The sequence below is a fragment of the Parus major genome, chromosome 2 (assembly GCF_001522545.3).
Source record: "Parus major isolate Abel chromosome 2, Parus_major1.1, whole genome shotgun sequence".
In the NCBI taxonomy this organism is placed as follows: Eukaryota; Metazoa; Chordata; class Aves; order Passeriformes; family Paridae; genus Parus; species Parus major.
Genome location: NC_031769.1, coordinates 22707435 through 22954769, shown reverse-complemented (window position 1 = coordinate 22954769; position 247335 = coordinate 22707435). Strand labels below are relative to the sequence as shown.

Genomic DNA, 247335 nt, shown 5'->3' with positions numbered 1-247335 from the left:
CCAAAGGGGCCCCGGAGCCAAAGGGGCCCCGGAGCCAAAGGGGCCCCGGAGCCAAAGGGGCCCCGGAGCCAAAGGGGCCCCGGAGCCAAAGGGGCTGCTGTCGCCTCGGCTGGAGCCATGGCGCAGAGAGCGGTGTCCCGTCAGTGCCGGCGAGGGACGGAACCGGGCAAGGGGAAGGCCCGGTGGGTGTAATTATGGCTGGTCAGCCTGGAGAAGGTCGTGGGGAGACTTCGCAGCACCTTCCAGTATCTGAAGGGGCCTACAGGGAACCCAGAGAGGGACTCTTCATCAGGAACTGCAGTGAGAGAACTGGGGGGAATGGGTACAAATTGAAAGATGGAGTATTTAGATTAGATATTGGGAAGAAATTCTCTACTGTTAATGTGGTGAGATACTGAAACAGGTTGCCCAGGGAGGCCGTTGATGCCCCAGCCCTGGCAGTGTTCAAAACCGTGCTGGATAAGGCCTTGAGCAGCCTGGTCTAGTGGGAGGTGTCCCTGCTCATGGCAGGGGGTTGGGACTAATGATCTTTAAGGCAGCTTCCAACCCTTAACATTCTGTGATTCTGTGAAGCAGAAACCATCTCTGGTTCCATTCCTATTTGCAGGGTGTGCCAGATGCTGTCATTCAAGGGTTTATGGCTGTCACTCCTGCAGCTCAACAGAGAATCAGGGGACAGGAGATGGACTGCAGTGATTGTCCTGATTCAGGATAAAGTGTTGCTGGATCTTGGCCTCAACATATGCCATTTTTTGACTTCATTTAGATTAAATATTTGGAAAAAATCCTCTGCTTTGAAGGTGGCGAGGCACTGGAACAGGCTGTCCAGAGAAACTGTGGATGCCCCATCCCTGGAAGTGTTCAAGGTCAGGTTGTGTGGCACTCTGAACAACCTGGTCTAATGGAAGGTGATCCTGCTTGTGGCATGGGTGGTTAGAACTAGATGATCTTCAAGGTCCCCTGCAAACACAAACCACTCTATGATTCTGTGCCACTCTTGCGTGGAACCTCAGTCATGTATCACGGCCAGGGAATGAACATGTGCCTTTGTGAAGCTTTGAGAACCAAATGTAGGAACCAGCCTAACAGTGGTTCCTCACCTGCTGCCACTCACATGGTCCCTGGCCATCCCACATAGATGTTTTTCTAGTCAGATGTTACGGAAGAAATGCCCCATCATGCATGAAGTTTTGCAGTCTCTTAGTTCTCATATTCAGTTTCCGTCCTTAGGGTTTATTTAAAGCTTCTTTGGTGCAAATGAAATTGATTTTTTTCTTGTCCTCAGTGGACACAAATAGCCATAATTTGCAGGGATCTGTTAACAGATGCTCCTCTCATGCAGCGTGCAGTGGATGCAGGGTCTGCCTGGGTTGGTACCGGCTCATGGACAGTTATATTTAACCTCTTGCATGCCTCTTTCACACCAACTTTGACTTCCTTGTCTCAGGTGCCAAATTTATTTCTCAATTTTGATTTAAATCCTGATTTACCTTCTTTTCAAGCTGTTTATACTTATCAAGTGCAGATTTTTTGTTTTCTGTTTCTTTAATGCATCTCTCTGTAGTTGTATTTTGCAGATCAGTGATCTCTCAGAGCCCTTAAGCTCTTCCCGCCAGTTTTTTTTTTTTGGTAGCTTCTGCCTGCTTTTGTTCCCAACCACCCACCTCAGCAATCCTCCACTGCTGGGCCCCTCACTGCCATCGCGTTGGCATAGCTTCACTAGTCTGTGTGACATGAATGACAATGTCCATTTCTGTCCAGATAAGTATCTAATACTTTGTGAAGGTTTTTAGCTAGTGAATTTTTATAACATTTATTGCTAATGGATAGCAAATAAAAATGGCAATAGTTGTTTTTTTTTCAACTCCAGTTCTGCAGTCTTCCTGGCTTCTAATCCCTTGGTCTTTCTGAAACCATGTACAGGGTCTTTTTTGTCACAAATGCAGGAAGTGTGTGGTTTACATATATATGTATACTCTTAATTAAATATTCTGCTGCATATTTTTAATAACTTCATTCACCGTGATTATTCTTTCTGTTTTTAAGTAATAACTTGAATTTAAAAAACCCCAAATCAATAAAGCTCAAGCTTTAAGAAACCTAATCTGAGGTGATAGTTTAAGATAATTCAAAAATGGTTTAAAGAACCGTTTATTTGTTGTTAAAAAGTTTTAAATCAGTATTTCTTGAAAAATGTGGTTGTCATTTCAATGGAACCACAGTAAAACAACATTTTGAGATTTCAGTGCTCTTGGTAATATTATTCTGTTGCCCTTGTGTCAGACCAGAGAGGCAGGGATTGCTGTAAGTGGTGTCTGATCATCCCTGCCTCACCTGGAAGGTGACAAAATAACAGTGGTTATGATGTTTTGTCAGAAATTACACCCAGCATGTCTTTTATCTTAGGCAATAGCTGAAATGTTCTGAGAGTTGCTGACTAGCTGGTAGTTAGGGGTAGAAGGAGAGGTGGGGCTCCGGACTTCCTAAAATACCCCTCTCTCCTGAGGATTCCAAGCCTTAAAATGATCCCAAATTTTGAGCATCCTCTTCACTTTCCTGATTCTCTTTAACTAGCTTCTCTTTGGGGCTAGAGTGGGTTGCCTCAGTCTAAGGCCTGGCTGGAAGTGGCTGATGCAGCTGAGGCATTTTGCACTGTGTAAGCTCAGCTAAAGTTGCAGAGTAAATGTTTTCTTCCAATTAAAGTGTATTTTCAGATTATTTTTACCGCAATAAAGAAAGGGCTGCCCTTTGAAGTCATCAGAGCCCATCCATTATAGATTCCAATGCAGTCTCCACAAAGAAGTGGAGGAAATGAAATGTTGGCTCCACCTGTGGAGGGGAACTGTGTCAGAGACACACTGGCTGTCAGTACAGAACTGTTTCTTCTTGGGAGCTCTTGGTGAGAGTGGTTTTTATTAAAAGTGATGCACATCCCCACACACTGCTCATTTCCTGCTTCAGTAGATGAATTGTTCTGCAATGGATTTAATTGCATTGCTTCCTCCTAGCTTCTTGCTGCTATCCTACAGTCAGCTGGCTCACAGCTGAAGAATCCTTTATTCTTATTATGTGTGTGTCACTGTTCCACAGTCAGCTGCAGAGGATGCACACAGAGTGCTTCTCCAGAAATATTTGTATTGTAAATGCATGAAATTTGGTATAAAGCTCATAGACTGGTGCACTCTGCATTTCCACATGGTTCTCTTCTAAGGTTCTGTACTTAATAGCTCTCTTGTGAGAAAAGCTGCTTGTATTCCCTTAATTCCCAGAGCCACAACTGATGTTGTTTTTGAGATGTGTTGCAGTTATTACTTGCGTAAGTAATACGCATCTGTCTTTGCAGCTTTTGGCTCTTATTCTTAATCATTCAAGCTTGTAGTAGAGCCAAGAATTCACCCTGGATTTTGTGAGGCCTTTGGGTTTTGGCCTTCTTGAGGGACATGGGTAGGTAAAGTAATGGCACAGATGACATAAACTGACCATGAGTACTTGGTTCTTTCAAGGCATGTTAAAGCTGTCTCTTGAGCCAGACAGTTGCTTGTAAAGAAACTGGCTATCATTGTGTCCATGTTTTGGCTTCCATTCTCACCAGCCTCCCTGAGGATTACAGTAGCATGCCTTCTGTGAGGGTGCCCAGGCACTGGAACAGATTGCCCAGAGAAGCTGGAAATGCTCCATCACTGGAAGTGTTCAAGGCTGGGTTGGATGGAGCTCTGAGCATCTTGGTCTAGTGAAAAAGGTGTCCCTGTGCATGGAAGGGGGATTGAAGAACATGGTCTTTAAGTCCCTTCCAACCCAAACCAGTCTGTGATTCCATGATCTTGGCATGCTTGGTGGTGGAAGTTGATATTACTGTAACAATGAACAAAATAGTTTAATGCTATTAATGTAACAGAGACACTCTGGAATTTCCTGGTAACAATGAAGAGTGGATATTAAGTGGCACTTAAGTAACACTAATTAACAGAATTGTTCACAAAAATTAGTCCCTCCTCTTTAGCACCACTATTTGTAGTGATAAGGCATTACTCTACAAAGAACCCGTGCTCAATATGGCTGTAGCAATTAAGACAAATTCTATTTTAGATTTTTTTCAAAGCTTAATGATGGTACCTTATAATTTACAAATCAAAACATTCAGCTTACTACATGGTGTCCAACTAATCTGGCACAGTACTGAACATACCCTAAAAATGTCCATCAGCAGTCTCAAGGATCTGCTACAGAAACCCTAAGATGTAATGAGACAGAACGGAATTAGTTTAAGTAATAAATGTTTAATCAAAGAATTTTACATATTATTAACAGCATTCATTTGGCCAAACATCTACATGGTTGTAGTATCCTACTTGTATATAAAGTGGGAATGTATCAAGTATAGACTATGAAAGTGCAAATAACAATTCAAGGTTAGAGTAATTTTTTTACATTATAAAATTAACAGGTTTACAAAATAGTCTTGCCAAACTTTTATTTTTGAATTGTAAAGTCAATGACTATGGTGTTAAAATAAGTACCAAGAAAATACAAATTTAATAGTCTAATTTCATGCTCATAAGAGTAACACGGAAACAATGGATATACTGCACAACCTAACCAAATTACATAAAACCAGAACCCACAAACTTCACTATCTTCACAGAGAGCACTCTTACATATCTTACTGCAACTTTGCAAGACATCTCAATGCAATACACAATCTTTTTGTGAGAATCTTTCTATTCAGAAATTACCATTCAAGGAAGCTATGTGAGTTAAACAACTTTCAGACCAGTTCATGATGACAGTTCATGAAGGACCATTTTAGTTGAAGGACTTTATACCTATAGGTATTTTTCAAAGGCTCAATATTTTGTCAGGAGTAGGGTGGCTAGAGGAAAAGTTGGAAAATTATTTAGACTATTCTAATTTAGTCTCTCTAAAGATGCTTGAAAATGGACAAGGTTTTTATGGGGTGAGGGTAAAATATTCTTATTTCATTTTTTACTAATATGAACCTTGTAACTGCAAGGTTCCAAAGCTGGATTTGCATGAATTAGTTACCAAAACATTCACTTAAACTCACAGTAATCAATACATAAACTTTGCTATCATGACACTTGCCTATACACACTCAGTAGTAATAAACTTTTATATCATATCAACAAATCTCTGGTAACAGTTAAGCAAAACTTAAAATGGAGTGTATGTAATTTGCTCATGTTATGAAAAGTTTTGATTATATGTAATTAAAACAGCCATTTGAACAACTTATTCTAGTTGTAATTACATACTGTACCATTGTATCTCACTAACTGTAGATCAATGCTTTTAAGCAAATCTAAAACCAGTATTTTTGTTTTTCACGGTACAACAACTAGGAAAAGGTTTTTTTGTGGTTTGTTTTTTTTTCTTTTTTAATTTTTTTTTTCTTACACTAAACAGTAATCACACAGCAAATGAATATTGTGCAATTGAACAAATACCTAGTAGTGTTTTGTATATGCAAAAACACTGACTGAATGTTTAGTTATTTACTGTAAAGGCAAGGCCATGGGTGGTTTTATGGAGGTCTTTGCAATTAATAGCATAGTTACTCCAGAACAAACACTGAATTTGAATTACTTGTTTAACTGTGGCAACTATCCAGTTGGGTTAGGCAAAGGCACCGTAACATGTTGAGCAGGATGTGTTATCTGAACTTTTAAGTGTGGGACTGGCTAATATATGAAAATTCTGTATTCCTATATTTTTATAAAATGTTATCATTAAAAGTAATTGCACTATTAGTGCATAAAATGCTTCGTAGAATTATGAAAACAAAGAACTATGATTGCACTTCCATTAAAGTGTCTCAAAATACAGCATAGCTGTTGCTAACTCACTGTATTTTAATATTTAAAATAACTGTTTAACAGCAGCATTAGGTTTTATTAACTTAAGATACAGGCTACATTTAATTAAATGCAGTCACCATGGCAACATACGCCAGATAAATTTAGAGAAGCAATGCTACCCAGTGGTTTCTTTCACTGCTAAGAATTGTGGGATTAGTTGGATAGAGTAACACTGCACTGTTTCATTAGGCTACTGCCAGTTAACTTTTCACAGTTTGGCACATTTGGACTGTAAATAGACATGAAAAAATCTTTGATTTTAAAGGGAAAGAATATCCCCTAAAACTTGTTCCTGGAGCAGTACTACAGAGAAGCATTAAATACCTCCGTTCACACTGCTAACAAAAATGAAACGAGTAAGGAAAAGTTGTGGAAAACAAAACCAAAATGCAAATGAGCTGCTAGATGTTATTTTGGTGAAATTATGAGTTCTAAAAAATGGAATAAACTATTTCTTAGGAAAACCAACCAAAATAATCAGTGTAAGCCTTTAATCCGTACTTTCAAGTTAAGGATCATCAACCTAAGGCTAAACAGATGCTGCATTGTATTAGGAATGTGGAATACAACCTACTTATTCCTTTCTCTTGAGAGCAAAAAGGCAAATACTAGCTAATTAAATGCAAAGGATATTCCTTGAAAGGTTCACATTATTATGAAGAACTACAATTCAAGAGAACTCCTAAATATCCGTTGGTATGTCAGTGGTTACAACTGAGTTGCAATTATGTGGATCAAAGCCTCCATAATGCTTACTCCACATACTGTACCATCTGTCACCACCATTCTTTTACTCCAGATTTACTTTGTATTCATACCAAATGCACATGTTCAGTCCATTCACTTGTGGTTTGAGGAGTCTGACTTGAACTATCTCCTGAAGCATCTAGGGTGCTTGTTACCTCCCTGTTATTATCACCAATTTGTGATACTGTTTCACTTGGAATAATGTTTTCTTCAGAAGTGCTTTCCTCTGTTTGGGTTCCTCTGCCTTCATTTTTGAGTGCATCCTCAAACAGTGCATGCTCTTCCTGAGGCTCCAGCCCTGTGTCTGTAAGATTTGGTTGCCCTGCTGACCCATCTTCAGTACTGGGATGCTGTGACTCCTCATCTGTTTCTGTACTTGTTGAGGGGATCAGAGCAATACTCTGTGGGTTCATGTCATGAAACCAGGCCATAATATTTCCAAGCAGATTTTCATTGGTATTGGGATCTTGACTGCTGGATTCAGCATCGCTAGATGTTGAGTATAATCCACTTCTTGTCTCGCTGCAGGGGTGGGAATGAAGACGATCAGCTGAGAAGGGATCATTGCCCGTACCCAGTCTCATCAGACTGTCACCAAGTTCTAGCAGCTCAGAGCTGCTCAAAGCACCCCTTGGGTTGTCTATACTTATGGGAGCAGAGTCCAGTCTTGTAGGCAAAGAGGTACCTATTGCTCCTAAAGATGCCTCATTACTTAGAAAGTCTCTAGTTTCTTCATCTATGGCCAAGCCAGATTCTTGTAATGACAGCTGAATAGCTAGCAGGATGTTTGGGTCATCTTCATCCAGAGAACTCAGAGCCTGTGGAAATACATAAGGTTGCTCTCAGAATAAAACTTGCATCTTGTTACACATTTTGGATGAAAAGTTATTTTGGCTGAAATCTGAAATTCATTCATTATTCCTACATGTCATTTATCAGAATCAATTTTTACCAACAGAGCTAACAACGCGATTGAAAAAGTAACTCTTGTAATGTCAGTGATTGTTTAGCAATTCTTACCATTGCGAATGTGTAATTTGTTGTCCTAGATTCTCCCTTTCTCCTTGAAGAATTAAGAAAATTTGCAGAGACAAAATGACACAGAAAGGCAGAGCAGAGAGCAAGCAAAGTAGAGAGAATGGAAAAGAGATTAGGGGAGATACCTGAAGAGAATCCTGGTTTTCAGAGCGACTGACAGGGGTATAGTCATGAAGCGAAGAGCTGTGCAGAATACCCATAGAAGCTGAACTCACCATGGAGGTGCCATGTCTTCTACTGCTGCCACCTTCCTGAGTGTCTGTTTGGGCAATCAAAACAAAAGTGGTTGAAGAACCAGCAAGAAAGCCTCCTCCACTGTGATTTACTGACAGAATCTCTTCCTTCCTTTTGGATTCTAGTTGTGTAATTTTACTCCTATATTCACTCTGAATGAAAGAATCCAAACCACTCCTTCCACATCAGCTCTCACAGAGTGGTGAAACATCAGTCCCACTGTTTTAGGAATGACTGCCCGGCTCATTTGTCTGTCCTGCCCTCAATACCCTTCTCTGTGGAAGCATGGGCTATGCCATTGGGAGCACGGGCAGAGGGGGCAAAGTGATTCTAAGGCACATACATGATTTATGGAAAGCCCTGAAAATGACTGCATGTGGACACAAATACAGGATGCATTTACGGGTGGATTACAAATCACATTTGCCCATTTCTCTGTTCTTTCAAAGACAAAACCTCTGCTGTAATGTTAACATTATAATAGCTTTTACTGTAACATTGCAGCACAATTAAGAGTACAGTTGTTAGTGAATACTTCAGCAATTACTGACATTGCTGTTTTCTTAAAAACAACAAAAAATAGAAGTAAGATGCGGTTTCCAGAAAAAACTGCTCTGCAATAAAAATAAATGTAAATCTTTTGACTTTGGAAAATGGAATTTTCCGCTCCAAAACTCAAAATGTGAGACTGAAATAAAATAATATTCACTTGCATGCTTTAACAGTGTGCACTTGGCCATTGCTACTATATCCAAGCATTCAGTCAAAATCTAGTCCTTGAACTAACACTCAGGTTTTGCATTTTATTTAATTAAAATTAATTTTAAAATTAAAATTAATTAATAGGGAAGAACCAAAGTTCACCAAAATTTTGATTACTTTTTCTAAAATAAAAGATGCACATGACCCTTTCTCCTCAATAAAAGATCCCTCCTTTTGGTTTTAAAGAACAAACTATATATTAAGTTCCTGAGACACAGCAATGAGAGTTTGTGCAGCGTGGCTAAGAGACTGAGCACACAGACTGGCAGCTCTGCAGAAACAGTATCACAGTATGATTTGGATTCAAGCTATTTCTGTACCTTTGCTAAAGTTCTGGCAGAACTGAGCCAGCCCAGACAGCCAAGCCACAGAGAGACCTTCAGGGACTGTACTACCAGCCCTCAGAAGAGAAGCTGGAAGTCACAGCTCAGGCCAAATTCTTTCCTGGCTGCCTTTGCTAATACAGTTTCTGAGGAGAGTTTTGGAACACAGCCTTAGGATGCTCTTCCACAGGCCTGTAGCCTCTACATTCTATGCACAACTGGTTCTTTTCATTGGTGTAGAAGACCTGGTGTATGCACGAGTGATCTTCAAAATTTCTTCAGAAAAGCAAACCTGTGCTGGACAACTGAGGAGATTTTAGTGGGAAGATCAATGCATTTCTCTTTCAGAACAGCAGCAGCTACAGTGAAGTCAACAACACTTCCAAAATCACATTAAAAAACCTGCAGAAACAAGCCTTTATTTGTATCCTGGAAAATACAGCAATGTATCTGAAACTTCCTTAAAGTGTATGCACAGAAGAACAAACACTGTGGTCTCTACTAGCGACTTGTGAAGCAGGAAGGGAAAGAACCAGCCCCAGAGAGGTCCGTACCTAATGTACTCTCACTGGGGTCATCAGGGTCTGGAGTATTACTCAGCAGACTGTGCATGTCTCCACGTCGACGCTGTCTGTGCCTCCTCCGATACTGAAATTCAGCATATTCCTGCATAAACCAAAGGTTACAAAACACAGGGCAGCATGCAATACTATTTTTCTGAGTAACAAGCACCACATTTTTATAAAAAATGTGTGATTTTATATGCTTATTATAAAATCATCTGCTTTCAGAAAAATGAATTGCAAATTGTATCATGCGACGCTTAACATAAATAACAAAAAAAATCCAAGGTAATCCTAAATCTATAAAACAATGAATTAGCAAAAAAAAAAAAAAAATTAACTAGATGTACTACCAACATTTTAATACTTGCAATCTCCTTCATTAACAATTCCAAGAACACATTCCTTGTTTAAAATCTTTGACGCCAAACTTTATGTATGCACACATCGACACACTTTTTAATAAATGCATACCCAGTGATTTTAGAACATAAAAATAATTGATGTGAATTAGACCAATAGATTATCTCAGAATCTCTGGTGCCAGCAATTGGCAGTAGAAAATAACCTCGAAAAGACTACAGAAAGCTGGTACCCATACAGTGGGACTTGATAAACTTTTCCCAGACTCCAGGACACTATGGCTCCAGAACTTCTTAAGCTGTATCTGAGACTCTTCTACTGGACAGTCTATGACAGATTTGTATTCCATGAATTACAAATCTCCTCTACTTTTGCTGAACTTGAGCTGCTAGTGAGCCATACCATATTGATTTGAACTCCTTCTAGATGTGTATAAGAGAAAATCTCCTCTACTTTTGCTGAACTTGAGCTGCTAGTGAGCCATACCATATTGATTTGAACTCCTGCAGCCTGTATTTTCTCATATTGTGTGTGCTTGGATAGTTTTTATACATAAGGAAAAGACTCTTGACCACATCAAGCTAATATTCCAATGGTTAATTATCTTTATACTTGGATCAATTTGGATATCTTTCCTAATATGAAGAAACTAGTTTTATGCTTGAAGGGAAGTTACCAGTATCTTTTCTGGTACGTCCAGCTGACACTGAACCTCTCTAGGTAGCACCTTGTGTAATTTCAGTTATTCATACACACAAGGCACTAAAACTATGCACAATGGTGCTCGCTCTTCTCTTCAGAAAAGAATACTGTTTTTATTTCTGTGAGCTCCAAGTTGGAAATCTGTAATCCAAAGGATTCATTTGGCCAAATGAATTGGGAAAGGTACACAGTACCATTAGTTTTCCTTTCCTATATTAACTCTTCATTATCAACATCTAAAGGACCTAAAACTTAAATCCAGAAGTGTTATTTCACTTACACAATGACCTTATTAATGTAAATGGTATTATGAGAGTATGTTTTTTTCCATGAACTTTCTCAGACCAAGTTCTTACTCATAATGACATATGCAAGACAAAAGGAATAGTCACAAAACCATCTGTGTGGGCAGATTTTTTTCCATGGAAATGGTAAGAATATCAAAAAGTAGCTTTATTGGACCAGACAAAAGGTCCATTTAGCCAAATATTCTGTCTTCAACAGCAGTTAGTAGTATATGCTTGTTAGTCTCTGGAACACCATAAAGAAATAAGGCAAACATGAAGTGATTCTTCTCTAAAATATTCTTCCAGCTTTTAGGGATCTCATGGATTTTCTAAATGCAAGGTAGAGCCTTAAACAACAAAAAATTAAACCTCGATATAGAACAATACAGCTGAATTATTAAAAAAATATATAATTATATCACTGAATCAGAAAAGGAATCATGGGAAGTGGCCACTGAACACTAAGATTTATTCATCATACCAGATCTTAGCTCTCATTTGTTTTCAATAAAATAATAGATTTTACTAACAGCCACTTAATTTTTGGTTGGTTATTAACCTTTAGAAAGAGATCTTAATTACTACTTATGAAACCTTATTTCTTATTACATAGAACAATTTTCTACATGTGAGCAAAAGAAATTTTAATTTTGTTGGGCAGAAACATCTTGGCTTCACACAGTGTTCTACAACAACCAGCATTCCTTGCCAAAACCAGTAAGATTTTGTTTTCTATAATAATCTGCTATACACAGTCACATTCTACTACCTGTCAGTAAAAGTACAGCTCTATGTAAAATACTTTGCAGTGAAATTCACTAAAATAAACAAAGATGACCATTACTAATTCTACAAAATTCCTTTAGCATAGGTGGTTGCAAGTATTCGTGATAGCTACATAGCAAAGAAACCAACTTGCATCACACAGTGCTACATTTAGGCAAATCATAAAACTCATAAGCAGATCATCTAAGCACAGCTGCAATTGCACCTCCTGCTAAACAGCTTTTCAACACATTTCTTATCAGCTTCTTCTCATAGCCACTTCCACTGATAATATAGTAATATCACAATGAGTTTGATGTTGGCAGATGTGGGATTATTTCACAAAAGGACTAAAGGAACTGGACAGGAGAAGCAGCTGATTTTTTGTAGAGAAGCGAGCCATGTTCTCACCAGCATGATGCTCACCAACAATAGCAAAGGAAATATATGGAAAAAGTACATGGAGTTTTCTAGGATGTTTAAAAATGACTAGCTAGAAAGAAAACAGCAAACAAGGAAATGTTGAAATGAAGTTTCCTTCCTGACTGAATGCTTTAATCTAATGTTCTTAAAACATTAAATAAAAATTAAGATGATAAAGAAAAGCTTTAGAGAAAGCTTCTCATTTTTCAGAGCAGAGTCTCAAAAACTACTTCACACTCTTTCCCATATACAGATCATAAAAGATTTATTTAACAATGATGATTTTTGTTCTTGGTAGAGTGTCAAAAATTAATGTCATTTGAGTTTGCAATTTCCATCCTGCTTCAGTACATAACAATAAAAATAAATATTTGAAATATTTAACAATATTTAGGAGTATGCTTGCATGTTTTTGTTGGGATGGAAATTTTTTAGACTTTTTTGTGAAATTCTGCTGAACTGATACTGCATTCAAAAGTAATCTGCAGAATTTCATACATTTATTACTTTAAGTTCTCCAGCACACAGACAACAGTTTCTATTAAATTTTAAAACTGGTTATGTACTTGGAAAATGAATGTGCAATAGCTTGTCTAATGCTACCTTACATAACTTCATCCATGTTAGAGGCATTGTTTAGTCATTGCATAATTAGCCATGAATATATTTCCTTCTATTGTGAAATAAATGAAATGGAAAGCTTAACCAACTTGAAATGCTTTGACTCAAGATAAGGAAGCTCTTCATGCAAATTGTGATCATACCTGTGTTTCTAGCATATGCAGAACTAAGTTAAAAAAATTAAAAAGAAATAGTTTACCTCAGGAGACGCAAATCCTAAATATTCCCAATCCCATGTTCCACCAGCAAAGCTATAAAATGGAAAGATACACCATCAAATTTAGAAGTAGGACAAATATGAACAACATCTAGAGCTTCAAAACTTATTGAAATCTGAAAAGTAGTGCAAAAATTGTAGCTCTTAACAAGCCTTCCCCTTTAATTCTTGACTCAAAATTTATTTTGAAAACCCTACAGTTAACTTGTTAACTATTCCAGAGATGGCTGATATGTTTAGCAAATACGTAAGAGGTTTTTGAAGTGTACCAGGTATTTAGTGACAATCTTGATGGAAAAAAGTGAAATGGAAGCCATGACATTCAATCATTAATATCTCACAAATGGGGAAGCAATTTAGGTTACGACGCACAGAGCAGTGATCCTCCTAAAGAAAAATATGTTTCTCCCCAAAGGCTGCAATTCCACAAGGATGAAATGTTCAGGAAAATGTAACTTTTGCACTGATTTACAACCACCACACTTAGCATCCTCCTCATAGTCAGAGAACAGCAACGGACTCACCCACTTGGGCAGCTATCAAAAGAACAATTTCTGACTTGTGCAGTGTTTTGGGTGGATTACCTGCGCCTGGGTGCTTCTGGAGAGTCTGCAGGAGCAACTCCACGGGCCACAGAGGCCAGGAACTCCTGTCGCTTCTGCTGCACAAGACAAGCTGCTCGGATGATTTTATGGCGAGGTGTCCGAAGGTAAGGCCTGTTCACTTTCTGTGCAAGGTCTTCAGTGACCATTTCTAGGTCTGTCTGCAAGAGTTAATAATACAGAAAAAACAGTTTTACAGGGAAATGCAAATCAGGAAGAGTTCTCCATAAATACTGAGTGGAATGATATCCATTTTCCTGAAAATACCTTTGAAATACCAAAATACCCCAAAATAACTGCCCTATAGCCTACTCTTTTACTGACCTACATTCTGTCCTCCAGCTCGGAGCAGGATTTCCCTTCACTCTGAAATATTGAACATTTTCAGGGTACCTAAGAGACAGGAAAGGAGGCAACAGTCCCAAGTACTCCCCCAGTTTTGCCTCCTCCCAGATGTCAAACACATCAGAAGGGAAAGAAAGAAAAGAGAAGCTAGAGAAGGAGATGAAGACTGAAGCTAAAATGTTACCCTCAGAAAGCAGATTAACAGGAAATTTTCTTACTTTCCCCTTCCATCTGTCCTTATCCTTTTCCTTTGCAAAGTGATATAAAAAATGTGCTACTTTTTCAAACTTGGTTACAAATACAAAACAGGTATGTCAGTTTTATACTGCAAAACTGGCAGAAAGACACTGCTAATGAATATAAAAAAAAATAAAGTGCCATTAGGAAAGTAAAATATATCCATGTATTACCTGCATAAGTTCAAATATTTCTTTCTTTGTGCTTTTAGGCTCCAAAAAGAATCCATATGGATAAGAACACTTAAGAATGCGGCGAGTTTTTAGAAGCTCTTGCACTGCATCTTCAATGAACGTGGTATCAGGACAGCCTCCCTCAGCTGCAATATGAAACAAACATCGGGAAAGTACTTTCCTACTGATGTCAGCATTATGTCTGTGCATATCAGTTAAATATTTTGCAAGTAAAGAGCAGCAAGTTCTCAATGACTGCACAGTGTTCTTACTAAAAGATAAGCACAGAACATTAGCTTCTACCTTACTAATGCTACTTCCTCCTTGAAGCTTTGGAATAGGTAAGATTTACTGTACTTTACTGTACATTTAACTTCCATCCAATATTTACAAATTCTAGTACTGGAGGGATGACATCACACAGCAGGCTTGATGTGAGCACTGTTCAAAAAAGAACAGTTTAGCCACAACTGTGTTGATCTGATTTCAAATCAAAGGCAGATCACAGCAAATACTTACTTCCACTCAGAGCTCTACTCAACTGCTCCATCTTTTCTTTGGCTGTTTTTAGAAGGCGCTGTTCTAACTAGAAAAAGAAAGTAAGTAAAATACAATAATATAATTATTTTTGGATTAATAAAACAGAAACAAACATCAGTAAAAAATGGCTTGACCCACACCTGGTAGCTAAGTTCATGGTTCTTAAATCTTGTATAATAGTGCATAAACCTATCAAGCTCTTGGAATCTTCTATGCTTCTTTTCAGCCTGGAAAATAATGAAGAAGCAAAAGAAACCAAAATAAGTCTTATCATTTGATACAACAATCACCATTAGATATAATTAAATAATGAACTGTTTCTATTCAGACTATATTTAAAGTATTGTACACAGTGCTGAGTGCCATGTAAGTAGAGACAAAATTAATTTTTGAAATTCACAAAGCTGCAAATACTGCAGCCAAAGAATTGCTACACTGTCATGCCTGCTATATAAAGCAGCTTTCCAAAAGCCAAAATTAAGGCATGTCTTCTGTAGTGCACAGCAGCTAATTACAGGACCAGCATGCTCATTTCACAAAAGGAAACCATGTCACAGAGCAGTAAAATGACTTAAGTCACCAGTGGTTGTTAACAAAGTCAAAAGCAGAAATCTTATGCATCCACAAGTAGGTAATACTTGCTTTTTCTCTGATACATTTAATGTTGTATTTTTCTGTTTGGAACTGTGGTTTGGAAGAATTTTGATTAAACTTTTCCTGAATGGAGAATTGCAACCTTGCTGCTATTTTTCAAATACACACATTCATTTGTTACCTCTACTGTCATCTCCTTGGACTGTTCCTCTACATGCTGAATAACTTCATAGCGAGTGCATCTGTAGTAGCCTCCAGTGGAAGAGCTGTGCTTCTTCCACTCTTCTAAGCATATCCAGCAAAAGTCATATTTGCACTTCAGAAAAAAACAGGAAAAAAAAAATTGAAATGTCTTAGGTTTGGCATCATTATTCCTTTATGGACAACATAATTAACAGCATTCTGAGTGTAAAAATTTTTTGAGGATCCTCCTTCCTAGTTTACTTACTCAGGAGATCTGTTTATGAAACTATATCAAACCATGTCAGTCATCATTTTTGTGCCTTGGATCATTAGACTGTGTTGGATCTACTGTTAAGTTTTAAGTGAAGAAAATAAACCAAATGGTAAATACAGCTGATCAGGCCTGTTTTTTTTGTTATTGTTAAAAAAGTCCCATTTATTTAAATAACAAACTATTTATTAATGAATATTTATTAACAAAATAATAAAGTATTCATGAGAAAGACTGAATTTTTTTTCCTAATATTACTTAAAAAACCATGATTATTGGTGCTTTTGTCATGTGGTGTTCCTGATACAAAATATTGATAACATCTACTAAAGCAAGAGAGAAGTCTGACCATAAACTCTGATGAGTGACTGCTTCCAGGTGAGCCTTTTCTGCACTAAGTGCTTTCAAAATGGGTAAAACCTTACAAGGAGGTGTAAGGTGACTTATTCAGGCTTCTCTGCATCAGGGAAGATCAAACTGTGTTAAATATTCTCAATTCAGCAGTGAGTTCTCAGCTAGTTAATTTCAAAATAACTGGAAGCTATTTACGGACAGATAAGCAAAAGACTTCACAATTTGGTGAATCATGTTTATCTGTCTTATAGATGAGGAAAGAAAATTTACATTAATCAATATTATGCCTGGTGTATTATAAGTGGCATTTGACAAATTAAATTGCATTTCTTCTCTCTTTGATAAGTTTAACCTTTCCAGGAATACCTACTCCATACCAGATGTGTTTGTCTGTAGTTACTTTATAGTATCACTTAGATGTATTACAGGAAGGAATGAAATCTAATTCTTGCATTGTACATTTGCTAATTTTGTCTCAAAATTCAGTAGTGCTGATTTTCTTCTAAAAAAACAATGAAGACTAGAATATTTCTTCTTCTTGCGCTGTTCCTTCTTGTTTTCAAACATTTTTTAAAGCTGCTGGTTTATAAAAAAGGATGACAAGTGCTGGGAATAAAGTACAAGAACAACTGTGTAAGTGTTGAGTATCATTGCATCATTTTCCTACCATTCAAACCCATTCATATTCATTATAAGAGAAAGAAATCATTACAAAATATTCAAAAGATCGTATGAAGCAAGGTGTTTCACAGGTAACTGAACTAATAAAGCTCGTCTTCCTATTAATTTATGCATATATGCTCCTACTGCAACAATCTCAACTCTCCTAATGAATCTGACCACTTCATTATATTTATCTTTCCATCTCTCATATCTCCAAAAGCCTCCTCAAATCCAAGATTCACACAGTGTTCACAGACCCTCCTCCCAGTATCTCAGTCTCATTAGACATACAAAACCACATCAGCTGTTTCTACACACTTTCAAAACCCAAAATCATTTTCAAGAAGGGCAAGAAGGACAGCCCTGGACACTACAGCCTGTCAGTGTCAGTGCATGGTAAAATTATGGAAAAGATTACTCTGGGAGGTACTGAAAAATACCTGGAGGACAATGCAGTCATTTGTCACAGCCAGCACAGCTTTATGAGGAGAGGTCCTGCCTGTCAAACCCAATTCCTTTCTGTGACAGGGTAACCCACCCAGCTGAACAAGAGAAGCCAGGTGATGTAACCTTTTTGGACTCCAGCAGAGCATATGATGATCTCTCACAGCCTCCTTCTGGACAAAACATCCAGCACAGTGCTGGATAACCGTGTTATGAATGGCTTCACTTGGACACAGGACTTGAAAGAATACTGGGTTTGCCAATTACACTAAATGGGGAGGAGTGGTCCACTCTCTTGAGGGCAGGAAAAGGCTCTTCACCAGAGGGTGGCTGGGCACTGGAACAGGGAAGTGTTCACAGCACCAAGCCTGACAGAGTTTAAGAAGCGTCTGGACAAAGCTCTCAGGCACATGGTGTGACTCGGGGTGTCCTGCACAGGGCCAGGAGCTGGACTTGTAATCCTGGTGGATCCTCTCCAACTCAGCATATTCTATGATTAACTCCTGAGCTCTGTTTTATGTGTCTTTATGATCACTGAGCCTTGTATCATCACCACATGAGCTTAACAAATCCCATCTGCTGCCTTGCCATGGTCTAAGCCAAGCATGATAGGTAATTGCTGATCCCATAACAACTGGGTAGGTATTTCAGCCTCTCCCTTGGTGGCAGTACACATGAAGTCTCTGCATCATACAGCTGCCAAGTTTCATGAAACTTGCAGCAATTTGTTCTCTATGAACAACCTCCTCTTCCTTGAAATCAAAGTACCCATAAGGCTAAAAAACAACTATAGATGGTGGAGTGAGAAAACAGGACTGAGTAACCCTTGCCTTGTTAGAAGCTGCACTCATAAAACAGCGAGAAAATGCCTGCTTAAGTACAGAAAACAGGGTTTTGTGAGTAAGGAGTATCCCCCTCTACACCAAGGTACATGCTAGATGCTAAGAAGCAGCCACAGCCCATCATGTAGTAGGCCTGAACAGACCTCCCTGCAAAAAAAGGCAGAACCTCCATCAGGGATTGTTACTTCAGCAGAGGAAGAGACAAGGGAGATGACCACTATTCCTTGTGTCCGAACTCTGCAATTACCTTCCTCACCAGGCTGAGGGGAGGCAGCTTCTGCCTGCTGAGATTTCTCCGTGACAAAAAGAATCTGACTGTTTTAAGGACACTTCAAGCTGCCTATAAGTATCAAAAAAGAGGAGACACCTCTGGTTGTCAGTTATTGCCTTAGAAAGGTAAATTATCTACATTCATCAGTGTTTAATGGCCAAAGTCTTCTCCAGCCTGAAGCTGCTTTGCTCAGCTGAGCTCCCTAGCAACAGCTGCAACAAACATACGTTAATAGAGTTTTAGAAGTATGGAACTTAAGAGCTCTTTTTAAAATCATTTAGGACAAAAATCTCCAAACCAGCAAACTTGGCATAAATCAAAGTGTAGGAGAATGTTCTCTGCTGCCAATGATACCAAAAAAAGCCCTGATCTTCAATTTGTATCACAGAGAGAATATGTAACAATATAAAGAAAATGGGATCTGCATAGCAATAGAGACCTTCACATTTTCAGAAAAATAAAGAGAATTACTTTCTAAATCTGTTAGCCTTTTATTGCAGGCCAACTATGTCAAGTGTTCACTACGTTCTTATTTTTAATGATGCTCCTCAAAGAGGTAATAGTTGTAGTTATGTCAGATATTTCTGACATAAATAAACAGTTTTCTAAATATGCTGCTTTTAACTAACCTGAGCGAAAAAGCATTTTCAAATCATACTGAACTCATGGCAAAAATATTCCTTCTATTTTGGTAGCACAGTGCAAACTTGTGACTAATTTTCTGGCTGCTGTCATCAATAAATTTCCTTTGGAATCACTCTTTGCTGTCTTTTCATTCCTACTGATTAATTTCTGTTTACAGTTTTCCACCTAAATTTCTCTAGCTTTGTTGCTATATTAGAGAAATAATGAGAAAGAAAAATATGGTAAGGCAAAACTTTCATTAGAGCTAAGCCTTCCTTAAAATTTTACATCTGCCAATTAAAACTGTTCTTCTACATTATTAATGACTATTAAACCATAAATTATTTCTGCTTCATACTATATTGGTAATTATTCTTAGGTGTTTATGAAATTTCAATCATTATAATGTACACTTGTCAACCAAACAGATTTCAGTAAATATTAAACATTTTCTAAATACACGTAACCAGCTCATTATCTAATTCTTGCAACAGGTTCCACTGGCTATCAGGCATGACCCTTCAGAGGTTTTGGACCTCTGTGATCCTAAAATAGATACAGGACATACAAAGCTGAATTCCTCAAGAAATCCCATGATGGGTCCTTCTTACCTTAGCACACTGCATATGGTTGCAGCCCTCATTCTTCTGGATTGGAGACTTGCAGTTGGCGCAGGGTTTGGAGTTGGTCAGTAACCACAGGCAGTTGGCAGCGTCCTCATAGGCCTCACTCACTCCCACAACTTTTTGAGGGTGACAGGAGGATGTGGAGCATGCAAAAATAGAGAGGTTGAAATTGTGCTTGTGTAATCTTGTGTGAGAATCAGATTAAGAATGATGCAAGTTTCCCTATTTCTTGACAAAATATTGAATTTTTTTCTGTTATATATTTCTCACATATATTTTATTATTACATTTCCTAATTTATACATGTATAATATTAATACACTTATTATTTCAATGTATTTCCACACATCTATTTTAATATAAATTTATATACAGTATATGTGACAATTACAATATATTAAAGGAGCAAATACATGTATGAAAAAAGCAGGTAGTTATTTTGCCTCTTTGTAAAATTTTCTATGCTTTCCAAAATATTTATAACATATTATGGAAAGGCTCTGAACTGTGGTAACCAAGTTAGTATATATTCAAATTGCTGTCATCTTTTCTTTTTTTGTTAACATCAACTAAGAAAATATCTGTCCTGTATAAACCCAACCTTTATTATTTTTATTTTTTTTTTTTTCAGTAAATATTACATATCGTTAAGCCATTTCCTACAACTCCCTTGCAGTTCACCCTCAACTTTACCATTATTGTCACCTATTGGCTTGAATTAGTTTTAAAGCAATAAAAATCTTCATGGAACACTACTCAATCATGGGAGTAGACTGAGCTAAAAATCAAAATTGGGCAGGGTAAATGAAGTTATATGCAGGAATAAATTGACTAATTAATGAAAAAAAGCTTTAAAATGAAGGAGCTTTGCATACCCTGACTGAACAACACGTGCATTTTCTGGGGAGGAATGTTCTACCAAGAACAGTTTACCACAGTGCTGCAGTTAAAGTGTAAGCAAAGCAGCTCCTCATTCAGGAGTATCATTTTCTTCCCCTTTTACCCTATTTTTCAATCAATGTTGAAACCAGTTTTTACTTAATGCAACTAAAAAAAAAATCTGTCTAAAACCAAAAGATCAAAACGGCAGCAAAACAGCCGTGCCCTCCCTGTCAGCCCTGCATGGCTCTTACGTTCTTCTGGTTTCATTTCAGATATTTTCTGTAGCCAGTCCTTCCAGGTCTGGCAGTCACAGGGTTCGTGTGCTTCACCAAGACATTCCCTAAAAAAGAAGGTGTATACACAATTACTTACAACTCAGAGATTTAGAATTAAAGTTGAAACTGGTTCAAGCAAAAAAAAACAAAAAAAAACAACGACATGCTCAGAATTTAATTGTCAGGAAAAAAAAAGCCAGCTAAATAACATTGTTTTAAAATACACTTAGACTACGTGCTCAAAAGCATGGATGACCATTATTAATAAAGAATTTAAATGAGACAGGAAAGGAAAGAAGCTTCTTAAAGTTACAATCTGAAATAAATCAGCTGGCTTGCAGTTTATTCTTATACCTGCATATTATTTTAGTGCCACAAAAGTGCTCATATAGTTTCTGTGATAAAAGTAAACCAGACTAGAGAGTTTATCCAAAAGCAAGTAGTTTGCTATAGCAGAAATATATTTTTGTAGAATTACTTGCATCTGTTCAGTTGCAATAATCAACCTTTAACTAGATTCAAGCTTTTAATCTAGAACAAGATTGAAGCCCTTCAACATCAGCACCAAGTATTTATGGATATTTACTCCTACCACCAGGGTGTCTTAAATGTGGGCTTGAACTTATTTACATGGACACAGTGGAGTGATGAGTCTCTTGAGCTTCTCCTGAAGTTCCTACTAGGATTAAGGATGGCAATCACTACTACACAGTGGCAGCAGATATATGGCTTCCAGATGGTGCTTCAGTGTGGATGTGTCAATATGCACTCCGGATTTGTAATAGCTCCTTTTTTTCTACTAGGATGGCAGCAAATAGCCTCAGACATCTGCCATATCAAAGTAAATAATCTCAGATGGGCAGCAGCTGAATCAGAGCATACACAAGTTTGCTGCAGATCCAGTGGTGAACCGCTCTCTTGCAGCACAGGTTCAGAAGCTACATCAATACTCTTCTGACTGCCTTTGTCCACATTTTAACCAGAAATTCAGAAACAAAGAAAAGGTTATGGGAACAGTTTTGAACTTTTTTCCCCTTAGCTAGTCTGCTAGCAAAAAAGCTTAAATTCAGTACATATGCATCTCTAGTTTAGACTTAAGATCTTAGCTGGGAAAGATTGTACTAGAATGAATAACTGGTCTGTAATAAGGTGATTTCAGCCTTGGTTGAAAGTTAACACCTTTCACATCTGTGGGACAGTAGGACACTTAAATCATTGACTTCAAGAGTGCCAACTCAGTATTTTTTGCCAAAAAGGACTGAAACTAGCAAAGATTTAACATTGACCAGCTCAGTTTTAAGTTAAAAGCTGATTGATTAGTCAATCTTTTATGGGGGAGTGGGAGGAGGGTCATGTGTCTTTGATACTTTCAAATTTGTAAATCTGTGGATTTTTAATGAAGTTCAGTCATATCTGTTTCTAAACCTTTATATCTATATCTATCTATATATGACAGTTACAATGGTTGTTCAAAAACAACTTCTCATGGAAGAAGCTCTTTCTTCAGCCCACCCCAAAACAAGCATTTTTTATGCTGGGATGTCATTTTACTAGAGTAAGAGCATTGAGCCTACTGTTTGTGAAAGTTTTTATGAAAGTTGTATTTTGGATAGACTTCCTGACAGCAGTGAATGAAAGGAACTAAGACTGAGCAGCTGTGCCAATTAACAGCATCAGCCTCCCCAGACGCCTTGCTCAATACTCAGCAGGATGATTTATTTGAAGGCGCAGCACATACTTATTAAAATTGTAGCAAGTTTCAACACAACAAGTTAAAATTCATGGAAGGCCTAAAAACATCACCAAAGAAGAATGTAGTTCTGTCTTTTTTTTCCCTCTCATGATAATATATTTTGAACCAAAACCGGAAAACACTGTTGCAACTTAAAACTGGCATCCCAAGTGCACCTGGGGAGTTGTCGCTCCTGCAGAATGAGACTCTGCCCCTTGCCCATATCTAGGATGAAAGGAGTGAGGACTGACGGTACAAAAGTGTGCACTGCCTGCTAAGACTGTTTTCCACAAGTGTCTGCTTGTTACAATTCCTTGTGCTTCTGAAACTGGATGAAAGAGGTTCTAACATGTTGAATGGCTCTGAGAATAAACTGATGTAGGATTTGTGCACAGTTTTAATGTATACTGCATTTAAATAACTCACAATGCTTTTTCTGAAAGGGAATAGGATTTTGTATTTGCCACAACTGATTTTGTTGAAGATGCTGTTATTGGTGTGTAATAAAAACTCAGTAAATTCTAGGGAACTCTCCATTGAAGAGGAACATTCCTACTCTGACATTAAAAAGAAAAAAAAAAGAAATTGCTCAATGGAATCAGAGAATTTTCCTGCTTTTATGAGCAGGAAGGCTATAGATATAAAAAAAAGTAAATTATTATCTAGGGGTTGGTTTTCTAATACATAAATTCTGAAGAATCTCTTATTGAATGCAGCATCAATTGCTATTACAGTGTCTAAGCTGCAGATTACCAGGATAAAACTTGCAGAATTGAAAGAAATATGGAATTGTGGGATGTGCTGATGGAAATTTAAAGAGACAAAGCAAGCTCCCTTTAAACACACAGTGATGATGAAACTCTTGAACTGAGAATGCACTTTTTCTTCAGAGGAATTTATTCATACATAGAGATTTTGTACAGTAAGACTAGTGGGGTGTCCTCAGCAAATGGTTTTAATTTGAGGTACTGCAGGATGCTTTCATTGCTAACAGAACTTTCTTGCCATTGCTGAAACTCTCCATTCACTTTTGTAGGAATGAAAAAAGAGGCTTTGGAAAGGTCTTCTTGGACATTTTCTTGCTAACATGAGATATTTTTCAAGACCTTAACTGTGCAGTATTTCAAAGCATTAATTAAAAACAAAATATACAGAAATATTATCAGGAAACATAAAACACCCATTTCTCTTAAAAATTAGTCACTCAGAGAACATTTTCAGCCTCAGAGAACATTCTGGGGAACTACTACATTCATTTAATGTAAAGGAAGCACAAGCTACCATTGTCTGAAGGCTCATGTCAATATGACACTGAAGTGATCTCAGGTTCCTTCAGGTTAATGTAAAAATTGTTTGTCATCAGAAGCAAGGATGAGAGCATGGTACCTTCTGGTGGAATAGTACTAAGTTTTATTGTATGTTCATTGGTAAAAAACATTTTCTGGTTTGTTTCCATGGGATTTGTTTCTTTTTGAGTTCTCCATCCATTGTAAATAACTTCTTTCGAAGTTCTGTTATCTGGCTTCTGTCGTTGTTTCATTAGGTCTTTTTTTTTTTTCTCCTCTTTCTCCTTTCATTCATATGGGGAAAGAACTAAAATCAGAAGCATCTTTCATTAAGAATTATGATATTTGGAATCAAGCAGATGATTTAGGATGTCCTTGTATCATGGTTTCAATTGAAGAATTGCTGAGCCTGTCTAAATGTCTGTACTTTGGTTGACCCTTTTTCATTTCCCAAGAACATAAAGAAGTCCTGCTACAATAGTCATAAATTGTCAGTCTGATAATGTCAAGGAAAAATATGCCAATTTTTTTTTACTTTTGTTGATGCTGTTATGTCCTTTTCTAGGAAGTGCTGAAGATTGGCAGTCTGAGAGTTGTTTTACAAAATATCTGGCTTTTTACTCCTTCTTGAGCTTGTACCAATCTTAAAACTCAGTAGAAGGTAACAGAAAGAAAAAGTGCTGAACCTGAAGTGAAACAAAGATTGGAGCGATCCTGCAAACAGAATAGCTATGTGTGAAGTAAATGGTTCTTCGTGGCCCTATTTAAACTCCAGCTTCTTTGATGTGATTCTAGCAAAATTCAGAAAAATCTAAACATTGCTGGTTTTTTTACACTACAATTGAGAATGTGCCATGTTTCGATTATACAACTAGACAGACACAAATTATTTCTCCTCTGTCCCCTCAGAACAGAACATCACAACATTCCATGCTGTTGTTCTGCACCTAACAGAGCCAATAATGACTGTTGGATTATAAATTTTTGCAGTGCCCCAAAATGCTACAATATTTGTGCACATGAGGTTATTTAGTGCATGGATAGAGGATAGTACAGTCATACAACATTCCATACTAATTCCTGTTACACTCTTGGTGCCACATGGGACTCTTGAATTAGTCCCTGGAATAGCAGTGTCTGTGAGGTTATGTAGATTATGTAGATGCAGGTAAGTTTCCAGTACTAACCAGCAGAAAAGATGTCCTTTTCCACAATCTACTGCAGGGGCTTTTAGCATAGGGAAGCTAAGTGTATCTGATCCTGTTGAATTTGACCCTTGTCTTGTTAACCTTACTGCTCTTTCACAGCCAGGTATAGGACACCATTTAATAGCAGGATTATTTTCAACAAAGGCCTGTAGGGAAAAAAAGAAAAAAAGCAAAATATTGTACCACGTAAGATCAGATTTCATTCTTGATTTAAAACAATCTGTATTCATAATCTTCCTTTGAAGGAACAAAGCCAAAAACTGTAACACCAGTCTTGATTTAAAACAATCTGTATTCATAATCTTCCTTTGAAGGAACAAAGCCAAAAACTGTAGCATCAGTCTTGTAGCTACAAGGACGGACTTTTAAATGTAGTTCTAGAAAGGAAATTATTGAATTTCCACTTTTTTTTTTTTAGTAACAACAGTACTTCAAACTTTCACTAAGAATGAAATTACTTACATTCTAAAGAAAATGTTCAACCACTGTGTGTTAAATCCTTTATGATGTGGCTTACAGTAAACTTCTGCTATATACACACTGACAATACCTTTATTAACAGAACTGATTCTTTCAGTTGAAAGAATGAAAACTTTCTGATTAAACAAAAATCCCACAATAAACCAGAAATCAGAACTAGAGTGACTCAGTAATTTATTTCCCATATTTTTTGGCTAATGTATCAGGCCTTCTTTTGTAAAAAGTGTATATAATAAATGAGGAGAAAAAAGAAACTTCCACTACTTTGCTTCAAACCTATTCTGATCATCAGTCAGTTGAAATAAAATATGCAAAAGATGAGTCAGATCTGGTAATTCAATTTGCATCTTACTGTGTATTAAAGAGACTTGTTGCAGAGAAAGTACTGTACTGTAAATGAAAAAATATTTCTGTACCTCTGCCCTGCCACTACTGATAAAGCAGCACATTTCTCAAGACCAGTTCATTACTTCACTAGTATAAAAGAAGAAAGTTGAATTAAAAGATTACTTTTAAAAACAAATTGCAATGATGAAAACAGATACATTAAAAAACCCAGGAAAACCAAATGAAGCTTTTCCTACTCCACCCACATACAGCAAGCATGTCAAGCATTGTACTAGGAAGTTTTTTAAAAGGAAACAGGTACTATTTCTGAATGCAGTAAAAATAATCTGAAAGCTTTTAAAATTCCAGATTGCAAACACAAAGAGCTCTGACTGATTAAAACCTTCATATCACCTGTTACAAAAATGAGTTTGACCAAATTATTTTATTAATACTGCATTAGGCAACATAATATGGAAATGGCATTTCTACTTAAGGAATATATGAAGCGTTTCTTTTTTTCTCCATGGTACAGCAACATTGATATTATGCTATATAAGAGCCAATACATATTTGTACATATTTGTTTATGAATTTCTACTTGGAAAGTTACAGATACATTGGAGCATTTCATACAGAAGCTTTAAGTCACTTTTTATAAAATGGAATAGAGCTCAAGAGTACAAGAACAGTTTGATAATTTACCTTAATGTCAAATTGAAGGTATCTCTTGTCCATCTCCTTGGAAACCACACTTTCTATGATGTCTACAGGCACAAGCTGGAAACAATCATATGCTGGGCAAAAAATGTTGTGAGCTTCACCTTCCTGAATTTTCAGATTCAGAAATCTGCAAGAATTTTTCCAGTCATTATTTGTGAATAAAAGTAAAAGTTAAAAGGCTGTTGAGTACTTTACAGTATGTTCACATGTATTTACAATGATTACTTTTTAAACAGAGAGTAAGAACTGTCCCTTTCTGCTCAAAAGAGCTACAAATTTGATGAACAACATAATTAAAAAAAATAACACTGCAGAGGTTCAAATATGAGCATCATCAACAATATTTAGCCCTATGTTTGTGGTTTCCACCCTTGCCATTTATAAGACAGCTCTGCAGTGTTTAATTAAACTGAGCATTACTTCTACTTTAAATCAGAAACAGAATATCTAAGTGTAATTAATCTAGGAAATAATTAATTGAATATGCAATTAATTCCTACAACTCTGCTAATAAAAAAAACTAGGTCTGTTTTTGGACATGAATGTCTAAATGGCAACCTTATTAATCCCTGACCACCAGAACACAAGACAGAACAAGCTCAAAAATCTGCTGAATGCTGGACTTCAACAGTTGTTTAGTTTCAAAGCTGTAACAGGCTTATTAATCTGACATCAAGGATGATACCATTCTAACTTTAATCATTTAAAGGACAGGCAGTTATTCTAAGGTGGTCACCTGAGATCCTTTAATAGTTAAGGTAAAGATACCTCTTTACCTTCAATTCATCCCATCTTAGATCTGTATCTTAGAATTGGGTAACTCAGTCCTGGCTATGCTCCAAGTGACTTAGGAATGACTGGCTCAGAAAGATGAATTCCACCCTTGATGTGCCACCACAAACACTTGCCACTGAGCTGTGGCTCTGAGCCTGTGGCTCTGAGCTGGACCCTGCGTCCTGTACAAAGGACACACAGTTCAGCAGCCAAATTAGAAGCTCCACATCAAACCAGCGATCTCTTGGTAACTCCTACATCCTGCCCAGGGATTTGCTAGGCAAGAGAAGCACAACTAACAATTTTCTTGCCACTGAAAAGAACTGCCTTTGGAAAGCTCATATGGAAAAGAAAGTGCTCTTCCTTAGCACCAGGCCAACGGGTTCATAGAAATGGAGCTGATCTGCAGTAGGAGTAGCTGTGCTGAAATGGTGCTGCAACAAGACACTACAGGGGTAGAGATCAAGTAGTACAATCTCCTGAATGGGGACACAGATGAATACAAAGCACTGCATAGAGATATAATTATTCCTGGGAATATGATTAATATTTATACTACCATCTGAGTTCTTCACTAGCATGACTACTCTGACCTATGCAGTAACAAGAGCATTAGATTAATAGAATTTCTAAGTAAAATCTACCCCTCAGTTATTAACCCTCAACATAAAGAAAGAATTTTAATAGCTTTTCTGATTGGAAATGGATTCACAATGCCTACGTTTAGTGTGCTAAACTCAGAGATGGAATTAAGCATGTGCTTAATTTAGAAACTCTAAACCCCAGTGCTGCACCACCACACACACACACTGAACAAATCAAGAGTAGGCTTATCTATTTACACACAAGATTAAAACATTTGATTAAGAATTTTGCTTAGTCAGTACCAAAACAAACATTACATAAGCCTAAACCAGTTGGTAACAGATGTTTGAGTGACAACTAAAATATCTGTTAGGTTCAAACCAGCAACTCTTTGAAACCCAAACAGTACTTTCACATTAGCTGTTTATGGTCTGTTTTTCCTGCTCAACATAGCCAGTATCAAAGTTTCCCAAATGACAGAGAAGTACATATACTCACGCCTCCCAGCAAGCTCTGCAGAAGTCATGTCCACAAGGCATATCCACTGGGTCTTCAAACACAGAAATATTACACATGCAAATGTCACACTGTAAATGACAAAAATGCTTCTGATTAAGAAATACCCTAAAGCTTTTTGTATTGTTAGCAGAATGAGTTATGTTGGAAAATCTCAGGAAAAATTTAAAGAAGTGCTCGGTAAGGGAAATAAATCTAACTATTCAGACAAAAAAAAAAGTTATTTAAACTATAGGAATGTGAAGGATTTAGTATCTCTGTTTCCATAACTCCCTATCCAGAGAACATATTTTGGGCTGCTTTTTGCTGCGTCCTTGAGCTCAGGAAGTGCTTCACCCTGGAGAGTGCTGGAATCTCAGAGTTAGAGTTCTAGCTGCAAATGGGAGCTGTGTTTTTCATCAGCTTCCCAGACAGCCAGAAATGAGTTTGGAGATGATAGAAGCCACAGGAAATGTTTAGTATCTCACACAGTCAGGTCTCAATCAAGGTTTAATCAAGGAGCAGTTTGAGTGTGCAGCAGCAGCAAATACTTTAAGTAATAACTTAAAGTATTGCTTTAAGTAAATTTTTTACTTTAAGAAATAACCTACATATATATTATTTTTTAAAAAGACTTTGAGATTTTTGATCAAAATGAAGAGTAAGTTACACTACAAATACTCCAACAGAAGAAATAATTGCTGATTTTTTCAGAAGTAGCTAGTAAATTAAAAATAACACTGAATAAATAACACTGAGACCCTTACTCTGAAATAGTTAAAGAGTAAGGATGAAAACACTCATTGCTTATGCTTATACGTGAAAATAAATATTAATGTTTTTAATGAAATACAAAAGGATTTTTCTTTTCATTGAAAGAAAGACACCATGAAAATGTATTTCAACTTTCAATGCATAAGGTATTATATACACATAGAACATTTTCAGAAAGTTAGCCTGTGGTATGCTACTTTAAAAGCACTGACGTTACAGCCAAAACAAAAACAAACAAAAAAAAATTGTCTTTAGAGTGTAAAACTCAGTGAACATATGTATTGTTCCTTCAGTCATTTAGCCTTATTGTCTTGCCAAAATTAAATATTTTAAAAGTTGACAATGCATTACAAATAATTTTGTTTTAAATGTATCTTTAAAGTAAGGAATTAAATGAAGTCCTGAGCTCAAAAGATCAAAAAAACCCCATTCACTATAACTATTTATAAAATAGGATACAAAGGACATTTACACCTTGTGGCTTTATTTAATTCCTTCCTTTTAGTGTTCATTTTGCTGGCAAAATGGGATTTGATGGTTCAGAAAAGATTCTTAAACAACCAGGAACACTAAATGTGTATCTCTGGACTTGGACTGAGACACACTAGAGCTATAATGGCAATCATTGTCCAAACCTGCATTCCTGGCTTATGGACCATCAATGAAAAACAGAACATAAAATGTAAAACTGAAGACATATAATCTGTTCAACATTTTAATTGGGAATTATTCACAGACAATATTTAACTGCAAATAAATAAAGAAATAAATGTACAATAACAAGATACATTCTATATAGCTTCTTTTACAGTATTTTACAATTAAAGTAAAATATTTCTCTGTAGGAATGCAAGATCTTAATTTTAATATGAGATTTAGGAATGATCCATTTGAAAGACTGAATGTAATATTCTAAAAAAAATGCTTAGATCATGGAGCAATAGTTTTATAATGCTGCAGCTGTGGACTATTAAAAAGAGAACTCTGTCTTCCAAAAGAGCCACACAGATTTTAATGAAAGGCGCTTTCATATTTCAAATTTGCAATAGCTTTGTAAACTGCTTGAAGCAGCCCACACATAGTAAAAGTAATTATAAGCTTACAGTACACTAGTGGGCTGACATTTCAAAATGCAGACAAAGACAATTTTGTTTTCTAAAGAAAAAATTTTCAAAAGGCAGGGTTCACAGAACTGCATACATTCAGGGAAATGGATACAATGGAAGTGAACATCTTGATAGGGATGAGATGAGAAGTTCAAAAGAGCCAAATGCACTGATGTGACTGTAGCTGTCTAAAATGAGAGTTTGTGAGTGACAGCCAAGGTAAAAACACAATGGTTTGTATTTGCCAGATGCTCAACTGCTTGATCATATAGAATGTTTAAGGTGTTAACTTCTCTGATCACCACTTTTGGAAAGAGAAACACTTTATACTTTCACAAAGGTATTTTTGTATAAGCTCCCCTGTCTACACAGGTGCACTGTGTTTAGAAGTCAGCTGTTTTGCCCTGCTGGTTTGAGATATGTCTATAAATTTACCACAGCTGTGTCCATGTCTCCTGGTGAGGGGCTGATTTCATCAGGGGAAGTGACAGAGGAGCGAGTAGTGCGTGGAGTCCGCGGGGAAGGGAGCGTGTCCCACGCGTTGTATCCGCTCGGAGGGGGAGTGGGCATCTGAACCCCTGAACGCTGGCAGCAATTCTCCGGGTTACACATCCAGGCTTCAAGTAACTTCTCCCTGTCCCAGTCTTCCAGAAATATAGAGATACAGGAAATTATGCACCTGACAAAGTTTAAAACATATTTTGCACTCTCAAAAGAATATATAAACATTAAACAAAACCAAAATAAAATTAACTATAATAAAGTGTGATAGAATGGAACTTCAGACATTATATTTCAGAGAACACATTACAAGGTAATATGTAATGCATTACATTTTTGTAAATAACTGCATCACAAGCATCGTCTTTCACTGTAATATGTCTTAACATTATTTTTGTTATTTATTTACAGCAAATGTAGTAGCTAGAAGACTCAATTTAAAACCAGAACTGTACTGACTTTCACAGACAGATGAAAACATACCAGCCCTCACACCACTGAATTTTCTTTTTTTTTTTAATGAGAAAAAAGTAATTGTTTAATATGGATTCAACTTTATCTGTTGTTTGTTTTTTTTTTTTAATGGAGCAGGAAATACAGGAAGAAGACTAACATCTAACTGGATTACAAGGTTTGTGACTTAATGAGTTTCCAGTCTTTATATATATGCACATAAATTATGTGTTTCTGGGTGGGAAAAAAATCCACATAAGTGAAAAGAAAATTTTATATATTCTCACTACATTTTATTCTATAATTTTGTTAGTGAATGTTATACTTTTATTCATAATTAACACTGCCCATTTATATACAAAGAGCAACTAGTGAAACAAACACTTATCTTAACACTAAATCAGATCTTTCCTCACAATTGTTTGAAATGTATTCTGTTTCTGATTCCTATGATTAACACTAAAGGTATCTTCAGAACAGCAGTTTTTTCTACCAAAAATACTTAGAAGTTCTCATTTAAATATTAATCTATCAAATTCCTATACAGATTTGAATATAAATTCATCAATACTACATGCAGATCAGACAAACTTGAATTTCATAAATTATAAGAAATTTCCCAATTTTTCCTACCACTTTAAATAAATATGTTAAAGTTTGGGGATTTTTTTAAGTGCTGGGTACTCCCAAAGAAACACCAATGTTATGAACTAAAAGATGTTTCATTTTTATAAGGAAAAGATAGTTTTCCCATACTGTATTAGTGCTGGGGAAAAAAGATATGTGTTCTAAGCACTGAACTTAGTAAAGGTAGTGCCCCTGTTAAAAAAAAATTCTTTGAGCTGCAGATGATTTATTGATAAGGTCCTTACTTATCTAAGCTAAAACATCACAGGTTGAATGTTTAAAGATATGGATCCTGAACACATTTGCACTTCAAAATTTATAAATTTTATCAGCATTTTTCATACTACCCTGAATTTATAACCTTTCAGAGAGAGGCTGACTGATGTTAAGATACAGATAAAATTTGCTAGAAATTTTCTTGAGCTTCTTTGTTGCACCGTATCTTTAAAATTAGCAAGGGTTAAGACACTAAATGGATCCACTGTGTTCTCTTTACTAACTTATGAATTTTAGTAAAACACAAGGTTATATTTGTTGAACTGCATATTTTTTATCCTGAAATCCATTGCTGTATAATGAACTAGAAGAGAAATAATGTTGAAAAAACACTTGCAGAAAAACTGTAAAGTTATCTGCTTTTGTGACTGCTACAAAAAACATTTTTTTCATCTTGGCTTTAATTCTACATGTGTCTCTCAATTAAAAGGAAAAAAAGGAAAATACACTCTTAACGTCTGTGTCAATAAATTGATATATTTGTACAATTAAAGAAAGCAAAGGCTGGTGAATTAAATATTATATGCCTGTAAACTATTAAACTTGGTATATAAGCATGATCTCTCCAAGAATTTAAAACATGCTTTTCATACCTTGTGTGAATTAAACCAAGATTTCATATTATTTTTTTGTGAATTTCAAGATTTAATGGCAAAAATTACAATTTGTCATTTGATGTCAATTCTCTAAACTTCTGCAAATACCTGAGTTATTTCCTAAGTTGAATCAATACAGCTAAAGGCAAAACAGTTGACTTTCTCATGACTTGCTAATTGTCCGTGCTTCTTTCTGTGCACTGGCCAATTGCATTAAGTTACCAGAACATCACTAAGGCAACATCAGTAGAATGACCTTTCCAACACAGACTGATTTCTTCTCAATTTTCAATTCCTGTTTGCTAGATGCTGGCAGACATTTCTCCACAATTTACATCAACCTCACTGATTTTCAACTAATTGCAGACCGAGCTGAGAGTTTTAACAGTATCACCACAATTTTCCTCTTCAAAATATCTGCACAAGTTGTGGAGGCTACTCAGTCAAGTATTTATAATTTTTAGCCTTACTGAGAATATTCTGAGAATACAATACACCATTCAAATATTGCACATATTATAAATACAATATAAGAATTAAAGAATCAACATAAAATATATATGTAAGGACTGTGCCTTAAATATCATACTACTGGCACAAGTTCATATTTACTTAATCCAATGTTAAAAGGAACACAAATACCAGCTATGGAAAAGAATGTAAAAGAGATCAGTTTCAGGTACCACAACTCCTCATGAAAGTGTACCAAAAGCTGTGGGTTTAAAATAATGTCTATTTCACTTTTCCCTCTCCCGCTGACTTTAACAAGGAGCCCACAAAAATAAAAGGGTATGAAAGCTTAATCCAGCAACACAGTAATGAGCATGCAAACCATTAACTGCCTGAGTAGTTCCTTTGGCATAAAGTAACAATGCAGATGCTTCAGTAAGCGTAAGTTTTGAATCATTGAATCAAAGCCTACAGCTTACACAGAGTTTCAGAGATACTTTTGTCTGGAGAAAACACACTGAATTCAATATATCCCCTTTCTGACAACCCCAGTTTAACTTGAACAAGAGCACAGTGTTATTTTACTTCAGTGAAAATAAACTAGTTAGATATGCACATGGAAAAGCATACCCTGGATTAAAAGTGTAGCTATAAAAAATCCTCCAAAGGACATACACTCATATAATTTGAACCCCAAGACAATTTCCAACCACTCATTACAGTGGTCAGACTGCTTTTATTGCAAGAAAAAATAAATTCAAAAAATGTTGATTCAGTTTTATACCCAAATACATAGTGGCAGAAAACCAGTGGTCTGACAAAAATAGGTTTGATGAATTTGACTTTTTTGACATATAAGACCACGTAAGTTTTACTCCCATGTCTCTCACCAAAATAGGGCAGTTCTGTTTTTCCACACTGCTTAAGGTAAACTCTCTTCCATTATAATTCCTAGTTTGAATCACTTTTCTGTTGGCTTCCCTGTCTGCCGGAATGTTTTCTGACATATTGCAGCTGTACTTCTTTCTGAAGTACTGTGTGGTCTGTTTCCTGCTATTAACCATTACTTCTCTTTTACTTGGAAATAAAGTGCAAACATAAAACTGTGGTTTTTAATTTGCTGAAAGCAGTTTGTTTAGACTTAAAGGTTTGGGATTACCGTGTGCCCGAAGTAGAGCTTCTGCAGTAAAGAGAGGGGCTTGAAGCATGTCAGCAGATTCCACAATCAGCATATCCTTAAGCCTTCGCAGATCTTGAAGTCTTAGCCCTTCATATGGCTTTAAGAAGAAGAAGAAAGATAATTTATGTATAATACTTTCAAGATAGTCTCTAATAGAATATTAGAAAGAAAGCATTCAAAGCTCTGTTACTGATCACCATCTCAACTGTGAGGCAGTACGGGACAAAATCTATCCATTGTGCACACCAATGACCATGCAAAGTTATATGGAAACACTCCATATGGAAGAACTCTCTAAAGTTCATGATAACAGGAAGCCATCAATGATAAGCTAGCCTAACACTGGCTCTCTCTCCCCAAAAAAGCTAGATTTTAATCTAGATGAACTTTGATTCAGTGATTAGGCCTCAGGTATTGCCGAATAGGTATGAGAATGCATGACAAGATTTGAACTAAGGATTTAGAGAAGAGTCAGATAAGGGACAGGTCATCATACACTGCATATAGATTCTCTGACACTATACATTAATAGAGACCCCATTAACTCTGAATTGGTCTGGAGGAGGATACACTGAAACATTAGACAGTGAGAAGTTTGTGAGCAGAATCCAGTATCTGGATCTTCTGAGGCAATATCACCCTTTCAGGAGCAAATTCAGTCCTGCATAGGACAGATGAGACATGCAATTAGATGTTCATAGAAACACTATGAGGGTTAAGGTTGGAAGGGACCTTCATATGCCATGTGTTTCAACTTTCTTCCTCAATCAGGGTCACTTAGAGCCAGCTGCCCAGGACCATGTTCAGCTGGCTTTTGGGTATCTCCAAGGCTGGGGATATATTGTACGTGGAGATACCAAAACTCTTTTTGAGAAACAATGGCCAACTCTCATAGTCCTACAGAGAGCAGATCATCCAGCTGCCTTCCCAGTTTGGAGATCCATTCCCTTATTACAGCATTAAAAAAGGTCAAATCAGAAAGACAAAATGAAATAATTTTAGGATTCTGAATTTAGCTCCAACCAAGTGAGCAGAGATACACACATATGTTTGCAGACTGCTTTTTAAAACTAAGGAAGACTGTGACAGCAAATAATGTATTTGTTAGTGTTGCAGTAGTGTTGCCCTATAGGTAGGAAAAGAAAAAAAAAAGTGGGAGGGTCTATAAAGGGAATGGATACTGAAAGGATGTGTAAAAACCACTATTCTTACATGCACTGATTTTATTTATTTATTTAAAGGGTAAGCTAACAGTAAGTTAACAATATATTTAAAGCATTTGATATAAAGTGTTACATGCTCAGAACTAATCAGGAACATGGCCACCAAATGACAGTTGTCTCCAGCAATTTGGAGACGGAAGGACACAGCAGCATTGGTGACAGATAATGACAGCCATGGCTATGTGTCATTATTTACTATCTATATTTTGGTTTTATGTAGACCACAGTCCAGTGGACTCTCCAGTGCTAGATTACAAGGACACAAATGTATGCATAAATATGTAGACAGAAAGCAAAAGGCTGGTTGTATCCTTGAGAGGTTACAATCTAAATAAAAGTCTGCTCTCTAAGGATAACAAGCAAAAGGCAGAAGTGATGGGGAGAATGGACACCCTGGATTTCCAAATGATTTTGTTCTTTTGATTTTGTTCTTAGATACCTACTCTAAAAATGTAACTTGCTTCCTGCATTCTAGACATCATAATTAACTCCACAATACATCTAAAACCATAGCTGACTCACACAAGGACATCTCCTGTTAGCTAATCAGTGAAAAAAACAGGTGCTTCTCCATACTAGAAACTTGTTATCAACAAGAGTAATGCTCCACAGATCTGCACTGGGTCTTTGTTCTTTTTGAGAAAGCAAGCAAAGCAGAAGAGAAGTGACCTGTGAGTGTCCTGACCTGTATCACGATTGCTCAAGTTCAGGCAGTTTCTTTATGTCCTTCCAGTGCTGATCATGCATGACTCAATAAAGGACAATCTGAACGTTAATGGCTTGCACTGAAATAAATCTGGGCCACTTGGATTAATAGCAGTCTGTAATTTAACTGACCTTCTTAACTTATTACAGAAGAGATAATTTTTAAAAAACATTTCAGAGAGACAGGGATAGAAACAACTGTGTGCCAGAATGGTTATCATTGTGCTGTATATACAGCAAAACAATAGAAGCAAAATGGTCATGACTGAATCTAAACTCCATTTTGAATTGCAATTGTAAAGCATTCAGCTGTGTCAGCATAACATTACTCAATTCTTTAAGACCATACACATCATAAGAAAAAATATCTTTTCTGTTAAACTTGCAACATATAAGCATATTTTAGGACCTGGTATTTTATCCTGAAGTGCAGATATGTTCAGAATTATATTTAACTGATTGGTTCTAGGTCAAACACTGGCAAGTATCTCCCCTTGAGTAACAGACTATTATATTATCTATGCTGGAGCACGCCACACAACCCAGCAGGGAGTTTTGGATCATCAGTTTTTAAGAATCCTAATTTTATCTTTTTAAGTAATGAGGGAAATGTTCCCTAAGAATGTGTTTGAAACATCAGACATTTGTTTCATAAAATAACATATGAGCTCACAAAAGAAGCTGAAAGAAAAGAAATTTTAGACCGGCACTATTAAGGAGGCTAATCTGGAAATTCCAGAGTGAAGACTTTATACAGTGGGAACCTTAAAAATGTTAATGTGTACAATGCAATCTTGTAGAGATTTGTGAAGATACAGTCTTTAGCTATGAGGATGTAACATTCATCTAATATGTAATATCACAGAGGTTTGTTTTTAACTGCTTCAAACACTGATGACTTATCTCTGCAATGCCACGTGCTGTAAAGGATTTTGATTACAGTTTACGATGCTTGAAAACCTCCTTTAAAGGTCATTTATGGAGGAACTCTTTATTGATATTTGCTGTGAAAAAGACATTGTACAATATTGGCATCATTTAACTATATAATGATTTCAAAATGTACTATTAGAGTTACTACTTTAATGCATTACTGAGCTTCTTACTACAGATTCCAACACTTCTGTATTCTCAAGAGCCCCTCTTTGAAACTTTCTTCTCCAGTTTTTACTACCAACATTTAGATATAATAAATTATACTATTTTTTTTCTCCTGAAAGTATTTCAGTAAGTTTTAGTAAGTTCATTACTTTAACAGTTAATTTCAAGCTATTATTACTTTCTTCTCTTTTAAAGCACCATTAAAATAGACGGGGAAAAGTAACTCTTTGCTAAAGTGATGATTATATAATTAAATGGTGCCAAAACACTTCATGTAAACATCCTTCTTTATGGGTGGATGGAGTTCTACAGTTAATGGAATAATATATTAAAAAATTATTTAGACTCCACTTAACTCATTCAAGTAAAATTATATGCACTATATATATATATAGAGAGAGAGAGAGACTACATATATCTTAACCAAATGTAGTCCCCTTCTCTCCTTTCACTTCATAAACCATCCTCTACCTGTAAAATAAATTTGAATAATTTAAGATAAGTCTTTGCACTTATGGTATTTATATTACTTATATATTTATATGACATTAATTCAGGAACTGAAAAAAATAATTCCAGTTATTATACACTCAGTAAATCTGATACAAATCTGTGATACACTCACTAGCAACATATTTCTACAGTATTCCGTGGCACATATGTAAAAGGAATAAGGAAATTATATATTTTGCTATTGCATAAGGTATTTCACTGTGTCTGGCTGACAACCAAAATGGTTCTGGATGATCTGCTCTGAGGTACTGCTCATTCCCAGGTGTTATGTAAATTTAAAATATTACCTGAAAGGAAGGACCCTTTCAGTCTGAGGACTCCCAGGGATACATTACCAAGACAAATATGCTCGCATGCTACAACAAACAGCAATGTAAAAGACTGTGCAAAAGAACAACCAAAATCTGTAAAAGCAGCTTAAGAACAGTCACTTACTGTCCTATTACTTAGCATATCTTCAATTAGATTTAAAAGATAGATTTAGATTTTATGTAACAAAGGTTTTTCTTTTTGAGATTATTCATCAAAGTAAGAGCAAAGAATCAAGAAAATAAGGATTGTGTCCTCCTGTAAACATAGCAGGCTTGGAAGGGGAAGTATTGGGTTCTATCATCCCAGATACTACTGTGCAGATCTTAAACACTGGAGTTAAGCCCATTTGGCTGTTTTGTCTGGGAAGAAACTCTATTCATGGCTCTCAAATGTTTTATCTTTTCCTGTAACCTTCATTCAAAAGATGCAGTTCCTTTGAAAATGCATTTCTTAGTGTTCAAAGTTTTTTAATTATTCATGAATGAATATTTTCTGTTTTGGAAGAATATTGAATGGCAACAATTACAAGCTGAATACTATGCTAAACAAGCATTTTGTACGCTCTGTCCCTCAGTGTTTAATAATATATAAAAATGAAACTGAGAGAAAAAAAGCAGAGGATCATCCTTGAGAGGAATTTCTGGTGAAGCATCTGTGCTCTGGGGTTTTTGACAGAGGCATCACCATAGCCAGTGAGTGGTAAGTGCAGCTGTCACTGCCCATCCCAGACATTTGTATACCAACCTGGAGGATGAGGACATGCAGTCATTTGGAGCACAGCTCAGTGCAACTCTTTCTAAGGCTGTTTTTTCAACTGCTTTTGGCACTCTGGGGGCTAAGATTGAAAGATTAACTTCTCCTGGCTACATGCTCTTGGCATCTCCCTTGTGCCAGCATTTGTTCTCTTAGAGATAAACAAGATGTTCGAGATATTATCCCACTGGAAAGTCATAAAGAAAGGGGGGAAAAACCAGCAGGGAGCACATGAAGACAGAATTGTTCTGTGTAAATCCCTAAGGTCATCAATTGATGTACCAAATTCCAAGCTCACATTTTTTGGCTTGTGAACACTTAGAACACATGGGAAAGCTGCCCTGGTATGTGAGATGGACAACTGTACAGTCCCTTGTAACTATCAAGTCTTTAAGCTGGTTTTGCTCAGCATCTACCTTAAAGAGGCATGAGACAACATCTTCTCTTGCAGAAAAGCCTATTCAAATGGCTCTTGATTTGTTCCACCCATATCTGTAAGTTCCTTGTCTTCTCAACTGTGCTGGTCCATATGCCAGCAAACCCCTGGTTTATGATGGTAACAACTATTCAACTTAAATAATACAGTTACAATATTACCACTCTTTAAAACTTTTTCTTCTTTTAAGCCAAAACATTGCTATGATCCAGCTGAAAACATAACCTTCTGAATAGCTATACTTGCATAACCAAAGGAGTGGTAAACTGCAACTGTGGCTAGAAATGGCTGCAGCCTTTTAAAGTGTTTCTGCCAAGAGAGGAAATACAATTTCAAACTATCTTCCTACAATATGGATGCCTCTACATGGAAATATTCAAAGAAATTAAAGTGAGTTAATTTGCTATTTCAACATGCTAAATATATTAAACTTCATCTCTAAATGTCTTATCTAGGAATAAACTATCTAATTAAGGCTGTTTATATTTGAATTTATCAGAGAAAAATGGTCAAAAAATTAAATGGACTTTCTTACTTGCAAATGAAAGTGATCATGAGTTGCATTTTTGAGGGGAACAGTTAATGTGATCTAAGCCTACTTACGTATTTTCTTTCAAATATCATTAGGTCATAAGTGGGCCCAGCTAGTAAAAGGCTAAGCCATGCTATTTCTGAAGGGAGTAACCATACAGAAATCTATTGTCCTTTAATTTAAACAGAATTAATTTGTAATATTTACTGAATCATATAATTTATCTAGGTATTCTTATTTAGAATTTTAGTTAACTAAAATCTGATCATGAAAGGGGAGGGAACTTGTACTCAGAATCTTTTTGGTCAAATTATCTTTGTGGAATCACAGTAAGGAATAACAGAATTCAAGCCAATTTTTTGTCAGTGAACTGTCCCCCTCTTTCAAAAATTTACTTGGAAGTAACACCACTTGTTAATATCTGTTTTTCATACAAATTCTGGTATGCAGTACCTTCAGGCATCATGTTATAAAACAAGGAAGTAAATCATTATGTTGAAGTCCTGCACTAGTCAGTTTTGAGTGTTTTTTGTAACATTCAACCCAGACTCAGTCCAGGAAGGTCCACTGGAAATGTTTCCCTGCTCTATTCCACAGATTTTCTCATTTTCATAATTTCTTTTGTCCTAATTTTTGAGATAAAGAGGCATCTAAAGAAATAAAAAAATAAATAAAAAAATGTTTGGTTTAAAGAAACTGTTTCTGAGCTTACTGGCCTTACTGTATCTCCTCCAGCCTCGCAGCCTGCAAGACAGTCCACATAATTAAGATATGAATAAAATTTCTGTTTACTTTTGACAATGTATTTGCTATGTTCTCAGAGCTTAACTTGAAAATTACAAAGAGCTTCGCTAAAACTGTTTACACATACAAAGTACAAAGTACAGTACCTACTGAAATACTTGCAGATTTGTGTCACAATGTAACTGCTACAAATATAAATGTGTAAAATACTTCAAATTTAAAGTATCCTCTGACCTCTTTTTTGTCTAAAGCAGCATACTCAGCTTCAATGCTTTCAGCTTCAGGATCACGTGAAAATACCATTCGAGATTCCAGGTTAAGAGCCAGCTCTTTGTGGTGCTGTTTCTCTGCACAGTCACATGGGGTATCTTTATTTTCATTTTCTGCAAACAAATCTCCACCATGTTTTACTAGAAGCTGAAAAGTAAAATGGCAAAGTAAGCAGTTATTAATTAGCAATTATAATAATATCCTAAAGAAAAGGCATGTGAGCTAAGAAGAAAACAACAAAAAAAAAACAAGAAAAACAGAACAATTACTACAATAATAGTAATAATAATAATGATGATGATGATAAGTCTTTAGAAACAAGGATTATTATTGTTATTAAATAAATTACTGCTTGTTTTCATGCATAATTATACCTATACCCACAGTAATTCCACAGAACCACAAAATCTAAGAAATACATTACAAGGTAATGCTACACAATGCTAGTTAGGTTTTAAAGACTAAAATTCTGCTTTACACATATGGTCAGTGCCCCATAGAAAAGGAGGAATCTGAAGCCCTCAAGCATGTGTCAAGATGGAGCTAAAAACACCTTTAAATATCCTTTCTACACAGGTACAACTTCACCATTTGTTCACTTGTGCTGACAGAAAATAGGAGATTTTATGGGTAGGGGAGATGAGAGGATACTGATTCACAGGGAGCACAAAATACTGCTGGCAGCTCTACTTTGTTTTTGCAGACATGAAAAAAGTGAAATGAAATAATGTGAATTCTAGAAATTCTAATATGGTCCAGTATTGTGCCATTTCACCAACCTTGTCTCTTGCCAGTAACCCTCCCAAAATGCAGTCTCTAATTATTAAAACCCTTGTGCTGCTCTCCTTAACTTGCTAACTTGGTCTCCTGCTATAAACTGACCCAATATAAGCAAGGACAGCAATATGCCACAGATTTTAAAGGCCCAGATGAACCATTCTGCTGATTTATCATGACACCTTTATAGCATTACTAAAATGATTCATCTTGTTTCTAAATAAAGTTGATAAACATTATCTTGCCTTCAGATCATGATGTCTGTAACAACACTATCAAGAGTATTTCAAAACTCAGGTTCTAATTTTTATACTTCTAAAAAACTCCAAATTTCCCTAAAATTATCTGTTCTTCATATAAGCCTTTTAGATCATGATCAATCACTCCTTAATTTTTTCTTCAGTAGAAAATTTCCCTTATCTGTCACTGCAAAATACAGAATGTCTTTTACCATCCTGGATTCATTCTTGTAGACTGGGAAACCTTTCCCACATTCTCCAAAATAAATAAAAAAAGCAAACCCAAAAATACCACAAACCAGTGGAATGCCAAGATTTGGTTGAGACGATATTAATGTCATTGAGTATTTGATCTTCATAGCAGAGTATCAGGCAGAAATACAGATGAAACTGGGACAATTACCAAGATACATAGCCAACCTTAGTTCTGTCTAAACTTCTTAACATTCCCAAAACTTTGTTAACCTGAATATCATATTCTGTCTGTTCATTTTAACCTCTAAGAGAAATGTAACTGAGGCAACTAAGACACCTTCTGAGGAAAAAGAATAATAAATATATTTGAAAGAACATTCCATAGACTTATGCAGCTCAAAATCTAATCTGCAAGATGAGGAATATGCAAAGCAACAAGTTTTTAATGATGTACCATATTTCCCTAGAAGCACTGTTAAAAAGCCTCTTTTGCTTGATTAATTGAGATTAATAATCTGAACAACCATATTAGCAATTTAAACAATTGTAAAAGTACCATTTAATATGCCAAATATACTGTGATAGTGTGGAATGTATCTGCATAAAATCAAATCTGTTCAGCATGAAAGTTATTATTATCTATCCAGTAGTAAACATGTAATTTTACCCAGACTACCTTTAGCAATGGGCTCCAGACAGTTTTTCTGCTGGGAGGAAAAATCTAACAGATATGAAGGGAGCAGTATCAAGACTGCACATTTGACTATCAACTCTGAACAAGTCAACTAGTAGGTACTTCACCCAAAAGGATCTACATTTGGGGTTTCCTTTTCTTATTTGGGTGTGGTGGGGATCAGCAAAGGTACAGAACTGGGGTTTTCCTGAAACGTGGGGGAAAGTGAGGGAGACAATAAAGAGGAATGCTGCTCTGAAGTGAGAGTAACCACTGCAAAAAAAGGACAAAAGGCACTCCTGGGATTCTAAGAGACCTTCAGTTTTCTGGAGAGAGGGAGGACAATCTGAGGATTAAGATCAGGTTTTTTATCTCCTTTTTGCTAAAAATTTTAATCCTCAAATACTTCTAGGACCAAAGAGATAATTGTTAAATTCCTTCACCAATCTCTGTTTCAAGCTCGCTGAAGGCACATAGTTCTCCCGTTCATGAACCTGTTCCTGTTGAAGTAGTTAGAAGGACTACAGACCACAGACTGGAGGATTTAGGATATCTCGGATCCAAGGTCCTGTGTCCCATGGTAGCGCATATAAATAAGTTTCAACTTGGGTGTACACTATGTTTTTAATGCAGAAATCATGACTAGTTAGGACTACATAACTCTGGCAAATTGCAATCCATGTGAATCAGACTAAATTCTTCTTCAAAGGCAAACTGAAAGCAAATGAGAGTCAGAAATGGTTTCCACAATTACAATATCTATTGGCAAGATAATATAACCCAGTTTATATAATTAAATGGGGAACTAGCAGTCTAGTAACTGGATTTGTCTAATGAATCACATTACAGACACTGAGAAATAGAACAATCATTTGTAAAGAAGTACAAACCGTGATCTTTTATGATGAGCTTTAAACAAATTGACTTTAGTCTGCAGTTAAAAGCTGCAGCTCAGCTCCAGAACCACAATTCACTCTGCAGCAGCTGTGATTCTTTCTGACAATACAGCCTGCTTGGATCCTACTGCATGAGCCCATTTGCTTCATGCTCTTGATACTTTTTAAACTGTTGTGTCTGTCTCTAATATCACTGTATAGCCACATGTAGGGACATGAAGGCAGAAACAGGCAGAAGACTCCTTGCTCAAATTCCTTGTAAATCTGAAGTCTAAGTTTGTAAATACCAGACACTGAAATATGTTGGAAACTTGCTACTGAAGTTTTCTTCTGTTTACTATTTCTCTACCAGAAACAACCTTTCTTATATCAAATCATTTTATGTGCATGGTTTTCACCAACTTTTTTCAGAGGTCATTCATTGTGAATTGCTATATTCCATTTTCTCATATGACATGCACATTTGTCCTCTATTTTATAATAATGTAAATAAAAAAATGTTTAAAAGCAGATGTCTCATCTTGAAGGTGGATAGACAGAACAACTGTGAGTGAAATGCCTGTAGGCCTAATTTATCAGGAAAAGTTGGATCAAATAAGTGGCACTAAAATGAGAGAACAAGAGCAACCTTTCTATAGTTCTTTGCAATTAGTTTCTTTATCAAATCCGAAAGAATAAAAACTTGACAATCAAAATAAAAGCAGTAGTAACACAGACTTGGAGACAGCCTGATATTTATTTACAAATAAATCACATCACAAGAGGCTCTAACTCAATCTTATAACCATCATTTTGGATGAATGAAAGAGCCAGACAACACCTATATGTCATTCAGTAACCAGGTATATAGTTAGCTGGGTCTGAGTATACTTCAGCTAGCAAAGACTGCATGGTCACTTGCATCCCTGGTGAAAATCAGTAAGTATGTAAATAATTTCTAAGCACATGTTGCAGACAAACTGCTGGTATGCAGCTTGAGAAGATGCAACAATATGGGGGAGAGGGAAGAAAAGGTGAGATTCAGGCTGTGTTACTGGAGGTTAAGTACCAGCAACATTTTCTTAACTCCTCTCACTACTGAGCAGGGAACCAGAGAGACAGAAACTCAAATAATAGCATAGCAAATGGCATCAGGAAGATGAGTTTTCATTCATTAGAAGCTCAAAAAACTAAGGATGATATATATAACTACCAGAATGAAAGAGGGGTTGGATACTGGAAATAAAAAGACACTGTCTCAACTTTTATAGAAAGGACTAATGAAAAACCACAAGGTAAAGAAGAATATTCAGTTCAAGAGGCTGCACAGCTGAGGCTGGGAAATTGAAATTACAAACTTTAAATGAGAATTCTCAGACAATATCTGGAAACTTGGTGGAATACAACCAGCAAACATAATGTGAGAATCATAGAGAAGGTGATACTATGTACCCTTTTAAAAATAAACCCCAAAAAACCCTGATAAATAAATAAACAAACTATCAAGAAATACCACTGGAATACAATTCTGTAATTTAGTAAAAAAAAAAAAAGCTTTGGTGAATGACCTAACTGAAACTAAAACAATAAATGGAACATGGCTACTAAGAATAAAAGTGCTGCAAGGAAGAAAACACAAAAATAAAGGGAACTTTTGTCACTGCATCTCCCAAGTATATTTAGAAAATATGTAAGCTAATAAATGACTCTTAAATTAAAATGTCAGACTACATAGGTGGGTGACTGGATAATAGACAAAACAGTCAGCAAACACATGAGAGGAGAAGCAACTCCTAACATGGTCCAGAGTAGTCTGCAAGACCTAATTCAAAATGTTACTATCAAAGAACCACTCATTAACAATTCTCATGGACTCATTAAACTTGCAGAAGCAGTAAAAAGACAAGAAATCCACTGCCCACTTTCAAAAAGCGGTACTAAGTAAGTGTGGAAAAAATTCCAGGAACATCAGAAGAATCTGTGAAGAGAGACAAACAGGACAGAAACATATGTAAAAAAGAAGCTGAAGTTATCTCCAGATGAAGCATATGAAAAGAACAAAGTCTGGGAAAGGTAAATGCAGAATGACAATAAAGAAGACTGACAATTTTTGGAGCTGTATACCATGTGCATAAAACTCAGAATAAATAATTTTAAAACATTACACAGTTAATCTTTCAATGTTTTTGTAAAGTTGGTTGCTGGACAAAGTGCAAAAGGAATCTCATATAACATATAGCAGAAAAGTGGTATGAACTGTTGGATTATCTGTGGGTGTACCACACATGCTTTATGAAGAACACAAAAAAAGTCTTTCAAATTGAGATCTCAGAACAAGAGGTTCTAGAAAAATCAATAAAACAAATACTAATATAAATACCCAGAATCAGATACTATTTATATTCATGAGTCCTAATGAAACTCAAATATGAAACTTTGGCATTATTTATTATAATATGCAGCTTACTGCATCTGTCAAGGTACAAAATTCACAAGATAGTAAAAGTAACACCAATACTAAAAACAGCTCCACAGAACATCAGGAAAAGATCATCATGTTGTTACTGCAGAGGGAGATCACCAGTGAAGTCCCAGAGGTTCTGGGACCCAACTGTTTAAGATATGAAGTTGTTATCTAGAAGAGAAGGTGAAAAAAGAGGTGATAAACTTTGTGGATGACTAACTAAGTAACCAAGCATAGTTTGAATAAACATGAAATTATGAACAGAAGGAAAAAAAAAGTAAATTTCACATACAAATGCTGAACTGTGAAGTAATTGTTGCCATTGAAAATACAAGTCTTGGTGTTAAAATAGACAGACTTATGAAGATGTTAGCTGTTTTTGAAAATGTAAGATGCCTGCAAGATGTTCTTTATATTAAATTACCAGCACAATTAACTACTACTTCTCATTACTAGAGCTGTTTTGAAAATAAATCTGTGGCAAGAATTTCAAAAGTCATTCTGAATTACTCATTACTATCCACTACTTTCACAAACATTAAAAAAGCTAGACACTGTAAATTAAAGACATCAAATCTGCTCTTGAAACATGGACACCATTTCCAGTCGCAGCTGCACTGCAAAATAAAGAGCTTTAATTTTCTCTCGGGTTGTTATTTAATGTCTCTTTACACATATAGGATGTCTTTCCATACCTTTACAGCTTTTTCTCTACTGTTACAGTCTTGTAATTAATTCCTATTTTTATACGTCTACATGAGTCTTCTTCATGGATAACTTCAAATAACTTGAGGAGTTATTTTCATGAAGTTAATGTATTGTAATCCTTTTCTTTCATTTTTCTCTACAGTGTATGTTTTGGGCTGTTTATCTTTCCAATTTTTCCAATTAATGAAAAATAGAATTAAAAAGTCAATTTAATATAACATATCAGATTCCCTCACCAATGAAAAAAAGCTTTGTGAAACACTGTGCATGTCAGTTACTCATAACATAAATATTTATATTTACATTTACCTCAACACAGGTTTTCATCCCTGAGGCAGCAGCATAGTGCAAAGGTGTATTTTTTTTGTTATCAACAGCATCAATGGCTGCTCGTTCATATTGTCCTTCATCCAGCTTTGCTCCCTTCCACTTCAGGATCATTTGCAGACAATCAGCTCTTCTGCAGTCGTCTTCTGAGGGTCGTGTCAGGCGGGGATGAAGAGCTCCCTCTGAGATCATGATCTGAGGTCCCATACACAGTAAGTGCATAGATGTCTCATTGTGCACATTCCTTTTATTTGGGTTACCATCTCGAACAAAAAGGAAAGTCCTGCAACAGGGGAAAAAAACAGAAGAAAGCTAATTAGCACACAATTCCATTCATTTCCTTGAAGTGGGAATGGTGGATTGTGACACCTCTCCTTCTTGCAAAGATTTTGATTACCCATGTTAATGAGAAATGTTCTTCAACAGAGAATTACTACTGGACAGCTCTCCTCTATTTCTCTTAGGAGTCGAGAGCTGAGATCTGGATGAATTATTGAAATATCACTAAATACCATACACAATTACTTTGTCAGTGTATGAGAAAGTTCATTCTACAATTCTGTATTGCATTGTGATAAATGTTATTAAGGCACAAGATAGATGAAACAGGTACTTTATTTCTTCTGCTCTATCCTGAATAGTAGTGCACTTGGTAGTTTGCAATTAGATAATGACAGAGCAATTTGTTAAAAATTCATTTTCCTTTGCCATATCTTTAGTCAGATGTAGATGCAGCACTTACTACTTCTTAAAATATTATAAATACTATTCCTGCCAGCACTGCATGCATTGAGGAATGACTATTGACTTTTTCAGTATGGAAGTGCAACATAATGCAAACTCTCCCCTATCTAGGAGACAGAAGCTGGCAAGAATTTAAGTGTTGAATGCTTTAGAGGCAGCTCAAAATGGACAATATTACCAGCAAAAAGAATCACCTTAGGAATGAAAGGGGAACAACAGGCTTATTCTTAGAATCACAGCTCTGAATCCTAACAATGCCTGAGACAACACAGCTCCCTTGCTGCTTCTTGCCAGCAAGGATTATAGAAGTTACAATCCAGATGTGAAATGGAAGAACTGAGAGAAATCATACAAGCCCCACGCATCTGAACATGCTTTAGCCTTTTGAGGTATACTAAAACATCTTTTTCTTAAGGGAGTCTAAATGGTAGGCAATGGCAGAGAAGAAAGATTACCTCTTTGAAGGACTGGGGTCAGAGAGACAGCAATGGTAAAAGAACTCCATGTGAAAGGAGGATGAGCAGGTATTGTTCCCTCAGGTTCCCAAAAAGGCTGAATCTGAAGCATGGCACATGTGTTCAAGAAGTCACTGCAAAATGCCTGCACTGCTCCAATAAACCCTCTCACACATAAAGCCTGCACATGCCACTGTCTCCTCTCCAGACTGTTCCCTGACTCCAAACAGTTTGCAAATATGAAAAAAACCCCAGTTATTCTGGAACCCCATTAGGTTAGTGCAGGGGACCCGACCCTTAAGAATAATGAGAAACAGTTTCGATCACTTTGAGGTAGCTCAGCCAAATGAAAGCAGGTGCTGCCTGTGTACAGAACCAGACAATATTGCTCTTGGTGAACAGTGGTGAGAATTATTTACCTCAGTTATTGCCTTATGCTGTAGTTACAAGTCTAGATGCCATCTCCTCTTTCTGTTGTCCCTGAATACATACCACCTTTCTCTCTCTCAGAGTTCACTCATGCTTTGTTCAGGGCAAAGGATAATCCTGAAACTATTTTATTAATAAAGGAAGAGGCTGTACAGGGTAGATGGGAATTTCCTTTCACATATTATTGAAAATAGTCTGGACAAGTATTTCAGAAAAAAACCACGAGGCACAGATGATCTGGTCCTGCAATGGAAGAATGCCTTGACAGCTGTTGGATTTTTGTCCTTTTGTCCTCCTGAAAATCTCTGAGTGGTTTGGATTTAAAATAAAACTTATTATTAAAATACCACTCTTTTAAATATGTAGTAACAAAGTATTCAGAGGAAACACAAAACAATCTCCTCTATGTTGCCCTATTTTGGCAGCAAAAATGTTCCTTAGAGAAATCTCTCCTTCATTCCATGATAGCTGACATGATAGATGCTTTTGTTAGGAAATAGGAATATGCCAAACTTGAGATTAAAGACCTTGTCAAAAAAAGTAACAGCATATTTTGTTTGCTCAAGGTTTTTTGTTTGTTTTCAGAGGGAAGGGATTTAGCTACACAGGCAAAATGCTTCAGAGCCAATTACACGAAATGGTAAGACTAACCAGCATGCAACACTATCCAAAGTGAATTTGCTTGTTTGAATTAGCTTTACATAGTACGAAAGTAGAGACAGAAAGAAAGGTGGGGGAGGAAGGTGGAAAGTTAGAGACAGAAAGAGAAAAATGGGCAGGAGACAGAAAAGATGGTGAAAAGAAGATAGATTCTATAAAGGCACTTGGATATGATCAGCTCTTCAGCATAAATCAAGCCAATCCTGAAAAGTCCAGCCAAACCCATGACTTAAACTTCAGACATGACAAGCATTCAAAAATGGGAAAATTAATACATTTTACATCCAGAAATTCATTACTCAACAAGGCTCCGTTTTTAACAGTGGTATTTGGTGCATAAGACTTTCACAGAGCAGTGCTGTAGATCCCTGCAATTTGAATCACAACTTCATAAGAAGCTAAATTTTGCCTGGAAATGTACTGATAGAGTGAAAATATGCATTGCCTATGGGAAATATCACTTAACCACAAGGCAGACAGACTTTACTCTAGTTGCAGTTTCCAGATTTTGCTTCAATCTGTAGCACTTTGCAGAATCCAAACTTGAGGTGACAAAAGCATCATAAAAGTGTGAAAAAGTGACAAAAAGGAAAGGGCTGTAACATTCACACCTACTACTAACTGTATTTGCAAGAAAGCAGCAAGAAACTCAAGATCACAAGGCTGGGTGACTTGAATAATAAACAACTGGGACATGTCCTCACTTTGGAAAACTAACACCACAGCTATATCTTGAGGTTTTAATAAAATCTTTAATGTTTTGGGAATGAAAACCACCATATTTACAGTTTCTTTCTCTCTCTAAATAAATGCTATATATATCTTAGCTATATATAGACACACATTGGTGGAACTAGATGATCTTTAAGGTCTCTTCCAGTCCAGCCATTCTGTGATTCTGTGCTCTATTTGTATGCATTAAAAAAAAACCCAAAAAAACATACAAAAATGTACCCATGTGTGGAAAAATAAAACAAAAATTTAAAACTGGCGTGTAATAAAATGATAAAACTAGTTTTGACAGCTGGAGGCTAGAGCATGTCTGAATATGCTCAAAGACAGTGAAAACAACAATTTTTGAAAGCAAATCCATTACATATACTGTATAAAGTACACACAAAATTGCACTGTTGCTTTAAACTAGACAAATAAGGCACTAGAAAAAGATGAGCTGCAGCAACAGGGGAAACTGCACAGGATTCCCTGTCACAACATCCCATCTACTCTTGGCTTAGACAGCCCTTGTAAGTGCAGCTTGCTAAAGAAAGTTACACTGCAAACTCCAGTGCAGGCATGAACCTAAAGCTCAGAGCTTTATGAGAAGTATGAGTATTAATAGAAGAATTTTGAGAGCATTCAGAGAAGTATGGGAAAGCCATGAGTTACAACAACATACAGAGAAGCCAAGTCATGTTACCCAGTAATTTAAAACTCATTTGCAATGAATTAATTCATACAATTACTGAATCATTCAGCTTGCAACACAGCAGGCCAATACTGATGCATTCAACCTTGAATAACAATGAAAAGTACTTTTCACTGAAAGTACTTTTCTCCCAAATATACTATAAGAAAACAATCACAGCATTAATAGTGACCACTTGAAGAAATCTTTTTTTTGCTACTGCTTTAAATAATTTTGTGAAGACTATTGTTTATTACCTGATGTTGAAAGCCACATCTAGTAAATATAATTATTGGTATATTTATTCATTATACAGTGCTAGAAAGCTATTTATTAGTACTTAAAAGCTTCTTCTCTGTTTCACTAAGATTCTTAAGCATTTATTTTTATATTACATTAATTTTCTTACATTAATTACATTAAATATTAGAAGTATTAATTAATCCTTACATTTGTTATACCATGGGCCAAAGAAAAATTATGTTTTATTTATGGTTCCTACAAATGTTAGGAGGAACAGCAGCACCAAAACAGAGATGAAACTATTCCTAATACAAAAATGTATCAATTACATCTATAAGTTTCTTGTAACCAAAACACTATTACTTTTATTTATGATTTTCTTAAGTCTGGCATTCCATTGGACAGTCAGGAATACTGTTTCCAAGATCCCATGCCTCTTCTGGCTTTTATTTCAATATTCTGAGTGGGATTTTAAAAGAAATAGAGCTGAATACCAAATCAGAAGTGGCTTCCACTGAAGCTGGCTGCTTGCCAGCAGCTTTTGTGAGTCTTCTGTAAAGCAAAATCTGTGTGATTTGCATCTCTGTCTCTGGCCCTTTCTTATATACATCTTTTGATGGCTAGAACCAATTCTCAAACATAGATGCCACCCTTCCAGCCTTGTCCCAAATCCTTCCTTTGAACACAGATTTTTTCTGAGACCATCCATGCTGAATTCTCTTCTCACATAACTGCTGACTATTATTTCCAGATTGATCTCAAACAAATGTGAGATGAAATAATAAACATGAAACTACCAACAAGTGAGTTCATTGTCACCTTTTAAACACATAGATTTGTATTTCTGCATCTTTGTATCACTTTGTAAATGACCTGGCAGTGTATGATATCTAGTGTTGATATTATTTATATAGCAATAATGACAAAATTACACAGTGAATACTATCAAGCTTTGCATAATTTCTATTTCTTAAAAACCATAAATGTATTACAGAAATTGTCTCATCTTTATCTCTCCTTCCATAAAAATGTTTTCAATTTGTATGTTGCTTTATCTTTAATGATTTTTAATCATAAAAATTTTCAATGATGTAACTTTTGAAAGTTACATTGAATTGGAAAAAAAAAAAGTGTGACTTTAAAAAAAATCAGACCATTCACCCCTTGGCCAAAAGGAAAACTGGGTGTATATACAATGTCACTGAATATTTTGCTTGGATTTCGCATTTAGGTATAAAAATTAATGAGTTATTTCTGAAAAATCTGAGTGAACAGATTTCTCTGGTAAGGAAGCCACCTGTGCCTCTAACCCCAGGGAGAAGTGAGGCCATTTGACACAATGATTCAGTATTTACCAATCAACTCCACACAGTTACAAACTCTACCTGGCAACAAAATTAGCTGAAATAAAGATAATGGTCATTCTGGCTGGCAAGGACCAAAGCTGCACTCCTCTATAACTTAAATAAAATTTTACTTTGCCTGTGGTAAAATGTTCACGGCGGCTCTACTAAGGAGAACAGACAACACAGAATAAGAAACCTTTCATAGTGTACTGCATTAATAGATCTCATTTCACCAATCACTAACAAAGCAGTCTTACTCTGCAATGTGTGATTTCCACCAAGGAAAGTAAAATTAGAGCAATTTTCTCTGGGTGCAAAAAAACCTAGTAGCAAGAAGAAGCAATAACACACTCAAGGATGGCAGCTGTAACTGGAGAGCAAAGGCTGTGCTGTGAGCAACAAACTCATAATCATCATGTATCTTTAACCCACTGAGGTTAAAAAAATCAGAAGTCAGATAGAAAAAAAGTCAGCTTTAAGACCTGAAAACACAACAGCTGACTGGCTTTTGATCTTTGCTTGTAGGTCAGACTATAATTAGGATAAAGTCTACATCTTGTTTTGCATTTTGTGAGGAAGTCATGAGGAGCACCAGGGAAGATACCTTGGGAGGCCACACATACTCTGTTCAGTGAGAACTGCTTTTAACTGAGATTTTGAGATTTAGGGAAAGAAATGCAAGGAAATCAGCCAGATAAAGTTTTTCAGCCTGACTTATTGTACTTTTAGGAGACAGTGCCCAACTGGGTGGCAGCCTTTGAGGAACACAGCAAATGCTACTGCTGCAACTTGACTGTGTCTCCTCTGTTTTCTTCTGTCTTTGGCAGTTTTCTCCAGGATTTAGTCACAGTAAAAACTTGATCACTTTTAAAGGCTTCCTATTTTCACTGTTTGTCCATCATCTTGACTGCTTTTTAGACTGACTATAACAAAAATGACCTTATAAATTACTAGTTTCTACCACCCAGTCAGATGCTCTGCTACTGAAATCAGGGGCACTTCAGTCTACTCAGTCCTCTTGCGTCTTTATAAACATGGCAACAAAGCCCTGTGAGATCATATTCCTCATTTATTATTCTCCTTCATCTAATCAAGAGCTCCCTTCAGTATTTCATATTCCAAGGAATTTGAAAGGTGACCAAGACTCACAACCACACAAAATAACTAATCTAAAAAGGACCTTACAGAACCAATTCATCAGCTGAGTGCAATGACAACAAAGCATTTGGATAAACACCAATGCTCCCACTTGGAGTATCCAATCACTGCACAGTTCATTCACCACACACCATGAAAGGCAAACATTTAACACTATACCACAAGCAGTGTTTCCCACAAGCAGCATTCATGTCTCATATTGTAAAACTGTTGAAGTGTTCCATTTACAAGTTTGCAGGTGCTTACTATTCAATTTTACATATAGTATAATGTAGGATGAGATTCATCTTCTCAGCTCTGGTGACCTACAGTGCAGACAACTACAGCTGATCCAGTTCTCTTAGATTCCTTTTAAATCATTGGGAAGGAACAGGCACTTCTGGCACATATTTAATTTAAAATACTTTACGGTCACCTTCACAATACATGAATTGTGCTTCTCCCTTCACTAATTATTCTGACTAGATTTGAATAGATGTTCAGAAATTTAATAAAGAAAAAATACGATTTTTAGCACCTTTCCAAAGATTTCAGCATGAATCATTTAGGTCTACTTGGATCTCAAATTTTAAGTATTTACAGAACTTCTGTCTGACAAAACTGTGAAGTAGCCTCTTTTTGATTTTCATCTCCAGAAAAAACAATATCAAAAATTCAGAGCATCTTCAACCTTACCAGAAAACAACCAACTACAGCACTTGTCTAAATCCAGATGACCCGCAAAGAACAGGGTTTTTGTCAATACTTTTCCTTAACATATACTTTGGTAGCATAAAAATCCTATAATCTTGTTCTGAAAAGCAGTCTACACACGTGTCCCTCAAAATAATCCAAAATTAATTTTCAACATGACTGCAAGTGGATGAAAAGCCAACAAAACCTGGCATGGGAAGAGACATTCCTGAATGTGCTGTGATGAATGCAACATTCCCTCTGGGGTCAACAAGTTTTCTGGCAAATTCACCCTCTGTAACATACTGGAAATGTCAACATACTTTTTTTTGATTGCATTACAATTGCTTGGACCAGTCCTTACTGAAGCCTCTTAAACAGCCAGAAGAGAACGGGACTATAGCTGAAATTCCAAGAGATGCATATTTAGGAATGGAATGGTGCGTATTTAGGTTGGAGGAAACCACCACTGTTCTGATGTTCTGTCATTCTTCTGAAGTGAAATATACTTCCCAAATTACAGCACTGAAACAAGATATTTCCTATGAACAAATCCCAGGGACCAATGTTTCTCTCTGACTGGCTTAGCTATGCCTTCATTGCCAGAGCTGCTTTACCACTATCACTGAATGGCAGACATCAAGAATGTTAAAAGTGAGTTGGGGTTTGATTTTCTTTTTCTGTAGTTTCGGCAATCACCTCAACTTCCAGAATCTCTGTAACAAGAAAGTCTTGTTTTTCTTGTTCTAGGAAAAAATCAGCTTCATAAACCTTTCCTGTCTCCCCACAGTTCCATGTTTCTGTCATCTCCTCCTCCCCCCTCTTCAGGCCAGGACCAGCAGCAACTGCTACAACAATCCACTTTTGGCTTGAATACTCACAAAGTGCTCAGATATAGCAGTATGAAACACACAATGAGGAAAATCTGTCACTGATCCAAAAAGCTTCCCAGCAAAGCTGCAAAACTGAAAGTCACACCACATATATTGCAAAATGACAGTTTATCTAAGGGTTTTTTTTCCTTTCAACGTCAAGCAAGTCCTCGTGATTTCCAGTCACTCCATCTCAACCAGCCTCTGGAAAGTCTGTTCTCTTGTCATAGCTCAAGAGTGGTTCACCAACAGCCAGACTCTAGTGAGTAACTTTCCACATTGATAGCAATTCTTTAGCAACTCTTTCACACTAGGCAGTCAGATGGTCTAAAATGTACCTTAGGCAAAAAAAAAAAACCAAACCAAAAACAAAAAAAAACCCCAAACCTGAGGGCATTGGATATGCTTGATCATCTGAAGGCTGCATTTTCTAAAGAAAACATGTTTCCAGCGTGCTTTGTCTGTAATATTTTTATACACATTTGGGGAGTGAAATTCAAGTGATCTTCTTGAATATGAATCTTCCATCAAGATCTTAATTCATAGGGAAACATAAGAAATGTCTGTAATGCATGTAATGCAATGAAACCAGTGTGGATGTTGTATCAAGCTCTCAAAATCCTTATGTGGGGTGCTTCATGAACTGCTCCAGTTCATCCTGAGGGTACAGTCCTCCAGAAACACAGAGCTGCAGTGTGGGTTCCCCATGGGGTCACAGCTCCTGCTAGAAATCCTGCTTCTGTGCGGGCTCCTCTCCACAGGCTGTGCAGCTCCTGCCAGGAGCCTGATCCGGCATGGCTCTCCATGGGCTGCAGGCTCCTTCAGGGCACTTCCACCTGCTCCACTCTGGGGTCCTCCAGGGGCTGTGGGTGAATCTGTGCTCCATGTGGCTGTCCAGGGGCCGTGGGAGGACATCCTGCCTCACCACAGCCTGCACCACGGGCTGCAGGGCAATCTCTGCTCCAGCGCCTGGAGCACCTCTTCCCCCTCCTTCTCTGGCCTGGTGTCTCTGCAGGGCTGTTTCCCTCACACATTTTTTCACTCCCTTCTCACAGATGCTGTGCAGCATTTTTTATCCTTTCCTACGTATGTAATCACAGAGCTGCCACGAGCATCACCAGTAGTCTCAGGCCAGTGGTTGGGCTGGTTTGGAGCTGACAGAAGCCAGTTGTGCCTGGTGTGGGGCACACTGATCTCTTCTCACATATTCCACCCCTGCTACCAAAACCCTGTCCCATGAACCCAGTACAATGCCCTTCTGTCAACTTCTGCTGACAGGTGTCACAGCTGGGGGCTGAGGGTTATCCTGTGACAGCCTTGGAGCAGGGGCTCCTCTCTCCTAATGAGCTTAACTGGCGTGAGATCAAGTATTCAAAAATTCTTGTTTGAGCTAATTAGCTGTGGTCAGCAACTTTTGGTTTTTAAACATTAAATGCTACGTTAAAAGAAACTGGTGTGTCAGGTAAACATTGTTCAGGGCTGCAGACCAAGTTATACATTAATGGAATGTCAGCTATGTTCTGTTTTTAATTTCAACATTCCTAGTATACTTAAGTTTCCTATGATACTCATTAAAATGATCAAGAAACAATCCTAGCATTTTAACAAATTCTTGCTGAATCTTGTGAAGAGAAATTAACAGCAAATTTTCAAATTTTTACATCTTGATCCTGTTTCTGGGCTTTAAATGTTGGGTGAAAAGTGCAGCAGCCAGATGACTCAGATTCTTGCTGCATAATAACTGTGCAGCTCAAAATCATTGAGAAATTTTTGTTGGCTTAAGTTTCTGCCAGTAGACTTCATACAGGATTAAACCAAGTTCATCCAGGTTGGGAGTTCTGCTTTGTGACCCTTTCACCTCTTCTCCAGTTTTGTTTCTTTCTTCTTGAGATCACTGCAGCAGGATGTCCACAACTCCCTCTCACTGCAAACTCGGTGCCTGTGCTTTCACCATCCAGTGGTGGCCAGTGTGTGTGACAGTGGCCACTCACACCACCCATACATGTGCCAACAGGGAACTTGTCCCTTTGCCTCAGCATTGCCAGATAGGATATTTCTAAACATCCCAGAATATCTCTCTCAATGCATTCTGTAATGCAAAAGGTGTACCAACAACAGCATCACACTATTTTGAGAAAATCTCACACAGTAAACTGTAAACACGTCAGTTCATATCCACCTACAATACAAATCTCAGCTTATAAAGAAAAACTGAGTTATATGGTATGCATGGAAGTAAATGCCAGAGCTTGTACTTAGTGTTGCTACAGATTCCCCAATATTTAAAATGTTCTATGAAGAGATAAACATAAAATCTTAAACTACTAGGGACATCTCTTAATTGTAAATTTATCTCAAAATACAAAGACATTAAAATTAAAAAAAAAAAATAAATTGAATTTTAGGTACTGTACTTTATCAGTAAATCAAAGCATACCTTTTAATAATCAGCTCATTTAACCCTTGCTATATCCAGGACTTTCTGCATCGAAAAGAAGCGGCTTAACCCCAAAGTACTTGTGTCCTTTCTGCTATCAACTTAAAAAACAGACACTCTGTAAGCCTTGTATTTATTCACTTTTACTACTTTGTTTAGATACAAAAGCTACATTTATGTGCAGCACATCCTAAAAAGAAGCCCTTAGAAAGACACCAGAAAAGTTAATAGTAAAAAAACTTCAGTAGATTACTCCTCACAAGTGCTACAATTCTAACAGTCTGGGTTTTCAGAATCAGACCGCAGCAGATAAAAGCACTTACCCTATGTTTAGGGATAAAAAATATTTTACAAACCCTTGACTCAAACAAGGCAAAAGAATGATTCTTTTGATCATTAGTTTGCAATGTGTTGAAAAAAAAAGTTGTCCTGATAGACTTAGATGTTGAAGGTCCTACGTAGCTAGTAGCAAAATAGCATATTTAAATGACTTTTGTTTAAAAAATACAAAGCAGTTATTTGAGATCCCATCATAATGATGCAATATGAATTAACTAGTACACTGCTTAAGAGTTAGTAATTATGACCATTTCTTTTAATATGTGCCATTTCATGTGTCCTTGTCTCAATGAGGTTATAATTTCTAAAGTACAAGAGAAATAACCTGAAAATCTCAGAGGAAAAAAAAAAATATATGAAAAGTGCAAGTAAAAACTGGACACTATTTTAAATTCATTTTAATTAACTCTTCTCTATAATTCTAGAATAAGAAATGGAGGCAAAATAAACAAAAAGTGTCAGTGATGAAATGAAAACATGAAATTAGAAATACAGAATACATAGGGAAGAAGAGAAAAATATTTAGTCAAAATTGAGGTAAATGAAAAACTATAAAGTAAAAAAAGTTAGATGAATCTAAAACACTGAGAAAAAATTAATGGTGAGAGTACAAAAGCTAGTAAAGTTACAGCATATGAGTTACAAAACAAACCTTATGAATACTACAGGCCAATTTAGACATAAACACAAAGATGAAAATAATATTAGAAATAACACAGTTTAGTGTTTATTTCTGCTCTGTTTTCTAATATGAAAAAGAGGATATTTATGAAATTCTCTCTAACAGTGCTTATTGAAGAAGAGGTTTAGCAATGTCTGCCCAGTACTACCTTCACAAAATACTAGATGAGAACAGCTTTTGTCTGCAATGTCTGGACACGGATGAGATGTTAATCTTTAATTGATCTTAGAGCACTGACAAAAATACGAAAGAATGGAAATAGCTGATATTAAAGATTGCTGTTCATGTTGACTGCAGCAATAATAAACTTACTTATTATCAAGATATCAATGTTCACTGTTATTATCCAATACAAAAAAACAAAAGCTGCCTGAATAACACAAGAATAAATATATATTGTACTATCTAGAAGTAGTTACTATCAGTGTAGTATCCACACAGCTTTGCAAACAGATTATTTAAAGACAGGAAAACACATCAAGAATGGTGAAAGTCACTATTTTCAAAGAACCACAATATAGGAGTCTTCAGGAAGCAAGCTAAAACTGCCCAAGATTAAAGTTACAAGAAAAGAACAGATACTGAAATAAAATTAAAGACTGTTCTATCAGCCTGTGATTACAGACTAATTTGTATGTTTTCTATTACTACTTGAACTTGTTACAAATTCTGTCTGTGCAACATACACGTGCAAATGTATGTGTACATCTATGCACACACACATCCGTGTTTATAACCCAGCTGACACTCTTGCATTTGCTAGGTGCCGAATTTCAAATGCTGCTTACCCCAGGATACGATTCATTCCATGCCTAGCAGCATAATGGAGCGGAGTATTGTGCTGGTACGTTTCTCCATAAGAAGTATTTGGGTCAAGAGTTTCTTTTAGTTGAGGGTTGCTCTCATAGATTTGGCAGGCCAAGTTTTCATCTCCATTTATAAGAGCTTTGCGGAATTTGGTGGTTGTATTTCCCATGTTGCTATCCTAGCTATCAATGGCACTTCTTCCTTTCCCCTTCATCCACTTGTATGGTTCTGTAACATGCTTCACAGCCTAAAAAAGACAAACAATATTCCAGTTATTCTGTAAAATACTTTTCCCTAGATGAAAAGAAAAAATGCAGAGCTACAGCACTGTAAATAGACAGGTGAAGAAGTACATAGGGCCTATAAACTCTCCTCATGAATTGCTGAAATCTTGCTAGAAAAATGCACACAAATTCCCAATGATATTCAAAGATCATTTCCCTGACAAATTGTGGATCTCCCTCCTTCTGCAAATATCTTCACTACCTTTATTATTTAAACATATGGAAAATAAAAGGCTAATATTGACCTGGATTAGAAGGTTGCCATGAACACTGAATTTTCATGAATGAGAAATGGATTTAAAATTAAATGTTACCTCAAAAACAGAATAGACCTATAGCAAAATTCTTACACAAGGAAGAAAAATTCTTCAAAAATATGCAATAAATCAGACATTATTTTAACTTTTAATTAAAGAAAATCATTTTAAAATAAGCACCTGACCTTGTGTAGGTGGGTGTACACAGCACCCTTCTGTGCCAGTAAGATGAATGCCCACGAACACAGGAATTACCATGGCCCCATCTTAACAGCTCTGCTAAGCAGACTCTTTTAAAAACACCTAACCCCTTACACTCAGGTCTACAATGAATGGGTCCATACAACTCCTGGCATTTGTACTGGCACAAACCAACTGCACTTTAGAGTACTTCAAAGTACTTTCCAGCTGCTGTGCTCCCCAGCATCTCACCTTTACCTGATGGAGGCAACCAGCAGATTGAGCTGCACTGTGACAGGGCAGACAGAGCACCTCTGCTCATGACATGGGACAGCAGGAGTTTATCCAGATGTGCAGATGGAAAGAGCACATGTTGGTTTGTGTCAGGGGACAGGCAGGGGAGTCAGCACCGGCTGTGCCTGGTAGCACAGTGAACCTTCTAGGTGATCTCTTTTGTGCATGAATCATCCCATCCTCACTGCTCCATGCCAGACCTTTCACCCCACAAAGCACACACAGGGATCCAAATATGCCAGGCACAGCATATTGATTGAGACTATGTTGTGCATATAAAATCAGACAGGGCAGAAGCTGCCCAGTACATTATATTCAACTTGTTGGGACTATCTCAAAGCTATTTCTACACTGGCTTTCCAACACAGTTACTGATGTCCCTCCAGCCTTGCAGACAGATGAAACAAAGGAATCCAAGGGGTCTAGAGCTGTAGAGAATCCAAGGGAATCAGGGTGTGGATAAAATTCACACTAGAAGCAGTTGGGGAAACCTGCTGAACAGCTGCAGTGACACACTTTTGTTTCCCCAGAGCTGTTGTCACCAGTTGTCTCACCAGCTAATCTCATCAGTGTGGTCAGGTCTGCTCAAGAAGGAGGGAGGTGGCTTTGGTGGTCTTAATTTTAATCCTTTTTCCTACAAAAGTGTGGTAAGACAACTCTTATTTTGAGCTTTTGTGAGGTGACAATGACAGTGCTGTATCAGCTGCCTTCATGTACTAAACATGTTGTCTGAGACCAGTTACCTAAAGAAGAACCAAGCAGGCACTCATCCAAAATCAAATGGACATCCCTCATATATGTAGTTATATACACAAACCAAAACTTAGATTATTCAATCACACTACAGATCATGCAGCATTTTGTATCTTTCAGTCATTGATATATTTTAAAATATAAACATGCAGATATATTTATATTCTTCAAGAAAGTCACTACATGTTCACATTACTACCTCTCAGCTCTCAGTGCCATAAATTAATGTGTTTTCAGATGCAAAACTAGTTGCATTACTCTAAACACTGGGTGGTTTCAGGCTTTAGTCTACGAATCCTTTAGTGTACAAAGAAAAGTTCTACACTCTTTTCAGTCAACCAGCAGCTCATATTATGTTCAGCAGACAGGATCTCAAAAATAACTTGAAAGAATGATTTTCACTTAAGTTTAACAAGATTAGTTTGTGGTATTGTATTATCTGTCAATCCCTATCTACCACCAGTAGCTCTCAAGACTATAAACTAAATTAAATGAGAACAAATGCCTAAAAGATATCAGAATCATCAAGAAATCAATAATGAAGATCTCACTAAAGCCTATAATACTAAGAAAAGCACAAATCATTTGAAATTAGAACATAACAGCACCAATTTCCATGCATTTATTTCTGGAAATTAGCACACAGATAACTTGTATCAGCTGCAGAACATGCTGCTTCTTGCCCAAACTGGAACATTAAACAAACCTGGGTAGGGATGAATGAGAACACTGAGAGTGGAAGGAGATAATATGGTGCCCCCAGGCACCTGAGAGAAATCTGGGACGGGGTGGTTCTGTTGAGATGTTGAAGATGAGATCTGAATGGATTTAGGCAGGGGAATGGAAATGCATGGGAGAAGTGAGGGTCTCTGTGGGCTGAGCTAAAAAGCTCAAGTAATTTTTGTGCAGAAAAGGCAAAAATCTTTAGTTCTTTTGTACAACAAATAACCTTTATTTACTTTTGATGCAGTATGGATATACTAGAATGTTGTACTATCATCAGCAATTACTAGTGTAAAAGATTTAGGCACATTGCTTGAACTATTATGTACATTATCATATAATCTGGAATATTTAGGGATATGCAGATTGCACCATGTAAGCCACTGAAAAAAAGCACTGACATCTGCTTTCTTTAAAAAAGCTTACAGCCTATGTCCAATAAAGTGCTAAATATGACACAGACATGATACAGAAAGGTGAGTGAAATAAAAAGAGTAAAAAAGTTGTTTGTAAAAGGACAAGACTCCAAAGGAAATGAATCTCAGTCAAAGGAAAGGGAGAATTTTAAGAAGGATTATGAGACAGCTATGATATGGCTTTGAAAAGACACAACTGAACTCCACACAAAACCATGAATGAATGCAGAGGTATTGAAAATTTAGTAAAGGCTAATGTAAATATAGCCATCACATTATCAAAATAAAATGAAAGATGATAGAATGGGGATAGTCAATGAAGGCCCTTCAGGTGATGGCGAACAGCTTATATTTGATGTGATAGCAAGAAACTGATCACTGGAAGAATGCAGGGAGAGAAGTGACAGGGTCAAAATTAACCCAGAAAACAATTCTCTACTTAAAACACATGCCATGATAAACTATATTAATGTCTGTCACTTTCATGCAGTAGCCACAAGGTCTTTCATCTTTAACACTACAACAGCCTTTTGTGCTTTGGAAATTTGGTGGGCCACACTGTTGTATTTTTTTTCTGAATTTCAATTAAACAGATCAGCAGAAACACAGAGAGACAAGGGAGAAGCTGTCTCTGTACTCTGGCTCTAACAGTTGGCTCTCAGCATGTTTGGAAGTCCAGAAGAAACAAAGATGTGACAGCTGCTGCCTCTCTCAAGCTGCTGTAGTTGATGAGTGCCCTTCTGAAAAATATTCAAGATCTGCCCATTTGCAGTCATCAGTTCACCTTTCAGCAAACAGCCCCAGTGCATCTGCCACCAAAGCAGCCTCTACCTCAACTGATGGAGGAAAAGGACAAAATATCAGCTGATGCAACTAAATTCTGACCTGAGAACGGCTGAAAGGGGCCCAGTCTGATGTCTTTTAGCGTAGTTATCTTTCCATGAAGAGCTTTCAACCTGTTACATTCTCAGAGAACAGAAAGTTAACGAGCAAAGCTGGAATCAGGCATTCAGGGAAAGGAAACTTAGTTCACTCCTTCATCCTGCCATTTTGTGTTTGTAGAGGTGAAGGGCATATAATACATACACTTCCTCTGACATAGGTGGCAGGGAAGTGGTCTGGAAGGTTATCAGCCAGTCAGCCTCAGAGACCTGGGCAGCTCCTGTGAGCTGAACTCAGGTGTTACTAAAGCAGTTTCAGCAGCTCTTGGGCTCTCATGGGTAGTGCGAGGTGTCAGTGTCACTGCTCTTGATTCCCTCTTTGTATAAACCCAGCATATAAAATCCTTAGGCTATTTTTTAATGCTCACATCACAGTGGGGGAAAAAAAAAAAGACCACACAAACATGACAATATTCAAGTATTTTATCTAAATAAAATGAGATGTGAATAGAATTTCACAGGACTTTTTTTTTTTTTTTGGTAGGCATACCTATTCACTGAATCTTTGAGCTCTGTGTTAACAGAAAGACTGTATCATAGCCTTTAGCATAACCTTATAACATTTACCATAATCACAAATATGATTTTACACCAAAGAACACAGGAAAAACGAAATGTAATGTTTGCCCAATATGTCTCATATTATTTCTGAATTCCGAACATCAGCCATCTAATTCAAATTTTGAGAGTATATTTATTACTGTACTGCCAAATAGAAGTTCCAGCCTAACAAAACCCAAAACCACCCTACAGTTTAAGGAAAGACTCTTATAAACTCCACCAGGACCATCACACTTCTCTGCTTTAGCAACAAACATTAATTTCTATGGTTTATTAGGAATACTTTGGTATTACAGCTCTACAAAAAAATGAACAAAGAGACAGCCACTCTCATGGAGCTTGAAGATGAAAAAAGAATGGATAAAGAAAGACATGGGTAGAGCAAGGAAGCAAGGAGATTCTGAGAGCAGTTGCACCAGCTGCCCAATTACTACTGATTTTTCCATGGCCATCATCATAGAAGTGAGTCTGAAGAAAAACAGCAATGACTTCTTAGGATTTTAGGAGTTCCTCCTTTCTAGGTGCTTGCTATAAATTTGTAAAAAATGGTAAAATACTGTACAATGGGGATTAGGTAAGTATTTTGGAAACATCATACGTCACTCACTCATTTAGGAACCACATATTGAGCACACAAGTTTTTCAGGAGATTGCATACCTTTCTCAATTTACATTTTATTGTTTTAATACTGAAGCAGAATTTCTTACTGAATGTAAGACTAGTATGTGTTGATACAGCAGCTGTTATAAACCTTGGGGAATGAAAAAAAGAGAGACAGACTGTACTACATCACATTGCTTAGAAAATCTATCAAAATCAGCAACAAAATACTCAGGTTTAACTATGAGAAGAAAATGCTATATATTTCTTGCACAAAAAACTGCTACTACTTATATAACGAGCAAAGATCAGGATTGAGCAAATTATAATTTGCAACCTTTTTTTTACAATATAACATTTCGTAATTAGAATTTAACCTTAAAAGTTTAAGTAAAATTGCAGTTTAAAAACCTTAAAAACTATTTTCTTAAGTAGCTTGTCATGTAAACCATAAAAACATTCTTGTGGAAAAGCAAGTGAGCCAAGATCAAAGATATACATAGCTCCTCATACTTAAATCTTAATCTTATTAAAATAAAATACATTAAATAAAATTAGTGTACATTACATGGCTTCTAAACCCTTCAAAAGACAAGTGATAAAAAATTAGTCACACAGAAAGGATAAAAAGATATCAAAAATACTTGTTTTTCAAAATCTTCTGGCTTTTGATGAACGTATGAAATATTTGGAAATTGCATTCTGAAAGCATCTTCTGTTTTCAAGCACAGTTAGCTCAAAAGGTAGCTATTTTGTTTGCTTTGGATACTGCAGTTAAACAGCTCATTTTTAAAAGCTGAGTTTCTAAAATGTTTACTGCAGAGTCTGTCCTACATTATAAATCATACTTTTTGCAGAAGGGAAACACGAACAACTTCATGGTTTAGGGAGAAAGCTCTCGTGACCTGTATGCTTAGGATGAGCGTCATATTGTGATGTTGGCAATTTTAATTTTCACTTCTGAGACAGACTAACAAAAATGAAGCAAGTCAAAATATGTTCAAGAACTCCCATAATACCAGGCTGTCTTCCAGAAACAGCAGAAAAAGTCCTGGTTAGTGCTCTTCTTCCTCCCTTTCCCCTCCCCTCTACACAAAGTATAAAAAAAAGCTCACTTTACCAAGAGGACAAAATTAAGAATGAAGCATGTACATGCCTATTTTATGTATGGACGGCACAGATGTCTGTAATTAAGATGCAGCAGAAAAAGTTAGGCAAAATCTAATTTTTACATGTTTATAGTAAATATTTAAGATTTGTCAAATTTTAATTAATTGAAACTTGTTCCCTCTGGATCCATATATCTGGGAGAACATTTCTGCAAAGTTTCAAGTAACAAATGCACTTGTAAAGCCTGAGAATTAGTTATAGAAAAGAGTGGTGGTATTTAGGGCTTTTTTCACACACTGAAATATGCTAAGGCTTGTGCCAAAAGTTCTAAGTCATCAACAGGAAATAATGAAAGTGTCTCTGCCAGTTTAAAACTCTGTGAATAGGACTTAACATTATCAAACTCTTGTTACATTTTACACATCAAAATACAGAACAACAAAAAAAATTGCTATGCCAACATCTTACCCTTCATACAATGATCACCAAAATAACATTCTCTGTGCTTTAAATACCAAGGTTGAAAAGTGGCAATAATGTTGAGAGTTGACTTGAATAAAACATAGCGTGGGCTAGTGAGAGAATTAATTATTTCCTCATTTATATGCTTGTGGGATAGAGAGTCTAGCAACTTAGGTTACAATCTCTTTATGCTGGCATATGTACCCACAAGTTGAAGGTTAAAGTTATTGCTCAGTTTAGTAATTCGAGACTTTGGCTTACTGATTTAGCCAAAAAGACTTTTATCCAGGTGGAATATTTTCTTTCAGACACATTTCTTTGACAATTGTAGTTTGTGGAGAAAAAAGGATTTTAAGAATGGCTTTGGCTTTCTTTGCACTGTTGCATTTCAAGGGATGCAACTGGGGCAGCTGCAGCATAGTCTAGAAGCAGTTTAAGAAAAAATTCTGCACAGATGTAGCTAAAGTAATTACTACATTAATTTTAATTGTGTTGTCTACTATACTTGCATTCATCATTTAAATGAAATGTGATAAATCCACTGTGAGGTAAATACAAACACACGTGGCAGGAGAGACAAGATACTGTGCAGCCAAATCAAAGTTAAACTGTGATACCTGGACAAAGACTGCATTCCTGCAGGTAGTCAGGGGGAAAAATATCCAGCAGCACAAGTTAAAAGGAGCAATCTGTTGTGGTGTGTCCTTTTTTTTTTAATTTTTTTTTTTTCCCTTTAGTGAACAGGAATTTAGTAGGCTGGAACAAAAGAATCATCATTCTATAATTATGCTCTGGAATATCCATTAGTCTCAACTGTAATTGCAAATTCATTTCAAAATGCATTCCAGGGCCTCATGTCTGTAGAAATTTTTTTTTTAAAATAACAACAAAACCCTCAAAGTTCTGTGAAATTCAGATAACACTTTGGAATTGTTCCCAATGCAACTGTCTGTCAAGGCCTAAATAATCTTAGTAACGTAATTTGCTGTACTTTAGTTAGTGATACAAGAGAAATCACAGAATCATAGAACATCTTGAGTTGGAAAGGACCCACAAGGATCATCAAAGTCCAACTCTCAGCCCTGCACAGGACAACCTCAAGAATCACACCATGTACCTGAGAGTGTTGTCCAAAAGTTTCTTAGACTCTGTCAGGCTATGTGACAATTCCCTAGGGAGTGTGGTCTAGTGCCCAAGCACCCTCCAGGTGAAGATATTCTTCTTAATGGTATTTTCAGGTTCCTAGCATAAAATACAGCAGAACTTTTTTAGGGCTAGCTCTTCAATCTGCAGGTTATGTAGACTACTCAAATCTAAAATCTAAAAGATTTGTACCTAGTCTACCAACACTAGCACTGTAAGACCTTCTCTATCTAGGTCAGAAGGGGAAGAAGCACAAAAATAAATCTTTGACGTTTTATTAGGTTAAACCAAGCTACAGACAGACATAGTTCTGGCATTTTAATCCCAAGCACACTGTTTTAGTATAAAAAGCTCACTATAGGCTGTTCCACTGACTAAAGTAACAGTACACTTTAGGTACAGTGCATAAAACATTGTCAGTTTATTAAAGATCTGTAAGAGTCACTTCTGTCTCACAGGCCAAAGCTGAGAGCATCACCTTTTTCATCATGAAGAAGTGAACAAGTGTCACCCAGCACCTGTATAAAGAGGTAGCAGCAGCTGATGACTCACAGGACGCTAAGCATCAGTGACAAACTAGAGAATATGAACCACAGATTGGTAATGTTCTTAATTAGTGCAACACCTCCCATGCTGGCAATGTGAACACAGTTCAGTCACAGTTCAGTGTTGCTCCTCTGGTTTCTCCCTACCCTCACCACACATTGTGCCCAGAGGATGGGAGTCTCTCTGCAAAAAGCATCCAAACACACTTTGCTTAGCTGTGAGATTAACTGGACTGAGCTGGGTTGTTACTTAAGACAAATGAGTGTCCTATCTGAAATAAGATTCAATAGACAAAAAACTACAGAGAAACCACCACCAAGAGCTACAAGGCAACAGCTCAGAGAGTAAGGGACAGACGGGACTCACAGACTGATGATGTATGGGGCAGAAAGTCTGAAGAAATTTGTGTATTTCTGTCAACTGACCTGCCTTGAAAAAGTAAGAGTAAAGACAACCAGTACTGGTACAGAGCACTGCTAGAACATGAAAAGAGGAATGAAGATGGCAACGTAAAGAACCACAGAAAACCTCATGGGGATCTTGTCTTACCAATCTCTATAGGGTGTAATGTGCCTGGACCCTGGCCTTGACTGAGTCCAGGATGTATTTTTCAAGTTTGTTTGCTCAGCTCAACACAGGTAAACAAGTTTGAAACTGCATGAGTGCCCACAGCCAACCTGCTGGAGAACCACCGGTAGAATCTGGCCAGGAAAATGCTTTAACGCCAACTTCATTTTCAGTAGTGTTAAACCTCCAGAATAGGAAATAAAACTTACTGTCTGCTAAGGGACATCCACAGAAGGTGAAACAACAGGATGGCAACATAGGGATGCTCACAAGGACACTCCACAGTAAAATCTGAAAAACCCTTATATATTTAGAAACCTTAGTATCTTCCTGAAGCAGAAGTTTCTCATTTTGAGGAAGCTTTTTCATATGCAAGTGTATCAATTCATAGGGTCTCTTACTAGATCTTGTAAATGTGAAAGAGGCCTATAAAGTAAATCTTCAAATGTAAGGATAGCTACACAAGGTCAGGCACCTGCAATAAGATGGCACACTTTCCTTTCTAAAAGCATACAGTCTCATTTGGAAATAACAAATATCTAAAGTCAGTACATTTCAACATAGAACATACTGGTTTTATAATAAACAATGTATTTCAAATAAAGTAAAAAGGTGAGGAAAACAAATAAATCTAGATTTTTCAATGTCCAATCTCACAAAATATGCTGTATCTGAGAATGTCAGAGGAAAGCAACAATCACAGTATACTACCCCTGACTCTTGGCTCATAAGAACACTACTGGGAGGGACCAGTGCTCTATCTGTAGACTGGTGATGGTTCCGCAGGTTGCATGTTCTGAATAAAATAACCAACACTTACTGCAATTTCTCTTTTATTACCCAAATAACTTAAAGTGCTGAAAAGAACACCGCACACCATTTCAAGGAATATGCAATTTTTTCAGAGTTCCCTACTTACACTTAAGCAAGCTACACTTTGAAGACTAGACTGAATCTCTACTTTGTGCAGTATATCAATAGCATAAATATCTATGGATTCAATTTTGTAAAATATACCTTGATTACATGAAAAGACTATCTGTTTCCATGTTTTCTAGTGGGAGGTGAAGAAAGCACATTCAGCTGTCTGAGACAGTTGACGAGCATTGTTCACAAATGTAACGGACCAGAAAGAAACACGCACATACTTTTATTGTTTCCTGGAGGCATTCTTACGTGCTGGTTTTGTTCCGTGTAAAGCTAAAAGACAATGTGACCCCGCTGATCTTTCAAAGAGATCTTGATTTTTTTCAGATGAATGAACAAATCAATTTCCTTTTAACAAAGAGGTAATTTAACTAGTCAGCATTCCTTCAAAGCAACACATTCATTTAAGGTCTAAACAGAGAATCTGGGAGATCATTGTGTATCTAAAATGAGATGATTCCTGTAACAAAGTATGTTTTTTTCTCCACAGTATTTAAGAAGCATTTTACAACATTTCTGAGAGATATCTTCTGAAACTATATAGCTCTTTTCAGTCCAAGCACCCTGCTTATCATGGTGCTGACTCCCCACAATCTCAAGAGTCATCATTGCTAACTAAGAATGAGCCATTCAGGTAACTGCAGTGACAAGGATCATCACCTGCATCTTATGTACACCAGAAAACTAGGAGAACTGCAACTGCTGAACTTCTGATAAAATGTTTAATATACCCACCAGCAAAATTCTGACTTTGGCAGGGAAATGGTGAAAGATATAATGGATCTAATCTAAAATGAATTTAAATAAACACAAAACTTGAAGAAGTATTTTTAACTTTTGCCAGAACACCTCTGCTGAAATATTTGGCTGTTTTTTTCACTGCATACAAACAGTTTAACAATTTACGTAAAGGCCATGGATAACAAAATTTAATTATAGTATGTCATATACAGTCTGTATTTAGGAAGACTATTCTTGACACTGGTGTAATTACAATGAAACACAACCTTGTTGTATAACGATTTTTGGCTTCAAGATGAGTATCAAGCCAAATAAACCAGAAAGAGAATACAGATTTTAAAGAAATCCAGTATTACCTGAGCTTGAATCACAGAAGGGTTTGTACTGGAAAGGATCTTTAAAGATCAAAATAACCTTTCGGTCATACACAGGGACATCTTTCAGTAGAGAAGGCTGCTCAAAGTCCTGTCCAGCCTGAGCTCGAACACTTCCAATCATGGGGCATCCTCAACTTTGGAGAACCTGTTTCAGTGCCTTGCCACCCTCATCATAAAATATTTCTTCCTTATATCCAATCCACATCTATTTCTTTCTGTTTAAAGTCAATGCCTCTTGCCTTACCAAAACCGGCCTTGGTAAAAAGCCTCTACATTTTTCACAGAACCCCCATTAATGACTGAAATGCTGCAACAAGGTGTCCCCAAGTCTCCCCAGAGCCTTCTCTACTCTGGGCTGAACAATTCCAACCCTTTTAACATAGGAGAAGTATTTCAGGCCTCTTTTTGTGAAAGTCCTCTGGACTCACTCCAACCGGGTAATTCTTGTACTGGGGACCTCAGAATGGGACACAGTGCTCCAAGAGACAACTCACAAGAGCAGAGTTGAGAAGAATGACCTGCTGGTCATGCAGTTCTATTACTTCTTTTATCAGTTCTCCTACTAACATAACCAGCATACCTAGGGACTGATGCAGACACTATTACAATACAAATGACTGCTGTTCTTTGTAAAACTGACTGTTACTGACCTTTCCCATTTAAGGCAAGGAAAGGAAGAAGGAGAAATGCAAGGTACCAGAGACACTAATTCTGCAAAATCTGACCCATTTGGCATAAGAATTACATGAAACATAACATTACACAGGCTTAATATTAGAAAAATTTTCAAGAATCAGTTTGAAAAAAAGTATCTAGTTTTACCCAAGTAGTAAAATCTTTATCATTTTAGTAGAGTTCTTCAACTATTTCCACAAAGCTTTCACCAGAAGTAACAGTACAGATGCTGGGATCATAAATAACTGTACAGACACGGTGTCTGATGGTGAGTCGAACTTCCCCTGTGATCATATCCAGGGGTCATGTTGAAGCCAGACAGAGAAGACAGCAACAGCACTCATGCCATTTCTCCTATGCTCTCACTATTCCTGCTGGCAACCAGATAAGACAGTGGAAAAAGAGCAGCAGAAGTAAAAAGCCTGGTTGAACTGCCAGGAGCAAGAAAAATGCAGGAAACAAGGGAAAACAGCAGTAGGTTGAAAGGAGAAAGGACTCCACACAGCTTTCCCCATCCATGGGCCATTATCATGAGAGACAAATAAGGCAAAAACTAGTAGGTTTTTATTTTAACTAAAGGACATATTAATAATGGGCCTACACAAGTAGGTGAATTGTGATTATCCTGGCCAAACATTCCTTATTCTGGCATTTTTTTATTTCTAGGAAATGGCTGAGGCTGCATAAGTCTCTTATGATTATTTTTTTCCTGTTGAATCTTTCTAAATTAGTATATACCTAAGCGGCTTATCAATAAAATGCTCCCTCTAGTCAGGACAATCAAGTTTCCTTCAGAAACAAAAAGAAATATAAACTAACAATTAATATTACTACCCATCCTGACATCCATGCTTAAGGAAAAACAAATGTTATAATGTGCTTTAAAATAAACATTTTTAAAAAAAATCTAAGCCATAAGTGAAGAAAGCATATGTTCTATGACAGAAATAAAAGAATTTTAAATTTTACTTTTTCTCTGTTCTTTTCACATGTAATATTGTTGTGAAGTTTGGGAGCATCAACTGGGGAATTTTCTGCTCACTTCTGCCTGGCATAAACTTCAGGTCACATGCCCAAAGAATATTGCAAAACCACAGACATATATATATATATATATTTTAATCATTCTTTTAAAAATCTTGTTACATTTGTCTCTTACAGTCTTTCTTAAATAGCAAAACTTTGATATAAACCCCAATCTTTATATTCTGAACCATGACATCCAGGTCACCAATTCTTACATCTTGTGTCTGCTGGAACATTTCACTATTGCATCCACTGTTTCAATTTCTTATTATGCCTGAAAACAAAAAACTCTCTGTTCATGCAGAAATGTGTCATAACAATAAAAGAGCATCTGTGCTCCAACAAATCCAGTGGCATTTGTACTGACTAAGACTAACCAGTTTGCATCTTAAATTATTGCAATACAGTTGTAGAAACCTAGGAATAGTTTTGTTTGCTGGTTTAGCACACAAACTACATCATGCTTCACCTGATCAGCCTATATAATCAAATTATTTATCTTTCAAAGTATTTTAGCAATTTTCAACTTTAACAGCAATTTTCATAAGAGTGGATTAATCTCTTTGGACATCGTTCTGTGGTTATGCTAAAAGCTAAAGGCAGGCAGACAAGAAGGCTGTTCAAAGGTATCTGAGGCAAGATATAATCTCTGCCACACTTGATGATCCAAAACTATTATGTCAAAGCAATGTTTGACCTAGGTAAATGGCTACTTGATACAGCAAAAGATAAAGACGTTATCCGGCACATTCTAGATAAAAACTAGTGCCCAGACTTGTGAAATAGTCCATGATTTTTCAGAGAAGAAACTGAGCAAGTTTTTAGGTACAGAGAAATAAAGAATCCTTAGTGGCAGTAAGGACTCCTATCCCTGCACTTAAGAAAACGAAGATTTAATTAATTTGAAAGGATCAGGATGGTGCTAAATTTCTGGCAGAATCTCAGATATCCTCTCCAGAGGAATTCTGTGGAAACAACAAAATGAGTTTAAAATATGTTAAAAGACCTGCAGGAGTTGCATTTGTGTTTTATTTAGCTTCTTCTGCATGCCACAAAATGTTTTCCTTGACTGCAAACTTAGAAATTGACAGAATCCATTATTTTCCCAACAGCAGAAAGTCCTACTTACTTACTACAAAAAGAGCTGTAAAAAGCTTAACCAGACAATGAATAATCTGCTAAGGGAAGAAATTTCTTTAGTCCAGCAACTTAGTGATTGATCTTGTCCTGAAATCAGAATTCTTCATTCAACACTTATATTTACTCACGAGTCTTCTTCTTTGCACCCACATGTCCAATACTTAAAAAGTTGTAATAGATTCTTGGAGCCAATGTGTTCTTGAGACTCTGGGTTCAATTGATTTTCAGTCTGGGAATCTGAAAAATTACCTGGCTTCTAAAACAGTCTATGAAAGTAAAACTTTTAACCTTTTATAGCTCCATCACACAACTTAAAAGAGAGAAATTACAAAAATATGAAACAAGCCTTTACAAAATGAAAAAGAGCAAAACCTACAGGTTTTTTTCAGCTCTGTAGATTTGGAAGGGTTGTAGCATAAATTAAAAATTAGGTCTGACAAAGACTGGTAAGAATCCTCTGCTGTTTTGGAAGTTATTTCAGACTGACTTGTAAAAAAAAAGTGTTAATCCTCAAAAATAAATCTGAATTTTGCTTAGGAATAAATATCTAAGACACCAAATTGGGAAAAAACTAGTTTATTCCTACTTTGAAAGAATTTGATCCCTAACAGCAATTCTGTTTCAAGACATTAGCTAAGGCAAGCTGAAAATTATTTTCATTATATATATACTTAAATGTTATTAATGATCACCAGATAATCTAATTATGTCATTTATCACTAATACTGTTTATATGTCAACATTGCAGGCTTTCATGAAACAATTTCATATCTGGTTTGCAGCCAAATTTCTATTTGTTTTAGACTTCACATATAAAAAATCAGACAATATATAACTCCAGTTCTTTTAAAAGTTCTTTGCTACCAATATATGCATTTTTATTTCCCATTTTGTTTTAAACATAATAATGGCTATATTGGATCAGATAATTCTTTGTCTTCTCATCTCATTCCTTGTCGAGAGTTAATAGCAAAGTGTACCATGATGAAATGGTACATGTAATGAAAAGTACAAAAACTGGGCAAGAACAGATGGATACTTTTACACAACACTCTCCCAGTCTCCAGCAATTTGCCACTTGATGAATTTTTGAGGTAGATATGCTAATTTTATATTAATAAACTGTACTGCATTTTTCTTCCACTATGTTGTTCAAAACCTCCCCAAATCTATGGGAAGTTTTAACAGACAGAGCATCCTGAAATCTCACAGCTTAATTATTCATTGTGAAGAAATATCTGGTTTTAACTGGCAATTTGTTAAATTTCATTTTAACTGTCTACAAGAACTGAGAGGCAGACAGCAAAGAAACTTTTCATATTTGCTCTCTCCATTCCACTTGTGATTTTAGAGATTTCTATCTCATCACCTTCTATAAGTGATCACCCTTATGTCATACCAATCTTCTGCTCTTTTACAGATAGACTAGCCCTAATTCTGAAGAAGTGCTGTTTTTAGGATTATTTCTGCTTTTTCTGATCTATTTCCAATGCCACTAACACCTTTTTAATTTAGAACATGCAAAATGAACGGATCCACGTCATGGCCTCTATTTTGACACTTCATTTACTTTTTGGAGTGGTGCTAAGGACTAAGCTAATTTTCTTCAGAGTTTTTAATGTAACTTTGAGATCTTGTTTATTAACTGCAATATAAATATATATATATATAATATATATTATATATATATATATATATTCTATATAAATATAGGACACTTTTTTCCCTCCAACCATGCCAATCTTTCAGCTTTAGCTATATTGAATTCTATATCCACCACTGTGTCTCGTAAAATCCTTTTGCGGTGGGCACTGTTTGTGATATCACTAATTACCATCTATCTGAGTCTATCAGTAACCTTCAACCACTGTGGAAACTCTTTATTTCCATCCATATCCATAATCATCTTTAAACCAGTGACTTCTGCATGCAATGGACCCTCACTCTTTCCCAAAGCTCTTTGGATTCTTTAGGACTTCTAAGTAAGGGACCATGGGATACGCCATTTGAAAATTCAACCAGATTATAACAAATGTATTTTGCCAACTTCTGCAAGGAATTTGAGTAAGTTTGTGATTCCATTATGGTATTCCATTGACTGATCCTCAGGACATCACATTTATTGACGTCTGCTAATTATTACATCATATTACATAATTTATACTAATATTCCAGGAACAGCATCTTGCTTAAGGCATCTACTCTTCAACAACCCTGTCTTGGAATGTTTTAAAAATTGCATCATCTTAACTCACCTCCAGTAATCAGTCAAAAAGTTAGTTCTTAAGAGAGAGGTTAAATCTGACAAAATGCAGGGGGGTTGCACAGTTTTAATTAACAGAGTTCTAAAGAAAATCATATTTGTACCGAAAAAATAACCCGAAACAGAATTTTCACAGCTTCTCCACAAGACTGAACACAGATTGTCAGTTCTGAGATTAGACCTACAAAATCAGACCCTGGCTTTCATCACCAGTACTTTGGCAAACTATACTTCATAAAGGGATGGTGCCTGCTAATCTCCTTTTAACATGGTAGATTCAGCCAGAATGCAGGAAACCTATAAAGGACATCCAAAATATTTTGTACATTGAGATAGAATAGTGATATTCTGTCATTTAAGAATGTTGAACTATTTTAGACTTCCCTCCCCATTTTCTTATGAAAAACCTCTTTCTCTGAGAAATGCTGAATTAATTATCAAGGAAAGACTACAGATAGGTGCTATTAAGGAGAGAGGAGAGTATAAGCAGTCTTATGAGCCTTTTCTCTTACTCTGGCAATGTTCAAAGTATCACATATGCACACCTTGCTTCTTTTTACTCCTCTACTTCGTTGCAACAACAAATGAAAGGAAACTTCCTCCCAGAATTGCCTCTCTTCCACCAATTTTCTCGTTCCCATGTTCTCCTGTAGTCTGTAAAGCTTGTCACTCTCTTTACTGCTCTTCATGTTTCCTGGGAAAGAACAAGGAGATACCTCACAGAAAACCCTTGCATAGTTGAAGCATACCTGAAAAATTTTACCAGCCTTCCCAATATGGAGAAAATTTCTCTATTCAGAAACAGATTTAAGCATTCAACACAGTCAGAAAATATTTTACTTTTTATACTTTGAACCAGAACACTGCAGTCTAAAAAAAGGGAATCATTATAAAAAGATTTAGATTGCAATTGACAGTTGTGCTGGACTGTAACAGAACCAGATCACCTGTGGTACCAGATTGAAGCCTGTTCAATCTCAGATTGCTAATAATCATATGGTAATGCTCCCCTCCTGAGCACAAGTCTTTGGCTTGGTACCCAGTACACAAGATCCTCTGATGCCTTGTCCATGCACTGACCCTTGTGTATTGCCCAGATTTCAGTAGGATGTTTCTGTTGAGGTTTTTTTTATGGAAAACTGCTGCCTTCCTTTTTTCTACAGATGGTTACTGTGCCAGCAAGCAAGCATCTGAAAAGCAGCATTTATTGGACTTACATTCCTTTTGTTTCTAATGCTGCTTGCTCACACCACCATCTACTATCAACATACATAATGTTGAGTCCACACGGTTTATGCTCATCACTGCCTCTGTTCCTTCCACATCTGCTTCATTGTTCCCAGTTGTAAGAAAAGAACGACCGACAGTGCTGAAGCACAGCTACCTCACCCATGGATCTGGTACTTCTGGCTAGGTAAGGTGACTTTTAGGACCTCTGTGTCCCTTATTTGCTGCTACATGAGACAGGGAGGTCCTGCAGAACAGAAAGATCCAGGTCACCTCCTGACGCGGGAGGTGTCAATGACACTGCACAGGAGGTTCTCAGCCAGTGCTATTTCCGAATGCCGCTCACAAAGTCACAGAGGACATCTGCACATGGGCTTCCCCTGCTGTGGTGGTGCTGCTGGGACTGGGACATGCATTCCCTTCCTGCTGCCTCCACAGCTAGGCATGCCTCCTCACATAAGGAAACTTTGAAGTTTATCAAACCTGGCTGCAAGGCAGTGACAGCAGATATCCAGCCCAAGATGGTGCATGGCCACTTGAGACTATGGAATCCAGCCAGCTGATGTAGAAGAGCGGGTTCATTGCTGTCTGTCACCATGTCTCTCTTTCAGCTTGACAAGCCCATTCAGCCTCCTCTACCATGACTCATAAAGCAGTTCTTGTGCAGCCTGTCCTATGCCTAGGAAAGTTCAATCATCAATCCAACATTTACTAGGTACTAACAAACTTATATTTGGCTGTCTCAAAATGAGACAGAAATCCACTGGGGTAAGGCCCAAGGATACAGTTTGTTAAAAGAAAAATCCCACTGCCAGTTGTAGAGATTTGCGGGACCAAAGACAAGCAGCGCCAGACGAGATGAAAGCTGGGGGAACCGGCTGTATCAGCCTCAGCAGCTTGCACAGTTGTGATGCTCAGGAATCCCTTGGTGACCACCTTATGAAAAACCTGCTCCAGTGCCAATGTAACATGCAGGCATTTATTTAAGAATAGTTCTTCCTGCTTGTAAAGTAGAAGGCACAAGAGAACATTCCCTACCCCCATTCTCTGCCAGAAAAAAGCCCCAAAAACACGCATTTACTTTCCCGCTATACTTCTTATTCTTTTCTTGGGTTATTCTCCTCCCCAGGGCCCACTTCCCTGAGCAGATGAGTGTGAGATCTCTATCAGACTTCCCTGAAAGCTTCAGAATTTATAAAGTAATTTTTATAGTTACTATGAAGCATGCACTTAGCAAGCTGGAAATCTGCCTCCAGTATCCTTTTATGAAACTAATGTTGCTTGAAAAACTTACACTGTAGTTTCTAAAGTGGTTTTAATTGACACCAGAGCTGATACGGCCCTTTTTGCTTCTGATACACCCCTTCTCTTTATCCATATTTCCACAATTTCCCTTCTTGGTTTATTTTGGTGACTGTACAGAGAAGCAGAATAGATCTAACTCAGATCAATTCCCTCTTCTGAGTTTTCTTCCTGGATGCTGATGATCCAAACAGCCAGAGCATGGCAGCAGTGATAGGGAGGCAGGAGTATCTGTACCAGAGCATACTGTATGGAGTGGAAATACTTACAAAACAGTGTTTATTCACACTGAAGTGCAGACAGACACAGAAACATCACTAATGTATGTGCAAACTGTGCAAAGCTCACGGTTGCGTGCTAGACACAAGGCAGTACCACTGTATTAGCTAAAGTCAAAACAGTTTTCATTAATTTTCTTTTGTAGTCCAGCATTATTTTAGCAGCCATTACTGTGACAGTGGCCATATACTCAGAAAGGGACAGTGGATGGAGCACAAACTAGAAGATGTTACTGGGTGGAATGGGAGACTGCAGACACAGAGCAGTTACCACAGTATCAAAGGTAGCACTGGCTGCTGCAAACTGCATCTAAGCTTGCAATAACCCACACTGCACAGTGTAAAAAGGAGTACCAAAGCGTATCAGGATGCAAACTAACTGATATAGCGGCTTCACCTCAACCCTTTACAAAAATGTCAACAAAACAGGTACCCCTGTCTGAGTCCAGTTTTAATTTCACTAAGTAACACCCTACATGATTGTTAATAGCAGCAGCTGATGCTATTCAGGTGTCTGACACTAGGCAAGTAAGATTTGTGTGGAAATACAAAATCCCTCTCAAACGAGCAGTAAAAGGACAAAGGTGAGCTTGCATTTACTAGAGGGAAAAATCCAAGCTCTCCTACCCTGACAGTCAAAAAGCAAGTATTGGTGAAAAAGAGTTAGTGTAGCTGCAGGGGCCCAGCAGGACTCCAGTGAGAACACCTACTAAACTGGCACAAAGCTTTTTGAACAAACACAGTCCTGAAGTGGGTGAGAAATATATCTGATGTAGTCCTCTCCACCTGCACTTTGAACATCTAAACGGAGATGTTTAACAATAACACGTTCCTTCCCCTCTATAACACTAAACCTGCTGCACCATATTTCATAATAGACTTAAAACTTAATGGAGAACAATCTGTGGACCTGATTTTCAATTGATATGAAGAAACAATACTTTATCAGTAGGGCTGAGATACTTGCTAGAGGATTTCAGTTTTAAGGTCTTCTGAAAATTTCAACAGGCATGAACAGCTTTAAAAATCTACTCTGGTATCACTCATACAACATCCTGCACAGCAAGAAGGATGTTCCAATTGCACTAAACTACTCTCTAGAAAATATAGAAGGCAAAAAAGCAATTGACAAGAAGTGAGAGAAATGGAAGAGTATTTGTTATAAAGTAAGAAGTATCTCTGAAGCAAACATCTAATAGCTTAAAAACCAGCCATGACTAACAATATACAGTAATCAAAATATACCTCTATAAAGAGAGAAAATAAATACAAGAGACTCCCTTTTCAAACCGTGGTGTGTGTGAAAACCTATTGTGTTGCAACAGAAGGGCATGAGGCTGGAATGTTCCAGGAAACAGGGATGATGGAACCACCTACTCTAAAAGGCATATAATCCACCTATGCAAAAGCTTGCTCATTTTTTCAGGATGTAATCAAGTGCCTGAGTGACATGGAAATCTTATTTCTTAATCAATTAGAATGGCAAACTGTATTTTAAAAAGCCCAAAACTTTGCATTTTGCAGCCTCATATCTCATTGAATTCATTTTGAAAACTGAATACTGCTCTCATATCTTCAACTCTGCATGGAGAGATTTTAAAGCCACTTTCATTTCATAGAATGTAGCACATTTAAATAAAAATGATTTGTTATCCCTCAGCTGTAGGGAATTTGGGCCACAACATACAATTATTGCATCAGAACATTTCTTGTGTGCCCTCAGCTGTTTGGATACAGCAGCTGGGTGGGCAGTTTAGAAAGAGAACAGGAATCATCAGTTACAGTAATCAGGCTCAGGCAGTACTGGGGAAAATAAAAGTATACAATAACTAAAGGCATGATTAGGATGAACTGTCTGGCTTTGAGGAATGTGAAAGGATTTAGTTTCACAGTAAGCCACGGGTAGACTGTTTCAAGAATATTTTTCTGTTCAAAGTTCATACTGAGGTTTTATGTTTCAAAAACACTTTTTTGAACACCACCATTTAGCACTAACCCAGTCTGCTTTGATCTGGATGTCATCATTCCTTTGAAGAAGCTACAACATGCTGAAGACTCTCAGAAAATACTGTTTTGTTTTCTTAGAAATTGTATTATATATACAGAAGTTATTCCCAAAAAACATATGGTTTTGGGTTTAGGATTTCTTCCCTTGCGCTCATGAGTAGATTCTAAATGTGAGAACCTTTCTATATTTCCAAAATAACAAGGGACATAATTATCAGTAGCTCTTCATGGCTACCTTAATACCACGACCTAACAAAACCGAAATTAATTCAGTATACCTTTCAGGCTTGTGAGTAATTAAAGAGAAATGTGACTCATTATCTTCATCATCTATTCGTATAGTAGAAAACTATACAGACAGCTAAAAGAAAAGGGGTAGGGATAAAAAAATTACCAATCATCTTCTTGACGACTTATTTTAAAACTCTGTTTCTCCATACTGATTTCCTATTCATATATACATGAAGCAAAATACATACAGCAAAAAAATCAACAAGATTTCTGAATGAACTTAAGAGGTATTTCCATGAAATAAAGACCAAATGAGGCAACTTACATCACATTTACAGTAAAATTATGTGACTGTTTTATTAGGTTTGCACACTTTACATTGCAAATACATCCAGAGTAACAAAGACTAAACCCTCCAAATTATGTTTTTAATTAAAGATTACAACAAAGTATTTTATACTAGAACATGCTGCCTAACTCCAATTCCAAACAAGTGAAATTAACTTTTTATTCTTTATTAAGTAAGTAATTATAAACTTCAGGCAGCTTGCTTATTGAGAAAGTCTGAATTTATGAATTGTAGAGTGAAAAAATCCCAAACAAACCAACCACACAAAAAATACCCAACCTCAAAAACAAATAAAAACTAGAATAAGCCAGTATTCAAATTACAATTATTAATTATTTCATTGCCTGAAAGAATGCACAAGCAATTGGTCTACTTCTTCTAACAGTAAGCCATATTACAGAAAAAAAACCCTTAACATGCAACATTCTGGAAAAAAAAATCATTAAAGATTAATCTATTTCATGACAGATGTGAAAATTCAAAGCATTAAACTGATCACTTATAAACTTTGACTATGCAGAAGTCGTTAAAAAACAGGATTTGAGCCATATAATACAGTTTATTTAAGATATTTTTCTGTTCTCTCCAGAACTCCAGAGCCCTCTGAACCAAACACATCAGCTGGGTCAGAACCAGTTGTATGCAGAGGAGAGAGAAAACAGTTGTGCAACCATATCATGAGATATGGAGCAAGCACTTATTTACATTAGAAGGAAGCTCTGGAGGTCAACAGCTTCTATCCTTTACTCAAGGCAGTCTTCAGAGCTTTAAAGGCTGCTCAATGCCATTCTCAACTAAGATCAGATTATCTCCAAGTATGGAGATCCCACAGCCTCTTCAGACTACTTATCCCAATATCTGACCATCCTAATGATGACAATTATTCCTAATGTCTAATTGAAATATCCCTTGCTTGAACTTTTTCTGTTGTCTCTAGCCCTGTCACCCAGCTCCTCCAAGAAGAGTCTGGTTCTGTCTTTTCTGTACGCTCCTATTAACTGCAAACAAGATCCACCGCCCTAGTCTTCTTTGTACAGAGGACACCCAGCTCTTCCAGTTTCTCTTTTTACATTATGTGCTTCTGTACCCTAATTATCCTGACAGTCTTCCTCTAGGCCTGCTTCAGAACATCAGCTCCTCTCCTACACCAAGAAGCACAAAACTAGACACTGTTTTAGATGCCATCACACAAACATCAAGCTGACAGAAATACTCACTTCTCTCAGCGACTGGCTTCAGACTTGCTCAAAGGTACCTTGCTGACTCACATTCAACTCAGTGTCCACCAGCGAAGTGACATTGTTTGCTGTGATGTTGCTCTCCAGCCATCGGTTCCCAGCCTACACTACTGTGCAGTTATTCTGTTCCTACGTTCAGATTCTGCTGAACACCAACCATGAGGTTCTTGTCAGCCAATTTCACCAGACTGTTGAGGTCTCTCAGAGGAGCAGCCCTGCCCTCCAACCCACACAACCTGGTGTCATCAACAAGCTTGCTGACGGTGCATTCCATCACCTCATCCAGGTACTTAATTAAGATTATAAATGCAAAGCTGCACCATTTAATTTTACTGAATACTAATTATCATGTCCTGAAAAGGATAAAGGACTTCCATGCAGTTTAATTTTAACTAATTAACAGGTTGGTAAATGGGATGTTACAAAGAACTTGTACTTCAACACACAAGTAAGTCACCAAATAAAGCCTCTTCGGTATTTTTTTTAATGGGCAGTTTGCACTTGGTGACTCACTGAAATAGCTCCAATGAAAGATTTCTCTCCAACACATCCTTCTAAATATGGAGAACTAAATACACAAACTATCTGTGTCAGTGACTCCCAAGAAGTCTGGAAAAAGGGCCTAAATTAAGAGTCATTGTATACTTATATTGCAATAAGCTACAGAGCTATTAGTAATGTCTCAGTACTGCAGGCTGTGTACTTGCATACACAAACCTTCAGAGAATGCAAGTACCAGGAATTCTTTCATAAAGAACAAATGCTTTGTCTTAGAGTATTTAACTCACAATGCTTCATAGACCTGAGTCTCTAGACTATTTGCTAGTACAATTTTGCATTAGATCTACTTCTACAGAATAAATGTGCCAAATCATTGCTGAAGAATTGTGTTCTGCTATCATAAAGTTTGCCATACAGCTGGGTCTCAAGATTTAAGGTTTAAAATATCAAGATCTCCAACCTACGGGTATACAAATAACTTTATCAGTCAGTGAAGTTCTTACAATGCTAAAAAGTATAACCTGCATTATTAGTACAGCTGGAACTTTGGTCTTCATAGTTTAGTAGGTACACATTTCTGCAGTTTCTTCACATTGATGAAATTCACCATTTTTCATTCAAGAAATTAACAGGAGATTTTCTGGGATCTACTCTGCCACAACATTTCTACACGTCTGTCTGTAGACTTACAACATAGCAGAGACAAACGGAGATGAATATATTTGCTTGTCCCTCAGCTGCTTAAGAGATCTAAAACACAACAGAGTCACCTGGATTAAAAAATAAAAAATGTTATAAAAATGACAATTCTGCGAGTAATTTACAGAGGCAAGAAATAAAAAATTAATTTTTTTTTTCCTTAATAAGGAAAAAAATACTTATGGGGAAAATTCTATTGCAACAGCATTTACAGAATGCTACTGTCAAAAATTAGTCCTGATGTGTGTATCCAGCCTTGCACATCTTGCACACATAGTAATTGATAGAAATACAAAGAAAAACACACAGCTGCATATCACAGCAGAACCGTAACAGTCAGAGACGAGTTCATTAATGAACTACAACTGTCCTAAAATTCCTCTTCTTAAGCCCACAATAAATTTTAATAGAACCAGTATTTGATGTATTTTATTTGCAAAAATATTGACAAGTATGTATCGTGACCTTTTCTCATAATTTGTCAGATATTTCTCCAAAGGCTGTTTCGTAACAGGGCTTTATCTGAGCATCCTAAAGAATTGATTTTTTAATACAGTCAGTTTTGAGTTTCTACACAACATTTTTGATACAAATATATCATTTGTAACTTTGTCATCAAAAATTCCTCTTAGAAATCCATTTAAAATAAAAAGGCAGGGGACATTGTTTATTGCAACTAACATCTATGGAACTTCCCTGAAGCGGAAATCTTAAGTGGACTCAAACTAATAAATATATCAAATAGAATTTCCTCCTCTAAGTTATTTCATTTGTAGCAATTTAGAGTCAGGGTCAAAACCAGAACACAAACAGGACACAATGTTCCTACCATCTCTTAAAATACCTGCTATAAGAACAAGCAGGGCTTGTTTAAAAAGCAGAATTATAAACTAGAAAAATCTAATTATTTTCTATGATAAATTCCAAGAAAAGTGATCATCAGGTGAAGTACTTGTGGCAGAGAATCAGTTTCCAACTTATTTAATCACAATTGATCAGAGAGTCTATAAATAAGTCAACAAGTATGCCATTAGGACATATATAATTAACATTATACATGTTAAGTTCATTTTCCCTGAAAAAGCTTTGAAACCGCCAGAACTATATCTTTCCTCAAGGAAGGTGGGGATGGGAGAGGGGAAGTGAGAGATTACTAACATCCCTATAGGACATTTTACAAAAGTAATTATTTTAATTAAGACAATTACCACAAAATTAAACTGTGTAAGAATTTTCACAATTAGGCACAACCATTTTTATCACTTTTCCACTAAGTTATATCACAGGCTACCCCTAGCTGACATCACGTTGACCAAAACGCCAGGTTCTTTTCCAGCAGGCAGCTTTCCAGCCACTCACCCCAAGCCTGTAGTGCTCCATAGGGCTGTTGTAACCCAGGGGCAGGATCCAGCACTTGGCCTTGTTGCATCTCGTACCACTGGCCTCAGCCCATCAATCCAGCCTGTCCAGATCCTGCTGCAGAGCCTTCTGACCCTCCAGTAGACCAACACTCCCACACAGCTTGGTGTCATCAGAGGGTGCACTGGATGCCCCCTTCCCGACCATCAATGAACATATTCAGTAGGACAGAGTGCGATACTGAGCCTTAGGGAAGTGGCCAGCCACCAACTGCCTGTAACTCTATTCACCATCGCTCTGTGAGCCTGGACATCCAACACTTTTTTCCGCCCAGAGAAGAGTATGCCAGTGGAAATAGTTTCTCCAAGAGAATGCTGTGGGAAATGGTGTCAAAGGCTGACATCTTTTACCTTTACTGACGTCTAGGTAGAGAACTTCCGCAACCTTTTGGTCATTCACTAAGCAGGTCACTCTGTCCTAGAAGATCAGCTTGGTCTAGCAGGACCTGGCTTTCACAAACCCATGCTGGCTGGGCCAAATCCCCCGGCTGTCCTGTATGTGCCATGTGATAGCTCTCAAGATGATCTGCTCCATGACACTACCTGGCCCTGAGGTCAGACTGACAGGCCTGTATTTCCTCAGATCCTCCTTCCAACCCTTCATGTACATGAGTGTCACATTTGCTAACCTCTAGTCACCTGGGACTGCCACCATTAACCAGGATTGCTGGGAAATGACAGAAAGTGCTTCTGTGAGAACTTCTGCTAGTGCCATCAGTACCCTCAGGTGGATCCCACCCAGCCTCATAGACTTACAAGTGTGTCAGTGGCATAGAAGGTCTCTGACCCTCTCCCTTTAGATTACAGGGCCTTCATTCTGCTCTTTGTCTCTTTATTCCAGCTCAGGGGGCTGGGTCCCCAAAGAACAGCTGGTCATATTATTAAAAGCTAAGGAAAAGAAGGCATTAAGTACCTCAGCCTTTTTCCTCATCTTTTGTCACTTTGTCACCCTCTCATCCAATAAAGGATAAGGATACTCCTAGGCCTTATTTTTGTTACTGGTATATTAATAGAAACACTTTTTATCAACTTTTACAGCAGTAGCCAGATTAAGTTCTAATTGGCCCTTCTAATTTTCTCCCTGGATAATCTCCTTGCAGTGCTCCTGAGTTACTGGCTCCTTCTTCCAGAGGCCACAGACTCTCCTATTTTTCCTAATTTCAAACCAGAGCACTGTTCAGTGAGGCTGCTCTTCTCCCTCAACAGCTCTTCTCTAGGCACATGGGGACAGCCCGCTTCTGCACTTCTAGAATTTCCTTCTTCAAAAATGTCTATCCTTCCTGGACTTCTCCCCTTTTTAGGAATGCCTCCCAAAAGTTTTTCAACCAGTGTCCTCAATATGCTGGTCTGGCCTCCCAAAGTTCAAGGTAACAGCTCTGATGACTCCCTCCTTACTTCTCCAAGAACTGAAAACTCTATAATTTCTCAATTACTGTGTCCAAGACAGCCTCCAGACATCGCATCACCCACAAGTGCTTCTCTGTTTGTGAATGCTAAGTCCACCAGGGCACCTTTTCTAGCTGTGCCAGGAAGCTCTCTTCCAGACACTCCGAGAACTGTTTCCTCTAGACGTTTCCCCTCCACTGCATTGTATTTCCAGCAGACATCTGGTGAGCTGAAGTTCCCCAGGAGAACAAAAGGCTAGTGATTGTAAAATTTCTCACAAGTGCTCAGAGAATATTTTGTCTGCCTCTGCAAGCTGGCTAGATGTAAGAGACTCACAACCAGGATATCTGCACTGTTGGCCTTTACCCCTGACTCTCACCCATAAACAACCCTATTGGCCATAATTAAGCTCTAGACAATCCAAGCACTCCCTAAAACACAGCGCTACTCCACTGCCTCTTCTTCCTTGCCTATCCCTTCTGAAGATTTTACAGCCATCCGCTGCAGCCCTCCAGTTGTGAGTCATCACACAATGACCATGTTCCCGTAATGGCAATTATATCATAATTTTCCTGCTGCACAATGGCTTCCAGCTCCTCCTGCTGCCTGTGCTGCATGCACTGGAGCAGAAGCACTTCAGTCAGGCTATTTATACCTCCACCTCTTTTGGGGAAGAAGTCCTAATTCCTGTATGCCCAATCTTAGATGCTCCTGTTGTTTCTAACACATGGATAACCACCTGTCTTTGCTGCCAGATAGATCTTCATCCCCTATCTTCACTGAAACAGAAGATCAAAGGACATCACTAGCACACCATCCCTCACACAGGGTGTGCTGCCCCCAGGCTTATCTCTAGTGAGCCTGGTTTTATCAGTTTCCCTCTTCAAGTCTAGTTTAAAGCTTTTCTAATGAGCTCTTCTAAGTCCTGTGCAAAGATCTTTCTCTCCCTTTGAGATAGGTGTACACTGTCTGTCGCCAGAAGGCTGGTGTCATGTAAACCAACCCATTATTTTACCCCCCAAAATTCTGCCAGTCACACTAGGCTTGGAGCCAGGAATTGATTATTCCCTCATCATTCCCTGAAACTGGAAGGATAGTGAAGCAAACTACTTATGCTCCTGAATCTTACCCAAAGCCCTGAAATTTCTTTTCATTGCCCTCATACTTCTTGTTGCAACTTCACTGCTGCCTACCTGAAAACAAAAAAAAAAAGAAAGAAATAATGGATATTAATTTGAGGGCTATACCAGGATAGGAAACTTTCCACATCTTTAACCCAGGCCTCAGGGAAGCAAGAATTTCCCCAAGAAGGAGGTCCTTCTCTTTGAGCCTTCTGTTCCCATCAGAAGGGAGTCTCCTGCGACAATGGTCCATCTTTTTGGCTTTATGGGAACAGATTTGATGCAGGGTATAGATCAACTTAACCTTGGCAGCACCAAGCTAGATGAACCATCATCCTTGTTACTATTTGGTTTCATGTGCAGAGGCTCCTAAGTATTATGTAAGGGCATTTGGGAAGGTAAGGCAGCCACAGAAGAGATACCCCGCTGCTGCACTGGGCAGGGACTTATCATCGTCCCTTATCCCTTAAAGTCACTGCACTCAGCCAGGCAGAGAAAGCATGGGGAGTCTTCCATATCATGTCTACTGCAAGTTCTTCAGGTGTGTCAAAATGGTAATCACAAGCCACTGGGTAACTCCTTTAAGTAGGAAAATTCCCCAAGAAATTTAAATTTTTTGCCAACACAGAAGCCTGCACAGAAAAACTACTTTATACAGAATTTATAGTGCCTCAGTTGTCACTATGTACTATACACTAAACTACATTAAGTTATTGTCAGAGAATAATGTTACTATACTGAAGGTTGCGCACAAACACTGATTTCCAGATGTAAGTTTACGCACAATTATAAACCTTGCTTTTAGAGGATTAATTTTGTCTCTTTGTCTTCCTTGTCAGTATGGAACAGAAAAGTTACAAGAGTAACTTTTCTTTGCAACACTGTAACACAATGCTTCATAAAGCCACCTGGGCTAGGAAGGATCCCAAACATTCAGCAAAGAGACCCTCCTATTTCTCTCCAGTAATCCATTTACAGTGTCTTCCCATATTTTAGCTGCAATTATCCTACAACAGAGCTCAGAATTTACCTAGTTTAAAATACAAATCTAAGGAAACCACTAAATGAAAATATCTCTTGAGGAACTTCAACAAAACCCCTTAAATTAAATTCAAGAATATTAGCAGTACCACAAATAAGCTTTAGCTCAAAAGAAGTGTTTGCCTTATCTGAAACAGTTACAAACTCTTGTTCCTTATCCTACAAAAACAGGCTCCAGTAAAAAGTCTTTCTTGTGGGCTTCCTTTATATACCCACATGTTGCAACAGCATCTCCTTGGAGCCTTCTCTTCTCCAGATGGAGCAACCCCAACTCTTTTGGCCTTTTTCCTGTTTTAGGGCAAATCTGGGAAGAAATCTCTGAATGCAGTCCCTCTAGAAAGCATCTACTTTCAAGTGGCCCCTCCCCCAGCTGGTTTGGGAAAATATTTCCTTGGAGAAAAGTGGGAAAAACTGTTTATTTAACAAGCAAAGCATTCACAAGAATTAAAAAAAAAAAAAGTAATATCAAACAATTAAACCTCTCGCAGCTCTGAAGAGATGGCAAGTTCAGAAAGTCCTTGTTGTGGGGTGTAGCTTGGCTCACTCAGTCTCTTATCAGTCCCTCCAGCGCAAGAACACAGCATCCCAGGCCCTCGTGGGCTACAGGTGAGAGCTCCCAGTGTTTTTCTGGGTTTTCAGTCCACAACAGTTCGAAGAAAAACAAAATCACACAGGAGGTTCCAGGGAACTTCTCTGCTTCAGCTAGCTAACAACTAACTAAAAAACAAAGGAAAGCTCTCTCCCACTGTCTGTCCATGCTGCAGACAACACAGTCCAGGAGAAGGATGCAGGGGAGCAAGTGCAGTTTCTGATAACAAACTCTGTGCTTCTTTTCTCCCCCTTTACTCTTGGAACCAGTCTTAAGGCAGCAAAACTCAATTTCCAGCATAAACAGAACAGATGATTTGGGATACAAGCATCACAAAGTCACCTCAGGACACCTTTCTTCACAGAACAGCTGCTCCATTGTGTCTCTCCTCCAGACCCTGTCCAACAGGTTCATGTTTTGCTGTCTGAGGGGTCCCAGAGCTGGATGCAGCATGCCAGGTGGGGTCTCTCTCACCAGGGCAGAGCAGAGGGGCAGAATCCTCTCCCTCACCCTGCTGGCCATGCTGCTTTTGATACAGCCCAGGAAATAATTTGCTTTCTGGGCTGCAAATGCAGACTGCCAGCTTATGTCCAGTTTTTAATCCAAAAGTACTCTCAAGTCCTCCTCGGCAGGGCTGCTCTCAATCCCTCCACCCCCCAGCCTGGTATCAGTACCAGGAGTTGCCCTGACCCAGGTGGGGACCTTGCACTTGACCTTCTATTGTCACAAAGACTAACTTGTCAGCTTCCAATAATACTGGAAGACATTTAGCAGTTATGAAGAAAAACAGCAATTGTTAAACATTAGGTAGACATCTCTGGCTTGAACTTTCAATGTAAAATGTAATATAATCTTGCATGAAATAATCTTTCCCCCTAAAATTTACACCTAAGTATGATTTCTATAATGCTCCATGGAAAACTATGTGGTATGTATTTTGGGAGGAGGAAGCAAAAGCAGTAAAAGTCTTGCCTGATGATAATGATGTTGAAAACAATTTTCCATGTCATTTTGAACATTTCAGAATTTCCACAGGGCTGCTCCTCAAGCAAAACAGATCTCTCTTTGCTATGTGTCATTACCAATTATGCAAACACAGTAATATGATTAGAAACGTAACTGGTTCAGCACACGTATCGGTAACCTCCACCTTCTCAATTTTCCTTCTTACTGGCATGAGTCACCTTAGCAAAGCTGACAAAACTTCAACAGTGACAACTGCAGACAGCAAAGTCTAGTTATCAGATTCCAAGGAGAAGTTACTGAACTGCTCAGGTAACGGTACCTACATAACATCTGAACCGCAAAAATAAATCCAGCAAACAAAACCCCTCAAAAACAACCACCCATCCCAAAAGAAACAAAAAGAATTCACACAACAAAAAAAAATCCCTCCAATACACAAAACAAAAAAAAATCTTAAAAAAACCAAAACAAACAAAAATCCAAAACATCACAAAACTTGCTAGCCAAACTAGTTAATGATTAATAAACAAAGCTCTACTACTGCAACAAAAAGAAACATAGTGATAAGCAATCACAGCAGAGATATCACAGACCAGAAGTGATAAACTGCTCAGGACAGAAAAAAAATCAACCATAGCATTAACAAGGTTTTATATAGTGAACAAAGACATAATGGCATTTTCTAAAACTATTTTTATAGTTGTTCCATTAAATAAAAGCTGACAGCTTTAGAAAGCATTCTTTTCAAATTTACATAGTTTTCTTTAATTTTCTGAAGTTTGTAGGCCAGGTAGGAATACATAAGAGATACATGTAAACTCACATGCAGTATGTAACTACATCCAGGAAACTCCATGGTTTGTGCAATAAGCCCAATCATGTACTTACATATGTACATACCTAGTACTATCTAGATGTGAACGGTACAAGTGAAAATAAAAGAGACTGCATGAAACTTACTTAACTTTTGGGTTTTGGCTATTGATATTATTATTATAGTGCTACTGTTGCAATTTTTTGTCTTTCTTTTAAAATTAATTTTTATTCGTAATACTCTGCTGATGCATATACACATAAACACAGGGCACACCAACATTGTTTAGCTTTTTAATAGATTCATAGTAATACTGTAAGTCAGGAATAATAGATTGCATTATTAAAATATATTATTCTTTTGATTAAGGACTGAAGTAAAGTTTTGTTGAACAAGGAATTAACTGAGTACAGGAACACAGAAAAGCCTGGAAGTTTGCAGAAGCCTCTTATGCAATTTGTAAATATAACCATATACTCTTTCCACATCCACAAAAAAGAAAAATAAGTTGCTATAAATTCTACCAATTTACTTCTGTGTAGACATCTTAATGAGACAAGTCACATGTTCTAAGTAGTTGAAAAATGCTGTTGCTTTCCTTATGACTAAAGCCTTTTTTTCCCCCTGCCAAGGAAGAAGAGTAGTACTCCTCTGTATGCAGAAAGAGATTAAAGATTAATTTATCTACCACACTTCATATTGAAAAATCAAAAAGATGAAAGTAAGGATAAAACAGCCATATATATCAGGAAGACACAGTCTCTCCTCATTGTGAACCTCTACAGTCAAAATCCTCTCAAAAGCCATCTCTCTCTTTAATGAATGTACTTAAATCACAGCACATTATTGATGTTATGTCTACAACTAAAATTCCATTTCTGGAACTGGTAAGTACAAAAATGCACTCAAAGAAGGTACAGTCAAGGACGGTTAGTCATAATGGACTGATCCATGCAAACAATTTAGTCTGTAGTATTAGTGCTTTACTCTGCCGAGAATGTTTTCGTGACTCTTTATATCCTCCGCATACTATTTGAACTGTAAATAAGAGGTAGACTGACTAGTCATGAATTATTAACATTAACTTTTAAAAGTTGCCCAATTTCCAGTACGTGCTTAGACATGCCTGGGAGAGGGATACTGCTACTTACATAAAACTGCTACGGTATCAAGACTAATTTTTTTCCATTGAGGTAAAAAAAAAATAAATAAAAAAAAATAAACCCGGAAAATAAAAAGGAAAAAAAAAAATAAAAATACCCACACCCCCGAGATCGCGAGCGTTTAAATTCATTCAAAGGCTGCTCTGACGGCATTACCGAGCCAGGAAGCCAGGTCACTCTGTCACAGCTCGCCCCGCAGCACATGCTCCGGCCGCTCACACTTTTTCCCTTCTGCCTCCCAGGCAGGATTTCCCGGCTACGAACAAGACGAGCATGAGCCCGGCGGCGGGACCTGGCTGAAGCCAGGCCATCGGGCAGCTCCAAACTTTACGTCGGTCCCGGGCGCCCCGGGGCAGCTGCCACCGATCCCCTCGCAGCCGGCCAGTTGCCGGGCAAGCCCCCCGCCCTCCGAGAGCCCGGGCCGGAGGCGGCCTCTTTCCCCCCTTATCCCCCGGCCCGGGATGGCGGTCCCCGGCTCCCGCCATCCCCTTTCGCCACAGCCCCCTGCCGCACTAACCTCCCGTAACCTGCCGCTTGTTCACCTCCGCACTCCGGCTGCTCCCGCTTCCCCCTCTCCGCTCTCCTCGCCTGCCGACGGCACCGAGGCGCCCCCGGAGCCGCCTCCCGGCCCGGCCCCCTCGCGATGCGCGGCGCTGCCGACGCCCCGATGTGCGGAGCATGCAGGCTTCACCCGCGGCCGAGCTCCGCTCGTCGTGCCCTCCCGCAGCCCCCGCTCGGACCTCGCCCAGCGCCCCGGGCACTCACCGGCTCCTCACAGGAGCTCTCCCCGGCCCTTCCCGGAGCCTCCGCGCCCGCCACTGAGAGCTTCCATGTGCCCAGCGGCCGCTCCTCTCTCCCGCTCCACTCCGGGTACGGCGCCCTCTGGAGTGCCCGCTCTAGTGGGAGCCTCGCGGGCAGCCGGGGCTGTCACTCAGCCCGCCGAGGCCCCCGGCGCGGGCACGGCGCTGCGGCTGCCGCCGGCTCGCTCCCCCTTTGTTCGGCGGCGGCGCTGACAGCTGCTGCCGGCGACGCTCCGCGGGCCCGGGGGGCCGCTCCGCCTCGGCGCCTCCCCACCCACCAGCCGCGCCTCCTGTTCCCGGCCCGCAGCCCCGGCTCACTCCCTCTTTCTCCGCCCGCGGTCAACAACCGGCGGTAGCAGCACAAGTTCAGGCCGCCGACCCGGAAACTCATCGGCAGCCGAGGCCCGCGGGGCTCCGACGGGAAGCGGATCCACCGCGCCGGGGGAGGGAGCGGGGCGGGGACGGGGCGGAGCAGGCCGGGACGCGGGGCCTGGGCGGCAGGCGCGGCGGGAGGATGCGGCGGGCAGGCGGCGGCAGGCGCCACCGAGGAAGGCAAGGCAGGCGGGGAGGGAGCGGGGCCAGGGCGACCTCCCTCACCCCGGCTCCGGGCGCGGTCCTGAGGGCGGAGGAGCCGCTCCCGCCCCGCGGGGATTCAGCTGGAGCACCCCTCGGCGATCGGTGCCTGGCGGCTCCCGGGCGCGGCCGGGGAAGTTCGGGGCGTTTCCCGGCCGGGCGGTGCGGGGCGGGAGGTGCTGGGGTGCGGGGCCGCCCGTCGCCCTCCGGCCGTGTCGAGGCGAGGCAGCGCTGCGGGGCTCCCGATGCCCCCGGCCTCACCGCCTCCCAGGAGGGGGTGGTGCGGCCGGGAGTCCCGGCAGGAGCCGCCCTCCACCTCGTCCCGGCGTGTCCTGCGGGAGGCGGGAAGGGTTGGCGGCGCTGGGAGAAGCCTGTACGAGGCGTGTGCCTTAGACCGGCAGCCTTTGGAATGGGGCCGCGTTGTTAGCACCTGGGTTTGGTCAGAATCGGTTCGTGGTGATATCTTCTGAAGCTGGTTGTGTTTATTGTCACATCCTTCAGCTTCACCCGTCTTCATTCTCACTTTTTGTTTTCTGGAGTTATTTTGCAAGTCTCAGCGCTGTCAGTTTCACAGATATGCTCGTTCTGCACTGGATTTAGTGCAGAGCAGTGGCAGGGGGAGTTCACCCGCTGCTTATTCACCTCGCCCAGCACCTGTCATCCAGGTGACCCGGCCGTACCAGTGCAGGCTCCCTCCACACAAGCCTACGACCCAAACCTTGTGTATCCAAGCACGTGTAAAACCCAAGGACTAGGTCTTTCCTAGCTGTGCATAAGGGATGGTTGTTTCTTTTTCCTCTTCAAATTCTTAATACCCTTAAGTATGAGTTCTTGTGAGTCAGCATGTTGCTTATTTAATGTTTTTAGATGTTACTGTAATGCAAATCATTGGCTGTTTCTGTTCAGATATTATACTGTTCATGTACCATCATTAAATCCTTGAACTAATGTATTTATCTTAACTGATGGTGAAAATGTTGTTATTTATGTTGAGGTTTTTTCAATATCTTTTCAGGTAGTCTTGCTCCCAGGAAACATACTGGACAAAGGCCATAGGAATCTGAAGACCTCTGTTTCTCCTAGAAGAGGTGGAGAAGCTAGAAACACTAACATTGAAAATATGTAGAGGAGTTAATCTGCAAAAAGCATGAGCGTACTGATGCTATGGAATGAAAGTGTGTTCATTTGCAGATGAAGAAAATGATCAGCTGGAAGGTGGAAATGGTCAGACATAACCTTCTTAATGGAAGCTGATATGTGATTTAGCTTTAGGAGGTTTTCCATATAATTTCCATACAATTTTGTGATTTTAGGAATTGTCACCTTGGTTTAACAGAAGGGTAAGCAAAGCTTTTTCTTAAATCTAAATGCTTCTATTCACTTTTTTCAGAAACTAAAAATATCTTCTTTTCAGAAGCTCTATTTGAATGAATTGTGCGCCACTTTGCAGCTCCACTGAAATAAAACTAAGTAAATTAATCCATATTATAGTTTATTTTTATCAGCTTTGTTACTTGGCTGTAGGCAAGACTGTGTTCTACTTTGTGGGGGGGAGATGAAAACCAGGTATTTTCTTGAAATCCATGTGGAACTCAGAGAAGTGGAGTACTTGTTACACCACAATTTATAAATTACAGTGCTTGTCACTTAAAAATGGCTTTCTTCTTAAAATTCATATCTTTTCCAGAGCTCAAAATTTCTTTGGCCTTTTGTCTGGTTTGCAAAATGAGGAAGATAGCTACAAAGTGGGAAAAAGAAATACATTGTTTTTATTTTAAAGATGGTTTAGAGAACAAGCTTATTTATATCAAATCTACCTGACATCCTATTTTCCCCTTTCATGAAAAGGAAGCAGAATTCTATCAGCCATTGGCATTTCTCCAGCTAAAGAACAATAAATGAATAACGCAAAGCATCAGTGGTTATGAGTACTGCATCCTGAAGTTTAGTGTGCTGTTGGATGTTTTTTTCAGCTGAATCTTCTTGTTTATTCATTATTTCCAGTGATAAAGTAAGAAGGAGAGATGGGAAACCCAGAAAACATTGGAGATGCATATGTTGCTGTGATTCGTCCAAAAAATACTGCTAGCCTCAATTCTCGGGAGTATCGAGCTAAATCCTATGAAGTAAAATTATTTCTTTTCTTTATGTTTTAGTTGTTTGGCTTTTTAAATAGTATCGTAAATATGTAATAATAGAAGAGAATGTAGTCTTTTACTCAGTAGTCTGATGCAGAGGTCATTCTGACTTCACCATTCTGCTCCTCAACATTTTCTACTTCTTGAATTTTGTTGCTACTTTTACTGTGGCATAATAAATAATAGTAATAATAGTAATAGTAATAATAATAATAATATTTTTTAAAGTTCTGTGCTTCTTTCAGCTGTGCTTAAACTTCTTTGGTTTCATTATTGTTTGAAAGATTTTGCTACTTGAAGTTCCCATTGAAGGCCAAAAGAAAAAAAGAAAGAAAGTTTTGCTGGAAACTAAACTTCAAGGAGGCACTGAGATAACCCAGAGCATCTTGGATTACGTATTAGAAGCCACCAAACCAATTTCACCAGCCAATCAGGGTATTAAAGGTAAAGCCATTTTAATCTACTATACTATTGATAACACCATAAAAATGTTTTTTAAATTGTCATGGCAAGGTTGTACAAAAGCATGAAATTAGTATAAAGAAGGAAGATACATTTTGAGGTTCATCAAAAAAAACTAAGCCAACAGTACAGCTAAAACCTTTTGTTTAGCTTTGTTTCTCTTTACCTTCCCATTCTATAAAATGCTTACTAAAAGATTGTTAATAAATTAATCTTTCTCTATGTTGCTTCTTCACCTCAAGTTTAGATTTATAGCTAAACTTCCAGTAAACCAGATCAAAGTGGCTTTTTTATCCATAACTTCAGCTAAAACTTTACTTGGGACTAGGGAACTGATAGATTATAAAGTCAGTTGTTCAGAAGACAGTATCTATATGAAAATACTTCTAGCATAACTGTATCGCTCACAGATGGAATTTGATGAGTACTTTTTTTTTCCTTGTTACACAGCTGACCTAGCAAAGAACCTTACACTTGTGCTGACAAATTTTTTTTTAACCAGCTTATTGCATTTCCAGGTTGGTATCAAGTATAATGACTAAAAGACTTCTGGTCTTTGCTGTGGACTTCATCTTTGTTGTTTACGTGGTAAAAAGTTGCAGGTGGCAATAACTGTAGCTAAGTGGATGTAACAGAGCTTGTTCTGCAGCAAACACAGAATAACAGAATTAATACACATAGAGGAATGTCCTCTAAAAACAAAAGCTCCATTCCTTGTCTAGTTTGGAGAGTTTTAATTTGACTCACTCAGATGGCCCAAGCATTAATTATGCCCAGCTTAGTTTGTACACTGCTAAAATATGCAGTTGAGGTTGGAAAAGTTGAAAAGGGCTACAGTCATATAATTTTTTAATGTTAATGGTTATATACATATTTATGTTCTTTAGTTTTTCATATGTATTTAGATTTTCTTTGCTTTTGTTAGATTATAGCTCATAGTCTTAATTTTTTCTTCCTAGAAATTAGGATGATTGAGTCTGGTAAGCTTTCAGATAGCCAACTCTAGATTTTTTTTCTTTGTTTTGATGATTACTTGTTTTATGTATTGTCTTTCTTCTGTTTTTAAATAATGTGCTAGGAAAGCGTGTGGTGTTAATGAAGAAATTTCCTCTAGATGGAGAGAAGGCAGGCCAGGAGGCATCTCTCTACATTGTTCCAACTGTTGTGAAAGGTAACATTGAGCATGATTTGTGAAGCTGCACCCATTTTAGCAGAAATTCACTTGAGAGTTTATTTTTTGATATTATATATTTAAGTTGTATATATCTATCTCATTGTTATATGATTGTCTGTATAGTTATATATATAATATATGGCATATTTATATAATATATTTTAATATGATATATGGCTTTTTCTGTATTTAAACGTTAAAAGTTGCAGGCAGGTGCAAAACTCCCTGAATGTTTTAAACTTTGAAGAAATTACTTAAAATCAAGGAAGAAACCTTTGGTTTAATGTATTGCCTTTGTAACAATTGTTACTGTTAAAAAAAGTGCAGTATTTGTGCACTTGGTTATGTTTCAAAACACAGGCCTTAACTTATGTGGAATTTGCTGAATGCAACTCTAAGACATCCTACTCAGTTCAGTGTCCTCTAGTCAGAGAAGAATGCTTAGTAAGTCTAAACAGTAAATAAATTCTATAGAAAGCCAAGTAAATTACTTGTCAAGAAAGTACTTTTAAAAACATTGAAGTAAAATGTGTGTGCTTTTGGGCAAACTTCTTCATTTTTGCCATACTTATAAGACTTGATAAAACCTATCAAATAGGTACCATTATGGCATTACCAGTACCAATACATACCTCTCCTAGTCCTGAGTCATCTTCCTTTTTTTTTTTTTTCTGGTAACAGGATGCATTTAACATTTATTCCTCAAATGAACCTAATCACAGTGATGGAATAGTGACAGAATATGTAGGGGTTTTAAGGGTAAGCTGTTGGGTTCTGAATTGCTGTATGTAATTGTTATCAATTATTATTTGGAGAAAATGAAGTCACTCTAGTCTAAAGTTAGGATATAGTCTTACTTAGGGATGTGTGACTACAAAAGATGCTGAAGGGAAAATAAGATTGTTCTCACTGATCAGAGTATGTTTCTTTCTTAGATAATACAAAATATACATACAGTCCTGGATGCCCTGTGTTCTACTGTTTACAAGACATCATGAGAGTCTGCAGCGAATCCAGCACACACTTTGCTACACTAACAGCAAAAATGTTAATTGCCCTGGATAAGTAAGAGACACAATCAGTAAAAATACATTAAAATTAAAAGTTTGATATTTTATATCAAAATATAAATATATATGAAAAAGATAATTTTTCGATGTAACACATAGTTTTTATAGCATATATAGGTTAAGAAGGAAATCATCATGGTATTTTCTTCATGTTTATCAGAAATGGAAACTTTGACAAGATATTTCTAAAAGTCTTTTTGCAAACTCAAAATGGTGTGTTTATCTAGATCAAGTAGCTTTTTGGAAGTTCATGCTCACAGTGAATGTTTTCTAAAATTATAATGTTTAATCTTCTGTAAATGCCATAATTGTCATATGAGTAAGAGCTCTTGCCAGATTGTAGTAAAAATATCCTGTAATTGTATACCATTAAGATTTGCATTTAAATTAAATCTCCCTGTACAAAAGGGAGTGCATCTTCCCCAGACACACTCATTTATTTGCAGTAGGGAATTGACTTTCAGAAAGGTGATTAGTTGTTTAGCTAGATTTGTAGTAGTTTGAAATTTGAGTACATTAACAGGTTTGGGTTTTTTTGTTTGTTTGTTTGTTTTTTAATGTACCCTTAACCAAGAAATACCAGACACACTTGCATATGAACTTACTTGCAGTAGTAAAGTTAGCTAAAACCTCTGGCTAATGTAAAAAAATCATGCTACAGGCTACTACCTAAAAGGTTCTGTGTAGGGTTTTTACAATTTATTAGTAGAGTTGTAGCATTTCCATGTATACCATCGTACCAGTTAAATTTATTTGCTGCTTGCTTGAATGCCTTCAGGCTCTAAGTTCTGCTTAGAAGCCTCACAAGAAGCCCTGGAAATACAATAGAAAATAGTTTAAATTTTTTAATCTCTATGTACATAACCTGAAACAATACTTCTCAAAGATTCAAACGGCCATAACTAATTTATCTACCAAATATTTAGAGAAAATGTCTGAAAATACCTTAGAGGGTGTTTGTAGCACAATGATTACAATTTTAATGTTCTTTCTGCCACGACCATGAGTAAGTGAAGGGAATGCTGCTTTTGCAGGACATTATAGCTTGGATCTAGGACTTAAACATAGGCCTGAGCATATGCACTGAACTGCAGGTTACCTTCTGCCATCCTTACATATGATTCTGGGACAGACAAGATCCAAGTGGTTGGTCAGTGGATGTCCAAAGCATGTACTTCTATTTCTTCTATATTTCCAGGCTCAATCACTAAACAGAATTTATTGTATTCCAGCAAGGCACATTTTTACCTCAAGCTTGTGAGAAAGCATGTGCAGAAGCCTAAATACAAACCTGGCTTTAGACCTTTAATGCAGTACTTAATATAACAATTTAACAATTTTAACAATTTAAGAGTTCTGTAAAAAGTATATTTATCCAAAACTTGAGATGAGTAACTTGTCCTGAGCCCTGTGTTATACTGCATATGTGGCAGGAAAAATGCAGCAGGTCTACAGTATCACAGAATAAGAGAGCTCTAAAGGTCTTCAATGCTGTCAATAGGAGTGCACTCACAGCACAGCTTTAGAGAAAGGCAGGTGGTAGCCTGTGTGAAAGAGACTTAGCAATTTGGAAACTGACCCTTTTGGTTTATTGCCTTTTCCTGTCTTTTCCTAATTTCCTGCTGTTTCTTCTTTCCCTAATTAAACACATGAGTTGAAAAGCTTAAGTCAGTACAGATATTGAAACTCACCCTTTAAAAAACTCAACAAAATTTGTTCAGAGTAGTAATGTTACTAAACTGAAAGTAAATGAAATGGTGAAATGTTGATGTGGTTAAGTTTTGTAGTTCTAACCAGTGTTAGTGCATAATTTCCTTCTCTTTGAGAGTTTGCATCCACAAAAATTGAGCAAATACAGCCGTTTAACTGAGTGTAGTTAACAAATTTCACATTCAGGGAGTAATTTAGCCTTAGAAAATTGGCTGTGCACATTATAATTATTTTTTTTTTAATTCAAATGTGTGATTACCATATATACAGTCCTTAATCAAACAGAATAATGGACAGCATGACCAAAATTGTCCTTTTCTACCTGAAAATTAATTACTTGCCCATTCTCTCCTGCAGGTGGTTGGATGAACGGCACACCCAGTCTCACTCCATCCCAGCTTTATTCCGACCATCTCCTCTTGAGAGAATTAAAACAAATGTAATAAACCCTGCCTATGCTATAGAACCTGGTCAAACAGAGAGCTCATTGCACATGGGTTATACTGCACTGGAAATAAAGAGTAAAATGCTGGCATTGGAGAAAGCAGATATATGTATCTATAATCCTTTATTTGGGTCTGACCTTCAGTATACCAATAGGGTAAGAACTATATTATCATTTTGCATTTGTGAAACATACATACATTTTCATTTTAGAGTTCATTCATTTATTTGATATGAGTGTATGCTCACATCAGAGTTGTTTATTTAGCAGTAAGTGTGCACTAGTTTTTCAAATCCTTATATTTGATCATAATTCTCTTTCATTATAAAATGTTACTGTTATAACTTTATAACATAAATTCAAGAGAATACCTGACCAGAATGCAGGATTGTGTAGCCAAATCTCAGTAAGTTTTTTTTCAGTTGTGTTTAAATTATGTCTTCACAGGTTGACAAGGTGGTAATAAATCCATACTTCGGCCTTGGTGCCCCAGACTATTCAAAGATTCAGATTCCTAAAAGAGAAAAGTGGCAACGCAGCATGAGCAGTGTCACAGAGGACAAGTATTATGTTACATTTCTTTTTGATTAATGGATAATTTTGGTTTTTTTATTACAGTAGTACTTGGTAGACTTAGAATGAGATTCCTAGTACTTTAGGCTTCACTGTATAAATACATATTTTAAATGAAATTCTATTTGAAATCTCTAAGTATTGAAACACGTCAGTTGAGGGATGAATGAAGACAGGTGTAAATTATAAACTTTAGAGAAGCATTTCTTACTTTAAAAAATACAGCTGTGGCTTGATTTCTGCATGACCAAAAACCTGTTTGCATGAATACTGGCACATTTTAGTTACATGAACTTCTCTTTTATTCTTCAGGTGGATCTGTGGTTAGTGCTATGCTAGTGATTTTGAAAAAGTTGATGTTCTCCACAATTGTAGTATTTCTGAACTGTCTTTTTCCTGTTTCCCCTCTTAATTCAGGGAACACCAGTGGGTAGATGATTTCCCTCTTCACCGCAGTGCTTGTGAAGGCGACTCTGATTTACTAAGCCACCTTCTGGATAAAAAGTTTTCTGTTAATCAGCTGGACAGTGACCACTGGGCACCAATCCATTATGCATGCTGGTGAGTCAAGGATAGTTTTACCATTCAAGTGCATTCTAGCTGTCATGATTCTTTAGCACTATCATTTATGTAATTTATCAGCCTCCGTATGAAGAAATAAAAAAAAAAAACCCTCTAGACTTTTTTGCTTTGATTATAATATATGTTAGTGTTAACCTTCTGAAGAAAAACATTGTTTCAGCTTTTGAGATCATTTTCATTTGAATGAATTTTCGGGAGACCAGTTGTGGAGATCACGTCATCACTTACTTATTGCCTCTAGTGTCTCTCCTGACTATCTATTCTAATTTCTGCTGGAGGCACTGGGTCTGTTTTAGCATGGTAACTTTCACAGTCTGTGTTGGCTTAAGCTTATGAGCAGTTTTACAGCACAGCAGTAGCTGAGCTGAACATGTTTTGGTGCTGGTCATGCTTTGAGTGGGAAGCTGGACTAGGTGATTTACAGAGGTCAGCATGTCTGGCTGTAACTCTGTGATTTAATCTGTAAGTGCTTGAAAGCTTTCCTCAGTCATAAAAATGTTTTTGTTTTATCTTTATGGAAGGTAGTCATTCGTGTATATAGTGGTCAGTATGTCTGATGATAGGAATAATGTGAAAATCAAACTTGGTTATAAAAAACCCACAATTTTACTTGCTTTTTAAGTTTGTCAGGAAGTTTGTAAATACTTTGTACATCAAGTACACATTAGAGTTACCAGTAATAAGCATGGGGGTTAAGAATCCTCAGGATCCATCTGCATGACAATCAGAAGCTGAACTCTTATTCTCACACTGATTATTTTTTTCCAGAAAAAGCTGAATTCTGTTCTGCCATGACTGAATTGCTGCAACTACCCAAACGTAGCTGGCTTAAAGCAAGGTTCATTTTGTCTGTAATGAATCCAATCAATGGTTACTAGACCAGTGATTACCAAAGAAGTGTAGAACTGATATTAATTTCTACAAACTTAATTATGTTCCATTTTATCTGGTGTAATTTGAAAGCTAAAAACTCTTCAGTGTGGAAAAAAACACTTTTTCAACATTAGGACAATCTGAAAAAAATTATTATATGTTTGCTCTGTCTGTTCTGATTTAAACATGTCTACAGGTATGGAAAAGTTGAAGCCACTCGAATGCTGCTGGAGAAAGGGAAATGCAATCCAAATCTTTTGAATGGTCAACTTAGCTCTCCTCTTCATTTTGCTGCTGGAGGTGGGCATGCTGAAATAGTACAAATTCTGCTAAATCATCCAGAAATTGACAGAGTAAGTTCTGTTTGTGTATAGAAATAGCAGTTTTAGCAACAGTTTCTAGATTGTGTATGAGAAATATTTTAGTGTCCAGATCACAGTGTATAAACACAATGATCTTAAGTGATTACTAAAAAATTGTTAAATATTTTTCATTACCTCAGCTTTTCTCATTATGTGTCAATAAAATGGTTGAACTCTAGTATCAAGGTTTTAATTATCTCAAAATGTGTAAATGTAGAAATCAATGTAGAATCTGTGTTTCTGTTTGTTTGTAGCACATTACTGATCAACAAGGAAGATCTCCGCTGAATGTCTGTGAAGAGAACAAACAAAATGAGTGGGAAGAAGCTGCAAAACTACTGAAGGAAGCCATAAATAAACCTGTATGAGTTTATTTCCTAAATAGCTTAAAGTTTATATTTAATTTACATTTGTAGAAGAGCTAGAATCACTTCTGGCTGTTACTGGAAATGTGCAGCACAGTGAAATTGTTAGTGTAAATACTGGCAAACTGACATTCTGTCTCTTTAAATATTTCTGTTCTGTTTCATGGCTCAAGAAATACAGGTAAGACATGTAAACATGATGCTCCAATTTATTTGTAGGAGCATCAAATCAGCTACTGGTTTTATGTCTATTTTTGATCATGCAACCATCAGCTTTCTTTATGCATTCTTATATGTTGATAAACAGGACCATTCAGCTGGCTAAATGTAGGCTTCTATGATATAGGCTTTTTGTCAGTTAGTCAGTTTAGGCTTCCTTGGCAGCCAGTGGGGATTTAGCCTTTAGGATGGGAAACAAAATTTACAATGCAATTCCTCTTATCCTGAAGTAGATTTAAAATTAGACAAATTATATAAACCCACTTGTTTCTTTTCTTTGACTTGAGATGCAACCTATATCCCTGTAAGTAGGTGGTACTAAACCTGTCAGTTTTTCAAGATGTTTTAAATTATCTTCATTTCACTCTGCATGAATGATCTTCCAAAACAGTTGAGGAAGGAAATGACCTTTATTTTACTTTGACCTTTATTATTAGGCAGTAGATCATGTGAATGTGTGTGTGTGTCTAATGACTCTAAAGGCTAATGGACACATTTTAAGTAGACTTCAGAGTATAATTCAAGATGTTATGTTGTCACTTATTACTATTTCATTAATACAATATATAAACTCCCCTTATAAACTACTACCGTAGGAATGACAGTGACTACTGCAGCAAAAACAGACTGATGCTTTCCATTCCAACCTTGTTTTCAGTAAATTGTCATTTTCCAAGCCATCCATTGTTTTTTTTCCAGAAGTTCTAAGGAACTCAGTTCTTGATGACTTAGATTTGAGGAAGGGAAATAACAAGTTCCTGAAAAGATTTTATTCAAGCAGCTGAAACATTTAACCTGTTACAGAAATGAAAACAAGACATTTCATTGATTTAAGACTTTTGTATATATGCTTTAAGCACCTGATTTATGTTTATGTATGTCTTTCAGGAGACATGATATGGGCTCACATGCAATTCAGTGAAAACTATGGGAGTTCTGAAGGGGAAAATGACTTCTTTTTTATTAGATTTATTTAGATTATATTATAGGAGCACTATAAGATTTACTGAGATTGTGTTCTTGTAGCAGGTTCTGAGAAAGGGTGGTGCTTCCCTCTAAAAATAAGTCTTTATAGTGTAGGGGGGAAAAATTCATAACATGCCAGTAATAGCAAAGTGAACGTTTTAGGATTTGCATAGGCAGCTGAACCTAGATCCCTGAGGGAACTTTTAAATACCTACTTGCCTTTGAATTCAACAGAAGTCTTCAAAATACCAGCAAGATCTTTCTTGGAGTTACTGTTTTAAAAAGCACAGTATAAGAACTTGCCCAGGCCATGAAACAAGCAATTTGGGTAAATAATAAATGTGTAGGAGTTGTGCAGTGTTCTTTTTCCCAACATTATAGATGTTGTTGATATATGGTAAAACTACTTTCCTCTCCAGAAACACCAACAGAAAGGATTTTAACAAATTGTCTGTTTAATGTGTTCCCATTTTTATGTAGTATGAAAAGGCTCGAATTTATCGTATGGATGGGTCGTATCGCTCTGTCGAGCTGAAACATGGAAACAACACAACTGTCCAGCAAATAATGGAGGGCATGCGCCTGTCTCAAGAAACTCAGCAGTACTTCACTATCTGGATCTGTTCTGAGAACCTCAGTAAGTAAAAAAGACAATGATTATACTTGAGGATTTATCATTGTTTATTTCTGCTAGCCTTTAGGAAAAACTCATGCTGTCTTAGGAGAGTAGGAGACATGCTCTCTGACAGGCTTTAAGCCTGATGTCTCCAAACTGCTTTCAGACCTGTGGAGAGCTTCTCTGTGTTAGCTTTTACTTTGGGTACCCTCAGTAGGTCTGACTGTATCACTCTGGCAGCTAGCATGTATTTCATCCAGGAAGATGAGGCTGTTCCAGGGTGCATTTCTGTTACAGGGCACCTTGGCTGTCATAGGCCTTACTCATAGCTTACTCTGTTTTTATCCATATTTTTCTTCCCAGAGTATCTGAATTTGAATGCATGTAATTCTTTTTGCCAAAGTTTAGTCTTTTTAAAACCACTAGTTAAAGTAAGATGATTAATGTTTTTTCATTAGTTCCTTTAATCATATGAATTTTCCTGTGTTTTGCACCAAAATAATTTTTGATAAACAAGCTTTCAAATATATTTGATGGGATAGAATTCTGATGTAAAATGCCATGTTTATAGTTGCAGTATTTTCTGGTATTTCTGATCTAAATAAAAAAGATGTTATAGTTTTTGAGATATATATAACAAAAGATAATCAGAAGCCCAAGAGAGTCAATGAGTGTGATTGGGTATTTTCAGATAATGTGGTCAACAGTACTGCTGCAACATGATAGCTGTGGGACACCTTGTGGATTACAAAGCTCAGTTCAGGTCTGGTAGGATGCTGTGTTGACAGTATCATTAACACAGAAGCCTTGCATTTAAAATTTTATTTTTAAATTTCTCCACTACAGTGGTATTGTTACTTTTTTTTTTTTTTTAAAGTAGTTCTCATTATTGCAGAAAATATTTTCTTTATTTTTCTTTAGTCTTTTTCTTCCAGTATCATTCCATTGGGCTTTTTACTTTGCTGTATGCCACATGACCACTGTAATCCTCAGCTAAACATAGATGTTAATGTGAAGAAAAGGAAGTGTTTGACAGTTAAAGTGTTGCTGCTTTTACCTTTTCTAAATATCTATGTAATGTTTTCATAGAATCATTGAGGTGTTACCCTTGTGCTGGGGTGGGGGAGCTCACTGACACATTGTGTAAAAGCAAGTAATTCTCTAGATATTTAGCCTAGATTTGAAAATGAGCTCCTGATTTATGGCTTTAAACAACTAATAGATAAGCTCCATTATAAAGCATGTTACAGTTTGTGTACAACTGCAAAACACTGTAGGTTTCTTGCTTGTAGGACAGATGATGCTTTTCTGTGTTTGAATGTAAGATGGATAAAGTAAATGAACAGATTGATCTCAGTGAAAGATGTGCTTTAAGTTTTCTATATAATGTGAAATGCCACAATGTGAAAGCCGGAGCAGTGAGGATAAGGCAGATACAGCCTCCTAGAACCTCACTCCTAGAAAAAACAAAGAGATATTCCAAGGACAGGCAGGGTGAGAAAGCCAAAGGTACAGACTCTACTACATAGTAGGGCTGTAGTTCAAAGCTCTGTATTAATTTCTCAGCTTTCATATACACAGGAGAACATGAAACATTGATTGTCTTTAGCCTGTTAAGAATCAGTACATCTTACAGATTAAAAAGAAGAATGTCTGTTCTGAAAAGTTTATGATTTTTATATATATACAAAAAGGGCAAATATATTTATAAGATAAATTATATCTGTATTTTTCTGTCAGAAATAAGATTATTGGACTTTGTATTTCTGCCATAATAATAGAGACAACAGTCTCTCATGTTTTATTATTGTGTTTTTAAGGTCAGTCTTGGTACTCCATTAAATTTTTAAATAGCCCTTCACTGCTGAGAAACTGAAAATAATGAAGTTTCAAGACCATTGCATTTAGTGAATTGATGCCAAGAGTTTCATCAATAAATCCATATTTTCAAAACCTTTTCTATATAGCAGATTAGAAAACATAGGTAAAATATTGGTTAATGTATCGTCAATTTCAGATGCTCTGGGTGTGGTGCAGCATTTAATCATATGTGTGTATGTGCTGGGTTATTCTGTTTGTTTATTTACAAACAAACCTGTTATTTTTCAGGTCTCCAGTTGAAGCCATATCACAAGCCTTTGCAACATATTCGAGACTGGCCTGAAATATTCACTGAGCTGACAAACTTGGATCCTCAAAGGGAAACCTCACAGCTTTTCCTGAGAAGGGATGTGAGACTTCCACTGGAAATAGAAAAAAAGGTCAGCACTTGGAAGTGAATGAAGTTATGGTCAGACTCAGAACACTTTGACAGTCAGCACTCAGTGTGTATAGTGACTAGTAATTTCTAAACTTACTTAAACCTGACATAGCCTTTTCTGTAATGGTTTGAGTCTTCACATTCTTCCCTCCCTCTCTTTTGCCTTCCTGCCATCTCATTGTTCTCTTACTTTTTCTCACCCTCTCACTTGAGTTAATCCAGTGTCTCCATGTGTCAGTCTCTGTCTGTCATACAGCTAAAAACAACCTGCCTAATTTTCTTCCTTGTGCTCTTGTTTTTCAGTTATTTAATTGGTCTATTTCAATGGGATTATTCAAGCATATTACCAAAAATGAATTAATGGGGGAAAAAAATCCACAGATACCAGTATTTCTGTGAATTTTTTGATTGGGCATGGTGTGCTAGTTGCCTTTATTGGTGTGTTAGATGAGTGAAGTGTTGAAGTAAGTCAATGAAAAGCAATGCTTCTATTACAAAGCAGCACTAAAATGTACACTTCAGTCAGGATCACACCTTTGTCTTCTGTCTCTGAGTCAGTGAGAAATGGTATTTATAGTTTCTAAGCTTGTTTTCCTTTTAAAAAAGAAATCATATTATTTAAATCTTTTTAACAGATTGAGGATCCATTGGCTATTCTTATACTTTTTGATGAGGCCAGATATAATTTACTGAAAGGTTTTTATACATCACCCGATGCAAAGCTGATTACACTGGCAAGTCTTCTTCTACAAATAGTCTATGGAAATTATGAGAGCAAGAAACATAAACAGGGGTTTCTAAAGTAAGTATGTGTTTAAAACTTAAAATTATGTGTTAGATTAAGTATTTTTAGATAGCATTTACTATGGAACCCTCAAATTTTAGGTATGATACATTTGTTGGTTTTCTTCATCACTCTGCTAGAGTTCAGAGTAATCACATAACCCTTGTAGCATTAATAGAAGTTGGACATTGTGTGTGAAAATGTATTAATCTTAATTATTGCAGTCCTAGACAGAGGGGTGGAGGTTCTATAGTGTGTAAAATCTGTCCTGAGATACAGTATTAATATCAAAATAAACAACAATATTCATTTGAAGGGTTCTGACAGGACTGAGGCTTTGAGCAATGTTGAAGAAACATCTTACTATGGCAGTTAGACCAATATCTGGGATTGACTTTCCCTCTTTAGACAGACCATGCAGTGATATTGTTTCTCTTCCGTCATTTGTAGGAGAAATGCTGTACTAAATTCTTCAAACACATAGCACCAGTAGGGCTCAGCCAGATGGTATTTTTCTCTCCCCTTCCCTCTGCATGCCAGCACAACAGTAGCTGAGCTATTTCGGGATGGCTTGTTCTTCCCACATACATTTCTATAGCAGTATCTTGAGTCCATGAAGATTCCAGTTCTCTACTGTGTGCACCTTTACCCCTGCCATCTCCACCTCACTTCATTCATGGAACAGCAGCTGTGCTGCTCTGGAATGCTGCTATGCTTATCTTCTCTTATTCACAGCATCAGCTGAGCTGCCTTGGCCTGCTGGGTTTTTGCATGTGTTGTTCTGCAGTTGCACAGCCGGTCGATGGAATGTAAGGAGAATGGTGTTTAAGTGGGACTGCCCTCCTGTATGAGTGTGCAGTTCAGTGCAGCTGAGTTTTCTATGAAATTACTCCCTGCTGACTCCCAGCAGCTGCAGGGATATATATATATATATATATATATATATATATATATATAATTCTCTTCACAGAAGTGTATCAGTATTGTGGTTCCAAGTTCATCCTGCCCAGTGGAAATGTTGGGCTCTACAGGCAGAACTACCTGCAAAGATAGTTTGGGCTAGATAAAAAGCCATTTGGACATGCTTTCCATCCATATTCACCTAGCTTTTCTTCATATAGGAGTTTCATAATCTGTTTTTCTTTTTGTTGTTGTCATAGATATTCATTAAAAGACATGGTAATTCCAAAAATATATCCAGGCTGTTGTTTGTATGACAGTATCCTTGACCTTAAAGATCTGATTGCACTGTCCTGTGAAGGGTTTTTACTTGGCAGATCATATATACTGCCAAATACAGTTTAAATAGGTTACATCTAAACAGATTACATCACTAGGTCTTGATACTATCTTAACTGTACATAAAAGCAAACTGGTAAAGACTTTCATTCTTTTACTGTTTTTTGTTTTCTGCATTTTGGGTTTTTTAAAAAAGGCTGTTGATCTAAGTAGCTTCTCTTTCATGTCATGTAATATATAACTTTAATATGGAAATTAACTGGGCTGAGTCCTTGGTAGTCCTGACTACAGGAGTGGAAGGAAGAATATCTACAATCTGTCATATTTTCTGAGTATGTGATATGCTGTTGTAAATGGCATTTTGTATATAATTTTGGCTTCCAACCTGGAATTCACCAAACAGCTCCCTAACCTAACCAAGTATGAGTCCTGTGTTCTGCTGGCATTTACTCTCCATGCCACGTCCATGATGTGTGACATAGAGTGTATATATATATATATATAAATATACACTCTATATAATGCTGGATCTTCATTAACTAAGAATTGCACTGTATCTTAGGAAACAATCCCATCTGATGAGACAAGATAGAGTAGGATCTGACTGTCTAGCTCAGTGTGTGACTTGAAGGTACATTGTGGCAGATGTTCTTCTTTCTTGCTTTGTTTAGTGAAGAAAAACTTTGTTCCTCTTTGTTTCTCTCCTAGTGAAGAAAATCTTAAATCTATCGTACCAATAACTAAACTGAAAAGTAAAGCTCCTCATTGGACAAACAGGATACTTCATGAATACAAGGTAAAATAAATAAGCAGGTAGTAGAAAATCCTGTTCTTAAACGTTTGTGACTGTTTGGTTGGCTATTAATGAACTGAAATACTCGTATAAAAAGCTAAAAATGTTCTGAATTTTTGGGATGGGTTGTTGGAATATATTTCTTGTACAGTTACAGATCTCTTTGTTAGAAGTAAATACGTTTGTTATCTGTTCATTTTCCTTGTTCATACCCCTTGTGTATTTGGCACACTTCCAATTCAGGCATAGGTGTGAAAAAATCTACTCTGAATTAAATTTCTAAGTCTGCTTGTAGCAATAGATCCCCAAAGTCCTTTTTGTCAGTGTAGGTTGTGTCTTAGGGATCTGGTAGTGCTGTTGACGTGCATGTGCGCACACACACAAACACACATAAACACCTTTGATTAGAGCACTTAATTGAGCAAAAATTTAAAATTTTTTGGACTTGGGCTGTTTATGTAAAAATGCATTTAACTGAGGACTGTGGTTCCCAAATGAGGTCACATTAAATTTTTGGTCTTCACAAGTAATTGTGGATAAAGTGAGGTGTGTCAGAAAAAGAACTGTACCACCTGATGCGCATCACTAAAGGTAGCTGCCAGGAAATGCTGCAGAGGCACTTAGGGAATGTTTTCAAACCTTTCCCCTCTTTCTGAATGAGATTACTTAGTCATAAAATTTCTTTTGGTGCCCACACCTTTTTTGTCAGAAATTAGCAGATCATTCCTATTCTTTCTAATAGAGATGAAGGAGGGAGTGATGGTGGTCTGAGACTATAGTGTAGCAAAGTTGTCTCTATTCTGTCATCAAATTATATGTAAGAATGAGCACAGCTTTCTTGACTTCTGCTTTTGGGACATTATTTTGGGGTGTAGGGCATGGAGGGAAATGGAAAGCAGTTGTAATCTTCTGTTCTGAAGATTTTACATTTTAGAAATAGCTGTGTAGAATTCAGGTAAGCTGTAAGGCAGGGTGTGGATCCAGAGAGACCAATCCTGTCTACCACACCCACAGTCAAGGCCCCCTAACTGTTGAAGATTTGTGTTCTCCCTCATGTCTGTGCCTTCTGATCTTGTCCATGGCCCAACCAATTTTTTATTTGTTAGAGTGGTTGTTATCATTCTGGTTTGAGGAGCACTCCAGCGATAGTTTGTTTGTTCTGACTGCTGCACTCTACTGAAGAGGAAGGAACAGAAGCCTGTCTCATTCTGAATGAAGGCTCCACTAAAGAAAAGAGATCTGCACCTCTCTTTTGCTTAGAAAAGAAAAAACAGTCCATGTTTTTGGAAGGAGGTACTTGCTCATCTTGATTGGACCCCTTAAAGGAGGAAGAATACTTAGTTTAAGGATTGTGATGCATTTTGTATCAGATGGGTGCATATCTGCTTATCCCAAGTTCCAGTTATTGCTGAGAGAGGCAAAGCTGTGGGGCCCTTCAGAGGCTGCATCTGTGCTCAGATTTCCAAGGCTCATATCGATATTGAGGTTTTGCCTCAGTCTCTTCCAGCACTTGAGCCTTTCCATGGCTCTAAGGTTTAATTTAGCTTAGATTTAGGAAGATGGTTGATGGGAAGGCACTTTGGAAATACACATTTAGTTGGGATTGCACTGAACAGCAGATTTTCTTCAAACAATCACAACTGTTTGGAAGGACTTGTTGATTGCTATTGTTTCTTTATTTTTAGAATCTCAGCACCAGTGAAGGTGTCAGTAAGGAGATGCATCACCTTCAGCGCATGTTCTTGCAGAATTGCTGGGAAATCCCTACTTATGGAGCAGCTTTTTTCACAGGACAGATATTCACCAAAGCAAGTTCAAGTAGCCATAAAGTCATCAAAGTGTATGTAGGAGTAAATGTAAAAGGGCTACACCTCCTCAACATGGAAACAAAGGTCAGCTTAAGTGAACTGCCAGTGATAACTATAAAACTTAATTATCTTCTCTTAAAATCTTTGTACTGGAAATAATTTTACATCCAACTATTTATATTAAGGTCTTTATAAGTCACTAACAAAGCCTTGTATTTTTTCACTATACTACTTTATGAACTACAACTGCATTGTGGAATGTAGTAGTTTAAGTCTGAATCCTGTCTTTGTGAATGAAAGGAAGTTCAGTTTGCAAGTATGGAGGATGTTTTGAGTGACAGTTTCCTACATTTGATCATAGGCTTTACTCCTCAGCCTAAAGTACGGTTGCTTTATGTGGCAGTTGGGAGATGGAGATACGTGTTTTCAAATCCACAGTCTGGAAAACAAAATGAGCTTTATTGTGCATACCAAACAGGTAAGCACTATCATTTTGCATCCTTTATGTTCTTTTTCCTAAATTAGATACACAAGCCTCATTTCTCTTGAGATTGACCACCCTTGCACAGTATAAAAGAAGCCTAAGCCAAACTCCCACAAAAGTTATTTTAAAAGTTTATTATTAATATTTCAGAATATTTCCTTGTTATCTTAGCATGTGAAGCCTTCAGAATTCAAAATACATAAAATGCATCTACAATCATTAGGATAAACCTTTTGTTTAATTCTGTTAAAGTAAATTCTGAAACTGTTTCTTGCATATGCCCAATCCTTCATTCTCTTAGATTAATTCTAAATATAATGAGATTCAGAGAGCTGGAGCCAGTAACTTTGTGACCGAAAGTAATGGAGTCTGAGATTGGATAAAGCTGAAAATTGCTTTTGTTATGTACTTGATTGTCATAGTTCTGAAATGCTGATAGAATTTAATTGCATCCCTTTACATAGGCAGGACTCGTTGTAAAACTCCTGATGAAATTAAATGGCCAGCTAATGCCAACTGAAAGAAATGAGTGATGGAAATGAACAATAGTTACAAGATGGCATCTGATGGCTGAGCAAAAAACAACTTTTTCCTCCTCGTAACAGGACTTCCATGTACATTAATTTTACACAATAGAAAAGTCAATTTGTACAGTTTTTTAACTTTGTACAGAAGCTGCATGGTTTATTTTTTTAAAAAAACTATACAACATATCTATTATTTTTATAAATATTTTTGTGTTTCATATATTAACTATTGTAGGGCTGAGCTTAACCAATAAAGCTGATGAAATCTGAATGGTTTACCTAGTTCGATGAGCATGAATCCAGTAAAGCTGTTGTTCCCAGAGAAATATGGGACTACCAGTGCCATTAAGCAAGTCTCAGTTAACCTATTTACCATTCATGTCATTGTGTGGAACACCAAGGAGGTGGTATATGTTGCAGTATTATGTAGACACCCTGTATTTTTAAGATACTATTGATAAATATGCCTAAAAGACCAGTTAGACCAGTTAGACCTTTGAGCAACTACTTTTGATAAACTGTTGTTGTTTATTTGGGTCAAATGGGCAAACATTTTAGCTTGCTTTATTTTTACTCTTACCTTTCTCATACTTTGTATTCATATTTATTCTAAAATACTGCATGAGGATGCCAAAAGGGAAATACTTTAAATCATTCAGAAGCCATATTGAATGTTTAGCATGCTTGTTTTGTAAAATGGATTTTTACTTTTTGCTGTGCAATATAAAATATATGTATGGAGGAGAGGGAGATAGGGATTTACAGATGAACCTTACTCAGAGGACTTCAGAAAGTTTTATAAATCCTACCCTGGATTGCAACACATATGCAGTAACAAAAGCTCATACGGGAGGTACTAACTTATTTCTCTTAAATTAATTTTCCTACTGATTAATTCAGTTTCTTCAGGCTAAAAGCAGTGCAGGATGCAAGAATGAAGATAACGAGGAAGTCAGAGATTGTAAGCATTCTGCCTGGTCTTTGTAGAGTCAGGGTTGGGGCTCAACAAGTTGGGTCCCAAGTGTAGGGTGGGATCCTATGCAGTCTGAAACATATTCTTGTACATTAAAATAGTATCTGTAACACAAATCTTTGAAGTTTCTGGTTGTATTTCAGGGTTTTAAGTGCACTTGACTATTTCTTCCGTGTAAACTGCATGCTAAAACAGTGTGCAATATTTTGTAAAAGAAAAGCTTTTATAAAAAAATAAAAATTAGCACTTGCCTCTAAGTTTTCAAATAAAAGCTAAAATGAATGTGAAGCACTGTGCTATTGAATAGTAACTTTACTCATACCTTACTAGTAACTGCAGTTTAAGAAATTAAAGTAGTAAGCCGTTAAAAACGTGAACGGGAGAATATTTTGTATTCTTCTTAGCAAGCTGTACTTTTCTACTTAAACTTCACAGGCCTAAATAAAAGTCAATTTTCATGGATTGCTATGCTTTATTTAAGGTAAATACTGCAAGTCAGGTCCTTCGTCATGCATCCCTGCTATCACTTGGCACTGCTATCAGAAATACATTTCTTTACATAGCACTTTCTTAGAAAACTAGAGCAAAATGTTAGGAAGGTGTGTCAGTTGCCTATATAACTATACTATCAATATGCCTTACTGCTGTATAGTCCTTTCTGCTAAATTCTTATTTATTACTTCCTAATAAATTGTTTGCAACAAGTCATATTTGGTGTTTCTATTTTTTTAGCCAGCATGAAGGTGCCATCAAATGTTACACCAAGCAGGTGTTTTTACCAAAGAGCAGTAGTTTGTAACAGGCTTATCTTTGTAAGGTATGTAAGAAGAGGATCAGAGGGAGGGTCCCATGTACTCTAAATTATGGCAATGTACCTAGGATACTACTCAGGAATTTACCAGGTAAACAGGAAGCTGTTCCTTGTGGCAAGCCAGAAGTTTGCAGGTGTTGCACATCAGTGCAGCCACAGAGCAGCAAGAGCCCAACTCTACAGTCCCAGAGGTTTCTGGCACCTGGGTATGTAGGAGCTCATGCTGCCCTGCTGGGGCAAGGCAAGTGTGTGCTCTCCTTTCATCTGAAAGCACGGAAATGAAAACTGGAACAGAGAGAAATCCAGTACAGCTGAGACAGACCACTAGTAGTAACTCTCATATCAGTACCAAACAAAAAACCAATGAAAATGAGCTGCAAGATGGGAAAAGCTGACACTTGTGCCTTTGTAAATATGAGATGCCCAGCTTACCACCTATAGTCCATCTAACAAGCACTTTCTTAAAAAGCAAGAACCTGTACAGCTGCAAAAGCAAAGATTTGAGTAGAACACTCAACCAGGCCCTGTAAGGCAAAAGAGTAACTGAGAACTTTACTGAAAAACAGGCGTGATTTTACCAAGTGGAATAACTGACCCCAGTGAGCGGCTTGTTCAAGAGCTCGGTCCTGGCACAATGTTCTGCTGCTGCTGCTTGATGCAGGGAACAATTGATGCAGGGAGGTGGGGGCTTCCCAACCACTGTCAGCTTACAGCTGGATGCAGTTTAAAGCTGGGCTGTTGACTGGAAAAAGAAATACAGGTTCAACAGAAACAACATACATGGTTTGCAAAAGCTCTTCTTAATTGTTATTACTATAGGGTAAAGATATAAAAATAATGTACTAAATTACTATTCTATATAAATTTAAATATAATTAGTAATTACATAAAAATGAAATAAAACCATTCATGTATAGGTAATTAATCTGGAAATCCTCTCCCTTGGAAGAAATAAACCGATGCTATTCTTCCAAAAGTGTCCTTACTTCATAAATTGACAGAGCAGAACGTCAGTAACATCCAGTGATAGCTTTCATGTCTCAAAGCAGATTGTCAAGGCTTGTACAAAGGAACCCTTTCTCAATCACTATATATATATATATATATATAAATATATATATATAAATATATATATATGTATATATAAAGCACTTATTTATCACTGATGAATTTCCTTTGGCACTGGAAAGTGTTGAAACTTCAGAGCTTGCAGGCAACAATTGAAAACTTTACTAGACCCCATTGCTGACATGAAGAGTTTGAAGGTATTCAACATTGATTCCTTGCATGTTTCAGCATTCACAAGCTACTATCTCATCCACTTATCCAGGAATCTAGCACATGTGAGACCTTGATACAGGGGTAACCAGAGGATGTTACACATTTTAAAAAAATACAAGGATATTCATTCACTAACAAGCTTATTCTTTTGCCTGTGCACCTTTTCCAGTTGACAAAACTGAAAGTACTCAGAACTGATAAGAACAATAGTTTATTTCGGATGAAGCAGGGAATTTATGAGAATTTAGGTTTCTGAACTTTGCAAAAAATTATTTAAAAGCATTACAAATAATCTTTGCAACTGTACCCTGTTGAAATGTCTCACTGTATGTAATGATCAACCTGGCTTCCTCCTTGTATTCCCAGATTTACACATTTAAACTTTAGAAGCTGACTGGACTCACTGGATGAACAAATACTGCTTTTAAAAGGTCTACCCAAACCAGAATTTTCCGGAGATCCATTAAGATCCATTCCTGTTGAATTAAAAAATTGTATGTGGACAACAAGCCGACCTGGGCTGTGATGAGCTTTCCGTTTCCAAATTCAGCTTTGTGCATTATTTGACCTTAAACCCTTAGATATTAGTGGAAACTCATTCAAAAAACAGTACCCTGATTTTCTGACATTAAATATTTAGAACAACTGGAATTAAACACAAATAAGCTGTCCTCGCTCTCCGCGTGCTGTGCAGCCTTACAAACCGGCGCCCCGGGCTGTCAGCGGGTGCGCCCGCAGCGATGCCCGAGAGCCGGCTCTCGGTCGTAAGCCTCCTTTCCCGGCGAACCGCGTTGTCCGGCTGCTCGAGCACACCCAGCCTTTCAAACAGGCAGGGGCCGAGCGCCGCGGGGCCGCCGCCACGGCCGAGGCCGAGCCCTGAGGCGGCCGGGCCCGGCCCCCGCGCGGCGCGGGCCAATGGCGCGGGCCGCAGCCCGGCCGATGCCGTCACCCCGCGCAGCGCGGCCGCGGGTTGGCTCCGGCGGCGGCAATCGTCACATGGGCAGAGATCAGCCCAGCGCCGGCACCCGTCCCACGGGCTCGGATCAGCCGGGCCCAGCCTCTCCGCCCCGCCCTGCCCCGCGGAGCCACGGCGGATGGTGGCGGGCGCCGAGAAGATGCTGAATCTCATGGAGGTCGGCGGGTCCCTGCTGGAGCGGGTGGCCGTCGGCAACCCCCTCTCCCTTGTGCTGGCCGCCTCCGCCTTCGCGCTCAGCCTCGGCTACCTGTTCCAGCTGGGGTACCGGCGACACCTCGGCTCCGACCAGAAGGTGAGCGCTGCGGGCGGGCAGGGGCCGGGCGGACAGGGGCCGGGCGGGCACCGCCGCTGTGCCGTGTGGGGACGGGCGGGTCGGCGGCGGGGCGCGGGCCCGGAGAGCGGCTCGGACAGCCCTCGGGGGAGCCGCGCTGGAACCCGGCCGTGGGGAGCGGGCTCCGGCGGGCGAGCGGCGTTTCCAGCAGCCTCCGTGGGCAGCTTCTGGGGCAGGTGGCCGGGTTCGCCCTCAGCCGGCTGGTTGGTACCGCGGGGGACAGAGGCGCTCGGGGCTTGCGGAGCCCAAGGGCGTTCCCGATGCTGTTTCGTCGATGGAGCTTGAGAGAAGGTGCCCGCTAATGTCAAGCACAGTGCTAACCTGAAGTTGCTTTTGAGGGGCTGTTTAACAAATCCTCCAGCACTGTTTCTGACTGCTGTCTTTTCAGTTGCAGTATCTTTGTGCTCCACATTCAGGAAGACTCTTAATCGTATTCACTTTATTTTAACCTTTGCTGCTTTTAAATGTAGCTCTACCTGAGCAACTGAATGTTTTTCAAGTTGACCTTTTCACAAAAGAGTTAAAACATATTTAAAACTTCCACTGTGGTTGGTTTTTACGTAAATGGACATGATTTTATTACTTTTGGGCACTGGTGAATGTCAGGAAAGTGGTCAGAGCACCATGCCTGGCAGAGTTCAAGAAGCATGTGGACAACTCAGTCAGGCACATGGTGTCACCTTTGGGGATGGGCCTGTGCTGGGCCAGGAGTTGGACTTCGATCCTTGTGGGTCCCGTCCAGCTCAGGGTATTCTGTTAGTTCACGATTCTGTGATAATCTCTGAAGAAAATTCAGTAGTTATCTTTCTCTTTCTTCTACAGAACTACCCACCTTTTATTTCGTCAGGCATCCCTTTTCTTGGTCATGCAATTGCATTTGGAAAAAGTCCCATTGAATTTTTGGAAAATGCTTATGACAAGGTATGTTTTCCCACATGACTGGCTGAGCATATAAAAATATTTTTGTCTATTTATTAAGTTATTTGTCTGGGACCTGTTTAAAATCAGTTCATTCTCACCACCTTGAGTATGGACTGGAGGTGTATGCAGTAGGCTCTGTGATCTTCAGATCTCTTCATCTAGCAGTAGTGTTTTCTGAGCTCTCGTGATTCACATCAGCAAATATGCTTGTACATTTGGGTAATAGTCATAGCTGAATCACAAGTTAATTAGAAAGCCATTTTCATGAATTTTTTTCTTTCTGTAATTGGTAACTTTTGATCACATTCTTCACCAAACTATGACCAGGTTGGAATGTAGCTGATCACCTCTGTGGGCAACTTGATGAATTTTAAGGCTTCTCTGATGTTAAGAGAGCTGGTGTATAAAACCTCAGTAGTTTTTATACAGTAACAGCCTAGAAGAAATTGACTAAATCACTAGAGCCTTAATTAAAATTAAATTAGATTTATCAAGCTGTTTCACATTGTCTAAAACTAGATTTACAAGCTTAAATCCTAGCATGGTTAGCTTAGAGAAAGCTAAATCTGGTGCATGAAGGTCTGCTGGAGATGACTTTTAAACTTTAAAATCTTATTTGCTTCTAATTATCTATGCATAACTCCAAATCCAGAATTTTTCAAGACAGTATTTGTAGATTACTGGGGTCAATATGTGCCACAATCTCTCTGCTAGTTTTTTAGTGTGACTGATCTTTTATTTATGTTATCTAAAATAAATGGTTTTAAAATGTTCACATGTGTTCATTATAACATTAGATAACACTAGTATGTACATTGAGAACAAATTTAAACGTGATTTAAAATATATTTGTCTTTATTAAATGTCTGGATACTTCGTAGGAGAAAAAGTAATTTGTGAAAGGCTGTACAGAGAGATAGGGATGTAATGGTTTTTGTTCTTCTTTCAAACAAATTTGTTTTCTGTTTATTCTTTCTCTTAGTATGGACCTGTGTTCAGTTTCACTATGGTTGGCAAGACATTCACATACTTACTGGGTAGTGATGCTGCTGCTCTACTCTTCAATAGTAAAAACGAAGATTTGAATGCAGAGGATGTGTACTCTCGGTTAACTACGCCGGTCTTTGGCAGGGGAGTTGCCTATGACGTCCCCAATGCGGTTTGTATTTTAAATATCAGATGAGTAGAAAAGCAGTGCAGTTTGAATGCTGAGTAGGCAGCCCTGAGCTCTCGGCTCTGTGTGATGGGGTTGTGTTCAAAGGAACAGTGGCATACTGCAGTGGGTAAATAGTCTCACTGGATACTCAAGACTGAGCATGTTCAGGTTCCTTTCTTTACCACCTGGCCATTTGTTACTCTGGATGTTATCTTTTGTTCTTGAAACCATCTAATCTCACCATAGAGGAAAAACTAGTGTGCCACTTTTTTCTTCCCTTGAAGCGTGCCACAGACTGCAGCTCGCTTTTCCCTTCCAAGCAACTTCAGGTCTTTCTTCTGAGAAAGCCCTAAGAGTGGTAACCATATTTATGCCATGCCAAATCTAGATATGGGAGTAATAATTTAACAGTTTGAACCACAAGGTTTGTTTTCCTCAGACAGAAGTCATTCTGTGTATGTTTGCAGGATACAGTCTGCATGGGAGCACAGGGGTTGTGTCATGTAGCATTGTATCTGAACTAAACATTGGCTGCTTTCTTGTTTGTGAGGGTGGCCTGTCATGTCAGACTCTTAAACTGCAAAAGCCAATTTTTCTGTGGCCATACTTGCTCCACTGGCACTCTGTGCTCAGTACATGTTGTGTAGCAGAGTAGTTGGGTGGAAGAAACAGCACTGTGTTATACTCGATTTTTGGATTTTCAATTTTGGCCTTGTTTTGTTTGTATAAATGCCAGTCATTTGACTAGTTTCTGTGACCATCAATTTATTTTCCTCCTTAGCATGCCTCTTCATTCATCCCTGCCTACATGCTCTGATTGTTGCCCTGTTGTTTGATTGTGGCTTAGGGGCAGTAATCACTCCTGTCTTTGCCTCTATGCGGGCATTTTGCCATGATCCACAGAGTAAGGATGTTGTTCTTACAACATGTTCTTACATTTCTGTTGGAAATCTCATAGACAACTAACTACCTACAATTTTTGACTTTCTAAGTAGGTAAAGGAGAATTTGTTTGTCTCTTCCTTTGTCAGGTAGTACTAAATTGTGGATAGTAGTTTGGGGGAAGGATTGGTTGGTTGGGTGGTAGGTTCTTCACCACTTGATGGGTTTGCATAGCTCCTCATCCCTGTGAGAACCAGCAGGACTTCAGCCTGGATAACAAGTAGATCATTTCTTGTGTCCTAGGAGATCTTTCCCATGAGTAGGGCCATTCTAACAGACTGGTTGCTATTAGTTTGAATAGTCAGAGGTCTTTCTCAAAAAGTCAGGGATGGAGTTGTGAATCACTTTTGCAGCTGCTGGAGTGTGGAGGATGCATGCTTCTCTGCAATGCATCTCACGATGTTCTTCTCTGGTATATACTTGTTTCAGAAAAGTGTCTGTGAATCAGATTGCTAAGCTGGCCAGATTTTCACTGTGTTGTGCTTGTTTTGTGGATTCTGATTGTCATGCGATGTCTGCTTGAAACTTAAAGGTCATGGTTTGTCCTTAATTCTGTGAAAGTTTGCCCCCTTGTTACAGATGGTTTGACTTCTGCTTTCATGCTCTTCAGTTTGTGGGTGGATTTGAATGTCTGTCTTCATGCAAGAGCTAGCTCTTTGATGTGGTCTAATCTCATCCATCTGTATTGTATAATTTTCTGTAAGCTCCTTGGAAATGGGCATGTCTTAGTACATGGCTTACCTCATTGGCCCACCATATACAGCTTTTTTTAATTTTTTTTTAAATGAGGTCTTTTTCTAGAGTTACACTAGGTTTTCTTTTTCCCTAGAGTGCAGTTGAGTTCGGCTTTAGTCAAGAGATGAATTGTATTACTCAGTAAGCCTTGGGTGTCTGTGGATATATCTACTTAATTCATATCCTTGATACCAGAAGGATTTGTTTCTTATTATGTCTGCAGATTTAGGTTCCTCAGAAAATTCCTTTTTTTCCACAAAAATTACTCTTTTTCCACAGTGAGGAGATGCAGGGAGTTTGCTATTGACATTTACATTATCTCTACACTGATTATCTCTAGTTTCCCTTTGAAGCTAGAGAGGCAGCATAGCCATTTGTGGCCAGAATGCATTCTGCTAGAGGTAAGCTGGTTCTTTTGCATAGTGTCACCACTACAATTTCATTTCAGACATCTAATGGGAAACCATTTAGAGAGCCGTGGAAAATTTTGTTGCCATTCTACAATGGATGGGTCATCCTGAAGTTTCTTTCCAGGCTCCCTTTTCTCTGCTTAAGCTGCTAAGTATCTATTCATTCTGTGACTTTCAGTCATGTGTTTGGAACCCCTTATTCTTCAAAATGAGTAACTTGCTTATTTACCAGTGATTCTGGTAATAGTTAATATCCATAGTCAATATATAAATTAATATTCACTCTCCTCCCTCCAAGCCTCTTGCAAGATTGTTTTTTGTTGGGAGGAGCTGAAATTGCAGAGGATGTGTTCACTCCTATGTTCCACTCCTGTCTCCATCAAGCTGGAGACTGGCTAACATGCTGCAAGGGAAAATGTGCTTCTCTCTTTGCTCTGTGTCATGTGTGCCCTCTGACAGACTGCTGGGGTCCTCACTGCATTCTCAAAACAGAAACTTCTAGGAAGCAGGTTTTCTTTTAATGCCTTCTGTTCTATATTGTACATGCAGAGCCCTTGGTGGGAAGACAGTTTCTGGTTTATTACTCATGGTACAGTGCAGAACTAGAGGGCCTCATTCATAATTAGGGCTTAAAAAACAAATAATTTATTTACTGAGTCAATGTCCTGTCAATGCATTGAATGGTTCTCATCTAACGAAGGGCTTTTCACCAGTAGGTTTGTTAGCTATGAATTTATACATAGAAAAAGAGGAAGAGGTGAGAAGGGTGTGAAACTCACCATTTTCCTAGGAAGCAGCTTGCCTCCTGCTTCTCTGTCTGACTTCTGTGCAGTGAGATCAGAGGGCTGTGTAATAGAAAAGGTCATCTCTAGTCCAGGGTCCTTCTGCCTGAGAGAACACAGGAGAGGGAGAGAAAGTGAGGAGGCTGCATATCAGGGGACACAGGCTAAATCCAGACTTTGCAAAGATGGGGCTGGTTATGTTTGTGATTATATATCTAAAGAGTATTCCATAGTTCAATTTTTATATGCATCTTGTATCTTCAGGAATAAAGCTTAACAAAGATATGAAAAAAACTTTTTTGTTTGGCGCTACATGGGAGAGAACTTCAGCTCCTTTGAGTTATTATTTTACTTCAATATCTCTGAACTATTGCTTGAAAGAAGGGGAAAAACAGAGTATCACCTATTAGTTAAAACTTAGTATCTGCTGTCCTAATCATAATCCCCATTTACTTCTGGTTATTCTTATAGTACAAATTCGAATAAGTTTTAATCACATTAATATGGTGATCCTTGTACTGATTGCTTTTTCTGTCTTGGTTCTTTTAGATATTTTTGGAACAGAAGAAGATGCTCAAAACTGGGCTAAACATTGCCCAGTTTAGACAGCATGTAGCTGTGATTGAAGAAGAAACAAAGGAGTATTTCAAAGCATGGGGAGAACATGGAGAGAAAAGTAAGAAGGATCGTATGCATTTTCCCTCCAGTTTTCTGGGAAGTACTTAAGGCCAATGCAGTATATTTTGTAAAAGATGTACTGCAATGTAAAAGAAATTAAAAAATTTCAAGAATCAAATATAAGGCTATTGGAGAATAAAGCTGCTCAGAAAATCATGGAAAGGAAGGAAGAATTATCTTAGTTTTGCTTTCTCTGTCAGCTCATAGTGCATGTGCTGTTTGTTTTGGATGGTATCAATCAGTTCAGTGTAACCAGTTCCTAGCTCCTGGGAAAAGCTGCTGCTCTGACTTCCTAGAGAGTCTGTGCTGAAGATCTTGGCTCTGGGATTTTCTACAGTGAAAAACTGCATCTTTGAACCAATATGGTTACATTCATGATCAAAGTGAAATTGTTATTTTCCCTCATTCCCAACTTACCCATCATCATTGTTGCAATCTCACAGTTGCATATTATTTAAACATACATACTTATATTTAAATGCATAAAAATGATATAATACATGTCACATTTTAATATATTGAATTATTTTGAATGTTTATTATTTATATGTAAAATAGTTAATAATATGGTAATATATAATCTGATAATTGTCTAAGTACTACTATATAAAAATAATTCAGTGAGCAGCAAAACTAACTGGTTTCCCATGGGTTTGGATTTCAGGGTTAAATCTTTGTATGACTTCACTTACCTTTATTAAGGATTGAGGTTGTGATGGATGGCTTGCTTTAGAAGAATTACTAACTCTGCTAGAAAAATTTCTAGAAAGAAATACCTTAGAAAAAAGGTCTCAGTGATCTAATTAAGAAGTTATTCAAAGACATCTGATAAGACACATTTCAGTCATGTTTTTCCCATCTTTCCTCAGACCTGTTCGAAGCCCTTTCAGAACTGATCATTTTGACAGCAAGTCATTGCTTACATGGGAAGGAAATCCGAGGCTTGCTGGATGAGAAGGTGGCTCAGCTGTACGCAGACCTGGATGGGGGTTTCACTCACGCTGCCTGGCTGCTGCCAGGCTGGCTGCCTCTGCCGAGCTTCAGGTACCAGCAGTAACAGAGGAAGCAACTTAAGCGTTTTATCTAAACATCATTGTTGTTTGGATTGTCTCCCCATCCCCACCACTTCTTCTTTGTAAGCTGTTCTAGACATCCCAATAAATCCTCATAAGCATTTTGTGTTATGTTGTATAGAATTGCTAATGGAAGTGTTTTGAATTGCAGACGACGAGATAGAGCACACAGAGAAATAAAGAATATTTTCTACAAGGTTATCCAGAAACGTCGAAAGTCTGAGGAGAAGGAGGATGACATGCTCCAAACTCTACTTGATGCTTCATACAAGTAAGCCAAGAGTTTAAGGACTTGTTTGAAGATTTACTTTAGCTTTGAGCTCTTTAATTAGAACTATCTACGAAAACCCAAGAAACACTCCCTCATGTTCTGAATTGGTTTTGTTGCATGCAATTTGTCCTAGTTGTATTCTTAAAAACAGGTATAAAACTTCACTTATCAACGGTTATTCAGATTTCTCAGATTTTCATTGGTGGTCATGAGGTGGCTGAGGTTGCCTCCTTTCTCTTTGCTGGCTGTTGAGGAATGATTTTCTTTACGGCTCCTAAAGAGTCTTTCTCCTTCTGTTCTCCCTTCTCCCTACCGTTAGATCTTTTGCCTCTTTATTTAGGGTAGGCAGTAAAAGAGTAGGAGTAAGGAGTACATTATTAGATATTGTAAATGTTATTGTATAAATAACAATGAAACAATGAAACGTGACCAAATGAAGCTCCAGCTTTGTTCCCTTGGATGCAGGGACGGCCGCGCGCTGACGGACGATGAAATTGCGGGAATGCTGATCGGGCTGCTGCTGGCAGGGCAGCACACGTCCTCCACCACCAGCGCCTGGCTCGGCTTCTTCCTCGCCAGGGACAAAGCCATACAGGAACAGTGCTATGCAGAACAGAAAGCAGTGTGTGGGGATGACTTGCCACCCTTAACTTATGACCAGGTTTGTACATTACAGTAGTCCTGGGGGGTATTTTTATTCTTTTAGATGCTTACTTAAAAAAAAAAAATAAAAGCTCATTGAACATGAAATACAGTCACATGCTTTTGTGTTGAAATAATAATTGGCACAGTCATTTTGTGATAATGCTGTTTGCCAGTACATTTCCTCTTCTCTTCCTGTCCAAGTAAATTTTCAGTTTGATACTGTTTTTTTTAATCAGTGTTCATTAGGGAAATTGCAGTTCCTATGTTTATTCAATAAATGATAGTTCTGTAGCAGAGGAAGATCCTCTATTTCCACTGGGGAAGGCAATGCAGTGTGACCTCGTTCTTTAATTAGGCAACAGAAAATACTTAAAAGACACATCAGTAAGACACTAGTTGTATTTGATTGTACTGGTCAGTGATGTTTTCCTTCTTAATTGAATCAAATTGAAAAGAAATAATCAGTGTAGCTAATAAAGTACATGTAAATATAAGCTGCTTACTCTTTGATTTTTTTTCATTTGTTTTTAAATGGTATAAAATACCATTTTGTTTGTGTTGAATAAACTTGGCTATATTTTGATACATCATTTTCTCTGTATTTTCAGCTCAAGGATCTCAGTTTGCTGGACCGCTGTCTAAAAGAAACTTTAAGGCTTAGACCTCCTATAATGACCATGATGAGAATGGCCAGAACTCCTCAGGTGAGGACACTTTTTGGAGCTAATTTCACTGCAGCAGCACAGGCCAGGTCAGAGTATCTTGGCTGGCAGAAGGAAACACAAGCGAGCCATGTTTGCTGTCAGGGAGGAAAGCTGATGGCAGTCTGGGGTTCTGTCTGTGGTAGCATGGCCAGCTGTTGAGTTAGGAAAGCAGTTACCTTCATGTGGAATTGTGTCCAGTTTCAAACCCCTGCAACCCCCAGGAAGCAAGAGACTGATGAAATGAAACAAGCAGAGGGCCACCTGGATGGGAGGGGGCTGCAGTACTGGTGGTGAGACACTGAGGGAACAGGGATTGTTCCACCTGGAGAAGAGCAGCTCTGGGGCCTAGGAATAGCCATGCACAGTTTTCTTCAGCAAAACTGACCCTTTCTTGTAGCTACCAGTATTATTTGAGCTTAGTTTGGTGCCACCATTTTTTGTTTGCCAGGAATTTTTAATTGCCGTCATAGAAAAATTTGGCATTGTATTTAATACAAGCTAGGTAGAAAGAAAACTTGCTATTTGTACAAATACAGTACCATGTCAAAAAATGCAATTTTTTTAACTATGTCCCTGCAATGTCAAAGGCTTTTAATAAATTTTAAAATCATTCTTTCTTTTTTTTTAAAACCTCCTTCTGTAGAATTGCCAGCTTTACTAAAACAGCTGGAAGGTTCCTGCAACTACTTGAGCAGTGTCCTGTACAAGTAAGAGAGGAAGTGTAAGGTTGCATTAATTTTAAATGCACTTGGCCAAAATCTCTTGAAATTTAAGCCTCATGACACAACACTTCAGGTAACACTTTTAAAATAAAAAAGGGGACATTTTGTCACGTGTGGGGTTTTGTCTCTTTTGTAGACTGTTGCTGGATATAGTATTCCCCCTGGCCATCAAGTGTGTGTGTCTCCCACTGTCAACCACAGACTCAGAGACTCCTGGAATGATGCTCTGGACTTCAAGCCTGACAGATACCTCCAAGATAACCCAGCAGCTGGAGAGAAGTTTGCATACATTCCATTTGGTGCTGGTGAGTAAGAGAATGCAGCACCTTGTGTGAGGTTGTGCTGAGGTGGCTCACACCAGCCATTTCCTACAGCACCTCTCCACACTGCCACATCTGAGAATAGATGTGGTTTTTTTTTTCTGTTACTGACTGAAAGTTTTCTTACTGTGAATGTGCTGTTAAAATAATTAAGTTAATACTTCTGCATTAGTCATAGCTATATATATCTCTCACAGCAGTTATCAAAACACCTTTAGGTTAGTGTGAGTGATGCTTGACTCGCATCTTCTTAAGGAGTTCAGTTGAAGGCAGAGCAAAAGTCCCATCAGACTGCAGAGTCCCATCTTCCAGAACAGTTTACAAATATTGCCATAATGGAGTTAGAGCTGATCTCATTTCTCAGTGTTGTAAATGCTTTTTTCCTGATACATAAATTAATGCTTTCTAGTGGGGACAAAACAGCACAATCTCATTTCAATTACTCATATGTTTTATGCAGTGACAACTTGGAAAAATAAGACTTGGATGGAATTATAGAATGGGATATGTGAAACATCAGAGCCTCTGATTGTTGAGAAAGGGGCAACTACAGTCTGCATAAAACTTCTAAAATTAGCTGATTGTCAAAGGGGATCCAGTAAAATATTCTAACCGCATTTTATGGCTTTCCTTCTAGGCCGTCATCGCTGCATTGGAGAAAACTTTGCTTATGTTCAAATTAAGACTATTTGGTCTACTTTGCTTCGTTTGTATGAATTTGATCTCATCAATGACTATTTTCCAACTATAAATTATACAACAATGATACACACACCTAACAACCCTGTTATCAGATACAAGAGGCGGGCACTGTAAAGTTTGGCACTAAAACCTTGTGTAAACTAACAGACTTGAATAAAATTGTGACAGAGTAAGTGGCAGATGGAAGCTGATGCATCTACTGTTAGGCTGCAACAGTAGTCTACCAAATACAAAAGTTTTGCATCCATTTTTTTTGCCCACACTATTTGATGCTGCTGTGTATAATTGCTTGTTCTACAGTTTTCTCACTGCATTTTTAAAGCAAAAGTGTCTTTTCTATTGATGTAACTTTTAAGGTGCATGCCCCATCTTTGATGAAGAAAGAAGTGATTTCTACAAGTGGAACTCCTTCCTTTTGAAAAATAATTGAAGATTACTTTCTCCAGAGAACCAAGGGGCAAGGCTGCCTACCATGCCTCTGTACCCAATTTCAGCAAACCAATCTGGGAACAGGCACCACAGGGGACTGTACTTGATGGTGCCCTTCCTTTGGCATTTATGATTCTGTTCCAAGTGAATGATGATCTTCTTCAGGTCTTGGCTGATTTAAGAAAATGTTACTGTACAGCTAAGTGGTAGGCACAGTTCAAAATATTCACAGGTAAGTCATTTCAAGAATGAGCCATTTAACTGTCTAACTTGAAGTAGATGTAAAATGCTTATGTTCAGAAAGCAACAAGTAATTCTCTAAAAAAAATTTGAAAATGGTGATCTCTGGAAGCTTGATGTAAGGTGTAAGAGTAACAGTATGATGTTACCAACAACATGAATTTTGTAAATAACATGTTTGTGTGTAAGGAGGTGAAATAGCTGAATGTTGTCTGGGTTTGTACTGACTCATGTGGGATTGTTAAATGGTGTTTGGTTCAAGAGTGCTGATGATAAATGGTAATGAGCTCTGGCTCACATGAATTTTGAATTAAATTTGTAAACAAACCTCTTGGGGAAGTTTTTAATGCTAAACCCTGTCACTTCTTTCTGAAAACATTTAATCAGAAAACTCTTTTCTTGGAGTGGGCTGTATCCCCTTCAGCAGTGCTCCGTGTAACCAAGGTTTTGTGTTGTCGTTCCTGGTCTAAATTCAGTGTAACTGTTCTAAAACCTTGTGTTTGTATCAGTCATGGCAGGTGAGGGAACCCAGGCTCTTCCCTCCCAGCCCTGTCAGATGTGACCAGGCTCTGCAGAATCCAGGCTTGTCCCTGGCTCTCGAACTGATAGCAGTGCTTTGGAATCTGTAAAAAGTCAAGTTGCAGTCACTACAAGTAGGAGGAACGCAGGCAGGAGCAACCTGTTTCATGTGAATAAGGGAGCAGTTCTTGAACACAGTTAGAAGCATGAAGTCATGTTTATTTCAGTACTTTGACAAAATACCCATAAAATTCAAAACTTCTACCATTACAAAAATAGGTCTCTACAAGTGATATTCTGTCTGCACTGCCAGTAGCAAATATTACGAGAGTCAATGTAACTTCAGTAGCCTTGCCAGAAAAAGTGCAAGTAAACGTTGCTGAATGTAGCTCAATTTAATTAATACACAAGTTTCATCTTCGCACCCTTTTGATAAATACACACTTCATAAGTTAATCATTTAAATTAGCATTCCACAAATATACATGTACTTTAAGGGTGGGGGAGTTTGTTTTGGGTGTCGGAGGATTTTTTGGGGGGGGTTGGTGGGGATTTTTTTGTTCAGATTTTGTTTTGCTTTTTTTCATAAACACAAAGTGCCTATGTCCATAAATCCCAGTCTCTGTGGGTGTGCCAGGATGGAACTGTATACAATCGTATAGCTGTGTTCATATTGGTCCCACAAGATACACATTATACAAAAGCACAGAAAGAGCACAGATTTACAGAAGGCAATCTGTTAGCATCACTGCCAGTGATGGAGATGTTGAAGGATATTATTATCTTCTTATACCCATGTGCAACTGAGTGTATGAAGTTGAACCTGTAAGATGGAGAAAAAATGTCACCAGAATTACCCAGAACAAGTACATGCACCTGAGCAAGCATGAAAAATTTTACATGGGAAAACATAGAATAGGGACTTTTAAACAATAAATCTTTTAAGAACAAGACTTTCTCAAATGACGGGGAAGAGAAACACAATAACTTCAAAACTCAAGTTTGATACATTTCATCCCATTGTTCTGACAGTTTTCTTGACGTATTCCTCTTTCAGCACAAAAATTGTCATAATCTACGGGACAAATTGACTGTAACTTCTGTATTCGAAGTGGTAGAAGAAAAAATTCCTCTTCCATGTCTCAATCTTCTGGGTACATTTTTCTCTATATAACTTAAACTCTTAACAAGATGCCAACTGATTCCTTGCTGTGCATTTATTAGAGATCAGGGAAGCAAATATTATATTGCTAACGTTACCAATCTCAAAATCTATAATGGAAGTGTGCTTGTATCTCTTCAAAGATTTCAACAATCTTCTTTTATGTGAGCTTTTTGCTATTGCTCAGAAAGAGCAGTAAGAAGAGTTTCAAGAGGAAACTCTTGTTTAAGGCTGAGAACTGATCAAATGGAAGTTGTTTGCTATGTATCTCAGAGAAGCAGCAGCCGCGTGGCAGTGGGCCCTGTGCTGCCCAGAGGTGCTGGGGAGGGTGCCTGAGCCCTACCTGACTGCACGCTGCCCAGCCGCTTCTGCAGCGCCTCCAGACGATTGATGTAATCTGTCAGAGCCCTTTCGGGATCGTAGTTCTGCAGCTGAGGACAGGTGAAGGAGACTGGGTTTAAATCAGCAGGCAACCCCTGGAGCCTAGGGGCAGAACAACACACACCATTCAAAAAGGGGAATTATGAGTAAAAATATCAGCAAAATACTGTAGGCAGGGATACCTTATAGCTATCATACCATAAGCATCACCCTTAGCTTATGCATGTGGTAGCCAGCACATCAAGCCCACTTAGCCTCCCTGCCACTTACTGCCCAAGGCAGAGAAACCACTCTTTCCCCATTGCCTTTCATTTCTACTGCACAGGATTTGTTACTGCATTTTTTTGAGACTAAGACTGACCAGCAAATTCCTAGTGAGATTGCAGCAGAATCCATGGTAGATTGAAATTTGGTTTTCTATTAAGAAGCTTGTGTCAACAAGGACACTGCCATCTTTACAGGATTCTGCTTCTTGCCATTACTCTCTGTAAGTGAAAGTCAATAGTGGCTAAAATAGATTAAAGGTTTTTACCGTGTAAAATATGGTCATATGGTCATGACAAACAAAGACAGTACAAATATGGAAGTGGTTTACATGAAAATGAAATCCAAAAATGGCTAGAATTTGATATTCAGTGAAGACCTGAAGTCACAACTTCATATATGCTCATCAAAGTATGATGGCACTCATAAAAATACTGCCCTTGATGAAAAATAACCGGTGTCACTGGCAGGGGTGTGCAAGCTTTGGCCTCAATCATGTGATGAGTAATCACACACTGAATGCCTGAGACATAATTTTTTACATATTCTTACAAAAAAGTTGAATCTCACAGCATCAAAGGTTACAAACCTTAGCAGTAAACACTGAGGCTTTCAGTTATTTAAAAACTGCCTGAAAGAGAATAGTAATAAAAAAACTCCAAACGTACTTATGTTGAAAGTTTATAGGTGATCTAGGAGACTCCATGCCTGACCTGGATCTATGGGAATGCCTCTGTTCTCCATAAAGATCCATGCCACCAGAGAATGAATCAGGCCGCAATTCATTACCTAGAAATACAAAATATACAGAATATTAGAAATACTAAAAGCAGTGTCTTGAAAACTAAAAAAAGTAAGGCCTTTTGCACTTTTCTGGGAATCTCAGATACGAGTTTTCTGTTTGCATTTCACAAAAATGGCATTTAACAAGTGTAGACCACTTTAAGACTCAGGGAAAAGCAGAGGTGAAATCCTGGCCTCACTGACGTCAATGAGGAAACTCTCACAGACTGATCAAATGTTTTAGTGCAGACCTAAATAGCCAGTAAATAATAATAAGGCTTCTGATTCTCCTTAGACTCCTACAAAACAGCAAACAGAAAACTTATTTCCCAGACTTCAAGCTGTAACAAAAGAATGACAAGCTTTTGTTCTAAGAAAAAGACCTCGATTGAGATCACCTACAGAAACTCCAATGACACAGCTAAAAGTGCTTTCATGAACAAGCTTCATAGGGAAACCTTCCATATGTTTTTTAATCCCACCTACAATAGAGCAAAAAAGCCCTGAAAACAAATAGGTTAGTGTCTGTGCTGAGCAAGAAAACTGAGGTTAATCCAAACAATGATAGCAAAAGCAAGAGAGAACAGCCCCCATTCATTCCAAATGAGGATAATACAAATTAAAACCCATCTCCATTAAGCAGTGATGTGTCCTGTGGACACCATTTTTTCAGTCATTACTGGACTATGACTTACCTGTGTTCTGGCTAAAGATATCCCTATTGATAGTCAGAATACCAGAACCTGTAACTCTGTGCCATCGACGAACCAGGAACTTCATTCTGCATTTCAAATTAAAAACAAAAACAAAAAACAAACAGCTTCAGGATAAATGAAATAGTCTGATAAAAGTAATCTGCTTCTTATATTCTAGAAAGTAAAAATTTCTTGACCAGCAAGCAAAATTAACAGATGGACATCTAAAACCTGAGTATCAAATACAAAACACCCTTTTACATACCCCTAAGGAAGATCATCTTCTGTCCAAACCTGCATTTAGCTTCACCTGTGCAATTCCAGAGGTGCTGTATAGGTCCAAGTGGACAGTAAATGGCTCAAGCACCAAAGCTACAGTACACCAGCATTTTAAAATCAAACTAAATATATTTTTTTTTTGGTCTGTTGCAACCCCAAAACTGCAACTGCAGAGCACTATGACTAAAATTCTCACAACAGGTACTGAATATTTCCTTGAATTTATATGACACACAAGGCTCAGAATAAGCAAGCAGAAGTGCTTGGGGGTTCAAACCTTTGTGAAGGAGGTTTGTTAGCAACATGGCAGTACTATGCAGTAACAAACTTTACTTTTTTCTTTCTCACCAATTCCTGCTCATCCTTAGTCTTGTGAAATTCTAAGGATTACCTAGATAAAGAAAATTCCTAAATCTATATTATACTTACATATAAGATTTTAATCTTTGAAGGAAATTAAGTTGCAGAAAAAACCCTTTGTAAATAAGTGCAATACTTAGAATTGCTCATAATGTTTTTTAATAATATGACTTTACCCAGTGCACTCTATCTGTGATTATCAGATAATGAGCCCTTTTCAACTACCATCAGACTGCTTATTCCTATTACAGAATTTACCTACACTATGCTCACCTTGTCACCCTACAAGTATCTAATATATTCATGACTACCAAAAATATACCATTTAAACAGGATGGAATATGACAATGTCTAGATTTCACTAGAGAGCTAGAAAAGTATATATTAAACAGCACGGTCTATTTGAAATGTAACTTCCTCCGGGTTACCTTGAAATTGCAATGGACACTCTGACTGCAGAGCGAAATCGTGTAAAACCCTTTGAATGATGTGTGATGATTTCAAGGTCTGTGTAGGAAGGCTGTCCCCCCATCCGTGCAATGAGGGCCAGCGTGGCTTCCTCACACTCCTGGAATCCTCCTAGTAACAGCAGCAAATATTTTTTCTGATATATGAGAGCCTTCCGAAAGCTCTCTGCTCGAAGGTATTTGCCATAAACTCTCTGCAACAAGAGAAAAAGACAAAAAGCCCTATAAGCTCCAAGAATCACAACAGACTTTTGACATCGTTACTTCTATAGCATTTCTGTGATTATTCATTTCTCAGTACCATGAAGAAGACTGTGCTGCTGCTCACACTTGTTGAGTACAATTTAATATATTGAGGATCACCTAAACAGCAAAAAATAGGGCACACACAAAAGGACAACATAGGTGTTTACAATGTCATTCTTCAAGAGCAAAAAAATAGTCAGGTACCTGAGGATGAAAATTTTAAAACTGAATTAATCTCTTTTTACTCAGAATAAAGCAGAGTGAACACAATGAAAAATAAGCCCAAATCAAAATTTTAAAAACAGCTGTAGTTAGCATGTGGGGGAAAAAAAATCTTCTTACCCTTAAAACAGCATTTTCAGTATCTGATCCCAGTTCTCTGAGGAAAGCCTCGCTCCTGAGCTCTGCTCTCAGCTTGGAGAGTTCTGCATTGGCTTGTTTCAAAGATTTCTGCAGCGACAGCCTTTCTCTGTTCCAAATTTCCTTCTCAGATGCAACAAGAGTATCAATATTAACTCCATCTGATGAGTGCCTAGAAGACTGAAGACAAAGGAAACTGAATTTGAATGACATAATTTGGAAAAGCTTAGGCCATGTCATTCTAGTCACTGGTTTGGTGGAGAGCTCATAAAATTAATGAGAAAAACTATTCCGTGGTTGGATCTGACTCTGCCCTTGTGCTCTGACACCTCAAAACCAGTCATTTTAGGAGCCCAATCAATGTTCCAGAAAAATAAAAAAATTAGCATCATGATCTTGAAGGCTATCTGGATCTGCTTATCATGGTGATGAGATAGAGGTAAAATGAAAGGCACAAAGCATTTAAAAGGAAAGAGCAGTTAACAAAAAGAAGCTGGGTAAAATCATGAAGTTTTACACTTAATAGGATGAGCTGAGACATACTGACCACTGAACAAGAATAACTCACACCCAGTTACCCTGTAGAGGGAAGCCAAGAAAGATAGACAGCTTCATCACTCTCAACTGGGTGACTAAGACAAGAAAAATTATGCTTTTATGTCTTTGTTTATAACTCGTTAGATCAGCACCAAGGACATACATAGTCTGCAGAAGGTTGTCTGTGCTGGTATCTTCTCAGCTCTTCCTCCAGTTTCATAACAGCATTCCTCAAATTATTCTTCTCTTCACTCAGTCTGCTGACAAAGCCTGTCAGCTCAGCATTTTGCCTCAGCAGCCTCTCAGTGAGTGAGCTGGACGGAGTCCCTGGAGGCAGCACCAGCTTCAGCTACGAGGAAGAAAGAAAACCAAACTCATCTTCTATTAGATCCAAGCAGCCAATTTGAAAATAACTGGTTTACAGTAAAAAACTTTCATAATGACAATAGCTCTGTATCAGCTTGTACAAAAAAAACCAACTTCAGCCTATATGTAAAATACAGATTATTGTGACTTTCTTGTCTATACTGACCCTCTACATTACAACAAAGTATTTTCATACAAGCTCAATTGTACCAGCTGTAACAATTTTCAGTTTTCTACTATGTTTATGTTTATCTAACTTAGAGGAAAAGAAAAGCCTCAAAGTTTTTTTGAACCTACATTGAAAGCCCTTTCTTAAAATACAGGTAAGGACTAAATCAAGCTCACTTAAACAAATCAAATATTGCAGAATTTTTTGCAACCTCAGATTACCTCACTTCATCTTTTTTTTTTAAACAAGTGCACACTACTCAATCTTCAGTGGCCTTTCCTTTGGTAAATACAGGGCAGTTTAAGCAAATGTGTTGTGCCAACAGAATACAGTAAAAACTAAATGTTGATTTTAATATCAGGTAGTACTCAGAAAAGTTTCCTCAGTTACAGGATTACTGCTGAAAGGAAAATATATTTTCTTAAAGAAAAAGCCACAAGACGCAGAAATTTAAAATGAAACTGGAAAAGTTTCCATTTGAAAGTTGAAAAATCACTTTTAAAGTATTAAAAATTGAAAAAAAAATAAAATGAAAGGGGTTTTTACACTTTACAAACTCCAGTCAGAACGTTCATTGGAATTTTCCTCTATGAAGACCTGAGCAAGTACAGGCTTACAAACTCCTTCCAGTTTCTGCTCACATCTCTTCTTCCTAAGTCTCCCATCAAAGTTACAGCATTGACTCTCACCTCTTCCAGACTGGAAAATCCAGGCAGTATTTTCAGTTCTGAGATAACTTCTTCAATAGCATTTTGTACTGCAATGAAGTCTTGATCATCTGCTGTTTCAAACTGCAGTCTGAAACAAAAGGGACCCTTTCATCATCTCTGACACCATGAGCCAGATGAACAGGACTTTCCATGGATAACTATGCACTGCATCTACAGCAAGTCACTTCAGCAGTTACTGGAGACAGGACATTTTCAAGACTGCTAACTGACTCTAAACAAAATTGTCTTAATTAAAAAAAAAGTGTACAGAACAGTTTCCACTCATTTGTAGACAGGTATATTCTACATGAAGCACATTTAAAATAGTGGTTCTGCTTCCCATAAATCTGTAGAATCTGTGTGATCAAAATCCTAGGGTATTTCCCAGAAACACTGCATTCTGCTTTGCCCAAATGTTTAAGAAAGAATGTTTAATATTAAATGACCATCACAGAAAAATAAAAAGATTCAAACCTCCCACCATGATACTTTTTAATCTTATGGAGATAATAACTTTCCAAAAATAAGAATCAAGATCAGTTTCACTTGACCATAATTTTTTCCCCCAAGGAGGATGATTCAGAACAATAATCCCTATATTCATCCCCTTATACATGAAACATAATTTTTAATTACTACTTAAAATTCATCTACCTATACCATACCCAGATAAACCTTATCACTTTTCAGAGAAAAAAAATTACAATTTTGCTCTTCCTTAAAAAGGAGCCTATTAAAATATATAGGATTTACAGCAGCACTTGATACTCTGTGATCCTGTCTTCCATTAGTATATTTCAAGTAACAGCATACACAATAAAACTAACAATCCCAAACTCAATTAAATCCTGCAGTCTGTGAATTATGATTCAAATCAAGTAATATATTAGCTTGCTGGCTTCTATTTACAAAGCCATATGGCTGAAGACTGGTCTAACCTGCTAGCAGCTTTGCGAGCCAACTGCTTCAGCTTTGGAGATGCACTTTGCAGCTTTTGTCTGACTTTTTCCAGGATTTCAGTAGCAGCAGAGAGATCTCCTGTCAGTGTGCGGTAAGTCAACTCACTTGTCTCAGCTCCCTCCATTTTTTGCTGGAGAACCCAATTTCTTGTCCTGTCATTGGGTGTATCCCAAGTAGTCTGGAAAGAAATATTTATTTTTTATACATATATATCTACAGAATGTATGTGATCCAATGCTGTAAAATGAAAACATAAGATTCTGAAACATACTCAGAAACTGAAGACCATTATTCTGACAGAGAAAGAAGTTTAGCGTGACTACAACAGTGCTGTAATGTAGCATTAAACTACCATTCATGAAAGGTCTAGTGTCTTTCTGGACTAGAGATCTAGCAATCATGGAGCTACAGTGTGAATCCAGTTTAAAAAAAATCAGCAGGATGTCACCAAGCCTTTTTGTTTCTTCCATAAGCAGCTTTTTTACCAGTTGTGCCAGGAATTTGGGCAACTGGGCCTGTGTGTTTTGGTAACCAATTTATAGTCAAGAGAACAGGGGCTGAAAGAGACCACCATGGTCATGGAGATCAGTCCAGACACAGTCAATCACACCACTGATGCTACCACAAGCAAAACAATGCACTGAAGAGGTGTTCCTAGGTAACACCTCCCAACACTGCCATGGAAGAACTGCTATCCCTCACAAAGAACATGAGCCCATGGCTCTGCCTTTGGCTGTTTGCCTACAGTGTGGTACCAAAGAAAAAAGTCAGAGTGTTGCAAATGTCACAGGAGACAGCAGGAGATTCATTATTTGAATTTCCAGGTAGATCCTGGAAGCACATCAAGACTATCTGCTGATGAGGAAGGGAAAAAACCCCAACAGCTGCTGCCAACCTGATCCAAGGGAAGACTCTTTGCTGACCACAGTGCTGGCAGTTCCCTCTGTGCAGAAGAACAAGGTGCACAAACTGAGCGTGGCAGGAACGCTGCTGCTGTCACAGTATCAATACACTCAACATCCTGCCTCTGGCTGGGGGTAGTTTCAATGCTTCAGAAGATAAAAACCAGTAGCCAAATTAGATGAAAAGAAAATTTCCTTCCTGGCTCCACATAAAAATAACTGGTAAAAAGAATGATGTCAGGATGGGCAAAAACGAGGTCAGCAAAGAGGCAAGCAAGTCTGCCGTCAATCCTCTATGTGACTATCCACAAATCACTCACCCAGCAACACTTACCTTTTACAGACAAGTTTCTAAAAAAGTTCTAAAAGCAATTAAAAAAAATAACTTAAAAACTTTCCTGAACTTTTCTGACAGTGAAAAACTTAGAGGCAACACTTTCTTTCATCTAAGAATTAGGATAATCCTTAAACTGATTTGATTTCATTCTTCTATTTTGTTTGCTAACATATACATATTCATGCATATGCTTGTTTGATTGCTTACTCATTTATTTACTGAAGCTGTTGGAAGATCACTTATAATGTTTCGAAGACCCCTTGCAGTTTACGAACTAAAGATTAAGGGCTGTGACCTGGGGTATTCCTGAGTAGGAATATCTCATCCCTGAAACTGGTTGCAAGGAATGATCTTCTCCTATACTGAGATGCCAAGTGTGTGTATATACGCAGATGCATTTCTCCTGCTTGTGCTCCTCCTTATACACTTCTGTGCTCCTCCTTACATACTTCTATAACTTCACTCTCAGGAGGAAGCATGTGAATAGCTTTAGGAAGCAGACTGGAATGCTTTCCCTTTTCCATTCTCTGTTGTTCATGTTCTGTAATCTACAGGCTATTTTATAGATTGAGTCAAGGCACGGTGAAAAATAATTGAGCAAAAGAATTAAATGACATATTTCAATATTACACATTACTTTCAGTGCTACTGTACCTCATTTGGATTGTGGCTTGGTGTCCTTTCAGCTTCCTTTTTTCCTTCATCCTCCTGCTCTTTTTTCTGTAGATCTTGGATTATTTCCTGCAACTTCTTTGTTTCATTCCCTAATTTATGAACTTCTTGCTTCTTTTCTCCAAGTTGCCACTGAAGGTCTTCTACTTTGGACTCCAGTTCATGGAGTTTCTTCTGTACTATTATGTTAGCATCTTGTTCTACTTGTAATGCTTGCCTCTGGATCTGCCTTTCTTTTTCCATTTGCTGTCTCACTTGCACAGATTCCAGTTTATACTTCTCCATCTCACTTACTAACTCCACTATACGGTCATGCTTTTCATCCATTTGCTTCTGTAGCTCTTTAAGCAATTCCTCAGATGGATTATGTGCTCCAGCTTGCCCCTTATCTTCAGCACTTTGAAGCTGAGCACATAGCTCTTTTTCCCTTTCTAGGGCACTGCTTATTTCGAGAGCTCGAACCTTCTCTGATTCAAGAAGCACCTGCAACTCAGAATTACGGCCTCGCTCACGTGACAGCTGGGCAGCACTGAGTGCTTCCTGGGATTCAATTTTCTGTTGCAGATCACTTGACAGCTGCTTCTCTTGTTCCAGAAGTTTACTTAACTCTAAGTTCTTTAGTTTTTGATCTTCAAGAGAAAATTTTAAGTCCTTTCAAAAGAAAACATAAGAGTTGATCAAAGCCATTTGTGCATACTTTCCATTATCTTCTGCAAATTGCAAATATGCTACCTCTACACATGCTGCTTTTAACAGGTTTTGCTATTCACAAGTAATGTCACAATACTATGAATGCTGCAGTTATATCTGATACTAAAATACATTATAGATGTCTTTATTTTAAAATCAGATTATTTCATAAAATAATCTTTTTAACACATTCTTTATAGTGAGATACAAACAACTGTAGTTCTGAAGTTGAAGACAGCCAGCTGCTTTTACTTTCTAATACTGTGGAAATGATTTTTCAACTTTGGATTTCAAGATATAAATAAATCTATGCTGTTGAAGTTACTGCTTTTTTGTCTTTTGTCTTGTACCAGGATACACGCTCTCACCTTCACTATAGCAAATACTGCAGAGGTACCAGGGAACGTATTAATGAAACATTTTCTCCTAAAGTAAACTCCCTAATTTGATTTTCCAGAGGTGAAACTGCAGACTTTTTAAATGGTGACAAACAATACTTCTCCTTAAATCATATTCTTAAATACTGTATTTTATGAGTTAGGCTGTGGTGGGGGCGGGGTGTAGCTGTATCAGCAGTGTCCAGTCCCCTTGAATAACTGAGAGCCATTACAGAATCTTTTAATCTTGGGTGTGAAAAACACAGTAAAATTCCTATTGATTTAAATGGAATGTGCACCAGGCCTTTTTCATACTTTGCCACACAGTTTCTATACATTTTTCTTCAGCTCTAGATGATATAATACTACAGCTGAAAACAGAACATGAAGCATTTACTGGACAAAAATGTAAGCTGAAATGAAATGTTAATCAAAAGAATATTTTCATGCCCCTTGATGTTCCAGGCTATTTGGGATTATGGAATACCTCAAGCTCTTCTCTTCCTCTTTCTTCACTGCGTTCCATTTTAGCTTTTTCTTTTTCCAAAGCCCATTGTAGCTCTCTTGATTTTTTCTGTTCATTGGCCATTGTATCCTTAAGAATATCTAGCTCAGCTGCTTTTTCTTTAACTTCAGTCCTAAAAGAGAAATGGGCAAACTTCACATTAGGCAATGGGTCTAATTCTATCATGATACAATCAGTTACTTGGTATTTATTCCATCCTGTGCACTGAAAACACTGCTAGTCTAGTAGAGTAACAGCGGCAAGCATATTTAGAAAGACAAGACTAACTCAAACCCGTAAGAATTGCATAGTTCAAGAACTACAAAAAGTGTGTACTGCACATGGGTAACACCCTGCTACCTTTGTAGCTGCCACTTGTGGGGGCTCAGAGGCAGTTAGTGTTCAACCTAATCCAGTCATGGGCCAAAATCTTAAAGAATGCCATGGAAGTGCATCTTGCTGCCATGTTTGTCAAGGGAAAAAACTATACTGGAGGAAAAGGAAAATTCTATGACCTGAATTTTCATTTTTTTGCAAATCAATTTTGCATGTTTGCAAAAGAAACTTGCTTCTGATGGTCTGTAAAGGGTATAAAGTAATCTTTAAAATAATCCCTATTTAAACAGCAGTTTAATTTGTTATCTCTGAACAGAACATTAAGATACTGCTCTTATGGGTGCATCCCTCTGGTTTAGGCATAAATAATAATGGCTTTCCTAAGTGCCAAATCTGTGGCTTTCTACTACCAACCATGTCAAAGCAACATTTAAGAATATTTCATATGGATGTACTTGCAAAGTCATCTTAACTTTGCAATATTTTTCTCCATGCTCCTGGAAATTAAAAACCTTTAATTAATTTTGTCTATTTATTAGCTTGTATATAGTAGTCTAATGTGACAAAGTTTAAAAGGAACTTGATAATTAATAAAGTATTAAATCAAATTATGACTTGAAACCTATTTTTTGCCAAATGTAAAAGTCTATTTTTGTCATAAATACGGAGAAGCAATTACACTACATGAGATCAAGTCTCTTAATAAAATCAGTATTATGATTTGAGATTAGGAAAGATAATCTTCACAGTCAACACAGCTTGGAACTGAAAGCCACACCTGATGGTTTCTAGGTCCTTGAAGTGCTTGTGCTGTGCTTTAAGGGTTGCTTCAAGCTCTAGTTTGGCTTGTGCAAGTTCATTCTTCAACTCTGCACCCATCATCCTCTCTGAATTCAGCTGCTCCTGAAGCTCCGCCGCTCGGTCCTTCACACTCCGAAGCTCCACTTGCATCTCCAAAATTTGCAACTGCTTCTGCTGCATGTTATACTCCAGCATTTCTAATGAGAGCACCATCAATATGGAAATTACTTCGTAAGAAAATATTGTGTTTGGTTAAAGCTCCTCCTAGCCAGAGCATGACCACAAGGCTATTATTAAGAGTGATATTTTAAAATTATATATTCTTTCAGTAGCACAATAAAAGCAAACTCATGACTTCTATACTTTCACACTTTCAAGAAATCAACTTCTTTATTTCTTAAAGGCTGTAAGACGTGCTATAGTATAACTATATCAGTATACATCATCTGGATAATTATTAACTCAAGTTAGTTATTTTACATATGCATACTTGTGACCTAATTTTTGCAACTAAACACTGACAGTGAGCTTGACTTAATTTTAAAGTATACCTGTTCTCTGAACCTTTTGTTCTTCATTCTAATTGCTTCTTAGCTTCTGCATTATGACTGACTATCCAACTTAGATAATTTCAAAGCTGCTGAACCTAAACAGTGAAGCATATACATGGAAAACAGCCTTAAAATTCAAGCTCGATTTTTATAGAAATTGAACATAACTTTGCATCACTCTCAGTCTGACGCAAGTCATAAGCACAGAGATTATATCTTAATTTTTGCAGAAGCAGTCAAATAAGATTGAAGAAGATGAAATATATGCAAGTTTAGAACACACATATCAAAATCAGAGGCCCAAGAAAGTCACCATTTTTGTCACTTACAACATTATAAGCACTGCCTTGAAAGCATTTGGAAACAGACATATATTACCACAGAAGTCACCTTGGTTTTTTGAATCAGTCTCTTGTTCCCTCTTTGGGTTACTTTTCTTACTGTTCATCTGAGCACGTAATACTTGAATCTCCATCAGCAAACTTCTTCTGTCTGCATTCTGAAGACAGTCCATTGCTGTTCTCTGGTTAGTAGCCTATTGGCATTAAAAACATTTCAAAGTAAAATTCCAGATTTTATGAGACTATCTGTGGTGCTGACATCCCATTTATCTATGTATTCATAGTGCATATATAGTCAAAACGTTTTCAATTAAGTCAGTATTACAATATTTGGCAGAAATGCTTGCTATATTTTTATTTCTCTATTAGGTATCAAAATTACAGACTGAAAAGAGCTATCACTTTTCTGGCAAACTGCAATTTTCTCACTAAACCTTCCATGTTCCAGAGGAGATAACTGACTTCTGTCTGTCCTATAGCAACCTTATCACTTCCTCTTCCTGCAAATTATTTTGTATAAACAAGCTACCTTTTTTCTTAAACAGTGTACCATAATTCTAATTAAGTTAATGACATCAAGCTCAGGACAATTGTGTTTAATTCAAATTGATCTCTGAAGGCCGTATATATATTCTAAAACTTGTGCAGCCAAAAGTTTCTTTCCCATGCCACATAATTTTGTCTTTTAAAAGACACCAGTTCTTTCTGCAAGTCTGACTTTATTTTCATCCTTAGACTGTCAAAAGAACTATTAATACATATACTTGTAATGGATTTATAATTTTAAAATTGAAATCCAATGTAGACAAACACTTTGACTACAATATGGTTTATATTACCTGCTCTTGTAGTCTGCGCTCTAACTGATTCATCAACATCACTGCATCTCTTGTGCCCATTTCTGCAAGTTCAGTTTGAAATGCAGCAAGGAGAACATTTTGTTCCCTCACAAAAAGCTGTTGAATGGCATGCAGAAGTTCTCCTCGCCAGTCTGAGACACGTTCAGCAGATTCAGAACTTGCACAGATCTGCAGTGGTAGAAAAACAATTTAAAGAGCCATATTGAAAGATTACATCATTATAATTCTATGTAGAGTGTGTCTTCAGTGGAATATTTAGCTTTTCTTAATAACTGTGTGAATTTCATCTATCCAAACAGATGCATTTACTGTACACATTACAAATTACTGTACACATTACAAATTTTTCTGCATCCGCAAATGCTAAACTTTTAGCTTTGTTTTAGATGGAGGCAATTTAGATTTTTGTAACTGAAAACTCACCACTGTGTAGTTACTAGTCAGGTTATTATATCACACTATTCTTTTAATTTTTCATATATTACATGTCTCTCCCTAAGCTCTCACAGAGCTATATGGTAGTGGACAGATACTGTGTATGAAAAAGATTTAATTTTAAATGACATTAAGTTCATGTGCACACTTTGCATGCTAAAGGAAATGCTGAAGGAATAGAAACTACCTGCATATATATTAGACCAAGAGTCTAACTGGGGTAATTTGACAAGCAAAAGCTTTAAAAGGATTACTGATAAATAAGCCAATAAATAACAGCATTAAAAATTCCATTTAAACTGCTACTGGAACATGATTCAAAATAGAATTCTTCTTAAAAGGTGGACCTATACAGTCAGAAGTTATCAATGCACAGAACAAATATAAGCTGTAATAACATGAAGTGCAATATGGAGTTTTATAGCAGGTTTTGAAATATTTTGCCTTGTAACAGAATATTTAAGCACTTAAACCTGAACAGTGAATGTGTTTTAGAAGGTTATAATAAATTATTTTTTATTCAGATAGAATCTTACAATATTATTTATACCTCAGCCTCTCTATGAACTTGCATTTTTGCAATTAGGTCTTTCAAAGATGAGATGGTGCTTAGGAAAGCTTTTCTTTCTTCTAGCCAAGATTCTGGCTCTTGCTTATGCAGTGACAGATCTTTTTCACTATATGGAAATTCAGTGAGAGACAGCACCTGTATGCCTTCATGATGCACTGCTCTCAGCAAACCCTACAATAAAAGTGAAAAGAAATCAGTAATGCCAGCAATAACAACATATAATAATAACAACAATAATAATTGCAATCTTATTTCATATTTATTGGAAAACTGGAACTTCGAATTTGATCAGGATAAGGAAACTATGCTTCCTCATATCAAGGACAGAAGTGTCACCCTTTATAAGTGTCAGACAGAAACTTATTAAATAGTTGTATATTTCCTCAGTTTCAAATAAAATTTTCCAGTGTACATCTGTCAAATAATTTTTTTATTTTTAAAACAGCTACTAATAGAAACTGACATTTTAAAAATGGTCCTGGGAAGCTTCCAGGTGAGCTTTGCCATTCACTTTCTGAAATTATTATGAAGCTAAGGCTTTGTCACAAAATAGTTTTTTAAAAATGTAATTAAAGCATGATACTCTTACTGCTTATAATAAACACATTTGCTTTCATAACATAGCTATAAAAACAGAATATATAAAATTGTGTAATATATGATCATGACATTATTGTTAATACAACAAAATTGCAATAAATTATAACAGTAGTTTTATTTATCATAATCATAACTGAGAACAAGCCTACAGATATAAAACTCATAGTTACCCTAATTTAAAATGCAAAAATGCACATTGCTGTTAGAAAATGTATTCAAATAGTCAACACTAAAACTTATCGAAATGGCTCTGCTATCAACGATCAAGCAGAAGCTAATCTCAATTTTTGGTAGTACCACTCTTGCTACTTAAAAAAAAAAACATTGAGTCTATTTTACCTTAATTTTTTTTGGAAGTAAATCTGTTGAAGTTTCACCTTCATCTATTCCTTCAGATACCGTGTCAGATCCCTGGGTCTGAGCAAGATATGTTCCTTGACTCCAGTCTGAACCAGAGTCTAAAATAAAAGGAGAGAAAAACATGAAAGCTGGATTACTGTGAAGCTTTGAAGAACAGGCATCAAAAAAGTATTTTTTATCTGTTGTTTTAACAGGTAGTTGCATGTCACTAAGGGTTCATTTTAAGCCTGGAGACTGTTTCATAGTTTTTCAGTTTCAAAGAAGTGACAGCAAAACAAAACTGAAAAATAAAACAACCAAACTTAAAAAAATCCTAGTTTAGTTTTACAAGACAAACAACTACTTGCATAAACCCTTCTGCCAAATGACCCACTCTTAATATGCTTAGCCTTGCCTATGAAAAGGATCACCCTAATAATTTTATTACATTTGGTTGAGTCAATACCTGTCATCATCTCCCACTGCTATGCAGCTGTAGTTTTAAATACTATCAGGAGATGATGAAGCTATGGTGAAGAGATAATGTAATAGCTAAGAAGGATATAGAAACTCTAATGAAAAGGAAAATACTTAGCAGCTGATGCCTCAACTAAAATCCATCTCTGCTACAGACATTTTCCTTTTGTACCAAATTAAGAGACATGGCATGCCCAGAACCTTTTGCTGGTGCAACAGGCTTCTGCATCAATCTGGGCAGTAGCTGTCTTGACTTTTTAGAACACAAACTATTTAATGGTAAACTTAGTATCAAAAAAGCAGATTTAATTTACAACTGTTTGAAATCTGTAAAAACAAATTTCTTACCACTAGAACCTCCATCTCTAGCTTGACATGGTGGAGAACGTGCTATTCCAGAAACTGGGATTCTCTATATTTAGAAAAGAAAACAATCAAGTCTTTAACCCCTCACCTACCCAGTAAGGGAGAAACTTTTAAGGAGCAGGAAATAATGTGAATCTCTTTGTTCCACCTCCCCTGCAACCCAAGTAATAAAACTGAATATGAGAGAGATGTCATTCCACAGGATGACCTACACTTCACAGAACAGGGCAGGTTCAAGGCAGAAGCACAAGGAGATACCTGACAGTTGAGCATACTGGCCAACTTAAATGCTGAGAAAGGGGTTCACAGTCTCTCCCAGGGCCATAGAAACATTAGAACACTTAAAGGTTTTTTAATGAGCTTGTGCTGGTCCACACTTTACAGATTTTAAATGGGAATTTCTGTAGCAAGAGCAAAAGCTTTAACCAAAGTATTTCAGTAATTATAAAATAAAATACATACTTCTTTGGTTTGTAGAGTTTCTATGACTTCCTTTAAAGCATTACATTCTTCAGTCAATACTTGTACTGCAACAAACTTCTCTCTCTTTAATGCTTCAGATTCAGAGATATGCCTTGTCTCCATGTCCATGATTTCAGCAGCATGGAGTTCCTGCATTTGGTCAATTTTTTCAGTAAATTCTCTTACAATCTCTGCAATCTCTTCTGAAGAGCATCCATTTTGCAAATCAGTTTGAATTTCTGCATTTTTAACAAGGACTGGTGAGATTTCCACAGTCTTGTCTGTTTGCGATGAGATGTTTCCAGTTAGAGTAGACTCACTGGCTGACAAATCACATGATACTTCTACATCCTTCTTGCTTTCAGTTTTCACCATTTCTTTGTCCTTTCTCAGGTAACTTGCAAGCCTCTCTTCTGCTTGAACCAGGTTCTCTTTGACTTTGCACATGTCTTCCTGAAGATGTACAAGACTTGCCTCTTTTACCTGTAAATATGGAGAATCTCAACTGCAATCCTTCCAAATACTTAAAATAGCTAAAATTCAAGCAGCCCTCTAAACCATTACAGATCAGTTTAGTTCTATTTTAAAGCAGTTATGACACATGGTAGCAAATATTACCTCCTAAGAAATTCAGCTCTAGATCCACTGTTGCACTGCAGTAAAACTATGTACTTTGGCAATTTTATCTAAAGCATCAGCTCTGTTCCACTCACAGTAGGCAACGAATGGCTGTTTGTCTTGGTAGCATTCTCAGTAAAAGATTAAAAAATCCCAAACTATATTCAAACTATAATAATCCAAACTATGGCATGCATATTTGAACAGTAAGTCCTGAACAACTATTTGATTTAAATACAATATGGAACACTCTGGTTCTTACTGCTAGTTCTTGCTTAAGTTTTTCTGCCTTTTCTCTGTAACTGTTCAGTTCTTCCTTAGCAGCAGCTGCCTCTTCTTTGACTTGTTCAAGTTCAGTAATAAGCACTTTTTCTTTTTGACTTCCCATGAGCAGTGCTTCTACCTATATGGCAACAGAAAAAATGGGAAAATGGTAAAGAATCAAGTCTTAACAGCACTGATCACTTTCACACCAACTTAAAAAGTGAAAAGACCAAAGAGGAAAACAAATGTACTTCAATTTGGGTTAACACAGCTTCAAAGGAAAAAAACTAAGACCATGGAAGAAAAGACTATCTTACAGTTTACTGAACTGCAAGCATAAATTGGATACACCACACAGAAAGCACAGGGAGGAAGGTCAACAGAGAGTAGGAAATGAGGTATTTAACTTATATGACATTTATGACACTCATCAAATTTCTATTTGGATGGAAGATCTTAGAACCTTTTCTTGTCCAGTACTGGGTTCTGTGATTGCCAAAATTCTCACATTCAGAGACATCAAGTCCATTTTTGGACTATCAAACATAGTCAATTTTGACTGACGGTTCTAAATTAGAGGCAATAAACCACTAGTGCATGGAAATCTGGACAAATGAATACTAGAAAAGCTACTGAAGGGAAATAGCTTTGGAATTGAGATGGACAAACAAGAAAACATAAATTAAGATCAAACCATATATAAATAAACAACCTCCATCCCAAAAACACCTGTATAGACAAACTGGTATCACTTCCCTTACCATTCTGAATCCTCTCTTAGACAATTTTTATAATTTTAATTTTTATACCTCCACCTCTACATCCACACCACGCAAAAGTGTACTACATTCCATTCTGTGTCAAGTCAAATTAAGACTAAGAAATTATATGTTCAAAATTCAAAACCACCTTACAACCATGAAAAGGTTTTCAATGTATAATGGAAACTGAGAGTGGGGCTTCCCTAAAATAATATCCTTCTGCTCTTTGTAATTGTAGGAATAATATAGAAATGAAAGTGCTACATAAAGCAGAACATTCCTATAGTTATTCTCATTAAGAACTATTTTATTCATTATACTTTACATAATATAACAGGTTTTAGCGAAAACAAGACAAAAGAAAATTGTGTCTATTTACCTGATATGTCTGCATTTCTTCTTGCTTAATGTACTTCTGAATCTCTCCTTTATGTTTCTCTTTAAGCTCTTCTAGCAATTGCTGAAGCTCTAAGAACCTCTCTTCTTTCACTGTAGCTTCCTTTTGTGCAACTTTCACATTTTCTTTTTCTAGCTCCAAGCTACGATTTACCATTGCCAGTTGGGTTTCCACCTCATTAAGCCTCTGTGTTAAGAGTGATAATTTTGATTCTGCCTCATTTTCAGTCCTATCACTCAAACCCTCTGTTTGGGTGTTCTTGCTTGCTTCATCCACACACTTTGAAGCTTCCTGAATTTCCTGCATGAATCTTCTCTGCTCTTGAACTGCATTTAGCTGAACCTGACTCACAAGAGCAGCAGCAACTTTCTCCATTAGTGTTTTTTCCAGTTCTAATATCCTCTTTTTAAGTGTTTCTTTTTCAACTTTGCTTTCCTCTTTCATGTCTTTTATTTCATTGTAGCACTGGCACAGTTCTGAATCTTTCTGCTCAATGCATGCCTGAAGTTGCTGCAGTTCTATCTCCATCTTGCTAATGGTGACTCTTGCATTCTCATCCAAAGTCCTGAGCTGGGACTGATCTGGCAAGTCTACCTCCTGACATAAGCCTCCTTCCATTTGTTCAGTTTTTCCATTGCTCCTGTCTTCTGGTTTTGACTTATCACCTTGGACCAGTGCATACTTATATTTCTCTGTTATTTTTTCATGCTCTTTTTTTAACATACTTATTTCTTGCTTTAACTGGCTCATTTTTAACTTTGTTTCCTCAAGCTCATTCTTTGTTTGAGACGCCTCTGCATTTATGTTTTCTACTTGCTTTTCCAAAGCTGCTTTTTCTGCCAGAACTGCTTCAAGTATGTGTTTTGGACTGTCAGCATCTTCTTGAAAACCAGCAACATCTGTCGGTATCTTTTGTTCAATAATTGCCAGCTCCTGCTGAAGCTTATCAATTACATCATTCAACTGCTCTATTTCCTCATCATTTTTTTTCTTCACACATTCTTGATCACTTTTCAGACATTCTATCTGGGCTTCAAGCTCCCGTATATGTTCATTTTGCTCTTCAATAACCTGGAGAAAAAAAGCCAAACAAAACCACCAAGGTCATATTTGTCCTGAACTTCACAGAAATAGTTTAATTGAACATTGAAAGATCTTATAAAAGAAGTGCTCAATGAATTTCTTAATGTGATGTCTCTTCTATGGCTTTAATGAGAATTTAGACATCTTCAAACAGGACTGAGAAAGTTGCCCATAACTTTAAAGAGCTGAAAAATAGGTATTAGAACATCAGATGAAATAAAAGCATTTGTAACATCCACAGATCTAGGGAACACTGAACTCAAAGTTCTCATGATACTTGCTTATATAAGACACACTCAATTTAGATGAATATGTATTTTAAATACAAATAGGCCTTTTAATAATTGTGTTGAAAAACACAAATATAACATGCATTTTAATCTGAGACCATAGAAAACACCTATCAGTTGACTGTGACATTTTCTGTCACAATTTGAAATATGTGTTGTTTATGTGTGCATGAACACATGTATGCAGATGTGCACACAAACATGCAGGGCAAGTAGTACACACAGAGCACAATTGTTTCTTATTCAAAGTAAAAAGAGACAAAGTTATAGAAGTATTTATTTTATAATGCATATGACTATCCAAACAAAAATCAGAGACTCATGATAACGTGAGGAGAGTAAAAATAATATTTTCCTAGATTACTTCTACAGACACTTTAGATTAGAGCTGTGTAAGGGGATTAAAGTTCCAAGAAATTTACAAAATTATGTAACTGATCAAATATGAAGGTCATGACTTTATGATGTAGAAAAGAGAAGACAACTTATATTGGCTTCTAATAAATGTGTAGAAACAAAAAATGGAATGACTGGTGTTGATGAACTCTAAATTCAATAAATAAAAAAGTTTCAGCAAAAGGAATAAAAATTTGTAAAAAAACTTGTTAAATTGCAGTGGAAGCAAATTTCAATTGAGTATAGAAGAACGACAAACAATTTGTCTTTGCAAAGACAAAATAAGACAAAGACAAGATTATAAGCAGTAAGGCTAAGAAACAAAATGGATTTTTTTTTAAGTGAACAGTGCTTCTATGGTGGAAATGCAGAAGGCAGAAGAATATATGTCAAAAATATTCAGAAAAAACATATAATAAAGCAAAATCAGTTATGATATCTGAAATAGGTAAGAACTCTAATAAGTTTTCTTGAATATGAAAAAAACATGCAGGAAAGATGGAAGATGACTAAATTCATTACACAAATAGCCATGTTTTTTCCTTTATCACTTAATACTTCACAATGCTTAGTTAAGTAGAATAGTAAGATGACTTTGTAGTAAGTATAATATGTGCAGAAATAAATGTGACTGTATAAATTAGCAAGGCTGGTTTGCTAACCAAGAACTTAATCTTAAAAATCCACAGACTAGAGGAAGCTCAAAAATACTAAATAAAATCTAAACAAGTCATAAAACCATAAAATGATTTGGGTTGGAAGGGACCTTGAAGATCATATAGTTTCAACCTCACTGCCACAGGCAGAAGAAAGCACAGTGATCCTGGTGATTGCTACCAGCTCAGCATAAGAGTTTCTGTAATAAAGGCTCACAAAATGCAAATACAGTAATTAAAAGAAAAGTACTTAGTGGGATGAAGATGTCTAAGGGACTCAGAAAAAGGATTAACCTAAGATTAATCTATTAAGATATAATAATGCTCTATAATGAAGCAGAGTAATTATTTAATGTTATGGAAAATAAAACCAGATAAGTCAGAGGATGAAATTAAGAAAATTAACCTTCATGTAACAGGAGAAGAACCAATTCATTAAAATGAATTATAACTGAATCCTTAGTATTTTTCTCAAGACAAGAACTCTATTTCTGGTGTCATTGTATAGAGCAAAAATGTTCTGGATTCTTGAAGTATGTTATTTCCTAAATCCAGTTTCCTAAATCAAATTCTAAGTTTCATCATTATTCACTGAGTTTCCCTATAACTGAATTTTGAACACAAAGACTTAGTGAAATTATCCAGCTCAGTCAGTTTTTTAGTGGATTCAATATGTCCTAATAGAATGTTAGCCTAAATGTTCAGTCAACTACCAAGGCATAACAGAAATCCTGTTCTTAATTTGTTTTTGAGTGAAAGCTTATGACTAATAAATGACATTTAAAATAGTCAGAATGCAAAATTCAGCTGCTGAAAATATCAGTGTCTTTTATCTGTATAAAATGAAAGCAAGCCAAAAGAAGATGAAGCTGATAATCAAAAAAAACCACGTAACTGAAAAATAACAGAAATCTACAGGTGTTAAACCTCAGTAAATAAAAGATAAATCTGCTTCTTTCTTCCTCTTTACTTCTAATAAAACACAGCATTTTGTTTGCACCTCCATGCTTGAAACTGGATAAAAGATGTTGCCAACACTGGTAGGAGAACAAAGCATTCACACAAACTTAGGGAGTTCAAAAGTTCAACTGCTAAAAATGCATTAAAACCTAACATGATCCAGCAGATGTCGCTGGAGTGCAACACTGCATGTAAGTCATGCGAGGGAAGATGCTAAAATGAATGTGGAGACTGAATCCAGCCACCTAAATACTATTAAACATTCAGAAGCATTAGAAGAGCAAGGAACAAAGAAGAATTTAAGACAAAAACTCAAGCAGAAGTAAGGGAGAATAATTAAAAAGAAAAGCAAGCAAAAAAGCATCTGTCATAAACAAGACTAAAAAGGAAAAAAAAAGGTTAGGTTTAAAGCATTGCTTGAAACAGAAGCATTTGCATTTTTAAATTAAGGCAACAATAGAAGACAAGGCAACTGGTGGGGGACAGAGGGTTTTTTTCCTTCAAACTAGCAGCAGAAAGTAGGACTCTGAGAAGGATTTAAGAAGTATGTACCTTGTTGTCAGTCGTGACTTCAAGTTGCTGTTGCAGTTTTGCTATTTGTTCATGAAGATGATATATTTCCTGATCCTTTTCTTGCATGATGTGAGCGAGCCTCCCAGCCACTAAATGATGGTCCTTTATGGCAGCATCTTCAGACTTCTGGAGAGCTAGTCCTAGTATTTCCATTTCATCCTGCCAAAAAATCCCAAAAAAGCATGTTACAGTTGTACTTAGCATTTTCTGCATATTCTCGTGTGAGTATTTCAAGTGTAGGAATTAAAGTGCACAAATTTCATGGAATGACAAGTAATCGTGAGCTTTTTAATATTTTGGCAAGTTGAACGGTGGACTGCCTGAGAAAGAGAAAGAATTTGGTGTCTTGGCATTTTCAAATAACTTATTTCTGTGGAGGGAGGAGACTAAATCTTTGGGCTTCTCTGTTACACAGTTACCTTAAATAATTTGTTCTCTTGCTCAAGTTCCTGCAGGTGCGTAGTGGACTCCTTCCGCTGAATTTCTAGCTGCATGTGCAATTGCTGAACTTCTTCATTTTTATTTTCTAGCTCCTCTCGAAACTGCTCCAATTGTTCCTCAAGATTTGTGACCTATGTTTCCAATAAAAGAAGCAGGAAAAAGAATGGTAGGAAGCCATACTAAAAATTAAATGTTACAAAATTTCCAGTGCAATGCCTACCGTAAACGGGTTTGCTGTACACAAACAAAAGAATGCGTATTTGGTGACATTCAGAGTCCTTAAACTGAATGGAATTTTAAACACCACTAAAAAAATCAGTTTTTCTTAATTGTTTCTGAATTTTTATTTCAGAAACGCTCTTGCAAATCATAAATGTTAACATAGAACAACAACTCTCTTAGATCATGGGAGAATTTCAAAAGGATTTCGACTGCTGTCTAACTGCAAAAAATTAATCTGTATAGTTCACTAAGCTCAACAAAAAGCAAAAACTAACAAACCAAAATATAAGTGGAAAGATGGAAATTTTCACAGGCATTTTACCTCCTTTTCCTTTCTGTCCACAGCTTCTCGCTCAGCTTGTAGTTGTACTTCAAGAGGTAACTCTCCCTTTACTATGATGGTACCAAACTGTTTCCTTTCCTCCACCTATAAGCAGAAATAATACTAATAGTTATCAGATTAAAAGAACACACTGTTTTGGTCTCAAGAAAAAAAGAAAACAGCAAATCCTCGATAAATTTCAACTAAGCAGTACCTTTTGCAAGTGGTCTGCACTGATGATTAAGGCTTGTTCCAGTTCTCTTATCCTGCATTCTAGCTTCTCAATTTCCTCATTTCGTTCTTGTATATCTCTCTGAAGCTGCTCCTTAGAGAGCAAAAGCTCACTGCATTTGTCTGTTTTTTCTTTGAGATGATTTGTTAACTGTTCAACCTGATGACAATATGGCAAGATTATTATATTGTACTGCAGTGGAAGGGTTCGCTAGCAACAGCAACACCATGCATTTTTGACAGGAAGAAAATATTCCTCTTTTTCTCCCATAACGAAACTCCTACTCCTTAGGTGAAACAGAATGTACAGTCAGAATACTGTGGTACTACATCCAACAAATACAAACAGCATTATTCCAGAAGTGCTATGTTCTGTGCCATATCGCCTACTCTCTAGATGTGATCTTGTCCTTCTGAAGCCTTCAGACTCTGTAGTCAGTTAAAAGGAAGCAGCATAGTATCCCTATGCAGCTCACTAAAATGATGCTTGTAACACCTACGGATGGAATGTCTTGACTGTATGGTCAAGATGCTATTTGCCTCAGAGGAAAATCACAGTTCTAAAAATCTGTGACAAAATTATTCAAAAGAAGGAGCTGATTAGTGACATACAGGAATATCTTAAGACTCACTGAATCTTTAACATTGAAGAGAATAGCTATACTTAAATCACAAAGGTCAGGAAGCTTTGTTTTCTTTCTGTGTTCCTTAAATGGGACTAAACAGATGTCATGGATGCAACAAATTCACTTTCTATGGGGGACAAACCATCCAAAACAAACAGTCTGAATCTCAATAGGTCAGATGAATGTATCTCAGAAACAACATTTTTAAAGATTAATTAAAGTAGCAGAGATAGTAATATCTATCCATTTCTAGCTGTAATTCAGAAATTATTATTTGAAATTACAGATAAGAAAGATGCGTAACAAATCCATATTATGATATACAGAGATAAGACCTGAGTAACTGAGCAAGAGACAGGGAAAGTAATCTTTGTCCCACTCAAGAAACTGATTTCAGTATTTACAATTAGGAAGTTACGATGTAGCCAAAAGGTAGAAGACTCAAAGCATTTCAAGAGACAGGAGAGAAGAGGACCAGAACATAAAGTTGACAGGATGGTATTACTGACGTTATCCATCCATGAGTTACATCACAGTCTGAAGTGACCTCAAAAAAGTCCTGAGAGAGAAATGGAAAAATAAAAATCAAGTCTAGAGCAGACTTTATGACAACCCTCCCTGGAACAGGTAAGTTGACAAAGCTGAAACAACAGTAAGAAACAAATTTAGTCATCAACCAAAAATGCTCATGGCATTCACTCAAAGCAGAAGAGGATTTTAAAAAATGAAAAATGTCCAACTACAAAAAATAGAACTACTGTCTCAAAAGCATGATAAATAATGAAAATATATATATTTACAAAATATTTCAAGGAACACTGTGACATCAAAATATACTATATAGTAAGAATATGTAATGCATTGGATAAGATAAATGTAAATCTTTACTGAAAATCCTGTCTATAATTTCTAGCATATCACATTTAACATCACCTATATTTAAACCATCTCCTACATCTGTGGTGCTTGCAGATGTTATCTTACTGTCTACCTACTAAAAAATTCTAATTTAAAAACATCAAGTTCACATCTCAAAACTTTAATCACAGTTAAAGCTGTCTTTCATTTTACAGCATGCTTTAAATTTCCATTGCAGCATGTCTGCCAGCTTAAGAGTGTACACATATATGTACATATAAATCAGAATGATTTTTACATAGAGGTTCTGAACAAACAGGATAATTTTTGTTATGCTATCAAACTTTTCTTGGGAGAATTTTTTTTTTTAATGTGAGAATTTTAACCAGGAATTCATATGCTATCCATACCACAAATAATAAGCAGACATGTAACAAAACAAACAGAAAATGAACATCCTGGATTCAGGAAAATTATTGTGCTAGAGCCTTCCTCCATCTGTGCAAAATATTAGCAGGAGAGGAATGTGCACACTCTTGGCAACAGATGTAGAAGGAAATAGATGTAGAACTGCTCTGTAATGTTATAACACGTATCTAGCTAATTCTAGACAATTCATTGTCCACAGAGGCTGATGACAACCAGTCCCATAGTACTGATTGAACAATGTCATATTTCATTCAAACCTTTATACTAAAATCTATTTAGAAACCCAATAAAGCACAGTTCTAAGCCTGTAAATTCCAAATAAATAAGTACTTTGACATGCTCATCTCACATATAGCAATTTATGTCCTATTACTGTCTGTGGTCCTAAAATATATCCTAGAATCATAAAATGGTTTAGGTTAGAAGGGATCCTAAAGGTCACCTAGTTCAAACACACCTTCCACTATTTCATATAATAAAGAATACTAAATATTGCTCATATTTAAGAATTGAATTACAGCAACTGAACTACTCCAGTAAGACCTTTGATTTGAAAATGACAGTTGAACGCAATAGAGGGCATTTTAATACTGAAAATCAAGCAAGAAAATCATGCAAAAGTATCAGCCTTGATCAAAAAGTAAAACATAATTTAATTGACTAACAGTTCATCAAACAAAATCTGCAAAAGCATTGTAATAGACAGTATTTGCACTGCTGCCACTTTTTGATTTTACTGAGTCTAAGTGTTTTCTGTGATTCCCTTCAGCTACAGTCACTACATTTGTTTCAGTGCCAACAGACTTTCACTGGGGAAGTTCAGGTGCACACACAGAGTGCTACAACATCTCAGGTGTTAAACCTCAGTAACTTGATTCCCTCAGTGCTGTACCTGTGCTATAAAAATGATGTCAAAAAACAACGTAAGAACATGTAAGACTGCTAAAATAGTCTTGAATGTTTCCAGGAACTTTTGAGAACAGTGGATTTTCTATGACAAATTATAGGACAGAGCCTTACTGAAAGGCAAGAAGTTTATGTATGTCTGCTACCAAAACCAAACAGCCTAACAAAACCCCCAAAACTCAGTTCCACCACTTTCCTGCCAAACATTCAATCTCAGGGCATTTACTTTCCTGGCTTGCATATGGATGCAGAGTAGGTACACCATAAAATAGTTTTATTATAATATCTTAACAGCGGTCAACCTGTCATTTATATTCAGTGAGTACAAGTAATAAAATGTGTTACCTCTCTGGTTTGATGTTCATTGACAGGCTGACTCCTTTGTGGAACCTTAAGCTGTTGTTCCAGCTTCTGTATCTCTTGCTGGAATACATCTCTCTCATGCTCTCGGTCAATTGCTTGCTCCTGAAAGTTAAGAAATTATCTGGATGCACCATTTGATTTAAAAACTATCCAAGTTAAGTGCCACCACTTCTAACTTGCATTAATATGAGGCTGGTAACAGTAATGTCAGTATTTATAAGGTAGCAGAACCTACTGCAGACACCATTAACATCTTTATCATTTGCAGCAATAGAATTCATATTTTTAATCAAAAAATCAGCACAGCAGAGACATGTCAAGTAATTTTTTATAAAATGACACGTTTGTTTCTTCTGTTCCAGGTATACCACACAAATGATAGTAAGTAAATATTTTATGATTTCTTCCCTACTTTTTATCTTTGATAAATGTAGAATAAGTAGAAATCAAAATAGAAAAAATCAGAAAAAAAGAACTATATATTGCTTGAAATACAGAGCAAGCATTTTCAATTAATTTTCAACTTTTAAAATTTTATTAAATTCTTGGAATATTAAACAGGAACCAACAATACTGTCTTTGTTTGCTACCATCTGCCTGTGTTTGCCCAAAACTTGAAAAAAATTAGCATTTGTCCCTGAGCCAAACTTCAGCAGCAGTACTCCTCACCTTCAGGATATCTGCCTTTTACCATACTTACATCTAGAAATTTTCTTGTTTTCTCCAGCTGCTTCTCCAAGGCCTGGTTTTGCTGCCTTAAGTCCATTAGTTCTGCATTTTTTTCTTGTTCTAGCTCAATGAAACGATTGACCTGCTCTTCCAAGTCAATTTCCAAGACTTTAACTTGCTTCTGAAGGTCATCATACTCTTTTTCAGCTTGACGTTGTACTTCAATTTTTTCCTTCATTAGCTTTTCTGTTTCCTCCAGTAATTCTGAGTGTAATAAAAGCATCACTTCTTTTAGATGTGAATAGTAAGCAATGTTATGAAGCAAAACCACTCCCCAAGGTATCCATGCTGTAATCTGCAGAAGGATGTGAACTGGCTTGGGTTTTTACTATTTTTCTTTTTGTTAAAATTTATTTTCTTCTGAGAAATAATCATGATAGTGACTGAAGCAAATTTGTATTAAAATTACTATCCTTTAGGTAGTCTTCAAAGGACTGTTACTGAAGTTGTATCAGATCATTTCCCTGCTTAAGTTTCGTATCAATTAAAAGGCCTTTGTACAATTGAAAAGAAAAGAAAATGCATGGGGTCAAACCACAGCTAGAGTCAGCACAGGAGTTAACAGTGATGCACAGAAAACCCAACCCTCTTCTCATCCCCATAGCCAGTAAAATCAATCCACTCCCAAACTTCATTATTTAATGTGATATGTATAAATTGAGGGAAATAACTCAGCGAAGTTGCTGGGCAGGCAGAGAGGAAAATTACTGACCTGCAACTGGAGCTTGCAAAATCAGTGACTGCATGAATGCCCAATTTTGAGTCATCATGAAAAAGCCAGCAAGCACATACACAGGAAAGCCCCAAACCACTCTAAGACTCTTAAGCCACAGCCCACTGAAATGCCTATTAAATAACCATACGAACCCCTTGAGGTAAAACCCAAGCGACAAAGTGCACTTACTTTTGGAGAATCTTAAAAACAGGATTGATATTTATAGACAGAAACAATAAAATTTACTTTCACTAGAGAAGAAAGATCCTTCAGGCACCATCATCTTACATCATATTTAACCAATTCTCATTTCTAGGTAACCATTATATACCAATATAATAAGATGTTTAATTATCACAGTGTATCACTCAGCTGTATTTAGAAATAAAAAGAAATAAGACTACAAAAATATCTCTCAAATACCATCTAAGTAACTGCAATTCATAGGTGAATAAGATGATGGTTATTGATGAATTTGCTCATTATGTTTAGAAATTATAAGAAATGTTGTTAGCAAAATGTAGAACTGAGTATGAAAAACAACATCAAAGCTGCAGGCCAGTAAGAATTACAAGTAACGTCAGTAAGCCAAAAGCCCAATAATCCTGATTAACAATGTCAGTACGTGTAAGTCTTCCACCCAGTTACAGATTGGCCATGCAACATACAAACACACCTGCTTGGGAAGCTGCATCGATTGCAGCATCTACTAGGCCTAGGAGAATAGAGAGAGAGAAAACAAAAAAAAGAAGCAAAGTAATTCACATGCCAGCTATAGTTTTCTTGTGGTGCAACAATGTAAGAGAAAATGAAGCCAAAGATAGATGTGGCATTTAATGACAAAGTTGTTGAGATAACTTAGGGAATGTGACAAGTTATTCTGGTATGCATGATATAAGTACCTACACATATTTATAGAATTGCTTATCCTTACAGCTCTTAAACCTGAAAATAACTTTTATTATATTTAGAAGCCTGAACCATACAAAAATTAACTAAAGTAGCATCATAGACAAGGATCTTCTTTATTACAGTGTAGGAAGCAGCAGATTGTTCTTAAAACTTTGTTGTTACAGAAAATTGCAGGAAATTGCAGATACACAAGATGTGCAATCTCTAAAAATGGCAACATTATAAACTGGAATAAATGTCTAGAAATTAAATAAAATGATAACTTTATCCTGCTATTTACAGTGTAAGCACTGCAATCCTTGAAAGATCGGTACTTCTTAAAACACTAGTGTTCTAATTTTCTTCCCCTCTCAAACATGAAATATTAATTTCAGTTACTGGTTTAAGGGAGAATTAAAAGACACATTTACTTCATGAGGGTAAATGCTTTTTTTTTGAGTAAGCAGTTAGTTAGATTACATTGACACGGTATATATCTGAAATTTTCACCATGAGGGCTGAAAGTTTTCATTATTGGTAGATAAAAGGCTTTCCTTATCATGCAACTGTTGTGCTATTCTTCCCTGAAAGAGGAATTTATTAGAAAAGTTTATCTTCTGTGACTTAAATAAATACAGTCATCACATGTAATGCAGTCATGTTCTGGTAGGTATGCTTCCTAGTCTGTCTTTAAATCTGTTTGGAAAGCATTTAGACAGTATTTTTACCCATTGTTGCTATTCTATCTCCAGTGTTGATCTAAATAAAAGCAGATTTTTGCAGATAAAGCTTTTTCTGGCTTAAAGAACAACAGTAACTTCTCAATACTTATAAAAATTCAGTCACCTCCGGTTTAAAAATCAAGGAAAGTTCTCATTAACATTAGGCTAACATTAGGCAATAGGTGTGAAAATTTCACAGGTGGCCCTATCACATTTTTATTAACAATCACAAAGGCAATGGGGAGAAGCCTTTGCCAAGACTACTTATTATTTTATTTGGAAGTATAAGCAAATCTCATAGAAAGATTGTGATGAATACATACGCTGCTCTACTGGCCCCGCCTCTGCTCTCATGGCGTCCTTCTGTCTGGAGAGTAATTCCTTTTCTTCCTGGACCTGCTGCTGTTCAGCCTCTAACTCCTGCAATTTGTTACCTGTACACAGCAGCTCTTGCTCTAGATGGTCAATTACATCTATTTTTTCCTGGAGTTGTTTTTCCAGAAATGCTTTCTCATCTGCATAACCATCAATAAGGCCTGTAAAACATAGTTTGGAGGCAGATTTAATAGACAATCAAATATTGTATTCTGGCAGGCATGCACATGTATGTTAGATGCTCAACACCTGACAATTTGTACTCCTGTCCTTGCTATCCTTTCATGATGGACAAATTACAGACAAGATACCAGAACACCAAATATATCTCTCAAGTTTTACTCAGCACAAAACCTCTGGAGCAAACAGGAACTCCAAAGCTAAGGAAAAATATGTATGTAATAAACACAGGAGAAATATGAATATAAATAAATTCAGTATAAATCACTACAAGTCCAGGCTTGAGTCAGTATTAAAATGGATATTACCCTACCCTGAGAATGTAGAATAAAGGTGTTTTCATTTGTTAACCATGCAGACCCATCTTTTTTTCCCACATTTGAATTCACAGAGAACACACACATATACGACTGGATATTGAAATAGAAAATACTGAATGAGTAACATAATTTGTAACATTTCAAAACTTTGAAACAATATAAACTCCAGTGGTTATTCCCACTATATCAGATGCTGTTCACAATAAATACTTAACAGATTTGAAGTTGAGAGGGCATTCCCAGGTTAAATGGAATGCACACTCCCATATAAAAGTTACGAAGTCTGCTAAAATCACACATTGTGGTATTTACCTCTGCCAGGTTGTTTTTTTTTTTGAGATGTAATGAAAATTGTCAGAGTTCAGTGAACAAATTTACATTAGCTTTTCTATCACATCAGATAAGTCATATCTGACACCAGTAAAACACGAGAGGTTTGAAAATGTCTCAGCTGCAGCAGTTTTTGTGATAAGAAAGAAATGATCACAAATGACACATTTAATCTCAAGAGAAGACAGAGTACCATCAGATGTATAATGAACTAAGACATTGTTCTGCATATCTACCTAAGGAATTCGATAAAAGAATGTAGTTTGTCAGAGTATGCTCACAACTTGGTTCAATGGGCAGAAATCAAATAGAGACTTCTATGACATCTTTGTTTTGCTGTACCAACATCAACAAAAAAGGTGCCAGACATTTAAAAATGCATCCATTTCAAATGCACCTAACTTACAACTGTGCAATATATTTATCAAGGGCTAAAACTAACATCTAATTCTGTCTCTTGTATTCTAGAACTGTTCACGAACCAAATCAACAAAGCTATTTTCTCCTAATATATGGAACTTTTACTTTATTATTGAAGATTTGTGAATAAAATTTTTATCAGGACAAAATATACTCCTCCAGAGAAAGCAGCAACATATAGCTGCCTACATTCTGAAATTCTTCAATATAAGAATTTTGTAACTCCATCTGTGTCAGAATATAAATTCTTAGGTCATTTATATCTTGTGGAAGAGTTCTTCATATTTTTGCATGTTAAGATGTGCTCCAAACAATCTTCCTTCACTCTTAATTTAATCTTTAAAAAAAAAGAAACAAAAAGTAGTAATGCCTATTTCAGATTTTAATCTATTCCCTCTGAAATAAATTTTCATCCTTTCTGGTTTTGCTAAAGCTACTGAAATGTTGCAGCCAGTACTGCTGTTGCTGACACACAACATTTATGCTGTATGAACTGACAGGCCACCAACTGTCCCTCACACATTTTAGACACATGGCTTAGAAACCTGCACTGCTTTTCAGCTTATGCGTGCCCCAGCTATTAATAGCAGGTGGAATCACAATGGATTATCTGTATGTGTAAAAAGAAGAGGAAGCCTGGCAGGGTAGCATTCTCCAGGAGTAACATTTGACTATCAAACCTCACTCTGTGCTCCTTCTTTAAAACAATGATGTGTGCTGAGCTTCAAAACTATCAAAAATATCTCTCTGCTTACTACTACAGCGATCCTATCTATAGAGCAGGTGTTTTTTGCATCATTGTGTCTGTCTGATTTGAACATGTTTTCCTGATATCAGAATAGATTATTAGATTTCCCCTGTTGTAAGACCCTACAATTTTTAACTGCTTCTTTAATGCAGTTGCAAATACACTTTTTAAAAGATCACTTTAAACAGTGCAAACTGAAGCATACCACCACCATATAATCACATCCAGAGTAAAGATTCTGTGTCAAGGTCAAGAGACAGCAGGCACAAACTGAAATGTGGGAAACTGCATTTCAACATATGAAAGCAAGTTTGGGTTTTTTTTCCTTTCCCCTCACTGAAGCTGGTCACTGGAACAGCCACTCAGAGAGGCTGTGGACATTCAAAACTTGACTGAATATGGTCCTAGGCAAGCTGCTCTATCTGATCTTGCTTTGAGCAAGGGGCAGGAATATGTTAATCTCCAGAGGTGCCTTCCAGCCTCAACTATTTATGATTTTAAGTTGTTAACATTTAAGCTTGCACAAACAAATGTTATGATGAAGTAAATTCATTTTGAGGATCCAAACGCATACACAACCTATTATTTTTAATACTGTCATGTATATTTTCCAACAATCTGAATCAAACTTGGGAAACAGAATCACAGTGTGGTTGATGTTGGTAGAGACCTCCAGAGGTCATCATGTCCATACCTATACAGAAGACTGATAACATTCGAAAATTTGCAAAGAAATTGATCAAATTTGCAATTTCTTTACACAATGAATAAGCAAGTAGGTGCAAAGTCTGACAATTCATCAAAAATGCTACTCACCTTCAGCTTTGCTAAGCTCCAAAGCCAACTGCTCTCTGGCTTTGGTTTCCTCATTGAGACGTTCTTGTAGCTCTTCCTGATACCTGATAAATTCTGTGGCCTCTTGTTGCTTCTTGAAGGACTCTCGCATGAGCTCTGTCTGAGTAATTTTAGCATGCTCAAGCTGTCACAGGAAAAAAATTACAGAAATGAGATGAACACCTATTCTATCATTCCTACTTAATTCACAGTTGCTTTACAGTGTGATGGGAAGCCTCACATAACTTCACTAGACATTTAATAAAATTTCTTTTGATCACTCATTTGCAGAGTACAGGATGAAGACTAACTTATAAAAGTCTAAGCAAACAGGCTTTGTCAGTAGAGTGAACTTCATGAGCCACCTGGCTAAATCCGTGTCTTTGTTCCGGTAACTCCTGATTTATGAGTTTACACTACATTCACCTTTGTTTACACTTGAGTTTTGCACTAAATACCAGTAAGCTACCACCCACCATACACTTAGAATTGCTAAAGAAACATTGTACAAAACTCACAGAAGTCTTATTAAATATGGACTGAAATGGTGCTTCACCTCTTTTTCTCCTTAACACAAAGATTGATGAGAATACCAAGAAAATGTGAATTTTACAAGTATTGCACATTTCAACCAACAAGGCAGCAAAGCAGTGCTTCTTCCAACAGTGTCAACCTAGCAGGACTACTAAGGATTTTTTTTATTCTCCTCCACTTGTCTGGTGGGTTAATATTTAACAGGTACTGACACAGATGCAGCACAGTTTCACTGTGCTACTATCCTGAAGTACTAGAAAACCATGTCACATTAAATTGCATATTTACAGTTTAGATGTATCTAAAATGATAATTTCAAAACTAATTAAAATTAGAATTTAAAAAGTAAAATAATGCATAAAGATTAAGCATTGTTTAGAAGTTTAGATTACACACCATGTCCACCTAAGATAACTTCAAACTGAAATCAATTATCAAAATCTTTACTTCTCAACTATTAACATTTATAGTCTACAGTCACCTCTGAGGGACACAAACACAAATTGTTAGACCTGAAGTCTGCGTGAATTTTTTGTGTGGCTTGTATTCAAAATAAGACAATTTAGTCTGAGTAAGAACAATAGATGTCAGAAAATGAAATAACATGGTTTCTGCACCTTTAGTTTTGTTTTGTTTTTTTTTTTACTTTTTAATATTCTGGTTATTGGAAGATATTTAAAAGGTATCTGTAACATCTACAGTTACCATAAATTATTCTGTCTCTCCATTTCTTAAAAAATAAAAGCTTTCTCAACAAGTCCCGCTAAGATCATGAATATGAGGAGTTTGCTTTAAAAGCTCAGAAATGTGTTAAGGAATATTAAATAGAACAGTGCACACAAAATTATCCACTTACATTTTGAAAAGAAAATCTAAGACTAATAAATACATTCTCTTTTATAATGCACTGAATTTAAATACTCCATTTATTTTATTTTTCTTTTTTCTTTTTCTTCTTTTTCTTTTTTCTTTTCTACAGCATTCCTTTTCAGATGGGCATAATTAACATGTTCATGTTAATTATTTATTCTGACAGGGGTTAAAGAAAGGTCTAAATACTGAAACTATCTGCACTGGTTTGAGATATTTTTAAAAATCACAGAGCACCCTTACTTTATGCTTTTATTTGCAAGTGCTTAATGAAAAACCCACCTCAGATAAAAGGGAAACATATGATAGATTTACTGTACATAAACAACTGTAAATGTGGCTTCCTGAAATGCATTAAATATTCCAGTTAAAACTCAGAATAAAAACTATTCTCCATCTTTTTGCAGTAATAACAACTCAAACTATTACTAAAAATATCACAGGGCAAAACCAAAAAGAAGTACAAACACAAACATGATTTTTTAAGATCAACAATTCCTCCACAAGATCACTTCAAGCAAGCTGCCAGCTTGTGCTGGTTACTGTTACTAGTCAGCACACCAAAGCTAAAAGGAAAAACCTTTGACTGCAATCTCTCCCCCACTGTGAATTATTCTCAGTGAGAAAAAATGAAATGCAATTAGTAATACTGAAGTGCTTTAAAAGGAGATCTCAAATATCTGGAACTTAACATTTTTCTGTGTCTGATAAATTTCTTATGTTAGAAATTACCAGAGAACTGTATAATTAAGGTTTTTTCAGTGCCCACTGAAAACTGATTAGGAAAAGGGCCTGCCAGCAGTAAACTTCAAACAACAGAGACAAGTTTATATAATTTTTCACAGCATTTTCTTCTGTTTAAGCTTAATTTCTTTTAAAAACTTGTATACTTACTGAATAGGGAGGTGTAGGCAATGAGATTTTAGAGACAACTTTTAAAATGTGCCCATTTTTTTTGTGGCTGAAGTGAAAAATTGAAGTATTTACAACTACAGAATTATTCTCATCCAAGTGTTCAGTGAAAGGAAAAGGGTATGGTAAAGGCACACGAGATTCAACCTCATATATATCCTCTTCTTGGCCTTCAGTCCACAAACCACTAAACAGATTAGATGCCCAGTAGGTACGGTAAGAATCCATTCCAAAAAAATATTGCTCTTGCTGTCTTCTCAACTGTCCCGTGGATATTTTGCACTAGCTAGGCTGGCTTTAGAAATTTCTGACAGGAATTTGTAGCAGAACATGTGCATTTAACAGTCTGAAGACACATATCAGCACAGTCGGTGAAAAACCTACTCAGGATCTGTAGGAAGCCTCAGATCACTTTTCAAGCTGCGTAATTCAGGGGTGCATTAATCCCAAACAAAGATGTACAGGAAAACTTCATATGGTCCCTCCTAAAAATCCTTCTTAGAGAAGTTTCAATTGAAAAAGCAACAGAAATCTTCCAATAGCAACTGGCAAGTAATTTCCAAGGCAAGGAAGTAGAATTTTCTTCTACCTGCACAGGAACGCTGCAGCAGACAAACAAGCTAACAAAACTGAAACTAAAAATTTTCCAACTCCACTATGGCAAATGAAAGAAAAATACAGGTATGTCATTCTTTGCATTCATCCTTGTTGCTGGAGTTAACTCAACAGGAAGAGCTTTCTGAAACTCTGCTGGTTTAAAGGCTTCCTGCTTGTATGTCCCAACTGAAAGAGTTCAGGGGAGTGGCCCAGTTTATTTCCCTATACATAACACCAGCAGGTGGAATTTGAATTAATACACCCACTGTATGCCTTGCCTCAAGTTTCAAACTGCACTTCAGTTCTGAAAGTGTGTGTTCAGACAGGTCTCATACAGTTACTTTGAAGATTTTGCCAGGTTTTCTCTGACTCTTTTAAGTTTATTTGAAGAAATGGGTGCATGTTTGTACACAAAACACAGCTGATTAGAGGAAAGGTTATAATTTTTTCTGCCCATAACCAGTTTTAGATTATAAAAATATCACTGACTAGAAAAAAATAAAGGATTCAGTTTCTATAAAAATAATTTTCAAGTCACCTATGTATCCATGGTATATACAAGAACTGTATATAATCCAGGAAGCAGACATTGCAAAGCAGACAAGCTTGAATGCTCGCAAAGCCCCTCTACAGAACAGCCAGAGAGGTCAATATTTATATTATTTATTATATTTATATAAACAGAAGGATTTTTAATTAACTTAAGGAAAAAAACCCCGAACATATGTGATCATTAGGGATAAATCCACTGTTGTATAATAGATATTAGTGAAGAAAATGTGCTTGAATCGTAACTCTGTCGCTGATATTGGCAAAGTCTCAGCTACAAAGCTATCAAGGAAAATACTTTGACACCTTCAAATTGTAATGTGCACAATCTGAAAGTGAAGCCCATGATAAAAGCAGTGTGATTTGAACTGACCTAGGTATATAGTTCCTATTTCAGTTAACAAGGAAGCACTCCAGACAGCAACTAACATCCCACCATACAAAGTACTCCAACAGCAAACTGCCTCTTTTCTGGATACTATTTCTGAATCACATACCTCACATAAATGCTGGAGTGTGGACTCCTTTTCTGATAGCAAGGTGGATATGTTCTTAACTGGCCCTGTTTAAATCATACTTGGAAGACACAGCAGGAAAGCTCCACCTTTTTGGCCAGTCAGTTGACTAAAATGTTTTCAAGAGAAGCAGACACAGCTCCCATTAATCCCCCATTTTCACAAGCTCTGTGTGCTCTGACACCTCAGACACTTTCTGATCTCAGTTGCAGAAGAATGCTGTAAGATCCGTAAGAGCAATGATAGACTGCCCTAGATTGGCAAGGATGTCTAAATTCAGGCTTCCTCTGCAGATCAAAGCAGATTTCTAGTAGGATAGTAAATTTATCAATAAAGTCACGCTGGAGCAGTCTTTTTTTGGGTGGAGGCACCTGAAGCATTGTTACAGCTATCAAAATGAACCTATGGGTTTTAGACTTATGAAATCACAATTGTAATAAAAATGAAGAAAAAAGCCCAAATGAGACACAAAGTTTAATGTGCTTCTCTATTAAATCACCTCACCTGATTTGAAGTTTCATTGATAGCTTCCAGAAGCTTTTCAACAGCCGCCTGCAGTCGAGAACTAATATTCAGAATGAGCTCTTCATTTTCAGGATCTATTTCCATCCCACTTTCTGCAAGATGTTGGCTCAGCAATCCTTCACCTGCTGCTCCTGACCACATGTTAATATCATCATCTCCCATACTACTACCATGATATAAAGAACAGGACTCTGAGGAAAAAAAAAAATTGTTACCTTTTCACACATACTCTTCGTAACTGCAAACATGAAAAACTGTACAACTGAGCTACAATGTGAAAGACAAGTCCAAAATGATTAAAATACTCATCTTAGTCACAAAAACAGAAAGGGAAATATTGCATACTAAAACTCACACAAACAAGACAAACAATGTGTTAATTAAAAAGAAGCTGAAGTGAAAGAGAAAAGGAGATATTAACAGGCAATATTTTAGACATACTTTCAGTATGCTTAGGGGCTCTGATGCTCATCTTCAAACCTTTGTTACGATCAGTAAACCTTACTACTTAGAATAACTTGCAATAATACTTGCCAGATTGTCTTTAAAATACAAATCAGTTAGAAAACCCCAAACAAAACCAAAACCAGACTGTCAGTCCCTGTTTCACCAACACCCAATTATGTTACTACACATTAACACAAAACTGTTCAAGTCAGTGAATCAAACTCAAGTGAGTAAAAGGAAAGGCATGCATGCAATTCAGATGGCTTCTTAGGACAAACAGACTGGAATACAGAACAACAATATTCAGCATGGTTATTAGTAAACTGAAAATTTACTAAAATGGGTAGCTGAACAAAGTACAGTGCAGCAGGACTGCAACTGTTTGTGCTGCTGGGCCACCTGGCACCTGCATACTTCTCAATCTTCCTGAGGTCTGATTCCTTTTAAGGACATTATCCATTATTTCTGAAAAGCCAGACACACTAGGTTTGCCTATGGTATTATTAGGCATATAGCAATTCATCTAGAAAACAGAAAATTTGCCATATTTAGAATTCAAGGCTGTATTTAAGCAATGCAACTGAAAGCAAAGTCTTGAGATATTTTAAAATCACACTTTTGGTATGAAAGAACAATACAGTAGGTATATCCTGACAGTAGAAACTATTATTGATAAAGTCTTTCAAAAACAAATAAGTGTTATGTCCTTAGACTGACAGATCTGAAATGTCAGAACTAAATGCTACTGGCAAAGGGTTTTTTAAAATGACGTATTTTTTTTTTAAATGAAGCACCTTTCTGGAACATGTTTAAAACAAATATGTTGGTATGATGCATTTTTTTAACACTTAGATGTTTTTGCTAAGAATTTTCTTAAAAATATCTTATTTTTAAGAAAATGTTCCTTAAATGAATTAAGAATAGTCAATGCCTGTTAAGCAATGAAGTTACAATACTGGGTTATCTTTGAATTCAAGTTCCTGGTTACTCCACGAATTGTGACTGCTGAACTAGAACAGTTTGTTTAGCTACAGAAATGGAATTGAAATCACAACAGGTCAATCTCACAAATTGCCTTTAAAAACATAGTTAGGTCTTGTTGTTTTTGCCTCCCAACCAGGCAGGCAAATAATATTGGCAGTCGTATAAATGACATGAGAACTCTTGTTGATGTTGTTTGTTTGAACCTATCAAGCAAGTCAGATTCTAGTTTTGAAGTTTGTTTTTAGCTTTTTTGTAACAAGCTGCAACATGATTAACCACCTGGTGTACTTAATATACATTCCTACCTGCAAGTATTCTGACAATAATATTTGCAGCCATATATATGACCCATACACAACAAACTAATCTATAATGATTTTTATTAAGGAAGGTTTCACTTGGTTTACTTTTCTCTTAAAATTGCTAAGATTTTTCAAATGCAGATGCATTTAGTAACTTTTTTCTTCTGGCTGTATTATTACTGTTTCATATCTCCTTTTAGATATGTGGGGTATAATGTTGCAAACTGTTTTCACACTCCAAAGGGAAAAAACAGAAGCACACTATATGCATGAATAGAACGAATAACCAGATGGATACAAGATACATTCACATGGCACCTTTCATCTACACAGGATTTCAAAGCACTTTTGAGAACTGCACTTTGGAATGTCAGTCATAAACTCCTGTTTATGTGGAATCATCCTACCAGTGGCTAGCAGTCATTTTCTGCCAGCACACTAAATGGGTTTATAGACCATAAAAGCTTTCCCACAACACCCTAATATTCCATCCCCCTGCAGTACAAGGAAGGCTGCAAAATTAACAATTCTGCTTTTTTTATTCGATAGCATTTTGATGTCTTACCACCCAAATTTGGGCTGAGTTTGGGTGTTTCAAAACATCAGTATTGATGCAGAAGCTTTAATATCCTCAGAGTAGAAAGGACCTTCATTTGAGATGGACATCGAGCAGCATAAGTATTTCCAAATGCTGTGCCAAAGTATTGGTTAAAGACTGAGTTGAAGGAAAATATATTCCCTACTGAGCCACCAACACACTTACTGCAGCACCTGATGCTCTTTGGAGGGCACACATCTTAAGAACTGACCAGGTAAGACCCTGCTTAGCGTCAGAGATCTCACAAAATAAAAGCCCACAGTACAGTAGCACAGCTATAAACAAGATAAAACAATGACATATTAGTTATTGCACAATCTAATCTTTCCTGATGGAGTACAAATCATCTAGGTAACGTTCTGGTTTTCCTTCTCAGGTTTCACCCATAATTCATGTCCTGTCACCCTTCTATTTCAGTAAATTATTTGCTTGAGAGGTACATCTGAATTGTGCAATGATGATTGTGTGTAAAATACAAAAATAAAGACTATACAAAATGACTGCAGAAATGTGCAGTTGGTTGCAAAATCATCTGAACTGGCTGTCTAGAAACTTCTGAAAAAAACCTTAAAAACACTGATGGCAGCTCAGAATGTAATTTTTAAAAGCCAGGTTCAGAATAAGTCTTTTACATTAATAATCTCACTAATATTATTATTTCTTCTTGCCAGTAACCAAAACAGTACCAACAGGCTTCCATGAACTCATAAGAAGAGTTAAAATTCCTATTTTGTTTACGACAATTCTTTTGTAATTTGCTTCCACTTCTTTTTGACAAATACAAAATAAATCAACATTAAAACATCATTTTGTTATATGAAATATCTCAAAACAAAACATCATAATTTGCCTGAAACATAAATATAAAAAATGAGGAAAGAAAAAGTGAGTTGTCACCAAAAGCATAATTTGGCACACAGAAACTCTAGTAGTCTCAAAGGTAACAAAACCCCCAAAAAGTAAATGCAAAAACAACTTGTAATAATTCTGTTTATACAGTGTGGCTGGCAACCCAAATAATAAATGTACACAACCATATTACAATTTCAATAAAGCAGAATTTAATAACACAAATTCACCTTAAATGTCTTCCTAACTGCACAGTAAAAAATAAAAAATTCCCCACAAAATGGTCTTAAGTCCACAGCAGCTTGATACAGCATCTTTCCACATGATTTTCAGTGGTGAAAACAAGAAATAGAAACATTGTCCATTCTCATTAATCACCCCTGGCAGCTTAATGTCTAATCCACATTTTGTTCATCCTTATATGGGTGTTTAGTCTCTTACCCTAAGAGAACTAAATCAAATTCTTCTGTTCTGAAATTTTGTTTTTCAGTCAATACAAAATAATAAATAGAACATAACCGACTTAAACAAAACTATCATCTCTGTGTAAACTCCCTCCTCATAATGAAAAAAAAAACCAATCAACCAAAGAAACAAAGGTTTCTATTCTTTTCTTTGCCATGGAGCATGCAGTTCAGCACATCAGATGTCACGGCCCACTAAATCTTTAGGAAAGTGCTTAATTATACAGTGCTTGCTCAGAAGTTTCAGATACAGAAGCTGTTTATGAGCTGCCAGCTGACATTTATGAAGCAATACCTATTTTGCATCACGTAGAACCAGCATCTCAGTTTACTCCTGTGATTCCACTTAGGAATTAAGCTCAGGGGCTACAAATTGAAAACAAAAATCAGTCTTGTGTTTGTATCAGTGCAGTGATTGTATTTTCTTTATTATTTACTACCTTTTTTCCTGGTACACTGTCCAGAAATAAGGAGCTCAAAAGGCAGGCAAGGGGGTTTAATGTTCAAGGAATGCCATAACCTTGCAGGCTTCTCCAGAGCATCCTGCATTACTGCAGTCCCACAACCCAAGAAAACTCACCAGATTACTGTGCACAAATGGCCATTCACTTCCAATGACATGTTTTATGACTGAAATTTGAACTTTACTCACTCTTCTAGAAATTAAATCTAGTGCTTGCAGATAACCTAGTCAATGTCCCTCTATAAATGTGCTCCATAAATTAGGTGTGGTTATAAGTATATGACCTTAATGATTCAGCTTTTAAAAATGCTGAAATTTTAAAAATGCATCAGCAAAAGTAGTAAACTGAGTTTTGCTTGTCAATACATATGGATTATATTCAGAAGGTCAGAGAGAATTCGCTTCAATAAACACATTATTTTACTACTGTATTATTAGATTTTTATCAGTATAAATTTATTCCTGCAGACTTCCTAAGTAATTAAAAAAGAAGACCTGTTTGGGTGGGTACTAGAAAATACAGTAACATGCACAGTTTAAAAAAACAAACAAAAACTGTCTATCTATTTCTTACTTCCATAAAATAACAGGGAAAAATTTTAAAATTTGTCCTCTCAAGCCATTTAGTTTTAGTATAGAAAATGAATAACAGGAGTCCCATTGCTGAAAACACTAAAAGAATTGGCCATCTAATTCCATCTGAAGAAATATCAAATACTTTAGCTGATAAAACAGTACAACTATTACTGTGCATGACCCCAGTGACAGAAAGGATGCTGCAATATCATTTTGAGAGCAAAACAGGAGAACTGTGAATATAGCTCCAGAAATACATTACAAACAACCCATTCAGCCATTTTAGCTACTGTAAGCTTAACTCTTCTTTCATTTTCAATTTTTGCTTTGGTTGCTCCTTCCTTCATTGTTATTTCTGAATGTAAAGAGACATGCAAAAAGGATAGTGAATAAACAAATGGTAGGTGTGCAGCTCTAATGCTGCTCTGTACCAAGGAGAGGCATTACAAGAACAGATACCTGCTTTCTTACAGGACAGTGAAACTTTACATACCTCTTCAAAATACACTAATAGCAAACACAAGTTGAAACAGTCAAACCTCATCACTAGCAGAATGGAATAGAGTTTTTTTCTACCTGAAGACAGTCCTCTTTCATCAGAAAGAAGACTTCACAAGAAATTAGCAAATCATTCCAATTAGAGGGCATGTTGTGTCGTTAGACAGTAGCATTACGAAAGCCAGGGATAAGTCAAAATGACAAATAAAAGTACTTTTTAACTGTGTTTTGCTACATATCTGTAATGCAAGTAATCTATATTAAGAATTGTTAATGACAATAATTAGTGACACATACAAGTATACACACTGATGAGCAGGAGCTGGCAAAAAAAGTGAATGCATCAAAAAGTAAGTTCAGAAGCTCAGTTATCCAATTTGCTGTGTGAGGATAAAGGCAAAGCCTCAAAAGCCTGAAGTTTCAAATGATAATTTTTCTCACAACTAAATATAGTGAAATGTGTTGAAAACAAAAGTTACTTTTTTAATGAAACAGCAGTAAAAAAGTACTGTTAACTTGAAAACTTCAGAAATTTTTAGACTACAACTTTACACATTTCACTGCAGATAACCTTTTGAGTGATCAGCTGAAGATGTCTCTGTGCTGCAAATTCATACAACCTTTCTCGACTTGCCCCAAGGCATAATGTGACCTATATTTAAAACCAATCTGGGGATTTCAATAATATGCAATAATCTACATTTTGAAAGAATGAGGTAAAGTTCATTTACCAGCTGTATTATTATCCTGTAATAGACACTTTCTTAATACTGAAATGTAGCATTTGACTTACAGTTCCTTTTCTCATTCTCATTCCTAGTAGTTAAAATTCTAGCCAAGATCCAGGATGCATGTGCACAACCTTAGTGGTACCTAAATGGCAATACAATCAAGCACCTATTCTTGCCCAAATGAGAAATGGACAGACACTATGCTGGTGCAGTCACAAAAAAATAAACAGAGCCCAGCAGAGTTCTTTGACACTGGTATGCAACTAGCTATAACATCAAAATACTCCCTTAGTCTTGTGCCAACTAGCACTCCTGGAAACAGCTGATGGGGAAGTGCTGGCAGTTGAGAAGTTCTTGGAACTGTGTCCAAATGAGATTTGCCTGCAAACACTTCTTTAGGAAGCTAATGAAGTCCACAAGCACACATATACAGGCTTGTCCCCTGCCAGCTGCCCTCAGTGACCAGCAACATCCCTCTGGACTTCAAGTGCACTGCTGGAGATCGAGCCCTTGACACTAGCTCCCGTTCCCATACATACACCGGAGAGTGTAAGTGGTACAAGATGCCATGGAGCTATGTTTCATTCTCTTTGCCTCCATCAACAGAAACTTATTTTTTTCTTGACCTCTCCATCACTTTCCCATTCTGTTGCAACCTTTACAACAGGACCCTAGATGTGAGTTGTAATGAGTGTGGGGCATGACCCAGACAACTCCTGCAATGTTGCTCAAGATATCTGAAAAAAACCCTCCTGAAATGTCTGTTTAAGATGATATACATCATCTTAAGCAGAGATGTCATATGTATTCAAATGAAAAATAGGTTGTGGGGCTTTTTCCTTAGAAAAAGTTTAATTTAAAATATGAAAATTTAGAGTGTTTAAATATATCATTAAAACATGAAAATGATACTTCTTATGAAATATAAACCCATACAATCAATACCTTTTTCATACCCCACACGGATGCAGGGTTTTATTGACTCCTCTGTCTCAGTGTCCCATCCAGCTTGTTTGGAAGCCTGGACTTTCCCAGAACGATCCAGTAACCCAAGAACATGCTGACCAATTGTCTCCTCCATTGCTGCAGTTGTCTTCACAACTTCTAAAAGAATCTTCATGAGTTTTTCATTAGCCTTCTGAAAAACATGCCTGCAGGATAGAAACTAATCAATCCTCTGATCTTTCCCTGATTTCCAAGTGGATTTTATCCTTTATACACCCTTGCAACCAAAGATTATTTTCAATTGAAATAACAAAATTAAGATTTTTTTTTTTTTTTAAGGCTAAATCCTACATCATATAAATACTAAATACACATTTGTATTAAAAGTCAGTTCTTTTTATAAAGTATGTAAAAAGTCAAAGTACTTATCACAATTTCTACTTTTATCTTGGCATTTTACTAGTTATTCTTTTAAAGGGGAGATCCGCTTTTGCCCAGTATTCATTATAAAATTAATCTTTTCTCAAAATGACAGCTAAGAAAGTTGTTCCTCTACACAGATCAAAAAAGGTACAGAACAGTCAAATAGGATTATAAAATAAAACAATCATACTAATATAAACTTAATTCACATATGTACATACAATATGTATATAAATATATATATATAATTCAATGTGTGTAATACAAAATATATAGTAAAATAGGCTAAGATTTGTCTCATCCTCTATACCATTACATTGTTAGGCTTTATAAAAAATAAGATACTATTTAACCTAAAGTACATAAACTTAGAAATAGGTTTTTTTAGAACAAAAGACACACATTATCATCAATCAGAATAAAGCTTGTAAATATTATTAACAGCAAGAACATGATTTAAGAAAAATATTTTCTTAACAGTTCTAAGCACCTTTCTTTAGAAAGAAGAGCTGAAGGTGTTTCATCAGGCTTTCTTCCCCCATCTTCATGCTCAAAGATCTGCTCTCTTGCATCATTTTGGTTTTCATTTTCATTCTGAGTAAGTTTTGGCAGAGGGAGAGAAAACAAAAAGGACAAGAATCCTGTCATGTCAGAATCAACATATTCTTCTTATATATGGTAGAACATGAAATTTAAAACCTAAATTAGTTGTCATTTCCTTTTTAGTACTTCTGCACCAAATTATAAATCCAGTAATACTCTTACTGTGTGGAAAAAAAATGTTAACAAAAAGAAACCAGGAAATCCAAGGCAGGGCCAATTAGAAAGAACTTTGTTACACTGATTAAACAGTTGTTGTGTTTTCTGTTTGTGTTGCTATAGCAATATGAAGAAGTGAGTTTACTTAAGGAAATAGCTGTAGTAATAATCCCTGCCTTCAAGCTGTTCAACAAGCTTCTGCTTACCTGAAGTCAAAAAGCTACATTTACCACTACCACCTCTTGAATCTTACATCTGCTCTGTTCCAGCAATACCCAACATCTTTTAGAAAAAATATATTACACAGAAAAAGTAACAGTGAACAGGAACCTTTCACTGGTTTTACATGCCACAGCTGCCCAGAAAGTCAAAGTCCATATTTACCTCTGTCTGTGTGCTGTTGTTTTGTAACTCACAAGACAGCCTCTCTTTTCCTGGTCCGGAATGTTGTTTTAATGATTCCAGTTCTTCTAAAAGCATTCTCTCTCTCTCTGCAACCAGGCTGTCATTCTCCATTGAGACACGCTAAGAAAGAAGTGTTATAGAGGCTCACACAGTTTTTTAAGCTTCTGAGTAAAGTGAGTTCTGTCACTTCTAATTCTTTACAGACCTTGAACAAAGAAATTTCAGTCCATCTCCTTAAATCATTACAAAAACACTGAAAGCTTTCTAGAATGGAATACAGCTAAAAAATACTTAAACCTCCTGTAAGATTTTCATACCATTTTTATGCTGTTTAGAAAATACAAATGCAAACTGGAGGGAATTTCTGAATATTACATACTACAATGTGTTTTGCACAAGAAAAAATATGAGAATATCTTACTTTTATAAAACCCCTACATTCTCTTTTAGAAGAGCTAGAAGTGCTCATGGCTTAAACACAATGCATGCATTTCTATGTAGTTCTTATGAACATACATAGTTGGCACTAAAAACCTAAAAAAACCTAGCAGTGTAAGTTCTACTTAATGATTTTTATCAGTTACAGGAATTTTCAACCCTGACAAATATGCAAACTGAAAAAAGAGGTATAAGGAGAAGTATACATATATTAATGGGAAAGATTATCAAGATAAATGATTCTAGGATACCTTAAAAGCAGCTAGGAGACAGCTGATGCTGCTGGAAAGGATTCCTAAGGTAAAAATGACTGGCTTTCTAGATTACAGAACTCCTTGAGCCCAAACTTAAAACAGACAAGAAAAAGGTTTGGAAAAGGTCTGAAGTTCCACTCTACAGTGAAAGCAAAGAATTTTAGAATTCACTAATTACTAGCTTTGAGCACAATTTGGTCATGTTACACTGTTGAAATTAAATCAGAACAAGACATATTCTTCTGGATTCTGTTTACTTTGTCTTTCAGTGGAAGGAATCCTTGAAAGACATGTCTATAAATGACATTATTTTTGAAGTATTATTGAGATAAACTAATGAGTTTCATTAGCACACCTACAGTAGGCTTTGAATAGATACAGAGTGACAGCAAGCTAAGTTTGAAAAGGCAAAGAAACACAGATGTTTCCCACCATACCCCCACAGATACTGTTTCATTCTAAAAGTTGGTAAGGACTTAACTCCAGAACTGGGGAAAAAAACCCCAAAATGCCAAAACACATTGCTGCAGGAAGCCACTGATACTGTCCAAGTCAGAATGATGAAAAATGAAGAATTTTATAGTATTTCTAGCCATTTCTAGGCTGGTGGCTTAATTGACATAAATGGCTGCTAGCCTACCTCCTACACAGTACCATGTATCTGGGAGGTGGCACAACTGGCAGTGCATCCACACTCACTCTCTTCTGGCTGCTGTGCAGCACTGCAGGTTTGCTCCACGTTGACAGAAGTCTAAATCAACACATCACTGTGTGAGCTTTGATTAAAGAAATATGTCTTCTATAAATATGTGGGTTTGTATGTACACACACACACACACACACAGAGAAATACAAGTGTGTGTGCACATAAGTGCATATGCATGCACATGGAAAATACGTGCATGCCTCTCTCTTCCTCTAAATAGATATAAATGCGTAAGTATGAATCTGCTGTTGATGTTCCTTTGTTAACCCATATAAACTCACTGGTTGAATTCTGTATTACCTCAGCTAATTGCACTTTAAGACTCTCCAGCTCTGCTAGGAGTTGATCTTGATTTTCTTTCTGACGCTCCATTTGCTGCATGTGCCCCTGTCTCAATAATTCCGTTGCCTGCTGATGCTCCTGGTACTGCCGCACGAGCTCCTGCCGCATGTCCTCCAAGCGCTCCTCGTATAACAACAGCTGGCTGGATGTTTCTGTGTCTGCGGCCGTCACCCCAGCGCAGTGCTGAAACAGTGCAACTCTTTTAGCTTCTTATGTTCAATACTGGTCTTAGGAAACATTTAAATAAATTTCAGAAAATGCTTTCATAAATGGAAAGTAGCTGGCATGAAAGCATTATCGTGTTGCCTACTTCTTGGACAGCCCAGGCTTAGAATTATTCTCCATTTAAAAAGATAATCTTTTCCAAAAACTCAACAGTATTAACTTCCGTGCTTTTTACGACTCCTTTTCATCTTATCCACTCCATGTTTGTGAAATGCTAACTGTATACTCTACATCACTTTAATAATTTTTATGTTCAGCTGATATCCTTTGTCACAAGAGACTGAAACTGTTTAGCACTATTTTTAATCTAGTCTTTGTATAAACACTAAAATATAACCTAGTTTACAAAAAGTCTTCTAGCAATTTATTGTCTGCAATACAGCTGGCATCACATTCCCTTCCTGAGGCACAGCACACAGGAAAGAAGGGTAGCTAATTTAAGTATGAAATTGTCAAAATTGAATGTGTTGGGAAGGTAGAATTAGAAAGAAATTATAAATATGACTCCTTAGCCAGAAAGGCTAAGGAAGAAATACAAATGAAAGCACTGTTTGAATAATTCAAAGAAACTGGTCTGGTATGACAGAACACATTCTTTCCCCCAGTAAAACTAAGCTAAGACCCCTCTTCCCAGCCTTATAAGGAAAGCTCTGAAGGACCCTGAGATAACTAAAAATATGCAAAAGCAGCGATTTCTATAGGTCGCACACAAATGTTACTGTATTAGTATACTTAGGAAGATTGGTTAGTAAAGGAATAGAATATTCAAATGTATAGGTTATATAAGTAATCATAAAGGAGAGCTCGCTCTCTTGGTCTCTCTTGTCTTTCTTGCCTCACTCTTTCTATGCTCTTGCTTCTCTGGATTCACTCTTGCTACTCTTTCTGCTCTTCTTTATCCTCCTTTCCTGGCTCTCTCACTTCTGTTCTGTTACTCTCTTTCTTAGCAATCTTAAGTCTTGAACTCATGTATTCATATTTTACCCCCTTTTGTATTGTTCTCTTTGAACCTGCTTTGAGCTTCATCTGCTGGCTCCTAGCAGGCTCTCGCTCTCTCCCACGCCCTGAAATAAACTACTAACATATAACTCAATTATAGTGTCATGTCTCAGACCCCAAAGCATCTCTTACACCCTTGGAAAGGGAAAAGGAAATATTTAAATGGAATTTTCATTTCAATTTTTTCTTTGCTGCTTTTTTTAACACTTACTGGTGTTCCTTCTACTTTAAGACCTTTGCTATGGGAAAAAAGTTCTTCAGAAATCACTGACTTATGTGTTGTCTGTCCTAATATGCCATCAGGGTTGTTATTAGAATGAAGCTGTTCTCCAAGCAAGTTGATCTCTCCAGACTCTTCACTGAGTTCCTTGGAAAGTGATTTCAATCCTTCTTCATTCTTACTGCCTTTTCCAGTTGCTTTTCTAAGAAGGCTGTCAACCTCTTCCTCACTATGCTGCTTGTTAATTCCAAAATGTATTCTCTCTGGATGTACATTCTGCATTGGTGCTCCTTCCTTCTGCCTAGCAATCCCTGACAATTCAGTCTGTTTGGCAAATGCTACACTCATTGACACAATAACCTGAAAAAACAAGAGAAGTCTGTATTAGTTTATTCTCCACAGCACCTCCTTTTACTGAAGAAAATAGATGACCATCAACAATAAAAATATAAATACCAAAAGCTCCCAGCGGGAAACAGAAAGATAAAAGAACAAAGCTATCTTGCCAATCTTTAAAATGGTCACCTCTTAAAATACAGACATGCTGTATTTAAGGTAGTTTAATGAAATACAATATTACCTTCAGTTACAACAGATTATTTAGCATGGAAATATCAATGTTTTTTTTAAAAAGATCCTATTAGATGATTTCAAAAAGTGTTGGCACATGGACGTAAGAGCAACAGTGCTAAGCTTTCTCTGTCTAGGCAAGTATCCAAAGCAAAAGTTTAATTGACATGGAATTCTGGGCTGTATAAAGAATGCAGTGCCATGCACTTGATACTCTGCCCAGGAATTTTACTTGACCAGAAAGAAACTGTTGGCACTAACTAGGTGCAGTTACGGCTACAACAGGCTGATAACTTTTGTGTTGCTAATACAAATAAACTCCTTTTCCAATAATGTGAGCAAGCCTATTCTAGAGTTAGAATACAGTGATTTATAGCATAAGCTACAAAAATGTGAAAAAATAGTACAATAAATACAGAAGTGTTACACTTGAAAACAGCGAACTCGTCCTTTCCAGAAAACATGAATTTGTCTTTTGAACTTCAACTAATCTTAACCAATGCAATATTTGTTTCCTCATAAAGAAGGGTTTTCTTGGCAGCAGATAAGAGAATATTTTTTTTATTCTACAAAGTGGAAACATTTTTGCAAATCAGAAAGTAAGTAAATCCACAAACAAATATACTCTACCTATAAAATCTTACTTTAACTTTTCATATTTTAGTCACCAGATCCAAAGAAAAACTATGCATTTTACACCACATATTAAAATGCACAAAAATAAATATCAGAAAATAGTATTAAACAGTTAAGTGCAAAAGTCTTTTGAACTGACCTGCTGTTAAGCCTATGGTATCAAGAAATACACTCTAAGTCTCTGGATTTTTAAAATAAATTCAAATGTAGAATATGGCAGCATGTTGTCTTTTTTTCGCTGAAGTTTTAAAAGCCACCACTACAACCCACATGAATAAAAATGATGAATTAGGAATAGGATAGATACCTAAGAAAGCCCAAAATGTTCCAGAATTTTTTTAGGACTTTCCAATTCAAAAGCCAAATGAAACAATTTCTTAGTAAATAAATCATACAAAAGTTAGCATATGCTACAGCAACTGCCTAAATAGTTGAGAATTGCAAATAAAAATGACAGATTTTTTTAAAGCATATTTTAGAGTAACAAAATAAAAGTAATACCTTTGCTACTTCTTCTTCTAATCTTTCTTGGAACTGCTTTTGGAGCAATTGAACAACATCCAGATCATTCTGCATTTCCATCTCCCTACCAAGCTGTAAGAAAAACGTGAAATTTCAGATCATGTATTTCTGATTTTATTGCATTAGTTTTAAGTTTCAATCCAGCAGGAGATTTTATCCCATCAATTAGGTTTTCTTCCTATCATGCAAATCACAATTTTGTACCACAACACAGAAGAACCAGGTAAAAGACTGCCTTGTTTCTGCTTCAAAATGAATTTTACAAGTTGAGTTTGCAACAACTCTCCTTCCAGAGCTATTTGAGATGTCAAATGAAATGAAATCAGATCAGCAAGCACAGAATCGCAGTACAAAACTACATTACTATTTTGCAAAATGCAGAATTTTTGAACCAGTTTTCCAGTACCCCTAGGGGAGGAATGCATTGGGTCTTTCCCATTTGTGCTTAGTCTCTGAAAATCTTTGGGGCTACTTTTCCAAAATTTATCCTAAACTGTGCAGCGTGTATTACAAATGTCCTGGGATTTCACTTAAATTGCTCCTTTCATAATTAGTGTTTAAAGAAAAGACACAATATTTTAAAGATTCCTAAAGAAATCCCAAAATTTGATCACTAATTCTCTCCCACTTAAGTAAGAAAAAGCCAGAGATAAAAAAAGAAAAAAAAAATTACACCCAGCATCAATAAAGCAAGTTTTCTTGATCATAATTCCCAGATGTTTTCCAGTAAAATTTAAATATTTTTCCCCTAACATGGACTGTCTAATAATATAGTACAGTACTAAGACAATAACTACCTTAACCTACCAAGTATTAGCCCATACTTCAATTTTCTTTCAATTCAATTTCTTTCATCTAAGAAGCCAAAGCATCTAAATTATGCCACTCATATATATTAGCTATCAACTGAGTTACATCATACCTCTAATGCTTTATCTGTTTTTTTCTGATTTTCTGTGCACTTCACTTTCCTGAAGACTTCTTTTAATTTTCTTTCTGAATCTGTGGATACACTAAAAAGATACACAAAGAAGAGAGGAGAAATAATAATTTAAAAAAAAATATTAGTATTTCATTGCCAATGACTTGGTGATAATCAGAATGTGTTAAGTGGACCTGAACTTTACCACAAAGTTTATTATTACCTATCATTCTATAGTATAATTAATTTCAGGCAACTACATCTACACAAGATGTCTTTATATATAAAGGATAGTGCCTGGAGTTTTGAGGATTAAATGTGATCTACTGAGTTGAAGTTTTGAAATTGCTGCTATAAAGCTCATATATACAAAATTACTTTTATACATTATTCCATTTATCAAATCATCCTCTATTAACTATAAATGCTGTACTACTTAATTTGTAATGTTTATATAATTTCTTTATAAGATTTAACATCTCTTGAAGGACCAAAACTACAGAAGAACAGTATGTTCATAAAGAAATTTCTCCAATTCTGAAGTAGAACACAGAGCTTTACATAAATGGTTATTTGAAACACTTCTTGAACGAGCATGAACTTATAAGCATTGAAAAACTGATTAATACCTTGTGTGGTCAGAGGATACCCCAGCAATCTGAAGTTTATCCTGCAGATGGACAAGCTCTGTAGTGTACCTCTCTTGACTTTCTTTCAGCTGCTGCTGGAAATAGGAGCGGAGGTGTTCCAGTTCTTGAGCATGCTGCTCCTCAAGTTGTTTTTTGAGGTTCCCTATCTCCTTCAAACAGTATTCTTGAATTGTAGGATCTGTATACAGGTTATATGAAGCAGTGTTAAAAAACTTCTGGCATCCTGTCAACTACTTTTCCATAACAAAGAATGATAACCTACTCTTCCATTTTGCAAAATAATATTTGATATGGGTAACAAATTCTAACTGTGGAAAACTAAAAAATACTAAACCAAAAATGTATCACAGAATGTAATTCTGAAAAAAAAAATACAGAATTGAGGAAATCAGAGTATTGTACTGCAAAATAGGAAAAAATCTCTTATGTTCAAGCTGTAGTAAGATATAAATCAGTTAAAAATAAAAGTCAGTCTTTTCTTTCTCTTTGAATATACATATATTAAAAACAGCATATACATCTTTTTACCCATTAGATTCTGTGAAGGAGTCTGCAGACTCTCCCTTCCTATTTCCATATGGATAGGTTCCTCTTCCTTCCTTCTTTCTGAAGAAGATACCCTTGGTTCCTTGACCTGAATAATAATCATGTAAATGCAGTTAACAACAATTTGTCTAGAAGTAGCACAAAAATAATATATTCAGTGCTGGACTCCCAGTATGAAAGAGAAATGGACATTCTGGCTTGTGTCCAGCAGAGAGTTACAAAGGAGATGGGAGGCTTGGAGCATTTGTTGCACTAGGAGAGGTTGGAAGAGCTGGGCATGTATAACCTGAAGAAGGCAAAGCTGCCCACTGGGCTTGTGGATTCAGCTGGACACAGTCCTTGGCAACTTTTCCTTACTGACACTGCTTTGGGCAAGGGGCTGGATTAGATGAACTCCAGAGGCATCTCCTAACCTCAACCAGACAGAGCAGAATTCTGTGACACGGACAGCTTTCTCCATTTGTTCAAATCACTGCCTTGCTCTGCCACTCAAGCAGGATACACACGTTTTCAAACACTTCCTCAGTCATTCAGAAGGAATTCATGCAACAGAGAAAATTCAAATGCTCATATACTCCATGCTGTATAAGTTTACCTGTTTACACTCTGCCATCAGCTGTGTTTGAAGGGCTTTCAGCCTGCTATATTCTTCCATTATCTTGTGGAGAAGTGCATCCATACGTTCTTGCACAGTTAAATTACACAAAGAACCAGGGACTTAAAGAAAAGAAAATTAACATTTCACCATAAATTTTAATACAAGTGATTTGTTCACAAGTTCTGCCCTAAAGAATTGTCTGATTAACATTACAAAATACTGAAACAAGTGAAGCCCTTCCAGAATTTGAACGCATTTTTATATGTATTGACACACATGCATTTTTTTGGTAGGACTGCTAGCTTCTTCTACAAAAGGAGGAAGAGGAAGAGAAATAATATATGAGAAAATGAAAACAGCGTAAGAAAATATCCATAATAAAAAGAAAGTGGTTCAGAATAATGAGGAAATCTCTAAAACAGTTATTTAAGCACATGAATAAGTACCTGAAAAAGTAATGGCATATTTTCCAGTCTGAAATGCTTTTAAATAAGTACTTTTAACCAGCATGATAGTAGAAAGTCATTACCTTGAGCTTGACCTCCATGAGCTGGTAATTCTACACTCAGTTTTTCTTTCACAACAGGTTTACAGAAAATTTCCTGTTCCCTATCACCAGCTTCTACAGCAGATGAAGAATGTTCATTCTGATTGCCACACAAAACCTGTATAACAAATCAAACAAAATGAAAAGTAAGCAATTTCTTATTATTTTATCAATCATAATTCACAAAGAAAACCAGAAAAATAGGAAGAAAGTAGTATTTTGTGAGCACTAACTTCTGTAAAAATGATGGCATAAGTGTTTTGTTGAATCCTAAGAAACAGACAATCTTTAAAAATCCTCATAAAAGAAACAGATATGAAAAAATTTTCAGCTAAAGCATAAATACATGTTTTCAAATCAGTATTTAATTTGGAATTGCCAAGTACTAAAATCTTGTAGAGAAAGGCCTCCTTTATTAATGTGGAAAGCAAACTTATATTTTAAAAGTCTCATTCTCATGAGCTGCAATTTTACTTGGAAGAGGAATTCCCTACAGCAGAAATCTGTATCATTTTAGGGATTACAGCTCATCTTGAAGTGCTGAACAAATCACATAAAAGGGTATGGCATAAAAAAAGCAAGTAATGAACAGAATACCCTATATTTGTTGGTGCAAACTGCATGGAGAGCAGAACACTGCCATATTCACAAGGGGCAGGCAAACAGAAGATTTATCCATACAATTTCTGAAGATAAATTATACTTGAAAAGAAATAATTTGCTCAAAGCAAAGTGGGATTCTTTATTTAAAGATTTTGTACTCAACAAAAACCAAACTCAACTTATAAAAGTAAAACCATAATTTGTCTGACAGCTCAACAAAGGGATCATACAAATAACAGCATTCTTCACACTGTGAAATAAATCATGCCAAGCACTCTAATTTAGCTGCGACTTTCTGTGAGCTATCATGGAGTCCTACTTAATCTCTCCTATGCTGGATCTCAAGTTAAAATTCAGCTATTCACTTTCCCAAAAAGGTGTTGAAAAAAGCCCAGCAAAGAAGAAAAAAACAAAACAACCCCAAACCACAAACCCCATCCATTTGAAGTATTTTAGACTTGAAAACCATGGCTTACAATGAGTGACAAAAGCAGCTTAATTTATCTAGAAATAAGTCTAATAAGTAACTCAACTGATGGTCAAAAAGTACCTGTAATAGTACTTCAATTACATCAATTGTACATCAATATACTATTACTCTAGAAAAAAGATATGCCAAAGTATTATTATAGGTGGCTGATATTAGAATGAAGACTAAATACAAGCTTCAATTTTTGACTATAATATTTATTTACTAAAAACAATATAGATAATAATTTTTTTAGATTGTTTAACACTTTTAAGTCTTTGAAAGATAAGCTGCAGCTAAGAAAGAAATTACTATCTTATTGCAGATATGAGAGGGGAGGTCCTGTGCATTATACTGTGCATCAGACATGTGTGCAACATCAGACTCTCGAATCAAAAACACATGTCCAGAAACAAATACAAAGGAAGAAACTACTTCCAAACTAGTAGAGATGAGATCAACATTAGGTAGAAGATTAAGACTATGTGTAAGACAAAAGACTTGTCTGGACAAGGACATAAACCAGTTTAGGAGAAAAAAAGTACAAAACCATTTGCAATGCTATTTTGGAATCTCAGGTTTAGCAGTCTCTATTTTGAGATCAATGCAAAGATAAAAACTGCAAAGAAAATCTGCAAAAACAATGTAGAAAATATGATGACTCACTAACCATCATTTCTTGTTTTCCAAATTTTCATTTTGAAAAAGGCTTTTTGTTAAGTCCTACCTGAACCAGCCTGGAACATTCCTCAGTGACAGCTTCATTCAGTTTTTCTATAAGTCTTTGTGTAGATTTCCCTTCATCATCTATGAGCACAAATTATTCATATTATTTTTAAGCATTAGATGCACAAAAACTTTTCAAAGGCCTAATTTCCTGCCTCAGTGAGGCTGCCTCTTCAGCTTGAGGTAGGGCACTTTTTTTGTTTGTTACAACACATGGACAATTTAAACTATGACAGTTGAGCTGCACATTCTAGAGGAGCTAGAGATAAGAGTTGGCTTTGTGTATTAGTGACCTCCAGAAAGGTAAAAGTATACAGATACCTAGTGGAGGGAGAAGAACTTAAGCAAAAAAATTGAACAAGGGGGTATAACAGAAAAAGCTGGGATAGAAAACCATCATGATAACATAGAAGCTCACTAAGGCAAAAAGTAGTACCAAAGTTGACTTAAAGTACCCATCAACACAAAGAAAAAAGAACAAGTCCAAAAATACTTTGCTGGTGAATTTGCTTATTATTTTACCTTATTGGTGAACCTGCTTTATTGCTCTTTACAATTAATTGAACTAATATAAACAGCAAACAATGAGTTGCAATACTTTTGATTCCTTATTTTTTAATACACTTCTTTTTCAAGTTATCTCAGTAGTAGGCTGCAGGTACTGGGTAAATAATTTGTTGAAAAAATACTTTGAAATATTCTATAAAAACAGTTTATTGTACAGCTTGATGCATAAACTCTTGTGCTTGTTTGGCTGGGGTTTTTTAAGACCTCAGGTTTTTTATGTTTTTCATACAGAGCTTCATTCTCATAATTTTGGTCAAGTTACCTGCTTGTTGAAATTTCAGAGTCTGGAGCTCCAGCTGATGCATTCTTTTAAGATCAGTCATCTCTTGTATATGATTATGAACAAGTTCCTCTTTAAGACTGCAAAGTGCACTCTCTTTTTCTGCCTTCAAGGACTCACAAACCTGGTCTACATGAGCTGAATAAACCAGGGATAGGCAAATCCGCTGTGCCTCCATTTGTAGCTGTAAATCAGTCTTTGAATATAAAAGCACAATTTAAAGGAGTGAGAAACAAGAAAATACAAAGACCCAACTTTAGAAATTTCTGACATTTATAATGTGTTGAATGGCATAATGCATATATGGTATACGTAAGCTAAATTTAAATATACGTAGTTTGGAAAATTGAGTTTTAACAAAATAGTACTTCTTCAACTTAGAGTAAAAATCAAATTAAAATCAACAAAACTCAATATGCTTCAATTTCTATTTTGCAGCAATAAAATCCCAATGAATTTTAGTCCAGTGAAAAAGGAGAAATATCATTACTAACAGAGCAGTTAACAAAGTGTACTCTAAACACAGACAAAAGATTGTATTATTAGCAGACCTTAAAAACTCAATTTCCAAGGCTTCTAGTTCCAGTCTGCACTTTGGGGATGTTATTTCTAAAGAAAAAAGATGTTTGGGATATGGCAACAGGGACCTACTTAGAGCTGAAGTTTGAAAATGTTTATAGACCTCTGGACCACCATGATTTTCACAATGGCAGGAAATCCTAAGACCCTTATCATAGCCTTATACAAAACAAGCCAACCAGTCAAACAAACAAAAAACCCTAAACCAAGCCATCACAAAGCTAAAGCTATTTTTTATAATCTAACAACTGTTTCCAATGTGGCTTTGCTTGTGATTTTATTTCTTAGGAAGTGAATGAACTACAATGCAATATTAGGCAGTTGGTGGTATTAGTTCACTTTTAGGTTGACTTTTATAACATGAAAAAAAAAGTTTAAAAATTACAAGTCTGCTTAACATCTATTTCCACAGAACACTTAGCTGCATACACCTTGCAGCATGCTATTGAACTTCACTAGTGTATTTAATTTAAATTTATATATAGATTTCTGATTCCACCGCCTAATTAAATACTGGTAACTCAGTACTTAGCTACTTATATTGACAAATAAGAATCCTTTCCATTTTACCTACAATCAATTTACAATACCAAGAAATACAAGCAAAAATTGTGTCAGCAAAACTTAAGAGAATAGTTAGAATCACATGATATGTGTTCTCATTATCACATCCAGATACATTTCTTAAAAAGTGATAACCAGTTAACAACAAAATTTGGTAACGTAATTTTATTATTTCACAAGTTTGATATTTCATAAGTTTGGTCAAAGATGACTGATGAAGTTTCATTATTTTTTATACTGTTTGAATAAGTACTTAGAGAACTGAAAAACTAATCACAGAATAAAAGATTATGTTCAAAACAAATTTTCCCCTTAAGTAAGTGAAATGCTGCATTAAAATATGAAGTGCGCTGGTAATCTTCTTACCTTTTTGTGGTTGCTGTTGATTTAATAAACGCAAGGGAAGAGTATTTTTTCATTCAAAAAGTATCCTCATACACATTGAATATGCTTATAATTCTGGTCATTCATGTAACACCTTTCAACCGGTGGCCACAAACCTTTCAACCACTGACACACACACCTATACTTCAAAGCAGCCAATTGGAAAAAACATGCTGCAAATTTTCAAGTGTAAGCTCCTATAAATTTTCATAGTTAAAGTATTTTCTATACTGTTTTACATCACATACCTGTTCTGATTTTAAGGCATCCACTTGCTGCTGAAGGTTATTTTCCCTCTGTGTAATGGCTGTTAGTGATGTTTCCTCTGTCTGCCTGTCTGGCATCCCATGCACATGTTCCACAATGGACTGCTGTTCTGCTTTCAGCATTTGCTGGACCTCCTTCCTTTTTGATACCTCACGGCTGCAGTCTTTACCAGAACTTAGATTACCTCTTGAATTTATTCCTTCATCAGATTTCTTCTTTGAACCAGGGGATTTATTCCTACTTTCAGATGCTAGAGTAGCAGTCTTTAGAGATTTTCCTTTAGAGCCTTTTTTCCTAGCGTCCTTACTACTACTATTTGTTCTCTGAACATTACTAACTGTGACTTCTAGTTCTTTACATTTTACTAGAATTTGCTCTTTCTCATCTCTTAAGGATTTTACTTTTTCATTTAAATGACAGATTTCACTATCCTTTGATTTTAACTGTTCAGAGAGATCTGAAAGTCTAAGGGATAATTCCGCTTTTTCACGCTGAGTAACCTGAAGCTTTTCCATAAGTTCTGTTGCATCTTTCTCAACAACTTCTCCAGCTTCAAATATGTCTTGTCTGGACACCTTCTTTTCTTTACTTCCTTCAAAACCAGAGGGTTTAGGTCTATTGCTTTGTAAGTGGCAGATTTTTTCATTCAAAGCTTTGAGTTTGCTTTTATATTCAGCTTCCTGCTTTTTCTTGTTCTCTTCTAACTCAGTTTTTGCCTTCAGAAGACTTGCACATTCTTTCTGTAGTTCTTCACAACTAGCTTCAAGTTTTTTCTCAGTCAATGAAAAGGCACTCTTCTGCCTTTCAGTATCCTCTTGGAGGATACTGTTTTGGTTTTTAAGTTGCTCATTTTCAGTGATCAGATTTTCTATTTGTTTCTGCAAGTCCGAAATTTCTGTCTTAGAGCTAACACTACTGCTACAAAGCATGTTTTCTTCAGAGCATACCAACATATTTTTTAATTTTTCTTCCAGAGTTTCATTTTCCCCCTTAAGAATATTATTTTGTGTTTCTAGTTCTGAACATTTTTTTTGAAGAGTATCTTCTCTCTCCCTCATTTGTTCCTGCATCAACTCAGTTTTAAGCTGCAGCTCTTGTATTTCTTGTTCAAGGGTACCCTTCTCTTTTTCCTCTTGCCTAAGCACTTCAATCTCCTTCTCCAGTTCATGGATTTGAAGTGTCATTTCTTCAGATTTAGAATTTACAATAGACTGCTGTAAATCTTTCAGGTTTGTAATCTCTAAAATCAACTGATTTTGCTTTGTGATTAAGTTGTCCTTTTCATATTGCATGGCTTCTATCTTTTGACTCATTTCATTTTGTACTTCATCTAACTGCTGTTTATGGTACATATTCAAGTTGTGTTTAAGGCTTTCCATGTTCACCATGTGCTCTTTTTCTAAGTCTTCTTTAAGCCTGGAAAGTTCCTCTTCATGACTAAACAGAAGATTTGTCCGCAGTCTCTCTAATTCTGCTTCTTGAGATTCTGCCATCCTGTCCAAAACTGCATCCTTCTCCCTTTCTAGCATTTCAAGTTTTATTTTGTAATTTGTGATTTCTGCCTCATGTTTTAATTCCAAGTCTTTCCTGAATTCAGAGGCAGAAGCCAGCTGAATTTTTAAATCTTCAATCACAAACTGGTATTTTTCAGCTTCATTTAATCTACATTCCATATCCACTATAGTTTGCTTGGCTCTTTGAACCTGCTCTCTTGAAAAATTCAATTCTTGAAGAAGATCTTCAATTCTAGTTTGTTGAAGAGATTTCTCTGTTGCAATAACTTCCATCTGTTGTGACAATTCTTGCTTTATTTTTTCCCTTTCCTTTTCAGCATCCTGCAATTTCACATTCAATTCATTAATTTTAATATTCATTAAATGCATTTGATCTTTATTAACATTCTCATTAAAACAGAGGCTTGAAGTTTGCTCCAATTCTACTTTTTGTTGCAAAAGACGCTGTTCTACTTCCACTGCATGCTGCTTAATTAATTCTTGCTTCATCTGTACAATCTGCTGGCCGTGCATTTCATCTAATTCAGCCTGAAGTTGTGCCAGTCTCCTTTGTGTTTCTAACTCCATTCTTTGCACAATGTCAGCTTCAGACTGGCTGTCTTTAAAACATCGTTTCTGCAGTTCTTCCACAGTTCCCATTAATTGTTTTATTTCATCAGAACATTGTCTTTCTTTCTGTTTGTAGGTGGTAAGTTCAACTTTCATATCACTTATCTGCTGGTTCCTCAGTGAAATCTCTTCTTTCAATTCTTCAAGTGATTGGCTGACATCTGATAGTTTTTCCTTTAGCTGAAATGAATTTTTTTCCTCCTCTCCAAGTTTTGCTTCCAGCTCTTCAACTAAAGCTTCTTTTTCTTGTAATTTACTCAAATCTTCTTCCTCCTTTTTCTGTTTTTCCTTAAAAAAAAAGAGGAAAACTATGTTCTTATTTTTAGCTAATTATGTGAACATGGAAGAACTTTTACACACTTTGCTATTTAGTCTTCTTTAGAAGGTTAGAAGGCAATGTTAGTTATAAAACATAAATATAAATTATTTGTTGACTTTATTTGGAGGTTTCCTGTACCCTTGGAATGACTGAGAACTCCTACCCCACCCATGCCATCATGCCCTTCCCCTATTCTTTACAACCCCCAGTGTCTTTATCACTTTCAATAATATTTGATTTTTTAGATGGTTTTAAAATGTTTTCCACAAAGAAAAATAAAGAAGTACACAAAGCACAAAATTCATTCTTTGCTTAATGCAGAGAAGAATGTTCAAGCAGGTAATTTCATTTTTTCCCTAAAATCACGTCATTCATAGAAGGTGTTTTAACATATGAAATATAGTTTCATCATTTACTCTAAATATTTCTACAACTTTTTAAAAAATAATACATAATACTGACATAAAATTTATAGAGTTTTAAATTATATACATATTGTGTTAGTTAACAGAAACTATGAAAAACTTAAAATCATTGTATGCATTCTATGCAGCACACTCATTATCTGTGCTTTGGCTTCTTTTATTTCAAAGGAATTACAAAATCCTAAAAAGTGTTTAGGAAAAGAGATCTTTATAGTAAGGAACATACCATTTCATATGTCACAATTTTCTCTTGAAGATGTGCAATCTGCTCTTCAAATTCTTCATTCTTTTTTTGATAATTCTTAAGTAGACATTCTTGTTCTTCTAGCTGTTGCTGATGCGAAAGTATCTGTTGCTTGGCTTGCAATAAATCAGCAGCTGTGCAACTATGGCTGCTGTTCCTTAGGGCTTCACTTGCCTGCAACTTGAATTTTAAAGAAATAAAACCTAAAATATATCAGGTTTTTCAGAAACAGCTTGTGCTACATACAGAAATAGTGATCTTTATTTCTTCCACATCAAGGCAAAAGATTTCTAAGTTCTTTTGGAGGAAGTCAAACATCCTCATTTATTAGGGATGGACAACAAATAAAAAGATATTTCATATTAATTAAATATTCATGGTGAGCTAACATAGGACCGTAGTGTCTCAAATACATCAGTATGTAGTAAAACCAACTAGGTGCAGTTGTGGAGCCCATAATCAGATTTTTAATAATAAAATCTCAGGCTTCAGAATATAATCCACTTGAAGCCCAAAATAAGCTATATAATGTACTTAAACAGCATGAAATACTACAATATTCAAATGCAACACTGTAAGGTGTAGTCTCTGTGCCTGTGGCACCGCAATCACCATGATTTTTAGAGGAAATGTCTTTCTGAAGCCTCACTTTGTTATTTAAATTATCTTTTAATAATACCACAAAGGAAGCTTTTATCCAAAAATGGAAAGACTGGAATGTGAAGCTGTGCCCCATGGAAGCTGATGGCTGGATATTTTGATTTTAAAGGTAACATTTCTGCCCAAAGCTCTGAGAACTAACTCCCCAAATGATTTTCCCCAGTATAACCGACATAATTCAGTATTTATCAGAAGCTATCACCACATAACAGGAAAAAACCAGACTAATACTTATCATTTTATTGTTAATCCTTATAATAAAACAGGTACTATAACAACAACTGTAGGACCAGGAAAATGACTGCTGATCTATGCTAAGAGGCTGATGTTTGAAAAATGCACAAAAAATTTTTCTGCAGGAAGTAGCTGTTTATAAAGCCTCCAAAGTGACATCTCGTCAAACCCAAGTAAGTGTTGGTAGCTGTATAACTTACATGCTGAAACTGAATTTGCAGTTTTTGACTTTGCTCAGTAAGCTCCAAGAACTCCCTCATGGTTTCATCCTTTTCTTTCCGTGCCTGCTGTAGGTTAGTAGTGAGCTGAGTGATAATGTCATCTCTTTTTTTGATAGCAGCTTCAAATTCTTGCAGCTGTAAAAGATAAAATTTAAACTAGTAATGCATATGAAAACCACAGTCAAAAAATACTAGCTAATTTTAGTTAAGTAGGAATAAGTCATCCCTAGCCTCTTTGTTTAAAAGGTGTCTCACTAGTAGAGCTTTTATATTTTCACAAACTCTATTTGTAAAAATTTCAGAAACAGAGATTTTCCCCCTCATTGAGCAATACATGATCTCTCCATAAAATACAGTTAACAAATTACAAAATCTGAACTTTTAAGAATGTTAATTAGTTAAATATATAACTTGATTTTAAGATAAAAAGTGTGGCCACATAAACAAACCATCATAAAGGACACCAGAATATCTACTAATAGCGTTTCAGCAGTTTCGTGCAACTACTCATGTTCACACACTTTTCCCCACAATAAATGCAAGTTATATCATCTCTCACTTGAAATAGCATTCATTGTACTAAAGAGTAATAGATACCGTGCAGTATCCTACACTGTGAACCCAGGGAAGTCATTCATAACTTCATGAGAAAACCATTTCAAGTTGCAAAATGGATACAGCATATTTAACAGATGAATCTTTTGTAATTTGTAATGATAAAGAAATCACAAGAGTACAAAAAAATTCTTTGCCAACTGTTTAAATTTTTTCTAGGATTACATTTAAGCAGTCAGAAATTCTACAATATTGATTGGCAATATTTTGTATGCATTTGTATAATCATGTATCAGTATAAAGTTTCTTTCTCAGTTTGAACTCATTTAAGGCTAGTGGAAGCCTCATCTCTACATATCACAAACTCCTTAAACCATTAGTAGTATTCTGTAACTGTTTTGTTTACAATGTTCCCCAAAAAAAGCTTCACCGAGTTACATGCTGAATCTTGGCTAATGCTAACGTGGTAATGCTTCCAGATAAAGTTATTTTTGGAACACAGAAGTCAACACCTACTTGAAAAGTACAGACCTAATGGAAATATTAAATGTTTGTTATAGTGAAGAAAATTAGGAACAGATCAGGAACTTAAGAACCTTTGCTTTTGCATCTATTCAATGAAACTGAGTAAGTAAATATGTCAGTTCCAAAGCACATCATGGTACATCATTTCCAACTTTTTAAATTCAATCTCTGTTCTTGACAAACAGGCAGAACTAAAGCGCACAACTATCTTCCCCACTCCCCTTTTACAATTCTTTTGTTTCTTCTGAAAAATAAACCATATGAATTTCTCAACTGAGATACTAGGCACTGTACCACTATCACACAAAAATACACTGCAACTATTAAAATATTATTGTACCACAGCCCCAAATCCGAACACACTCAATTCTGTTTTAATATATTTTTATTTTAAAAATTGCAATTATAGCATTTAAAAAATTCAAACATTTTCACTTTCTACCCTTTCAGGAAAAAATTAACAGTATTTGCAATCATTAGAAATGCTAACTTTCTTTATTATGCTATAATTATGACTCTTATGTTTAGCACAACAGATACAAGACACTGCAATTAAAGCTCAACATCAGACAAAAAATAAACCACCTCTTCTGGGGCAACCACTTAACTGGTACTATGGTGGACAAAATTACATCTATTATACAGATGAAATAATAATAATAATAATAATAATAATAATAATAATAATAATAATAATAATAATAATATAGTGCTGCAATGGCAAAAATGGAGTATTAGAACATTTAAAAAATTTTATAGTACTTTGCAAAAGAATAGCCAAATACAGTGACATAATTTGAATCCAAATTAGGAGACAGACAAGACATAAAGCACAACAAAGCACTGACTTGAGTGCACCGCACCACTGGTTTAAACTGGAAGACTATTCTTTACTTTAAAACTTAAGTTTATATACCAATGGTATTTTTAAAGTAAGAAATGCTTTCTTGTAAACCCAAATTATTAGGTGTTTTAAATTAGAACATTCTGACACTGTTGTTTTTCCATTTCACACTGTGAAGTCTGACTACAAATATATTTTCATTCAGTTGTATTACTCCTTAGGGAGTAAAACCTGAGGTTTTTTGATGTTGGAGGAACAGGAAGACATAGAAGTCTTTGCATATGTGGAGAAGAATTAGGGTTTTTCTTGAAGAAATTTGTCTTTCCATTCCTAAATTGAAGAAACTCACTGCAAACATAATTTGAATTTTAGTCACAAAATACAGAGAAAAAGGACACACAATGGAAATGCTGTTCAAAGTAATAGAACACATGGCCTAGGATTAAAAGAAATTATGTGTAATTAATTCAATATCACACACTGAGTGCATTCTGAACAGTTACCATTAATGTGAACTCTTCCCGGTGAGGCTCTGCATTTTTGCATGTAACCAAATAGCAAGTAGAAAGCAACATAAGGTAATTATACCTGTTGCAATCCTTCTGTACCATAGGCTGCCCTCATTTCTTCTATCTCTCTGCTTAGTTCTTCAATCTCTTGTTTCCCAGCCAATTGATTCTCCATCACTTCTAGCTGTGTGTGTGAGTGCTGCATTCCATGCTCTGAATGAATTTCTCCAACTCCAAATTCTTCTTCCTAAATCAATCCAAGTTCCTTTACATGCCAATTTTTATGTTTTATCACAGTAAATTATCAAGTAAAGTATCAAGCATCAAATTCTGTACCAAATGCCTCCTTAGAACATTAACATACAATACAGCATCAAAGACCTTATTGCCATGGTAACCTCCTTTGTTAGTGTAATTCACACCTCTAAAGCACTGACACAAAAGGTTTCTGCGAGTTGTGCTCTACAACCTTAGCCTTAATAGATGGACTAAACTGGTTTGCATTTCAAGTTTAATGATACACTATATTAATATAGCAAACAATGCAGATGCAGAGCACAGCATGCAAAATAAAGTATTAGTCAGCCACACAGTTTTTATTCAAAACAAATTGAGGTGTTTAGTATTCTCCATTAGTATTCTGGTTCAATTTGCAATACTGTACCCTGATTAAGTCTGCAGATATAGCTGTTCTTGTCACAAAACTGCAACCATTTACCTGTATAAAGACAATTTCTAAATACATTACTTGAAATAATGCTTGATTCTTATTTCCCACTTACTTGAATCTTATGTGGCAATTTCTGCAGACCCACAAGAATTGTTATGCTACAAAAATTTATTTAATTTTAAATCCAAAATAGCTTTCTATATAGTAAATTGCAACAAAGTAAGTATAGATAATAGCTAAACCACCCCAAATTGTAAAAATAATCACTATTGTCTAAAACCAAAAATATTATTACCAATCAACATCTAGAGAAAACAAAGGAATTCAGATTTAAAGGTCAATGCAAAGCTTTATATTTTAAATCATTAAAACACATCACTACTGCATTTTAAATTATATGTTCCGTATTTTTAAATATTACTAAACATAGCTATGCTTTCTGAAAGATTCTTATACACCACAAGATTTAGTCTTTTTGGAAGTCACCTATCTCTTCACAGCGGATGAAAGGCAGTATCATAGACTTTAATTCCCAATTTGAAGGAATTTTATGAAATTGAAAAAGAGCAGAAATTATACATTTGACATAAGACATTTGAAAATAAATCCTCTTTCACTCACCTAACACTGCAAGCCCTTTCAGTTTCTCTGAGAATTTTGATTCTACTGACTGTACAAACCAAAACCAGCAAATCTCCAAAAGGCAAGCACAAGCCAAAGTAGCAGTTATAGGTAAAAAAAAAAAAAAAACAAAATGAAAAGAAGATGCTGTGTACACATGAGCAATGATCAAACAGACAGACAGGCTTTTAAAACAGCAGACCTATGTTCAAAAATGAGAAAGCAAGAACAGCTGCATTTCTCAGAGCTCGTTATTACATCAGAGCCTGAAACAAAAATAATGGTACTAGAAATGGAAAGGCATCACAGTATTTCAGACCCAAATACTATGCTTAAATCAAAAAAAAGAAGCTGTATTGCTCAGATGTCTGCCATAGCCTAGATCAGGGCTTACTTACAATAGCTATCATGCCTGAGCAAATCAATAAGTGCACTGTTATAAATGGGATCAATACAGCCACTGAATTTGTATTAGGCGAATGAATACATCTGCATTAGAGAATTTGCAAAGAGGACACAGTGCCCTTTCACTTCTGATTTTCTCATTAAAAAGAAGACACCACAGAGTTTAGCAGGAATAAAGAAAATTGCAGCAAGCAGCAGCCCAGGCAACTCACAGAGGGACTGTGTTTCACTTGTGTATTGCCAGATGTTTGCTCTATGTTCAGACACACAAATGTCTACACAGCGCCTGGCACCAACATCTTTATTCAGATTTTGGTGGATGTCCCAGATTAATAACACTAGTAGTTCAATAGAAACTTCTATAGAATCTTTCCTTTCCCCTTTTAACTCCCATTTTACATAGGCTTAATTGATGAAGATGCAGCATACAATCATTGTAATCTACCACAGTGGATACACTTCTTCTCCCATGAATCATGGCTATGTGCGACTATCAAAGACACTTTATAACAAGAGCTAATAGGAAAGGCACAAAAGTCTTATCTCATTAGCTGTTTCAGACTGCTCAGCAGATCAAAATTCTACAAAAGATCTTTAACTTATAAAAGGGACTTTGCTACACACATTCTAATCAACTGTCTGGAACATCAGAAACCCTGCTCCATTTCATGGGAGCGTAACTCTTCGACACACAAGTGATGCATACAGCAACATGCTAGTCCATGCTAGTCCATCTGATACCTTCTTCTTTCAAATGACTTATGTCCTCTGGCAAAGTGCAAGTGGAAACATGACAAGGAAACAAATTGCACTGCAATCTGTGAAAAAAACCCCAGTCAGAGAGCCGGAGCATGGTGATGTGTTGATGGAAACCCTGGGAACAGCCTGGCAACCCCTGGCATGACAAATTCTGCTGTGTAAGAGTAGACAGACAATTGGTAATGAGTTATTAGTGTTAAAATAATCTTAATTTAAAATTATATTTTCCACTCATCTGAAATACATTAATTCAGTAGTTCAGATGCCAACTTGAGTGTTAGTAAATGGCTAAACAAGGCTGCAGGACTCCTGTGTTTTGACTTACAGTCCCACTGATTTGCCCATTTAGAGATTTTCTCCAAGTCTATAAATGCTCTTAATGTAGATTCTTATTATTTCTTCTTTGAAAGCTTTGCAGTTGACCTTTAAAACTGAAATATTCTTATGCCTTAATTACTTATGATGTGTTTAGTTACACATACCCCATGAAACAATTAAACATTGAAAGAATCAAACCACATAGCATTTTAACATAATGGAACCAAGAAGTAACAAGAGCTCTGGAAAAAATTGCATGAGCAAATAATCACAAAATAATAATAGATTAAATTTTATAATACATTACTCAGCAGTCACAGTTTTGGTGAATAAACAATATGAAACAAGTAAAGCTTATGGAAGTCTCTCAAAGAACATTCTGACTGTTCTTCCTTCCTTGCATTATTTAAAATAATTCCTAGAAATATTATTTAGTACTATAAAGTAAAATCTAATCTGTAGTCTATTGGCTAAAAATAAAAACTGCATTTCTACTGCATCAGTTAATACTTAAGATAATATGCTTAAGGCAAATGAAAGGAATCTTGTTCCTGAGAAACACAAGGAAAACCAACTTCCACCACTGAATTAAGGCAGTGATTCATGAGAAATTCCACCAGAGGTCAGGATTACATTTATGAAATCACCCTACCTAATGTTCCTAAGACCTTGGAAGATCTGAAATTATATCTCAAACATAGCAGTATTAACATATAATGTATAACTACTTACAACATTAATACCATTACTGCAGAGATTTCCCTCTATAAATAATAAATTAATACTCAACATAAATCAATACATACTATTCTCCTTAAAAGACTTGTTTGATTTGGTAGTAGAAACATAGAAAAGTATATGGAACAGAATAACAATTTTACCTCATGTTTTCCTTCCCCCTCTACCCTTTCTTGTACATTTTGGACACCTGATTCCTTTGTAAAAATCAGTATTTAGACACTGAACACTGCTTGTCAATGTTCTTAGCCTCTCCTCAATTTTCTAGTTATGTCACAACTGACTGTATGGAACTTAGCTACAATTAGCAATTAGGTCAACTTGGGAAAATTAATTTCAGCATATTTTGGGGGTTTTGTGGGAGAGGATTTCTACTCCACAAAGAAACTTCATGTTAAAATGATAGTTTTAAATTCAACTGAAACTGAAGCCCAAAACACTAAAATCAGAACACATCCACAATTACCATGAGGCATTACACCAAATGTTTTCTGTATCCTGCTGCCTTGTGCAAAAACATGTTTTCTTCAGCTTTTGCAAACAGTCTCCAGCACTGCTTGCTACCACCTCAGAAGTGATCAGAATTGCATCCATATCTCATTATATACGTAATATGTCTCACTTGTCAAAATACATGAATATCAATGACATTGTCAACTGTTTTCAAGGGTTCATTCTTCAAATACTGCAAATTCCATTTAGAAGTAATCACATACCACAGTGATGCATATTCTAAAAATATTCATCACTACAGTCATGGCAGTTCTTCAAAAGTATGTATACTACACTCCTGATGGCAAACAGCAATGAGATTCATTTGATTTACTTCATCCCCTCCTACTTGTTCCCAAGCTTAAGATTCTGGGTGTGTTTTTTATAAAGTGTTTAGCACAGTGAACTGCAAAATAAAACCCAGACTGTCCCTACACAAAGTGATTGTTTGAGACATGAAAAATTAGATTTTCAAACTAAAACGAATTCTCACTGTGTTCAGATATTCTATGGCTATTTTTTTGCTGCATGTTCTTGACCGACATTTATGCATGAAGTAGTTTACTCCTTACAAACATAACTTTTTATCTGCCAGGACCCAAGTTCCACACACACAACTACCCTTCAATGTGACAGAGATGAGCTGTAGATGCCAATGTGTGGGCTGTCTCTGGCTAGCAGCTAAGCCCCCACTCCAGTCAGTCACTCCCCCACCAGCAGGGCGGAGGAGAGAACTGGAATGGCAAAAGCAACTCAAATTCATGGGCTGAGATACAGTCAGCTTAATAAGTGAAAGAAAATAAACCAGCCAAACAACAAGTGATGCACAGGCAATCACTCATCATCTCCCACCAGCAGACTGACACTCAGCCAGTAACTGAGGCTGCTTTGAAACTCATTAAAATGTAATCAACTTGTTAAATAGTCTCCCACAGAAAATTAGTAGAGATTATGCACAGCCACTACTCCCACAGCAATACAAAGCATTATTACGACCTTAAGGATGACATTGCTACAACAGTTTATGTATATACTGCATTATTTATTACAGTAGCCAGCCCATTATGGAGTTGACATAATGCTTACTTTAATGGTACATTGATCATACCAGTAATAACATGCAACAGATTTGTCAATAATATCACATCTCTTTCTTTCCTTCTCTTTGTGAAAAACTATGCAAAACATTGCAACAAATACGTAACAGAAAAGGGTGAAAGAAAAGCTAGGAAAAACATTACTTCAGTCTTACCTCAGAACTGTAATCTTCTACTGTGGTGGAAATTTCACTTTCTGGCTAAAATAAAATATTAAAATATTTACAATGATGGCACTCTAAAAATACTAAACAAGACATTTTCCATTTTACAGTATTTGAAAACACCAAGGTGTACATGAATTTGGCAAGAGTATATGTACAGCAATGGTCGCCTTCACTTGCTTGAAATCCCAGATTTAATAAAGTCATTTTGCTATTGAACTACAGTCACAGAAACACTATAATGACATGATAAAATCTTCAAACAACTACAGGTGCAGAAGAATATTCTGGAAATTTAACTTAATTTTCTGGGATGTATTTTCCTTTTTTAAAAAGAACTAAGAAGTACCATGCAAATAACTTTGCTCTATCAATTTTACCTAATTAGGAACTTCACCGGCTTAAGAACACAGTCTTGCAAAGAACAACATTTTCATACATGCAATACTTTTGATGTTGACTAGTATTTTAAAACAAACACTCATCCTTCATCTTGCATGGAAACCAAGGCATGATAAATGGTCAGTCTCGAATCTTGTGATTGAATGAAGCAGAGGAATTAAAAGAACAATGCCTTAACAAACTGAGCATAAATGTGCCATGGTAGACACCTGAATGAAATGCAGTGTGTCCCGATGAACTACATAAAATATATCAAGTCTGAGAATCAAAACCTTTGTGGGAAAGATGCAAATTATGTCTATAAGGTGCACTATCATGGAATAAGGGTACATGATAGAAAAACTTGAAAACTTGAAAAGTGTAAGTTAGAACTACTTTGGCAAAAATGATGTGCCCATAATAAGAGCTTGTCCAAAATTCACTTAACATGTTAGCCAGCCTCACATTAAATCTGTCTCAATTTTATATTGAGTTCTGTCAGGCTTAAATTCAAAGGAACATGGTATGTTTTGATGTAGAGGTTTTTTTGATGTTGATGTTTTTATGTAGACATAGGTAAAATTTGGAATGTCAACTGTATTTTGTTTAGTTTGTTTTTTTTCAAAGTAATCTACCACTCAGACCTCCTGAAGTTCTGCAGTTTTTACAATTCTAACAACATTGATTCTACATATTTTGAATCCGAGATGCAGGTCCAGAATGTAATTAACCTAAACAAAGGTATCGTTTTATGTACAGAGTGCACAACATTACTTTAAAATGTTTATTTGGAAGTTAAAATTCATACAGTACATATAATTTTAAAAAATGAAAAGAGGTCCACATCAAAAATAAGACACAAATTGAAAGAGAAATCAAAATTATGTTTCAAAACTCTAGGGTGACCAAAGTGTTTCTGCTATGGAATACAGAATTAATATTTAAAAATATTTCATTTTCACACAAATCTATTTTATTCATATTATTTATATGAGTATTTGTGTATATATACATTTATACAAAAAATTACATCTTGTTTGTAGTCTATGTCCTTAGTCTAGGACAAAATCCTCCAGAAGAAATAAAATCAGAGAAAACCATATTATTTTTTTTTCATAACACTGATAACAAATACATGGTTATTATCCTACAGTTTTTCATGGTTTGTTCCAATTCAGGAGTCTTCACAAAGAATAATTAGAAGCATTCCTACAGAAGTTCAAAAGAGTTACTATGAATGTGTATGTATATAGCTAGATCTAAGAACTCTTCAAATCTTTATATACAGCATGAAATATAGGCACTTCTCCAACATGTAAAAAACACAAACAAGTAGTCCGAAGTATTGACTTCTTCAATAGTTTTGTGCCTTGTAATGTTTTTGAATTATAAAAATAGTCTCTCGAGATGAAAAATGAATTTGTACATCCTCAGATAAATTCTACATAGATAAACGTAGTAGATAATTATAGAAAAAGGCAAAGAATTTGTAGGTTGAAGCTTAGGCCAGAGTGAGAAAATATGAATTCTCAAAGGAAGTTCATTACTGAAAAAAATTCTCTAATTTTGTTATGGCAATTTGACTAGATTTGATATTTTTTAAAGAAGTTAATATATTGCTAGTCCTTTCTGAATACCAATATAAAATAAAATACAATTTAAAAAGTCTAAAATATATTTTACAAAATTGTCAAAACCGCATAGTGCTCCATCAGTTTAAGTATACAATATCTGTAAGCAGCACAAATAATCTTTCTAAAATGCCAACTTCAGTCCTGGATCTAGATGGTTGTTTGCATATTAAAACCAAGTATTTTTGCCAAGGGATTCTATGATTTTAAGGACAGAAAGATGGCCAAATTAACCCCAGTTAAATGCACCATCTCCTATGCTAAGGGGACCATCCAAACCCTGCTAAAAACCAGCTAAAGAGAATTCAATCCTATGAGCTGACACGTTAGACTCCAGACTGTAAGACTTCATGTTATTCTTTCTCTATCAGAGCAACATTGCAAGTAGTAAACGTTTTTAGGCAGTAATCTTGCCCACCAAGCAGCTATATTACTTCCTAAGACCTGACCAACTTTATTTCAAAACCCAGTTTCTTCCACTCTCAAGCCACCTGTTCTGTATACTTCAATTCTTCTTTGGTCAACAAAAGTAATTAGGTTTTACATAGCTCATTTGAGCACAGAGGTCCAGCTTGAAAGGAAATAATTTCAAAAAATTCTTACTACACACTCTTAGCAACACAAAATATTTTGACAGGATAATGCCAAGGCTATTTATCAGTTCTCTCAATGCTTCATGGCATTTGAACAGGCATTTGTTACACCCTCACAGTTGTTTTGCATGTATTCTATTAACTATGTCCCACAGCATTTTCTTGCTGCAGACAGTTACTCTCTTCTGGCAAATTGTTTTAACACCTTATTTAGTATTTTCTTCTGTGACAATGTAATTGATTGTTAAAATATATTCAAGAGACATCTCAAAGACTCTTTATAGGCAACTATCTCCTTTAATTTTGCAGATGGTAACTTTAATGATAACAGTATTCAGAAAATTTTTAAAAGTTCCATCTATATACTTCAGAGGAAATACTGCAAGATGATAGAAAAATAAGGAGTATCAGCCTGTGGAATACAGCAGGCCCATTTTACAGTAATTTGTTTCTCTATGCAGTTAAGCACTGCTGAAAAGTCATGTTCTTGGACACTGGACACCCAACAATATGCTGGGATTCACAAAACAAAACTGAAAAACTGAGAAGTGATTTTCATATTTCTTTGGAAAACTTCCTTAGGTGACAATAAAACATTTCACAAGAACCAACATCCAGTACTAAATTACTCAAACCACAATGGAAAAAGGTATAGATGTAATATTCATGGAACAGAATTCTACCTGAAGGAAACTAGTGACTTTTTTATGACCTCAGTGAAAACTGTCACAAAAATGTAACTACAAAAGGCTGGATTAATTCTTGATCAACTTATTTTGATTTGGACATTTTCAGATGGGTTTCTAGCAATTAACAGAGTATCAACAGTGAGTTAATTAGGGAGACTGTGACTAGAAATGAGACAAAGAGAATGTAAACAGAATACCCCAGACATAAAATCCTCTCTAGGTCATCCTGAGCCTTATGGGCCTTTAACACTTCTAGAACATTCTGAATATGAAGGGCTATCCTTTTATATTGCCTTATCATGTCTTCCTTAGTTCCTAATATCAAAACCATTCAATTAAAATTCCCAGGTAATTTATGACCCAAATCAATTTACTATAATCTAATTTAAACCAAGTGCATTTTAGTGGAGATAAACCGCTGCCAACCTGAATATAACCTGCAGCAAGTTAGTGAACTCTGCAGTGTGTAAACTTCTGATAGTATCAGAAAACACCATCAAACAGGGGCGTAACCTAAGCATTCAATTAGGTTTCTATTCTTTGGTAACATGGCTTTATAAATGTTTAATCTAAAGTGAAATACCCTGTATTTGCAGAGACCATATTCCAATACAGCTAATTTCTGTGCCAGTAAATCTATTATATATCAGTATTTACAGAGATAAAGGAAGTCATAATACCAGAGGTTGTCTTATGAATTGAAGAAAATTGGCAAGTTATCCTGGCAATTTTCTGGCCAGATGGTAAATGGAAAGAATAACTAGCTTCAGTCAGAACCATATGCTGCTGAGAATTTACCACCTTCTCTTGTAGCACTGACTTTACTATTGAACAGACTATTTCCAAACATTTGCTTTTCTTCATTCTTCAATTTCAAAACATGTTTCAATGGATGCTATATTATCTGAAGTGACTAGGCTAATTTTTACTACATTTTAGTTATCCATATCTTTTTTTCAATTCCTCCACCTTACTGTACATCCCAGAATAGCTCTTTTCTAGTCAAAGCCATTAGTTGCTCTTTTTATTCATGCTTCCATCACAGGAATGTCTTACCACATTCACCACTCACACCTTTTCTCACTGAGGCATTCTCTATATTTTTCCATACTGCTCACATGCTTCCATATTTTTCTCAATTTTCTTCATCAGCTCTCAAAAATCCTACCCAGTGTTTCCTTCTTAATCACTTACTTGCTAATCCTTTATGTCAAAATATCAAACACTAACAACTGGAACACCTTATAGAAGTAAAACAATGAACATGGAGCTATAAACTTTATCACCAACTTCAGTTAACAGTTAAGCTATTCTAAAACTATTACCAAAAGGATTTGTCCTTTAAAAAACGAAAGACGAGTTACTAATCCAACCTTAGTCAATTAGCAGGTATTCTTCATCACAGAACTTTGAACTTTTCTTTTCTAAGAAGCTTTGTATAATAGCTTTTACTACCCAGGTGACTTAAGGACAATTTTACTGTGACACAGATTAATTTCTTTTGCTTTCCTGTCATCAGGACATTCTTGCAAAGCAGCGTGCTCCAATCCATCGTTTCAAGACTTTCCAGAAAAGGTGATCTCAGCAATTATTTACCTTAGATGTGGCTTTTGCTCTCTTCCATTTTCATTTGTAGAAGTCACAAAAAGAAGCAATCCTAAACCCAAGATTTTAATTGATTCCAGTTCATTTTATAATGTGGTCTAGGCTATTTTTACTTCTATATGGAAAAGGACACTATGGATGTCAACACCTAAAGATATCAGGGTGCAACAGAATAAAGACAAAAAATATTCTCTTCGTGAAAACAAGACAAAAAGCATTCAACATTAAACAAGAGACTTTCACCAACAAATACCATCTGGAATTTCTCTAAGAACTCTTGCAAATTGTTCCTCCAACAATAGATGGAAAAACTGAGAGATCACAAATGAGTTCAGATGGAAGGCAGAATTTAATGGCTAAGTAATGATAGTTCTTCCGGATAGTTTCTGCAACTGGAGGGAGTACAGGGGGATAAAAGAACCCACCCTCAGGAACACAGAAGGGAAAAAAAAAAGGAAATGGATAACTGCAAAAAAACTTCTTTGTATTCTAAACACTTTTGTCCTCCCTGCAAAGAAACTATTCTGCATTCGCAACGGAAATAAGCTCCCAGAGGAGTATCTCTATTTCACTTTCTGATATTCATATTGAGTAAGAGACCCCTTTTTTACTTGTTTTTGGACATGCTAATTCCACTGGGGACTTAAAATTGTACCAGAAGAACTGCAAGGAGATAAACTTCTACCCACAAAGCTACCACAGAGGAGCCCAGCCGAGATTTTTACATAGACAGGCAGTCTAGTCAGATGTTCTGAGTCTGTATTTTGTGGTACAGAAAGAACAATTCTAAAAATCAGTTCCAGTAAAAAGTAAAATAAATAACTAGAATCAAAGTTTAGCCAGAAGATGATCCTGCATAATGCTTCCAGTAATCCTGTCTCACTCTTCTGACACAGCAACCTACAACGACTTAATGTTGGGTGAAAAAGCAAACAGCTCAAAGCTGTAATTCTCCCCTTGCAGAGATTAGCCTGAAACTGCCTATTACATTGGCTGCCATTTCAACTCAGCAAGCTCCAATCCAATTACTGTAATACAGACTCTCTCTCCAAATCATTGCACTTTTAAGACTAAAACCAGTAAATTATGTGATTCACCGAAAGAGTTTTTCCTCTTTTATTAATACTGCAATTAATACTGCAAAACCTTTAGCAATCATCTTCCAACTACAAATTGCTGATTATTTATTTAAATAATGTGAGTAAGGAGGCTATAGACCACATTTAACAAAGAAAAATGCCCTCCCAATTGGGAGTGGGGTAGGGTTTTTTTGTGGAAGTGAATACTGGTTCAAAAGTCACTAAGTAACTCAACAGAGTCAAATTACAAACCTACATGTTTCCCATGCTTATTCTTTTAAAAATACATTTTAAAAAAGAAACAAACAAACAAACCACCTTCCCCTCAAAAAACAGAAACCCCTGTGCATCTCCATATTTATTTGTTTAAACAAAAGGTAAGTTGCTTTGGGAGTAAGACAGACCTCAGAAAAATCATACACCATCTTAATAATGTACGTATGTGTACAATCTTTAGCAACTGCAGTGCAGATAATTCTTCCATTTCTAAAATCATCTATGCCTTGTACTGTATGCATTTAGAGGCCAACACAGGCCACTAGGACCAACCTTATCTAATTAGACCTGCTTTGAGCACAGGATTGGACTAGATGACCTCAAAGGTCCCTTTTAACCAAAGTTATTCCATGACTCTGTACTTTACCCTGTTTCTCCAGCTGTAGATTTATCCTAACAAAGGACATACATTAGCAGAGTCCATCTGCAAGTTCAAAATGTATTTGAGCAAGGCAATTACATCATACAGTTGTCATATTTTTGTAGACAGTTGTCATATTTTTGTAGACTACTGAATTACTAAAACAACAGTTTAAGTTGTTTAACAGTTTAAGTTGTTGTTAAGTTGTTTAATTAACAGTTAATTCTCTCTAAACACCTCTCTTCCCTAAGCAGTCCTCTGTCATTAGCTGTAGATAACCTGATTAATTTAATAAAGTACATCTTTCTCTTTTCCTAGAAGGCAAAAAAGTCACATCTTCATCTATGAAAATAGTTATTGTTATGAAATTTCTTACCTCCTCCAGGAAAATCTGAGTTGAGCACAGTTTTATTGAGTTACTCCAAAAAGTTTTGAAGCCCTAACACGAGCTTTCTAAGAATTCATATCAAAAGCACATACCTACAAGGTTCAAAACATCTAGTGTATTGATATATTGATATATATATATATATACTAGATGTGTATAAGAGACAGATCTAGTGTATTGATATATTGATATATATATATATATATAAGCAATATATGAAATCTAGTGTATGTATTATAGGCTTAAAACTGTAAAATAAATGGATCAATTACTTTACAAGTTTTCATTTGCATGTATGATTTAGTCTGTCTACCCCTCCACCATGTTGTTTGAGGTTTTTTTTCAACAAAAATGCAAAAAACACTTAAAAAAATGCAATTTCTCAGTCCTCAGTTGCTGGAAATTCAATAATGGAGGCAAAATAGTTACAAATGGTCTATCCCAGCACAGGACTGGCAAGTCAAAATGCAGAGCATTCATCTGTACCACATCTCTCAAAAATTACTGTATTCATCTTCACATAGGTGGGAATCTGCATTGAGATGCTTCCTCAGAATGCCACTCATGTCATTTCAGGAGCACTGGTTTCATGAATGGAGTAAATTATTCAGTAAATAATATCAGCCTTTCTTGTCCCTTCTATCTGTAAGGACATTATATGAATTCACGTCCACTCAGAACTAAACTGGACTGCCAGTGTATGTTACACAGCATCTCCCAAACTTCCCAGAGCATGTACTTTCAGCCAACAGCAATTAGGATTATATTTCATTAAGCAGTAAAAGTAGAGTAACTGTTCATCAATCTCTTAAGCCACCCAGTCCTAGAAATCATCAGTAGTGATTTCTAAATTCATCCCTTGTCCTCATTAACCAGAGTGACTCAAATTACATTATGAATACAAGAAAGATGTTTAGGTTTGCATTTTGGTGTAGCCATAAGTGCAGAGATCAAAAATCCACTTCAGTTTGCAACTTCTAATAGAACAAAATTAACTTATGCACATTTAAGGAGTATAGCAGTACAAACACCCTTTCCATACTCTACAGGGAACTGGCTACAATAAAAAAAATTATACCAACAGGCAGGTAGAAAGTGTCTTCTCTGGACATACTAAGATAGAAGAAAGGAAATAACGTGCAAAATCTCATCCAAATCCTTTATTCCCACTCTCAAAATGAATGGATTATTTTATATCCACTCACCCCCAAAAGTGACTATTTATAGCCTGAGACAAACTTACCTCAATGGTGTAAGCCTGGGTGTGCTTGATAATTTCTCCACTATGCAAAGACCTGATAATAGCAAAGTCAGCAGTAGCAGCTGCTCCCCTTCGACTGCTGCATGTGGATATTTCATCACTTCGAGATCGATCAGTTTCAATCCCATCTTGCATTGATTCTTCATCTTTGATGTTTGCTGCTTTCTTCTTCTTTTTCTGCTTCTTTGATCCATTTTGACCATCAGTTTGCGCCTTCCGCTGCCTAAATTGGGCAAGCTGTATAGAAGACAAAATCTTGTTAAAGGTGAAAGTTTTTCTCTTTATTACCAATGACATCCTCTATAAAGGCTTATCCACTATTCTACATAAAGCTTCAAACTAATCACTACAGTAAACAAGCTGAAAGTTAATGTTACATATGTGAGACAAACCCAGGTTATTTTTCCATTTACATACTTTGCTATAACAAAATCTTAAATGTAAACCAATTCTCAGTTAATTAATTCCTTTTCAGTTTCATACTCACAAGTTACTGTTCCACAGACTGATATCTAAAAATCAAAACATTCAAAAGTAAAGGTACAAATGTCATTATAAAAGACAAATGCAACAAAATAACATGATGTAATTTTTCAATTTCATAGAAACCTTAAAATAATTTACAGAAATTCCTTTTAATTTTTATTTCAGAGACAGAAAAAAGCAATTTTTCTTCCAGCAAGTATCGTATGAAGCTTTTAAAAAAGTTTGCTATAACACAAAAAACTGATCAAGTTATTGAAAACACAAAGAAATAGCAAAATAGTAAAATACGTTTTAAGGGAATACTCTAAAACCAAAAACTGAGCAGATTACAAGACACACTACCTTGTAGCAAAACATGCTGATGAATAAAAAGTCACAGGTGAGCCAGGCACACAGTTTAAAAACCAATTAGAATGTAAGCTATTCAAATACGGTAAGACACTGCCTTTTGTGGAGCTTATCACTTTTAATCACTTTACAGTGGTTTACACAAGAAAATCCATTTAAATAATTTTTTTCTTAACAAGAACAGAATTTTTGTTCAAATATGAACAACAAGCACATTGGGGTTTACCAATTAAAATTCAAAACTAAAAAGATCTTATCAATAAAATCTGAAAACAAGAATCATTACTTTCCAATTTAAGTATCCAACAATAAGTGCTACAATACATTTCATAAATGTAGCTCCAAGGTAAAGCATACAAATAAAGACCCTAAAGTTTTAAAATTTCAACATCAACTCAAATATCATGGTTTTTAAAATAAATATGCTGCAATTGTAAGAAAACAAATATAGAAAAGATAGCTTATTTGCTTATGATATTCACCAGTCGGGAAAGCCAGGCTTCCATCCAACTTCTTCAGGAACACCCAAACCGAGCAGGACACACGGATCCCCTTTCCCAGTCACTGCTTGGTTACGGTTCAAGATGTCACCCGAAGGGCTTTCTAGTTCTCATCCAGCCCCAAGAGAGCTGAGAAGCCCCAATCTAAATAAAAGCATCACTGAGAGATCAGCTCTGACTTGTGGCTAGTTTATGCTTTTGTCCCTTTATGTGTATTTCTTTGTGGGTTTCTTCAGCCTCCTCTCCTTTCTTAGGACAATGGAATGCTTGGCATATGGCTCCTGCTCTGTTTACAGGAGGAGGACCTGAACATTTGCTGAGCCAAATATGCTCACCTAAGTACTTAATATGTACCTCCTCCCTATTACTTTTCTAATTAGTCCAACTTTGTGGGTTTTTTCTATTTTTAAAACATGTAACTTCTGTTATTTCACAAAAAATCCATTGTATTCAAAAATTCTAAACAGGAAAAGAAAGAACAGTCTCCTTCTACTTAAAAGTTTAAGAGAAAAAAACCCCAAAAGAGCCAAGCAATCACTGCTAAACCAAACTGAAAAGACACTTAGTTTCTCAAAAATGGGAAGGGTAAAGGTTCCAGTTGTTCCCTTAGGATATTATTACATGTTTCTAAAACTGTAAGTTTATCTCAATAAAATATTTTCAGTTTATCCAAAAGAAAAGCAGAATTTGTCCAAATGTCCCAATGACAGAAAGCAAACAACCTGACTTCATGTGTAACTACTGAGAGATTCTGTTTTTTTTAATGTTTTATTTCCAAGTAATAAAAAACACATAGTGCCACTGGTCAAGAACTCTCTTCCCCAACTTGATTGAAACCTTCGGTAATGGAAAGTTAAGTTGGCTTTTTTAAAGCAGCTTTACAGTCTTTATTTGTCTACAAAATTAGACATGTAGCTCAAAGACAAATTAATTACTCCTTGTCTCTCCTCAAGTATTTTGCATATTTTAACTGAAGCATCTGGGCATGCCAGATTTCCCTCCTTTCAAAATTAAGTTGTTGACTTTCACTTCTTTAGAATTAACAGATTAAAATCAACCATGGCAGTTATAAGCAGATCCGATTTTTTTTTCTGTCTAAACACTGATGAAGATGAGCACATATGAAAGCTAAACACATGTGAAAATGAAAATGTTACATTTTTGTATTACAAGTTCTCAACTGACAAATTCCGTATGAGGATCTAGAACTTTGGAAATAACTGCACTAGTAGTGATAGATGCATGCACAAATCATAGCACTTTTAACCCCAAACATTCAGGTACACACAGAACTGTCTGGCTACTAAAGCAACTTAACTTTAAATTCATATTTTTAATAAAATTTTAATAGCTAGGAATAAGAGAAGTGGCACAGCAAAAAGCTACTGCTGACCAAACACTTTCTGTGATGCTCACACCAAAACAGGGGAGTCTCAGATACCAAATTCTTTCTTATGAACTACAGTTGAGGAACTATCGTTGTTCCAATGACAAGCAGGGAGAAGTCCACCAGCAGTCATGGGAGCCAAAGAAAACAAATTCTTTAGAATTAAAATTTTCAGTTAAAAAGAAAAATACTTCCAGATTTTGTATTTCTAGAAAACAGATTTTTCTGGTGTGAACAAAACATGAAACAAATACACACTCATACAATGTCTTATCCTGTCTTCCAGGCACACTAGCATAATTATGCCACAACTAAGTCTGTGGAGAAGTCAATGCTGCTTCCATCAGTTCTGAATCTGCAGTTTTGACGTAATTCAGTGTCAAGTCTCTGCTGAGTTACAAACATTGCAAGCAAGAGACAAGTACGTAAGTACAGGAGGTACTCATGGAAGAGGAAGGATGCAAAGAAACTGAAGCTGAAGGACATTCAGAACAGGCTCTCTGCACTGATACGCCTCTGAGAACCAACAGAGAATGAGCACCTTACCCTGGGTAAGCATTGGGAACACAGTCAGTCATAATCTACTTATCAATGCTTTTAGGCACATATGAAAACCAATCCAGAGCACTTTTATCACTATTTATCTATCTGTCAAGACATTGCCTCCAGCTTCTGCCATCAAGCTGATAAGACCTTGCTTGGATCCTTCAAGGAGTACTGAATCCCATTAAAAATTGCATCTGTATTTTTCAGTAGTGAAGAACAATAGATTTCGCTCCTTGACTCTCAGCATTTGCAACTGAATAAACTAACAAACTGAAATTCCCAGCTCACAGGTTTTTTCAAGTCCTGCTTCTGGGCAAAATAACAATACTCTTGGAAACAGGCATGTTCACTTCATAGCATTTAGAAAAAATAAATTGTTCTCTGAAATATTTCTATCAAATATCCAGTGTGTAATAAACTGAGAATAAAAATACATTTATTTCTTTTTAATACATAAAAAGAGACAATAAAATTTTGCAGGAAGAATTACTTGTTTATTTCCAGATTTTCAGAAGTGCCATTTACAACAGCTACTCAGCTTTACACCAGTTTGAAAAATGGGAAATGGATATTAGCACTAAATTCTGTCACAATATAGTTGTCTCTTATAAACGGAAATACAATGAGAGTCACCAGACTACAACAGAGCAGCATGCAAACTGATAATGGGTATGCTTTCCAAAATCATTTCCCACAGTAAAAGAACAATTTAATAGAAGAACTTAGGTATTTAGATGATATATGCATTTATCTAGTTCTAGTTGTAACTTCCTACCCATGAATCCCAAATCAACATATTAGCATCAATTCCCATACCACAGACTGCACCAAAATTACCAATCCCCTGGTACAACGTTATTTTCACTTTTAAATGCCAGTATCCTCCAACTGGCAAAAAGTCAGAAATGTGGAGGAGAATCAATCGCTATTAGGAACTAAATACTCTTGAGACAGAAGGCAACTAACTTGCAGAGTGGAGGGGATTACTTGTGTAAATCATGTCAGCTGCATTATTTACTTATTCAGCTGCCTTCAGCAGATTCTGACCTTTGGCACTTGTGCCAGCAATCTGGACTGTTGGGTTACACTGTCCATTGATTAGTTTCAAATATGGTCTGGCTGAACTATTTCTAGAGTAAAAGTCTAAAGTAAAATAAAATTTGGCTCCAACAGAATGCAAAACTTAATCTCTTAAGCACTTCAAAAGAAGTCTGAACAAAAGCTGCAACATTTAATCACTGCCTATATACCAGTAGAAGACAATACTGAAAAAAATCCATGAAAATCAATGAAGCTACATTTGTAAAGCATCAATAGCTGTATTTTTAGTTCACATGCTTAAAAGACTTTTTAGAACAGAAACACATTAAGCACTACTGAAAACTGGATGCTGCTTTACAAATGCTTGTTATTCCTCCTTAACATTCTCAGATAAGGTAGCAGATCTGGATACCCTCATTTTCAGAGGTATTACAATTAACAGAAACGGAAAGTGTTCAGTGCTTCCAAAGAAGGATGTCAGGAAATACTATAAAACATATTTGCTGTAGTTATGGTTTAAAAAAAACCCTTTTAATTGTGAAGAAATTAATAGGCATAGCACATCCTGTGTAAGTACAGTCGTACAGTCACACTTCATATACCTGCACACAAAACTTATTAGAGTCAAACTTCAACTTTCTAAAGCCAAACTCAGTTCAGTGCTATGCAGGCACTTCTTACAGAAAGAGCAGGGTTTGCTCATCTCTCATAGCTTCTCAAGTATAAAACCCTATTTATTTTTCTATATTCATTTAAGGAAGAAGTATAAAAGGATGAGTCAGAAAATTACAGACTGTCAACAAAAAGGAACCTCAGACAAGCTGCTACAAGCAAGTAATTTCACTTTTTTGTTTTTACACAGTACAAAAAGAGCATGAATGGAAATCTACATCATGATTTTGCATTTCTCAACTATTATAACTTCAAAAGATGTTCCAGACACTGCTTAAGCTTCAGATTAACGTGTCCTCACAAGCAAAGACTTATTCTTTGTCAGAAGTTCTCAAATGGTGTGGTGTCCAGTGAGAAATGTTCTGTGGCGGAACTGATCACACATATCTCTCATCCAATGTACAAAGACAAGGACTTCTGAATCTTTGGGTGTCTAGCTAAAAACAGGAGTTAGTGGCTGAAAGACAAATTGACAGCCCTGTAATATTCTTTATAAATAATTTGGATAATGAAATTTAATACATCTTAAGTAAGTTCAAAACAAACTGGTGGAAAGCCAAATACAGCAGAAGGAAGAATGACCATATAGTGAGACCTCAACGTGTTGGAAGCCTAAGCCAACAAGAACTTCATGTAAGTTAATAAAAATAAACACCAAGTCCTGTACCCAGGAAGGAATTATCCCATTTACATTGCAGTAACAGCTGGGGATTGATGGGGGTGACATGTAGCTATGCTGAAGAGGACCAGTGTTAACCTGGCAAGCTACACCAGTGAGCAGCAGGCCCTGGCAGCAAGGAAGAGAAACCAATAAACTTTGAAATTACTCTCAATGCCTATCGCAGTAAATGACTAAAACATCAGTTTGGTGGTTAAATACTTATGGTATGACTGAAAAGACTCCATGCAATCCTGTTTCGTAGAACAGAATTTGATAACAATAATACCATTTGTTATTTGAGACTGCTTCACAATAGAGAAAAAGCCCAATAAGCCCAACAAACAAATCCTGGCTCCAGTGCTTCAATGCAAATGTTTTATTTAAGTGTAGAAAGCATATTTTAAACTTTTGATTTAGGAGACTGAAAGTCTCCACAGGAGCAGTTGCTGCAACTGAGCATAATGAGGGTACGAAAAAGTGAAACAGAATTTTTTGTCAGGTGTCGCTTGAAACTTTCTACCAACACAATAGGCACAGATTTGCCTCAAAAAGTTGTATTTATTCTGCATATAGAACAAATGCTACAAAATCCACTTTAAGCTGCACTTGAATTTATAACATGCATTGTGCCAAACTGTATTGTGTAAGTGGTAACTACGCTATATCCCAGGCTCAGACAGACTCTGTCTGCAAGTATATAATAACACTTGGATGTATCATAACACTCATGATAGATCATAACCAGTCCAGTGATAGAAAGGCTCAGGCTTTTCTAATTAAATTGCTCCTAATCCCCCATCTCTGAATGACAATAAATTATGAATTCTGAAAGATTACTGAGAATGAAAGTGAAACCATAATATGTAGACTGAGACAGACTGCCACCTTTTCTTAAAAGGTAAAGGACTAATTTAAGAATCACCCGCCCTAGTAACGATAGGTCAGTGACCACAGGTAAGAAATTATTCCTACAGAAGCTTTCATTAACACAAAAAGAACAAAAAGCAGAGCCTTGGGGTGGGACTTGTTTTGATCATTTATTAAGCACATATATGTCCCAAGAATTCCTGACTGGGGTGTCCTGAAAAAAATAGTGACAAACTAAAAAGGTCAACCTGAATTCAAAATTTTGACATGGTTTAGAGTTGGATATTTGCTGTGATTCATAGTTATCCATCTCACCTTACCCTGAAAAACTGAAAAAACACCTGCCATAATTTTTCTCTCACCCACTACCTGGTTCTGTGTTTCCAATACGCAGTAATATTTTTATGTTTCATAGCAGAAGAGGCCCTCAAAGGGGATAAGGAAGAGAGTCTAGGAGACAGCAACACTGAGCTTTAGGCAGTAAATCTCACCTGAGCTATTTAAAACTCATCTGCTGTTAGGCTATCAAGTTTTGTTAAAGCTAGTCTGTCCCCTAAAGAGATGCTGAACAATCAACTGATATTAGAGAAGACAGTGGCACTTTGTCATTTTTGTCATATTCTCAGAAGGTCTAAGCACTGAGGGTTGTCTTGGCAAAGCACTAACTCCTGAAGTGTAGTTAAGTTTATAATGCCTGCTGCTTCTGGGTTCCTGATGTCTATACTAAGCAAAGGATAACAAAGTAATCTTAAAGTAATGAAAAATTGCCAACACATAGAATAAACAGGTATCTTCCCAGTGAAATCTACTGATTCTATTCTGCTAATCAACAAATTAGAGAGTATCACAATTCTTTTCAAATCCTGAGATAAAAACCCACAAAAGGAAGATAAATGAGCAAGCAACCTGCAAATACTTTAAACATATTATGTCACATAGCTGAAAATCCAAACTGTAAGTAAAGAATTAGTGTTCTTTGCAAGTTTCAATCTGCTTATCTGTTGAGCCAAACAGAGCTTTAGGTTATTTGTTCCATTCAACAGATGCAGAATTTACTAAATAGGAAACATTAGGCTGAATGAACAAGAAATAACCACCTAGGAATGAAGTATTTCCAATCTACTGATTTTTATGTTGCACTCATAGCCAGATTTTCCGAAATCACTTGAACAAGACCTTAGAATGTCTCCCCTTACGGAAACTTGCTCATGAGTATTAGCTGGTGACAATAAGAATATAAAAATTTCCAAAGAAGAAATCCTATAGTCTCTTCCTAAATTAAAACCTGAGAGTCTTCAGCTTCAGAGACAGCCATTCCTTTGGAGTCCTCTGAAGAAAACCAATGGGATCACCAGACTTTACAATTATAGCTATGGTATCTAGAAGGACAACACAGGATCATGAGAGGAACAGCACCTCAGGCGATTCTTTTTAGCCAGTCTTTATCAAGTTAAGAGTACTGTTGGCAATACTAATTACCAAGGGCGCTGAACTGGAATGAACCCCACCAGATGGCACTGTGAGCTGGAAAGCCTCAGAATTAGTGTGGTTCTGATCTGGTCTGCTCTTCCCTGTCCCAAGAGTTTAAATAGGAACAGATCTAGGACCAGCTAAGTTCATTACAGCTAGGTTATTTTCTGGACACAGAATGGAAATTAAGTATAGGAAAATTCACTCTCAGTCAGGTTACAATGACTGACACAAGTACACCAAGCACATTTCATTCTGGACTGTCTCATGAAAAGCAATGCCTCAAACTTCTAAAAAAATTGCTCAAGCAGTCTTTAACTGAACTGCTTCTACCTAAATGATTTATATACTGATCCTACCTACTTTTTAATTTTACTCTTCTCACATTGAATGCTGCCTCTGTGCTGATATTAAGGGTGAAAAAATCATCTGATCTACATTGGTACCAAATGCCCCCAAAGCAAAGAGGAAATAAATGGATTGGGACAAGCTGTTAGTGACAAAAATGAGAGGGCAACAGAAGCTTGTTTCATGCTGCTTTCTAAAAAAAACCCACAGATCTTGACAAATAAATTTTAATAATGGTGATACAAATGTTACAATTAACTTTAACTTTCATAAAAGAACGAGTGAAAAAAGGTTCTACTACTTTGCTAAACGGAGAGTTTTTAGTAAGTTATGATGTTTTCTATTGACTCTTGAACTACAAAACTTCACTGCTTTGCCATGTCATCCTTCACATCTCACAAAAGTATTTTGAATATCTGCAGCCAGAAAATGAGTTTGTGTATTAACTCCTTCTTAAAACCTTATCCTAATATTAGATTTAGATACCCTGAAAGCATTACTTGTTTTCCATACAGCTACAGTACTGTTCATTGGACTGTATGAACATGTTATCCCACCATCCCTTAGGAACAAAAGTATCAATATTTATCTTCAGGCACTTTCCTGGGGTATTTTGGTACCACATAAGGCTATGGGTAACTTCAGCTGTGGCATCCATTTAAGAACAGTAAGCTCATGGAAGTGCAGGACCCTAAACAAGATGTAAATGTAGATGAGATTCTATTAATTGAAACAGCTGCTGTCTTAAAGGTGTATGTAATCTACACTATGATCTTAGTATCAGTTTCCTATGAATGAAAGCACAGGATGTGATATGTTTTGCTGACACAAACAAAAGACGGGCTTTAGGAAGTGCATAGACAATTTGATCTCTGGTGTTTTAAGTCAAGTTATCAAATCATCATAGCTTAGTAAAACTTAACAGCTGAACAGTAAGTGGTAGAGGCTATAACAGACAGAATGATGAATACAATTTCTGACCTCTAAAAAGAGACACAACCTTACCTATCACGGTCTTGATGTATAACAACATGATACCTCTTCATCTTAATGAAAAGTTGTCAAAATTCAAAGTTGTCTGTTATCGTGTTAAAACTTATGAATAACTAATAAAACTAAGCCACTAGTGGCACGTAGTAGACTAAATTAGGTAGGGTACACACGATACATGACACAACCAAATGGAAGGTAGATTGCTGTGTATTTCTACTGGCCTAAGGCATACACAGCAATCAAGATAAAGCTTGTGCTCAATAAATCTGATTAGATGAAGATACAGGTAAAACAAAAGCAAACAACTAACAAACAATCAAAAATGCCTGAAACTTGCAAATGGTATCACACCTTACAGCCTCTAGGACAGATTAAATAATTGCCTACAAAACACAATAGACAGAAAAATCATTAGACAGAAGCCATAATTACTACAATATTTCATAAAGGTGAACTCCTTAGCAAATTTCTGCACTGACATTTTTTGTAAGATTGTACAATTACAAATATGTTTAAGATTTTAAGTACTTTTCTCACACTCAATTCTTGATTTATTCAGCCTTGTGAAACAAGTTATCTTCTGAAAGTAAAAGGCAAATACTGCCCTCCTAAACAGAAGACAAAAAGCATTTAAGCATTAAAACTATGTACTAGGTTGCAATTTTATATCTGCTTTTTCCTTCAATATTGTGTTTGATTCAACAAAATTGTATGGTTAGGCTTTACATTTACTGCAGTTGCTCCCCACAGACCCAGTGAAGTCCAATGAGTTACAAATAGGATTGATTTTTCTCATTCTTACCTGCAGAACCATACTTCATGAACTGCTCACATCACCATAAAGATGAATATGCCACAGGCCACAAGAAATACAAAAAGAAGTAATGGACTTTCACAGATAGAGAGATTCAGCCAGGCTTATAAAAAAATATCCCAAACATTTATTTTACAGCATAGTAGCAACCTATAGGCTAAATATAAGCATTAAAACATTAATCTATTCACAATTTCAATTTCTGGAAAGCAGCAGAGTCATCATATATCAATCTTGATTTGTATCACCAAAATAAATTTACTAACAATCTGAGCATTGCTTACATAGTAACATCAATTTATTTCTTCTTAAAGCAACTGGTTTAACACCTGTTCTTTAACAAGTATATAGTTGTATGAGCTGTTTGACTAAGTATAGTTAAATCAACAGCTGGAGACGCCTTTAATTAATCCCTTGGCGTTCTTACAGGATAACTATTTTAAGAAAACAACTGCAATACAGTAACATGGTTAAGCAGTAAGCATGTTAATTCCACTATTTTTAGGTTCTATATTTTTTTTAAAAAAAGAAATGTCTTCCAGAATACATGCAGCCTAAAAATCAATTAAACTATGTCATTACATACAAGAAGCAGTCAGGTGGTTAGCAAATTTCTGCCTTGTTCTGTAATTTTCTTCACATGCTGCCCTTCTTCCCCAAGAAATAACCCTAGGAAAATGTTCCTGATGAGCCCAAAGCAAGGCTAAATTTCAATCTAAATTTTGCTAATAATAGATAGAAAGAGGCAAGTCTGGTTCTGGTAAAAGAGAAATTATTTTCATGTCTCCTATGTGAATAACTTTTCTCCTCAATTATGATTTTCTTTGTATTAAACACATAACTGCAATTTATCACATCCTAGAATACAGACTTCAACCCTCCTTTTTAACAGGAATCTGAGAGAGGAAAAAAGTAATATACCACACTGAACTTCACAGATGGGTAGAACAAGCCTAGTATTTCAAACAGAAGTTCAGAGGGTTTCTCTAAAAGCATTTTAAACTCTAGGTAAGAGCAGTCCTAATAGTTTATGACCTTTTGACTTTAATACCACTGAAACAACTTACTCTGACTTTGTGGTAGAGCATTCTTTATTATCAGCAAGATAAAGGTGTCAAATCTGAATAATTTTTTTCAAGAAAACTTTAAACTAACTTCTACTACCACAAAATAACATTGACTGCTTAATGAGAACAAATGTTCCTCTTACTAGTTCTAAAAATCCCACACTCTAGCTTCTCAATTAACATCAAAACCCATACAGAGTAATTAACACAAGAGACTGAAACAATGAAATTCAAAATATCATATAAATGTTTTATTTAATTCAGAAACACATAAAAATCATAACCTATGGCCATCTGCGCCTGCCAGTTAGATGGCAACTCTAAAAATACCAAAGTATGCTGAAGTAACAGTTGCCAGTAACTCCACAAAGTGCTTGTCAATCAAATTACTGGCAACCTGCAAGTTTATATGTAACACAGACATTTTATTCCGCTTTTTAATTATCTTAACTTTTTAAAAATTAAGGCTGACATTTTTCATTTTTATAAAGATTGAACTACTGACATTAAAACTGTAAGATGAGAAAATAAAGAGCTTCAAGAAGAAAAGCAATAATTCTCATGTTTCTAATAATGGTATCCTAAATACAAATTACTTACACTAAATTTAATTTTGAGCATTACCAGAGTCATTTATTTTTTTGCTTACATGCATTTATGTAAGAAATAACTATAAGCAAAGCCTGTATCTTTTCAGCTGAAGAAAAATCTCCAGAATAAATTCACTTTCACTTGTTTTATAGCATTCTGTATATTACTTCAAGTGGGCTCCTAGTAAACACTTGAAATCCATTTTCCTCACACAACTAGCTACATGGACATTATGGTCCAAATTAAAGAGGTGTTCTTCCCCAACCTAAATTAATGAAGATAACACCTAAAAATACAGGCTTATTTTAGGGAGCATGGAAAGAATGAAACAGTATCATAAAGTATCTTAATTGCTAGTTACTGCACTACATCACAAAAATGCAGTTTTTATATAATCCTTTAGTTGCACAGATTAACCCAGCTCCTCAGGATATAATATAGTACTGAGCTATTGAGTATATACCTATTTATTTGTTGCTTTTTTAAAATTAGCTTTATATTGTGTCTAATCTAGTACTGTGAAATCAAGTATTTGAATGTTATTCTCCCAACAAAAAGGATTATCTTATTGCAGTTGCTTCTGAAGAATAAACTTGTATCTACTATTTCCTAAATTCTCCCACCACCCCAGTATATACTCCAATGAAACAATTACATGAGGAGGAACAGGAGAGAGGAAAACAGAGCTCTGTTGGCTTCTAGCTCCCCTTAATTTCTCAATCAGTATTTGATCCCACCAGCCCATTATTGTCCAGGATAACACCTATGACGCTATCAAATAACATAATTCTATTTCTCAAGTTACTCTTACGTTGTTTCAGATAAAACTCAAGAATATTACCTACCCAAATTGACCACATTAGAAAAGCACAATTTGACTTAAAGAAGGTACGAGAACAAAAAATATTCCGAAATTGAGATGGTAGGCAGAAACCAATTTTGGGGATCGTCCTCCTGTTTCAGGATATGAAAACAACAGTGCTGGCCACTACTGAGAAATGCAGGATCCCTTCCTGACCTCAAGGTGGATGACACAATATCACCTCTTTCTTTCAGTCACCAGAACATTCTTTAGGCTACTTTTACAGCCTCGTAATGAAATGGAAATTAAAAATTCCTCCTTTCTGCCAATGGGAAAGTGTGTGAACTTTCCTCTATCATCTTTCATGCTGCTAAGACTTCATGAGTTTTCTGCCAGCCTGTTCATACAGACTGTCAAAGTATCTCTGACAAGAAGCCCTACGCCACAATTCACTAACCTCTCCCAAAGGCAGCATCATCTATGAGCATACAGAAGGCACACTCCCTCCAGTTCTGCAGGTCATTTACAAAATATCCAACTGTACACCTGAAGAACACTACACAGCACCAGCTGGATGTTTCTTCAACAATCTAAGCAGAGCAGCCCAGCTAATTTTCTGCCCACCTTACAGACCACCTATCCAAGTCACCTATCTCCAGTTTGTACAAACAGCCTCTAAGTGATCACATCAATGTCTTCCTAAAGTCAAGGTAAACAACATCCACCATTCTCTCCCCATCTACTGAGGCATTTGGTTCATCAGACAGGACAATTAACTTGCCCTTGATCAATTTTGATAACGCTGTTGGCCTTCCTGTGCCTGAACATGGGTTTCAGGAACATCTTCTCAGACACCACAGCCAGGCTGACCTGCCTATAGATCTTGATACTCCTCACACTCCTTGAATATGGAGCTGATGTCTGCTTTTTTCCACCTGCTTCATTTGAAATCTCTGAAGGCAATGACCTTTCAAAGATGAGCAAGTAAATAGCCTTGTAAAGATAGCACCCAGCTTCTGCAGGATGCTGGGATGCACTGTACTCAGTCCCATAAATGTTCATACATCAAAATTGCTTAAGCAGTCCCCAGTTTCACCTGTACAGTGGACAACACTTCAGCCCGCCAATTACGCCATTAAACTCAGGAACCTGGAAAGCCCAAAGTCCTCACCGCAAAGAGGCAAAAAAAGCCTCGAGTGTTGCTTCCATGTCCTTTTGCACCAGATTATTTTGAAGTCTAATCCTCTTCACCATGTTTGCCACCCACTTCAGTTTAGTACTGTCTACATATAACCACACATTCTTTCCACTGCTAATAATGTAAATACTGAGTGACACAGGCTTTGTGGAAGACTGAATGACCACCTACTTTGAGAGTAAGCCATTAAAACAAATAATGTCAAGTCAAATTTTCTATTCATTTGTAACATGAAATGATGACTGTACCTTAACCAAGTCTTTAGTTTGCTTATAAGATGATGTCACACAGTGTCAAAAATCTTCAGAACTTTTAGCACATTCTGTTAGCTTAGCCCTAGTTACCTAAAGGGGGTCTCCTACTAACAGCTGTGCAGATCCCCAAAGACCTTAATGTTGTCAATTCATTCAGAGAAGTCTGTTTCTTTTAAAGAGCAGTCTGCCAGTCTTTTGAGACTCCCTAATGAGTATATGCAGAGTCTTACTGATAACTGCAGGATAACTCCAGGCATGGTTACAGTGTATTATTGAACATCAATGTGGCTTCCAGGGGGCCAAGGCTGGGAATAATCAACTGTTTCTCAAAAATCATGAATATTGATAAGAATCCTACAACAAAAAGTCCTGACACATCTACAGAAAATTGTAGTCAGGCAACTACCACATCCTGTGGAATCCTAATCAATATTCCCATAGTTCCTCCTTCCACAACACACTAAATAAAACACTGCAAATTCTGATCAGTTAGCTTTAAAAAACCAACCATTTCTAGTGCTCAGGGCTTTAAAGATTCAATGATACTGCAATAGATAATGAATTTCATGAACAGAATCTCTATCTGAAGAGGCTTTGTCCAGACTTCTCTAGGTAGCTAATGCAAGAAAACTGAATCACAAAAGCATTTGTCATTTGTGCTGATGCTTCAAGAAAGCGGCTGCAGTTATTCCTGATTAGCAGAACTCCTGCACTGCCCAACAATGCATATTTTTCCTTCCTCCTGCACTGTAACATTTAGTCATTATACTAAATGAGGAAGAAGGGTTTATTAGATATTGGCCGAGAAAGGCTGACATAAGTATTTTTGGATATTAGAAAATGCATAAACTATTGACTTAATTTAAGTCTCTGTGTACTGTTTACATTACCCTGATTCATGTAAATGTTACTTTTCCATCCTAAGAGGAAACAATTGAGTTGCATTTATGTAGAATACATATAATTTTTTCCTCTCCACAGTGTCCTCTTTAGTAAAAATGTAGCTACAACAGAGATACTTAAAGATCAAAAACTGAGAGAAATAAAACCCAACAGGAAGAGAGAACATGTAAAGGCACAGCAGGATCTCAAGAGTTGTGTTTGCATCTGATTTCTCATTAACCAAGAAGTCTGAAAGAAAGAGGCATCTTTAGAATAAACATACTATGTCTAAATAAGACTTGATTAATAACCAACACAAGATCATAAATTTTTTCAACTTGACAAGCACCAACTGTCACAGAATCTGAGAGGTTACATCTTTGGCAACAAGACAATCAGCTTTTCAGATTCAGATCAATTGTTTAAATTCAGTTCATGCTAAGCAAGCTGATAGCCATTCCTTGTTAATAAACACAAGTGATGTGATGACTTCCATCCAGTTGTCAATGCAATCTTCTCAGGAACACTGCTTTGAGTTTCCAAAAATTCTATAAAAGAAAAAATTCTAGAGAATTTCTGTGCATTTTTAAGTGATTATTCATATGCATTGTGCCCACCCCTGGGCTTCAACTCCGTATAGAAACTGAACAAAATTTACATTTTCATTTTAATAATTGTTTGTGGTTTTAATTCTTTTCTTTTTTAGTAAATTGCAAATATTTTAGAACAAGTCAAACTCACTTGTTCTTCACTATTTTCCCACCTTGTTTATATCACTTTTACATTAATTCCCACCATGTAGAATGTCTGGCACTGAATGGACAGAGTGAGAACAAAGCCCACAAACTGCAACTTGTGAGAGAGAGACACCTCTGCGAGGAGCAGAGCAGACATAAGGGAAGAACCAACTGCAAGAATTTCATGCTCAGTGTGCAAGGCTTGACAAGCTTGTTCTATTTTGACAGGCTTTTATCACTTTTTACATGCTGCTGAATCATGAGAAAAGCAAGCTCACAAAGACATTGATATTGCTCACAAAATTGCACTTGTCTGTGGAGTCTTGGGTATTTTTTTGTTTGGGGTTTTTTGGTTGTTGTTGTTGTTTCTTGCTTTTTTTTAAAAAAAGCTCAATTTAATTCCTGGAATATATTCCAAACAATCAAGAAAATCTAACATATCCATCTTTAAGGAATCTTATATCAGGACATCCCTTATTTCTCTTAACGCAGCAAATTAGGCTAGCTAATACAGCATGCAACTGAAGAGACCAAGACAAGGTTTTCTTATCATTGTTACTGAGCATTACCTGTTATAGTAAGACATTTCTCCTATATGCCTTTTAATTGAAAATACAAATTTGCAATATGTATTTGAATAAATGTATATGCAAATATATGGGTTTTATGTTAAACTGGTTACCTCCCTTAGATAATCTCAATGGACTTAGAAATACTTAAATATTTTCCCCTTGTTTTGTGGCTAGATACTGAAGGTTTCTTCACAGAGAAGTATTTAATGACAAGTAAAAAGGTCAGCAAACAAAGCCAGGATTAAGGGATAACCTCTTCTATCAAATCACAGCCTACCACTGAACTCAGATTTGAATAAACTGTTATGCAACTTACTCTGCTTATTCTCTGGACACCTATTTTATCAATATTTACACAGAAACATGCTCAGTCCCAGAATCCCATCTACTCCATCTCTTCAGCTCCACCAATCTTCTTGGGTCTTGCTCTATCATAGTTTTAGAGATAAGCTATAATTCTGCCACAGCAGTAGTTTTCATCAAATCTAGACTTTCCTCTAAAAATATGGCAAAAATGGTATATATTCTCTTTGTCATTATTATCTCACATTGGCAAGAATTTTCAAATTTCTTCATGTTTTGAGATTTAGATACATAGTCCAATAGACAACCTCTTCTTTGTTTTGCCATGATGCTACAACTTGTTACAACTGGGATTTGCTCACTCCCTCACTATGTACAACTTAGGGTTTGGTATCTAGAATCTCACATTTCTTTGCCCAGATGATAACTGCTGAATTTGTTCTATCTGGAAACTTCGGGGTTCCATTTTAGAAGAGGAGAGAAGTAGCAGAACTCATTCCATACTTCCAAGAAACAAAGAATTCTGAGAAATCTGAACATTTTTATTAATTGTTCGGTCTTTTCTCCACTGGTTGTAGGAAAGGTAGTTATAAAATATTCTCAAGAAATCACGGGAAAACAAAGATAAAGGTTTCCTTCAATAAAAAGGAACACCAGAACCATCAAGACAATATGATGTGCCAACTCTTTGCAATCAACAGACAAGCATCTCAACATAAATTTCAGGCACTATTTAATTATGTTTCAGCATAGCAGTTAAAAGACGGCAATTATCAGCTGTGTTTTGTTGAACTGTGGTACAGTTATCATTCCAAATTCAAAGTGACATGCTAGCTTGTATCAGTAACAAAATTATTTTGAAACAAATACATAGAAATACCTTGAAATCTCTCTTTGTGGGGCAGATATTTAAGACAGAGCTTTCAGACCCTAAATTAGAATTCCCAACAATTGTGTTACTGGTATATAATCTTATGTTGCAATATACAGTAGCTCAACAAAGTTGGACCTGCTTCAGCAACCTTATTTTCTTTTGTCCTCATTTTCATCCAATTTTTCACTATTCCACACTCTAAGATGCTAAAGTAACCATATATTATTCTACAGTTAATACCTTTGTACATCAATATTTAAAAGCACCCAGTTAGTTATTTCCTATCAGGAAAAAAAATACAGGCTTTTCTGGTAACACCTACATATGCCAGAAAGTCCAATTTCCTTGGAGTATCAGATACACTTTACTGAAAATCCTTTAGAATGAATTTGTGGTGGTGATCAAGCTTATTTCCAAATAAGCACCAACAAACAAACTTTTCTAGATTCTAGTTATAACAGGAAAATGAATGTTTCAGTCATCTGTTTTGCTATTGCAACATGCATACTAAGAAAATAAGTAGTTGGAAGGAAGACTGCAGAAATGAGGGAGAGACTAGTGCTAAAATGAAGAAAGTATTGAAAGTAAGCAAAGAGCAACTTTGTGCTTTCTTTTCTGTAATTCCTTCTCCTTACACAAGAAACAAGAAAACATTTTAAATTGCATTTTTACAATGCCATTTCTTGTTTTCATAGTGCTACCAACAATACTGTGTTGACTTCTTTATTTTTGTGAAACTCACAGCATTTTGGATTAAAGAACAATTCTCTCTAAACTAACAAAAGAGCAAAGGTCACTTTGAAGTGATATTTCTCTGCATTCACAGAAGAAAACAAGTATAAATTACAGCTCATTCTACCTTGCACCACTATTGGAAAGTATAGAGCTACTTTAAAGACATGAACAAAAGGGCACATTGACAATAACATCTACAACCAATAATCAAACCCTGTATGAAAAGCAAGAACAGATCTCTGGAAAGAGGGAAATGGAGATCAAAACAATATGAAAAAACCCCACACTCATAAACGGGAAGACTTCTAGTAGTTTTAATTTAAAAGAGAGTTGAAATCCAGATTTCAATTCAAGTACCTTTTTTTTTTTAGCAAGTACCTAATAGAGTCCACAAAAAAATTGAACACATGAGAAAAAAAATAAACTTTTTTATTTTTTCAAAGGCAAAAAAAGAACCTCGAGTAAATTGTAACGAGTTGGTAGTCCTATTATCGTCAAAAGAAAAATAAAGTAAGTCGCACCACTTTTTCTGCTATTAGGCATACAGTGTGTCTTGAAAATGGTCTCACAGATTTCCATTTGATCTCTCATCCAAGCTTATCACCACCCCAGTAGCAACCACTTGTCTAGACAGAATACATTTACATCTCAAATGTATATAAAATCTTTTTTCTACAATACAACATAGATATCCACTGCTTTGAACAAAAATAAATGCATGCACAACAAGCTGAACACCTCACACTTTGTTTCTTTCTCACCTCTACTCAATTTCTGTCCTATCTTCTTTTACTCAGAAGTTTTAAAACCACATGTATTCTCTCCAGCACAATGTTCAGTCCTTGTATCTGTGATTTTCTCTACAACACAAACTAAGCTTTTAAGCTTACTCATGTTCATACTCATGTTCATAATATAACCATACTCATGTTCCAAATATACACATACAATTCCACATAGCTTCTATTATTTGCATTTAAAATTGACAGAGATGCAAAGGAGGGAGTAGATTGAAGCCTGTAAATGAAAAGTCAAACCCCACAAGTTCAGAAGAGCCTAGAAAAAGAAACAGCTTTGCAATACAATAAAAGAATGCCTATGAACTAGATAGAGATTTGATATAGATTTCTGAGGATCTTCATGTGCAAGAAGGGTTCCTTCTGTTCATTATAGTACTTATTCACAGTTTCACTGTACTCTCAAGACAAAGCTTTTCCACAGAAAACTTCCAGAAAACTCTTAAAAGATCAAGTTGCTTCCTCTCTTGTCCATTAATACGCACCAGCATCTTCAGATATAGACAATGCAGCACTGCCATGACAATGACCCTAAGTTAGCTCACTTGGTTAGAGCATGGTGCTGATGGCACCGAGGCTGTGGGTTCAATCCCCATAAGAAACTGTCTGAAGTCACTTAAGAGTTGAACTTGTTGATCCTTGTAGGTCCCTTTCAACCCAGAATATTCTGTGATCTGTGACTTCAGTGATGAAAAGCTCTTCAATAACCACTGAGATACTGCTTTTTTTCCTCTTCAGGTAAATTACAGGGAGTTTAAAAGGACTGTGTTTTACACACAATCTATACTTTGAGGTCTTCTGGGGGATTTAAATTAGAGCTTTAATCACCGAGTCACATAACTATTCCATGTTTGCTTGACTGTTTTATTTTAAAAAAGCCCCAATGTATCAACACTTTTCCTTGAGACTTCTAAAACACCTCAGTCCAAAGAGGCTAGAGATGAGTGAGGAAAATCTTTTTCTCCCATCAAAAAAGAAAGACATAACAATGCAAACAGCAAACATTCCCAGACTCTTAGACAATGCTATTTTAATAATACATATAATTTTAATCTTCATCCATCTGAAATATTTGCATGCATGACCAGATGACAAAATATACAATTATTTCTTTTGACTATTCAACTTGTGAAGATAACTTGTTAAATTAGTTACACAACCTGTAATACTTGTCCACTGAGAGCCATTAGAGCTTCCCCAACCGACATCACTGTTCCATCTGTTCACTGATTTTCTGGTATAGATCAAAAGCAGCAACAGTCCTTACTCTGTTCTCAAGTGTTTAAACTAAATCAACTCATTAATTTCTTCAGATTCTCCAATAGTTACATAGTTTCTTAGAACACTGCAACAATATATTTCAAACATTCATAAAAGCTCTGAAAAACAAAACACTAAAGTATGTATTTCTAGCATTGGACCTGAAATCCTATACCAATGCAAAAGAAATTTACGAAGTATATTAGTATATTTCTCTTGTTCACCCCTCCCATGGAAAAACAAGCATACCACTAAGGCGTGCCCTTTGCTCACTACAAATTTAAACATTTGTTTAAATACTTTGCTAACTAAATTTCAGTCCTGTAAAATGGATCATTCCATAAAATTTGCTTCATCTCAGTTTTGCCAGTTACAATAGCTGTGCCCTTTCATATGTGTCTGTGTGCCTAGAAATTAAAATATTTTTATAAATTTCAGAAGCTTTACACTAAAATACCCTCAGCCACTTTCTGACAAGGGAATCCTGGTGTTTTTATTCTGAAGCTAGCAAACTAGCTCTGTAGTTCTGAAAGCTGATCAACACAGTGCCACATGTGAATAAGAAAAGCCAGCTACTAAGCCACTAAATAAATAAATGAAATTAAAATACTCAACCCAACTACCATAAATGGTACCCTCTTCAATGTAAGATGAGCTTTCCAAGCAAACTGATGTACAGGGGAATCCACATGTAGCATATCATATCAGGATCTTCAACCACTATCCTCTGTAGTATTTTTTTAAGACCAGATACATATTCACTATCTCAGGCCATCAACAATATTCCAATAAGCTCCTCAGCAAGACACATCTGATGGATTTCTAATGTCACTGTGTTTTAAGGCACTGATCAACCTAATAGCATGCATCTATATTTCTACTGCTGGCACAAATCATCTCCCTTCCACTTTATGTCACAGTCAACCCTGTTTTCCTTAACTGGCCTTTCTGAAAAACACTCTTCTTGCTTCTTCATAATGACATCACAAGGTAAGATAAAGAAATGGACCATTTGGAGGAGAGGGGAGTTCTATGGAGGAACTAAGAGATCATTTCAATGGAAAGGAGACAGACATTTACAGAGACTGGGTTAATATTCAGCAGATTTACCTCACGGCAAATGAAAATGAATGACTACAGGTCTGGAAAAAGGAGTATGTAATTTACTGGGTTTAACTCTGTGCCTCCCTTGCCTTTGAAGGCTTTTAACAGACAGAACAACAACATATGATGCAAACTGCTTCATAATGCAGACTTGGTGTAGTCCCCGAAAATCAGCAGGTACACATGAATATTGGTGAGTCTGCATCAAGACTTTTTATTCCAATTTTCAAATTATGTAGTGGCAAAGGCTGTGTGTTCACACCGAGACCTATTCTGCCAGGCTTGCCTACACTTAGCGCCATTCATTCAAGGTAAGATTCGCAATGCAGCTTCTCATTTCCAGTAACAATAAAGGAGGACTCAGAAGAAAATTAATTTGCAGAAAATCCACTTTTAACACACTTCTCTGTAAAAGATGTATGTGGGGGGATAGCGTCTTAGAAGACATCAAGAAAAAGTTCCATTGTAGATAAACCACATGCTACATTTGCCTACTTGATATCAGAAAAAAACAAATAGTTGCTTTACAACAAGGTTTCATATGCAGACACTGAGATTTAGCAGTGCCTACTTTAAAAGAAAAAAAACAAGTCAAACCAAACAAGAATCCAGGTCTCAGCTGTGAATAACTCCACTCTTAGCAATGTACCAACCACCTTCATGGCATCTACTAGGCTCTTTTACTAGACTATCAATTACCTACCTTCATCCTGCAGTTTATGCAACATCTTATTTAAAGTTTCTAACTTCAGGTGGATGGTTTAAGGTGTGAGCAGTACAGCAATACCTGCACTTTTTGGCACAGTAACAACATAAATACATTTTCTCAGCTGTTTTATTTAAATAACTTTCAAGTGATAAAGCTCAAAAGTTTTCTGGATGCTTGTTGGTGTGATTTGCAGAAAATATCCATTGGAGCCAAGCAATTTTAGGATATGCTCTGATTACACTACTGTGAAAGTGTTTGACAAAGAGAAAAGTACCTGCAGGAGCAACTCCTGCTTCCATTCTCTACTAACACAATTTCTTATTTTCTGCTTTTATCAGTGACATTTGTCACTGAAAGATTGTGACTTAATCTCTGCTACACAACACATTTTTACATTCACATGTAAAAAAGGGGAAAATGCAACAGATAGCACCAATAAAAAAATCTGACAAACTCACACTACTCTTATAGCCCCTTTTCACACAAACCATGTGTAGCTTTAAAGAGTGACAATGACTTAAATCACAAGGGATGTTTAAAAGCATAGAATACTAAAGTCTTCAGGCAAATACTTAAATGGACAGCATTAGGTTTTAGACAGAAAAGACTAGAACAATAGTGAAAGTTATGCATACTCTTAAAATACAGACTAAATTAATAAAGTGTACATGTCTTTTCTCAAAGTTTGAGGGAAGCCACTGAATTTCTGCTAGAGTCCTGGTTTTTGGTTCAATTTTCAGTAATTGTCATTAATTTTCTGTGTTAATCCCAGGCTAACAAGGGCAGAAAAATCCAAATTCTTCATTGTGATTTATAATACTGGCAAATCTACTCCATTTGCTCTGTGAACTACTTTCCAATTTTCTGCAAAAGAATTAAGCAATCTGTGACAGAATGTACTGCCACTAGGATCTAATTTTTTCCAGTGCCCAGTGCACTACAAAACGTTTTGCAAACACCACTCTTGCCCTAAGTATTTAAGGAACGGGTTTTTCTATATAAGCATACAACTCCATCTAGGAGCTGCTCCCAACAGACATTTTGAACCCAAACAGAAATACACTAAGTTAAGTGTTTTACTAATACAGCATAAAACCTAATCAATACTTCACTGATGAACGATATTTTTTCCATAGTCCGCATAAATAAGACAATGATGTTTTATAGTTTCATCTTCCACTTCTCTTTGTTTTGCCTGTACTATGATAGTACTTGGCTCCTGCCAAGTTACATGCATATCTTTAGCATGAATGACCAACTTCTGAACTCTTATCATTTAGCTATGACTACAGGAAGGAAATAGATGATACCTAACGCCAAAACACTAATTTTATCTAGAATGCCATTACTTAGCTTATCTCATTAACCACACCAAAGCTTTCTTTGAAGTTAAAAACAGGTCCTCCTGAAGTGTAGTCTGGTCTGGTGCCCAGAAGGCGAAATGCTGTGCAGCCGGTGCGTACTGAGCCATGCTCAGAGTAAAATGATAAGCTCCCCGATTAACCCTTGGGTTAGTCCGCAGAGCAGCGTCTGAGCCGCCTGACAGCCCCGTGGCGGTGACGGCTGCGCGCAGCTCTGCGGGCACCGGCGGGGTCCCGCGGGTGACTCACGGCACAGGCACCGCGCCGTACCACTGGAGGCACCGCTAATCCTCTGCCTCCTAAGGCTCTCTCACGGCATTAGCTCCACACCGAGGAGCAGCTGGCGGTTTCATAAACTTCCTTAAAGGTTCACAGGGTTTCCCAGGCTTACGAGGCAAACGGGATTCGCACCTCGGCTGCGAAGGGTAATGAGGTTAACGTTCCTTCTCCTCTTCCTCCTTGGCTATTCCTCCGCCCGGCGCCGCAGCGGCCGCTGTCCGGGCTGTCACCGTCCGGCCCCGTGACGGGCACCTGTGGCGTGCCAGGTGTCGGGGGCCGGCGTCGCCGGGCACCGGCACCCACCGCCCGCCCGGGAGCGCAGCCCGGCCCCGCGGCGGGCGGGGGAGAGCGGGGCGGGCGGCACAAAGCGCCTCCTCCGCCCGCGGCTTTGTTCGCGGCGGGGCCCCGCGCCAAGCCCCTGCCGCAGCCCCGCTCCGCCGCCGCCGCACCGCGCGGCTCGGCCCGGCCCCGCTGACAACCACCCCCGCCCTCACCTCGCTGTTCCCCCGCCACGCCACCGCCTCCTCCTCCTACCTTGGCTTTCCCAGCCTCCAGCTTCTTCAACCGCTCCTCGTCCTCCATGGCGTCTGTGCGGGAGAGCAGGGTGTTACCGGCAGCAGGAGGAGGAGCTCGCCCCGCACCCTCCCCTTCGGGCGGTCACGCTCGCTGTCCGGTCCGGTCCGGTCCCGTCCCGCCTCACAGCGACGACAGCTGCCGCGGCGGGGCCACCGGCGCCGCCATCTTCAGCTCCACGTAAACACGCGGCCGGGGAAAGTGACGTGTGGCCGCCCGCTCCTCCTCCCGCCGCCGCCGGCCCCTCCTCCCCGAGCCCCGGCCGTTCCCAGCGCCTCTGTCCACCGGCGACCCCCGCCCGCCCGGCTGCCGCCGAGTCCCGCCGGAACCGGCCCCGCAGGAGCGGGTTTGACCCCTGCAGGGGAGCGGCGGCGCCGGGGACAGCGGGCGCGGACAGGACCGGTGGGCACACCCCCCTCCACACCCCGTCCACACCCCCGCGCCCTGCGGGCAGAGGCGGGGGGTTCCCACTGCCCACAAAAGAACGGCACCGCCGAGGTGCCCGGCGCTCGCTGGGCTGCGACTCGGGGCTGTCTCTGAACTAGCAGCGCCCGAGTTCTGCTGCCCCGCCAATCCCGTGTCTCTGGGCTAGAGGCTAATTCTGACAGTTCTGATTTTCCAGGTGTTGTCCTGCACCTGCGCGCGGCTCACACAATTGCAGGGATCCTACAGCTCGATCTAAGGCTTGGCAATACAACGAGCTTCCCGAGGGTGTGCTGCAGACTGTGTAAGGATGATAACAAAGGATGTGTAGCCCCCCCTCCCCGTTAAAATTACCATGCACTTGTCGTGCCAGACGGGCTGGAAGAAGTATGTTAAAAGCACAATGGGGAATATGGCACGTGGCAATTAAATGCTCATACAATTTCTATACCTCAACAAATACAAAGCAATATTCTGAGATAATTTAATAATCTACTTAATGTGTGCCTTGAAAAGCTAATAGCAATTTGTATCACGTGGTCCTATTGTGCTTTTTCTTTCGGTTCCCCCTGAGGTGGGTTCCGTTTGTGATGGTGCATTGGATGGCACAAGCCTACACACAAAGGAAGAAAGGCTTCCCCGGAACGTGTACCAGCTGCAAGGTGAACGGATTCCTTATTCTGCTTTTGGAGTCATGCTATTTTACTAAATGCAAAATTCAAAATTACTCTGAATTAACTTAGATCTCAGCTTTGCTGATCCTTTGAACGTGGTTCCTTTAGTATATAGTCTTTCCTTGCTTGGATTTTCCAGCAAAAATGGCATATGCCCAAACAAACACAAAAAAAATACAAAAGAAAATATTATTTGCACAGTATTACTGACCAGGAACAAGTTTAAAAAAAGAGTCAGTCAGGTGTCCTAGCAACAAAATGCCACACCCATATTACTGCCAAAGTAAACTAAACCTACAATATGACATTTTAAAGAATTTTCCTTTCTTCCTCCACTACTTTTCATGGAAATGTCTGAAGTAATTTGTTAATAGGTACAGGTAATGTGCATTCCTGTGTTTACAAAACCATGTTCTCAACTTTTAATTAAAAAGGAATGTATACCATTTATGTATAAAGAAAACACCATCTATCATAAGGAATGAAAAATGTCTGCATTATGTGTTGTTTCATATTTGAAGCAAGCCATATATTTTAGTTAAAGTTCTCAGACTTTGCCATTTCACTACAGAAAAATCATGTTATAGAGGAAAGCAGCAAATGAAAATGAGAAGAATTAATTAAAGAGGGAAGATTTTTATAGGAACATAGATTTGAGTTTATTTCTTAAACATGTGTTCCTAAGTCAGTAAAATTAAGTGTCTCCTCAAAGTGTGTACAAATATAATTTTTTTCCCAGCAACTGCAAAAGCCCAGAGACCCCTGAGGGAAAAATAAATCACCTTTCCCATGTCAGTGACATTCCTCTTGACTGTTAGAGACCCTTGCTGTATAACTGCCTATCAGATGTCAGTAAAATTTTACACACACCCAACACTTTGATAATAATTTCAGTAAATGTCCCATTTAAAAGATAATTACAAATTTCTCAGATCCTGTAATTAAATGGATTATTGAGTTATTGCTAAGAATTGGCGTGCCGCATTTTCCTTTTACTTACAGACCTATATCCATGTAATTCTACTGGATTTTATCTTAACACCTAATAATGACTATGAAAGTCATGAAAACCATACTAACAAACTGTAATAGGATACTGTGGAAATTACTACTACATAGAATATCTCAAGGAATTATATTTCCATATCCTATCAACATTGAAAGAACAGGACTTTCTCTCCTAGGGAAGAAACCCCCAAACTCATACAGTACGTGTTCCTTCTTCAGCTATTTTAATTCCTATTTTTTCATTCATGCAGGGCAAGATGTCTGGAATTCATGACTTGGTTAGCCAGTTAAACTTTCAGTTACAGAAAGGCATTCATCATGTTTACATAGTTCTCAGAATTGACTAATTATGTTTACTTGCCCAAGAATGTAAAAAAGTGCCGAATAACTCTAACACATTGAATTCACATAAGTTAAACATGTAAACTGCTTTCTACAGCAAATGTGAAGTGAAACAGATTAACAAGAAATACAGATCAGACATTCTCTGAAACCAGAAGAACTGGTGTTTTGGTCTAGTATTATTTTTATTTAGAATTAAATTTATTATTGAAAAATGTTCATGTACAAAATATCACTGAACAAGTTTTGAATATCAAACCTAGTTTTTAGTTTTGTTTGTCTGCGGACAAGGACAAAGGCTTCTTCACCTACAGCATTTTCTCTAACAACGGAACTCCACATTCTTCCTACCTCTTCTGTTTCCTTTATTCACTGCCAAGAGAACATATGCCTGGTGACTTTCATTGTGGCACTTTAGTGGTCTGTGAAGCCAAAAGATGAAGCCTAAGGACCATGTGTGATAATCACAAAGTTCAAACTAGGATATTCAAATTCTGTCACAGTCCACTGAAGCCAGAATCAGAAGCTCAGTCACAATCATGTCATGATCACAATCATGTCAGATCACAACATGCTGCTGGTAAATCACATATGGAAATAATATGCAAAAATTTAAAAAATATCACAGGCATAAGATGATGATACAACCTCTTCCAACAGGTAAGGAGCACAGATATTGTGTATTCTCAGGTGTCATAACTTCAGCAATACTTCTTAATAACAGTACTATCTAACTCTAATTTATTTTCTTCAACAAAAATACATATTAGAATGAAAGAGTCCTATATGGATCACATAAGATTCCCTGATCCATCTTGTAAGAAAAAAATAATGTGACAGCAGTCAGATGTTTTCCTAGCACCAATACAATGACCATGCCACTTTCTAGTTTTTTGGTTGTTGTTTTTTGGGGGTTTTTTTAAGTTTTAAATGTCTGTATTTGGTCAATATAATTCATAAAGGAGTAATCCTCCTGTTAATGGACATGACCTTATATGTGTAGCAGATTGATAGAAGACTTTTGGTCAGGCACAAGAAATATGACACTGATTATGTGGATTATCATTAGATTTGTTGCTAATACTCCATCTAAAGTTTGTCAGTGCAGTATATAATGTAAACAGGTACCAAAGTTTATAATATAAGCAGGTTTGGCTACAAATGAACAGGTTTACAGTGTTTGGCCTTGCAGAATTCAGAATTACAAAGCACTCATGTAGCTACTTTAGGATTTTATCTTTGTGTTTTGCCAGATCTTAGCACCTTTACTAACCTACCCAAAAGTCAGTGTTCCCTGTTTTAGGGTTGGACCTGCAGGTTACCCTGCAGGTGTCCCTGTGGGGCTGGGGATTCACCAGACAGCTGCCTGCAACCTCACAGTACCATTTTACTCAGCTGGCCCAGTCTCCAGCAGAATTTTATAGATTTTGCAGGCTGATGCATATCAAAGTCAATAGCAATCACCACAACTTCTCCGTCTCTGGAATGGATTGATTATGTGAGCATCCAAATCATTCCTCCTGCAATTCCTACCTTGTGTTCTCACATTAAGACAAATCATATTGCCCATCAGCAGCAATGGCAAGGGAGAGGAGGTGTTTGCTAAGACCTGACTGTCTTTCATCACCATCACAGTATGTCCAATAGTTCTGCTGTGGCTCTTGACTGTACAAAACCTACCTGGTGGGATAATACTTTCTATTATAGTGAACATTAATGGGATCAAGTGTGAAAATAAGGGACACCTCTATCTGAGAGATGACCATGGTGAAGGTTTTATTTGACCAGGACATGCACGTGCTTCCACTGAACCTAGTGGGAGCTCTTTGGCAGATGGTACTGCCAGTACAGAAATGCCTTAGTGCAGACCTGTCACAGTGCATAGTAACCATACAGATTTACCTCCACCTCAGTATGAGCTTGGATAAAGAATATGAAGTTGACTTAATGACTAGCTTACCTGTGCCTTTGTCACAGTCTGTTGTGCCAGATCTGTCCCTTGCTCTTCAGCTGCACTGAGCCTTGCCACTGGAGTCGCTCAGAGTACTGCTTGGCTGGCTTGCTTGAAGCAGGCAGGTGATTCAGGTAAAATATGTAAAGTCCCTGATTTCACAGACCCATTGTAGTACTGCTGAGGGAGGATTACGTATTTATGTTAAATGTCTGTTAGCAATTGGAAGTCAACTCAAATTTCAGGTAGAACTTGGTCTACTGTATTCAGCTAGTGTGACTGCATGTTATAAAAACTTTTGCCTCAGGGACATTTAGGTGTGTTATTTATGTTAGGACCAGCTTGTATTTTGGAAAGAGACAAACATTATCTCTTTCAAAGTAGAGCAGAACAGATGCCATTACAGAACAAACAGTGAGGCACAGTGGTTAAAAAGTAGGTGAGCCAGAGATGTGAGGAAGACATGCTTTTAAAAGCATGGGTGTTTTTGTTGTTGTTTTTTTCTGTTTCTTTGCATCCGATTTCTTTTGGAATTCACTGGTGAGGCATAGCAGTATGAAAAATTACTAAATGAGGCAACTGATGAATATTTTAGAATCAAGTTCCTATGTAACAGTTAAAATTTCTGTTCTCTTATATGCATTTCCAAATAAAAGTACCAAAGCCTATAAAAAAAACCAGGCACTGAGGATGGCACATAAGAAGAAACAATTAGAAAAAAATGTAATTTTTAACCCCTATCTGCAGTAGATACTGTGAAGTTAGACGAATCTATATTAACCATTGCAACCAGTGTCCCACCAAATGTCTGTACAGCAAGCATTTTTTTTTTCTAAATGAAAGTAAATTTTGTTATAAAAGGTGACAAAAGAAATCAGGCACTATAGCTTTCCATGTGTATGATCCAGGCATTCACTTAATACTTGAATAATTGTGGGCTTGTTAGCATGCTTCAATCAGACACAGTCATGTTGAGCGCACAAAAGTGTTTTTCCTGTTTCCAAAACCAAACATTTTTTACCTTGCAGAAAATACAGTAAAATAACTCATACAAAAGTGTTAAAAACAGACCTCTTGTGCTATTACAGTAACACAGACCTCCTGAAGATGTGTGTCTTTCTTTTCTGAATGCTGGAATTGATACAGCTTTTAGTTTGACTAATTGTAGTAAGCTTCACATATCTTTTTGGATGCATATTTGAATCTATTCCTTATAATTTAATTAATTAAGAGAAATACTCTGTGTGTTTGTTGCTTTGATGAAAATGCTGTAACTAGGAAGAGGCAAGACTCTAGCTAAGAAGTTTTGTGAGATGAATAATTTATTCTGCAGGCATAAGATATCAAGGAAGGTAATTTAAGATTGCAACTTAGCAATCTTAGCTAATTAGTTAAGTGACCCTGAAGCTTCAAATTGGCACTTGATATATGAGGTACCAACAAAGATTAATTTCTAGCAAAAATCAGTTATTTGTATGTGATATATGTAGAACTATTATAGTACGTATTTCTTTATAATTAGTCGCAATTGTCCAAGTTTATATGAAGGTTCAGAGTAAAAATTTCTTCAGCATATTGCATATAAGGGTATAAAAGCTAGTTATTTTCCTACTATTCTGCTATTTTATATGGTCAAGTGTAATTAATGAAGCCCCATTTAGAACATGGAAGAAATGAATAATTTTATAGAATGTCCACATTTCAGCACAGTACCAAACACCAGTGAATATACCAGTTTCTCTTCAAATTTGTCCAGACTGTTCACCTGACAGATCAGTATTCCCAGTGTATTCTTAGAAATTCCAGAACTTCTGACTGTATCTGAGATAAAGTGCTCCAGGCAACAATTACAAAATCTGAAAAAGCTATAGCTTCCTAGAACTTTAACTACCTTAATATATTTTTGTACTAAAATAGAAAATACTGTTGTTTTTTTTTTAATATTTCAGCAAGTCTCAAAATACATTAAAAATGTCATTACTTAATAAGGATTGCTTCTAAATCATTGTACCACACTGGGACTCATGCCTTTTTGGGTATTATTTATGGGGAAAAAAGAGCTGGCGTGTCAGGTCAAGTAATCCCATAAGTACTGGTAAGAACAAAGAATTTCCTAGACTTAACTTTAGTACTCACAGGAAAATCTTCTGCCACCTCAAATAAAGGGTTTTGCACACACAGCAGAGCTGGGAGAAGTACTTAGGACTTCCAAAGACCTCACTAACACCCTGGCAGAAGGATTTATTTCAGCATGGAGAAGAAAAGGCTTTGGGATGACCTTACTGCAGCTTTGCAGTACCTGAAGGGAGCCTACAAGAGAGATAGAAAGGGACTTTTCACAAGAGCATGTAGTGACAGGACAAGGAGGCATGCCCTCAAACTGAAAGACAGCAGGATTAGATTTTAGGGAAAAATTCTTTACTGTGAGAGTGGTGAGGCACTGGAACAGGTTGCCCACAGAAGTTGTGGATGCCCCATCCATGGAAGTATTCAAGGCCAGGTTGGATGGGGCTCTGAGCAACCTGCCCATGGTGGTGGGGTTGGAAATAGCTGATCTCTGAGGTCCCTTCCAGCTCAGGCTATTGTATGATTCTGTGATTCTATGATGCGTGAACTGCTGTGAAAATGTGCTGTGTGCACTGCAAATCCAGCTAGACCCAACCCACTGGGGTGTGCATCAGGAGCTGGGAATATTGTGGCATTCCCATGGAGACGCATGCTGCTCCTGCTTTACCCACAAAATATTTTGCATCACCGCCTGCTTGGGTGCTGCAGATGCAACCATGAGGACTTTAGAGCAGTTTACCTGTTGGGAGAGATGTAATGTTTTTCTTGTCAGCCCTTCTGTGAAGACTGGGCTGACTGCTGCCAGGTCCCAGGCCAGCAGATGCTCAAGGCCAGGGTGGATGGGGCTTGGAGCAGCCTGTTCCAGTGGAAGGTGTCCCTGCCCGTGGTGGAGGGGTTGGAACTGGATGGCGTTTAAAAGGTCCCTTCCAGCCCAAACAATTCGGTGATTTCAAAGCCCCACGCCCTGGAGCTAGCCAGCCTGCGTTCCTTGCTCCGGCTCCCTTGGCACGACGCCAGCTTTTGTTGTCACCAAACTTGAGTATTCTTTAAAGAACAAATTGTTTTCCACCTGCTGCTATAAACCCGACGGTTTAAAAACTACGTGAGCTGAGCACAAGCGGTTTATAGCCCACCGCTTGCTGCAGTGAATCGAACGAAGCCTTGCTGTCAAAGGCTCTCTGGGGGGACACATCTTTGCGGACAATAGCTGGGACCAAAATTCAGGGATATTTTATCGTCTGCTGCCATCTTCAGGCGACTGGCTCAGTTACAGAGGAAGCGGCGGGCGGAACGGCTCTGGAAATGCCGTGCCGGGAACAAAGGCGGCCGCGCCTGCCGGCGGGGCCCGCCTGAGGCGGCCCGAGGGGCGGGCAGGGCCTGTTGCTGCCGCCCGCTCCAGCGCCGCCGCTGTCGGACACCTGCGGCTGAGGCGAAATCACAGGCTCTAAAGAGCCCCGCGATTTGTGGTCAGTGCCCGTGGCTCGTAGTCCTTGAGGCGAAAACATATCCAACATGGGGTTTGATGGGCTTGTGTAAAGGTGTGGGCTGCTTCAGCAGGACAGTCTAAACGGACAAAAGGGCGCCACACGGGGCTCGTCTTCTGTGCCGGCGTGAGGGAAGGGGACAAACCAGAGAATCCCTCTGCAAGAGGGACAGCTGCGAGCCCAAGTGCCTTACCATTGCCTGTTTGCAGCTGCATCACATCGTGGAATTGTTACAAGAATTCCCTTCCCTAACAATTGTATGCCAGTCTTTCTAAAGTAAAATTTAGTTAATATATCTGTTAGTTCATGTGTACGTTATATACTGCAATGCAATGGAATAGAGGCATTTTACTGGACACTCTAGTATTGTTCATGTTTCAGTAAAACAAACTAAAGCACTGTCTGGCCCTGGAAGTAAATGCCTTTGCTCCTTGGAAGCTTAGAACTGTCTGTGAAGGATAAAGGATATGCCTGGACAACCAAGATAACCACTAGCATCCCAGCCTCTTTGACAAGTCTTTGAAACCCTCTCAGTGTCATCTTGTATCATAAATAACTGGCAAGATTGGCTCCAGGGACATCTGGATAAGCAGACAAGCAGCAAGAATCCTGTAAAAATACAGCTGTTTTGCAAAGTTTTACTATGATTGCTAATCAGCAGCATGGGTGTCAGTGGTTAGTCAAATTGTGTGGTACCTGAATGTATGAAGGCTAAAAGAACCTGTGTAAAGCCACATTCATGGTGCCCCATGTTGGCTGGTACACCTCATGTGCATGAATAAATATTTACCCTCACAATTCTATACTTTGTGTCCTAACTTCTCTCCTCCACTGACATGGGCCACTTGTGTATTTTTATGACAGGGGTGAGGAGAATTGTGACACAGATGCTGTAACCCCCATATGTCTGAGCAGCACTGGAAATGGCAGATCCATGATTTTCCAGGGCCAATCTGTATTGTTTATCTATGTGTTGGGGTTATAGCTCAGTGCAAACAAAATAAAGCACTTACTGGACCATTTGCACAGGTAAATTTAATGCCTGGGACGTTTGCTTTAGGGGAGGAAAAAACCAGCTAATCGTTTGGGAAACTGCTTCTTTCACTGGCCCCAGTGAAGGGACCTTGGGTAATTTTCCACTCACTGTACTCGTCCTTTGGAGCTGTAAGTTGCAGCAGTTCTGTAGAAGCGTGGCTGATGTGTAACTGGATTGTCGAGAACAGGAGTTGTACCTCTGTTGCCAAGACAGAAAAAGAGTTCCTGATGTAGAGAAATAAGCAATACTGCTTAACTAGTAAACTTCTATGTAAAACACTAGAGCTGAAGGGAGAGAACAAAACAGTGCCAGAAACTGATTTATATTTGCTAAAGGAGTAGACTCAATCATATTGTCCCAGAATATCACATGACCTCATGTTCACTTTATGTTCCAAGAAATGGCAGTATCTTAGTTCTGAAGTGGTTCTTCACAAGCTCTTCAACTGCTGTGGAGCTGGAAGTGATGGATGGTACTTCATGTTCCTGTAATACCATAAGTTTAGCTCTGTAAAGACTGACATTGTGTTGCTGAAAGAAGCTGAGCATTTACAAACGTGATGAGACCTCACGACACTGTTGATTAAAAAATTGTGGTGATTTTCATCGTTTATCTATTCTATGTGCTCTGGGTATTGTGAATTAAGCTTTTTATGCCCCAGCAGGCGAAAGACAAAGATTGATGGATATATATATGCTACTTCAAGAAAATTAACAGGTTGATTCTATGCTCTTGAGGAGTTATCACTGGGCTTTTTAGTCTAAATTCACTGACCTGGCTTAACAGCATGAGAATTCAATGTCATGAGTATTATTTATAACTTGGCTTCATGCCATTAGGGGAAACAAAAAAAAAGAAACAAAAAAACCCAAAACCAACAAAACAAAACAAAACAAAACAAAAAAAGACTTGTGGAAAAAATGAAAGAAGCAGAAGATACAGGTGGTATCAGGTACTGCTTTGGTGGGACTGTAGCTTAAGGCCTCTTCTCATGTCATATACGAGTTGCAAAATGGTGAACAGAGATTGGAAAGTGAATCAGCTTACCCTAAAGTAAATATATACTGGATAGTCATCTGGATTGGACTTTAATTTTGATCTCCATTAACTATATTCATATATAAATAACCATATTTAGATTATTGTACTGGGGTGTTTTGATGTTTGGCTAAAATATTTCCTAACTTCTTCTTAAGACACTTGGGGAAAGAAGTGGCTTCTTTTTGTTCCTTTTGGTGTTACTGCAGTGCCTATTTTCTGTTCTGACTCTGCATGTTTGTTGGCAAAGAAAGGGATCATATTGTGAATATGTTGTTTTTTATTAAAGTAAAAATTGGTTGCTATTTAAAACTCAGGAACATTGCCAGAAGTTAAACCTGAAAGGCCTGCATCTCATTCAGAAATGTATTTTTTGTCACTTTTGAGATTTTTAACTTTTGAAACTTTCTTCATGAACATATTCAACAGGTAGATTTTGTAGAGTTCTTGAAAAAGTAATGAAAATCCAAGTTTCACTGAATAGGACAAAGGTTTCATTCACTTCATCAGGCTGCTTGCGTCACTGGCTGAGAAAGTGCTGAGATTTAGGACTGCCAACCTGATTTTTGGCACTAGAAGAGTGATGTCATTTCCTGAGCTGTGTGTCTATGCTGGAAAATTAAAAAACATGGGCTTCTTGTACAACCAACTTTATTTAAAATCCAAAGAAATGACACATTATGGTGAAACTCAATTGAAATACATCGATAATTACTTCACAACAGTAAAGAGGATTTCTGGAAAGGCGTGGTTTTCACAATTATGGAATTTTTGAGTTTATTGCCATAATAATTTTTTGTAAAATAGTTAATCTTTACAAAATAAAATGTATTATTTCTTTGTAACCATGGAACAAAGTGACCTAGAATCAGGTGTTGTGATATCCTATTTTTACTGACAAAACCTCCTTTGGAATGATATTACTCTGGGAAAAAAACATACATACTGTCCTTACAGGACTCCTTGAACTCTTATTTAGAACACTTATGTATAAGGCATAAGTGGGGAGTGTTTGGGGGAAAACATTAATGGAAAATTCTGGATGGCATTTTAGAGGCCATAATTTGTACTGGTTCTCAGGAAGGAGTGCGTGAAGCTGAATATTCTGAGTCTGAGGTCATGCAGAAATTTAGCAGAAGATTCAATTCATAATTATGGATGCTAAATTCTGACAGTGCCTGTACAAGATTACAGGCCACAAGAGCTTCTCAGGCTGGTCCTGAGAAAGTAGTCTGGGAAAGACATGAGAAAGAATTAAAACAATCCTCAGGGACACAAAACAACCTTGCAGGTGTTGTTATGTGTTCCTTGTTTTCCTTGCAGGAGAAAGTCAGGGGGGTGGTGAGCCCCAGTGACCAATGATGGTAATGTAGCAGTTTACTAACCAATAAGAGTTTCCTTTCTGTACTTTCCACGTATCTGTCTAGAAAGCAGGCCTGCAAGCAATAAACTAAAGGATCCTCTTGTTCTGACTCCCTGAGAGTCTGTGTCGTTCCTTCCAGCCGTTCCCAATCGGAACGACACATATTAGCTATTTCCCCTCTGAGGGTGGGAGACTCAAGAGTTTTACATTTCTTTAAAATGATGCTTTGAAACCATAATGTAACTTAATTTGGCTCCATGGTAAGATCAAACATTCATGCATTGCACTTTCAAGTTTGAATTACAAATTAACTTTTTAACAGTTTAGACTACTACTAACTTGTAGGATAATTTTTAGCTATTTAAAATTAATTGTTTGCCTTTTCCTATTTTAGTTCTTTTTTTTTTTTAAATCTGAAGCTAATGTGAAAAAAAAAATAAGCCTCAGTAAATTGTTTTTCAACTTGGTTGCATTGTGTGGTGTTTCTTACCTCCACATAAAGCACCATTAAAGAAGAGTCATATGAGGGTATATGCAGTTTCTGATCCCCATGGCAGTCAGCTGATCAATACTCATGAAAAACACTTTGGTTCTCTAACATGAGTGATTTCTAGCTATTAGATCTCTAATGATTTCTTGCTATTAGATTTCCTATGTGAGCTGTATTCAGACTGGTGTCTACTTCGTCTCCAGAAAGAAAACAGAGTAGTGGTGGTGCATGAAGAGCAATTTGGCATGTGCCAGAGGGGATGTCAAAATAGTTAGACAACAGCCATTGTGTGCTCTTAGAAGATTGATCAGAAGCAGACCAGATTTCTTGGCCAGATTATGCAATATAAAAAAAAAATAAATTTCATTGTTTTGAAAAAGTTTAAAAATAATAATTTACTTCCCCTAAGTAAACAACTGTAAGAAAATGTTCTGACATTAGTACTGGAATGCTCTGCGGTGGCTGTGAGAAAATTTTGGTGCTTGACCTTGTCAAATGTGAAGGTAACTGGTCTCTAGAGATGTGTTGCTGTGCTTTTGCTGAAGATTTCAGTGGAATCAGTGATGGCACAGCTTGTAATGAATGACTGAGGAAGATATAAGAAAAGTGGGTCTGTTATCTACAGTGTCTTGGGGGCAGTTTCACTAAAGCTACAGAAGCCTTAGTGACTGATTAGACTACTTTAAGAGGGTTCTTATCATGAACAAATAAGTAACGTGATGCCCATAAAATATAAAGAAAGGTAATTTTGTTTTTCAGATGCATTTTTTCCTGTTAAATTGTAAGACCTCCAAATACATGCATACATGAACTTCTGAGCATACAACTGATCTTTTTGCTTAGGCTCACTAAAAGGAAGATTTAGTTCCTTTGTTTCCTCCTGCTTTTTAGGCTACTGTTTATAATCTTAAACCATTTCTCTTTGGTCAGAAATCTACAAAAAATCTAATCCAGGAATTTTGGAATGCAGGTTTTTCAGTTTATTTTTGTTACTGAATATTTAGTTTTTCTAGAAGTAATTTTAATTTTTAGTTAACAAGAAAGCTATTGTTCTTCGTTAGTTTTCTTCCACAGTAGTGTTTTTCACAATTTCCACTCATTAGGAGTGTCTGGGAAGGGCATGGGTGCCATGAAAGCTTGACACTGAGTCCTGTAAAATCTTGAAGACAAGTTGTCTTTTACTAGGAACTTGAGTTTCATTTTTGTCTTAATTGTGATTCAAAAAGTGTTATGATTAGAAGGGTGGCCTTTGCAGCAGAAAATCAGAGTGCAAAAATAGAATTTATTGTCTAGCTGTTACTGTTTAAAGGGAAAAGTGATATAAGAGAGAAATGATGCCCGTACCTCAGGAGTTAATGGAAGTGCTTGTTTTTAAAATATCAGGTTTTCTGTATTTGCAGTTGGTGCATAATTAAGATGAGAAGGGCCTTCAGGAGTTCTGAGACTGGTTTTATTTTCTCTTAGTGCTGTTTACCAGCAACCAAAAAGGTAGACATCCTACATCCCTACAATGACTGTGTGAAGACTTTTTGTCCATTTCAACATTCATTTTTATGCAATGCCATTTTTTTCCTTTATAATGAACACATAAAAATTACCATGAACTGCACTTTTCAGACAGTGTAAAATAAGAAAGTAAAGAAAGAGCAATAATTCTAATAGCTCCTGTAGATCTGTGCTTGAAAACAGATACTCCAGAAAGTCAAGCTTCATATGTATTCCTTGGCTCTGAGAGAGACTGCAGTAAATGCTGCTTTTATAGAGAGTTTCTGTGACTGCCAGCGGAAGAACTGTAACACATTTATAGGGAGTAAAAATTGGAATGAAACATGCCAGACTAGAACAGCAATTGCTTCCCTTTTACTACTGGAAGAGGATTAATATAATAAATCATTAGGATAATAATTGGAGATATATTTGAAAGATGACAATTATTAGAAGTTATAATTTAACTGCATGATAAATTACAAATAATGATAAATCTCTACACCATTTACCCCATCCCAGAGTTTTTGTTAAGGAATATGTATTTTCTTTCTTTTTAAGGAATGCAGAGGGTGAAACAAAAATTCCTAACTTCTTTTTTAATAATGTGTGTGTGAAAGCAGAAATTTTACAAAGGCAAAATACAGCAATAGTAGGTTTTAACTGGAAAAAAGTGAGTGACCATTGGTTACTAGAAAGAGTAAGGCTCATTGTATTTGACAGCAGTAAATCAGAGTAAGGAATCTTTTGGAAAGTAATTCATGTGATATTATATTCCAACTATCTGTACATATGTGATGTAAAGTTCAAAATATGTTTCAAAGCAGACATGATCTTTCTTGGTAAGAAAAGACCCATTTGATGCTTTTGATTTAAAGTCAAAATGCACATCTCTGTCAATGCTTGTATAGCCTGCCTGATTTTCCTCTGAATGCTGTTCATACCATCTTGATAATGGGACTCTGCTTTGAGACGATCTCTGAATGAAGCTGAGATATTGATAAAATGGAAGTTCACTGTAGGAGCACTGAGACACATTCTGGAAGCTGGAGCACCTGGCAAATGTGGAGATGCCGACAGAATTGAATTTGTCCATCTTGGACAAGGAAAGGCAGAACAGTGGGAACCCAACTAGTTTTCTTCTCCCTAAGCAGAAATCACAGGAAAGATGGAGCCTTCCTCTGAGGTACACTGTGAAAAGACAGAAGCAAACATGAGGATTTCTGATTAGATATGAAGAATGAGAATGGCTATGTGCTGCAACAGACTGCCCAGAAAATCTGTGGTATAATCACCCTTGCAAATTTTCAGTATCTGATTGTTGCCTGTGTGACCTGACAAAATTTTGTAAGTAGCATGCTGTAAGATGGAGAGAGAATGTGGTGTTTTCTAAAGATTACTCCAAAAAAATAATTCTTTAACTCTAGTGTCTTTTACTTGAATTTTGTAAGATACAGAAAAATATGTGTCTTATCAGTGTGATCATTGATGTTAGCCTAATAGGGAATGTGAAAAAACTTTGTAATTGTATATGAAAAGTATGTAAGAAAGATTGGGGTTTTTGTCATTGTGGAGCCTTAAAAAATACTTTCCGGGTAAATGTTTCTTAACTTGAAATCTTCAGAAAAGCAGAATTATGTTTTCAGTGTTTCCATTCTTGGTTTTAATCTTTCCCTGAAAAATTGATAGGAATATTTCT

General features: G+C 36.9%; 4 protein-coding genes across 17 annotated transcripts; 2 read left to right on the top strand and 2 right to left on the bottom strand.

Annotated features, from left to right (window-relative positions):
- Positions 1-4257: 4257 nt before the first annotated feature.
- Positions 4258-93004, bottom strand: ANKIB1 (ankyrin repeat and IBR domain containing 1). 5 transcript variants are annotated; one of them, XM_015617650.3, is made up of 21 exons: positions 92599-93004; positions 76049-76197; positions 59498-59763; positions 47250-47550; positions 40974-41156; positions 34400-34517; positions 30773-30981; positions 28461-28549; positions 26586-26730; positions 25053-25219; positions 20824-20912; positions 19676-19806; positions 15594-15728; positions 14959-15045; positions 14798-14864; positions 14279-14424; positions 13506-13684; positions 12904-12955; positions 9535-9646; positions 7787-7920; positions 6689-7441 (listed from the first exon to the last, which is right to left on the bottom strand). In XM_015617650.3, exons 3-21 carry the CDS (start codon positions 59683-59685, stop codon positions 6689-6691), a joined length of 3285 nt encoding a protein of 1094 aa, XP_015473136.1. In that variant the 5' UTR covers positions 59686-59763; positions 76049-76197; positions 92599-93004. The 5 variants fall into 5 exon arrangements, with proteins under 5 accessions (XP_015473138.1, XP_015473140.1, XP_015473136.1 ...); XM_015617652.3 differs by lacking the exon at positions 76049-76197 and having other exon boundaries at positions 4258-7441; positions 92599-93003; XM_015617654.3 differs by lacking the exon at positions 76049-76197 and having other exon boundaries at positions 4258-7441; positions 7877-7920; positions 92599-93003.
- Positions 93005-94221: 1217 nt separating this feature from the next.
- On the top strand, positions 94222-114337 carry KRIT1 (KRIT1 ankyrin repeat containing). Of its 3 annotated transcripts, none has more exons than XM_015617648.1 (17): positions 94222-94546; positions 95211-95332; positions 95629-95788; positions 96885-96977; positions 97916-98045; positions 100118-100361; positions 100653-100768; positions 101196-101339; positions 102430-102586; positions 102850-102957; positions 104626-104782; positions 106871-107022; positions 107657-107823; positions 109753-109840; positions 111523-111729; positions 112007-112123; positions 112594-114337. In XM_015617648.1, the coding sequence occupies exons 2-17, from the start codon at positions 95231-95233 to the stop codon at positions 112660-112662; spliced, it is 2211 nt and encodes a 736-aa protein (XP_015473134.1). In that variant the 5' UTR covers positions 94222-94546; positions 95211-95230; the 3' UTR covers positions 112663-114337. The 3 variants fall into 3 exon arrangements, with proteins under 3 accessions (XP_015473134.1, XP_018861159.1, XP_015473135.1); XM_015617649.3 differs by having other exon boundaries at positions 94241-94294; XM_019005614.1 differs by lacking the exons at positions 111523-111729; positions 112007-112123; positions 112594-114337 and adding an exon at positions 110944-111516.
- A 2423-nt stretch (positions 114338-116760) lies between these two features.
- Positions 116761-128085, top strand: LOC107199957 (lanosterol 14-alpha demethylase). The gene is made up of 10 exons (XM_015617745.3): positions 116761-116989; positions 117851-117949; positions 118932-119108; positions 122523-122649; positions 123521-123695; positions 123876-123995; positions 124461-124656; positions 125249-125344; positions 126203-126371; positions 127024-128085. The coding sequence occupies exons 1-10, from the start codon at positions 116816-116818 to the stop codon at positions 127200-127202; spliced, it is 1512 nt and encodes a 503-aa protein (XP_015473231.1). The 5' UTR covers positions 116761-116815; the 3' UTR covers positions 127203-128085.
- A 389-nt stretch (positions 128086-128474) lies between these two features.
- On the bottom strand, positions 128475-232474 carry AKAP9 (A-kinase anchoring protein 9). 8 transcript variants are annotated; one of them, XM_015617738.3, is made up of 51 exons: positions 232237-232467; positions 208027-208281; positions 199772-199816; positions 195181-195234; positions 194596-194763; positions 192063-192218; positions 190951-191148; positions 187839-190268; positions 186046-186259; positions 185218-185297; positions 183401-183536; positions 182869-182990; positions 182256-182361; positions 181707-181905; positions 181078-181168; positions 180135-180227; positions 178419-178787; positions 176942-177166; positions 175223-175363; positions 174570-174673; positions 173657-173862; positions 166779-166990; positions 162280-162442; positions 159414-159626; positions 158154-158192; positions 156734-156966; positions 156016-156135; positions 152835-153011; positions 152621-152725; positions 152055-152207; positions 151615-151794; positions 147660-148748; positions 146518-146658; positions 145638-146120; positions 145158-145221; positions 144333-144451; positions 143373-143564; positions 142367-142555; positions 141577-141721; positions 140613-140832; positions 139481-139631; positions 137909-138577; positions 135994-136193; positions 135035-135143; positions 133974-134159; positions 133256-133453; positions 132629-132861; positions 131562-131647; positions 130752-130872; positions 129782-129921; positions 128475-129099 (listed from the first exon to the last, which is right to left on the bottom strand). In XM_015617738.3, exons 1-51 carry the CDS (start codon positions 232282-232284, stop codon positions 129056-129058), a joined length of 11814 nt encoding a protein of 3937 aa, XP_015473224.1. In that variant the 5' UTR covers positions 232285-232467; the 3' UTR covers positions 128475-129055. The 8 variants fall into 8 exon arrangements, 7 of the variants coding, with proteins under 7 accessions (XP_015473224.1, XP_015473226.1, XP_015473225.1 ...); XM_015617740.3 differs by having other exon boundaries at positions 130797-130872; XM_015617739.3 differs by lacking the exon at positions 158154-158192.
- Positions 232475-247335: the final 14861 nt, after the last annotated feature.

Excerpts from the sequence above, each read along its gene's own strand:
- ANKIB1 (XM_015617650.3), bottom strand. The coding sequence starts at position 59,685 with ATGGGAAATACAACCACCAAATTCCGCAAAGCTCTTATAAATGGAGAT. Across the intron at positions 25,220-26,585 it reads ACCTTCAATTTGACATTAAG|GCCTTTGTTGAAAATAATCC; the intron begins GTAAATTATCAA and ends TTTTCCCTACAG. Across the intron at positions 19,807-20,823 it reads TGAAATGAAACCAGAAGAAC|TTGTGGGAGTGAGTGAGGCC; the intron begins GTAAGAGCCATG and ends ACCCTCAAAAAG.
- KRIT1 (XM_015617648.1), top strand. The coding sequence starts at position 95,231 with ATGGGAAACCCAGAAAACATTGGAGATGCATATGTTGCTGTGATTCGT. Across the intron at positions 107,023-107,656 it reads CACTGGAAATAGAAAAAAAG|ATTGAGGATCCATTGGCTAT; the intron begins GTCAGCACTTGG and ends TCTTTTTAACAG. Across the intron at positions 111,730-112,006 it reads TCCTCAACATGGAAACAAAG|GCTTTACTCCTCAGCCTAAA; the intron begins GTCAGCTTAAGT and ends ATTTGATCATAG.
- LOC107199957 (XM_015617745.3), top strand. The coding sequence starts at position 116,816 with ATGGTGGCGGGCGCCGAGAAGATGCTGAATCTCATGGAGGTCGGCGGG. Across the intron at positions 119,109-122,522 it reads CCTATGACGTCCCCAATGCG|ATATTTTTGGAACAGAAGAA; the intron begins GTTTGTATTTTA and ends TGGTTCTTTTAG. Across the intron at positions 126,372-127,023 it reads ATACATTCCATTTGGTGCTG|GCCGTCATCGCTGCATTGGA; the intron begins GTGAGTAAGAGA and ends CTTTCCTTCTAG.
- AKAP9 (XM_015617738.3), bottom strand. The coding sequence starts at position 232,284 with ATGGAGGACGAGGAGCGGTTGAAGAAGCTGGAGGCTGGGAAAGCCAAG. Across the intron at positions 208,282-232,236 it reads TGGAGGCTGGGAAAGCCAAG|CTTGCCCAATTTAGGCAGCG; the intron begins GTAGGAGGAGGA and ends TCTTCTATACAG. Across the intron at positions 186,260-187,838 it reads ATGCCTTAAAATCAGAACAG|ACTGATTTACAGCTACAAAT; the intron begins GTATGTGATGTA and ends TTATATTCAAAG.